Raw genomic sequence first — 278,244 nt, 5'->3', positions numbered from 1 at the left:
TGAAGGCAGGTTAATTTTTATTTGGGAAACACCGGTGGAATTTCTTGCCCTTGTTCTTTCACCTGGTTCTAAGATATTCCAAAAAATCTCACACCCCTACCTCCTCTGCTTATATTCTCGCGTCGTCGGCATCGAGTGAGTAGCGCAAGTCAGTGAATTAGTGCATGAATGAATGAATGACGACTGATGGTGAGTGAATGAGCGATCAGTCAGTGAGTGAGAAAGTATGTGGGTGAGTAAATGAGTGGCTAAGTAAGTGAGTGGGTAAGGCAGTGAGTGAGTGAGTAAGCGAGCGAGCGAGCGAGCGAGTGAGTTAGTGAGTGAGTGAGTGAGTGAGTGAGTGAGTGAGTGAGTGAGTGAGTGAGTGAGTGAGTGAGTGAGTGAGTGAGTGAGTGAGTGAGTGAGTGAGTGAGTGAGTGAGTGAGTGAGTGAGTGAGTGAGTGAGTGAGTGAGTGAGCGAGCGAGCGAGCGAGTTAGTGAATGAGCGATCAGTCAGTGAGTGAAAAAGTATGTGGGTGAGTAAATGAGTGGCTAAGTAAGTGAGTGGGTAAGGCAGTGAGTGAGTGAGTGAGTGAGTAAGTGAGTGAGTGAGTGAGTGAGTGAGTGAGTGAGTGAGTGAGTGAGTGAGTGAGTGAGTGAGTGAGTGAGTGAGTGAGTGAGTGAGTGAGTGAGTGAGTGAGTGAGTGAGTGAGTGAGTGAGTGAGTGAGTGAGTGAGTGAGTGAGTGAGTGAGTGAGTGAGTGAGTGAGTGAGTGAGTGAGTGAGTGAGTGAGTGAGTGAGTGAGTGAGTGAGTGAGTGAGTGAGTGAGTGAGTGAGTGAGTGAGTGAGTGAGTGAGTGAGTGAGTGAGTGAGTGGGTAGGTGGGTGGGTTTTGAGATTCCACATCGTGCATAGTGGGGCTAGTCAAGAGAAGGTAGCGTCTTCCCGCTCTTCCTGTACATTTGAGAAAAAGTACTCTCGTCTCGTTATGCAAAGCATGGCATTCATCTCCTATCTTTCTTTAAAGGGGTACGTACAAAATTTCGAACGCAAACAAACGGTGCGCTGTTTAATGGGCGTAAGGAAGTGCCTTCTAACAAGTTTCATCGCAGACTTTGACTGGAGCATATTTTAATCTGATTTTGATGTCCGAGAAGCCGCTTGGCATTTCCACCCACATCGAGTGACGTCAAGGTGCACTTGCCCCAATTACTGTGACGTCACCGAACCCAGCCGTTGTTGTCAGGAACAACTAGTGCTCGCCGGCGACGCCGATGTCGTCAGTATTGTGCACGTCAAGGTGCACTTCAGCGCTGGCGCCGACCGAGACCGGAACTGCCGGTGTTTTGCTTGTAACTGTCTGTACATTCACGGCTAGTTATTCCATGTGGGCATATATTATAATCAATTTATTCAAAGCTACTATCGGCATTTATTTCGCTAGTGTCTAAAGATAGGTTCCTATCAACGCCACGGCTCAATCGGCTGGCTGCTACCAGAGCTAGCGCGGTGTGGTTTTCCATTTCTGTTTCCCTGTTCTGTTGCCGAATCGGGAACAGATAGGGAGGTAAAATGTTATCCTGTCGCCGCTTACTGAACAGCCTAGATGACGGGAGCCCGAAATAAGCACACAGGGACCTCCAGGAACGCCTCAAATGACAGGTGCGCCAGTAGCGGAAGGAGCGCCCGAAAATCGCCAGAAAAACAAGACCTTGAATGTGCGTCATCCATGTGGAACGCAGTCACATGGTATCTATCCAGATGTTGCGTAAGGATGCGATGCAATTTCAAACCTCTCTTATGAGGCCTTCCTTTCGACGACGATTCTTGCACTGCCAGCGTTTTGGGTGGCTGTCGTCATCTTTGTCCTGAAAAACACTGTAGCGCAGCAGAAGACGAAAACACAAAGAACAGAAACGAACACCATGTGCGCTGCGCTACAGTGTCTTTCAAGAGTATGAACCAACAAGCGCACAAGGTCACACTACTGGTCATCTTTATGCACCTGACCTTCTTAGTGCGAAAGCGCTACTTCGATGTGTCGACCCCGAACAAGATATTGAGACTTCGCTGACTACTGGGCGAGAGCACTAGACTATCGCAGCTTTTTTTTTTTTTGAAACATGGTATTTATTACAGTGAAGCAATTATCTGTCTACTATCGGGGACAAAAGTGGTAAATTCCACGCGGCGGGAGCCGGAACAACGGAAAACTGCGGCACTCTGGCGAGCTAAAGCACGAAACATGAAAACGAGCCAAGCGACATGCCTGCTAATAATAAAGGTCACGCATTGGCTGTCTCGACCCCAGATGCCGCCTGTAGATGGCGTTGCAACACAGTTTTCCGTAGAGTTCCTGTATATGGTAGCATATACAGTAACTCAAGTTTTCCGTTGCTCCCGCCGCGTGGAGTATACCACTTTTGTCCAAGATAGTACATGAATTATGTACAAACGATGAAGAAAACAATCGCAGCAACTGTTTAACTGCAACACAGTCTCGCGCGGTGCATTGCACATCGTCTGCTTCATCGACTTTATAGTGCTACGAAACTCATCATCGCGCTTTGAGGTATGGGGCGGTTGTGACAGAGAGACGTGCGTTGCATGCGCTGGCGTGGACAACATTGTGAAAGAAACGCGGCACTGGAGCTAATGCCTCCGGTGTAACTTACGTAAGATGTTACTGACGATGAAAAGGTTAAAGACACGCATAACTGGCTCCCTGAGTAAGTGGAAGCCTCAGTCGCGTTTTCAGGTACGTAGCGGTGGTGTCCGCATGGAAAAAACTGTGCTTTCGAACAATATTCCGTGCTTAGCAATGCTTAACCGCTAGCATTTTTTGTTTCCATTCCTATTTCGGATGCGGTTAGCCGCAACCGCCGCCAGCCGCCAGACCTTATTTCATATTTTCGCATCTAGCGTCATTTATTTCTTTGGGTAGGTGCTGTTGATCACTGCGAACATTGGAGTACATTTCAGCTGCCTATTACTTAGATGTGATTTGAGATGGCAGCCTTTGGAGCTGGCTACTCCTTCTCTCGTAAGTCATGAATGCATGAAAAATAATTAATAAACAGGTGAAAGCCTCCAACTCCGAAAGAAGTAAACCGGGCACCATTCAGTCATCGCAAAGAACACACTTATTACAGATTTCACACACAAGACCCACGGAGTCATGGCATGCGCAGACGTGCAGATAAGTTAAAGAACGATACGCACATCGACAGCAGACCATGGTAAGAGAGTTTATGCACGGGAAGACACATAGATCATTTAGTCTACGTATTTCAGAACGTTTCTTTTCGCAGATGCACAGAAATCAATCCCATATATGAGCCCGGTATGGTATGGCGTATGGCTTCACCTCACAAAGTGTCGCTATGCAGTGAAGATAACCTGTTAAATATGTAAGTGAGTGAGTAACTTTACTAAAGCTGACATGAGGGCCTTGCTATGGGAGAGGAGAGTCGGGAGAGAAAATGTGCAGCATGAAATGCTTTTAGCTCCTCTTATCATCAATCTAAGGTGGACAACGTCCGGGGAGCGCGGCTAACCTGAAGTCAAGCATTAGGATGAACATAAAGCCGAACTCCGAAAACTAAGAACTTTCCCATGAGCTTGCTAAACTTGCTGACAAGCACTAATAAAAAGAGGCTGCTGAACGTGGCGGTACGTTAAACACTGAGAGCGACGAAGGAAGCCGAGCGCACTGCCCAACCAAAGAGACCGGTCGATGGCTGAGGTTCCTCAGTCCGCGAAAGCAGCCTGGGAGACCATATGCGTGCTACTCAGCTCGAAGAACACTAAAGGGCGAAGGCAGGAGCATGTTCAGAAGCCAAGAAATTCAACCACCACGACCTATGAGCCATTATAGAAAACGCTGCAGCTTTCCTGCAATACATTTCATGCTTGTAACGTTAAGAGACCGGAAGCGGGCAGAGTGGGTGAGGAAACAAACGCAGATTAATTACATCTTAGTCGAAATCAAGAAGAAATAGGCTTGAGCAGGGCATTTAATGAGAAGTCGAGATAACCGCTGGTCCTTAAAAGTAACGGAGTGGATTCAAAGAGAGGGCAAGCGTAGCAGGGCGCGACCGAGTTTGGTGGGCGGATGAGATTTAGAAGTCTGCAGGGACAGGGAGGCTGCAGCTGGCACAGGACAGTGTTAATTGGAGAGACATGGGAGAGGCCTTTGCCCTGCAGTGGGCGTAGTCAGGCTGATGATGATGATGACGATTTCACGCGTATATCTGCTCTAGACGACAACGTAGTCAAGCCTGCTAAAGAGTCATGAGTTGTCTCAAGGCGCGTATGACAGGCGGAAACGTTTTGACACAGCATATTTCTCTTTCCCGCCTTCAGATGGAGCTGCAGTACGTAACCTTAAAGGGGTATAGACAGAAAACTTTAAGGCGTTATTTTTTCATTCTTTTTTTGCCATGAAAGAAGCCTACGGGTCTAGTAATCATGGAAATGAGCTCAGAACATTAGTGCGCAGCGTTAACAATTAATCACAAACGATTTTGTACCAGCAGTTTCGGTCTCGGTTGGCGCCAGCGCTGAAGTGCAGCTTGACGTCCTAGTCGACCTGCCAACGCGGATTACCACATTTCTGATCGACATCGCCTGCAAGAACTGGTTGTTCCTGTGAACAACCACTGGGTTCGGCGACGTCGCAGTAATTGAGGCAGGTGCACCATGACGTCATTCTATGCGGGTAGAAATTCCGAGTGACTCCGGGCAGCATTTAAAATGATATGAAATCATGTTCCACTCAGCGCCTGCGACTGAAACTTGCTAGAAGGCACCTCGTTGTGCTGATGAAACAAATCCTATCGTTCTAAATTTTGTGCCTGCATCCTTCTAAAGAGAGAAAAAAAAAAAATACTGGAGCCGCATACTTCATAATGGGGATCTGTACAAATTTCTTTCATACGTTTTTTGGATGGATCTCCCTGTAATGATTAAGTACTATTGCCTCCTTACGTTTATAGAATTTATCAGTGTTCGCTAATTGCGCACTAGTGCAGCGGTGCCTGCATTTTATGATGAACAAATGACAATGATTGATGTGGCCAATTGGGTGTTTTGGTACGTATTTGAAGGAACAGCGGCGCAAAAAAGACAGGGATGGAGACTCAGAGCTGTCCTTGCCGTCTCATCTTCCTCCCTGTCTTTTTGCGCTGCCGTCCCTTCAAACAAATGACCGTTGACCTCCACCGCTCATTCACATCACGAGTCTCTGGCTCCGTTCTTTTCAGCGCGTCGTGCAGCGAAGGTTTCCTAGCCAGCGGTTTGGTGCAATGGATAAGAATAAAAGATTGTACTCTGGTCGGATACAATTCAAGACTGGTAGGGGATTAACCTAGCATGACTTCGGATTAATCACGGATTAGCCGCGACGTCACGTTCATTTTCCACAAAACCTAATTTTTTTCACAGCAATTTTTTGGCCCATCGTTGTGCTTTGTCTGTTTGGGTCCTCATTCATGCCCTGTAATCGGTCGCCTGAATTTCTTAGCAAGACAATGTCATCAGTGAATCGAAGATTAATAAAATATTCTATTTTAACTTGTCCCCGTTTCTTCCTATTCCAGTTTTCGAATACCTCCCGTAAGCACACGGTGAACTGTAGGTGAGAGGCCGTGTTTCCCTGCTTTGCACTCTTCCTGACTGGCGGTTTTATCACCTTCAAGGAGGACTACGATCGATATGCAGTGGTACAGACATTTTCCAGCATCTTTACATAGGCCTCTTATACACCCCGATCACTCTATGCCTGCATGACTGCTGAGGTTCCTAGTGAGCCAGTTTTCTCTCGCGATAAATGAAGGCTATATGCAAATGTTGGTTATATTTCTCAGTCACCCGATTGGTGGTGTGAATATGGTCCGTTGCTGAGCAGCCTTCACGAAAGCCAGCCTGATGCTTCGGTTGATTGAAGTCTAAGGTTACTGTGATTCTATTCGCGGTTATCTTACTAAATACCCTATACGCAACTGACAGCAAGGTGATCGGTGTGTAATTTTTCAAATCCTCAACGTTGCCTTCATGTGGATTACGATGATGTTAGCGTCACTCGAAGCTTCCGGCACGTTACAGGTCGTGATGCTTGCGTATTCAGGGTGGCAAGTTTTCCTCTCACAATGCCCCACCGTCCTTCAAAAAATCTACATTCACCTGATCCTCACCTGTCGCTTTTCCCCTTCGGTATGTCTTGCAAAGCTTTCTTTACTACCTGTCTGCGATGTCCATTTCCTCCTCGTTACTGCCTCTGTCATTAGCGTCCTGATTGTTTAAGCTACTGTACATATAGATTTATGTGCAATTTCTCTGCTATTTTAACTACAATGTCCGTATTGGTGGCGACGTTATCCTCCTTGTCTCTGCGTACATCTGATTTTTGTCCATATCTATATTTCCTCCTGACCGCTTTTAGTCTACCTGCTTGCTTACGTCACTTAACTTACGCTTATTGGTTAGCTTGATGACGATCATCATGATTGGTTAGCTTCTAGAATTCGGTCATTTCTACTCTCTGTGTGATTCAAGGCTTCATGCTTTTGCATGTCTCAATCAGACTTAAATAATAGAGATAAAAATACATGCATATTGGGAGCATGATAGAAAGCATTGAGAAAGTTTACACATTTTTTTCTTATGACCGGTGCTTATAGTTTCGTTGGGACCATTGTGTAAAGACTGATGATAACGACTGATAAGATTGCGACAGCAGGAAAAACAGCGGCTTATCTCTGTTTTTGCTCACAGATGGAGACAAACCTCTTTTAATGAGCTCGCCCGGCTTGCAAAAAATCATTCTTCCTTCGGACCTTGTATCATCAGCTCCGCCACGTCGAAAAGCTGCGATAAGCACCACCGAACTTCCCGAAACCACGAACAGACTCTCTCTAAAACTATTATTTTAACCTCTAGATATTCCACGGAACATTTTGAATACAGTTCACTGTACTTCGTCCCGTGTTCGCTACTGCGACGTACAGTGAAACTTTCTTGCTTTATTTGTGACAGCACGAACAGAAAATTTTCACTGCTGGGCACACTATATAAACAAAAAGAGTTTTGAATGAATACGGGGCCGGCGAATGTGTTTCTAAGCCCGCGAAATACTTTCCGGGCACTGGTTCTGTTTTAATTCAAGACACAAGTATAAATCCCAACTTCAAAGCGTCCACTTTATGATCTTTATATGCGCCCTGTAGGTCAGAGAGAGAGAGAGAAATGGACGGAAAGGCAGGGAGGTTAACCAGGCGTTGCCCAGTAAGCTACCTTACACTTGGGGAGGGGAACAAAGGAGAAAAAAGAAAAAAAAAAGAGCGGCAATGAAATGAGTTTTTCAAGTGTCCATCGACCACAATGTCAAGGGGGCAGAGGGAGCGCACTAAAAACTTAACGATTATAGACGGGAATACAACCCCGAGTCCCTTAAGAATCTCAGGAGCGCTTTCATCGCTTTCCTTTTTGCGGAAGGTTGTGTCCAAGGCCCCAGAACATTGGTCTCTACTAGAGGACGCGAGTCCAAGTGGTAGAGAGTAGCAGTCAGGAAACCGCGCTCTCGCTCAAAACGAGGGCAGTCACAGAAGAGGTGTCCGCTCGTTTCATCACAACCGCACTGCTCACACGCTGGAGATTCTGCCATTGCGATGAGATTGGAATAGGCATTTGTGAACGCCACTCCCAGCCACAGGCAGCACAACTGCGTAGTATATCACCGTGGGGGAGGCCGAATGGTATATGATGTTGAAGCAAGAGGTCGAAGTGGTGCGAGCGGGGTGTCCAACCTCCAGGGGTAGGCCACGACTGTACAGTCACGTTTCGGGCGAGCAGTTGAAGGTGCCTTACCGCGCCAGCTCTTGGTAGTGGTCAGGCAAAAAAAAATGGACGTATGGCCTCAAAGTTGATCGCAGCAAAAACGTCTTCTTTAACAGAATGTTCCAGCGTATACGTTCGTAACTAACCTGATTATTAATCCGACAACCAAGACAACCTGTGCAGAACATAATCATCTCGTGAAAAGTAAGTAAAAAAGCCTTGTCATACAGCCCTGTCAGCCTTCAACCACAAACAAAAGTGAAGTGCACTGACTTTGCACATCTGCGTGACTATAACCACTAAACGTAACCCAGCGGAGAATTCCGTTATCTCCGAAAAACTGGATGGCAGCGCATTTGGCGAGTTCAGAAACCCCGTCTGAAATGTCGCCTCAGATGACGTCACGTAGTGAGGGACACTCCGGGACTGCGTTCATTCATAAAAATATTAGCCGCAGGAGCAACAGTAGTAATAATAAAAGCAATAAAATTTAAAAGCACGGAAGAGCTTGAGAGATTAAGCGATTTTTCGCATGGACATCTTACCTTTCGATCGGTGCGCGGGTCATTAAGGGGATTAACGACGGAGCGCTTTTTCACCGCCCCGCCCACGCCAGCATCACGACGGCGACACAAATCTGACGTGTACGTACCGCCAAGCTAGCGATGGGCCTCCAAGCGCTGTGGGGGGAAAGGGCAAGCGTGTGGGTGGTGGAGTTAGCGCATCAAAACAATGGACAGCTGCGAAGGAGTCACTTAACGATAAAGAAATGAAATTAAGCACATCTTTGTCTTCGAGAGTGCGTTGTTCCGGCCATTTTTTTTTTTTTCCTGTACAGTAAATAATTCACTCATTGCAGCCTCGTTTAACTCACTGAAACCAGCCAAACATGGTGGAAAAACATCAACATAGGGTCAGGCTCTGTATTGCCCAAAAGGGCACGGCTGTATTAGCACGCCCCAGGCATGGGAGCAAACTCTGTCCACGTGACCCGGTTACTTTAGTAGCTGCTGACCTTTGATGCACTTCTAAACAAACAACACGTGGTGTGTCGTGACGGGGCGTATATGGCAAAGACAGTCTTCGAACGCCGCTTTTCATGGCCACAACACCCTTAAGACGAAACTAGTCATTTTTAAACGAGGTCATATCCAGGGGTTGAGCTAAGGGCTAACATTTATAGACCAACAATGCACTTTCTCAAGGAACGGTCTCAGAATTACGGCTGAGGAGGCAGTAGTGATGGCACCTGATGACGAGCGATGCATTTTCAGCCTAACCAGAATCATCACAAATTTTGCAAAGCTTGCGAGAACAGGGCATACCGGTCTCGTACATCTGCATTAAGCACCCGGCTTTGACTGATTAGTTGTTTTGACGTGCTCTGCATTGCACGTCATCGTCGTCATCACCTTCCAATCGTGCGAAAAAAGCACTACAAGCCTCCTACCCCACAATATCTGCAGGTGGACGTGAAGCCTCTCAGACAGTTACGAAATGAAAGGAAACGCGCATAACTGGCTCCCTGGATCAGTGGGCACCTCATTTGCGCTTTGATCTACGTGGCGGTAGTGACAGAGATATGTGCGCTGTATGCGTTGGCAGAAACGCGGCTCTGGAGCAAAACATGTTGGCGGCGGCCGCGTTTCGATGGAGGCGGAACGCAAAAGGCGCCCGTGTGCTGTGCGATGTCAGTGTACGTTAAAGATCCCCAGGTGGTCGAAATTTTCCGGAGACCTCCACTACGGCACCTCTTTCTCTCTTTCTACTTTCACTCCCACCTTCCTCCCTCCCCTTACAGCGCGGTTCAGGTGTCCGCCGAGATATGTGAGACAGATACTGCGCCATTTCGTTTCCTCAAAAACCAATTTACCAATTTACCAGTTTTTTACAACATTGTTGCAGAAAGGCGGCTCTGAGTAATAGCCCGCCGACGTACTTTGGTTGAATTGGCAATGACGATGAAAAAGTGAAAGACAGTTGATTTAGAGGAGACAAGCAACGTGGTTGATGTTTTAAAACGAGCGCGACAAGGCTGGGGCGAGACAACTGTAAAAACCTGCTTTCGCACAATATTTCGCGATTAGCAATGCTAAGCCGCCATCAGTTTTTCTTCCCCTAACTGCAAGGCGTTGACTTTCTCGGGAAAGTTTATTTTTCTAATCCTCACGTAAAACGAGCACGGCCTGAATCAATCATCGCAGTTTAGTTTTGCATATTTCACTTTCGCTTTGGAACTTTCTGTGTACTTTCTCTACCGTAGCCTTTCTTCCCCAAATCCCGTACAATGCTTAGCATAGCGTTTCAACGGGTTAAACAGGCTAGCTAAAATATACGCTTGATTATTAAACAGCGCTCTCTTCCTTAATCACTCGCTTGTTATGGCGATCTAATTTTCTCTCTTCATCTCACGCTGGAAAGCAGGTCCCGTTCAAGGTGCTCAAGGACATACCTTCGAGAAGGAGCCCAAAAATGCCTCTGCCGTTATGCTTCCTCATGTAATGCGCTTGACCAGCGAAGCTATTTCAGTTCTTGTTATTTTCATCTGCCTTTTTGCGGTAAAATCAAGACTCCATAAACACTTGTTCGGAGCACGATCTGACAGCTCCTCACTGCCGGTAACGTCACGTGATGCGTTATGCCAACGACGCCGCTCACGCCACAAGTGAGCCAGTAACAGCCTTGCTGGAAAAAAAAAAAAAAAAAAACTCCCTCGCATAGGCGCATAACTAACTGGCTATTGCGTCTGTAGTTCGGGCTGATCAGCGCCTGCTTTTGTCGCTTCTCTTAAATAAATAGCGCTATCTAGAAAAAAAAAAAAAACCGGGAGCCACGTACACAAAGAAAATGCTACGTGCAAGGGAAATTTCAGAGGCTCATAAAAATCATGATATAGCACGTTGAACAGCTAGTTTTTCCATGTATTCCAGCGGTAGTGTAGTGTTACTCAAAGGTTACGGGCCAGTTTATACTTATCAACAGGAACCCGATGGCTCAAGCACCTGCCTTAACTTTTTGAATGATCGGAAGAAATGACGCAGTCGCTCTGACTCCGTCTCATTGGAGCGTGCCTCGCAACCAACTTAAAAGCGAAAATAAACGGAGAGAGAAAAAAATAAACTGTGAGCGCACGAAATCCGTGATTGAGCTGATTTCTAACATCCGTTTACCGACAGACCATTGCGCATGTCACCTCACGCCACCGCCGTGAAGAAAAATCCTCCGCGCTGCGCATTCACGCTCCAGCGGACGTACTCTACATAATACCCATTAGGCAGCCCCCATCCCACCCTCAGTGACTGGGCTTCCCCTTTGAATACGCAGAGAGACGAAAAATGCGATAGAAGATTGTCTCGGTGCTGCAAGGTCTGTTTTATCGACTTGACACGAGCAAATGCAGCGACTGCTGAACAAGCTTAGCTTTCTCTTTCTCGCGGGGACTGCGCAGCACGTCTTTGCGACTTGTAGCCGAACATCATTGACAATAAAAGAAAAAAAGGAGTCCGCAGTTCAAGACCAGAGCGGCAGGTTCCTTAACGTGCATTTGTATTACGCAGAACACGGACTTCAGCACAGGCGGCTGGATCAGTCGTAAGCGTGGTGCAACAGTAAATTCAACCGTAAATTTCTCCGTGAAAAAGAAAAACGACTTTCGGCGCAGTACAACACGAAGATAACAGGGAGGGGCTCAAAAACAGGGGTGTTTTAAAGAAAGGAATTGAATAGGAGTTGTGTTTTAGAGCACCCGTCTCGCATGCAGGAGGTGCTGGGTTCGATCCCCAGTGCTGCCCGGAACCCAGCGGTTTTTCATTGGGTTCAAGCATTCCCCCGGCCTGGTGCTCGGCTTTCTTCGGGGCGCAATTCTTGGGGAAAAGAGTCACAAAGTGGCACCACCGCACCATTCACATTTGAGATGGAACAGCAAAAAAAAAATAAAAGGGCCACAAGTGAGCCTTCACCGCACGAGGCAGATTTAGGTTGCTTTACGGACTGAACGAATCACTGGCCCGTCAACGCAACGGTTATGTCCCAGACGCTTTCCTCAAGAAGTTCCGAAAATCCGAGCACCGGGCCGGGGGAAGCCTTGTACCAATTAGAAAACCGGCGGGTAGCCGGCGGCACTGGGGATCGAACTCCGCACCTACCAATTGCGAGGTGGATGCTCTACCACACGGCCATCGCTTTTTTTTTTATTGCCTGGATTTTGCAAAGAAAATTGGACAAAACGAACAATCAACAAAACACAATAAACGCTATGTACATACGACTCGTGGTCAGCCAGCATGAATCTGGCTTCGTCTAATTAAAATTCAGGCAATGTACAGAGCGGCTCTAGTTTTGAGAGACACTCCGGAGGGTCCGCAGCGGCCTTGTGAATGGCCAGAAACATGTCCATATTTTCGCGAAAGTAAATCCTGGCAGCTCTTGCGTCTCGGTCACAATGGTAGCCTGCCATTCTGGAGCGCCATATACAGTGGAGGCCTGTCAGCATTATTAAGTCGAAAGGCACCCCATCCTCATTTTCAACATATAAGTACCGAATGCCGTACGGGTCTAGCGGAAATTCTTTCTTTAAGGTTCGCTGCAACACATCCCAAAAATAAACCCCTTCCCAACAGTGTAAAAAAACATGGTCTATTGTTTCCGGCTTCCTGCAAATCAAACAGTGAGATCCCCAGGGTAAAAAGAATTCCTTTCCCTCTAAAAAATTTTTAACCGGTAAGGTTCCGGTGTGCAGCTTAAAAAAGAAGGTTTTTGTTCCTGGCGGCACCTGCATTTTTTCACTCTCTTTAAAACATCTTTGCCTGGGCCTCCACTGTACAAGGCCCTGTACAAGGGCACGGGGAAAACTATATCGCACAAAGCACGCACGGCCATCGCTTCGGTCTCTCCAATAATCATAGTGGTGGTAGAAACATTTATTGCCAATATGAGACCTGGGAGCCCTCCCCATGTAGGAAGGGCCGCCTTACAAAGCAAACGATAGCCCTTGGAGGGCTATCCTGGAGAGAGCGCTAGTAATAACCTTTCGCTGGCCCCGATCGGAAGTACTGGTGAGTAAGCGCCCCCACTAATCTAGGGCCACCTCTGGTGCGGGAGGATCATCAGGGCCAGTCTCGTGACACCGTCGGTCGTTGACAGAACGGAACACTTCGCTCACACAGTTTAGCGACACGTGTAGTAACGGCACGTGCCTTCACAAAAGGCCTGGAAGAGGTAAGGAGAAACCATTAAAGAAAAAGCATAGAATTTGACCGGCATTTAAAACTCGCTTATGTACTACTCTGCGTGGGGCAAGGAATTGGGGAGGGAATGATAGAAGCAGAGACGTTCAGTAAGGGGATAATTAAAAGAACTAAAAAACAATGACGGTCGATTTCCGTAGTTGGGCCAAATCCGAATTAGGTGCACTAGCGCTGTCTGGTCATTGTTTTTTATTGTTTATTGTCCACCAGCCACCCAGATCAAGTCAAAGTGAGAAGTCATCACAATATCGCAGGCGTGTGTGTATATACAGTATATATACGGACCCCTAGACAGATTGCCTGATTGGTGGCGTGTTATAAAGGCCCTGCTCAACTTTTTGTGTGAAACAGGCCTGGATACTCGTCTGTGACCGCCTGTGCACAACCTACATGGTTAATGACATGTGTCGGTGTTTGTGTTGCAGACACCAGTTTTATGAGTTTTATGTGCGTCTACTAACCGCGATGCGAGTGCCAGCCAGTGTGGTGTGTGTGTGTGTGTGTAGACATCACCCGTGAAACTCATTGTATTATGCCATCATCAGCCTTCATTCGCACTTTCCTTTTCCTCCTCTTCCCTTTCCCCTGTGTGGAGTAGCAGGCCAGGGCCATGTTACCATCGGCCGACCTCTCCACCTTTCCCTCATTAAATTCCTTTCTCTCCCGGTGAGCAGGTAGGCAGGCTGCCACAAAACAGTCTTTACAGACAGATAAACACACAACGGCTAACTGCGGGGAATGACCACTGTAAGTGCAAGCGCACTGAAATATTCGGCCATTGAATTTGGGAATTTGGGCTGAGATACAACAAAGAGCAATGCTAGACGATAATGAATGACGAAATGCAATGTCCCACAGATAGGCTGACATAAGTCACTGAATGAGGAGTGCATAATGATCAGATACTAGGAGGTTTTCAGGCCTGGAAACAGGTGGCTAAAGAGTAAACAACTATGGGAAAGGCAAGCGGATCTGCGCAACTACGGAACTGTGCGCCTCACGAAGAACGTCTTGAAAAGAGTGCAAGCTATCGCCAGCGATAGCCTATTCCATTGATACTCTTGTCAGGAGTAGGACAGTGCGAGCTGTCCAGTTGCGAGGTTAGACGCGACAGTGGCATACGCACATTGAGAGACACTGCAATTGGCATAAAGCAGAGCAAAAGAGAACACATATATGTCCAGGCGTACATGCCTACGCGCATGCATAGGAGCTCGAGGTGTGAGCTAGGGTGTCAGTCTTGAAGGTGAATTGAAGAGCACCTCCAGGACGCGTGCTGAAAAAAATTTTCTGTTTTTCAATACAGATTCCTTTCTTGTGCAACTAACTTTAAAAAAAATGTGAACGAAAAATCCCAAACACGTGTTCGCTGAGCAATCTTCGTTACGTCAGGTGAAGAGGGCACAAAGATAGGTACTCCGTAGTGAACGGAATGCTTCGATGAGTCGACGCCTTCTTCCATCCCTCTGACAGTCCCGTTTGTTTCCTATATGCTCACGTTCCGAAGTGTCACATGTGATCGGGAGAACGAACTATCTTATCCGTCACGTTGGCGGCTGGTGACCCAAACGAGGCCTTTCGTGCACTGGGACCCGAGCGAAAGGAGGTTTGCACAAAGGAACGCAGGCGAACAGCCATTGACGAACGTCGATGAAATCGACGCCGTCACTATCATCCGCACCCTTTTTAATCTCCCTCTTCAATCTAAATGCAATAAGCTTCACGTGTTTGTTACCTTTGCGGCGACTGCTGATAAAAAAAAAAAAATGAAGAAAGGTCCAACTTGTTGTTCCCCCCAGTTTCCATGTTACGTATCGGCACGTTGCGCGATGAAGTAGACCCGAGGTGAGAAGCGGGAAGAACGAGGCGGACAAAAGGGGAGAGTGCAGTGGAGAAGTGGTGATTGCTGCGCAGGTATGGCTGAGTGCATAACATCGGCCGCCACGCGGAAGCATATGTAACGTGACGATCCGATGCTGCGTGCCGGCCGATCCGTATGGGCCGTGAACCTCATCGCCAACGAGGGCGTTGCGAAAGCTCTTCCCTTTCCCCTCCTCGCATTGCCTCCATGCCTTCCTTCCTCATTCGAGAGAACGGAAGCGAGACAGACATGACGGGAGAGTGAGTTAGTGAGAGAGAGAGAGCATATGAGAGGGTCGCGTTTCGTAACGGCGCGAAGGCTTGTAACGGCAAAAAAATACCGAAAGGTGTGCTCGTTTTGCCCGGCTACACTGTACTAGATTTCTTATTTCTTGCCTTGTATTGATTTTGCTCATTCGCACTTTTCACAACGAGCGCCATCTACAATATCCCGTCCGTATGCCCTGTCTACACGAGCTTCGTCTAGTCTCATCTTATTTCATTTCGTGTCGGCTTTCTTTCACTACCCGGCCCCGGCAGCTGCGGGCTACAATGTATCAGCTTGAAGACGGCTAAAGGAAAAAAAAGACATGTTGAGCACGAGTGAGGAAATGTGCGCGGAAGATTATACGGGCCCGCACCTACGCAGAGTGGGCTCGGTGAGTTCGAGTGGCACGGAGATGTCGCAAAAGCCGGCGATGGCAGCAATAAAAAAAAAATGCCGAGAAAACGAGAAGTGTTCGCAAGAAGAGATATAAATTTTCTGTCGGAATTTTCTAAGATGAAAAGAACATCGTTTCAAGAAAATAAAACTCGTGAATTGCGCTACGTCGACCTCGTTCAGATTTTTGTGCTCGCAAGAAGCTTGTGCAAGCGGAATGACTGTCCATCGCTGTAGTTTTTACTTCGTTAGTATTTCATTCCGAGGCGGTAATCAGGTTGTGATGCGTATATACGCCTCGCACGCCTTCGCGATCCGGACTTCGGTTAACGAGTTTTCGCGGCCGAAAACTAAAAAGAGCAAAAAAAAAAACTACGTTGTCCGCAACCAGCTCAGCACGTTACGAAACTGTTATTGGAAGTGACCTCACTTCGGTATTATTTTTTTTTTACACTTACGCTCTTTCATCGCCGGTGTGCTAGGACAACACCTCTCACGTGTTTGTCTCCTCTGACATTTTCTCATCACGTGCGCCAGGATATTTTTTTTCTCGCCGTTCGTGATGACAGCAAAAAGTGCTTAGAGCATCCAGGCTTACCTTTTCTACTTTATTGAATGACAGCGATCGTGATGTGAGGGGCTATCTTCCGGGTAAAAGGCGTGTGCTTCGTTTAGAAATTTAGAAATGAAGGCCTGAAAGAGTTGGTAAGGCGAACTTTTTTTTAATGCGAAAGCACTACTTCGCGGGGTCGAATCTAGATAATAATCTTGTGGCGTGCCTGAACTTTTAGGTTGCAAAAGAAATAAAGAGATTTTGCCGCGACTGGGTTTCGAACCCATGGCGGCGAGAACATATCAGCACGAGAGCACCACGCTACCGCCGCATTTCTCTTCATTGCCTCTTGCGGCAAATACAGATAGTGTATGTTCTTCCAGACACTACGCTATCCCCGCAGCCGGTTACGCCTCGTGTTAAACTGCAATGCACTCTCGCGCTGTGCGTTGCACAGTGCCGTCTTCATCAACTTCCATCTCAGCTTAACCTCGATCTCAGCTTAAAGATCAGCTTAACCTCGATCAGAGCTTAACCTGATTCTAATAGTCGCCAGACGTGCCGACGACCCAGCAAAGCAAAACCATGAGTCAACCAGGCTAAACACATGCTTTCGCACGTCTACTCGGTTGAACTACGTTAAAACCCTGCGAAATTTTTTCTTGCTGATGTTTTCATACAAGTCAATATTTTTCCCAAGAAGCGTTCAAGCGATCCTGCAGAGTGGCTCAACTTGATTGACACGAGACGCGAAGAAAATGCATACATTCATGCAGTTGTTCCGGTATTCGCTTTGCACGACTGGCTCTAACGTGCAGTTCATCATCTTAATATAGCAGACTGCGAGGCTTAACGAAACTCTTCACTCGTCTTCGTGTAGGCACTGCAAGCCTCTTACCCTGCTTAGTTCACTTTGGTTTCTGTTGCGAAAGCACGCTACGCGAGTCGCCGAGCCATTTCGCGGAGCTGAGGAAAGGCCATACTGCGCATGCGCGAGGAGCAGTGACGTCACACGGCGCACAGCTGGCGCGCCGCCGCCGTCGCTGCGCGGGTGACTCAGAGGTGCCACCGCCGCGCTCGCCAGTTGCGAATGCGCAGTAGCGGCGCATAGCTAGCGTGCCGGGGCCGCCGCCGCTGCCGCGCGCTCTCCATCGCCTCTCTCTCTCCTCGTTGCTTTCGCAATCCTCCAGGTTTAACCAGAGCTAAACCACTGCCAATTTTTTACCGTGGCCTCCCCGCATCCTACACTATCACATACAGCGTCCATAAATAGCGCGTGTTATTCACCATTTTTCAGAAATTTGGGCTCTAGACAAGCAGAGCTGGCACAGCATAGCAACACCTCGGTGCTGACTTGCTTCACGAAGAAAAAAATTCACAGGGAGACCCAATTCCGCTGTGTGAAATGATAGCACTAGCAGCTGTTGATTACCGGAAGTGAGGTAAGTTCTCTCCAGCAAATCAGCGTATTTCGCTCCCGATTACACGTTTCTTTCTTTTTCCCCCGATTTGGCTTCTAATACTACCACATTAAAATTCTCCTCGAAGCCCGATTTATTGGAAGTTATATACTCGTGGTAGTCGCGATACAGGTTTGGAACGGTTAGGTTGATTTGTGTTGATCTGGTTTTGAGTTCGGTTAATCTAGTGGCTTGAAATTCCTTGCCTTTCAAATTTTACTTTAACTTTCGGAGGTAAACCTCTGCACGTTCTACAGGGCGTTGTTTACTCAAAGGAATGCGCAATGCGTTAGCAGCCGACGAACCTGCTCGCCTTCATTGCCATTAGCATCAAAACTCGCAGTGCATGCAGTGTGTTCGCGTGTCGCTTCGCCGACACTCGTGCATGCTTCGTCGAAAGATTTCGGCTTAGCAACAAATTATGAAACAAAAAACAATGCTTGCATTACGGCTGAAGGTTGTGCAGCAACAGCTGCAGTCCAAACACCCTGGTGCGTGCAGTATAGTATAGTATAGTATAGTATAGTATAGTATAGTATAGTATAGTATAGTATAGTATAGTATAGTATAGTATAGTATAGTATAGTATAGTATAGTATAGTATAGTATAGTATAGTATAGTATAGTATAGTATAGTATAGTATAGTATAGTATAGTATAGTATAGTATAGTATACAAGGGAAGGGGATTGAGGAGCTCGTTGTAAATATGAGAGAACCCAACAGCCACGGAAACCAAGGAGCACAGGGAATTTTTTAATTTATTTATTTATTTGTGGTGTTGATCAAGTAAGAATATTACTGTCGCTTAAAGCTAATTGATTAGAAAAGCAGAAGAAAAAACAACCACATGTCGCCGGTGGGATCCGAACCCACGACCTCCGAATTACGCGTCCGGTGCTCTACCTCTGAGCTACGGCGACGGCTGTCAAACCTTCTGCTTTCGGGGGTATTTATGTTCACAAATAACCTAACCTTGAGAGTGTTCATCAGCGCCACCCACGTTCGTAAGCGGCGGACGTGGAACGTCCTGAGTTACCGCTGGTGTGACGTAGAACGCCATCTAACGGCGAGGGTGAAAGCTGTGTGACAACCCTCTTATGCTTCCTGCTTTTCTTCTGCTTTTCTAATCAATTAGCTTTAAGCGACAGTAATATTCTTGCTTGATCAACACCACAAATAAATAAATAAATTAAAAAATCCCCTGTGCTCCTTGGTTTCCGTGGCTGTTGGGTTCTCTCATAGTATAGTATAGTATAATATAGTATAGTATAGTATAGTATAGTATAGTATAGTATAGTATAGTATAGTATAGTATAGTATAGTATAGTATAGTATAGTATAGTATAGTATAGTATAGTATAGTAGTTCTGAGTACTTGGCTTCCACCGTCACCTTGCATGTTATCCTGAACCATTCTTCATGCAGTGAACTTCGTTAGCTCATATCTCGGACTATGCGCTTCATCATTTCATATGTAACATCATTACTCGCCGATGCACCTAGTACGCATTTAATGTCTGCGTTTTATCTTCTCCCCTTTTACTTTTATTTTACCTTTCCCGCACCGCTCTCATTCCGCCTTTAACTTCCGAATTCCCTTCCCCAGGCAGAGTAGCACGCCAGCGATTTTTAGACGCCGGCTAAATTTCTGATTTTTCGTTAAAGGGCTTCTATCTCTCGCTTCAACCGCCAGTTTTCAGTTCATAAGCAAGAAGTAAAGGCTCACACAGATTACCTGACCCTTCATTTTAACATCCTTCAGCGGCTTCTCGTCCTGATAAAATTAGTCGCGAGTCAGCGCTCGTCTGTCGTGTCTCTTTCTTTAGCGCTTTCATCTGCTTCGCGCTGTACCACCCACAATGATCATCTTGATGGCATTCCCATCAGTCAGCGGCAAAACGCGATAACTATTTGTTACAACATAGTAAGAAGGCAACTCTGACGCCTTTCACACTAGAAACAGTCCTCAGACAGGTGTTGAACAAAAAAAAAAGATTAAGAAGACACCTCAGTTGGGGTGCCTTGGCATGAGATAGGCGGGACATGGCATATGGAATGACTTTTTGCATTGGAATCGAAGTCGAGTGGACTTGCGTCGGCGCCCGGGCAGCCATTATTCTGCGCTAAACTTGGAAACGGCGCCGCCGGCGTTACGAGACGGAAATAAATGAAAAATACTGCATCGGCTGCCTACACCCGTTTTCCCCTATTTTGTCTGAAGTTTTAGAACGGTAAAGATGGTTTAAAGGGCGTTATCATATGCCCCCTTAGGGCATTGAGTAACGGATTAAAGTAACAAGTAGCGGAACGGATTCCAAGAAGACGCAAGTGTAGCAGTGGTCTGCAGGAAGTCAGGTGGCCGTATGAGATTATACAGTTTGCGGAGATAAGAAGACCGCAGCTGGCACATAACAGGGTTAATTGGAGGGATATGGGACAGGATTTTGTCTTGCAGTGGACGTACTCAAGTTGATGATGATGATGAACAGGGGTTCCAGCGCGCTTCAGGATAACTAGGCTAGTTGGTGGGAATTGAGGTTACTACACTTTTTTTTTTAACTGAGGCTCGCGTCTTGCCTCAACGTGCACCAATGAGGTAGCGAATTCAGCATGAAATAGGAAAAAAAAAAAAAAACGATACTAGAGGAGACGCGAAACACAGCCGCAGGCAAGGCCTGGCCTAGATGAGTTCCTGGCGTGTCCGGGATTTTCTTGTCAAAAGAAGGGCAATCATGAACGCTGACAAGATGTTGAGGTTCCCTGTTGAGGCTTGTTCCGAGTGTTGAAACCTATTCTACATCTTGATCCCAGCTTCTGGTGGACGTTCCTGCTTCCTTCTTTTTAAAAAAATAAATTTAGGACCCGACCAGGAGACCGGAGACCATAGATATTTATATTTCATTGTCTCGAGTGTACATGTTGATTGTGGCGAGCAGACTTGCATTGTGCTGCACTGCGCAGAAAGGACTAAAGTTGAAATGAAGGCGATGCGGACACGGGTTAGGATAAGATAGAATAGAATCGTATCATCTTGGCCCGTGGTGGAACCTCCCAGGTTGCGCAGAGCCCCAAACGCGTAGTGCGCGCGCGTGTGTGTGCATTCCAAAAGCTTTTAGTCCCGATTAAGAGGTGCATCGTACGAATGTTTTCCCACTGCAAGGAGCAGCCGCGCGAGCGCCTCGGCGCTGCCAGTTCAACAGGTGGCGGCGGTTGGCATGCTCGACGGCCGGTTGCCGGCGGCGCGCTCCCCGTGCGCTCGAGAGCCCGACAACGTGCATCTCCTCCCGGGTAACCTCGGCGTCACGTGTACGGCTGCGTGACTTGGCGGCCCCCTTCCCTCCCCGCTCCATCACGCGCCGCGGCAGCAGCAGCCAGCCAGCCGCGATCGATCCCGCCATCCTCTCTCTCGCACTCCATATCTCCCCCCATCTCTCCCCGCCATAGGCGCACAAACACACGTCTTCTATCCAACTCTTCCTCCTCCTTGCAAGAGATATGCCGCTTTTCCACTTCTTTTTTCGCACCTAACACCTTCTCCACCCGCGCCGACTTCGGTCTCCCTCTCCTGTTGGGAGCTGTGTTCGTCCCTTGCTTAAATCTGATTCGACAAGTGGATTCCTCGTCGGTCCAGGGGCAGGCAAGAGGGTGACGAAGCTGGTGGTTCCTGTCGCTTCTTCCTTATGTCTCGTGTGCTTTCTCTGTCCTTGTTCTCTCTGGCCCTCGATCGCTGCGCACCTTATTCCCGGCTCTTTCCCCATTCCTTATTCCCGCGCACACACGCGCGTGTGTGTGTGTGGTAGGTCTTCATCACCGCCATTTAAAGTATCACATCAGGCGCGTGGTATCGAACACTGCCGGCTACACAAAAGAATGGCTCTCTCTCTCTCTTTCTCCACTTTAGTTACTTATTTAACGCCATTTAGCAAAGTCCTGCTGTTTTGATCCTTTTAAAACAACACGTAACAAAAGTGTTCATTTTCTATGGTTCACTTAATTCAGCGCGCCACCCGTCACTGCGCGCTGACCCACCCTGCGTCTGCAACGTGGAAGCCTTCGCGCCACGAATCCATGCTCCCGCCGCCCCTGTACGTCTTCTCCCTGCCTCCCGTTATCCTCGGATGAGACTCTCAAGACAGCCTCACCTCCTAACGCCGACTTTCGACGTTCTTATAACCGGATTGCGAGACTGCGCAATAGGAAGAAAAAACTAGCCAGTTAGCAGTCGAATCTCGCAAGGTGACACCGGTGTCTGCAGAACGACAGCCAAGACAGACAGTGGTACGGGTCTGTCTTCTTGGCCCTTGTGTCTGTACAGAGACGCCTGTCAGAACTCGTTAAAGATAAGCAACCCGTTCACGTTTTCCCTTCAGCGCGTCAGAAACCTATCGCGTACATCAGAAAGAAGGAAGAAGGAGGATGACGCATGCGTGTCACATGCGGATGCGCTGAGGCGATGATTGATTCGCTTTCTTTTGTTCACACATCCGTGGCTGTCAGGTGGCGCCTAAGCCCCCCGTTTCTGCACGCAGTTAGCAATGTCGCTACCTAGACCAGTGTCCTTCGGTACCTCCTCTACTGATTACGGAACTGCTCCCGAAGTTTCAAAACCGGACATCGCAATGCAGCGAGCCATAGTATTGCCATCTGCCGCCATCGCTTGCAAAACTTGCGCATATGAAGAGGGATCGCACTGTTAGGCGAAAAAATACCTGGTTGTATGAAATCAGGCGAATAGTGGAATACCATTACGTAGCAGAGAACGTTTCCTTTCATACTGCACAAAAGAACTCGAATTGAAGCCATATGCTTATGCGCTTTTCTTGGGAGTTTGTTCGTGCTCTACGGGGCAGCAAAAAGTATGCTCGCTGAGCCGCGCTGCTGCGCCCAGTGTCACGAATGTGTGAATGATGCGAAACAATAACGGAACGTTGCGCATGTCCTACAGTAGGTGTGGCGCCGAGGCGCGGTCGTTCTAAGCGGCCTACAAAGCTCTCCCGTAGCGTTACGCAGAAGCTTCTTGGCACAGCCGCCTGCCCTCATCTTCTTCTGTCATTCCAAGCTACCTATTGGTCTTAAGTGATTGTCACCCCCCCTCCAGGCTTGTCCTCGCCAGTCGGGCCACGGATTGTGCGCAAGCTTGTCTCAGTTCCCTTTTGTTATACAGCGCGTTATAAGCGCACCTCCCTCCTCGCCTATTACGTCAAACCTTCGCGCTCTTCGGCTGGAGCCTCTCGAATCCAATGTAAGGAGAAAAAAAAAAAACCCTACAGACTTCATTGCATAGCCAAGTTACGGCAAAGTGCGCAGTTCTCATGAAGCGATTCCGTCCAGAACGATGGAACAGCGCGCTCGCGAGAGTGTCAGGGTCCAAGCGTTATGAAACGGTATACGGCGGCTGTGTTTGCACCGGCCGTCGAGATGATTGCTTCCAAGTGGAATCGAAAAGAATGCCGCAATGTTGAACGCATTCCGAAGCTAACGATGCGACCTGAGGCATGCCAAGGCCTCGCGACCTTGTAACTCGCTCGTTCGGTAATCTATGCACTAAAATTTGTAGCAGTGATCGCGTCAGCATGACAGCCCGAAGCGCGCCACAAAATTTGAGTAGAAGCGGGCTGTGCTTTTGTCAACAGCTTGTCAACAACCATTGTCAACAACTTGTAGAATACAAGGCTTGCGCTGTTTGCGGCCAAGTCTGACGTCACATCCGTCTGGCAACAATGTCGACATCGCTCCAACAACTCCGAGTACATGTATACATGTTGCCTGTGCTGTCGACCAGGTGCTGGACCACGGCACGCACTTCTAGTCGTTCTGTGCACGTACCGTCTTTGTCAAAAGTAACCAGGCTGCATGGTTTGCTTCTAGCTTGTATAGTGGAGCCCATGAGACTTTCCTAAAGACCAAAAGTTGTTCGAAGGTAAGAAGACCCCCAGTCCTTACCATTAACGACCATTTCAGCTTCAGGGAAGCTGTAAGGGCTCTACTGTACGAGCTAGAAGCAAACCATGCAGCCTGGTTACTTTTGACAAAGACTGTACATGCACGGACTGTAGCAAGCAGAGTTTGATTACCAGGAAATTTCGGACAGCGCCCTGCCAGTGCCGCTAAGCCTAGCCTAGCCTAGCCTAGCCTAGCAGCCTAGAACGTTCTGTTCTTCACCGCTAGGTCATTTTCTTTGTTACGTCGCGGATGATGTGGACGCGCAGTTTTTGAATGTTCAAAGCCATGCATCGCGTGTTGCCTGCCAAAGGAGCTAGAAGCGCTCGTCCCTATTTCCTGGCAATGGGACTATCCTACCTACTAAGCACTAGGAGGGCACTGACAGACAACGGTTCAGAAACGTTTTTCAGCACAGTCATCTAATTCTTAGCGAAAATCTTTCAAGATTTCTTTTTTTTTTTACTTCCAGATGATGCACCAGAGAACTGGAGGCTAGCCCATGTCGTATAAGTTCATAAAAATAGGGGGGGGGGGGGGGGGGGGAAGCAAACTATTTATAATTAGTGACCAATATCAATTCCTGTCCTTTTGCAAGATGCTTTAGCGCTGATTTCTTGACTCCTTTTTTGCTGAAAATAACATTTCGTCACCTATGCAGGTTGATCATTGTCTACAGTAGCGCAGTTAGTTATGACAGTAAATTTTCACTTGTGCTAGATAATCTAGAGCAGGTTTATGAACTCATTTTAGATTTTCACAAAGCGTTTGACGGAACGCCCCATAGTAAACTAATCGATCAGTGTCAATGCACTGGCGTCCCTGGTTATCTTGTTAATTGGGTTAATGCCTATCTCAATCACAGAACATAGCGCGTAGATGTTAATGGCTGATAATCCGAGGCGCTTCCAGTCACGTAAGGTGTGCCCAGGAAGCGTATTAGGACCACTGATTTTTTAAATTTCGTATCAGAGATTTACCGGCTGCTGTTCCTGACCATGTGCTTGTGAGCCTGTTTGCAGATTACTGCTTTCTATTTAAGAGCACATACTTTGGAACTGATCATGACATATTACAAAATTCTCTCACCGCTGTTCATCAGTTCACGGTGTACACGTTCAGTGGCGTTTGGAAATAAAACTTCTGCCTGTTTTGTCACACTTCAACTATGCAATGCAGCACGGAAGGTCCGCCTGACATTTTTTTCTTGGGACCTCCTTTTGTATTAATTAGACTCCACTCATTTTGTATGCATGAATTTCTTTGATTAAAAAGACCCGAAAGAACCGTCCTTTCGCGAATATCTCGAAAAAAGATACGTTTTAGACCCTTTTGGTTTGCAGCTTACAAAATCATCGTATTACGGAGGTTGCGCATCATAAATACTTAGGGCTTACGTTAAAGTACCCCAGGTGGTCGAAATTTCCGGAGTCCTTCACTACGGCGTCCCTAATAGCCTGAGTCGCATTGGGACGTCGAACATCCATAAACCAACCAACATTAACAAACAATTTCACATGGACAGCCCATATTACTGACATTTGTTTCTTGGTATTTTCCAAGCTGTGCTATCTTCGCGGAGAGGTGCTCGTAGTAAGCTGAAACCTTTCGCATATAAGACATTTATTAGATCCAAGTTAGATTATGCTTCTTTTTATAGGACCATTGCATAATAAAAGACTCTTCTTAGCTCGAGATGGTGCAAAAGAAAGCAATTGGGTTTATTTTCAACAAATACAGGAGATTAGATTCACCCACAACAATTGTGCGGGTGGACGGATGAATTTTATTAGCATCCCATTTTAATCGGGGGAGCAGACGGGGGGGGGGGGGGGGGGGCTGTTTTGCCTAGTAATTTTAAAGTTAGGTCTCGTTCTCATTCTTTTCCACTCTAAGCTATTTTGTTGCTACGTTCCAAGCTATGTTATTTAGATCTCCGAGACCGTTCGTGCAATTTTTAAATTCTACTTTCACGCTTATATAGTCGGATACAACTCAATAACAAAGCAGCAAATGCCCCTCAAAGCAAGCGCCCTATCCAATGGCGTCGACCGGTCCTTAAAGGGGCTGCGAAACACTGCTTGGGGGGATACCGGCTATACTTCAGATGGGTTCTTTATGTCACACAGATGCTGACTTAAAAAGAATTACAGGAATCGATGCACAGGAACGGGAGTTATTCAGTGAAGAAATTTCAAAATACAAGCAAACAAAACGCTGCCCTCAACTCGATTTTGGCGGGGCTTCCCACTCCTATTTCGCTCTCCCAATGACGGCACCTGGCGCAACCAATCAAAACAGCCAGCCAGAGCACGTCGTGGAAGTTTGCACTCCATGGTTGCCTGCTCTCTGTGAGACTGGCAGCGTTGTTTCCATGCCAGAGCGCCGCTGGTGATGTATTTTTATTTTGCTTGCTTTGCAGGGCTTTTATCTAAAGCAAACAAATTGTTTTTGTTCATCTAATATAAAACGCAGACAGGTGACAAAATGTGTCTCTATTTATTCACACAATTTGCAGTATATTTACTGTCTGTCCGGTCATCAAGCTCGCGCCAGGTGATGTCATAACCGCTGCTAAAAACCCGCCACTGTGTGGCGACACCATCAGAGCCATGAAGTTGTTTTTGGGAGGACATTAAAATATTAAAAAACGGAATGTACGCGGTATTACCGACGCTAATAGCACCATTATAACTCACTGTATGCAATCAACAGGCAAAACAGTTAACTAAGATTGTGTTTCTGGGCCCCTTTAAGACGTCGCGGTTAATCCCCTTTGACCTGCTAGCGTGAAATTACAGGGCGTGGCAGATAAAAGGCGGCTGACCACGGATTAACCGCGGCTTCATGAAAAACCTTCAGCGCCATTGGCTGAGTGGAGAGCTTTCTTTGAGGTGCCTCCCGCCGCTTTGTTCTGGAGTTGCATCCGACAAGGCACCTAGCCTTTGAGCGCCTTATCATCGGCACTCCTTCGACGCCATATGGAATGCAACTTGAGCCTTTTGCTCGTAGCTTCCAGATCAAACTTATGACTACCCCTCTTGTGTAAATGCTGTCGATGAAGCAGGCTCCGCAGTCGCTTTTCACGCTCACACGCAATTTCTTTCTGACGGTGCGAGTGCTGTCGGAAACTGCACGTATTATTGTAGAGAGGCTAAGGAAGGGAGGGACGACCGTTGGGTGGACCATCAGGAAGGCAGAAAACAACCCTTTCGTAATGAAGTCGTTCCTTGGTCCCTTACAACACTGACCACTGTGAGACTGAGGCGACGACAAAACCAAATGCTGATATCAGTTTCATAATGAAAAGGTTCTCCTGGCTGTCGGCGTTATGTGCATTCCTGTAGCCATGTCTTATGCAGACTGAAGCTTTCCAAGTGGCATTCAATCTGCTTCTGTTCCTCTTCCGATGCTCTCTCTTTCTCTCTCGCTCGCTGCTGTGCCTCAGTGCAAATGCTTGTCGGTTTTGCTCAGTGCAACACCGACTAACTTGCTCAGTGGCCATGCCGCTCGAATACTGTGCATGTCTATGACGCGCCGACAACCCAAACGAGGAGAGACGGGTAGAAAATTGGTGAGAAGGAGAGGAAGGGGGTGGGGGAGGAGAAAGTAAGCTCACCGCGACGCACTGGCTGGGGCTCGCACCCGCCGCGACGACTAAGTGGTTAGAGCATTCAGCTACTTAGGCGAGTGTCCAGGTTCGAACCCGGCCGCGGTGGCCGCGTTTCATTGAAGGCGAAACACAAAAGATTGGTTATTAAGAAACGAAAGGCGCAGTAACTGTCCCACTTGTTGGTAGACACCTAAACCATGCCATGAAAGAAGGAAGGAAACAAGGCGGGAGTGAAAGAAGAAAGAGAGAATGAAGTGCCGTAGTGGAGGGCTCCGGAATAATTTAGACCACCTGAGGAACCTTAACGTGCACTTACATCACACAGGCGCCTTTTGCGTTTCGCCGCCATCGAAATGCGGCCGGGCGTTTGGATGAGAACTGCTGAAGGGGCAAAAATACAAATGTTTTATGCAGAAAAGAAAGGCGCAGCAACGGTCTAAACGCACATTTGCGCTATTATACTTCCTCGTAGCCACCCTTTTCCTCTTCACGTTGCCCAAATCATGATCTGGCCATCATACGACGATAAAGTGTTCAACTCTCATGTTATTTCTTAGCAGGTGGCTGAGGTGTTCTCATGCGAATCACGCTGACAAAATTAACTTCTTAAAAGGCATGGACTGCAGCCAAATACTGTCTTATAAATTTAATAATCCGCTAATAGCATGACATGCATCATTGAGGTGAAGCCGGCTTAACAATTATCAAAGAGGTCTATTAGCTCACCAAAGTGATCGAAGTATATTTAGTGACTTGAAAGTAACATATTTAGATAGCGATAAAAGTTAACATTAAGGAGATAGCAATTACAACCGCTAGTGCACTTCCTCCATCTAATATGAGAATCTATAATCTGGAGATTTTTTTGTGATTTTTGACTTTTGGAACATCGCATGAGCGTAAAGGACAGAAGCATAGAAAAAAAAAGCAGACTGGACAATCCCTGGACCTGTCTGCTCATTTTACAAGTCTTTGTCCGTTATATGCTGGTGCATTGTTTCCAAGAACAGAAATCAATTCGCCAGCCTTTCTGTTTACTGAATTTTTTTAGATATTGCTGAAAACTTGCTGACAGAAAACCTCGGAGAGCCGCTAGAAGCAGCCTGCCCCGTCTGGTATTCGACGTTGTACGAGAGTTTGGTATACGACACATGTTAAGCTATAAAGAGACCACGGTAGGTGGTGGTGGTGAAAACATTTATTTGGAAGGGACAGGAGGTATGTTTGGATCAGCCCGTAAGGAACCGATCCTTACAAGCACTAGGTGGAGGTCCCTAGTATGGTACCCCAGTGGTGGTGGCAGCCGCCCAGGCGCGCCTGACTAAGTTGCGCCTGTAAGTCGTGGCAGCCGAGCAGGGCCGCCTCCCAGTCCTCCCGGGTTGGGTTGGGGATGGGGGGAATGGCCGGGTTGGAGCGGCAGGCCCACACCATGTGATAGCTGTCCGAAGCCATTGCACTACGGTACGGGCAGCTGCCGCTAAAGGAGGGGTCAAAATGTTTTAGTGCTGCCAGGCACAGCAGTGTATTGGTAAGAAGGCGGAGAAGGAGCCGCTCATCCGCCTTCTTGAGGCCTTTACATAGGCGAGGGTAAAGGCGATGACTATCTTGATAGTAGGTTATAACATCTTTGAAGGTATAGACCGGATTAAAATCGGGTTCCTGATCGGGTGGGGAGAAGAAAACAGCCCGGTGAGAGAGCGCGCGGGCGGCTTCGTCTGCTGCCTCGTTTCCTGCCAACCCGTGATGAGCACGGGCCCATATAATGTAACGGTGTGCGGGGTCCGTATTCCGAGAGAGGTTGGTCAGATGGTTTAATCTCAAAGTGAACAAGGGAGGGAAAACCTCAAGCACCCTAGGTTTTACCTCCCTTGTTCACTTTGCGATTATGTTGTTGTTGTTGTGACTGAGAGAAGGATGAAAAGGAAATTGCACGGGCCTGCCTACTGGCTCAAGCCGAGCCACCACCGCTGCCTCGTGCAGATAGAGGAGAGTCAAAAGATCAGAGGAAAGAGAAAAAGGAAAGAAAAGACGCGCGTCGCAGCAACAACTGCGTCCGCCGGAGCGGACGCTGCTCAAAAAACAGATAAGCGGCCGAAGCCGCGCTCGCCGAAGCGAGAACAGATACAGCTTTGCGATTATAGACCAGGGAGTTAAAAATTTATTCGGTGCAAGCCAGCTCTGACCGGGTAGAGTGCCCAAAGAAGCGTCCAAGAAGGTTTAAAACTGAGCCATAGCTTCGAAGCGTGCGCACACTCAAACGGCGGGAACAGATACATGAAAGTAAGGCCCAAACTCTGAAAGCTTCCTTTCCTTAGCAGTCTTATACCCCTGTCAAGCGGGCAAGTTAAGTGCACTTACGGAGAGTGTACTTTGCTGTAAGTACACTTTGCCGCATCTAAACGACGCAAGTGGAGTGTCACTCGCGCGAAAGTGCACTCCGCCAGGAGTGCGTTCACGGACCACACTTTGCTGGCCGAGTGCGTAGCCTCGACGCCAGCGGTTCCAATGGTACAAAATTTATAATGCATAAAAAGTACTTACAACTTTATTTTACATGTTATAACACTGTTTTCAGAAAAATGTTCGTTGGTTATAGCTACAAGCGAAGCAACAAGACAAGTAAACGTGATCAGATGCAACATCGCTGCCCGCCGCCTGCTTGTTTGTTGTCGAAATTCTGGATAGTCTTGGCTGGTCTTGGCTTTTCTGCTGTTTTCATTTGTTTTTTTCGTCGTTAAAAACTGTTGAGCCTCGCTTTATTTGCACTATCACGTTAAGTAATCAAATATTATTAGTCTTTTTTCTTTTCCATCGGCCTGTTCAGAAATTCCGCTCATTTTCTGTATCAATTATTTTTTTACTATGAGTGCACTTTGCTTTCCCGTTTAGTGCGTTCCCTGGCCATAAATGGGCCATCGGTCTTTCGCTTCCTCTCATCTCGCCTCTAAGGCAAGTATGAGTGATAAATTTGCCTTATTTTTTATTTAGATTGGCGATTCAGCCGCTGTTAGGCTTAAGACCATCGGTTTGTTGACAGAAATGGTTTCCGTCCTAACAACGAGATGGCGCCACTAGGCTGAGCTAGGCAGAAAACTCGTCCACCAGATACAAAGGGAATAGCCACGTACGTCAATCGTCATGTCATTGCGTCGCTGCTTGCATAAGCTGAATTAAAAGTGGAAATTTGAGAAACGTTGTAACGTCCCGCAAAATACCTGCGTTTAGCGTACGTAAGCATGCACACGCTTATGGTACATTGACAGCGTCGATTTATGCTATTTGCTAGCCATATCTCTCACGCCACGAGCGGCGACGTGGTTGTCCGGAGGAGTGAACGAGGCAACATTTCGGCGGCGGCGGATTTCGCTCGCTCTCGCCGCCGAATGCCCAAGTGTGACAGAGCCACACCGTTGCGGAATCTGAACGCAAATTCTTCCTCTGAGTGCACTTCCACTGGATTCACCGCGTCGCGAAGCAACCTAGCTGTTCGAGGATGCAGGTACACTTCATCGAATGCGTATTCACAAGCCCGGTTAAAAAATTGCGTGTAGTCGCCCGCGTAGCGGTCAGTTCACGCCGCCATTTTCTCCCGCCTGCTCAACTGCACTCACGCCGGGCTCGCGTCTACAGTCTTCTAGAACACTGTACTCGCGTCCTTGTGCCGCGTCTCGCCTTCCGCGTGAGTGTGCGGAGTCACTTGTGGCAGCAGTGAGGTGAAGCACTCCTCCAGGGCCAGGAGCGACGTAAGGACGCATGAAGGCAGCTGGCAGCTGCCTCAACTGTGAGGAGGCACCAAGGAAGGAAGCTTTCAGATTGACATGAGGGCTCCTCACTGCAGTGAAGGCTCCCTTACTGAGGTAAGGAAGCTTTCAGAGTTTGGGGGTAATACACTTACAAATTAAGTTTTAAAAGTAGAAAGGGAGAAACAAAATGCACTGAGGCTGTGCCGGTAATGGGACTCGTGGTAGGCCATCACTGGAACACATAATTCGCAAGAAATTTAGGAACAAAAAGAAAAAATGAAGAGCTCCGAACGCGAACACTGCGCGCACGATGTAAAGATTAGCTTCTGCCATCGATCCCTTACGGGCTGATCCAAGCATATACCTTCTGTCCCTTCGTAATAAATGTTTTCACCAACACCACCTGCCATCGATTACAGGAGTGCTTTTTGCAGCGATGAAGACTGACGTCACGCAAACACACTTGTCCTCTCGCACGAGGACTTGAACAGCTTTAGCGTTTTTCCTCCGAGCCCTTTTCATCCTTGTCAGATGTCAACTCAAACCGTAATAGTTATACAGCCTATTACACTTGTCTGCCTGTTCTGACAGAGCTTGCCTTTATCCTTTACATTGGTACGCAACAATTTTTGCCACCAATGGTGTGTTTGACGTCTCCACTGAGTAATGACGCCGTTACCGCGCCATTTTCTTTTCTTTAAAAAAATACTAACCACTAACCAACCGTATTTGCAAGCCACCGCGGTGGCTCAGTGGTTAAAGCACTCGGCTACTGTGCCGGAGGGTGGTGGTGGTGTAAATGTGGCCTACCGGAGAACCCGGGTTCGAATCCGATCGCGGCGGCCGCGTTTCGGTGCAGGCGAAGCGCAAAGGCGCCCGTATGCTGTGCGATGTATCCCCAGGTGGCCGAAAATATTCCGGAGACCTTCACTATGGGATCTTTTTTCCCTTTCTTCTTTCACTCCCTCCTTTATCTCTTTCTTCGCGTCGCGTTCGAGGTGTACACCGAGATGTGATAGTTTTACTGCGCCATTCGGTTTCCTGAAAAACCACTAACCACTAATTCGCAACATTTGGCACTGCAACCGCATTCTTCGCACAGTGATCAGGCATCGGTGGTCGTCACACTCAAGCTTTTGATGCATCATAATATAGCATGCCAACTAGCAGACTGGTTAACTAATATTGAATAGTTAACTTTTTAACCATTACTTTTAGGCTATTTAATTACTGAGAAGTGTGAGGCCCACCGTAGGTAATATCCATATCAGCTTTTAGTTTCGAAAATGCGGTTACCGTCGGCGCTATGACCCAACAAATCCTGGCTACATCGCGCCAGAATACATCCTCTCTCGAGAAGCTTGCAGGAAAAGTAGCCTCTCCAGCGCACGTAATTCGTCGAAATAGCCAGAATTTGCTCGACCACAGCGCCGAGGGTAACGGCGTTTTCGAAATCCTGAAAACTGACCTGAATATTACTTAAGGTGGGCTACACGCCTCACAATAATTAAGGATACTAAAAGTAATTGTTAAAAAGTTAACTATATAATAATAGTTAACCAGCCTGATAGTTAGCACGCCTTAGCTGTATTCTGACGTACTACACCGCTGACAAAGAAAATCGCTCTTATAACTTCAAAAGTCTACTTTTCAAAACTACACAGTGTAAAGTCTTAGTTGAAACACCCTGTATGGTTCTGCACGCAGGGACTTCCCTATGCAGCCCACAAAAGAAGGAAAGGCGCAAGCGACCATCACCGGTCAGGGGACCTGGCCAGGCAGAAGATCACCGTCAGCCGGGCTCGCTGGGCCTCATAGGTCATGGACCGCGAGTGGGGTCGTACAAGGACCCAAGTGGCGTGCGTGCTTCGAATTCTCTTGCGGAATGTACTCTTACCACCACCACCACGGCACAGCCCGGCAACGTGACTAACAGCATTAGTGTCAACCTCCCTCCCGCACTTTTCATATCGCCGCATTCCTTCTTTCGGCCCCTTGCTGTACCGCCACAGCCTCCAGTCACCCTCGATGAAGAAGAAAGAGCCGGCTTCGAAACTTGCGTTTTCAAATGAAAAAGAGGTCACCCTCATTCACGATAAGCTAAAGCTAACTAGCCAGCTAACTAGTTAGCTAAGCTAACAACGTGCCTAGCTTAGAATTTGCTTAACCGGCTTACAGGTTAGCATTATTTATATCTTTTATGACGTCCGCCAATACTGGTGTTTGTACGGCGCAAAAGCTAATTTTTTAATCTCAAAAACCATATTTGTTAAAATTAGTGGTGGCGCGTTGACGGCGTTGTAAGATGCGTCGATGAAATTTCCACGTTATAATAGTGTTCAATAGCGCACCTTTGTGACCAGCACCAAACCTTATTGCATAACGGGCAGCAGCTAATTAATCATTGCTTCTTTAATACGGAGTGATAAGCTGCGCTATAAATCTCATTCTAATATACATATGCACCTTTAGAGCAGGTCTTTCTGAACTACGGCGGAAAAGTGAAGAACGCTTGTGAATTCTCTTTCGCTCCCTGTTGTTTGCGGCGACAGTGGCTGAAATAAATGTCAGGAAACAGTGTGAGAACGCACATGAGACGTACGGACGTCTTCGCTTCCGGCGTGAACACGCATTCCATCAGTCGATGCGGTCGCTTTCAAAGAAGGGGAAGTGTGGATATCCGGCTCCACTCCCGCTGACGACATATGAGGCGAGTGCAGCGGTGCTTACCACGTGAGCAGCGCGTTGCACAAACCCGTGTATGAGGATAGCGTCCAGTGTCACTTCGCTCGCTCAAGAGGGGAGTTGTCGTCGTAAACATCAAACCACTCAGCGTATAACGCGCTCACACAACTCCAGTCATTGAACGTGAGCCAACAGATGCTTCGCGCACTTCCTGACAAGAACACCCTTGGAATACTACTTACACGCCTCTTGGCCTCGACCGTATCGGCTCACCTGCCGCAGTGGCTGAGTGGTTACTGAGCCAGTGTACCGGCGTTCGAACTCGGCCGCGGCGACCGTGTTTCAAATTTTCAATGCAGGCGAGACGCAAAAGGCGACAGTGTGCTGTGAGAGATATGCACAGGTTAGAGATCCCCATGTGGTCGAAATTGTTCCGGAGCCTTGCATAACTCCCACCTTTCTCCCTTCCCTTACGGCGCTCTTGAGGGGCTCGCCTCCGGTACTATTCTCCGACGGCTATGCGGAGCGGGCAACACAGGTCACCAACATACAGAAACAACACACGCAAACACTTCACACCACCGACGAGATCCCCGCAGTGGACAATCACCTCCTGCATCTGTGGGAGGCGCGCCGGAGCTTAACAAAACGATGGAAGAAACACAAAACGAATCGCAAGCTTAGAGCTCGTATTGCACAACTTACGGAGCAGGCTGCGGCATATGCCGCCCAGCTCACAGACACCAATTGGATAGAACGCTGCAACTCGGCAGCGCGTCAGATGAGCTCGAAGGGGACTTGGCGTCTCTTGCGCAGCCTCATCGACCCTTCTCAAACGAAAGGGGAGACGCAAAAACAGCTCCGGCGGGCTCTGCACGGGTACCAAGGTACGACGGCGCAACTTGCGGACACTTTGTGCGACAGGTATCTCTGCCGCACAAATGACCCGGTTGGGCCCGAGTACACGTACTCCGGCAAGCCAAATCAGGATTTAGACGCCCCTTTTGAGTTGCATGACCTTAAGGCGGCCCTGGCTAAAATGCGCCGAGGTGGGGCACCGGGTCGGGATCGCATAACAGTGAAACTGTTGGCGAACCTCTCCGACTCTGCATACCTCCATTTGCTACAATACATAAATCAGATCTGGGATGGGAGTCCGCTCCCACTCGAATGGAAAACATCGCTTGTAACGTTCATCCCCAAAGCAGGTAAAGCCGTGACTACGGACAACTTGAGACCCATCTCAATAACCTCGTGTGTGGGAAAGCTCATGGAGACGATGGTTCGGGATCGCCTCTCTCCATACATGGAGGGTAAGGGCCTCTTTGCAGACACTATGTTCGGGTTCCGCCCGCACATGTCTGCACAGGATGTCCTACTCCAACTACACAGGGACATAATACAACCCACAACCATCCAACAAAACGACAAGGCCATTCTCGCCCTCGATCTTAAGGGGGCGTTTGACAATGTTAAACATGGCACCATACTCTCTAACTTGAACACCACTAACTGCGGGGCGAAGGTCTTCGCTTATGTCAGAGACTTCCTCTCTGCGCGTCAGGCACTCCTCCGGATCGAGGACGAGGAATACGGCCCGTACTCTATGGGTACACGAGGTACACCACAGGGGGCGGTGTTATCACCTCTCCTTTTCAACATCGCCATGATGCACCTGCCTGGCCGACTGGCTCAGGTGGATGGCATAAAACACGCACTCTACGCAGACGACATTACAATCTAGACCACCGAGGGGAGCCTTGGGGAGATGGAGGACCGCCTTCAGCAGGCCGCCTCCATAGTCGAAGCATATGCTGCCGACTGTGGTCTTCAATGTGCTCCCGCCAAATCAGAGCTTCTACACGTCAGGACAAACCACAAGGACAACACGTCTCTACACATATCACTGTCGGCCGGTCCCATCAGAGAAGTGGCGGAGCTCCGGATCCTGGGTCTGTTCATCAATAACAAACTTAGGCCGGACTCTACTATAGCGAAACTCAAGAGCACAGGTGAACAGGTAGGGCGCATGATCCGCCGTGTTTCCAACAAGCGGGGTGGTCTGCGGGGCAGGGACGCGCTACGGCTCGCCTATGCCTTCGTGACCAGCCGGATCCTCTACGCCGTGCCGTACCTACACACAACCAAACAACAAGACGAGCGCATTGACGCCATCATCAGGAAGGCAACAAAGCGAGCACTGGACCTCCCGGTGGCTACCTCCAACGCCAAACTGAAGGCGTTGGGAGTGGTAAACTCCTATCAGGAGTTGCGGGAGGCCCACCTCGTGAACCAATATACGCGGCTATCGCAGACGGTGCCTGGGCGCCGCCTGCTCAACCGCTTACACATCCAACACACATGCATACCAGAGGGGACGGAGAACATCCCGGTGCTGGCGCCACATGCTCTTGGTCGCTCCGCTCCCGCGTAACATGGACATGGCTTCACATGAAGGCAGACGACAAGCGCGGGTTCGCACGCTTGAGAGGCAATATGGCTATAAAGAGGGCGTCTATTACGTTGACATCACAGGGCCGTCGCCCGCGGGATTCTTCACGGCTGCCGTAGTCCACCGGGGAATGAATGTCGATGGGCTATATTTTCGGGCCCCAAATTCAACACTAGCGGAGGAGGTCGCAATAGCTCTCGCTGCCGCCGATCCAAAATCGAAAACGGTTATCACAGACTCTCGCCGGGCCTGTGAACATTATCTTGCAGGCGAAATATCACCTCTTGCCTCGCAAATTCTAAGACGCGCTCTCGCCGATCCAACTCGCACAAAAGTGATCTGGGCTCCTGGCCACCAGGGTCTACGAGGCAATGAGGCCGCTGATGCGGCCGCCCGAGCGCTCACACACCGGGCTCCTCATCCTAGCTCTCATGGCTCAGAAGCTCATAAACCGCTTCTGCGGTTCCGCGAAATCCTAATTTATTATTGCGACAGCCACCGTCTCTACCCGGCACCTGCCAAGGGGTTGAGTAAGGCGGAGGAGCGAACTCTGCGGCGCCTGCAGACAGGAACCCTTCTCTGTCCTGCACTAGCAAAACACTTCGATCCGAACACAGATGGGCGCTGCCCGCACTGTGGAGAGATCTGCGATATCTTTCACATGGTGTGGGCATGTACTCAGAATCCTCACCTTCCCCCCTCCCCCACCCCCACCCGAGAGGCATGGGAGACTGCCCTCCTCAACTGCTCCACACTGGAGTCCCAAAGGGCTCTGGTCAAGCGGGCGCGAGACGGGGCCTCGTCATGCGGTGTCCCGGACTAAGGATACCGACCATGCAGCAGGGTTTTTTTTTTTTTTTTTTACCCTCAAGCTCTCTTTAATTAAAGTTTTTCACCACCACCACGCCGAGAAGTGAGACAGTTGCTGCGCAATTTCCTTTCTTCCAAAAAAAAAAAGCCCTAATCTAATAATAATCTTTGTCGGCTCGGAAGACTCTCGCTCCAAAATTATTATACTATTAGATAAAACGAAGCCCATAGTGCGACCATTTTTTCTTCTTTTTTTACGGAAATAGGGGGGGGGGGGGAATAGTTTCATAATGTACAAAACGCCAGTTCCGAGCGCCAGGACGCCAACCACGGACCCTTCAAAACACATTAATTAATTAGTGGTTTTTGAGGAAAGGAACTCCGCAGTAACTGCCACGCTTTAGGTTGACACCTCAATCGCGCTGACAGGGAAGAGAAGAAGAAGGTGGGAATAAAAGAGGAAAAAAAAAGAGAAAGAGGCAAGACAAGCTTTTAATGATCACGAATGTTGGTGCTATGAACCACGAGCAATCACAGACTCAATAGAGCTAAGTAACGCCCCCCCCCCCCCCCTCCGGCTGATAAATCATTGACAAAGAGTCAGTCCTCTTCTCGGCGCTGTCTCCAAACTCATTCATTCCCGAACCAGGTGATGTGTAGTCTTTATTATCGGGGACAATATTCAAATGAGTGCAAGCTATGGAACGACAAAGCGTATCTCAATCATATTCTTTGGGAATGCCCTCTTGCTCCCCTGGAGGAAAAAAAAATGGCTGAGGCTTAACTTGGTTAAGCCTGGAGAATGCGAAGCATCATCGTGTCGCGTAATTTGGAGGCACACAACCACAGCGACGGCGCGAGGTGGGCCCCCGTTTCTCCACTGCCGTGACGTCATCGTGTCATGTGGTGTGGCATCATCGTGTCACGTGATTTGGAGGCGCACAACCACAGCGACGGCGCGAAGTGAGCTCCCGTTTCTCCACTGTCGTGACGTCATCGTATCACGTGGTGTGACGTCATGTATCACGTGATGTGGAGGCGCACAACCACAGCGACGGCGCGAGGTGGGCCCCCGTTTGATTGATTGATAACAACTTTTATTCCCACCGATGTAGGAGGCCCCCTACTCCCCGTCCCTGGCACGCAGGCCTAGGGGACGGGGGACGGGACCTCCGCGACTAAAGACTGGCGAAGATACATTGTCTCTTCGCGGCTTCAGCCGCCAGGCGGACAGCTCGTTTCTGGTCGGCGGGGACCTCGCTTCGCAGAAGGGCCTCCCAGGCTTCTCTACTCTTAATATTGTCCTCAGCACCCGGGGATCCAGGGCATTGCCAAAATATGTGATCGAGGGTCCCCCTCGCTCCGCAGGTCTTACATTTGTCACCTTTTTTATCGTCTAACGTGGTTTGAAATAACCAGACAGGGTTAACGAAATTTCCAGCCTGTAATCGTCGCCAGGCGATGGCCTCTGTATTGGTTAAGTTTGGATCTGGTGGTGGCATTAGACGCCTGCCTAACCTGTAGTGCACGGCGATTTCCGCGTATGTTTGCAAACGTTTGTCCATCCCCTGGGGGTCGGTTGGCTCTACAGTTACCCGGAAGTAGAGATCTCGGGCTAACATGTGGGCCGCCTCGTTACCGGGGACGGATGTGTGTGCTGGGACCCAAATTAAGGTGATCTTGCGATCAATTTTCGCTGCGGACAGAATTCGAGCCGTTTCTGGCGAGACCCTGCCCTTTCCGTTTCCCCACTGTCGTGACGTCATCGTGTCACGTGGTGTGACGTCATGTATCACGTGATTTGGAGGCGCACAACCACAGCGACGGCGCGAGGTGGGCCCCCGTTTCTCTACTGTCGTGACGTCATCGTGTCACGTGGTGTGACGTCATGTATCACGTGATTTGGAGGCGCATAACCACGGTGAAGGGCTGAAGTGGTAGCTAAAGTAGTATGCTTCGCATAAAAAAATAAAGTCGCTTGACCAATCAGCTCCGATCCGGAGACTCAGACAAAGGTCGTCCAACTGGCTGAAGCCGCCGCCATTAGCCAAGACCTTCTGGCCCTCGTTTAGGCAAGAGGCCTAAAGCCCTTCAAACTGTTGGAAATAAAAGTTTTACAAACCAACACCTGCTGTGTCTGCCAAATCCACGCTCGCGAAGCGAAGCCTTGTTAAGTACTCTTAACTGATGGTTTGGTATTGGGTTATAAGGGTTTAACGTCCCAGAGCGACTCAGGATATGGGGGACGCCTTATACCCCTGCCACATGGCAAATTTAATGTCATTCCCATCGAATGACGTTCGTTAAAAATGACATTATTTTGCTGATACTCGAGAAAATATAATGTCATTCGATGAAAACGACATTAGGTATCGAATGATTTTACAGAACTCATTATCCAGCGATCTCCGAGCTAATGTGTTACCTCGACACCAGAGACTTGGTGAGAATATTCACCGAAAAACACGATTACACCGTAAATTTCGACCACCTGGGATTCTTTAACGTGCACTGACATCGCACAGTACTCGGGCCTCTAGAAGTTTGCCTCCATCGAAATTTGACCGCCGCGGCCGAGATCGAACCCGCGTCTTTTCGGTCAGCAGCCGAGCGCCATAACCACTGAGCCACCGCGGCACCAAATGATCTGAGAAAATCTTCCGAACATAAGCTCCAAAATAGTTTTTCACTTCCAAAAAGACGGCTGTCCTACGCGGGAACCAATTGTGGTTTCTGGTGCCTAGGGCTTGTCGCAAGAAATGAAACAAGTCCGGCAATCTGAGTTCAAAGATTTTACAGGTCAGAATGCACGCAAAGAATTAGCTGTTATTCCGTATATCTACCAGTTTTCCCCCAATGTAAAGAAGATTGGAAAACGCTTAGACGTTGATGTATTTTCGGCTCCGCTAAAACTATCAATTCTTTACAAAAAAAACAAACCCATGCAATAGCAAAGTGAGAACACCGTGCACTATTCGACACCAATAATCGTTTTGTCGGCTGCGATGAGGGTGTCGTATATAGCGTGCCGCTGTCTTGAGGACACCAGACAGGCAGATGCATAAACATCAGACTAAAAGAGCACAACAAGAATATAAATGACGATAACCGGGGCCAGCTTAGCGTGCACTCCCGTAAATGTGGTGAAGAATATGAGGGTCGTCGTACTGAGCTGTGCGCGCCTGCGTCCAAAAGAAGTGGGATTGTTGCTCGACACAAAGATCAGTATGTGATAATCGAGGCGGCTAAGATTGCTCCTGCAGGAGAGGGGTAAATGCCATCACTTACATTGGCCAAAAAACAGTCAAGGTTTTTAAAAAAGATGGATGGTGATTAGGACATCGGTGCTGTATCCTGTGTTATTCATGCTAATGATCTTTCTTTCTTTCTTTCTTTCTTTCTTTCTTTCTTTCTTTCTTTCTTTCTTTCTTTCTTTCTTTCTTTCTTTCTTTCTTTCTTTCTTATTTCTTTCTTTCTTTCCTGCTACCGCTTCGTGTGCCACCTTCAGCAGAATAAACAGTTGGAAGTCGGCTCTCTGTCTCTGCCGTCGTCCCTTCCTTAATTCGCGCTTTCACATAGTTTAGAAAGAGTTGGCGTATGATGGAGGTATAGTGGAGGGCTCCGAGCGACGTACAAGACGTGTTTGGGTCACGTTAGGCATAGAAAAACTGTGATATGATCCCTGCTTTCTTCGTTTTAATTCACGTAATCCTTTACGCAAGCCGGTTCGAGAGTTGGAATGACAAAAACTGGACAAGCAGTGATTATATCGTAGTTTTCGCAGGCCTCACGTGGCCTCCTGAACACATCTAGGACGTCACATCCGTAGTTCGGCGTTTGAAACCGAAACGAAACAAGAAAAATTTCAATTATAAAATATTCAGCTGTCGTAGGCAAACTGCGTGTCGTGACTCACGCATACAATTTTAGGTGCAGCACTAAAAAAAAAAAAAAGAATTATATGCATCCAAAAAATTCAGGGGGGCACTTTGTTGACCTAAAGTGCGGTGAGGCGAAAGCCTTAAGCACGGTGTTCCTGCTTGTGTCACTGAAGTGTGGTTAAGATGTTAAGCTTCGAGTGGAACGGGGCAGCGTCTTGCAACGCTGCCAGGGAGTCCACAGAACGCCATCGCCCGTTCAACTCTACGCCTTGCTCGGCGGTAATTTGGTTTTTGAGGAAAGGAAATGTATCTGTCTCGCATACCTCGGTGGACACCGGAACCTCGTCGTAACGGGAAAGGAGGAAAATGGGAGTGAAGGAAGACACCGTATTCACTAAACGCGTCTTTGTTCATTCAAACCAGCGAGCTAACATGGCGGAGTCGTTAGCGTGCTCGTCTCGCACTCCGGAGACACTGGTTCGATTCCCCAACTCGACCAATTTCCTGCTCGGATTTATTTATTTATCTGGTCTGACTAGAAAGGTTAATTTAGTTAATTGGTTAAGTAAGCAATTAGCTAAACTTAGTCGCACTTACTTGAAGCATCACTATACCATCCCTTTAATTGGTTGCATGGTTAGGAGGAGGAGGTAAACTTTATTAAAGAAGAGGTCTTAGGCGCGTATTGGGGTATTGTTCCCCTCCCCGCGGTGGGCTCCTCTTCTAGGCCGGACGCCAGGTGGCCGACCGACGATGTCGTTCGGCGACCTCTTCGGCTCGCTCTGTGGCTCGAAGTTGAACCTCCGGGTTCGAGCTGAGCAGCGCGGCCTCCCACTGAGATTGGGTAGAGAGCTGCAGACTGTGCGATGGCTTGTCTTGAGTACATGAGTATAGACCTTTTTCAGGTGCGCGCGGCCATCTTTCGACAGCAGCGCCGTCTTGCGTCTGGCCGATTTCTCCGCCATGTTGGCTTGGGTGGCCGCCGCTGCAGTACAGGCAGCGAGTAATCGCCGCGCTGTTCAGCCTTATCCGAATGTTGATTTTTGCATGATTTTGACCTGCAAAGTGTTGCACTGTATGCACTGAGCAACTGTGAACAAAATGGTCCGTGTTTCGGCGAGCGGCGACGCGGATGTTTCCGTGCAAGTTGTGCCGAAAGTCGACATTGGAGGTGCGCTTCTACGCAAGTGTGCGCATGCAATTCATTTAACGGCTTTCTGGTATCTATAATGGAGACATTTATCAATTCGAGGACGAAACTTGCTGAGCGCTTCTATGTTGTAGTTATAATTATGAAAGAAAAACCGCTCCGTTCCGAGCTAACAGCAGTGTTGCTATCAAGCACTCAAGCGGTCTGCTCTGTTGCGCCGGTGACACGAACAGATCGAATCTGCGTTCAACCGCGTCTTTCACTACCTTTTTCCTCTGCACTGTCCTAAAAACTGGTACTTTCTGTAGTGCTACATGGAGAAGGCACCGCTGGAGCGCATAAGCGCACATAATTCTGTTGCGGCATTTGGCTTTGCATAAATTTCTTGATTACTTCGGTTGGTTGGTTGGTTGGTTTATGGGGTTTAACGTCCCAAAGCGACTAGGGCTATGAGAGACGCCGGAGTAGAGGGCTCCGGAAATTTCGACCACCTGGGGTTCTTTAACGTGCACTGACATCGCACAGTACACGGGCCTCGAATTTCTCCTCCAAAGAAATTCAGCCGCCGCGGCCGGGATCGAACCCGCGTCTTTCGGGCCAGCAGCCGAGCACCATAGCCACTCAGCCACCGCGGCGGCTTCTTGATTACTTCGTACTAACGGTAAAATAACTGGTGAAGCGTGCAAATGCAGGGTGGTCCACTCTTAGCGTGAACATGCGAGTGTGTGGCAGCGCTCTTCGGAGCGCCAGTGCATACGTCGGCGCCGCGCGTCGAAGCAAAGTGTCGCAGGAGCAGAGGAAACTGGATTTGGAGCTTCGCGTCGTCTGACATTTCGCTAAACTCGGAAAAAGATGTAGTACAGAGGCATCTTAAGTTATACACTCGAAACTGGTGCACCTGCTGTGACAGTTCTTGAGGGGCGTATGAGCTTGGTCCGTATCGGGTGCGGCTGCTGATTAATGCCGAAAGAGCGAGAAAGCGCGTGCGTGTGGTCGGGTGGGCACTGCGTGCCTGCTGATTGCACGTCCCTAATAGGCACATTTTTTTTTAAACAATCGGCACTTTGTATTATGGCGTCAGTTGAAAATAGTATTTGGTCGAAGCATGAGCTGTCACGATGCAAGGTGGACAGGTCCAAGCTGCGGCCTTCAGTTTTTTAAGTCCTGCTGGTTTATCGGATATTTACTGCAAGCAAACAGCTGTGGCATTTGTGCAATTCATTATGGCTTTCGAGTACTGTCAAATAGCTATGTTTCCAGTGCCGTTGTCGTTAATAATCAGTCGCCAGTGTCGGCAGTTATAACAGAAATGTTTCACGTAACCCGCAATGCTGCTGTATCATTTCCCCGAATTATTACTTATGTTTTGATTTTGCAAGGGTCACAGACGACACGTATCTTAGCGACATCAGCAGTAGGTGCTGGCGTGTAAGGTATGTGTAGCTGAAATAGCCCGCAACCGCACTGCCGCCGTGGCTCTCCGTGTCCTTCACACTGCTCCGCTTCAAGCCGCCTTCGCTTCCTGTAGTTGTTTGAACAGCAGACGACTGCGCAGTGGTTTCCCGAATACCTCGTTTCAGCTTTAATCGCACATACACCCAAATCGGGCTACTACAGCTAAGAAACCGCATACAGTAAACACGGAGAACAGCAGAAAACGCACGGACACCGCCTTTCCGAACCAGCCAGAGAGGAGGAAAGCAACATGTCAGTGTTCGGCGCGCTGGGAGCGAGGCTAAAACTGAAAAAGGTCTATAGGATGTGCGGTGTGTCTGCCTTTTGGTGCCCACAGAGGGAACAGACAGGGCTGTACTGCTCCGGGAACCATATGGAGTACATGTATGGATTAAAGTGTCTGTTTGGAGCTGCCGCTAACTGACTTGTTGAGTTTTACTGAGGGATTTATGTGGTTCTGGGAAGATCTGTCTTTCTTTCTTGAAGTGGGTAGTAATTTCTTTGTAGGTTGTCATTCGCTCCTTGGCCGACCTGAGCTCGGGGTAGCGCACCTCCCGGTTAACCACGAATCCTCGGGCAAATTGGTGCGCCGCCTCGTTTCCAGGATGGTCCGAATGGGCGGGGACCCAGATCAATGTTATCTGGCGGGTATTGGAGATTTTTTGTAAGATTTTGATGGCTGCTGAGTGGGCCCTTCCTTTGGCAAAATTTCGAATTGCTGTTTTGGAGTCACTTATGATGTATTTGACAGTGGTGGAGGTAATGGCTAAAGCTATGGCAGCTTCTTCGGCCTCCTCCGGAAATTTTGTTTTATCTATTGTCGCCGATGCAAGGGGAGAACCTCGATGATCGACAACTGCCAGAGAAAAGGCGTCTCTGTCCGCATGTTCTGCCACGTCCACGTGCGCCGTGTCTTTCTGAACTGAAAATCTTTCGTGAAGTTTTTGTGCCCTAGCCTTTCTTCTGTCCGTATCGTAGTGTGGATGCATGTTTTTGGGCAGAAGAGGGACTGTTAAGTGTTCGTGCACGTGTCTTGGAATTGGCAAGGTGTGTGTACGGATTCCTTCATATTGTATTCCTGCTTTCTTTAGGATGAAACGTCCCGTTTCAGTGCCTGATAGTCTTTCATATTGTGCGGTGAGGTGTGCTTCTATCATTTCCGCTAAGGTGTTATGAATTCCTAACTGTAATAGTTTTTCATTTGGAGTATGAGGTGGGAGGTTGAGCGCAATTTTGTAGGACTGTCTAATTAGAGAATCCAGGTCGTCTCTTTCTCTTACTGTGAGGGTGACGTATGGTGTAGTGTAGTTGACTCTGCTAAGAACGAAGGCTTGTATTAGTCTCCTGATCTCGGCTTCTTTAACTCCTCCTCGCCTATTCGCAATGCGTCTGATGAGGAAGGAGATTTGGTTGACAGTGTTTCTCAGTTTCTTAATTAACGTGTCGTTTTTTTGGTTTGACTGTATCAGCATTCCTAAGAATCGGTCCTCTCCCCCTTCTTATTCAATATAACCCTCATCAAAATGGCACACGCACTCGCAAAAATCCCAGACCTAGAACACTCTTTGTACGCGGACGATATCACCCTTTGGACCACCAAGGGGAGTATCGCCACAATACAAGATACGCTACAGCAAGCGGCAGATGTAGTAGTAGAGGAGGCACAAGCCGCGGGACTCGCGTGTTCCCCCCAAAAATCTGAAGTCCTCATCCTACACCCAAAGCGTCAAAGGAAAAATAAAGCGCCTGAGATCAAAATCTACGCGGAAGGGGCAGCCATCCCAGAAGCGGTTGCATGGTTACTGTAGTACCGTTTGAAATTCGCGCGCTGTGACGTCACGACAATTTCGACCAATTGAAAAGCGTGACATTTCTGTCGACAACTCCTGCTTACAACGATGAGACATTAAAGGCTTCGCCTTAAAAGATGGTGTCTCTATTATTTTAATGTTGGACCAAAACAAAAAAGTGACGTTGCTACAACTTTATGGTTCTACCCGGATTTCTTGCCTCCAGCAGCTGGAACTGCTCCAGCAGCTAGAACAGTTCCAGCTGGAACTGGAAGTGGAAATGTCACTCCATCTAGAATTGCAACTGGCATATTGCTTCTGCAGTTGGAATGAGTATCGCGAGTGCCACTGATGAAAGACCACCGCGTCTCCATATTCGTGGAAAGAGGGTAGTCCTCTTAAAAGGCACCAACTCGTGCAGCACGCCGCACTTGCGACTTTAGGTGGGAAAAGCACTCACACTTAAGGAAACAGGCGTCGGATCACTGCTTGTCGATATGTAAACATTCAATAAACTACCCTTCTCTACGCGCGTAGTACCGCAGTATCGGGTTTATTTTCTGCGGTGCGCAGGCTGCTCCCCCTCTCCCTTTCTCTCTCTCTTCCGACTGTGCCCAAATACTTCCAAGCAACTTCACAAACTGTACTAAAAGAAAAAAAAAAAATAAAACGAAACGGAACGGAACCCAACGCGCAGTAAGCGCCTCAGTGATCGGTGAGGAAAATACTCAACCGCGCTGTGAGTGTTGCGATGGAAGGGATGGAGGAGGTAAAGTCCCTCAGTAATTTAAAATTATAGAGGTTCCTTAGGAGCATGGAGTCAAATAAGGAAGAAAGAGAAACCTCTTGCAAAAAAAAAAAAAAAAGGGCGCGTATCTTTACCGTTAGGTGCTAAAAAACATAGTGCACATCACGCATTTTTAAAGCTTTCTATTTAAAGTAAGTTGGCAATATTTATTTTGTAATTCTTTTTTTGTGTTTAAAAACAAATCAGCTGCGTTTTAAGCGCCATCAATCAAACGCCGCAGCCAAATGCGAAATTCTCGCTTGTTACTAGCGCCACCTGTACAGCGGTAAGCGTTTTTCGAGACTTTGCGTTTCTCTGTCTGGTCCCGTATTAAAGTTGTCGGCCATTTTGATCCTTGCTGTCGTGTCAGGGTTTAAATTTACTTCCCCAGCGCGAAACCCGAGCTCTGAGCACTTTGAGATGGAAGAAACGGCGCTGAAGTTTGGTCCCGAATGGATCCGCGCACTAACGCAAACGAATGGGGTGGCGGCTCCGGCCCCAGCGACCGGAGTAACAAAGTACAAGCTTGCAAACTACCGATACGGCAGGGAAGAGATGCTGGCGATGTTTGATCAAAACGTGCCCATGCCGGATTCGCTTCGGGAATTCCAGCAGCTGGCCGTGGAGAACACGCAGCCGCCTCTGGCTCTGGTCACCATGACAGAAGAAGAGCAGCGCGTTTGGGCGCGATCTGTGAACAGTGACGCAGTGCTTCGGCTAACGGTGGGCAAAGGCGCAGTGCCTGGTGCGGGTCCCGGTCGGGGCGCCCGGGGAGGCTCCGTCGACCGGGGTCGCGGCCGAGGTCGTGGCAGCGGCTACCAGAGAGGTATCGGCGAGGACGAAGGCCAGTTCGGCGCCTTCATTCGCCCGAGGCCCTTCGAGCGCAGCCACAGCCTCAGCGAGCGAGACCAGCGCTGGGACGAGCGAGAAAAGAAACCCGACCGGCCGTTTGCGGGCAGGACCAGCTATGATGGGGACTCCTTCAGGAAGGAGAACGCACCGGCCGGCAGTGGAGGCGGCGGCTCTGCTGCGGGCACGGCGGCAAGCGCCAGAGCCAGCGACAACTGGCGTGCCGCGTCCTCGGGGAGCCACGCTGAGGACGACGACAACTGGCGCAGCGGCCGGGCGCATCAGGCCGAGAAGTGGAAGTCGTGGCGGAATCACAGCAAGGGCGACGGCGACGACGAGCCGTCGCCCGCCGCGGTCGCCAATGGACCCCTCAAGAAGGACCTCGGGCGCCACTGGCTCGAGGAGCACGGCGGCGGCGGTGGCGGTCACGCCGAGCAGCTGCCTGAGTGGATCCAGGACCACGGCGACACGGAGAAGGTGGGCTACTTTGACGCCAAGGGCGCTTTTCTTGACACTAAAGACAGCGAGGAAGAAACGTGGGACAGCGACATGCTGCCCGGTTCTCCGGAGCAGACAGAAACGCGACCGCTTCCCAGGAGAGAACAAAAGCAGTCGCAAGAACAGCTAAGCCTCAGTCAAGCCACCGAGCCGCCGTCGCCACCGCCGCCTGAGAAGCCCAAGTCGCCGCCTTCCCCTGTGCCTGTGCCATCTCCGCCCCAAAAAACCGAGAGCTCGCCACCTAGAAGTCCACCCAAACCAATCCCTCCAGCTCCAGCATTGCACACAGCAGCACCATCGGAAATGAAGAGCACTGAAGAAGATGCATCCAAGGTTGTTTCCACTTCACCCAAGGATGACAGTTTTGCACACCTTGCAAAGGCAGCAGAAAACATGATGGCAGAATGGACCGCAGAAGAAGAAAAAAAATTTGTCTCACAGTCGGTAGCTGGGGAACAGAATCTGCCAGAGCACTTGTACAAGTGGTTGTATAAAGATCCTCAAGGTGACATTCAAGGCCCTTTCTCATCCGCTGAAATGATGGAATGGTTTCAGGCTGGCTATTTCACCATGGACTTGATGGTCAAGAGGGTCTGTGATGCTGCGTTTTCTAAGCTAGGAACATTGATCAAACGCTGGAGTGTTGTACCTTTTGCTGCCACCCAACAGCCACCACCACTTAATGTTCCACATGGTGCAGAACTGGGCGTGCCTTCTGGTATGGGCCTTGGAGGTCTCCCCCACCCAGGGCTGCCTAACTTGCCTCCTGGCCAAATGAATTATGCACTTCAGCAACACTACATGCAGGAAGTCTACAGAGTAGCCGCCATGCAGCAGATACAGAACAGCTTGAAGACAAATGAAGCATTTGCTAACCTCTCTCCCATGGACCAGAACCGCATCTGCTTGCATTACTACATGGCCAGCCACTCCATGTCCCGGCCTGCAGGCTTTGGTGACCAGACACCCATCATGAACCTGTTGAGCTCCATGGGACCACCTCCTTTGTTTGGACTGCCACCATCACTCATGAAAGAGCCTCAGACTGAAGCAGGCTGGCCACCCCAGCCAGTGACCACAGCTTCTGCAACTCCCACAGCCGAGTCGAGGGGAACAAGTGTCTGGGATGCGGACTCCAGCATAGTGTCTGCAGGCCTGGCTATGCCAGCACCACCCAGCAGAAACGTCATAGAGGCCCTGTGGCAACAGCAGCAGCTGGCCTCGCAGTCTCTCTTGGCTGAGCAGATGAGGGCCAAGGAGGAAGAGGAGCGACGAGCACAAGAGTTGCAGAAGCAGGCACGACTGGAGGAGGAGCGGCGGTTGCTGGAGGAACGACGGCTCCTCGAAGAGCGGCGCAAGGAAGAGGAGGAGCAAAAGAGGCGGCAGCAAGAAGCGGAGGCATTGCGAAAGGAGGAGGAAGAGAGGCGCAAGAGGGAAGAGGAAGAAATGCGCAAAAGGCAAGAAGAGGAAGAAAAGCAGAGGAAACTGGAGGAACAGAAAAGAAAGGCTGAGGAGCAGAAGAGAAAGTATGAGGAACAGAAGAGAAAGCTTGAAGAGGAGAAGCGGAAAGAGGAAGAACGACAACTTGAAGAAGAGTTGATGCGGCAGCAGAGGATAGAAGAGGAGAGGAAACGGGCAATGGAGGTGGAAAAACGAAAGGAAGAAGAGAGGAAAGCAGAGGAAGCTTGGAAAGTGGCCGAGGAAAAGAAACGGCAAGATAAAGCAGTGAAACAGGCAGCATTTGCCGCCGCTGCCTCTGCTGCTGCTGCTACTAGTACTCAGGCAGCTACTGTGGCTGCAGCCCCAACAGTTCCACCTGTGAAGAAGAGCCCCAGCAAGGTATCCGTTATCGATGCCGATGAGTTTATGGCACTCAAGCAGCCTCCCAAGCAGCAGAAAGTGGAGCTGCCCAAGCCAGAGAAGCCACAGGGTCCTGTCTGGGGTGGGAAAGCCAGCCAGCCAGCATCATCGTCTGCTCTTTCGCTCGCTGAGATTCAGCGGGTGCAGGAGGAGAAAGAGAGAAACATGGCGGCCGAGCGGCTTCAACAGCAGCGAAAGCAGCAGCAAGCTATGCAGCAGGCCTTGTTGCAGCAGCAGCAACAGCAGCAGCAAAAGGCGACCCTCACGTGGGCATCACGAGCCCAGGCTCCTCCCCCTGGGGCTGTGAAGTCCTTGTCAGAGATCCAGCAAGAGGAGGCTGAGCGAGCCGACAAGATGAAGAAAGCCCAGCAACAGCAACGGCAGCAGCAGCAGATACTGAGGCAGCAGGAAAGCAGCATCCTGCAGCTTTCGGGTGCCTGGGGAAGCAGCACAAACAGCCTTTTGAAGTCGTTCAACAACAGCTTCCAGTACCTAGACCTAGTTCCCGATGAAGATCCCTCCAGAGGGTTCTGGGACGAGGCAGCAACCAGCGCACCGGCTGCAACAAAGACTGCTCCCAAGCAAGCTGCAAAGCCTGGGTCCAGCTTCCCATCACTTGGGGGAGGCGCTCCTTCGTCATCTGGCGGGCGCAGCTCAAAGAGCCAGCAGAGCAAGAAAGCCGAGGAGCAAGTGATGAAGTTATTCGAGGAGCATGCCAAGGCTGCTCCCACCGATGAGCTGACTGCGTGGTGCGTGCAACGGCTCGGCGGCATCCAATCATACTTGGACATTCCCACAGTGGTGGCCATACTCAAGGACGTCGAGTCTCCGGCAGAAGTGCAAGAGTATGTGCATAATTTCTTTGGCAACAGCCAGGACACAACAGACTTTGTGCGCCAGTTTCTGCAGAAGCGGGAACAGTTCCAGAAGGCAGGCTCCTCTCTCAAGACGGATGAAGCATTCACGGTGCCAATGACATCATCTGCTGCGATGGGGACGGCCGCCGCCAACCAGAGCGACGGCTTCACTGCTGCACGCTCCAAGAAGAAGAAGAAGAAGATGCAGAAAGTGGACAGCTCCCTGCTGGGCTTCACAGTGCAGGCAGACCCCACACGGCTCAACGCAGGTGAAATCGACCGAATCGAAGGATAAGAGGTGGCTTGACTTTGTACGACACAGGCACTCACAGTTTGCCATATAAAGGAGAAAAAAAGTGAAATAAGAGTATGTGTACATACAAAGAGGCATTTTCAATTATTTATTAAAAAAAGAACGAGAGAGAGGAGTGCGAGAACGGTAGCACCTCCACCTTGTGCTTTGCTCCTGTTTCCCACTGCTTTCTTTTTAGGCTGCACGACTTGTGAGTGAGCATTTTTTAAAGGCATGCTTCTTTTTCTAATTCTTGCTCAGGCTGCTGTTGCCCGTAATCAGCACTCAAGTTCAAAGATTTAGTATGAATTGTTTTATTTGTGCCACTGCTGTAGTCACCTCAACGCTGTTGAAGCTGGTTTTTATGTCACAAATACTTGTCATTACCACTGATTTCAGATGCAGTGCTTGAACTTGTAGGCTGCAGTGCTATAGTTTGATTGCATATGGTCTCGTTTTTCCACACTGCTTTGTTTCTGCTCATACTTAAATTAGTTGCCACGTGCTCTCGTCGGAGAGGTTGGCAGTGCTTCGCATATACTTTTCCTGCCCCAGATTCGTTACGCAACTCCACAACACTGCTTAAGAGATGTTGCTGTATTTTGCCTCAAGGAAAATGGAAAGAGTTACGACTGAGAAGTCAGTGACATCTCTCTTTGCTCTATTTGAATAAGTAAGAATTGCACCGTTGTTTTTTTCCTCTTATGCGCAATGCCTCTTGCAAGGTGCTCAGTGTGCAGACAAAGTTTCGTTTTCTTTCTTCACGACGATGCAGACTGTATGGGTGTGAGTGAAATCCAGAGTCAATTTCGCAGCTTCTTTATTAGCGAGTAGCCGGACAAGAGTGCAGAACATTAATGCCAGCACCACACTTTCGGTTTTGTTTAGTTGCTTAATTTTCTGTAACTCATTTTGGAGGCTGTAACTTTTTATACACCCATGAGAAGAAAGGATAAGCTGCCTTTCTCTGCGTTTTATTTTGATGCAAAAGTTGCCTGCTCATTTTGACAGCAAGAGCGACTGCTTTGTCTGCAGTCATTTTAGCCCGACAAAGGGGACACGCATCTGTGCATTTTCGCGGAGCGAATTTTGGTTGAAGAGCATCTGTTTTCTAGTTTTGTTTTTGCTTTGAAGCGCACTCGTGTTCACCACTGAGAAAATTGTTGTACTCTCTACTCCTTTGTACGAAACCACTCCTGACTAATGTCCCTCATAGGCAGTGTCTCCTCCTACCACTTGTCTGGCATGTTTGTCTTGTGACTGTCTCACTCTGCGTGCATGTCCTGTGGAAAGTGAAAAGAAGACGAAAAAAAAGTGGCGTGCCACCGTTGAATGCAATACACCCCTCTGTACATACTGTATCAGCGAGTGCCTTAAAACCTGGTGTGTGTACACTGCTGTGTAATTTTTGTAATATACAAAGGAAATGTGTGACTGCATCATTGTACAATGAAAAACAAAACAAAAAAATGCCTGCTCGAAATAAACCATATTGGTTTTCAAGCCAGCTCTGGCAAATCATTTTCTGGTGTGTTCACTTAGAACACTCTGTGTTCTGTTTCACCTCTTGAAAGATAGTGTTGGCAAGTGTGACAGCAGTAATGTGATTGATTGTTTAGCTGTTGAGGTGCGTAGTTGTAAGGTTAAAGGGCAGGAAATGGATTCTGATATTATGATCAAGTTCTTTGTTGCTTTTGGTTTAGGTTTATAGGGGTTTAATGTCCCAAAGCGACTCAGCAGAGTGCCATAACCACTGAGCCACCGCAGTGCACATTTCCTTAAGTTTTATATTTTTGAAAAAGGCAGCATCTTCGCATTCAAGTCTCGTAGGATTACACTGCCAAGTTGCCGTGGTAATTAGTTTTTTAAAGTAGCTTCCAAAGTAGCCTGTCTTCTCTTGACCTGCTGCAATGTGTTGGTACACGTCCTTCCTAAATACCGGTGCTGGCTTATGGTAATGTTGCATATCCGATACAAACATGCTCCTTACTTCAAACTGCTGCCAGTGTTGTGCACAGTGTTGAACATGCCTAAAGGCATCCCCAACACAGTGATGCTAGAGCTGCTTTTGCTTCAAAAGCAATATTGTTGCATGAAAATTTGCAAACAGCTAAAAAAATAAACACACAACGGTCACTTTCATTTGGCATGTTCTCGAAAGTGCTAGCTGGCCAATTGGTTTAGTTCACCTTGAGCTTGCCTACTGACACCGACACCTGGAGCATGTCAACCAACTGTGAACTGAAGGTTTCTGTTCATTCTACCCAAGCACTTGCAGCACAGTTGTTACTTGATATCTAAGCCATGAACAACAAAGGGCAAAATACACTGAAGCAGTTGGGTACTTCATGTCCAAGAAACCGAGCCTATGTTACGCTACATGCATGAGGCATCCCTACTTTTTGCCAGTGAGCCATGAGCGTACTGGTCCCTGAACACCCACCACAGGCTGGAAAAACTCTCTTCCCTTTCCCCTCCCTTCAAAGCTGCTGATTGTTTGCAGTGCTTTCACTCTGTCACTTTCATTTGGCTTGTTCTTGAAAGTGCTAGCTGGCCAATTGGTTTAGTGCTTTGTTCTGTTACTGAAAAAGAGTGTTTTTTTTTTCTGTTGGCCTTTTTTCTGCCCCCAGCACAAGAGCTAGAGGGATGCGCACTCTATACTGCATGGGCAGAAAGGATGGCTAGAAAGAACACAGCGTGACGACATAACTGGCAAAGCGCAGCGAGTTTTTCATATACAGCATGAGGGCCTCTTCCAGTACTGCCCTACATACCACCAGACATACTAGAGTGAAAGCACTGCAAACAATCAGCAGCTTTGAAGGGAGGGGAAAGGGAAGAGAGTTTTTCCAGCCTGTGCATTGCCTTGAGGTTGATATTACCTCCTCTGTCTCACTCTGAGCAAATTTCCTCCGTGCATCAAGAAATGAGCACCACAACAAGGACAGGAAGACGCAGCGCTGATTCAATGGTACGAATATTAGCTGCTACCAAGCAATTAATAGGAAAGAGGACTGGAGGTGAAGGAACAAACCAACTAAAGAAAAGGCACTGCACTTTAATGCTACTATTGTTTCTCTCGAATTCTCAGTTGTCAGTCCTCTGCCTGTACCCTTCTTGTTCTTGTCTCAACCTTGCTGCACTGTTCATTTTCCAATGCATTATTTAACAACTAGCTAAGCATTACACCCTCTTGCAGGTCTCTCAGTGCATTGCATTACAGAGCGTGAAATGCTTTTTGGCACAAGTCCTGACTCACAACTAGAATTTAACGATGCTCGTAATGTTGTCTTGCATGTAGAGCATTGAAGACGACTGAGATAAGCCTGACATATTTTACTTGAATACCCTTTCACTGCAAGGAAGGGGAATTTATTGCCACAAACTCCACAAATACTGCTAGCACATGACTTGCAGATGCCAGATAGGAACAGACAAGCCTTGGCTGTGATTAATAGTTAAGCTGTGTCTAGATTGTGCCACTCTCCCACTATTTTCACGTTAGGAATCACAGGAATCATGATGTGAAATATGTGCAAAAGTACATAAATTTTAAACAAGCCGTGAAACACCCTTCGCGCACCACTGAATTCTCATAGTTCGATCATCCTGCTCTGCCGGGCTGTTAAATTTAGGTAAAAGGCCACCAGTTTTTCTTAAAAGAGAATATTCTGCATTTGCAGTTCACTGCAAAAACAGAAAGGAACTGAGCACAGTGATGTACAAATGGCTGATTATCGAGACTGTCTGTTGCATGCACTACACTGGCGCTAAGAAGGCGCATGGAAATGACAGCTTTAACAAATGTTACAGGGCCTATCCAGGTGTACAATCTATTCTGCGATGCCACAACAATGCTTAGCTGCTAGCCAGCATGCCTACTTATAGCATGTGCAACAGTAAGCATTCCATGAGCTCATCTTTCATCAAAGAATCAATACAAAACACAGTGAAGTAGGGCTGGAAAAAGGAATTTTATCATTTTTCCTCAGCAAAGACCAAGCTCCATGCATGCTACTTTGCTAGCTGTGAACAAAAAAATAACAAACAAAAAGTGCACAGAAGCAAGATGCAATAAAAGCACTGGGATTCACTTTCACGTCTTTCCTCTTTTCAGTCACTGTGAGGACGTCCCGCACACTAGTCGCGTCACACAGTAGCACAACAGTCACTGCTGCTTAAAAGTGTTTCACGCTGTGGAAGAACCAGTCCACTTTTGTCGTCCATGCACCACCGTAGGCTTCAAAGAACTGGTTCTGAAAGTACTCCAGAGCTTGCTCCTCAGACTTCTCAACCTGAGGGGAAAAAAAAAAAGAAAAAGCAAGAATGATAAGTCAAGTGTTCAGAGCCCTTGAAATACACACTACAGAACTGTTTCAACAACAGTGTTAACATGAAGATTGGGTCACTAACCAGGTCAAAAACGAAAATGATTATTCGGGTCCCATAAGACTGTCTCAGAAAAAGGGGAGGCTATATAGGCTTCAGGATCCTTTGTAATCTTTTCCCGTAGATATGACACAGCGTGCCCCGATTCTTGTTCAGCGTGTTGGCCGTCGTCTGGATGATTAGGGGCTCCAAATTAGTCTTGCCGAAGTGTTTCTTTCAGTTGTCAAGATTGTCGCCTCATTCCAGCCTATCTCGTGGCCAGTGAACTGCATGTGTTCAGCAATCGCATTCTTTGATGCACGGTTGTTTCTTATATCGCCCTGGTGATCCCTTCTGCATCGCTGAAAGTTTCCAGTTTCCCTGATGTAGAGGAAGGGGCAGTCGCTGCTTGGGATTCTATAAGCAACATCGGCGAACACTAGGGAACACCACCGGGGAATTTGGCACGTGGTAGCGGGTCTTTCACATTGACAAGTTCGGCTCGCAGCTTACTTGTTGGCATGTGTGCAATGTGCACTCCATATTTTCTGAAGATGTGAGAGAGGGTTTTGCTAGCGTGAGGCACACAGGGAATCGCAGTGTGTTTTATCTTTTTTGGTGCCAGTTGCCGTGCTCCTCACGTGCGCTCGACTTTTTTCATCACTTTGCTGATAAAATTCCTGTAACTGTAACTCCTGTAATTCCTGTACTCCTCTAACTATAATTCCAAATTCCTGTTGGGTAACTTTCGTTCAAGATCTCTTTTCACCAGCTTCATTTCACTGCAAAGGCTTGCCGTGTCGGGAAGGATATTTTCGGCACGGTTGACTAGTGAAGCGACCACTGAACACTTGTGAGCTATAGGGTGCGCAGATTCAAAATCCAAATATCGTCCCATGTGCGTTGTTTTTGGGAAGACGCTGAAGGTAAAGCGATGCGCGTGACATTTGACAAGTACGTCCAAAAATGGGATGCTACCGTTCGTCTCCTCTTCCAGGGTGAGACAATACTTCACCCTGACCAGACGGTCTTCCATCGAACATTAGACTATGCTTCCAAACAATTATGATCATGCCTGCGGAATTCTAGGATGCTCAGAAATAATCACAATGATGATCAAAGGCTGTGTGGAAAGTTCTGTCGCATGCTTAAATAGAATGCCGAGTGCTGCGGCGTTACAGGTCAATGACTGTCGAACATACTTCTATCACTATGCCTTTCCTGATTTGGCACAAAGTCACCCATAAAAGAGGTCACTTGCCAAGTTCACGTGCCTGCTTATTGCAGCAAACTGCCATTTTGCTGTAACAGCAATGAAATTGTGTGATGACGTTCAATTGTATGGGCACAAAAGAAACTGCAGCTTGACTTCATGAATAATAACAAAAAAAGAACCTGAAAATTGCAATAAGAGCGTAATGGGTGATCTCAAATGCCAGCAAGACCTCTTGCAGTTAGAAGATGCCCAAACACGGGCCAGCCTACGTGGAATGGACCTCTTGTTTTGCCAAGGTGTATATCAGCACTTGTGTTTGCTACCCCACAACTGCACTCTTTATAATGAAACCAGCATGAACACTGTGCTTGTATCAGTGTCCATGTGTTCGAGACAGCTCAAGCGGCTTCAATTACATGATGTTTTAGTCTTGCCCTGTCAGACAATTTTGGCATGCATGAATGCCATGGTGTAAGAGAACAGTAAAAACAAGTAAGCCATGCCTGATGCCAACTGTACCACAAAATTCCACGTGCAACCTTTTTTTTTCTAGGCCATATCGTTTCTTTGTGATCCGTACAGTGGAACACTCACAGCATCACTAAAAACCACAAAGTCCTGAAACATGAAAAATGATGGTTCTTTTCACCTTGCAAAGATTTAGAGCTTGAGGGGTTTCATTAGTTCTCCACTACACGACAAAAGCAAACCATGCAGCCTGAAGACTTTTGAACAAGGCTGTACTTCGTGCCATTCCCTAGGTGATCCAACGAATGACACCAGCAATGGACTGCCCTCTAGAAACCTTAATAAGAACCTCTGCAGTGATAATGGAAGACACCCAATAAAATGCAGATCCGCCCCCCCCCCCCCCCCAAAATATGAAAGGTGAAGTGTGGACTGAAAGTTTCTTGCATATAATGTTAGCACTCCATCACAGGTTGCTCCATTTAATCTAGTGCACTCTTTTAAGGCAACTTGCCACAGGCCATCCTGAGTGGGCCTTACCTGCAATGTCTTGCGCAAATAACCAATGTCATCTATGGACTGCAGCTCGGGGATCCCTGTCGACAGCATCATGGTGAACAGGGTGATAAGCAGGTTGGCATGCCGGTGGAGCAGCAGGTAAGCCTTGCCACAGAGCTCCTGAAAACTGCAAAGACGAAAAAGAGAAGAAACGTAAAGTTTCTGAAATTTCAACCAAACACTTATATCATGCATTACGATGTGGTACCTGTCATGTTACACATACTGCCATCTACAACTTGCAAATTAAGCAGGCCAGGGATTAAAGGCAGCTAGCTGGCTTCACTGGGCGAGGTTGTTCCATCAGGTTCTTCGTGAATTCAAAAAGAATGGTGTGAAAAGAAGCAACTAGCGCTAAAAGTATCCACTGCAATTTATCAGCATGTTGCCAGGCTCGTAGCAAGAAAATGCCCGTGAAAATGTTGCCAAGAATATTCTGCTGCATTGAGGGAGAGAAGCAGTCGTAACAGTCTCAAAACGCAACCACTACAGCCTACTATGCAAAATCTGCACAGAAACGATAAACAGCAGCGGCTTGCCTCTGGAACTCTTTACTCTTCCTCGGGTTTTCTTGGCCCTTGGCAATGACGTGCAAGAAGTCTTCCGTTAGAACGAAGGGCACACGCTCACGGTTGATGCCAAACTTCTTCTTGAAGTGACCAAGGAAATGTCCAAAGTCGATGTGGAAGATCTATGCAGCGAACAAGGAACAGATATTAGTGTGGGCTTAAAAAAAATAAATAAGAAAAAAGTGCCCTGCATGCACCGTCATACGACACAACGGAACAGTGAGAAAAATGCTATCAGCCCATACCGTCACTATAAGGTGTCTAAATCATGAGATACCTTTTCAATATAGCTTTTACACTGTGTGCAGAATCCACATTATTATTTATGAGTGCAATCACGGCTTTTCAAATCTGTCAAACACACATAAGTGTGCCATCATAGTCACATTTTAGGTAATTTCTACATTGGCTGGTGCGCACTCTCGTAATTATTGATTTGTCACGACCGGAGTGACGACAAAAAGTGTCTCACAGGCAGATTAGATTCCTCTTGTGCCCGAACCCATTACCAGCACTGGAAGCAACACCTCTGCCAGCATGAGCCATGAACCCCAAAAAAAGTCTTCCCACAAGGCTACCATAGTAAGCAAAAAAAGTCTTCCCACAAGGCTACCATAGTAAGGCAGCAAAGGACGTGAAGGCCTTTGTATTACCGTATTTACTCGCATAATGATCGCACTCGCGTAATGATTGCACCCCCGAATTTTGTTGGCAAAATTCAATTTTTTTTTATTCCCCTCGTAATGATAGCACCCCGAACTTGCCGCTGCAATATGTCGACGATGTCAAGTCTAGCCGACGATGATCGTACTTGCTATCTGTCTGACAGATGGCACGTGCAGATGGCCATCTTGTTCTGTCAGCATTATAGCAGCAGCCGCCTGTTGGTTGACCTGCGGTCACACGGGCAGTCTAAATGCGGTTATGCTTAATCGCGAATACCAAACTTAACTGCGGTTATCTCGAATCATGGTTCGCTGTTGTCGCAAGGCTCGCCACCGTTCTGGGTTGTGGTGCAACGAACGAAGTGACGTGGTGATCCGGCTAAACTTTATTGTTCTTGCAAATAATAAGCTCTGGGATACGGGAACGTCAAAAATGAATCCTCCTTGAAGATTGCTGGCCTGTACCAAGTTGCTGGTAGGAGTAACAACTGTGATACAAGCTAGTTTTACAATCGCAGCCGTGTAGCAGCTGCCGCCATTGCAGCGCGAGTGAGCCGATCTGCTTGCACGCCTGCTCCGCTACTGAAATCGAACGTATATATTTCTTTTAATATTGTTACCGATGAACTGGTTACTCAATAAATGGACGAATCATGAACGAAGAAGTGGCGATGCGCTGAACGACGACGACGTTGACAGTTGGTAGCTGGGCCCTCGGTGTCTGAGCTGAGTGCTGGCCATTTCAGAGCAGCCGCCAATATAGACTTACCGCCGTAACATACCCGTAACATCTTTTGGTGGAGGTGCTGGGTAGTTCATTCCGAGGCGTGAAGCGACAGGGTCCATAGTCATAACGGCGGTCGACGTAGGGCAAAGGTCGGGGAGGTGCGGACCAACGGCTGCGGCAGTGGCGAGAGATGTGGCCTACGCACGAGCACGTAAAGCAGATCGGCCGGTCGTCAGAGGTACGCCACTCATCCGGATTGAGATACCTTGTGTAACTTGGGACGAAGGTGTTGCGGGCCGTAGCAGTAGCGACCACGGGAGAGATGGGGCTCGCACTCCAAGGTTCGACGGGACGATGGCTGGAGGGCATGCCCAAGTTGGCGACCTCCTGGCGGACGACAGCTTGAATAAGGGATATTGTGACCAGGGTGTTGTCCGACAAGGGCGTGTTGGTCGTAACAGGAGCCAGGGCCTCCAGTTCATGGCGCACGATGCGAGTCACGTTGTCGGGGTTTGAAGGCTGCCTCAGTGTCGGCAGATCCTCGCACGTGGAACTGGCAGCTGTGTTAGGCAGGCGGTCAAAGCGGTGTGCAATGCGCCGGTGCTTGGCCTGCTCGAAGCGTCGACACACCTGCAGAACGGAGTCAACCGTAGAGCAGTCCCGGCATAGAAGAAGGTGGAAGGCATCGTCGGCAATGCCTTTAAGAATGTGGCCTACCTTATCGTCTTCGGTCATGTTGGGATCGACCTTGCGGCACAGTGCCAAGACGTCTTGAATGTATGTAATATATGATTCAGTGGCCGTTTGGGCGCGAGCTGCAAGTTCTTTTTTGGCAGCAAGCTGACGGCCAACTGGTTTCCCAAACAGGTCGCGGAGCTTCTGCTTGCAGGCATCCCACGTGGCAATCTCTTCTTCGTGGGTTTCGAACCAGACGCGTGCGGTGCCGGCAAGATAAAATATCACATTGGCCAGCATCAGCGTGGTGTCCCACTTGTTGTGCTGGCTAACACGCTCATAAAGCGAGAGCCAGTCCTCGACGTCCACGCCATCTGTACCGCAGAATGTGCCCGGGTCGCGAGGGTGGGCTACGACGACAGTTGGCGTGGCAGGCGCAGACGGAGGGGCCGGGTCGGTAGTCATCTCGCTGGTTCGGCCCGTCGTCTCGTCGGGTCGTCGGCATGTCGGCTCGAACCCGCGACCTCCACCAAAAGACCTCGGTCTCTGATCCTACTTTCGCCGGTTCGTCCCGAACTTCGCAGCCGTTGCTTGCCCTTTCACCAATCTGTTGCAGAATGGCGTTCCTTTTTCCTGGAGACAGAGCATGCTACTGCATTCTCCAGCCTTATCGCCGTCCTCACCAACCCTCCTGTATTGGCCCATTTCAACCCGTCTGCCCCGACTGAACTTCGCACCGATGCCAGTGGTCACGGAATTGGCGCCATCCTTGCTCAGCGACAACGCGGCCAGCACTGCGTGATTGCGTACGCCAGCCGTCTTCTTTCTTCCGCCGAGAAGAATTACTCCATCACAGAACGTGAGTGCCTGGCTCTTGTTTGGGCCATTGGAAAATTCCGCACATACTTGTTCGGCCGCCCATTCACTGTTATAACCGACCACCACGCCCTGTGTTGGCTCTCCTCTCTCAAGGACCCTACTGGCCGTCTTGGCCGGTGGGCATTGCGATTGCAAGAATACACCTTTTCCGTGGTTCACAAGTCCGGTCGCCTCCATCAAGATGCAGACTGCCTGTCACGCTATCCCGTCGATCCTCCTTCTACAGACTGTGAGTCGGATGCCTGTGTCCTCTCCATCTCCGACCTCTCCCACATTGCCGACGAACAGCGCTTGGGTCCCACCCTCACCTCTCTCATCGACCGCGTGAGCACCGACCGGCGCGACACTTCTCTGGCCCGGTTTTTGCTGGACGGGAACACGCTGCACCGCCGCAACATGCGACCTGATGGCGCTGAGCACTTGCTCGTTGTTCCCCGACACCTACGGTCCACTATCCTCGAACAACTGCATGACGCACCTACGGCTGGTCATCTTGGTGTCTCCCGTATGTACGACCGCGTGCGCCGGCGTTTCTTCTGGCTTGGTCTGTACCACTCCGTCCAATGCTACGTGGCCACTTGCGACGCCTGTCAGCGCCGAAAGAAGCCCGCTGTCCTGCCGTCTGGACACCTGCAGCCGATTCCCATCCCGACCGACCCGTTTTCTCGTGTTGGGCTAGATTTACTTGGGCCCTTCCCGGAGTCCTCCTCAGGGAACAAGTGGATTGCCGTCGCCACCGATTATGGCACGCGGTACGTGACCACTCGCGCCATTCCAACCAGCTGCGCCACTGACGTCGCTGACTTCCTTCTGCACGACGTCATATTACACCATGGCGCTCCCCGTCAACTCCTTACCGACCGTGGCCACTGCTTCCTCTCCCGAGTTGTTGACGAAATCCTTCGTTCGTGCTCCGTTCGTCACAAGTTCACCACTGCTTATCATTGTCAGACGAACGGCCTTACGAAGCGTCTCAACCGCACGCCAACAGACATGCTCGCCATGTACGTATCCAACGACCACCGGGACTGGGACATAAGCTTGCCTTTTGTCACCTTCGCCTACAACTCTTCGCGCCATGATACCGCTGGTTACTCGCCCTTCTATCTTCTCTTTGGACGAGACCCCTTACTGCCCTTCGACACTCTGCTGCCCACAGCCGGCCCTGTCACTACATATGCGCGTGACGCTATTGCCCGAGCAGACGCTGCCAGCCAGGTTGCTCGTCACAAGCTCTCCGCCTCCCAAGAGGCTCAAAAACACCGCTACGATGGCCTGCACCGTGATGAGCGCTACCCTGCCGGATCTCTTGTCTTGCTGTGGCTCCCATCCAGTCGTGTGGGGTTATGTGAAAAACTTCTGCCGCGCTACACAGGTCCTTATCGTGTATTACGGGCAGTGACCGACGTAACGTATGAAATCACGCCGCTGCGCCCAAAGTCGACGTCCGCTACACTGAAGTCCGAAGTTGTTCATGTAGCTCGCCTCAAGCCCTATCACCCACCATCGACATCGCACGCCTAACACGCACCGGGACGTTGCCTTCAGCCGAGGGGCAGTGTTACCGATGAACTGGTTACTCAATAAGTGGACGAATCGTGAACGAAGAAGTGGCGGTGCGCTGAACGACGACGACGTTGACAGTTGGTAGCTGGGCCTTCGGTGTCTGAGCTGAGTGCTGGCCATTTCAGAGCAGCCGCCAATATAGACTTACCGCCGTAACATCCCCGTAACAATATGAAACAATTAGGTTGTCAGTAAGGCAGCACCATAAGTAGAACATTCATTATAGCGTTGGTCAATTAAAAAACGCCGTCCACTGTGGCTTCGATACGAAACAAGTTAGGCCTAGCGACGACTATATAGGGAGTACAGAGACCCGTCGTCTGCCGCGCTCACGGGCGGCACCATTGCGGTAAGCACGCGTAATCCAGTGCTCCGAGTGTTGTGAACGTGTCACCTAAGTACATCAATGATGCGGCAGGGACTGGACATTTTTCGGCGCAACGGCGGTAAAATGCGTAGCTTGAGCGCCGCAGGACGTTGGTGTTATTGCGAAGAAAGTACATTCTTGAAGCAGGCCAGCTCGTGCGCTTTTCGCACTCTACATTCGCGGTTAACGACGTAAGCCGAGATCGCTGAGCTCGGTTCGCGATAACCGCGTTTAACGGCGTAACCGTGGGTAGCACGCCCGTGTGACAAAGGTTGTCTGCCTGGAATTTGTTTGCGTTTTCGGTGCTCAAAAATTTTTCGTAAAAAATTTACCCCGCTAATGATCGCACCCCTAAATTTGCATAAATTAAAAAAAAAAAAGTGCGATCATTATGCGAATAAATGCGGTAGGTACCTGCAAGACAGAGTTAACTGCCTCCATTAAAAAAAAAAAGAAGAAGAAGAAAAAAAGAGCAGATATATATGCAGATATATGCAAGCAAACTAAAATGTTATACAACACATTTCTGAGCCTAGAAGACAACCCAAGCTCACCTGGCCTTCTTCGTTGACCATGATGTTGTCTGGGTTTCTGTCCCCAATACCCAGGATGAAAGTGGCCACACAGTATCCGGCACAGGACAACGTGAAGGTCTCAATCGCCTGCTTGTACCTGAAGGAACAAGGGCAGTCACGTCAGCCACCACTACAGACAGGCATGTTATGGCTCACATAGGGCAAGCAACGCTGCACAGTAAACAGAGGAGCCACTAAATTGACCACTGGGTGCAGTGGCACTCCATTGCAATCGCACTGTACAGATAAACATAAAGATATAATGAAAGACTGCACTTGTTTTAAAAGGTCACAGAGGCCAAGATACAATTTCTTGGCTTAATATGGTTATGTTGATGTTTGTTCGTCAGTACAAGACAATTTACTGTTGGCAAACCTGCAGTTACAAATTCAACATTTTTCTTCTGCCCCTCAGTTCAAACACATGATGGCGATGATGAATTGAAAAAATGATGAACTTTATGACCACTGGCGGGAAGTGGAAGGAAGTGTGGTCTAGCCTCAAAGATTCGCTCATAAGAAAGTAGTCAAAGTCACTGCAGTTTGTTTGCAATAACAGCCCTGACAGAAATACCCAGTATAGTTAATTTTCTGGCCTTCCTAGCTTGTAAAAGTTCCATTTTCAGTGACAGCCAATCAAATGTAGTAATCAGTTGACATAGAGGAATTTTAGTTTAGTCTCAGTGTCCCTCTAAGCTGTAGCCAGAGTGCCAGAGTGAATGCAAGAAGGCAGTCACTCGGAAGGTAGACATGAGGAAACTTATAGAACTAAACCAGAAGCACACCAGCAGGTGTTGCATGTACTTACCGGTCTCCTTTGTTCTTTTCCTTAATCCACTTGTGAAGCTGTGTCGAGTCCACCTGAAAGGCAGCCATGCGACCTCCTTTCTTTTGGATGTTCATGACCGTTTTGGCATTGCGCACCACCTCAATCATGCCCACGTGCTTGCCCGTCGAGAGACACGCATATGGCATCATCCTGCATGTCAAGCACAAGACAAACATGAATGCATTCATGGAGAACAGCATGAGCATCCTTATGGAATTAGAATGCAAACTAAAACGTGAAAATCTGTGTGCTAGCACTAGACAGCTCACTAGCGAACAAGCCGATATGTCCAGGTGAAGCCTCCACCTGCCAACGATGGCAGGTGGTGTTTAGGAGATTTTCCTCTCTACACCTGCTGCCACTTGCCAAGCCAGAGAAAAGGACGAAGGAGGAGAACGTATAATGACTCAGCAAAAATGAAAATGACTCGGTGTGGCTCAACAAAATTAAATGCATCCGGAGGCTGAAATTGCTGAAGAGAACCAATTAGTACGTGCGGCACTAGATGCTGAAGCGAATGCTATCGGATTTTCTATTTATTAATAGCACAAATGATTACCCCTAAACACGAGTAAATGTCAGTGCACCTAAGTCACATTTAGTTTAACCAGATAAATCCGGGGGCCAATTTTTTTTTTACCACGAGGCATTTTTTCACATATCCAAGCACATGCGAAGACAGCTTGAGGTGTTCCCAGTGGGCTGTTTATGCCGCTGCTCCTACTGTGAAGCACAGTGAAAAAAAAATTCTTGTATTTATTGAGTCCAGGCAACGTTAAGTTCTTGTACATTTATCAACACCGTTTTCATAACACAACATTATCGAGTATACATGCCAGGGCAAATGCCGAGTCTTCCTTCCTGTACATCCCCTGCATACACTACGCTCATATCTGTACAGATAAGAATTAAGGAGGTGGAGACATCAAATTTTTGGTTGGCGGGTTTGGTTTGAGTTTGGTTTTTGGTTTGGTTGGTTCTTTGTTTCAAAAGTTGCCCATGGCACACGCACAGCGATTCATACAGGGTGTTTCACCTAAGGTGTTCAACAGTTTTTAAATATAGGCTTTTTGAGTTAGAAGAGCACTCTTATTGGCACAGCATTGTCAGCGGTGTAGTGCATCAGAATACAACAAAAATGTGCTAACTAATACGCTGGTTAACTAATGCTGAGCAGTCTCCTTTTTATTGAGAGGCGTGTAACCCACTGTACGCAACATTGGTCTTCTTTTAGGAAGGAAACGGCGTAGTAATTGTCTTGCATCTCGATATTAAATTGCCTCAGGCATGCACACATGAAAACAACTGCACCTCAGTGCTACTTTGGTTTCCATAGCTGCAACTGGGCGTTCATTTGGCATAAAATGCAAGCTGCATTCTACTTAGGTTAAACAATTTCTTCTCTTTTGCACTGGTTGTATGTTTACTTGTTCACACAGAGCGGTGACTCTGGAAGAAGTGCCAATACATGCGAACACCAGTCTGGGGAACGCTCCACAGTCAGGTTGGCACTGCATAGGACCGAAATTTCTTGCTCAGTGCATGTTTTTTTTTTTTTTAAGTGACCAACATACTTGACTTTAAATTGTTTTATCAGAAGTATGTTTGGCACCCATTAGCAATAGTTAAAATAGCCTTAAATTGTTGTCCACAAGCAATGCCGACGACTATATACTGCCGGGCGCCTGCAGCGTTGGTCGGCAGACTGGGTTACACCGTCTAGCTGTGGCGCTTTCCATTCATTGCATGTGTGTCCTAAGATGTAATCAATCATCGATTTCAGGTCACCGTTGTTAAAACTATATTTGATAACCATTTGCATTCGCTAAAACTTGTAAATTTGCATTCACAATCACCGACATCGCACATATGAGCCCCACGGACTCGCTTCACTGTTTACCGCTTCACTCTTTCGCTGTTTAGCCCTGGTGAGCGTTGAAGTGTGAACATATGAAATGCAGCTGCTCATTTCACCTATTTGTAATAAGGATAAGGGACAAACAAGAGCAGCTATAGTCATGTCATTGTCTCATCAGTGCGAAGGTTTCACTTGGCCGCTGATATTGGTGTGTCAGCGACAGCATATCTGCCGATCAGCCCACTAAGTGCCATCGCAGCACCTGGACGATGTCATGGGTCATGGGTGATATACATAAAGTTACTGTGCTGTGATGTGATTCGCTGATATCATTCCCAAGCTCATATGTCATTTAACTCTTGTACTAGCGACGGGTCTTGATCATGAGAAAGAGCTTCTAAGGACTCTTTGGATCTGAAGTAAAATGTATTTTAAGCTTTTGTTGCATTCAGCACTTGGCCATGGGTGGTCTTACATTCAGAGGAGGCCCATAACAAGCTTTTTATAACCTCAAAATCTGGTGTCTTACTAGTTTTAAGGCTCCGCTCATTAGTGGTGCATGTGCAATCTCTGGAGCTGGACGCATTAACAGTACCTCAGATCAAGTCCCTCTTTCTGCCAAATGCTGTCCATGATGCGAATGACCTGCAGTGTCAGCATGTCCTGACGCAAGTCTGGAAGAAAAACACGGACACCACACATGATCAAAAACAAGCTTCTCTCAGCGTTTGCTATTCAAATTTAATGATAAGCTCTCTCACTAGCAACAACACTGGCCGATAAAAGTTCTAAACTGCTACTTCCTAAACCTACGAAGTACCAAAGTAGATGGTGACAGCTGTACGGCATGGAAGGCTAACCAGCACCTCCACCAGGTGTCACGTTGTAGTGACGGCAGTCCAGCGGTCAGGAAGACACCAACAAGACTTGGAAACGAAGCTCTTTATTTGGGCTGACTTGCGCCCGCAAAAGAACTGAATCACCCGGCGGCGGCGTAAGCAACAAATGTGCTCGTCAGTCGTCGAACTACAAACGCCCGCTGCTCGCGGCATCGCTCAATTTAATGCCGGCAAGGAAACCTCGAGGTAACAGGTCAAGATCGATACAGCCCTTCATGGCTGTGATCAATCGAGATCAGTCCGGTCGCTTCTCGCGTCACGAACAAAAATGATAACACCCTTTTCCTGCGGCCTTGAGGTACGGCCACTACAGTGATATGTGGCATTACCCCCCCTACCAAAGAAGTGTCGCCTCGACGCTTCAAAAATGAAAATAAACACGGAGAATGCAAACTTCGAGTCCTTTAGCGCTCATAATATGGCTTCAGGTGTACGACATGTACGACTTCCAGGCGTGTGCATCGTCGCTGAGATGCTGTCGTGCCGTCGAGGATGACTTCATAGTCGAGGTCACCGATGTGACGGAGAACCCTGTACGGGCCAAAGTAGCGTCGCAGCAACTTTTCACTCAATCCACGGCGGCGAATTGGCGTCCACATCCAAACACGATCACCTGGCTTGTAACGCGTGTCTCGTCGGCGCAGATTGTAGCGTCGGGTGTCGGCGTGCTGCTGGTCTGTAATGCGAAGCCGCGCAAGTCTTCGGGCTTCCTCGGCGTGATGAAGGTAGGCAGCGACGTCGAGGTTGCCTTCATCTGAAACTTGCAGGAGCATTGCGTCGAGTGTTGTCGTGGGCTTCTTGGCGTATACAAGCTGGAATGGGGTAGACCTGGTTGTTTTCTAGACGGCAGTTTTATAGGCGAAGATCACGTAGGGCAGAATGGTGTCCCCTGTCTTGTGTTCGGCATCGATGTATATGGAGAGCATGTCTGCGATGGTTTTGTTCAGATGCTCTGCGAGTCCGTTGGTTTGTGGAGCGGTGGGCGTTCGTAGTTCGACGACTGACGAGCACGTTTGTTGCTTTCGTCGCCGCCGAATGATTCAGTTCTTTTGCGGGCGCAAGTCAGCCCAAATAAAGAGCTTCGTTTCCAAGTCTTGTTGGTGTCCTCCTGACCGCTGGACTGCCGTCACTACAACGTGACACCTGGTGGAGGTGCTGGGTAGCCTTCCATGTACTGGACACCCCCTGCAAGTCCTGATGCCAGCCCTTTGAGTCATTCACCGGAGGACCTGACTCCAGTCCACCACGCAAGCCGATGTCTGCTAGGGGACGCACCTGAGTTCAGGACTCTGCCGGACCCCACCCGGAAGCGAAAGCAAGTGGCAACGTCCACCAAGAGCTTGCCCCAGACGACAACTCCAATCATTCTGCAGCAGCCCCGGGTGCCACCAACCTTCGACGCTTCGCCTGGTGCCGACCCCGAAGAATGGCTGGAACAATTCGACCGTGTAGCTATCTTTAACAACTGGAACGATGCCATGAAATTTAGGTACGTTTTCTTCACCTTGGAGGGACCAGCAAGAATCTGGTTTGAGAATGAGAAAGCCAGCCTTACGAACTGGGAAACCTTCAAGGAGCAGCTTCTCAAGACTTTCACAAACGTCGTGAGAAAGGAGAGAGCCCAGCAGCTGCTACAGCCTCGCAAACTGCCTGGACATCGCTAACAACGATAACCTGCGGGAGGTTATCCGTCAAGTTGTGCGAGAGGAGCTCCGACGATTGCTGCCAACGGGAATGAGCCGCAGCTTTTATCGCTCACAGACGTCATCCGGGACGAGGTTCAACAGGCCTTGGGTGTGATGCCGACAACCACACAGCCTCTGCAGCCCACAGCCATGACTTACGCCGCAGCTGTGCGCCGTCCTGCACCTCGACGACGGGACCCAAGCCCCTATCGGCCTCAGCCAACTGCGTTGGATCGCCGCCCTCTCGCCCCGACCCGCCCGTCCTACGAGCATTGCACACAGCCAGGGAAATGCGACGAGTGGAGAACTCCCGACCAGCGCTGCCCACTATGCTTCCACTGTGCAGAAGCCAGTCACATTCTCCGGTACTGCCCATACAGGAGAATGGGCATCTGAGGGTTCTCTTACGACGCCCCACGACCCCGACCCGGCCAGCGACCAGTCGAAATCGAGGAGTTTTTGCGTCGGGAATAATACTCATCGCCGAGCCGCCTATCACGTTCCCCGTCGCCATCATCACCCCGCTTCATACCTTCTAGCCGAGGCTACGCAGTGCGTGAACACTCCCCCAGCCCCCGAAGGTTAAACTGAATAAAGCAGCCTCTGGAGGTGAGGTTGCTTCTGAGCGCAAACGAACGGCCACTACAGTGGTACATGGCAATATAAAGTCCTACTTAAACCTTGAGTCCTGCCGTTTGCTCGTACCAGTGATAGATACCATTAGTTTTATTTTATTGATAGTGTTTCTAAAGCCACTTTAGAGCTCTCAACTGTAATTTTAACAAAATCTGTGCATCTTTGTTAATTTTAAGCCCACTATTGATATTGCACGTTACCCAGGCAGCGTGGCAGTTGTGTCCATAGAGTTGCATATGCTTACTACACTAACGTTATATCATGCCCCAAACGTGAGGGCTTGCAGATACCATCTACCATAGAGGAAAACGAGACTGCCATATTGAAAATTAGGTATTAGATTGTTCTGCTATGCTCCTCAGCACCACAACCAGGAATTAATTTATTTGGGCAAGGAGCTTTCGACTGACACGAAAAAATAGCCGATAAATGTCAGCAGACTGTTCCTTCAAGCACAGTGCAGAAGAGTGTTGATGTATTAGTCTAATTCCCTGGTAACAGACAGATTAATGTGCAACTAGAGTTATGACATGAAAGGCAACCTTACAAGTGCCTATGATTGTGCAGCTCGTTATTATAAACTTTGACAGATACTTCAAACAGATCCAGGTTTCAGAAAAAGATGATATGTCACCTCATTTTGCAAGCCAAATTTTGCATTACTTACATTTCATTATACTTTTTTACCCACAAGTTGCCAACAAATCTTTTTGAAATTTTAAAGAAGTTTCAAAAATGTCACAAGTAGGCCAGGGCTTCCCTGACAACTTCAGAGTAAAAAACAAGCACTGGAAACAAAAAGCAAGCACTAAAGAATTGAAGCACAGTGTAGAAAGGGCAAAATTTTCTTTCATAACAGCACAGGCCAACCCAGTAATGCAGAGAAAAATATTTTCCTCATACACAGTTAGACAGTAAATATGCAATATACTATGCCAATGAACCCATAGTAGCGGAGGGTTTCGGAGTAATTCTGACCACCTGGGGTTCTTTAATGTGCACTGAGATTTCAGTGAAAAATTTTTACACTTGACCTTAATGAATCTGTAGTGGATCCTGCAGCTGGGACTCTAACCTGCAACCACATGATCAGTAGTAGAACATCACAGCTGCTAAGCCACTATGACAGTTATCGTAAAGTAAATTTGGTATGGAGAAATACACTGCAAACATACAAATATGAAAAAATAAATTTTTGCAGCCTATGGCAAATATACCATTACGAGGGTCTGTTGTGGAACCTTTTAATTTATTTCCTTTCATAAACAGCAACAAAGCTTCTGATTGCAGTAGATCAGCAAGACACACACAAAACACTGACTTAACATCAATGTCTTGGCACAAGCTCAAGTCTAGCAGCTTCCATATTTGAAAATTTAAGCTAGCCCCTTACCTGTAACTGATGCAGTAACCAAGGTACAGCGGAATTAGAAAGATTAATTTATACTTGGGTTCAGAAGGTCCAAAATTCAAACAGGTTTGCAAGAGCCTATACAGACTCAGAATTAAGAATAAGCTCACTGGCTGCAGTATTACAGGGGATGCTAAAAAAAAAATACATTTTTTTTACTGCCGTCTTAATGAAAAACAAAGGTTAGAAAATATGATTTCTGAAGACAGTCCTAACACCCCTTCCAGGTGCCTCTGGTTTATGAAAAGATCAAAGGCGCAAAGCTTACCATCCCCATTCTTGAAGATAATCTCATGGTGGTCGAGAATCTGCTCTGCCAGGTGGTCAGGGTTCTTCCACAGCAACCAGAGTGGCTTCTTGGCAGAGTCAAGTATTCTGCACTCGTTCACACTGGAAGAATACAAGAGACAAGAGCTTAGAAATAACCAAAAAATGAAATACAAGAATTGCCATCACCGGCCCATTCCGCAGATAAAAATACGTGCGTCGACACCAATTTTCGAGGTGAGGATTCCAGAGGTTATGCTACAATGCCATTCACTTATGAATGATGGCAACCTGTTCTTTTCGGTAATCACGCCAAGAGTTTGAATCGACCAGCGGCAACACTTTTAAATCCAATTTTCTTGCCAATTTTGCTGCCTGACAAGCATCGAGGCAGCCACACAGAGCAAGAGAATCAATTTTTACGGAGAAAAATAATTCGATGGAATTGTCTTCAGTGTCCCGTTAAGATAATCAGAAATCAGCACCTCAGAATACAGTGAAAGCCCGTTAATTCGACCCCCGTTAATTCGGAAAATCGGATAATTTGACATGCACGCGAGGTCCCTACAATTATACATAGGAGTCTATGGGGTGAAACTCTCATTAATTCAAACAAATTTTGCCGCGCGTCGGTTAATTCAACTTCACTCCGCAGCCCGCCAAGCCAGTGCGCCGAGAGCAAAAAGAAAAAAAAACACTGCCACGAGCGGCACTACTGTACGGCTGGTAGGCCATCCGTATGCTCATCGTCATGAGCAGCGTGAGAGAGGGTGAGGGAAGCGAGGTTAGCGGCGGCCGAAGCGGCCGGCATCTTTCTTGGTGCTTTGTTGTGTTCCAGCAGTCTTACTGGTGTTGTCCGCTTAACCCTATCGACAGCAAGTCTCATTTTCGCGTGTGTCATCGTTTCTGCGTGTTCTTGCTGCTACGGTCGCAGTTATTTAACCGTAAGACGGCGCCTTTTTTGGTAATTGAGCGCTTTGCCAAAGTGTTTACTGCGCTGCTTTCGAGTGGGTAGCGCGCAGTGCCTGCACACCTCACCTTTGTGTCCTGTCAGCTGACCGAGTATAAAATAACTCAAGAAGTGACAGGCGCTGCCAATGACGACTCATCGGAAGGTGACGATTGTGAGCAGTTGCCCCCAAATGCCGAAGCGCACGGTAAAAAAAGCTGCAGAAGCCTTGTCCATGCTGGAAGACTTCTGTGAACAAATTCCTGATGGTGCGTGTGCTGTGCAGCACCTGGCAGCTGTTATAGAGCTATCATAGTCGCTCAAATTCGCTCGAAAAAGCAGACGATGATAACAGATTTCTTTGCCAAATAAAGGTACGTCCTGTTGCGGCAAGCATTGGTTTTTGTTGTTCATTCGATATTTCGACATTCGGATAATTCGACAATTTTTCGCGGTCCCGTCAGTGTCGAATTAACGAGCTTTTACTGTAGTTTCACTTTTCTACTCCACTACTTCAATTTCAATACACATGTTGATTTAAGATTAACAGTAATTTCAACAAGAGGACAGGACCTTTATGGATGGTGCAAAATGTGTAAGCTCTCAAAGCAGCACACGAGAAGCATGTTCTGCAAGTTTCTAAGCGCAGCCTCACATTAAGTCTCCCAGGATGCAGCTGTTGTTCAAGGGGGACGGAAAATGCTGCAGCGCCTCCAGGAAGTCGGGCTTTGAAAACTGTTCTGTGAGATACTTGAGCCTTTCCTGCAAAAAGGGAATAAAACAAAAACACATAATGCGCTAAATGCGAGAGGATAAAACAAATAGGCACTTAGACTTCTTTACAGAGCTTGAAATTCGACAGCTGAACGTGAGGAACACTGAATTAGCAAGCATTAACAATACAACACACTACAGTCGAACCCCGCTACAACAAAACTCATGGTACCCATGAAAAATTTCGCTAAAGCGGAAACTTCGGTATCGAGCAATCAGCTTAGAACAGTAACAAATTAGACTAGAATGTTCAGAAATAACATTTATTTCCATAACCCAGTCACCTTTGGCAACTTTCACCATTTAGGTGCAATTTTCCCAGTTCTTTGTTGCACTGCGACCTCGTCTAGTAGTCATTGCGACCTCGTCTCACAGTTATAGCTGACCGATCTCTGAGGACCTAGCGGGATGTTCAAGAATTTGAAAAAGCCTAAAAAAAAGAACTTCTCAATCACATGATAGTTTTCTGCATGACCTCAAGCTTCCATGCTACTGCACCACTCTTGATACCAGCCTACGCCGTGCCATCATCGGCTCATCGTTCACAGTCACTGATGAGTTCATGTGATTGAACAAAGCTTAGAGAGAACAGCAAAACATTGCATGGTGGAAAGTTCACAGCACTCATCACACAAAGGACCTAAAATGGGAAGGCGCAGAAAACAAAGGTTACCTTCGGTGTGTCATCCTTTCGCTCCTTGAGCGAGTCGGTGAGCTGAGTGAGTTTTTCCAAGGCACCGACTTGCCGCACCACCGACTTGAGGTGGGTGCCAATGCCACGACAGAATCCTTCCAGCAGCAGGCCAAACCGGACGGCCACAGACGGGTCATGCATCTCAGACCTACAGCACCACACAAGGAGGGTGCAGTGCTTTTTAGTTCATCAGTTCCTTAATTTTTATCAACCAAAAACCTTACATGTAGGCACAGTCAGCCAACACTCAACCAAACTCTCACTGAATCTCTAAGCTCTCACACAGCCTCAGCCAGACATGAACCATCATCAGGCATCAGTCATGCAAAGAAAATCACAGAGTGCTAGTCAGGGAAGGAATCAAACCATCGACCGCTTTATTTTGAAGCTAGCATACTGACTCAACTAGACGGCCTTGAGTAGCAAATGTTAGAAAGATATTATGCTGCTGGCATTGCACACAACCTAAGAGAAGACAAAGCTCAGAACACCATAGTGAGAAAAATGACGGCAACGAACACACTATGGAAAGAGACAACAGTGAACAAGTGTTCACGTGCCTCTAACTGTTCTATGCTTAGTTATGCTTCTAACTAAAGGATAGGCTGTGTGCTGCTTTGCTAAATGCTGCCAAAGACATAAGAGACTCGGACTCACTTCAGGTGCCAAAAGAAGAAGTGGCCAATGTTGTAGTTTAGCAAGGAGCGCCTGATCAGAAACTTTCCGAGATCGTTTTCCAGGTATGGCTCATACTTCAGCACCTGCAAGCCGTAAGTAAGGAGAAAAAGATATTCCTCACTCAACAACCCTCAGTACTTATTTCAGATTTATAACTTGACTTTCTTCATGAAGTCTGCAAAGCAAAGTCATGCTGGCAAAAGTATTTCACAAAGTTAATAAAGATGGCCCATTTGCAATGCACAGCGAACAACAGTTGGATTTCATTTCCAAACTTTGTCAACAATAACAAGCAACATGCCTAAAGAGAGCCTTCCAAGAGCTCCCTGCAAGCACCACTTCCTGCAACAGTGACCAGAGTCCTTTGCCGAGTGTATACTGAAGGTTATTCACTCAGAACACAGAGGCAGGAAGCTAGAGAGAAAACTATCATTTTGTCATCAAGTATATTAAACCTGTAAACCTGTAATGCCTGGTGTATCACCTGCGATACAAAGTGTAAAACTGTGCACAATCTTCAATTCTACTCGCATAACCCTGCTTTTATACATATTTATCAACACAAGGTCAAAGTATCAGATGCCGGAGACACAGGAGGCTTGCTGAAAGATAAATTTATGTCAAAACTAACTCTAATGGTAAAACTGCCTCAAGTTTTTGATGTTATAATGGTGCAATGGCAGATCATAGAGCAGTTCTGAATTTTGCTCTTGAATTATCTATGTGCCTGCATATTTGCGGCCAGTTTTATTAAATATCATAATTAGCCAAATTTAATTATGCCGCAACCATCATTTTCTAAATTAATCTCCCAGCTTTATACATTTCTGCAAAGTAAGGACCACTGGTGAGAAAATCCAGGAAGTGCACAACTTTTATAAAATACGGATTCATAAGCATTAACAGGTTAACCCAAACCAGGTGCACATATGCTAAGGAAGCCTCAATGCCACTGCCAGCAATATGTCAGTTTTATAGGAGACTAGCTTAAGGGGGGACACTGGTCCTGGAAAAAAAATTTTTTTTAATGAAGTCACAGTTACGAAATCTTCAGGGAGTATGTATTTTTGTGTGCTGATTTTAGATGTGTCATTTAATTTCATGTACAACAATTCCTTGAGCACTTGTGCAATTTTTATGCTAGTATTTTGCGGAGAGTTTTGAAGAAAATTTGCTGCGGGAAACTCACTGAAATGTATGCCATTGGGTTCTCTTGACACCAAGGAATACAATAAGGGTGAAATTGTCTTCGTGCCTATCATAGAACTTAGGTTATAGAGTTTTGAAGTTGTCACTTCAGAAATGAGAAGGAAAGTGTGTATTCCTGTTCCTGAAATGGCAGCTTCAGTACCCTATAACTCAAGTTCTATGTGAGCCAGGATGATAATTTTACCCTTATTGTATTCCTTGGTGTCAAGAGAACCCAATGGCATACATTTCAGAGAGTTTCCTGCAGCAAATTTTCTTCAAAACTCTGCGCAAAATAATTGCATAAAAAGTGCACAAGTGCTCAAGGAATTGTTTTACATGAAATTAAATAACATATCTAGAATCAGTGCACAAAAATACATGTGCCCTGAAAATTTCATAACTATGACTAAATTAATAAAATTTTATTTTCAAGACCAGTGTCCCCCCTTAAAATCTATAGTCGCACAAAGCTTACATCCCCAAACAACTTCTGTGGGTTTGCATCCAACAGGTAACATGAAATGACATCCTTTGATTCACCGCATCCGCACGCCCAATGCGACAGAGACCCAAGTAATAGTCGAGTGTGCCGGCAACCACACCTGGACCAGCTGGAGGAGGTACTGGGAGAGCAGTTCATCAGACAGGCCGTCCAGCCACTCCACGGCGTACTTGCGGACAAACATGTCCGCATACTTGCAGTCCAGGAGCTCCAACGCAGTCTCTGGGGACACCCGCTTCCACTTCCTCAGCAGCCGGTACAACTTTGGGCAAAAAGGGAAAGCACTCCATAATGCAAGAGCTAAAAAAAAAAGCCAATCAGTGGCCATGGGTCAATACAAGAAAAGTGATGGCATCATCCAGTGGCAATGCACTACAAGCAGCTCCTGAAAATTCCATACCAGAGGTTGCACTGTAAATATAATGCTCTAGAAAAAATATTAGGCCGCCGCGGTGGCTCAGTGGCTATGGTGCTCGGCTGCTGGCCCGAAAGACGCGAGTTCGATCCCGGCCGCGGCGGTTGAATTTCTTTGGAGGAGAAATTCAAGGCCCGTGTACTGTGCGATGTCAGTGCACGTTAAAAGAACCCCAGGTGGTCGAAATTTCCGGAGCCCTCCACTACGGCGTCTCTCATACCCTTAGTCGCTTTGGGACGTTAAACCCCATAAACCAAACCAATAGTGTACGCGGCAAGGGGTGGCTGAATAAAATTAGCAGATCTTAGATGAAACTGTACAAATCAGCTGCACAGCTTAACCTTTTAATGCCCAAATTATGAAGGAATATAAAAAAAAACATCATTACCTCCACACTATACTAGCTGATGTATCGACTTTAAAAAGTCAATATCAAGAATTTTTCAACACCACTAAAATTCAAGAAATCGGTAGGCCGTGAATTTGAGACAATGGGCATTTGGTCCATTTAATTAGGGTGAGTTATGTATAAGACCAATTCAAACGCCTCGAACAGACTTGAAGGACAAGGGACAATAGAAAATTTTTATCCAACTTTGCCCACAGAAACTGTCAGAAAATGAAGGGTGAGGAGTTGTTGAGCACTGGCAGGAATTCGTGAATGCGCTCCCCTCTTTCTTCACACAGCCTTCTCACAGTGGCAGCAAACATTTTAATTAGAAAGCACTGGCTGCTGAGAACATGTTGACATCAAACTGTTTGCAGTGAATCCATAACACTGGACATAAAACGATTAATTCGTAGCTGAACTGGTTTGCATCTAGCATGGCTTCTACCCAGGCAGACACTCAAATGTCACCATGCCAGACTTCCAATATTGTAATCACAAGGCAGGTTCCCAACATATGAATGCATGACGTGAACAACCTAACCATTCTGAACAACCAATTTCTGTAAATTTGTGTTGGGTCCAGCAATGCCCCATCATAAAAATGCAAAGTTACAATTTCGCAACTTTAGGAGCTAAGCACTACTGGTCACTAGGAGGGCACAACAATGGATGCCTCGCAGGAGAGCAGCAATTTCGGTGCGAGGTGCAGGAGACAATATAAGCAACAGGAGAGCTGTGGATATGTATCCCTGCTCCGTACCTGAGCCACATGGTCCCGACTGTTCCACTTGCTGGCGTCCAGCAGCTTGGGAAGGGAGTTGGGCACCGTGTAGCAATAGTAGCGCATCTTCCACAGCAGCATTTTCTCCTGCTCCGAGATCTCGGACAACGGATCACGCTTTATTATCTCCTGTACTTGCTCCTTCTCCAGCTCTGTCCAAGACTCTGGATTCTGTGATCACAAGGTGAGGAGGGTGAGAAAAAAAACTTTAAAAATCTGCAGTCATGCCGACAGACGCTGGATGAGACTAGTGCAGGAATGCCTGCGCTCTTCCTATCCTTACAACTTGCTCTTTCTCCCTTGCGCAACACCAAGCGTGGCCTAGCTCGAGCTCCCCAGTACTACCGCACCTGTTCTCTCCTCATTCATAGCCCCTGCAGAAATTAAATGCATTCCTGCATTTATAAGGATGCACATGCGTATATTAGAATGTGAGCCCTCAAAGAAGGCCCTTGTATTCTACCAAGTCTACTCATATTCTTATTTCATGCCTGCCTGGATGACATTTTATTTTTTTCCTCGAGGGCCACCTATATAACTAGGTTTTTGTACTCGGACAGAAAACTATGCACATGATGGATGCAAAGGTCCGTGAGTGCAGACAGATGTCAAACGGATTCCCACATCAAAAGTACATTGAAATCAAATCAGTCCAGCAGCATCCAAGCACTAATCTGCCCTGCCTCAATGCAAGGACTGTCAAGAAAGAGCGAAAGGAGGCCGCCCCTCACCTCTTCCCCCAGGGACTGCAGGGGAGCAAGAAAGGAGGCGTACTCCTCAATCTGCTCCATGGAGGGGAAGAGCACCTGGCCGGAGAAGCGGTCAAGCTCGATGACCAGGCAGGGGGCCTCCCGGTTGGGGTTGGAGCCCGTGCTGCCCAGAGGGTTGACCAGTTCATCCATGCCCTTGGGCACGGGCCACAGGTGGAGGTTCACGCGGCCGCTTAGTAGCACACTTTTGTAGTCAAACAGGCTCACATTGCCCCATGCTATGGCACACCTCTCCTGCAAGTGAGGTAAACACAGAGAAGGCCATCGAAAGGTTTTCCAGGCTTGAGCGAGTAATGGTCACATCAACGGCTTCTGCTGAATTCCTTGGAGTGCTTTTTTTGGTTTCTCCGAGCACAGGTCCCCAAGCATGCCTCAAACCTCACCTTTCCTTCGCCTAGTTTATTTTGAAGCTGACCCACGGTGTGAGAATATATTTGTATTCTTACACAGTGGACTGACCACACTGATGGCTTTTTGCGCATTGTTTCACTATACAGCCAGCCATTATTAATGGCCATTTTTTAAAGGCCATGTGCCTATGTGCTTTTTCTTTGCATCCATCTTAGGCAGGAAAGGATGGACACCAGGACATGTGGGGTTCTCTGGCACCTTTAGAAAGTCATTGGGGACACCCTAAGGCCGACACGTTGGGAACCCTTGGGTCAAAAAAAAAAAAGGTACACAGTCCGGGTCCATCTCTTTGCTCATAGTATGTAAGCGCAAAGTGTTTTTGCTGAAACAAGATGCAGAAGTGGAGAAGCTCCCAAATATAAAGCAGGTAAAAATAACTTGATAAATGGTGCAAAATAGCTAGGCAAAACTATGTCACTGTTCGAAAATTAGGCGAAAGCATGCTGGATGCACTGAACATGATGTTCTGCTGCAGCAATGAAAATTTCTAGCGTGAGGTTTCACATAACCTTAACCAAACAAAATATTTGCGTGAAGTTCCATTATGCATGCCAAGAAGACACTTCACCATATGGTAACAACATGGTGGTGACGTAAAATACTAACCGTTTGGTTAGATGAGATGCAGGTGCTGAACTGCATTTGATTAAGCACAATAACCTTTATCTTGGCAAAGAACCACATAAAACATAGTTTATCATATCTACTTCTGTCCCCCGGACAGCTGAAATTTCTCAAGTACTTCTGTGTTCCGGCACTCTAGCTCAAATATTAAAAAACAAAATAGGGGAATAGGGGGATTAACTCTCATACTACAAACTCTACACCCCCGTGACAATTCGCAAGAACAATCTCTACCAATGTACCAATATTACTCTGCAATTGCATGAACTTTTAGTACTATGAGGAACAAAAGTTCTTGAGATTGCATCACTTAACGTTAAAATCCTCACTAAAGTAATGCATATGAAAGCAGCTATTCAGCTGTACATAAAGGTCCATCTAAATGCTTTTTATTCCTGCAAAAATAGAAAAAAAAGAGCCAGGGGCAAGCCAATAAATGTAGCGCACATCACCACATTGTTCTGCATTAAGGTAGGAGGGAAACCACCCAAGTGGCAGCAATCTTCAACATGTACACAGTGAAACTTGGGGAATACTGATGGGAATAACAAAAAGTGGTGTGTCACGCCACCCGGAACTCACCTCCCGTTTCTTGCGTTGAGAGACGGCACAGATGGAGACACACAACCTCGCTGAACGAGGAATGTCCGGAATGTACATTTGAAACTCCAGTGTTTCGTCCCACTTCGGGTTCGAGTGCACTACATGCTCAGTGTCTCGAAAAGGGCACAGAGACTCAGTGCCATGGTAGATGCCAACACGAACATATATCTACAAAGGCAAAAAACAAATAAGTAGAGAAAAATCAGTAACCCTCTCTGGCTCTTTCAAACATTATCTTTCTGTTCTTTTAGTGTATACGCCACATTCACACGATTTCCACAGTTACATGATTTATGTGCTCAGAGATTCAGAGCACAATGAAATAAATGCCTCAGTGAAAACTGCTTGATGGCCTAGGCACCGTGAGTATTAAAATAGTGTCACTCGAGGCAAGCCAGCAAAACGACAACAGTATAAATAAAACAATGAGCAAAACAAGACCAGCAACACCAACATCAAGGTTCAAGAAAGAGGGCCACAACATGAAAAGGACAGAACAAACTGAAAACATGATATTGAAAAAGAATGCTATGAGCCAGAAACACTTGGCATGCGTCAGTGTTTGTAACATCACAAAGTGAGACACGCTGCGAACTCCTATTTTTATTATCTTAAAAAAGTGTGCTACAACTTTCAGCAACTGAAGCAACATAAATCTTCTCCGTGTGTGAAACGTGAATAGTAACTAACAGCCAACATAAATAGCCTCCAGCAGGACCTTATTAATTCATATTGTAATTTTAATTTCTGGCTAATTATAACTGATGCTTTGGCACCATCAACATTAGGTTGGTTGATTGGTTAGTTTATGGGGTTTAACGTCCCAAAGCGACGCCGTAATGAAGGGCTCCGGAAATTTCGACCGCCCGAGGTTCTATCAACATTAAGTGTTTTGAGAAAAAGTTCTGTTTAATTCAAAGTCCACATAATTTGAACAAATTGCTATACCCCTACAAGTTTAAATTTTCAAGGGTCAACTACCCATTGTAGTAACTCAGAAGCTCTAGAGTTCAGCTCATGATTCCAAAGTCACAACATCGATTCCTGGCCACAGTGGCAGCATTTTGATGGAGGCAAAATGGAAAAATGCAGGTGTGCTGTACGATGCCAGTGCACATTAAAAAGGCCCGAACAGCTTAAATTAATCCGGCGCTCTCTGCTAAGGCGTCCCTCATAGTCCATGAGTTGCTTCGAGATGTTAAAAATTGACATAACCACCATGCACAGTCAAGAGTTAACTGTACTTTTGTCAAATTACAGGGAAGACACCGTACACATTAATGTGTAAGGGCCATACTTTTTTGCGAGATTTTGAAAGGATGCGACTCTTACACCAAAGCACCAGTTATCCCCCTCAATTTATCCATACTCAGTTTGCGTGACCAGCTGCATTTTATGAGAAATTTGGTTACACTGGCAGTAACGGCCCTCAATAAAACAGGGTTGCAGGGCAGTTTATTGGCAGACCTCACATCAGAACAAATTATTCCCAACAAGAGCAAAAATGAAGAAGCTGCCACAGTCTCGTAGCTTCCTGCAGAACGTGCAACACAAAAGAAATATGCACACATAGGATGCAATTACTGTATATGATGACTTTTATTTTTTCGAATCAGTGGTTGCCAAATTAGGGGAGCGGCCTTTATGAGAGTGTATGTGGTACGCAGAATGTGTATACAAGAAATAAGGCCAGGAACACAACATACCTTGTCCACGTCTTTGACATTGACGTAGGAGGCTCCAAGGATCTTTACTCGGAATGACTCATCCACTTTGTACAAGGAGACTGTGGGCTGGGTTGCCGACAAGGATGGGTTCCGTCGAACGTATGATGGGGTGATGTAATTCGAAGGAGGGATGGCTTTGTAGACTGCATCCTTGAGCATCAACATCAGCTGCGGTATGTCTCCCTTGGCTATACAGGTGCGTATGTACTTGTAGCGGCAGAGCGGGTACGTCTTGAGCAGGTACTGGTTGACACCACACACCTTGAGCAGGTAGTGGTGCTGGTGCTCTTGTGCGACGGCCACCTGCTCCTCGCGAGCCAGCCTCGAGCACTTGAGCTTCTTGAGGATGGCCTCGCGGATGACTGCCTCTGGCACCGTGTCTTTGTGCACCTCCAGCGTGTGCTTCTGCTTCTCCCCACTGTCCGACAGGCCCCACACACACACCATCACCAGCCCTGAGGCAGCACAGAGAAGACACGGAAGGTTCGAAAGCTATCACAAGGCTGCTTTCAGATGGCGCTCTAAAAGCTGGTCTTTCTACTACTGCGAAAGCTGACTGGGTGGTAGTAGAACTGATGATGATGATGAATTTTTATGGCGCAAGAACATCTGTGGCCAAAGAGCGCCATGGCACAACGTATGTTCCTTTGCTCAAGGTGGGGTCAATGACCCATTTTCCAAGCATTTCACCCTGAATAAGCCGAGCACCAGACCAGGGGAAAGCTTGTACCCATTGTATCACCGGTGGGTTTCCCGGCGGCACTGGGGATCGAACCCCGCAACTTCCCGCATGTGAGGTGGATGCTCAACCACTAGGCCACTAAAACATAGTAATAGAAATACTACATTTCAATTAGTTATATGGTTACTTACATATATTGTTTATAGAGATGCAGCAGACCCCGAGAGGGCAAAAAAAACTGACAATGGGCACATTTCTTGGCAACATCAATCTGCCACCAGTTAGGTGCCAAATTCGACAACACTGGTTGAAAAATGAAACAAGCATCCTGCAACAAGTACCTATTGAAGCCTTTAAAAAGGCTCTCTGGACACGGTTAAATTTGCCCTATAAGTAAGAATTATGCTCGCATCACTAATACAACCAATTCAGTACGTATAGACAAATATCCAGATGCTGTTTTCCAGGCTGACTGCAGACTCAGCATGTGGAATCAACGAGCCTGGAATGCTGCGCACAATGACACACAATAACAGGAACATGGTGATGCGTATGAATACATTTCCCAGCAATGCAGTAAATATTTTACCAAGTGTGATTGTTTTAGAATATGACCCCATATACTTGGACAGACTTGACTGCACTGAAGGGGTCCAAGCCTGTCTCATCAGTCCTATCCCTCATTTCTTTCAATGCCTGGCCATTCCTGGAGGATTTTCTGGCATTAGGACGGCTTTTGTATGGTGAGCAAAAATAACGTGATGTAGATGACTGGCTTTTTTCTTTACAAGAAGGGCAGGGTGCAATCCTAAGTACTTCAGTGAAAAAGAAGGCCATAACACAAGGACATATGACTAGTTGAGTGCAAGGAATACTGAACGTGATATGCTATCTGCCTCTGTAGTTTCCAGCCTACCTGCGGTGCCTAGAGCCAAGGGAAAGCACTAATGAGAAACTGCAGCGGTAGCAAAAAGGTGGCGCAAGGCTTCTTCAGAACAGCCTAGACGTCTCCCACCCAACCAGCTTCCCAAGCCAGGCACTAGCATAAGTCTTAGACACAAGGGGGTTGCCTACCAGAATAAACAATTGTACCACAAAACAGAGCACCTGTGTCTGAAAGATCATAACGCGTGCCAAAAAAACAGGTTCCGTCACACTCACTTTTATGCTACTAGGCATGGTACATACTATCTAACGATGCATGTTCTAATGAGGATATGTTATAAACTACATTCACAGATAACACTTGGTGAAAAACATCCATGCATAAAAAGGTATCAAACCACATAGATAACTTTACTTCACAGCCCCAGCAAAAAAAAAAAAAAGAGAAAGAGCAGCTATGAATAGATGAAACTATAGCGCTTCTAGTTTCTACAAAAAAAAGAAAAGCATACCTTTGTCAAGTTTCCGCTCAAGGTTTGCTGGCAGCTCTTCTGAACTTTCAATCTCAGGTGGATAGACGTACGAAGCACGACACTCTTCGCTCCCCGTATTTCTGGTGTCAACAGCATCTTTACAAACACTCAGGATGTTGCGGCGAAAGTCGATAACTTCTGAGTCCTTCATGTTGTCGAACTCATGAGCGCAGCCTCCAACAGCCAGCCCTTTTTTTTAATGAAAAACACAAAAATAAACTGAAGTGGGCACTCACTGCTCCAATTATACACCAGAAATGCAACCAAATAAATTGTCTGCGACAGACAAACAAACTCAGCAGTAAGGAACAATTTTTTTTTTTCACGCAGTCACACTTTCAACATGTCTTTTTTTTTTTTGTGAAGAGTTGCAGATGCAGCCACTCTGCTCATAAAATTCCCCACGTGAACTGTACAGCAAACGTGCAACAATACACCACTGCCATTTTTGTTTTGTCATGATCATACACTTGCAAAACATGTGAACAAAGATGGCTGCAGAGTTCCAGGTCTATTTGCAAGCTACATAGCAAAAATAAAATGGGTTCTTTTGTCGACGTGTCACTGTACTTACAACAAGGCCAGGCATGAGCTAGTGCTAGGATTGCTGCTGAATGCTGCCATGAGTGTAAAGTGTGTTCTGCTGCTACTGACGTTCAGATTTAATATCATTAAGAAGAAATTCAGCAAGTTTTCAGTTACATTTATTGACCAGGTTAAACATGACTAGTCATTTCAACTTATTTTTAACAGTCACTTCAAATGAAAGCAGGTCTGAATGTAAATTTCTGTAAGAAATTTATTCTTCGATCAACACAGTAAGAAATACATAGTAAGCAGGTAAGAAAATGCAGTTAAATGCCCATCAGCATTTTTTTATTTTTATTTATTTATTTTCTAAATTTAGACTTCTTGCACAAAACAGAGAACAAAAATTTTGAAACAAACCAATCAGTTAAAATCATCGTTTTTTCCCCCCATTGTTAAAGAATGGAATGCCTTATCTTCATCTCTCGTTGACATCTCTCGTTGACTGACAATGAAATGCTTGCATCATTATTGCAATTTGTTTTTATGCACTTTCCTTGTATTTGCACAACCGTACCCCCACTGCAATGCCACAAGTGGCACTGTAGATAATCAAATAAATAAATAAATAGGTAAATAAATTTTACCTTCTTTTTCTTTAACCAGCATAGATGGTCTGAACTTTCACAAGGACACATGTATGCAGGCAAGCTTTACCTCACCAGCTCCTTACCAGCTCTTGCTAACAACTACTTGTGACACAAAACACAAAGCAACTATTTACACACACACACAGGAAGCAAGCTTACCAAGCATGGCACAATGAAAGCACAACCTCGAGTCTATCTTCTGTTCTCACAACTTGCAACCTCCAAAAGTGCCTTACGGATTTCTGAGTTGAGTTTCTTCTCCTCGGTGTTGCCTTTGGGCTCCACAACTTTGAGGATGGGCTGGAAGAGGTGCAAGTCGCAGAGCCGGCGGTACTCATCATAGAATTCCTCCTTGTCGCCGTCGCGGGTGATGGACACAAATATGTACGAGGACGGTTCACCCAGGTGCCTATACAGCGGGTACTTCTGAGCATTTTCCCAGAGCTCCTCTGTGAGAACAACAGTTGAACTATGTTAGCTCACAGGAATATAAAGCTGCCACATCCTCCCTCAATCTGCATAATCTCCTTTACAGTTCACGGGACACACTTAGCTGCATTCAAGAACAACCGATGTCTGAAGTCACAGTGACAATCGTATGGTGCCAGTTTGCTAAGGTATTCAGATAAGACAACCAACCCCAGATAAGGCACCACATTACGTGCTGTCTCCTTCTTTACCTTTCTGAGAATGCACAAAGCCATGGGTAATGAAGCATGCAACTGATCCAATCCTGGTACAATTTTTTGTATGCACACGTAACGCGAAGTATGACTGCTAAACATGCTGTGGCTGAGCACGGTAAGATGACAGACAATTTATCTTGCACTTCAAGACTTTTCAAGGATGATTCATCTTCACGGACTTAGTATATGTCTTCTTTCTTTTCAACTCTGACGATTTGAGTATCCTTACACTTTTTCTACCTAATGGATGACTATTCACCTCCTTAGCTGGAGTTCTACAGACTATACAAAACTAGCTACACCACAAAGAAATAGGCAGCTGCGGACATGAAGCACGAATATACAAGAGCTTCATTCCATGGCAAGGCACTGTAGCACTGCAGGTACTCGAAATGGCTTAGGTCGAGAGAAATGCTGATGCTGACAGCACCTGGTAGCCGGGGAGACAAGAGCCCCCTGTATGTGTCCCATCTTTCCTGGAGAAACTGTCACCACAAATTGATCAATATAGGTGGCTGACTAAAATTGATTAAATTAACATAATTAAGCATGTTCAAATGCCACTGGATCAGATGTTCCCATCAGGCCCTTCTGCCACAGTCCCCACAGGGGACTCCACAACAGCAAGTAACTATTCCACCAGTGCATATGGCTCCACTATGCCTCTCTCATATGTGGCATTGAAAGGGAAGTTTTCCCACTATATTCCTGCTGCATGAGTTTGGACCAAGCACTGCAGGGTGCTGCAGCTCACCCTTGATGCTTTCCAATGTGGCATCTCTGGAGCATGAGAGGGGGATGATGATGCCTGTGGGTAGAAGGCAGTCCACCATTATGGTGTTGGGCATAATGGGGTAGCCCCATAGCTCTCCAGATGATGGCGGCATCTTGGACGCCTCCTGTAGACAGGTTTAGTCCAGGAATGCCAGCAAGATTCTTGTACTGCGTAAAAAAGAAGAGAAAAAGAAGAAAGAATATATCAGGTATACTACATCACCCAAACAAGCAAGCACTAACAAGCAATAAAAATGGTTGAGATGGGTTTTGAAAACTGGCACAACTAAATTTCAAGTCCCGTGCACAAGAGCACATCCTAAGGTGCCATGATTTTATGGGGTCAGTAAGCACGACAACATAAAGAAGGCAGAGGCAATGTTTATTAGGTTGCTGTGCTGTTGAACACTCTCTTGCGTTTGGCCTGCAAGAACAGTCTAGTGCATGGTACTGTCACGAGATGAGCGAGTTAAGCTTTGCTGCACTTCGTCGGTGCCTAGGGTGTAAGGCTGGCACTAGGAAAAAAGCTAGCTGTAGTTGGCAGCCTGAATGATACCTGTTGCTGAATGATGCCTGGTGGTTGGAGAAGGACAAGGAAGGCTGGCTGCATGCCAGCTGGTGCAGGTATACGGATTGCAGGAATGCATGGGGGGGGGGGTTGGAGAATAGCCTTAGTAAAGCCTGGCTTCAGGCACTTAAAAGAAATGTAGTTGGAACATCCTTGAATGTCGACAGTAAGAAACCTAGAACCACAGTCAAGAACACAGAAGGGGCCATCGTAGGGACATCAAAGAAACACATGCGTGCAAGTCGCCTGGGCAGACGGAATGTGGAAACATGAACGGAGTCTGCTATTGAGGGTCTGGAGCCTGGAGACACCAGCAGAAAGTGAGGAACTGTGTAACGCAGACAGATGGGTCGGAGATTGAGAAGGAGGCAGCAGAGTCGATGAATTCACCAGGAAGTAGCACCAGCAAGCCAAGGACAAACTTCGGAGCAGTACAGTGTAGATCCTGCTTCAATGTAACATGGAAGCTAAGGAGAACCAACAAGGGGTAGAGGCATTAGGCAGAGGGAATGCTTCTGAACAGCGAGTGAACCAATCAATGCAAGTTCGGCGATAGGAATGCCCATCATATCAACGTGGGGATCCTGTTGAGACATTCTGATGGAGGTGAAAAGAAACCAAAAGATGTTGTGCGTCCCTGAATCTCCTTGCTGATCGCGGGCCACAAGAAATGTTGAGTCAAGAGATGCTGCATGGCACAAATGCTGAGGTGGGAAAGACTGGAGGGCATCAAAGATGAGGAGGCAGAACGAGAAGAGGACTAAAAAACGTGGAGTGCCCATTTGTGTCACCAGTCATGGAGAAGCAGTGATCCAGAATACCTTGGAAAGGTTCATGACCTGCACACCCCAGTTTTGTGCTGCGGCAAGGCGAAGATTCCTTATTGACTCTCGTTCCCCGAAGGCAAAAAAATAATGTGCTTGCGAAAAGCTGACAAACTAGTTCATACACTAAGGAAGCAGTCAATTGCTAAGGCATTTAGTGATGTTAAAGTTTGGGAGTGATCACTTTCAGGAATTGATGTGCTGCCAGACAGAGGCAACACAAGAAAGGGGACAGGTGGTTTAAGCAATTAAATCTATCTCACATTTAACACTGGTTCCTGAACACAAGAAGTGAAAAAAAGAAAGGCAGCTAGTACATCATCAGCAAGTGTTACTGGTCACCCCATGGCAGCAAAGACAATCTGCACTCTGTCCCCATAAAATCAAACAGTGTTGTGAAAGGTAAAGCTGGCAGCAATTGATTAGGAACTACTACAAAATCATAATGCCACATAGGGTCACTCCCCTGTGCAATCATTGAAGCCAAAAATGCATGACCTACACTGAAAAAAAAAAAGCAGGTGACATTGCACAGGGGCAATACAATGACGTGCTGTGTCAAGTTTGTCAACAGATACACCATACTTGCGCATTTATGAATATGCAATGCCATATTCTGCATTGTATTGCTTCGTTTTCTTTTTAGCATGTCCTTTGCCATGGGTCACAGCATCCAATTGAGGTAGGCTGTAATGGACAATGTTAGATGCCATGCCCATGCCACTATTTAGTAGGCATGGTTGTGATAATAAATCTGAGTTTTCCCAGTTGAAGACAGGTAACTTCATTGGTTTGGTTTGGTTTATGGGGGTTTAAAGGGACACTGAGGAGAAATTGAAGCTGGCTTGTATCGACAGAATACCAGCTCCTGATTACAAAAACGCCACTCATACTGACAACAAAGCTCTTGTAACGTAGAAAAGAGCAAGAACCAAAATACAGGTATCGCCGCCACAGGCCAAACTCGCAAGTACAAGCGTGATGACGTCATAGGACAAAACAGTGTTGCTAGAACCAATGGTTCTAGAAACACTAGAACACGAGAAGGCACGAATCACTGAGGCGCAGCCATTGCATGCGCAAATCTCCTTGACGTCGCCAGATGGCGCCACGTATCCGGCAGCTACACGCGCGCCCGCAGCATCGGGACCAATCAGCGCCTGCTCCCCGGCAGTAGGCGGGCTCCCTGTATTCCGCTAGCGGTAACAAGGTACACGGTATGCTAAAGGTGTCTATTTGCTAGAACTTCGTTGACGACTTCGAGAACGGGATCCATCGTAACGCCGGTGCAAACGTAAACGAAGCAACGGTAGCGACGGCCGCAATAGCCGATAGATAGATGCCTTCAACGTGCGGCCGGCGGTAGCTTTGCTTTCGGCTGCTCCCAGGCCGCACTGCTGGCTTTCAGAAATCACGGAGTCTGCGTTACGTCATGTGCACGTCATGTTTCACGTCACTTAGTCCTGTGTCGTCATAGGAGAATCCCAAGTTTGAATCAAAGCGGCGGGAAAAACTTTTCAACTTCGAATCCAAATTTCTTAGAAATAAATGCATCTTTCGCTGCCGGCCAAGTGGCAACAAAGCCATGAAATGCCAAACTATCGATTTTACTGTAAAAAAAATATTGACAGAGCTCTCCTTACTGTCCCTTTAATGTCCTACAGTGGCTCAGGCTATCAGGGGCACCATAGTGAAGGGCTCTGGAAATTTTGATCACCTGGGGTTCTTTAGCATGCACTGACATCACACATTTCAAAACAATTAAAATCGCAGTGTCGTTGAGACTGCCAGCACTGGCCGCAACAGTGTACTGTTTGCAGACGCTGGCTAACAGGCACCAATGCTGCCAAGTGAGCAAGCATGCCAACGTATTTGAGATGCCTCAAAATAAGAAAAAACGATGGTCGATTCGCATAGTTATGCCAAATGCAAATTAGCTGCCTTAGCACTGTGTGGCAATTGTTTTGCATTGTTTATCTTGTCTTGCACTGTTTATCGCGGCTATAATTTGCTATTGCTACATGATTTAAGTGGTACAACAAGTATATTCTGTGTGTTACGTGAATTTGCATGGCACGGATAAAGCACAGTAGCTACCTGACACATTTATTACAGTGGTTCTATGCATGCGTAGAAGTCATAGCTCCCATTCTGCAGAAAATAAGGAGGTGGTGGTGTCGTCGTTGGCGGCAGCAGTGTTAAGCGGAAAAGCAAATGGCCTGCTTGCCAGCTAGATCACATGACCTTGAGATGTCATTACAACCTGCCCGCCGTGGCAGGTGGAAAACTCCTGCTAACTGTGTAGTAGCCATATTTTCAGGTGCAACCAGACGCAAATTACACATGGCGACCTATACGTATATATACACACCTGAGTAGGCCGCCCACAATATGGTGGGCAGTTGGGCCCACCATATTGCGGCAGGTGGGCCACCTGCCAGAAAGACAAGGACAAACGGCCTTTTCCATGAATGTGGGCATGACTGCTAGCACACTAAAAGAGTTGGAGCATGGCTTCTGTGACTGGTCATTTGCTTCCACATCTTCTGTTGCTCTTGCCACGTTTGACATAACAACCAAATAAAATTAAAAACAAAGTGCTACAAAATGCAGCCCCACGAGAGCTTTTATACATAGCTTTCCTATTTATACCGGGTTTAAACAGCACAGTACACAGCTGTTTTCCTTGAAGAGCACCAGCAGCAATGCATAGTGCCGCCTCACGTAAGATCTTTACACAGAACCATACTCTGCCAAAAACTGTACGCAAGTAATTAAGGGGCTCTCAGTAGACACAGTTACAGCCTTTGTCAAAAGTATAGAGAAAAGTATAAGTACATTCCAAACAGCTATGATGTGGTGACCTTCAATCACATTCAGAAAACCATCATGCTCTTGCCTGCTCGCACCTAACCTTTCATTAGATGACTGCAATGTGCTTTCTCTACCATATTTTTTACATGTGTAAGAGAATTAAACAGTACTACAAATTAATGGAACTCCGTTTTCTAATCACTTTACATAAAGCTTCAAGAGCACAATTCAGGTGCACATCAATACGTCAGCATGACCATTCTTTATGTAGATCCGAGAAAATTTTACGGCGTACAAATTTTACTAGTGTCGATACGAAAATTCTGTGAGAATTTTTATTCCACAGCTGTAAATAGCCATATTTCAGCCACAAAAGTTCTGTCCATGCTACTGAATGAGTTGCGCACATTGTTGCCTCAATTTACGTTTGTTCGATACTTATTACACGCAAATAATGCAAAGCTTACTTAGTTACGCTTATGGAACATAACGTCCCAGCAACTGCAACAACAAACTGCCTAACTTTTTTATTTTTATTTTCAATCGCAATCAATAAGCAAAACGAAACCGAAAACAACTATCACTGCTCACGTTGAACATTAGTACGCGCACATATGGTCTTGCCTGAGAACATTACTTCTAGTGGTACACATCAAGTTCGCTGCACACCTGAGAGGAAACGAAAAAAACTGAAAACACGAGCACAGCCGAGACAAACGCAAGCATGGTTTCAGGCAATCGCAGTAAGAATCTTATTGTTTGTCGAATCTGCCGCATCGCCGCGATATAGTCGCTACTTTGATGGAAGCCCATAAACGTTCGGAAAAGGTTGAATAAACACGATCAGAGAGAGGATACGTGTACGGAGTATACAGTTATTAGGACAACGAAATTTCCATGCTGGGACATTTGAAAACTCGCAACACCAATGGTTTCGCCTAAACAAGAGAGCCCGTAGAACTAGCTTACAACCGGTTAATGTACAGCACCTGCGCGCTAGTTTGAAGTAACAGACAGAGTTACAGCCAGGAAATTACAAGTGTCTGCCAGTTTGAAAACAGGCAAGAAAGCTGATGTGTTACGAAAGGGTTCTTGAACTTCGACCTACGAGTTGTTTTGATCGCATCTCGCTTATCTCCACGGTGCTTCGCCACACGATGCTCCTTCTAGACACAGCAGAACGGTGTTAAGTTGGGCGTGCTAACCACCGGGCGAAAAAAACAAACAACCTGCATCCCGACTAATTAGCCGGCATTAGTAGGATTCCCCATAGCTCAGTGTCGTTTGTGGCAACCAACGATACGTACCCTAGAGACGGACGACGCGCCCGATCATAAAGGGACGAAGCATTCCGCATCAGTATCTTCTTCTAGCACAGGACGAGGAAAAGATGCATCATTGTCTACTCCGCTCGCCATCAGATCGGCAACACGCTCATCACCAACAATAAATATTTAAACGAAGAAAAACAACTGTCCGCAAAGCGCCGCCGTTAGCAAAGTAACAAACAACTGCTGAGGAGGCGTAGCACGCTTGCGCCGCCTTTAGTGTTTCAAAATAAAATTTTCGCTAAAGTCATTTAATTGAATTGACTACGTTTTTATTAAAGATTTATTATTAATAAACGCTAGTTGTTTATGGATGATTTCTTCAACAGTTATAGGTACGTTAAAAAAGTGTACGAAGTCGGGACGAGAGCCAAAAGAAGCCATATGTGCCTTTCTTGCGCGTCTGCTTTTGCGCCGTGTTTCGGTTTTGTTTTTAACTTGCTCAACCTTCGCCTCGCTCGCGGGGATTGGCCCTTCGAGTCTCGTCCTCTCCGGTCAGCTGAGACCTGTGGGTCTGCTGCTGCTCTACGACGCGGCGGCGGGACGCGCACGGCGCGTGTTTAGGCGCGCTGCTTGCTCGAGCCTTGCTTCGTCGGTCGCGAAGTTCCCATCTTCGTCGGCAAAAGGAGCGCGTCGTTCAAACCAACAGCGCGCGCGTGTGCAGTGTAGTACGCGTGCCTCGCGCATCGTGTTGCGAGTTTGTGTTCGGAACACCGTCCGTTTCGTTACCGTGTGCACGAGCGTGCGCACGGGCGGCGAGGGGCGGCACGACGACGGGTGGCACACATGTCTATGTCGGACGACGAAAGCGACGTGGATTTGGACCCTGCGCAGCAACTCGTTCGGCTACGCCGAAGGCTACCCGCGTTCCACCAACGCCAACAGCCGCCGCCGCACCGGACGGCGTGCAGCGACGACAGCGACGCCAGTGAGGACCTGCCCGACGGCTACTGTCACCGCAAGTCTGGAAACTCGTGCTGGACCATCTCCGATCTCAGCCGTCTCGACGGTCCGGTGTCGCCCGCTGCGAAAACTGGTTACATGTGCGAGGTACGTCTACGCATCCAGTGCCAGCTCTGCATCTTCCCGAAGCCTTGTTTATTTCTTCTCGTTACCGCTTTTTCATCTTTCTTTTCGCGCCGCTTTTGCCAATTTTTAATACGCGTCTAGCTCGCTCTGAGCGCCCCGGGATCTGCCGCGCGTTATAGTCAAAGGCGACTCGTCGCCCCCCGCTCAATCCGGTTCGTCTTGTTTGCCGCGGTTATGAGTTGATGAAAGGTATAGTTACGCGCGCTCGTATACCTAACTTGCTGTGTCCCCCTCCTCGGCACTTTGCTTATTTGCTTTCGCCTTTCATTTCCCCCTCCTCCGTCTCCTCCTTTTCTACGCACCCTGTAATGGACCGAATTCCCTGCACGTACATCGGTAGATGAGAATGACGAAAAGTTAGTTGACTGATCTGACGGGAAAATAATTTTCTACTTTTTTGTCGCTGCACATGTGGAGTAGTTGCGCTAAACTGCATAAATAGCACTGAATGTAACGTCTATAAGCGTGAAGAAAAGCGTAATACAGTTGTGCGTATGCCCTCTACAGCGCAATCACTTAAGCGCTGTAGAAGGCATTTATGCTGAAATTTCCGCATAAATGTGATTGCTTCGAATAGTGCTGCGTTTTCAGAATTGCCGACGGCTTAAGTGCATTGTTCAAAACCACAGCGCTCGCGAAAAAAACATGCTTGCAAGATGAAATTCAAATAAGAGGTGTCATTAACCTGACTCCAGTAGAGGATCAAAGGAAAAGAGAGCTCTCGTCACACATGTTAATTGAAGCTGCTCAGAAATAGAGGTAAACTGATTCCCTCCACGCCCACCCCCCTGTTATTATATCTGTTATGGTGTTACCCTCTGAACCCAGTCCCGCCCTTCGTTTATGTCATGTGGACGACGCACAGTTCGCATTCAGAATAAGTGCTGTCATCACATTTGTCTGGCGCATTTTCTCATACTTTAGCTTTCTTGTTTGAAAAAAAAAAAAAAAAACAAGAAACCGGTGCGCGAAAACTTTCCCATTCACGTATTCTACGTATGTACAGCCGGCCAAATCTTTAGCTGGCTTTCCTCGACGGCCGCGTTTTCCGTGCTCCTGCAGCTTATGACGAAGCAAACTTGCTAAGATATCAAATTTAAGCAGAAGCTCACTAAACCCCTGCTTAATATTGAGCTTTCCCCAAGTTTGCTTCGTCACAGAGCGCAGGAGCGCAGAAAAAGCGGCCGTCACGCACGCCAGCTAAAGATTTGGCCGACTGTACATAGATATGTAAACATATACACTAACACATATGTACACATGTGTACACACATGTACACACATGTACACAGATATGTACATATATGCAGAATGTGTTGTACGTATGTGCAAGAAAGCTAAAGTATCAAAAAATGCGCGTGACAGGTGTGGTGAGAGCACTGATTCTCGTCGTCCATATGACGTCAACGTACTGCGGTACTGAGTTCAGAGGGTAACAGAACAACAAGAGGGTGGGGCCCGGGGAATCACTGTACCTCTCTTTCACAGCAACTTCAATTCACTGATTAACTCCAAGGCCCCTGCCCGCATTTCGGCAAAGACTTCCGGAGTCGCTGTTGCCGAGTTGTTTAATGTTAGATGATTCGCCGAGAATACGCAACGCAGCAGCAGATGCGTCATCAGATGTGTCACAGTTAGAAGAGTGATAAGGTTCTAACCGTAATATCTTGCTGGGAGTTTTCCTGCTGTCTCCCTCCACGCTTTCTCATTGCTCTTTTATATTTGTTTGTGTACTGCGAGCATCTTGACACACTCCCGAGGATCATGATATCACACTTAGGAGCGCGCCCGGAAAACACAGTGCAAGTCCTGAGGTTGGATTGACGTCCTCAGGCGGCATCATGGAGCTGGGTTTTCAGCTTGACATGTTCCGGAGGGGTAGATGCGGAGGGGGAGAGAAAATTTCGTCGCCTCTTTCGTTACATGAGCCAGTAGACTCGTTAACAGGAGAAACTGTGGCACAAACGAATGATTCAGGAGTCAGTATATTTGACGCACCGACTTGTCCCTGTGCTTCCGCTTGATAGGCCGCGCTGACAGCTGCTACCAAGAACAAAAGGAGAAGCTTTTGGGCTTAATTGCAACTCCTTTCCGAGCAGATGCTTGAAACGAGCCCAGCAACCGCCGCAGGATAAATACACCCGATAAATGCAAACAACGGAGAAACATAGCAACAAAGCCACATAGCCGCGCGCAGGTGGACGCAATCTACGCGCGACGCCGCAGCGTGTCGGGCCGCAGCGTGTCGTCCTCCCAAAACACGGCCGGGCCGGGCGGATATATGAGCGCTTATCCGCACCGCTATAAAGCAGCTGCTTTTTTGTCCCCTAACGTCAGTGCCGTCGGCGCGAGGGACACCGCGTGAACCGGCCGAAAGGCCGTTCTCTTTCTTCTTCTATCCTCCTTTTTCGCATAAGAATGAGAAAAGGCGCCGCGGCGTCAGCAGCGGGCCATTGCGGTCGGCTGGGCGCCGTCGCGACGGCGTGCCGCGCGTTTGATGGACGACCGAGGCTAACTGCGTGACCCCCTCCTCCACCTTCACCCCTTTCACACACTACTGACACTGCGACGGAGCGTGTGCGTCCAGCAGCGACCCTCGTTGCCGTTAGGCGTAGGCTAGTCCTTCGTTGCGCGTGCCACGCATGGTTGAACGTGCACGCGCATATGCAAGGAAGCAGCAGCGAACGCGCACCGGTATTAATAGTTTTGCGCTTTCCTGCGGCCGCCAAAGTGAACGGCCAGGACGCGTACGCAGGGCCTTTCCGCTATGCAAGTCTGCATACAGCTGTACAGCATTCGCGATGTCCAGCTTGAGGCTAAACAGGCAGAAACATCAAGTTCGATTGAACGAGTTGAACCTCGTTATAGCGAAGTTGAAGGGGCCCGGAGATTACTTCGTTATAGCTATATTTCGTTATAGGACGTGTTGACCGGCCTTTCAAGGAAAATTGTCATTCCTTCATTATATCCATTATTTGTGTTATAAACCATTTATTTATAACAACGTTCGACTGTAGTACTTATCGAAATTAAGGCAAATGACAGAAGTTCGACGAGTTGAGAGATGACATAAATGAGACGCTCATGAAGTTATAAGATTGGGGTACAATGGTGTAAAGGATGTAACTAGGTAACAGTGATAACTGTATGGTGTTTACATACCTTTGGGAGATTTTCTGACGCTGCTGCGAAGGCGCGCAGCCCACACAACTACATCAGTCAAAGCTCTCGAAAGAGCCATAAATGGGCTGTACCGTAAAGCACATGGAGGATTTAGAACTTGACTCATCAACGACTCGTCAAAGGGAGGATATGCAGCCACCCCTGCGTTGCACTAAGTCACCGTCGCGCCGCATTTTGCAGAATAATGGAAGCTCAGTCGGAAGGGGTGTTTTCAACTGAAAGCATTTCTATGCACCGTCTATAGTGAAAATTATCGAGGCAAAGAGCCCATGACAGCGTATATAGTGGCGACGGGGTGCTCGGTCTTATATATAAAGTTGTCGATTAGAAATTCCGCTGTCATTCTCGAGATCGTCACAGGTGCGCTTCGAAAAGGGAATTTTCGCGAACTCTCCTCTTCTTTCTAATTTGACAGTGATGTCACCAGAAGCAAGGCGATCCGATTTCAGATGTGGTTTTATAAACAAACCACACGTAATCCCAGCTGACTGCCAGTATAGGCGCGGTTGGTGAGCCGACGACCAATATGCCTTCGAAGCGAGAGCGTATTGGTCGTCCTCTTCACCGTGCTCGTATGAACTGCTTCTGCCCGAGAGTACAAGTTTGAGCAATTCCTGCGGCTGCATCCACAAGCATAGACCAGTTTTAAGTGTCGTCAGGTTTCTCTCGCATATAGTAAAAAGCCAATGAGCGCAGTTAGCGAGACGTTCCACTCCTCGCTATACGTATAGACATTAATTAATCTCGGATCCTATGACAGTGACCGAATCCTGATTGTGAATGCGCTTATCAGTTGGGCTTCATCAGCACAATTCCGTTCCCTCAGCTGTCCTCAGGTTCACCTCATGATTAGGAAGCGCTTCGTTCGTGCGACGGCCTTTTCTCTCCACTGCTCACCGTTTCTTTCTGCGTTCGAAATTCGCGAGGCGGTATTGTTTCTTGGTTTTATTGAGTTTTTTTTTTGCTTGTATTTACCCACTAGTATTTTGTTTCTTCTAATCTATTCAAGATTTCTCCGCTACGTTAGGCACTGAAATTTTCAATGCGCGACCAATTTTCCTCACGGACGGCCGTGCCATGTATTGAAGGACAGAGAAGCAGCTACGTAAGCTCCGTTTCGCTTGGTCTCACAGTTTGTTAGCTGTGGAGTCCGGCTGCTGAGCCCAAGGTTGCGGGTTCGATCCCTACCAAAGCGGCTGTATTTTGATAGAGGCGATGTGAAAACGTCCGTGTACTTGAGTTTTCGGTGCTCCTTAATTAAAGAACCCCTGGTGGTTTACATTAATCCTCCACTGCGGCACCCATCTAACCTGCAGTGCTGCTTTCAATCAGTCAATCAATCAATCAATCAATCAATCAATCAATCAATCAATCAATCAATCAATCAATCAATCAACCAGCTGTAACTAACAAGCTCATATCTACGGTGGAGGGAAGGAAGGCAGGAAGATGGGATTTTTAACAGCACAAAACAAATAAACGCATTACCCATAATAAACAAGTCCTCTTATCGAAAAGTTAGCTAGCGTATTGAGGATCGATCCCCTTCGTGTCGTGTTCATTTTGTTTTGTATTAGCAAGCACAGAGGAAGACATGACGACGATGACACCTTAAAGCAAACCATTCGATAAAGGTTTACGGTTTGAAAGACAATTTATATACGGGTTAACGACAATGCTCATTTTTCTTGTCATACAACCCGCTCTTGCTGGCAGGCATAAAACACCGGGCGTCACAGATAAACCAGACTCCTTTTCAAACGCAATACTAGAGCGAGGAAGAAGTCGTACAACACCCTGACTTGGTCGGCGACCCCCCTCTTTCTTTTTCAACATCTAATGTCTGAACGGGTTAATTTTATTCAGATCCTTTCACTGTTACTTGACAATACGTCGACGCACCTGCCACCTTCTTTCACGGGGAGAAATGCTTTCTATATTTGCTTATTATCTATCTCCGTCGAAAGTTTTCGAATCTTGGACAACAAGAAGGACATTTGGCGTAACTGGCTGTACTTTAGTGCGGACCTCGAAAGCTTGCTTCCAGACGTCGACTTCCAGGAGCAAGGCCCGCCGAGCTTCTTTCTTCTGCCTGGCGCCGGGCTGTTGCCCTTTCTGTCTCCCTTTGCTACCGGCCGAGCCGCAAACCAAACGAAGCGCGTTCGTTCTTTCTTTCTGCTCTTCATTTTTTCCACGAACGGCGCGGCTTTCCTCAGACGGTTGCCACCGGAAGTGCCTGGCGCGTCTGTTTGTTGTTCACTTGCCTTCGCGGTGTATACATCGGCGGAGTATGACGGTGTGACGTTCCCGCCTGTCGGGGGTCAGTCACAAAGCAACACAGTTGTTTGTTGCCATCTACGGGTTCTGCTGAAGCGAGAAGAATTGAGCCAACACACAACGCCTCCAAGTCAACCTAATTTATTTACACTCTGCCTGAAGGTGAAACTGGGAGTTCCGCTCACCGCTATCTTGTACTAGGCGTCGGTGCTGTCCGGCCAACAGGTGCCTCGCCGCTTGGCTGCTCTGGCGGGGGTGGCGCTCAGCCTGGTGACGGTCCCCCGTTTCGGTGACTATGACGGGTGATGGCGTCAGGCTTCTTGGGCGTCTCGGCTGGCGGTCAGTTTGCAACGGATGCCCGCGGGTCCGGCCTCACCGACTACAGACCAGCGCGATCTGCTTCCGTCCGTACACTTCGCCCGTCCCTGCTCGTTCTCTCCTTTGTCTCATCTGTCCCCAACGCGTCTCTCTGAGGACTCTCTTTCTTTTTTCTTCGGTGTCCTCCTCGCCTCCTCTGCTGGGAGCCCTCTTGGTGCTAACTTGCCGGCCTCTCCCGCCACCTCGAGCCATTAGTAAGGCCGTCGCGCTGCAAGACAATGCAGGCCAGTGGGCCCGCGAATTCCGGGAAACTGTTTTTGCCGCGAGCGTCCCGGCCTACCCTCGGCGCCGCAGGGTGCCGGCCTCTTCGCGAACGCGGGGCTCATTGCTCAGCCGAAGACGCACTCCTCTCGAAGTTGACATATTTATGAGGGTCACGGCTGTCCTCTCTCTTCTCGCATCGGAACCCGGGGTGGTCTCTTCCAAGAACCGCGGCTTGGACACGTGATCAGGGCATTCGAAAACTTGGCCGTCAACGGACAAAGAGATTCCTCCTCTAGCAGCGGAAGAGAGCAGCTGCTCGGGGAGCCAGTCTGTACTTTCCAAGGAACTGGGGCCCTCTTTTCTTTTTGGTTAACTTCCCCCAATAAAGACCCAACTCCTAGCCTTCTCCGAGTCCACAGACCGTCCCTCGCAACAAGGCCGTCTGCAGGCGTGCATGCGCGCACACACAAACGCACAAACGTGCCTGTCTCTGTGCCAAAGGGGGGGGGGGGGGGGGGGGGGGGGGACGCGCTGCAAAACGGGCCGCAGGGATGCGTGTGGTCGCGCAGGGCTCCGCGCGCGGCCTCTCCTCTTTTGCCCTCTGGCTATTTCGCACGTCTTTGTGTTGCGCCCGCTGCATTCTACACAACCGCCTTCGCTGACGGAGCAGGGCGATAATTTTGAGAAAGACACAGTGTCTCTGGTGTTCGTCGATGGAGAGAGTTCTTTTGTGCCATGCCTAGGCCTCCCGTACACAGTCCTTCACAACCCCCTCTTCTTATAAAGAAATTTTCTATGAAAATTTTGTGATCACCGCACTTTCACAACCAACAGTACGTCGCAAAGTTCGCAACTCAATGTTATGGCAGCAGTCATATTTCGAGCACAACAAAGCTGCCAAACATCGTCGTCGCGCACAAGCACTGGTTTCACAACACGGCACAATGTGGGCGGACCCTCAGTCCCCCCCAGGCAGAGGAGTAAATTTCACACGGCGGACAATTCCGCACTCTAAGTAAAACACGCAACCGCAGAAAAGTCATGAGTACAGTTAAAAGTAGACTATTTTCCCCATTCTCTCTCGTTTTTTTCCTTAAGTCCAGGCTATTAGCATACAAAACAAATGATCGCAGCAGCTCGTAGGATCATCCTAGATTCCGAAATGTATTACAAAGGTTATATGTGATTATGAAGGGTATATAGGCGGCCCGCGGCTTCTTAGAGCGTAGTTATGTGTTGGCAGGGGTATCCCCGAAGCGCGAGTCTCATCTTGATTGGCGAGCTCAAACAATACCTCCGGTGGGACGCTCTGCAAGCCATTTTCGGCGACATCGGTCGGGGGAGACCCGGAACTCTCCGTCAGGCGTGGTCGCGCCGAACTTCCTAGAGTGCTGGAGAAGGCCTCGGCACCTCCGGCATGACGCAACCTATTAACATGGACTATCTTTTCTTGTGCAGACTGCGTGTGGCGGATGCGAACGGTCACGTTAGACAGGCCCTCCACTATTCGGTACGGGCCGACCCACTGTGGCGACAGCTTTCTCGCAAGTCCCTTTGATGGGACCTCAGCGTGCAGATACACTCTATCGTCTACCTTGAAATCTGCCTCCCTGCTAGCATTTTCTAGACGCCTTACTCGTGACTCTGCGGCCGACCGGAGGGCCTCTCTTGCCGTCTTGTGCGCGTCACTCAGCCCTTGCGCAAGCTCAGCCTGGTAGTTGTCTAGGGTGCCATAGTGGCCTTTCGGTTCTTCATATGCTGCCCCGGGGAGCACTGGTTGCCTTCCGTAAAGTAGAAAGAAGGGGCTTTCCTGAGTTCCTTCGTGGACGGCAGAATTGTACGCTGATGTAGCGAACGGCAGCCAAAGATCCCAGTCGCGCTGATCTTTGTGTACATAGTGCGAAAGGATCTTAATCAGCGTTTGGTTCAACCTCTCCACGGCCCCGTTGCATTCAGGGTGGTAGGCTGTCGTCTGGAGCTTTTTGACACCCAGGAAGCGGTAAACACTCTGCATCAACTTTCCAGTGAAATTAGCTCCTTGGTCGGTGAGTAGCTGTGAAGGAACTCCGTGACGCAATACAACCCCTTCGACGAATGCCCTCGCAACAGTCTCAGCCTTTTGGTTTTCCAGAGTGAACGTTTCGGCATACCGCGTCAGGTGATCCACAAACACGAGAATGTAGCGCTTGCCGGACGTCGTACTCGGCAAAGGCCCTACGATATCCATGGCAGTCCTTTCGAACGGTCCGTTTACGTCCTGGAAAACCTGCAGTGGAGCGGGTTTCCTTCCTTTCGGGGTTTTTCGAAGCATGCAGGATTCGCAGTTCCTACAGTACTGAGCGATGTCCTTCCTCATGCCAGGCCAGAAGTATCCTTTGCTGACCCTCTGACGGGTTTTTCGGAAACCTAGGTGGCCCGCGCTCGGTATGTCGTGATGCAGCCGCAGGATTTCCCCTCTCATATACGATGGAACAACGCTCCGACCCGGGTCATGCTCCTTCTCCCTGAACTTTAGAATACCTTGCCGATCCAAAAAATATCGGCCAGCTTCCTTTCCCCCCGCGTTCTCACACTTGTTTACAATTTTCCTAATTGATGGGTCCCTCCTCTGCTCGTCGTGTAGATGGGACCACTCCACAGAGGGCAAAAACTGGGTTACTCGGGTTACGGCAGAGCGACTGAGCGCATCAGCGTTCTGATTTGTCTTCCCCGGGCGATGAAGGACCTCAAAACTATATTCCTGTATCGCCGGCCTATCGCGCGCCCAGTTATCAATCGGGATATAAGCTCCGCCTACCCGAATCATGCCCTGGCTGAAAAACATGTCGATCCGTTGGTCTCTTAATATGTCTTGTCCGATGATGCCGGCTACAGGAAGCATGACACTGTCGTCGCACACATAAATTTTACTAATGAACGTGTGGCTGCCAAGTGCCAAAGGTATGCGATAGACTCCGAACGTGCCTATGCGGTCTCCAGTGATGCCGATAAGAGTTATCTGGCTCTCGCACCTTTCGAACACATTCTCCCAGTTCGAGTCTATACCTGTCAGTGCGCTGCGCTTTAATAGGCTGACCTTGGAACCTGTGTCCACGAGACACTTCACGGGTCTGCCTGCCACCTTGCACTCGATTATCGGGCTCGTCTCCCGGCATAGGTTCACTACTGCCTCGCACTGCCCCCGTTCATCCCGGTTGACGACGGAGGCCGTACTCAGTTTCCCTGCACCTTTGCTGTGATCTGGTCCTCGTCGCGACGGTTAATAAAGTGGGTTCCTGACCCTGGCCTGGACCAGCGGGGCGTCTGACGCGCCCGACAGAAGCGAGCGAAATGCCCCGGCCTGCCGCAAGAAAAGCAAACGCCCAAGTTACCGCGCTGGCGGGGCTCCCCGTTCGGTTCAGTCTGGTTGCGCATTCGGAGGCTTTCCTCTAGGAGTCTCTCTAGGCGTTCCAAGCGCATCCCGAGTGCGTCCTTCTCCTCAAAGTTTTCAAGCTGCCTGACAGTCGCAGCGCGTGTACGCAAAGTCTTCTCAATTTCCTCCTCCCTGGCTGCCACTTCCACAGCGTCGGAAAAGGTTTTGGGGTCCCGCGACAAAGCGAACCGCCGGACTGGGTCACGAAGGCCATTAAGAAATTGGGAAAGAAGCTGCTCATTTACTATCTCATTCCTTACACTTTTCTTCGACGTGTCCTCGCCATCAATGTCCCTCAAGGTCTCCGCCCCGAGTCTCTTCAAACGGCTCGCGAAAGAGCGTGCATCCTCACTAACGTTTTGGCGCGCATTTAAGAATTTTTCAACTTTTGTGCTCGCCGGTTCGTTGTCGAAACGCTTCAATGCGAGCGCTTTGAAAGATTTGTACGTGGCAGCGCTAGCCACCTCTTCATCCCTCCAGGCGAAATCCTGAGCCGCCGCGACCATTTTGCACCGCGCCATCCCAATCGTTTGTTTTTCCTGCCATCCTCCCATGTTGGCCACCTGTTCTAAAATTTGCAGGAAGTCCCTGATTTTGGGACCCGTGTCGTCCCCCGTGAACGTCGGAATCATACCGCCCAACATTAGCGCACTAACTCCCAACGTTCCGTCCTGAGAATTCTGCGATTGCGGTAGCGACATGTTGGCTCCTTTCTCCTCGGGTACGAGGGTGAATGTCTCGCACCACAACTTCAGCAAAATCCCACCGCTGCCACCACTTGTGACGTTCCCGCCTGTCGGGGGTCAGTCACAATGCAACACAGTTGTTTGTTGCTATCTACGGGTTCTGCTGAAGCGAGGAGAAATGAGCCAACACACAACGCCTCCGAATCAACCTAATTTATTCTCACTCTGCCTGAAGGTGAAACTGGGAGTTCCGCTCACCGCTGTCTTCCGCTCATCGCTGTCACCGCTGCCTCGCTCTCGGCTGCTCTGGCGGGGGTGGCGCTCAGCCTGGTGGCGGTCCCACGTTTCGGTGACTGTGACGGGTTGTGGCGTCAGGCTTCTTGGGCGTCTCGGCTGGCGGTACTCTGACGGGTTGTGGCGTCCGGCTTCTTGGGCGTCTCGGCTGGCGGTATTCTGACGTGTTGTGGTGTCCGGCTTCTTGGGCGTCTCGACTGGCGGTCAGTTTGCAGCGGATGCCCGCGGGTCCGGCCTCACCGACTACAGACCAGCGCGATCTGCTTCCGTCCGTACACTTCGCCCGTCCCTGCTCGTTCTCTCCTTTGTCTCATCTGTCCCCAACGCGTCTCTCTGAGGACTCTCTTTCTTTTTTCTTCGGTGTCCTCCTCGCCTCCTCTGCTGGGAGCCCTCTTGGTGCTAACTTGCCGGCCTCTCCCGCCACCTCGAGCCATTAGTAAGGCCGTCGCGCTGCAAGACAATGCAGGCCAGTGGGCCCGCGAATTCCGGGAAACTGTTTTTGCCGCGAGCGTCCCGGCCTACCCTCGGCGCCGCAGGGTGCCGGCCTCTTCGCGAACGCGGGGCTCATTGCTCAGCCGAAGACGCACTCCTCTCGAAGTTGACATATTTATGAGGGTCACGGCTGTCCTCTCTCTTCTCGCATCGGAACCCGGGGTGGTCTCTTCCAAGAACCGCGGCTTGGACACGTGATCAGGGCATTCGAAAACTTGGCCGTCAACGGACAAAGAGATTCCTCCTCTAGCAGCGGAAGAGAGCAGCTGCTCGGGGAGCCAGTCTGTACTTTCCAAGGAACTGGGGCCCTCTTTTCTTTTTGGTTAACTTCCCCCAATAAAGACCCAACTCCTAGCCTTCTCCGAGTCCACAGACCGTCCCTCGCAACAAGGCCGTCTGCAGGCGTGCATGCGCGCACACACAAACGCACAAACGTGCCTGTCTCTGTGCCAAAGGGGGGGGGGGGGGGGGGGTTGGGGACGCGCTGCAAAACGGGCCGCAGGGATGCGTGTGGTCGCGCAGGGCTCCGCGCGCGGCCTCTCCTCTTTTGCCCTCTGGCTATTTCGCACGTCTTTGTGTTGCGCCCGCTGCATTCTACACAACCGCCTTCGCTGACGGAGCAGGGCGATAATTTTGAGAAAGACACAGTGTCTCTGGTGTTCGTCGATGGAGAGAGTTCTTTTGTGCCATGCCTAGGCCTCCCGTACACAGTCCTTCACAACGGCGGTGAGAGTGCGCTAATGAATAATGCAATAAATAGCACCCGGTGAGGGTCTCTTCGCCACCGCACAGGCGCAACGAGGAATTCCTCAGCTGCGCAGAGGCTGTACGGAAAAATCATACATCACCGATTTGAGGAAGTGCACTGGAACTTGCGGCCTGGCTGAGGTTGTACATGCCTAGCTTCACCTGTGCGCAGCACTACAGTGCGGGCGCGATGCGACGCACATTCGATTACTTTGCATTATTTCATTCACCGCGGTGAGTGGCCCATGACAGTGGGTGAAAAGAAGCATTGGATCTGAATAGAGTAGTTGTATGATGCCTACCGGGATTACAATTACCGGGTGGTCGCACTTAAAAAGGTGGTGGGGTTTTAACGTATAGTTAAACCGATAGATGTGCGGAAGCATGTGCTCATTCTCGGCCTCTTGTTTCTGGCATCTCCATGTGCACGCAACCGCGTTTCTCGCTCTTCATCTTCACACCCTCTCTCCACTCGACGGCAGCTGGTGCGACGTACCCCTCCCATATTGGCTACAGCTGGCGCGATGTTCTTTTGAAATTCCCCGAGCTTCTTTCCATTGGCTGCAGCTTGCGCGACACTCCTCCAAGCTAAACTGAGTTACTCCGAGGCTTCACGCAAGATTCTTTGTTGGGTTTGACCCCGTTACGTAGTGCTTCCGCACTAAAACAGGATGGGTCACTTAAGCTCCGCCTTAGGGGTATGACGCGATAGCGCTGATCGGTCACGGCCCATATATGTCGAATCGGTCATTCTCGACTTTACATTCATAGATCTTTCGGAGTCCTCCTACCACTCCTGGCGCAGTGGTGCATCGGTTAACCGATGCGCCACTGCCCTGCGATGGCGGGTGCTGTCACCGGTGGGGCTTGTGAAATCCAGGTTGCTCTTCCCGAGCAACCACTCGCGACCAACCATTAATTCTGCCATGGTGCGCAGTTTGCTTACAGTCCAGTGGGCAGGTTGTGATGACGTGACCTAGGTGGCCCACCTACCTCCTAGGCTGCTTCGCTGGGGGTTCGCCAGCACTTGTAGTAGCTTTTTCCCGCAGTCCGTCCGTCCGTCCGTCCGTCCGTCCGTCTGTCTGTCTGTCTGTCTGTCTGTCTGTCTGTCTGTCTGTCTGTCTGTCTGTCTGTCTGTCTGTCTGTCTGTCTGTCTGTCTGTCTGTCTGTCTGTCTGTCTGTCTGTCTGTCTGTCTGTCTGTCTGTCTGTCTGTCTGTCTGTCTGTCCGTCCGTCCGTCCGTCCGTCCGTCTGTCTGTCTGTCTGTCTGTCCGTTCGTCCGTCCGTCCGTCACGTGACGTCAACGTATGGCGCGTGTATTAGCTATGGAAGAGTCGTATTAGCTGTATTAGCGTGTATTAGCTATGGAAGAGTCGGGACCGTCCGTCTAACCATGCCAGAGCTATCTTTCGATCTTTAGATCTTTACGTACAACCTGGTTAAATCCTGCCAAACTTTTTGCGAGGATTTTTCGCTCATGGTCAACGACGCCGACGAAGACACCGGACTTACTGCGACACGAGCTCCTTAACGATATGGTGTTAAAACATACCGACGATAAAACATTAGGGAGTGACTCAGCGAAATAAACAGGGGGAGGAAACGGCTAGCCGCGTGACGTCACTCCGCTCCGCTGCGAGCAAGTTGTGAGCAAATTATGGGTTAAGGTGTTTTTGTCATCTCTCATCAGATGCCCACCGAGGAAATGTGCAGGTAGAACCGAAAACAGAGCAGAGAGCTTTGGTATGCTGCGCGCACTGACGCGCGACCTATAGCGGAAGCACAGAGGGAGGAAGCGCGGTGTATTTATGCGCGAGGGTTATTTTCAGGCATGAGTGCGGGCATGCTATGGCCTCCTAGATTCCACGAGGTCCCACGCGTCGGTGCACACATAGATCTCAAAGCGGTGTTCAATTCACCTTTAAGGACCGCTTGTATACACAAGCCACACAGAGGGAACGCAATGGGGCTTTGTTCAGCTGACGGCGCAGTGAAAAATAGCGCCAAGCATCCAAAACCCTCTGCCGTGGACATTGAGTTTTCCTGTTGTTAGGCTGCGGTAACACGGTTCACTCAGAAAGGACCGAAGATTATCCCTGCCACTGTGCAGGGCAAATATTCGGCAGAGTGAGGCTGGTAAAGAGAGAGGGTATAGTGGCACCGCTGCTGTAACGCAGGCATGCACTATCTAAGGCGGGCAGCATTGATATATGTATTACACTCTTTCCTCACTGTCTCCCACGTTGACAACCGCTGAGTGTTCAGATCGGTGCTACATTCCAGAAATTCGTTGGAGGCGTACTTTTGAAAGCAGTTGTCGAAATTCTGTCTGCATACCCAATCGTTTGTACTGGCGCATCGTTGTACTACTACGTACAATCCGGGGCGTGCATGAGAGTTAGCAGCTCCTTTACATTATCTTGAAGGTGATCTTGAGGGCATGGTGCTTGAGGGTGTCCCGAGTCAGAACATACTGCCGGAAAGTGTTCAGATCACCCTGTAAAGGGAACCTCAATGTCAATGTCAATGTGATCACTGTGCGTCAGGTCAGCGAGTGCTGAGCGGTCTGTCGTCTGCGGTTCGCCGACGTGTGTCCAGCTGGCCGCTGTGTGACCGCTGACCACAAGGGCTACAGGGCCGAACATACATGGACGCCCTTTCCCGGTGCACAGCCGAAGCTCGTGCGGAGCGGAATGCTGCGGCCGCAATAACTTGGCGAAAGCAGCACAACACTGGTCAGAGGCGAAACCGATTCCGCACAGGAGAAAGGGGGTAGTGCCGGCTTCTTCCACAACAAACAGAACCACACGCGAGGCCGACACGCACATAACAAGCTCGTGCGCTCATCTCCCATCCTCAGGCAAACAAGGCGACGGGATAGCACGAAGGCAGCCAGACACGCGACCACAGCCTGCGGTTTTCGAGGGGGAGGAGGGAACCCGTTTCGCGGGCGCCAAAATTGCGCGCTCCCATAAATCTCGGCCCAGAGGAGACGGCCGCCCGGGGGTTGCTGTTCTTCCTACATAGCGCGCCCGAACGTGCGCCTCTCCGAAGTCTGTGCGTGCATGCGTGTGGACAGCGTGCGCACGCACGCACACATGCCGACGGCGGCAGCGGGGGCATGCGGATGCTCCGTGGCGGCGTCGTCTAGGGCCCCGCGGGCCACCTCCCTCTCCACCCTTGTTGAAAAGCACGCCCGCTGCCTGCCTGTCTGCGCGGGACACGATCATTTGTTGCGCGAGCAGCCCGCGGTGCGTGCTCGCGTTCCTTTTTTCGCCAGACGACGACGACGGGCGCGCGCGCCAGCGCCCTCACTCGGCGCTTGCCCCCTTCTCTCTCTCACTCACCTAAGCCAACGATGGAAAGGTTTTGTTGTTTAACACTCGGACCTCCTCGGGACCTGGCGTGCGTTGCTATACTTCTTCCCCGAGCTCCTCATCTGTTTCCGCTGCGGTGCAGTGCAGCGAGCGCGGCGGGGCTCGAATGCAGCAGATGCCGCAGGGCGAACGAACAAAAGCGGCGCCCTTGCGCCGCTTTCATTACGGCGTCGCTTTTTGTTGAGGCCTCTTTTCTTGGTTGTTCGTTGTTTGCAGCGTAGATTATTAATATGGTATTGCCAGTACGCGCGTATGGCCTAAGCGATCCGCTGAAACGCTTTTGGCGCATTAAGCGATCAGGCGTCAAAGTCAAATGCAGCTGGCTGTTGCGACCTTCTTTCTCTCTTTGGTGACAGCACACGAAACGTTTGGCGTTTCTGGTTGTTGTCTACTGTCTTCATGCGGGTTTTTTACTTTAAAACATGCGTCGCTTACTAGAGAGTAAGGGAGAGAGAGAGGTTTATGAAAAGGAAGGCAAGAAGGATAGACTGAGTGGCAATTTTCCGACTTGCTACTGTGCACTGGGTAAAGGGATATGATGGGGACAGAAGAGAAGTGCAAGTGTATGCATGAATGCTCGTTACCTTTGTATCATGTATCGCAGCCGCGACTCATGTAAAATTGCTTAGAACGAGAAGTAACCTCAGCAATGCCCGGCGGGAACGCCGAGTCCCCGGCATCAGGTCCTCCGTCAAGGAGTGCTGTCAAAACACCCCACTGAAGAAGCGTTCACCATTTGTTAGTCGAAGCGGCTTTCGAATAGACATTTAATCTGCCCGGTGGCTCAAACAAGCCGAGCCAGTGCCGTACGTTCTGCTTGCGGTGATCGTACCGTCTTCGCAAAAGAAGCCAGGCAACGGGGTTTGTTCTTTTTAGCCGTGTATAGCGGAGCACTTGTGGCACCTTTAAATCCGTGTAATGTTACGGGAACACTTGTCCTCACCTTTCGAGGCCTTTTGGTCCTAAAGGGAAGCTGAAACGGTTTTTTGAGAATTCGAGGTTATTCAAGAATTCGAATCTGTCAAGGTTCTAGATAAAGCATGAAAAGTACTTTTGGACTAGCATTTAAAATGGTGTCATAATCATCGATTAAAACTGCGACGATGTTTAGGCTTCTTCTCACTACGTTGGAGGACTGCGGGGAAACTCGGCAGTGACGTCATTGTTGCCGAAATTTCAGATGTCCGCTGCTTACGCGTGCACGCTGCTGTGTCTCGTCAGATGGCGCCAAACAATGCATCGTGAGCTTCACCTTCGATGGCGTCGGTTTTCTTCCATGGAATAACCGTTTCTTCGCTGGAAACGTAGTGCCGTCATACGTGACGTCATTATCGGGGCCTCTGTCCGTCGCTGTGCCCTTCAGAGAAGCCTGAACGCCGACGACGACTTTATTCGGCGATTACGCCACCATTTATAATGCTAGAGCAAAACGATTTCGCAGGCTTTACCTGCACGTTTCGCACATTCAGCAGCCTTAAACTCATCGAATTCTAAAACCGCTTCAAAAGCCCTTAAGGATGCCGTGTATGATCTCCACTATGTGTGGCCGAGAAACTCCGTTGCCTGGATACAATTTGCAAACATGGCACGTACAAATGTCCCAAAAGTAAAATGGAGCACGCGTCTGTGGAAAAAAAGTCCAGCACTCTTCAGCCGTAGTGTTATGCATGCGCCCATGCTGCCGCGATTAAAGTTTTTCTCTACTCTCGCACTCCGTTTTATTTTGGGGGGCACCTGTGCGTTCACAAACTGACATGCCTAACGACCTTGGGCGAGCGAATTTTGAGAGTTAAGTGACGACATTTCGCTGATGACGCCTTACTACGTACGATCGGTTTTCGAACTATGGGCTCGCGACCCGGTGCTGCGACTCTGTCCACCAGTGCGATATAACCTATACCATCTGCAGGCGTCAGCCTTGAAAAGGCCACAGCCTGCCGTGTGGTGTCTGCACTAGGGCGTGAGCCTCCAGCGCAGCTTTTGTCAAAAGCGAGCCTTGCCTACCAATGTTTCCGCCTTTGGTGTGCGGGCAACAATTCCTGGGCGTTGTTCCGTCCTTCGGCACCGCGGCGGGTGGTGCTGCATTCCTCAGCGAAGTTAAGGACAAGGCCTCTCTTTTAAGTGGGCACGTTCACTGATTCTACAAACAGCCAACTCTCTCCGTACTTCCCAGTATGTAATTGCGCCTGCTTCCTGAAAGGGACCGCAAGCTGGAGTCCCACACGATAAGGAACTACACGTTCCGTGCGCGAGCATCACAATGGCGGCTCCATGAAATTGAGCTGTTCAGATCCGCTTCGATGATAGAATAATGTGTGAAAATCTTCCTGTTCAACCGCGAATGTGTCCCAGGTGGAAGCACCTGGGACACATGAAAAGTTGAAAAGGACGGCAAAGTGCAGAAGACCAATTAATTTGCATGGAAGAGGGGGAAAAATGGTACCGTAGGGTATGGTATGGTATGGTATGGTATGGTATGGTATGGTATGGTATGGTATGGTATGGTATGGTATGGTATGGTATGGTATGGTATGGTATGGTATGGCATGGTATGGTATGGTATGGTATGAGAAACGCCGTAATGGAGGGCTGCGGATAAATTTCTACAGCCTGGAATGTACAGAGTCAATCACAGTTGTCTAGAGCGCTGGAAAGGGGCCGTTCGGGGGGAGTGAAGAAATATTATGAAGCAGTATTGACTTTCATTGATAATGCTTGCGGTGGAGAACAGCCGAATAGAGACGTGAACCGCACAGGCACCAGCACCTTACCGCTAGCAAAGCAGCTGCGAAAAGATTTCAGTTCATTTGCTCCGCAGCACACCGTCCGAGCACTCTGGGCAAGCGTGATCGACTCTGTACTATAAGCTGCCCTTAGAGCGCACAGCACACGGGCGTTTTCGCATTTCGCCTCTATCGAAACACTGGGCCGCTGTAGGTGGGAATTGATGCTGCGACCTTGGGCTCGGAAGCTGAACGCCGTACCCACTAAGCAACAACCGTGTGGAGGGATGTATATGAAGTATGATGGAGGAAAACAAAATAAAGACCAACAAAATTAAATGGAATACAGTAGCAAAACGGGAGGTTTAAAAGGCTAGGAAAAGGAGAAGGAAAAAAGCTTTATTAGGCAGTAGCGCGCGCTATGAGATGCCCATGTCCAGGACCTTTGTGCCGTAGTTCTTTGGGCTGGAGTGGTCGCGATGCTAGTTTTACATGTTGTAGCTTGTCTGCTAAAGTGAGGCTACAGCCAGCCTCAAAGGTCCGAAAACAGGGGAAAAAAACGTTGTGTACCGAATTTCGGCAAGTGCCTTCTTGCTTCTGGGAACACCATTAAAATATGTGAATTGTTGAGGGTTGGCTCTTTGTGGAGCCGTAATGGAAATGTATCAAAATGAAAATAAATTTAAAGAAGAGACGAAAACTACCTGCTTCAGCTCCCCCTAGCAGAACGAACAGGTACGGCCATCGGCGGCGGCATTGTTTTCCTTGACTACTATTCTAGCTGTCTCCGCGAGTCGTTGCATTCCTGTCTGCAAGTGCCCCAGCAGGAAGGACAGACGGCCACGTCATGTCCTCGGTGCAAGGCCGTTCCGCAAAGCTTGCCGGCCGTCCATCGGCTTCGCGTATTTCCTCGAACTTCCTCCGTGGACGCCGCACACAACACGACGACAAACACGCGGGGCGGTTCGACGCTTCTTAATTATAATGCGGCCCACGCTGGCCGGTCGGGGCGCGCGCATCCTCCCTCCTCCCGACGGCGTGTCTGGACGCGCGCCCAGCGATCCGCGGAAAGAAAAGCTAGGCCGCCGTGACCTTGTGCCGCTTGAACAGGCTGCCCGACTTGCATGGTGGCGTGCACGGGCAAGGCCAGACATTGAGCGCGCTTGTGGGCGTGCTCGTGCGTTGCAAGCAGGACAGCGCGACAGCGGTAACAAGCACCGTAATGTGAGCACCGACAACGGAAACAGTTTAACTACCAACTACCAACAGCCTGTAGTGTCACGCTTTGTTCATGCACCGCTTGTTGAAGGGTTTATTTCCATGTTCTCGAAGTTTGTACGTTATGTTAGGGAATTTCATGGCCAGTCATCACCATCATCATAGTCGTCGTATCATCACCATCAGCCTCAATATGTCCACTGCAGAGCAAAGACCTCTCCCAGTCACCTCGTGCGCCAGCTGCGGCGTGGCCTATCCCCACAAACTTCTTCATCTCGTCCGCCCTTTCGCTGTATCTATGCCGTCTCTTTCTACGTTTATCTACCGATGACATACGTGCTACGCCCAACGCTGCCATTTCAGAAAAGAAAAGAAAGCGACATATTTTTTCTATTTTATCAAAATACGAGCACACAGAATTAAGAACGTCCTCCAGGCACAGGAAGAGAAAAAAATATTTTTCAGCCAACTTCAGTGTTAAACGTCAGAAGCTTCCACTGTAGCGCGGTATATTCATCTGGATTCCGCGAGTCAGGTATACGTTTGTTGACGGTTTGACGATTCCTGTAATGGACTTGCTGGCCCCGCAAGTACAAAGCTCCTGTTAATCTCAGGTGGCAGCATTACCTGTCGGGCCATATAAGCGATTTATCGGCTCTGCACAGATAAGCGCTGAAGGTGGTGACAGTCGCTCAAAAAGTGCCAGTAGTCGTTAAGGTGCCGAGAATCTCGGCGCTGGCTGAATAGTGTGCGAGCAGATGTAGCATCTAATTACAAGACAATCAAGATGCAATCGGCCTGCCCGTCGTAGTCGTTGCGCGTCGACTGCTGAGGGCGCGCTATTGTTCTCGCCCTTGCAGAAAGCGTTCGCTTCTAAACTTGGCGACGTAATTAAGTCGCGCACCATGCGAACGAAGGAGAAGCCACGCATGAACAAAACCGGGCCGAATGCGGAGTCCGTAGCTTATCCTTGCGTCGCCATCTCGCTTGATTCTCAATGCCAGAGAAAGCACGTGGGAAACGAAACCCCGAAGCGCGATACTGTACCCGTGCATCCCGGCGCCTTGCATATAGGTACACCAAGGCTGGGGAGGGGAGGGATGATATTCGTTCCCGGAGCGGTCCGTCCAGTCCGGCGGCGTCTTATCGCCGGAAAGCCAGACGTCGGCCGCCGCGCCTACGTAATGTACAACGCCGCGGCAGGTGCAGTACAAGGGGCACCACCGCGTCTCACTCTCGCCGGTCACATCCGCGCGCGTATGCTGCACAGGCCGAAGGCACCTGGTCGACAACCCGCGCGAAAGGGGCATGCCTCCTCACTGCTGACCTATGAATCTCACCCGACGTCGACGTGCCGCTTTCACGCGGTTATAAGCCTCTCTAGTTGTCAGGTCGTACATGCCAAGCAGTGCAGCCGTGAAGAGGATGTTGCTATGACTGTGGATACCCTGGAGTAGTTTCTTTTGAGCTGTACTCCTGGCAGAAGTAATAGTCGCGGGGCTGTATATTATGGCCTGCTTATATTTTGCAGGTATGTTTTGTATCCGCGCTTGTATCCGTGGCTGCTCGTAACCGTGTCTTTCTTTCATGTCTAGTGAAGGGATAGCTTTATGCTTAAAGAAATATTTATATATAGAAGGCAGATGGGTTGGTGACAGCTGTATCGACTGTGTTGGCCGACGAGACAAGCATGAGCCGAGTGCCACGGCACGAATCCCGCAGGGTTTATTTAGCAGTCGCATTTTGTACGCCGAAATGGGGCAACGCCCCTTTAGCCTGTCAATCCGCATACACGTGGCTACACGCGATATGATACAACAGTGTTAAAAGTGCCAGGATGAGAACTGCTAATTGGGCTTATTTGAACAAAAAGTCAAGTAAACAACCTCCACCCTTTCTCTTCGGTTGAGCTGATCATTGGCTGCAATGGTGGGCGACGATATTCGGTACTATTTCAAGGAGTATCTCTTATTTAGATGGTTTTTTTTTTTTAATGAGCAGCGAAGCTTACTTTTGCTCCGTTGAAAAGGTGAAAGATGGGGTCATGGGGCGAACAGTACTTAAGTCACGCGTATATCATTATAATTGCATCGGCCGCACTGTATACCAGAAGCGCGTGATTTTCGATATCATCGTTGGCGTCCAAGTCATGCTTCAGGTGTTACTTTAATTCACCCCTGATTACTTGCATTAAAACTAAACCACTGGTTCATGAAAGCCTCAGGAAACAGTGGGGTAGTGCGGGCCACCAAGCAATTCGACCGACTTTACGACGTAAAGACAGGATTAGTGAACGAAATCCCACTTTCGGAGCGACGTAATTTATTGAGAACGACCTGGCGCTCGTAAACCCACACGCACAAAATACCTTTGTAAGCTATCTGCGTCAGGTTCCGGATCGCCGAGATACATCTCATTTAACTGGCCTTAGTTAACTGACTCAGCAGCATCGCGGAATGGCGTGCAGACCGAGGCCGTTGCGCGGTTAGACCACGGCGGCGTCGGCGCCAGGGCAATACAGGAAAAAAAAAAAGCAAACGAACGATGGAGTATATAGTTAAGAGGCGGGCGGCATATCTCAGCGGCCTTGGACGTCTGTGTTTCAGACGGATCCCTTAACTTGGGCGATGGCCAGGATAGGTAACACGCCGTACGCAGTGTTAGTTATTGCGAGTGCAAGAGAGAGGGTGAAAGGGAGGGGGGGAGACAGAGAGGTTAACCAGAAGAAGATCTTTTGTGCAAGCCCGTTTTTATTATATATGGTATAGGTAAGAGAAGTTACCTGACTACTACAGCCTAATGGCTGGATGAAGGCGCCTAACGAACCGTGGTTACGTTGCCCATATACGCCAACCATGCATCTGTTTCTTTATCTCCTGCCTCTCTCCTCTCAAACGTAAAAGGTTAGGACCTGTCTGGGTGGGTGTTTTTTTGTGGAGTGCCTTTTAGAGTCGTCTATATATGCTACTCACTGGCGCAGGCTTAGTGCACCAGCGTTAATTGGCTTTACTTTCCAGGGCCCATTCACGCGGTCTCGTATAGGTTGAGCGCTAAAAAACGAGCACGTCGTTGATTCTTGCGTGCGTTCGCAGCGGATGCATGCTAATCGCGTCTGCTGCAAAACCGTCTGCGCGTACAATCAACAGCTACTCTCACCGCCGCAGACCTTACAAATCGCAGTGTGCTTAACGAACAGCTCTAGCATATCTAGTGAAGCAGCGCTACGGCACAGGGCCAAAGGGGAGAAAGGGACGAACACAGCCCTTTCTCCCCTTTGGCCCTGTGCCGTAGCGCTGCTTAACTAGATATGTCAGACCAACTCGCCCACCAGTTCATGCTGTATAACGCACAGCGTCGTCTGCATTCGAGCGTTCCCAGAAAGCGAAGAAGGAAAGCGAAAACAGAACGGGAGGAGACTCCCGCCGCGTTTAGTATTGGGGTCAGGTGAATGCATCCCAAGAGAGGCGTGCAAGTACGTTTAATTCTTGCGTTTTACACTCTTTGCACTATTTTATTTCGTCACTGTGATTGACAATCTCCAAAATTTGTACCCCTCGTGACGTCTGTCTGCAGTGATGCACCTGGACTTCAAGCACTTCGTTTTCTTGCCGGCTTTTTTCATTGCATACTCCACTTTTCCTTCTTGCGGGCATAATGCTTATTGTGAGAACAAATGCATGGAGATTGAGATAGGGACAAAGTGCCACTGGTGCTCGGTGTCTACGAGCTGGCGTCTCGTGCAATTCGCAGTACGAGTTTAATTGGTTAACTTTGATTAACTAGCTTTTTCATGATAAAGCAACGATGTGTATACTATGATGAGCACCACGTCGAGGGTCCTGTGGATTTAGACTCGACTGCATGGGGTCCCTTGATATGCACCAGAATCTCACATCACCAGCGCATTATTCAACGAAGTGCTGCTGCAGATGCAGTGGTCGAACCCGTGACCTCGCCCTCAGGAGCTCCTCGTCACTTCCCGCTGAAGCCACCACTGCTGTTCCAAATTACGAGCGCCGGTCGGGTATAATGAAGCCGTGCTGTGAGGGTCGCGCATTAGAGGACAGCTGAAGCGTTTTATAACTCAACGAGCTTAAAGCGGTCGAATGTGTGAAACTTGCGCATAAAGAATGCGAAGTCTTTTCAGACTAGCATGTGAAATGCTGACGTAATCGCAGTTGAAACGGCGATTGCTTTCGGGGTTTTTTGAAGCGCACAGCCTCGGGTTATGAATGACGACAATTGCGGTGGCGGTACAATTCCAGCGCAGAAATGCTTGCTTTGAAGGATGAAAACAAACGCCACCGAAGGCAAAGCCCGCGCAGCTATAGCATTGTTTGACGGCATCCAAGGACACACGGCAGGGAGTTTGTGAAGGCAGCAGAAATTTGAAACCTCATCGTCTGCGACTTCATGATAGCCCCTTCGCGCTTCTCTGAAGCTCTGTGGAAAAGACTCAAATTTAATTTTATTTTTTTTTATTTATTTACATAATACTGCAGACCCCATGTGGTCCGGCGATTGCGTCACTACCTTGAATGCCAACACAAAAACCTGGCAGGCTTTACCTACAGGCCTCTTGAGTATGCTTGAATATCGAGGAATTCTCAAAAAATGGTTCAGCTGCCCTTTAAACAGCCAACCATTGTACGCTTCCAAAACCTATGCTCCGCAGCAGTAGTGTTCTCTGTGTGCAGTCTTGGCAGCACCCCTCACGCAGCGCCAAGAACGAACTGCCTTTCACGGCTGGCCTCCCCCCGCTCTTTGTTCTTCCGTGCTCTCATTAAACACGCGAGTCTCTCCCAGGTACGCCGAAGTGATTACTGTGATAAGTCACGGGCAATTCATTCATTCGTTCAAGAGCATGACGTCTTCAAAGGGCCGTCTAAAAATAACTAAAATATCTTTGAAAAATCATCAGGGTGCTTCTCAGCGGGCTTTGTTCAGTACATCATGCTGCCCACGGTCGTGGCTGTTATCTCCATAAATATACCTCCACATTTCCTGTAGTTCATTGCGACAACGGTTGTTACACCGTCGACGTGCGGATTGCCTGCGGTTCTTCCTCACCCATTGCTGTTCCTGACGGCGGGAAAAAATGCGCTCTTTGCTGGAGTATATACAGAGAGGGACCTCGAAAGAAATGGCTGGAAGAAGCATGCCCGAGAACAACGTGCAGACGAGAATTAAAGGCGGGAGCGAAGAAAGCGCGTATCAATAAGGCGGGCCCCGAAGAACCTCCGGAGCTCGCCGGTTGTGCGGGGGCCTTGTAGCTCTCTCTCAGGCGCACAAAGGAGATCAAAAGGTCCCCGCGAGGCAGAAAAGCCCTCTCCGGGGAAGGCACGAAGGAAGGCAGGAGGGGCCGCTCTTTTAATTAATTCCGAGAGTTATTCTACCGTCGGGGGTGGCCAGCCAGCCGTAATTTGTGCTCTCCTTCGGCGCTAGGCGTCGCTAGAATATGAAGAGAGCGAGGAGGATATGGCGCGTAAGGGGAATGCTTGCCGCTGTGCTTGCTCCCCCACCCCCCACCCCGTCCTCCGTTTCTTTCATCCCTGATCCTGGCTGCGTTCGGTGTACCCCAACCCCCTCCTTGCAGAAGGTTCTCAAGCCTGCCAGCGTACACTGCTTGCTGCATATAAATTTGTGTGCTCGCGCGGACATCTCTTTATGTGAGCAGTGTTAGAGTGGAATACATAGCCGTCGTCATAAGCACTTGTATGCAACTGTAACTGCGCAAACAACAAGGGGCGAAGAAAAAGAAACAGTCGGGACGCAGCGCGGAACTTCAACTAAGTTTTACTTCAGGGACACGTCACATTTTTACATTCGTCGTAATCGCAGCAGGAAACTCACAAACAACCGTCACAAAACACAAGTACATGTACGAGCGCATACAAGTACGAACCACCAACTAGCCCGCCTTTCCCTGTCATCTGTGTCATAAGCGCACAGGCTAGTGCGCTCATGACGGGAACAATCGCCGCGACATGTTGTGCGTGCGCAGCTTTATCAGCGTTGCGAAACAGGTGGAAGTCAAGATTTGGGTGCCTTATTCATTTATCTATATTTCTATGAATGAAATTCTACTTATTTATTTATTTATTTTGCCGACCGACAAACCGGTATACACATTTATTGATTGATTTCTCTCGCAAGCAGGCGGGCTTTTCTTGCAATTTGAGCGGTGACGATGGCTTTGTTCAGAGGCGCCTCACTATTTTCGGCGACGTGCGAAGTCGCCCCCTTGTTACTGTTGTGCTTGTGTCAGAAATTTCTGGTTTGCTATAGAAGCGGGAGTGTGCACTCGTACGTGTTCTATTTTAACATGTCGGAAAACATATTAGACAAGAAGCATGCAGGGTCGAGAACAGTCCCGAGACTTGTTGGATCACTCGTGCGTGGTCGCGGTCATTCCAGAGCATTTTAGCCGCGTCGCGAGAATGTGACACCATAGGTAACTCCGCTTCAATTGCAAACAGAAACGCTTAAGTCTGTGCGTCGGTTCCGATTAGTAATAAAAACACTCCTAAAAACAAACATAGCACAGCTTCGCGACAGTATCATCGTTTGCCTTTCCAAAAGCAGGCTTTGCCACAGTGGTGCTATGCGGTGAAGGCCAGGGCCATCTTCTCTGCTCGAAGATGCCGCGCGAGCGCGCATAAAAAAAAAGGGGGGGGGGGGGGGGGGGGTCGTTCGCTCTATTCAGCGTTTTCCGTGAAGTGTAACATTCTATTTGTGTCTTATAGCCCACAATAATTCTCAATTCATATCTCACGTTTTATATAATCCCCTCTTTCGCTCTCTTCCAGTACGTGGGCAGTTTCGATGTGACTGACAATGACGTGTGGATCAAGCCGGAGCTCATGGAGGCACAGCTCTTCCGCATGAGGGTAAGTGGGCGGAGGTTCTTACCGCGTTGCCTTTTTCGCTTTTGCTGTTGCGTGATGGTCGTGCTTCTCCTACGAACGGTTCTGATCGCGAGCCGATGGGGTGGCTTGCGGCAGCGCAGCACGCCACAGCTCGCGAATGCAATCGTTTCTCCCGCCGCCTTTCTTTAACGTTGCCAGATGTGATGCTTGTTGTTGCGTTTCCCATCAATTCGAGTTAATTGAGAGATCAATTTCGCGCAGGCCCAGCGGGGCGCGTGGCATGTGCAACTCTTGCGGAAAGTACGAAAGCACAGCTGTGTCCCATGTGCTGCTCGTGACATTCAATGGCGGTTCTCTCCATTTGCTGTTGCAGTGTCCCCTTGAAGATTCAGAGGTTTAAAAGTATAAAGACAAATGGGTAGTTTGTAAGTTGATACAACGGTCACATTTGAACTGCTGGTCTTAAAGCGCATCGTCGTCGCGGCTTTGGAAATATGTCCACGTATGTTTTCCTCATTCATTTTCTGCTATCATATATGCTCCTTGTTTGTATAATGTCTGTGCTACGGACCATCTAGCCAGGCGTCAGTGGAAATTAGCTGTCGTACAACCGGCTATGACGATTGAGCAACGCACGCGTTCAAGCCACTTGAGAAGATGCTTTCACCGTGTAGGAACTGCTTTCACTGGAAAGAGCTTCGATGCAAATTACGGCCTTGATTTGCAGTAGCTCCTACTGGTAGCTTGCACACCTCCGCACAGGTTTGAGATAGCATACTACGAGAGACGAGATAGGTGGTATTAATGCTAATTTTACTGCTCTACTTCATTGTGCGCATAACCTCGCTGCTCAGGTGCGTACAGGTGTGAACCACATGCGGCTCCCCGTCCTTCTCATTAGCCGTCCCTTAATTGTTCCTTGATTTTGAAACATACTGCTGAAAATTTTCAGCTGTCGGGGGGCGGTTGTGTCTGAAGCCCAATCACGTCACATGTGTTCATGCCATCGTGATTGTCACTGCGTCAACGTCACTAAGTTACGCAAAATGCGTTATTTTTCGTTTTTTGGTGCTTAAAGGGCGCCGACATTAGCGTCCAGGTTTCTCATATGGGCTGCTGCCTTCTGTAGCTCATAGGCAGCTAGCACAACAAAACGCGCGTCCAACTGTAGAGCTGACGTTTGCCAAGCTCGCGGACACTGGACGTGTAGGAACTGCTTGGCGCCTCACCCCCTTCTTAGTCGGTCGTCTGACCGGCGCGTCGCTCCCGCCATCGCCGAAGGTCGCGCTGCAAATGTCCGCGCGACGCGACAGGCGCGTGCGCATCGTGACCGCCCGTCCGTCGACAGCGTGCAACCACGCAGTCTCGTGCGCCGTTCGACCTCGCGCGCCCACGCTGGGACACCCGTGGAGGGCAGCCACGCAGATGATGATGCCCCGCTGACTTTTGCTTCTTTTCTACGGTCGCAGCTGCACAAGGAACTTTCTTCGCTATAATCTCGACATCTCTACACCCTACACGCTCTACATCCTACACTCTACACATCTCGACACCCTACACGCTCTTACCATACTAAGAAAGTTGCCGCGTTTTCATGTAAAACAAATGTTTTTAAGTACTCGTTCTTTCCCCATACTATATCACTAAGTGGAATGGTTTACCTGCTGACGTTGTCAATTGCGAATCGGTAAATTTATTTTTTCAAGCTCTGCAGGAAGTATAAGGCTCTTATGTATCCTTGTTTTGGGCCAAGTCCGATGCCTTCGTTTGCTGCCAGGTTCGATGTCATTACATGTTCTGTGCCTTTGTAATCGATTTTATGTTGTATGTTCTGGTTTCTGCTCTGTTCGCTATCGGCTTCTTTTGCAATGTACTCGTCATTTTTATCAATATGTTTGTACCCCACTCCTGCCTAAGGCCTGTAACACAGGCCGACAGTATTTGCTAAATAAATAAATAAATAAACGACGCCGCCGTAAGCGTAGAATACTGGAGACAACACAATAAAAGTAAACCGGTTGTTGTAATCTCTTTAGGGGCTGCTCGCTTCGCCAGAATTGCCCGAGAGAAATGCCCTGTGCACTCTTGTTTCGGGAAGAGGGTAGAACTGCGTGCGCACTCCCTTGTGAACCAAGGGAGTTGGAAGTTTGTTCTACTTTCTTCATTAGCATAATGCACGAATGCCAAGATCACCTCTGTTCTAAAAAATGACTCGCGCATTAATGGACTATTCAGAATGCTATCCAGGTAGCCCTTAGCCTCAAAGCCGCAGTATGTCTCAAAATTACCTATGGAAAGAAAGCATCACCGTCTATGCAAGTATCTTAAACAGCGCTTCGTTCATTAACTTCTTATTTGGCCGAAAACGTGGATGTCAGCTTCGGAATGCATAGCTGCGAAGCTATTCATTTGCTGATGCAAAAACAAAAATAGTTCTGCTGATACGAAGCCTTGTGCGGAGGTCACTGTTTTCTCCTTTATGTTATGTGCCCCCTAACGAATGTTACGAACCCTGTAAGACTATCGTGCATTTATGAAGGCAGTATTTCGAAGGCTTTGAAGGCGCTATTCTGAAGGTCCAAAATGAAGTCGTATTTCGGCAGCGGAATTCATGTTTTTGGCCAGTTACTAACCGTACAAGACCACTACGAACTTCGACATCGCCCTCCTGCTGGACGAAAAAGTGCCAGCCTCTACTGATATCTCTACACACGTAACTCTGTGTATATCTGTGGCCCTACATTTATTCCGAGCGCAATAAGAATTGGCCGACTGGAAACTAATCTCGGCAAGACCAAACACAGAGGCTAGGAACTGGGTCTTTGCGATAACAAAAATTTAAAAAAGAAGACAGGTAAAAATAACTTTTCGCTGAGTGGTGGTGGTGAAAAACTTTAATCAAAGAGAGCTTGAGGGTTAAAAAAAAAATTAACCCTGCTGCATGGTCGGTATCCTTAGACCGGGACACCGCATGACGAGGCCCCGTCTCGCGCCCGCTTGACCAGAGCCCTTTGGGACTCCAGTGTGGAGCAGTTGAGGAGGGCAGTCTCCCATGCCTCTCGGGTGGGGGTGGGGGAGGGGGGAAGGTGAGGATTCTGAGTACATGCCCACACCATGTGAAAGATATCGCACATCTCTCCACAGTGCGGGCAGCGCCCATCTGTGTTCGGATCGAAGTGTTTTGCTATTGCAGGACAGAGAAGGGTTCCTGTCTGCAGGCGCCGCAGAGTTCGCTCCTCCGCCTTACTCAGCCCCTTGGCAGGTGCCGGGTAGAGACGGTGGCTGTCGCAATAATAAATTAGGATTTCGCGGAACCGCAGAAGCGGTTTATGAGCTTCTGAGCCATGAGAGCTAGGATGAGGAGCCCGGTGTGTGAGCGCTCGGGCGGCCGCATCAGCGGCCTCATTGCCTCGTAGACCCTGGTGGCCAGGAGCCCAGATCACTTTTGTGCGAGTTGGATCGGCGAGAGCGCGTCTTAGAATTTGCGAGGCCAGAGGTGATATTTCGCCTGCAAGATAATGTTCACAGGCCCGGCGAGAGTCTGTGATAACCGTTTTCGATTTTGGATCGGCGGCAGCGAGAGCTATTGCGACTTCCTCCGCTCGTGTTGAATTTGGGGCCCGAAAAGATAGCCCATCGACATTCATTCCCCGGTGGACTACGGCAGCCGTGAAGAATCCCGCGGGCGACGGCCCTGTGATGTCCACGTAATAGACGCCCTCTTTATAGCCATATTGCCTCTCAAGCGTGCGAACCCGCGCTTGTCGTCTGCCTTCATGTGAAGCCATGTCCATGTTACGCGGGAGCGGAGCGACCAAGAGCATGTGGCGCCACAGCACCGGGATGTTCTCCGTCCCCTCTGGTATGCATGTGTGTTGGATGTGTAAGCGGTTTAGCAGGCGGCGCCCAGGCACCGTCTGCGATAGCCGCGTATATTGGTTCACTAGGTGGGCCTCCCGCAACTCCTGATAGGAGTTTACCACTCCCAACGCCTTCAGTTTGGCGTTGGAGGTAGCCACCGGAAGGTCCAGTGCTCGCTTTGTTGCCTTCCTGATGATGGCGTCAATGCGCTCGTCTTGTTGTTTGGTGGTGCGTAGGTACGGCACGGCGTAGAGGATCCGGCTGGTCACGAAGGCATAGGCGAGCCGTAGCGCGTCCCTGCCCCGCAGACCACCCCGCTTGTTGGAAACACGGCGGATCATGCGCCCTACCTGTTCACCTATGCTCTTGAGTTTCGCTATAGTAGAGTCCGGCCTAAGTTTGTTATTGATGAACAGACCCAGGATCCGGAGCTCCGCCACTTCTCTGATGGGACCGCCTGACAGAGATATGTGTAGAGACGTGTTGTCCTTGTGGTTTGTCCTGACGTGTAGAAGCTCTGAATTGGCGGGAGCACATTGGAGACCACAGTCGGCAGCATATGCTTCGACTATGGTGGCGGCCTGCTGAAGGCGGTCCTCTATCTCCCCAAGGCTCCCCTCGGTGGTCCAGATTGTAATGTCGTCTGCGTAGAGTGCCTGTTTTATGCCATCTACCTGAGCCAGTCGGCCGGGCAGGTGCATCATGGCGATGTTGAAATGGAGCGGTGATAACACCGCCCCCTGTGGTGTACCTCTTGTACCCATAGAGTACGGGCCGTACTCCTCGTCCTCGATCCGGAGGAGTGCCTGACGCGCAGAGAGGAAGTCTCTGACATAGGCGAAGACCTTCGCCCCGCAGTTAGTGGTGTTCAAGTTAGAGAGTATGGTGGCATGTTTAACATTGTCAAACGCCCCCTTAAGATCGAGGGCGAGAATGGCCTTGTCGTTTTGTTGCATGGCTGTGGGTCGCATTATGTCCCTGTGTAGTTGGAGTAGGACATCCTGTGCAGACATGTGCGGGCGGAACCCGAACATAGTGTCTGCAAAGAGGCCCTTACCCTCCATGTATGGAGAGAGGCGATCCCGAACCATCGTCTCCATGAGCTTTCCCACACACGAGGTTAATGAGATGGGTTTCGCGCACAGCCAGCCTCGCTTGAGGTATTTACGGATTACTCTCATTTTTCTTGATCGTCGTTCTCCCTACAGATAGCTGTGCAGGACGACGAACCGATTCACGTTCTCTTATGATTTGTGTGCGACCGCATACGCTTCGAACAATCGTAAAATCGATCGAATATATAACCGCTTTCTCGTCGTTCTCCGATAGCTTTTATGAAGTCGGTGTATTGTTGAGTTGTTCAGCAAAGTGTGCTACGCACATAGCTTGAGTCCAATAAAGTGTGGGTCGTGGGCTGATTTATTCTTTTTCCTCTTCCTTCTTAATCGACATCGAGCCACTTTCCAGGCTCCAAAGCTGCACGAATTCGTGTTTTGGCAACGCATTTTCTGTGTAGCCTGTGTAAATGCGTTCTTTGTTTTGTTTTTTTTTTTTTTACATTTGAGTCAAACGCTCGAGCGCAGTGCCTTCGAAAAGTCCGAACAATGATATGGGCCCTGCGGGGAAGCGAGGAGTTGAAGGGGGTGGGTGAGCGGATTGGAAGAGTGGAGTGAAAGGGGAGTGGAAGAAGGGATTGGAAGAGCGGAGCCAAGAGCGACAAAGTGATGGAGAGACGGGTGGTGGCGGCCCGGGCGAGGCAGGAAATGGAAATGGCCAGTAGCAGAAAGGGTGCTTAAATCTTCCCTGCCTCCCAATTCAGCCCATGACGCCCACCTCGGGTGTTGACTGCATTGTGCGCAATGCGCTGCGGTCGGAATACAATTCGGCGCAGTGCTGCAGAAAGAAGACAGCACGAACGTTAACCAGCTGTGTGCCGACGGGCTGCGCCGCTGTCGTGCATATATATATATATATATATATATATATATATATATATTTAAATTCATTATACGCCTTTTTTTTCTGTTACAGAACTTCAATGAAGACGAAACTCATCCTTTTTCTCTTCTTTTTTTGCATAAAATCGCTTGCGCCTGATTTGAGGCGGATTCATGTCTCGCTTCTTATACGCGTACAGAAATGCGCAAGTTGCAGAAATAGCAATGCAGAAAGTTGGGCGAGTTGGTAATACATGTTGAACTTAGAAAAGCGCAATGAAAAGACAGGGTCTTCTTCTTCTTCTTGTCCCTGTCTTTTTATTGCGCTTTTCTAAGTTCAGCAGAAATAGCTGTAACAGCAGCTTGAAGACCAAGGAACCGTGGACACATGATGCGATACAACGCAATACAAAATTCTAAGAACAGCTTATTTCTGCGAACTAATAGAGTCTAAACAGATATTACGGAGAACTCACTGGTGTAAAAAAAAAAAGAAAAATAGAACGGGGTGATTCCGAGTTATTGTGAAACAAGCAGCGCAAGACGACAAGAAAACAGATTTCAGGCAGTGCTGGGCGATACGTCTGTTCTCTTTTTCTTTCCGCTCTCTTGTTTCGTGCGCTTTGTTTCGCGATGCAGTACAAAACAATCCAAGCGTCTACATTTGTGCATTCAGAGGTGTGTGTGTGTGGGGGCGGGGGGAGGGGGGGGGGGGATATCATTTTCAGTGAAAACAAAGAGAGATAGAGAGATAGCCCTTGCCACCTATACTCTACACGGGGTTTTGGGGAACGGAGGGCAAAATGGCCAAAATGGGTCGCGATGAAGACAAAGGATGGGTCTGCAACACGAATTAGCAAGTAAACACACAGAAATGGACTTGTGCACAAAAGTCTCAGAGTTATCCAGGTATCCTGTTTTCGCCTCAATAATTAAGATTACGATTTATCCGGCGGATATAGAATTCTGATCTGAAGCGGCCAAATTTATGAGATTGTCAAACAAGGGACTATTTTGTATCTATTGTGGGAGCCGGCGAACCGTTCAGTGTAATCAAATTCTCGCCTGGTGCACGGAACTGCAATGGAACGGAATACAATTCTTCGCGCGAAGTCATGCTGAGAAGCCTGCACGCCCTGAAGCAAGCAGTGAAGGGGGAAGGGAGGCTACTGCGCTCTGTGCGTCCGGAAATGACGGCAACGCATCGCTGCAGGGGGGGGGGGGGGGGAAGAGTGGTGTGACGCCCTTTCATTCCGCGCGGAAGGTGCCTGCTGCTGGTTCGAGCCGGAACAAGTTGAGCCCCGGGCGCCGCTGGGAGAGTCTGTTGAAAACGCTTTCGGTACCCCAGGCGAGAGCGCTTCTTGTTTGGTTTCGTTTTATTCGCGCACCCGCCCACACAAATACGCGCACGAAACTGGTCGCTATATGTTCCATTTATTTCCTTCCTTGAAAAATGGACGCGCACTATTTTCACGTCACTGGCAGGGACGAAAGTGGTTACATAGTGGATAAATTAGGAACAGTGTTTGCTGGCTCCCTTTGTCTGCAATGAACCAACTAGTCCGCAAGAACTTTCTACTTAAAAAAAGAGCACTGGCTCAGTAACAGCCATCTTTGACACTGCTTCATCCGCGAGAACGACGAAAAATTATTGCCACTGGGTTGCTCATCATCGAGCCCATTCATTAAGCATAATTCGTGACGATTTCAAGAGTTGGCGATTTCAAGAGAGTGGCGTCCTGCTAAAGTGACGCAGCTTGAAGAACGTCAGTTCAATTTTTTTTTTCAGCAACTGAATATCATTGCTGTACCATTTCAAGCTCGAGACTTGTGCCACTTGAATGCAGCGCACATACTTGTACTGTGGAGTATGATGAAGTCATCGTCTGATAAACGCTCTCGCTAATCACCTACCGATGTTGTCATGCGTCCAGAGTTTGAGGTTGGTGTAAACTACAGGCAGGGTCATCCTTGCGATTATTCTACTAACAGTTGTTCCACCGTAGCGGCACTTAGATATCGATTAAATACGAGAGTTTGCGGCATCTTTCGCTGACCACATCTCTGTCACCATGCACATAAGCACCTATAGTAGTTCTCAACTGTCAGCGCCACCATTTGAGACCCACAGTTCAGTGTCCTGAGGGAATTTTAGAAGAACGCGGGAAGCCTGTGCTCACTAAGATGCGTCTTCGGGGTATCAAGGACTAAAACTTGTGTTCGCGCGTATTTGTTAATATCCATTCTATAATGTAATTGCCTAACTTGTTCCTGTTAATCTTCTGAGTAACCTGTTCCAATAAAGCCATGTTCAGTAAAGCGAAAAACTTCACCGTCTTCCGCTCTGACGTCTAAGTCCCTTTTCTACAAAAATCGAAAATGCAATTCTATTCCAATCGGCCGCCGGTCTCCTTCCGCCTTCATCGTCGTCGAGCTGGCAAGGGGACTGCTCACGCAAGTGCGCATGCCTCCCCGCATTGCGAATTCTGTGCAGTGCCCGCCAGCCAGGAGTCGATGCTCGCTCACTACTCCCAAGTCGATGCACATCATCACCGAATCGCGAGGGGCCTGTCGGAACTATGAGTTGGGCTGGGCTCCCCCGCTTGCCTGGCGCATACTAGAATATAGCTGCCGATGCGAAGATCCAACTCCACGTAACCGGATTTGGGCCCCCGGTCACCAGGGACTCCAAGGAAACGATCAGGCCGATCAGGCCGCCCGCGCACTCTCTCCCCGGGCTATCTCCCTGTCCTTGGAAGCCTACTCCCAATCAGACAATCTGGCCCTTACATTCAAACACATCACCGATTACTACAAGGAGGAGCACCGGCGCTACCGGATCGCGCTGACGAGCGCCTCCTCATCAAAATTCTTACTAACACTGTACTGTGCCCGGCGGTACTTAAACATTTCAACACATCCTTTGATGGCGCATGCCAGTTCTATGGGGAGGTGGCTGACACCTTCCACATGGTTTGGGCGTGTCAATCAAACCCATCTATCCCCCCCAACCCCAACCCCACCAGAGAGGACTGGGACCCGAGCGGCCCTGCTCGGCTGTCAGGACCTAAAGACCCAAAAGGCCTTGGTTCACCGGACGCGGGCGGCGTTGCTTGCCAATGGGGCCCCGGAATAGGGGCTCCACCTAGTATTGTGAGGGGAAAGGGCCAATAGGGCCTACCCCAATCACCTCTCTGTAAAAAAATTTATTGCACGATAAATGTTTTTCACCACCACCGCCCACTCCGAAGGGAACTCATTCACCGACTGCGCCATTTCATGCCTGCTTTTCTGATAGTTCAGTCATCAGCCACTGCGTCGCCCGGTGCGCACAGGCGAGGGAGCGCACTTATCACCCTCACCCTTTTGCGGCGATAGTTGAAGCAGGCAGGTATAGAAGTTCAGTGCCAACAAGGATGCCTGCCCTAAGAACGCGTCTGTGGCCTGCAACTCAACCCTGGAGAAGGGAAAGAGGAGAGAATAGAGAGAGGGAGAGAGCTAATATGGGAGAACTAGAAGTAATAAAAAATTGGTTTTGAGGAAAGTAAAGGCGCAGTAACTGCTTCTAGGTGGACATCCGAACAGCGCCATAATAGAAGGGATGAAGGAGGGACTGAAAGAAGGAAGAGAAAAAGGGGCGCCATAGTGGAGAGCTCCGGATTTATATCGACCCCCTGGGGTTATTTAGCGGGCACTGACATTACACAGCACACGAGCGTCACGTGCGTTTCGCTACCTTCGAAACGCGGCCGTTGTGGCCGGAATTCAGTCCACGTCGGACACAGCATCTGAACGCTCTAACGACTGATTCACCGCGACATGTAATATGGGAGGTTCTAGTGCTATTAAGTTCACTGCAGTTCTTTGAATTCCTTTTAACGCGACAGTGTTAAGGCTCCCGTTCTGCACAAAATCCGGCTCCGTCGTTGGCGTTGTGAGCAAAAAATCCCCGTAGAAGCGACCTAGGTGGGTCAACTAGATCACGTTACCTAGTGATCAATTAATGATTGGTTGCGAGAAGTTCATCATCATCATTTATTTGACCCTTAAAGGCCCCTGGGGGGTATTACATAAGGGGGGGGGTGGGAGTAGTACATTCAACATGACTCACATTGGTGGGAAGAAAAAAAAAAAGAGGAATCAATAAAAAAACCACAAAAAGCATAAATAGAAATAAAGTCACGAAAGGGAAAATGAAACCATTTATATGGCAAGATAAGGTATCAGACGTTCTTTAAACCTTACTGGATCGCATTCAATGACGCCAGATTCTGGAAGCCGATTCCAGTCTTGAATAGCAGCTGGCAAAAAAGGTTTGTTAAAGGCATTAGTTGATCCGTGTTGCTCAGAAGTTGCTCAGAAGAGCTACCTGGATCAGAAGAGCAACCTTCCATCACTGGGGAGTGGCGCGTCGCCTAACCGCTGCACCACCGCGCCAGGAGGAGTATGAGGACTACCAGGGATCTATGAATGCAAATTCGAGAATGACCAATTCCGCATATATGGGCAGTGGCCCATTAACGCTTTTAAGGCGGAGCTTATGTCTCCCCTCCAGTTTCTTTTAGTGGAGGAGGCATGACTAAAAGCCGTGACAACGACTTGACGCGGGTCCTGCTCGTTACAAATTTTCATTCATACAGATACGGCTATGGTAGCAGTGTTTCACAGGTCAAAACGAAAAAAAGAAGAATAAATAATTGAGCTACGTAACTTTTCGAAGAAAAGGCACATACAAGCTAGCACACATGTCATACAAAATATTGTTCACAGCCAAGAGCGTCCGCAGAACTTTTTCCAGGGGGGGGGGCACCTGATGTCCGGGGATGGGGGAGGTGGTAGGTTTGTAGTTGTTTCTACTAGGGCATAAATAATATCCCTAATTCCAAGGGGGGGGGCAACAGCCCCCCCTTGCCCCCCCTTCCGGACGCCCATGTTCACAGCGCAACAAGAACGGGAAAGACGATAGCGCTTGTTTGTGTTACTCTATCGTCTTTCGTTTTTCCCGTTCTTGTTGCGCTGTGAACAATATCATGAATACTTAACAACTCGCCCAGATTTCTGCTTTGCTGAATGTCATACAAAGCCTTAACACTTATGTCACGGCCAGAGGTCCAAGACATACACTCTTAGAAACAAAGGTAGTGAAAACGTAGTAACGGCTGCTGTTACAACCTTTTTTTAACCCCTACTACCTATGTACTATGTTGCTACGACCTTGTTACTACTGGAAAGAAAATTAAGTAGTAACAAGGTAGTAACTTCTGCTGTTACTACGTTTTTTTGGCAGTTACTACACTTGTACTACCTCATTATAACCCTGGTAGTATCCATTACTACCTTGATCTGGAAATGGATGATCGGAATATGCACACGTACGTATACTAACATTCCCGGTGACATTGCTACTCAATGCCCTATGTTTTTATATAATGAAAAGGGTTTCCTAATTGGCAGCAAATCTAACAAAATTGCCAGTGCTGTTTTTTGTTTTCAATACAATATACGCAGCGCGTATGTGTTCCACTCTTTAGTTTGATTTCTTAATTGCACTTTTTCACCAACCCCAAGCTATTGTGCCTAACTTGTGCTCATTTTTCCTTCTGGTTTACTACAAGATGCACAAAAATGGGCGTTGAGTTTCTGATGTCATGTTCATGCACTCCTTGTGACACATTAGAAAGTCACCACGAAGTCAGGTATTCATGTCTTTCGACAATAAAAACTCAGCAGAGACTCGTTTTCGTTAACACAGAAGATTTCCTTATGTGATTGGCCATCAGCCACTGAAAGGTCCTTCTCAACAACATTGTTGTCCCGTGCGAGAATGTAGATGCTGCTGCTACATTTACACGCAATGAAAAGAACAAGAAACAACTGTGGCTGCACATATCACGGCACATAAGTTGACAAGTTAGCGTCTGGTGGCGTGGCGTAGTGGTTAGCGTGGTAGGATAGAAAGTATAGGAACAGGATAGAAACAACTTCAACATAGAAAGTGAAAGGTCCGCGGTTCGAATCCTCCTGAAAGCAGGGATTTTTTTTTCTTTTTTGTTTTTGCTCTAGTTTTTTTTTTTGCTCTTATTTTGCACTATTACTATCTTATATGCATACGATTGTAATGTCAAAAGTCATTATATTATTTCTTAAGGTGTTTTCTCTCGAGAGGTAGTAAATGTTACTACCTCGCAGTTACTACATACAGTTACTGAGAGGTAGTAAACGTTACTACCTTGCAGTTACTACGTACAGTTACTACCTAGGTAGTCATATATGTGACAGTCGTTACTACCCTAAAATGTAGTAACCTCAACTACCTTTTTTTTTAGAGTGTAGTATACACACGTTCACGCTCACGTCAGCTAGCAAGCATCTAACACTGTTTCAGCACCTTTCTTGGTGGAGTGACGTCGGTGTCGTATGAGTGTCTGAAGCGTAATAAGCACGCTCATCACACATATGTGCTTTAGAGATGGGCGTGGATCCAGAACTGTCTCAAATAATAATAATAAAAAAAATACTAGAGTTGATCCTTCTCCGTGCACCGGGCTTCGTAGGAAAAAACGTCACTTTTCCGCGGAGTTTACTGCAGAGTATGCCGGCCTTAATGACATTTTTCCCCGACTGATGTGATCACTCGGATACAAGTATCTAAGGTGTCATCTGTTCTACACGTGCAAAAATGCTGAATACGGCAGCTCACCTTTTTTTTTTTTTTGCAATATTGATGAGCCTGTCCATTGAAAGAGACAGCATGAATCAACGGACGGACACACCGCCCGTGATTCTGCTCGCGGCGTCCATTGACCTTTCAATATAAAACGTCTCCACAAATATGTTTGGCAGGGCCCGCTGGGCCAGGAGGGAACGGGACAGTGCACCGCCAACATTCGGCTATGCAGTCACGGAATCTAATGTGCTCGCGCTTGTCAGGCGTGCTGAGGCATGTTTTCGTCTTTTTTTTCCCTGGACTACTATGTCACACTACGGTGCCAACTCGCCCAGCTTGCAACCCTAGTTAAACCTGCCTGGCGCTTTCTCAATTTCAGTAACAGTCAGACTTGCAGATGAATAGCTTTGGCAAAGACAGATCCCTCTGCTATTTCGCTTTCTAGCTCTTTCTCATCCGTTAGCCTTCTTGCTGAGCGCTTCGCTGGAGAGAGGGCAAGACTTAGGTTTGTTTGTTTGTTTGTTTGTTTGTTTGTTTGTTTGTTTGTTTGTTTGTTTGTTTGTTTGTTTGTTTGTTTGTTTGTTTGTTTGAGAATCCATAACAGGAGAGGTTTTGTTTTGCTTTTAATTTTCGAGGAACAAAAACCTCAGGCACCGACAAGACACAAAAAACATAATCAAAAGACGGACCAACAGGACCAACAGCGACAGAAAGAGAGAGAGAGAGAGAAAAAAAAGCGGCATACCTCGGGAAATAAACGAACTAATTATTACTTTTCTCTTTTTTTTTTCTGGGCGACGTACGCTAGGTGTAGGAGAGTTCGCCATTCACGCCGGCAGTTCGCGCTATGGTGTAACCCACCGCTCCCAAGAAGTGGCGTCACGCTGCGGCCAGTAAACGAGCAGAAGCGAATAAGGGCTTCATGCGTGTCGCCATATTGCTCGCTGGGCTGTTGTGTGCACCCGGCACCCTACACCCGGGGTAAGCGTGGTGGAAATGGCGGTGGAATCAGTTTGCAACAGCCCAGAGAGGACGAGTTTTGACATCTCTCTCACCCAATGGAAGGGTCAATCGGGAGTATTCACCGACGTGACAATGACCTCCATTCTGTTGTCTGAGGAGCACTGCGACAGACCGCCGATATAAAGGGCTTATCCCCTCTGCCCCGGCCTGCACAGCTGAAACTATGCGCTGGACAACAAATGATGCCCGTGACTTCACGTGATTACCCACCATGGCATCGGAAGTGTAGGGTAGGGGCAGCTGGCCTACCTTTCTTAGCAGGGTTACTTGACCGGATGGTTTGTAAGCTCTGGGCAATCGTAATAGACAAGAAAAGGATAGCGCTGTCACAATAGCAGGAGATTAAGGGACCAGCTAGTAACGAGCTCTTCTTAAGCAAGGAAACTTTTGTCGGAATCGCTTCGCATCACGAATAATTTAGATGCCATCGTGCACCTTTGTATGTGCAGACTACCGCTCACAGTCTTGGCTAAGCTCTTTTGGACTCCTTCCTTTCGTCTCTTTCTTTGATTCTGTCGTGAAAAGGAAAGAATTCTATCTTTATTCCTTAATGGGGAATCAGCGCAGGCAAATTAATTGCACCGCTGAGCATGTGTGATACTTTGAGTCCTCATAAACCACACCAAGTTGCGTAACTCTGTATAAAGTCAGGGGTACAGTACATGATATTTGTTGTTGTTGTCCGAACGTGTTGGTTCGCCTTGTAGCCTTTGTGCTTTTTTTTTTGCATACAATTAAGAGCACAGCAATATCAGCCCTGTGCGCACAAGCATTCATGCTTTTCCCACTATTGACTAAGCTAAAACTGCAACTAGAATGCACACCAATGTAACTAGTCCGAAAACAATGCTGTTTGTAAGGCTGATGTGAATAGGGTGAGGGGAAAGGGGTGAATGAACGAAGGGTCCTATCTTGCCAATAAGATTTTTTTCTTTCTAGGTTTTCGGGGTAGGGAGGGAAGTCGTGGGTAGTCGTCGAGTCACCGTCCTTGATCTTGAGAAGCTGGCTATATCATGTTTTTGATATCCACGGACGCTGTGTTTGTGAGTGAATCACAGTCATCCTGGACATTCTTTAGTCTCAAGTATCGCCGGGCTGCTTTATCACAAAATATGGAATCTTTCTTCAACTCTGCTTGCGGGCGAAACTCGAGAAGCTGTAGGTCTGGAGCAAGCCAGAAAACAGGGCCATGCGTCTCTCGCAGGAGCAAACCAGAGCATTCGAAGTGCCTCGACTTTGAAACTGCTGCACAGAATTACTGGTGACAGGGTGGGTAGTGCGGCTGCATGCCGCCGCAACAACCGGTTGGTGAAGCCTCCTCGGGGCCACTTCGGGTTTCTTCGCTTTTTTCTCAGACTTCCGTGGTCCGTGTACAGACAGGGCGTGTTTCAACAAAAAGAAAGAGAAGGCCAAAAATCTAAAGCTCCAAAGAACGGAAAGGAAGAAAAATAAGCAAGAAAGAAACCCGCAGAAAACAGGCCAAAACTCTCCATCGCTCCCGTCTGGCGTGGTCGCGGGCGTGGGATCCAGCGGGCGCGGGATTCTCATTTGTCGCCACACCATGCATGTGACCAGCAACACGAGGTTGTTTTCCTTTTCTTCTTTTACCACCCTTTCTGCCATTTCTCTGCTCCCGTCTTCGAATTCTTAATGCGCTGTTGTTGATAGTCTACCCTCTCTGGATCCGGCTCTGTGCGCGAAGTACCGGGGCGCATATATATTAGCATGCATGGGTTCAACCTTTCTTGTCGCCCGCGAATAAGCGCTCTTCGATTCCATGGCTCGCGCCAGCTAAATTCTCGCTACAGGACGCGCCGTCACGTATGCGCGCAAGTTTCGAGTCGGTGCGAAGCGTTTATCTTAATCAAGCTAAGCGTGGCCCTTTCGGCACGCCAGTCCGAACACGTCCTGAATTCTAGAAGGCCTTATATACCATATCGGCTGCCTCATTGGTGGACAATTATTATGTTAACAGCCTTTGTGCTTTTATAATCCGCTCGTTGTAACCTGCTCTGATGTGCCCGGCGGAAGCTATACGTGGCCCGCCATGATGGCAGCTATAACGTCGCAATAAAGCCATCTAGCCATTACATAGCTTAAATTCCGGCATGCAGCTCATATCCGGTGTTATAGTTCGCAAAGCTCGTATGCCTGAGTTTTTTTGTTTGTTTTTTTTCACTTTATTGTCCGCACTCCGTGCATTGTCCGTTCCCGCTGCACAGAACATTATAGAGAATTTCATGCTAACTGTGCGATATTCACAAGAAAACATTTTTTGACGATCAGACATCCGATGTGGCAATTCTTCGAAAGCAGTTGGATTTCCCCTCGATGATTACCCTCGCGGTTTTACTGTACCGAATGCCTTTACTCTAAGCCGTGGCTCCACACACGCGACAGAATATCTCTAGAGGGTGTACGTGAGTGGACGTAGGTCGAAAACTGCAATGAGTGGGCAGCCTCCTATCTAAGGGGGTGGGGTGGCAAGGTGACAGGAGGGCAGTGCTTCTGAATGGCAGGCACTATGGCTTCCCCTCTGGGTCTTTGAATTTGATTTCGCCGTCGCTTTTTCGTTTCGCTATTAGAGCTATGAGGAACGTCGGAGTGGACGTCTCCGGATTAATTTAGGCCAACACTGGGGGCCTTGGCACCGCCATCACCAAAATTCGGCCTTCGCGGTCGGGATCCCGCAAACTTGGCATTGGCATTCGGCACCCGGCCGCGGCGGTAAATTTTAGCAAACCTCACGGCTTCGGACGTTGAATGATGCGGTGAAAGCGGTACTGTCTTTAGGTTTTAGGGCGTGGTTATGAAAGGAAGAAGGAAGGGGGAGGGGGTGTACAGACAGCTGACTCGTACTGTTTGGACGGGGGTTTTACCCCTGGACCACTACTACGACGCACGGGGTCCCATGCAATCAGCAACCAAAAGCTCTGTTCTGCAGCTTTGTGTAGATTGACGACAGCCAGTTGCATAGTGTGCACTGGTACGTTAGGTTTGCGAGAAATGATATTGAAACAAGGAATAGCGCAGTAACTGTCTTCTGAAAAGAAAAAAAAAAGTGCAATGATGAAATCAGACTTTATGCTGCAAAATCGAATCCCTGCAAAATGCCTGTTACGTGTCTCTAGATTAAGTTACAAGCACCGGATCCGAACTCCGAGCCCATGAGGGAGACATAGAAAGAAAGATAAGGATTTTTTTCCCTCGCGCCCCGTCCATCGCTGTAGCCACGTTCCTCATTTCAGGCACGCCATGGTATTTCTAGATTAGGATCAACAGTAATATTTGTTGGATTACATGGGCATGAAAAGGTCGAGAAATTGGCGCCTGACAGAGGCGCTGACTATGCCATTCCACATAGGGAAGTAATGACTAGGACTGACGATATAATCGCCACCAAAACACAGCACGACTACACCACACACAATACACAACACAGAGCACACAGTATACATGTCAGAAAGCTGTTCCATGAGGTAGGGTGAATTTTTTTTTATGAAGATGGTGTAGAGTGGTGTTGAATATTAGTGGCCTTGCGTGGGGCCACTCCCACATTACGTGTGCATTTGGGGGGGAAAGCCGCAGTGGTTTGCCTATGGGCGCGCTCCCTCGAGACAAACCTCTGCTCAGTAGACAAGCTTGGCGACGAAGAGGGCGTCACTGAAAAGAAACAGGGAAAGACTGAGACACGTCCACGGGGAAGCTTACGCACAGAAAAGCGCCGGCCGTATATGGCACTCGTCGGCTTCCTTGAGGGGGGACTCTAGAAGTCGTTAAAGGTGGCTTGGCCCGTTATATTGCCCGCGGAAGAAGTGCTCCCTGGGCGCAGTGTAGACCACTGGAGCGACCTTATCGTCGCAAAGGGCTTTGTCCCCTTGCTCTCCGCCCACCTCCCATGCGGCGAGCTCTTCGTCTTCCATTCCAAGCACCGTTGTCTTCCTTTTAGAGCCCACGAAAGCCCGTACTCGGCAAATTTTCCCGTCGTTACAGGCCCGCTTCGTCACGCGAGTGTACAGTGTGGACGATGGCCAGGACCTGCACGTTCGCCTCCTTTCTTTTTTCATTATTTTTTTTGTCAGGTAAAGGGTGTGGTGTTGCGAGTGACTGTTAGGTTATTGCATGTAGTAAGTCATTTAGAAAAAGACCGACTGCCGAGCTTTAAGCTTCAACAAAAACGGGCTCAATATTGCTGGCTTAATATGGTCGATGAAGACGGGCTGTCATATTTTGGTGCTGCGGTGTATGGGCATAGCAAGAACATGTGCTTAATGCTGTTATTATTTAATGTTGTTCAAACGTCATGTATATCGGCGGAAATGTCGTGAATACAGAAATAACCCGCTGCTGTTGAAGCTAACACGTTCAGTTCCACTGTTCTTTCCGTGAAAGACAAGACGCCGCAGTGAAAAGGCGCGTTTTGGTTGTGCCCACTATTGTTTGTAGTCATACGAAGGTACCCCTGTGTAGATGCTTCATGAGTGAAACTTTAGTGACGGAATTTAGTGATGAGTAGTTACGAACTAAATCTTAGTAATCTCAAACTCTGCCACTGTGTCGCAGCGCATGCTTAGAAAACGGTGAACAGTTCAGAATACTACCTCTGGATCCGAGACAAAAAAAAAAAAAATGCTGGCTGTACAAGGCTATAGCTTAGTTAATCGGCGAGAGCCGTCATGTCTATTTCTCTCTCTACGACGGCATCCCTTCATTTGCTTCCATTTGTCCACCTCTTTCTCTTGCCTTCTTTTCTTCTTTTTCTGGTCCTCTTCCCATTTCCTTTTCCTTCTTGTCGTCTTTATTTCTTTCTTATGCTTCGTTCTTCTGTCCTTCTTCCTTCTCTTCTTTTCTTTTTTCCGCTTGACTTGGCTTAGATCGATTTGGATTTGCTTGGAGCTGAATTAAAAAACTAGAACGAGCATTAGTCACCCGACTGCTCAGGATGGGCTCCCAATAACGGCTCTCGCTGTAAAACAAAACTGCTAAGAAAGGAAACTAACCAGGAAGAATTGCAGGAAAAATTGTTGTCCGGTGTAAGCCCTTCGTAATAAGAAAATATCTTGGTTCGAAATTCCACTTTGTTCAGAGCCTGCCGCAGTCCCCGGAAACTGTCGCTACGTCTGCGAAACGTATCTAAACCTCGGCGTCGCCTGATGACTTCGTTTGCGAGGCAGCAAAGCGTAGCGTAGAATTATCTGCCGTTCGCATCTGTTGTCTCCCTCTTGTTCATCCATATTCTATAGCTACAGGTGTGTTACCAGTCGTTTTTCGTCGTAACAAAAAAACGGGATGACGTCCACCATGTGGTCACATTGTGACCTACAAAAATGGAGCATTGTCGCGTTGATCGACTTAACGACCAATAGGAATGTGCCATATGTGTTCACGTCATCCTATAATTCTAGTATGCTAATGGAGGATAGGGGCAGGCTGGCACAGCTATCGTTCTCAATGGTTTGGTTTCGTAGAGTACAAAAAGTCTGGAGTGTTTCATTTACTACAACGGTAACCCCCTTCCCCATCCTCAGGCTGAAGCAGTGCTCCTTTACCCCTCCAACCATAGGCAGTATAACGACCTTTCGTGTTGTCCTCGGATATAACGAACCACCTCCGATATAACGAAATTTAGTGCGTCAATCTCAGATATACTGGCTGCTAACGCATTCAAACGATCCGCCGAGGATAGCCCAAGCGTTTTTATTTGCTCGATCGTGAACGCCGTCCGCGTGGTGTCCTCACTCCCAAAAAGATAAAAATGCAACGCGCGCTGCAGCAGCGCCCCCGCCATCGCCTCCACGCCGCCGACCTTTTCGCGAGGCGCGCGCGCTCGGTCGCGGCTCTGGACCGCGGAGTCAGTCGGCTGCCGTCGCGACAGGCAGACGCTCGGCGCTGGCTCCTCTTCGTCCCGACTGGCAACAGCACGCGGCGCTCTGGTCCACGCGCGCCCGGCGCTCAGTGCCCGCTTACTACAACGCCGCCGCGATTTTTGTTGTCCTTGCTCGTGACAGCTTGAACGGCGTGCGGCACACCAGTGAAGCGACTCTGTAGCAATGATGGTGCTGTTCGCTTGACACGAAGTGACGCTCTGAGAGGTGTGGCGTGAGGCTGTTGACGAACGAGGTCGGACTCTCTTCAACTCTGACTGACGGGCCCTGCTGCGAGGTGAACGGTGAGCGATTCCTTGAGGCGTGATTGCTGACACCCTTTTGCCCCCGTCTGGGAGTCTGGCGAGTGTTCGTGCCTGGCTGAGGAATTTAGGTCACGCGAGAGTGATTCATTAAGATGTGCTTTGGAAAAGCTCCCCCTCGCTACAGTGCGTTCTTGATTGTAGTTGAAACAATCGCAGTGAGAAAGTTGTGCCATCCACGGTCACAGGTAGGCGTTAACTTCAGTTATTTACGCTTTCGAACAGGAATTATATGCGCAGTCCAAGTGATGCCATTCGGAAACTGCAAAGAAAGTTACTTCGGACCTTTTGTTTGTTCGAAGTGTGGTGGCGAAAAAGCGATCGTGTGACGACAACCCAAGCGAATGCTCTTGTGGAGGTCTTCCTCATGGCGGGAAATGGAATTAAATCGACTGGTCGGAAATTTAGTGAAGCGAGTTCCGTGCGCAGCCACTTCGTGTACTTTGAGGGTTCCCGAACTGAGCGGCAATCAGTGTTAAATTCACTCTTGAAGTGTTTAGAGGACACTGGCCTTGTGGAACAGTGCCAGTGACTCAGGCATTCACATCAGTGATTCAGGCGGAGTAATTGTCGATAGGCCACTATAAGGCTAATCCCGCCTGTACATTCACACCATCGCAGCACTCCAAGTGACTTGCCTTCGTTTGAACATTCTTTTGCGCGACCTGAAATTGAATGCCCAAGATCAGTTTTTTTTTATATTGCCGCCACCGCACAGCGTTACTACAATGCTCAACACTGCGCGCATTATGAGTTCCCGCTGTGTGTTTTCAATAACAAATTTTTTTCCTTGGGAAAATTCTATTACTGAAAAAGCTGCTATTAAAGGGAGGGTGAAATGGTTTTTTGACAATTCGAGGTTATTCGAGAATTAGAATCTTTGAAGCTTCTTGGTAATGCCTACAAAGTAGTTTAGCGCTAGCATTTAAAATGGCGACGCAATCACCGATTAAAACCACGACGATTTTTAGGCTTCTTCTCACTGCGTTGGAGAAGTGCGGGGAAACTCGTGATGACGTCATAACTGACTACATTTCAGATGTCCACTGCCTTCGTCTACATGCTGCCATGCATCTTCCGATGCCGCCAAACAATCCTTCATGAGCTTCACCTTCGACGGCATTCTTTTTCATCCTTGAAGCAACCGCTTATTCACTGGAAACTTAGCGCCGCCGTACGTGACGTCATCACTGGGGCCTCTGCCTCTCGCTCTGCACTGCAGAGAAGCATGAACACCGATGCCCATTTTGTCGGCGATTACATCACTATTTCGCATCCTAGCGCAAAAAGATTTCGCATGCTTTACCTGCAAGTTTTAAGCATTCGGCTCGGCTAAAATCATCGAATTCTAAAAACTCTTCAGTTGCCCTTTAAGACTGTTGCTTAGAAATAAATGTATCCGACTGTAAGGCTATCCTTCTTATATTCCCAGCATCCACATTACATCACTATTATTATTTTTGTTATCGACTTGGTGTCGCCATTATACCCATATAAGGATGAAAAAAAAAATTCAGGGGGCACTTTGGCTCTCTAAAGTGCTGCAAGGCGAAAACGTTTCCTGGCCACTGTTTGTTTTTATGTACTCTTTTCATTTTGTCATACTTTTTTATTTTTTTTGCTCATTTTCTTAATTTTATTGTTTTTTGTTTTTATTTCCACATCGTATTTTATTTTGTTTTTATTTTGTTTATTTCCTTATTTTTATTTATTATTTTCCTTTTCTTGACTTTACTCAGTTTATTTATGAAGCCCATGCATTCACTAGGTGCGCCTTTATTCATGCTGGAACCTTGAGCCTTTTAAGCAGTGACGCCGAAAGGCGGACGAATCTGCCGACGCGTCTGTCGACACTCCTGCCCACGCGTCTGCTAACGATAGTATGAGGCATTAAAGGCTTTCGCCTTAAAAAAGAGCCGGAGAAAGCGCCTGCCTTCGTGTTCTGTCGGGGGCAAAAAGGCTCCAGGACGCGCCTATGTGCCATGTATACCTCAACGCTCACGTCAGTTCATCCCACATTACAGAACGCGAGCCGAACTTTCACCTCTACAAGTATCGCCTTGAGCCACCGGGCAATGATAGGACCATATTGGTTTCTTGACGCCCACACGTCCTTGAGACTTGTCTTTTTCCGACAGAACTTGCTAAGAAAGAAGGGAATAAAATTTTAGCCGCCCACCCTCAGGGTGCGACGTATGATCAGCGCTGGCTGGATATGGTTAGCACAGCGATAACGCCGCGCATGACCGCCACTGAGCATACACATATAGCTACCGGCGGTAGTTTACGAATGAATGGGCGTATTCGTGTCTGAGGTGATGTGTACTCTAAGGCATGGGGCGTAGCGCAAACCAAGACGACGGACAAAGAACAGACACACACACTACAGGCGCTGGTTCCCCATGTCATGGATCACTGATACCGATTTGCCCAAGTTTCCAGCCTTGTCGATGTGTACCCTACATTACTTTTCAGGTTAGCGCCTCCGGCTCGAATTCGGTTGCCAAGATTGTCTTCGCCGGAGGATAGAGAGTGGCCATGCTCCCGATCCGGCAGCTTTGTTCATTACATATGAATATGTAGTTGCCTATGTTTTTGCAAACGACGTCGACGACACGAACCCGTGGGAAGTACAGGCTAATACAGCTGGTGCTGTAATGGGAAGGCAGAAAGATAACTTTACCACTTTTATTGCGAAAGCAATACTACTCGCACTTTCAATCCTTCGCGTGACCCGGCCGCAGTTACGTTTGACCTTTAGCGGAGTGAATATGGGCGACCAACTCGCTCCTTCAGAGAGCCCGGCTGCAGTTATGGTGTGTGTTTGCCGCGCTGCGCACCTGTGGCGTTACTGCCGCTGTGACGTCATACCAGCTGTAGATTATGTTTTCTTTCTCTCAGTCGCAACAACATCAAAAACAAAATATAGAAAAATTACCGAAGACGCTTTGAGTCGTCGCGCAGCGGCGGCCGGTAGCCACGCGTGACCTGTATACGCGGCGCACTGTGTTCCTTCAGTTGGAGGCGCTGCGCTTTTGCCATTGCAAGCTACCAGGCTTAACCAAAGCTAAGCTACCGCCATTTTTTTCCCTCCTTCGGGACGGATAAGTGACAGGCAATTACACTGTCGCCTTCTGCACCGTTTCCTATACCGTGAAAGGGCCTAATACGAGGCCAGCCTGGACTACAGGCCGCACCCGGCGCTCACACGTGGCCCATTTGTGTAGCATTCCCGCTGGGGAGGACGCGGGAGACTTTGGTGACGATACGCTAGTACGACCGCGCCTACGCCTATTCTGCAGCGCGGAGAGCCCTCTGGGCCAGGTGCATTGTACCATGGAAAAATGCAAACCTTTTGAGAGGGAACAAAAGGCACAATAACTTTCTCACTCTCGGTGGACACTTAAACCAAGCCGTATGGGAAGGGATGGAGGAGGGACTGAAAGAAGGAAGAGAGAAAGATTATTTATAGAGTTTAGCGTGTCAAAGCGACTCAGGCTACGAGGGACGGTGTAGTGGAAGGCTCCGGATTATTTCGTCCACCTGGGGGTCTTTGACGGGCACTGACATTGCACAGTACACGGACCTTTATCATTTCGCCTCCATCGAAACGTGACCGCCGCTGCCGCGGGATCAAACCCGCGTCTTTAGGGTCAGTATATAGCCGAGCACCAAAACCACTGAGCCACCGCGGCGGCCGGAAGAGAGAAAGAAGCGCCCTTGTGGACAGTGGACCACTCAGGATTCGACCACCCGTCGTTCTTTAACACGCACTGACATCGCACTGCACACGACCGTATTTTGCATTTCGCCGACGTCTAAACGCAACTGTTGCGGCCGAGTTTCGATTGCGCGATCTTGGTTTCCGCATTCGAATGTCGCATTAGAGACATTTAGCATACCGGAGAGTATCATCATAGACTTATACCGGTTTACCGGACGCCGGCTGCGCACGCGCGGAGGTATGGATGTGGCCAGGCGGGGCAAGTGCGCATGCGCAGCCGGCGTCTGGTAAACCGGTTTACGCTAATACGTTTACGATAACACGCTAACACGCAGGCTAACGTGTACCATCAAAAACTTCTCCTCCCCATGGCTACGTTTAAAAAAGATAACAAGAGGAGAGAGATAAGGAAAAGGAAAGAAAGAAAGAAAGAAAGAAAGAAAGAAAGAAAGAAAGAAAGAAAGAAAGAAAGAAAGAGGAAGGAATGAAAAAACGAATACTTCGAAGATGCAGTTAAACAAAGTGACTAACAAAATGAGGGCCACATTTCATTACCGAGTGCCCGAGTAACCAGCCTAGAATGCTGCACGAAGGCAGGGAAGACTCGGCGAGGATGCGCGAGAGAAAAAAGCGGCGTGAACAGCAAGAAAGAAGACGACGAGGCAGCAGCGAAGGGCGCAACGACAACCTCGTTCTCGTCGAACGTGGGCCCGCTCGCCGGCTGGGGTTAATTTCAGCGCCGGGAGGAAATCAGGCCGGACATATGCATCGGACAGCCTCGCGTTGTATTCGCGAAAGGCGAACCGTCCGGACAGTTTCCGACAACGAAGTAAAAATAGAAGGAAAACGGTTCTTTCTAGAAGCGAAGATTTGTAGTTTTTTTTTCTTGTTCACTTTTCTTTATTTCCGCCGTCGTCCTTGACGGAAGTGAGTTATGACACTGTCTTAAGAAGTTTCCTCCAGAACCACGCTCTCCGTCACATTTTGTTTACACTTAACTTTTAATTCTTTCGCGAGTTTTTAGTGCCACTGTCACGAGCTATGACCAAGTTTCTTTTTCAACCGCTCCTACCTCTTTCTTCCTGCTGGCGATTTTTTTCTTTCGACGACTCTGTTTTTTTTTTCTCTCTCTCTGCTGAGGCCATCATTGTTCTCCTATATTGCGCCGTTCTGAAAAAGAAAATAAATAAAGGAAGGAAAAAGGGGTTAGCGGGCGAAGCAGGACGGTCCACTTAACGGACAGCTGTCGGGAACAGTTCGCTAAGAATGACTAACTGCGTGTGTGTGTGCGCGTGCGCGCCTGAGCGCTCGCTGAGCTTTGTCGTGCACACACGCTGCGTAGCTCCCGGAGTTCGTTGCTGCGGCGATGATTCTTCGCTATCTGTTCAACTTCTTCACCTTTTTTTTTTCTTTCCGTCCGGAGCCGTCGGATGACGGCGACGCAAAGACGAGTTCCATTCGGAAGAAGTGCGAGCATGTTTTAGCGCTGATAGGCAGCTTAAGAGGCATTTCTCGGCGCCGAGGGGCGGCCGGTCATTCTTACTTTTTTTTCCGCGCGTTTTCTTCCCCTCCCTCCTCATCGTGAAATGCGTTATTGGCACGCGTTTTCTCCAGGTTTTCTGAAAGTTCACTCCTTTTTTTTTTTTTTCTGAGCTGGAATAAAGCCCCTACTTTTCTTTAGAATCTCAGCTGTCTCCCTACATATCGCCTTCTTTATGTGGTGTTTAGTTTTTTCCTTGCGTTGTTTTTACACTACTGATTCCAAAAGTTTTCCGGGTATGCTTTTCCTCCGCTGTTGCGCCCTCGGTGCTCAAAGGTTTTGCGTTGGTTCAGCGTGGGAAATTTTAATCCTCTTCCGTATTTCGCGCCTATTCCAACCGTCTCTCTTTTTTTTTTTTCGCGCCCTGACAGAGTGATTGATTTCTTACGGGATTTAAAAGTAATTTTTTTTGCGATACTTTAGGATACCACAGAATACTCACTGAAAGACGGTTTCGTTTTGATATGTACCTGTATAAATGAGAGAAACAGTTGAAATCGAAAAATTTAATTGAAAAAGAAGGGGTTACAGAAATGTTTCTTCCTCTGGGGCGAACTTCAGTTTTAAGCTCGGCGTATTACTCTGTTTCGTACGTGGAAAATTGATTTACCTTGTCATTACGGGCATACGCCGCTAGAAAGGACCACCGATTAATTTTGACTAATGCACGGAATCTTTAATGTCCTATATAATCTCCGAACGTTGGTTCTGTTTCATTTCGCCATTACGCTTGTGACTTCGAACTCAGGAGCAGAACATCATGAGAACTGAGCAACGAAGGAGAACGCTAGTCACGTGATTATTTTCGGTTTTTGCGTAGCCTAACCTCAGATATAATTTATTTGCGCACTAGATTTCGGTTTGGCATGCTTCCTGCTACGTCATGATGCTTCTGGCGTCCGTAAGCTGAGTCAGATGGAAGCACAAGTTATTCGCATTCTTTTGTAGTACAGGACCGGCACGCTTCTTGAAGAGAGAAGGCTAAAGAGAGAAGCGCCTCCAAAATGAGGGGGGGGGGGGTTATAAATAAAAGAAAAAAAGAAAAAGATTCTAACGGGGGGGTAAACTCAAAGCAAGCGCGCGACAGTAAACATGACATTGTGTACCCAACGTCAACAAGCCGCTCAGGCGCTCACAGCAACTCGAATCACAACAGATTCGAGAAAGTGGTGCAAACATCATTGCCTGCGCGGGGTTGTTCCTGTGGACAGCAGCGTCTTTGGCGTGTAATATGTATGCCGTGTACTGACCCGAGGCATGGCAGAAAGCACCCGGCAGAGTAGTCGATTTCGTTTTCGAAGAAACGGTCGGAGCAAGGTTTCTTGGCTCACGCGAGTGACATCCGAATAACGGCGCGTTAGGCTTCACCGTCGGTCTTCAATGCATGGTTGGAAGCACGCCAAAGTAGTCGTCGAATGGTAAACCGATCACAAGGTTCACAGCAATGAAATAAAATGCAGACTTTAGACGAGAATTGATGGAGGTGAATAAGACAGAGGGGAAAAGTGGTACCACAGTATGAGCGTACGACAAAGTAAAGAACCAAGAAAGTAAGGAAGAAAGCATGACGTACCGCGTTGTGCCTTTGGTATTGCACACTCCTTGCGCTGGGCGTTAAAATGAACAAAGCAAGGTCCTCTGGAGAAGGTACCAGATCACACCAAACAAAGGGTAAAATACCACTCCGGGGCGCGGATACAGCAGATGTTCACGCGTAGGCGTCCGTTTCTGATGAACAATGGTCACCACGCGCGAAACACACACACACACACATTCACAAAAAAAAAAAAAAGTAAAACGCATTTGATATATATGGCAAAACGAAAGGCTGCTGAAATTTACTTCGCTCTTGAACTTCACGGCGTAAGGATTATCCTAACTAAAGAGGAATGCTGCCCTGCTTATTCACACAGAAACCTCCGTTTTTTTTTCTTCGGAGCTTCCAGCATCGCCTGCACTCTGAACACAAATACGCCTATATGGGAGTAAAGAGGGTGTAAGATGTCCTCTGGCGCGCTACATTTTATAAAACGGAGAGCGTACCGTTTGCTGAAAAAAATAAAATAAATAGCTGCAGTGACAGCAACACATCTGTTCATTTGGCGAAATGGCGGATAAGAACTTGTGGCGAAGTGCGAGACCGTATGTTTCAGCTCAGACGTAGGCGACGGAGCGGAATGCAATCCCTTACTCGGAACGCAAACACTGCGCCAAGATTTATCGGACGGGCATTACTGTAAAAGCCATGATAATCATCTCAGATAGCTACGTCGTATTGCGAGGTAAGTTGCTGGGCAAGTTGGTTCCGATATTTCTTGCGTCCCTGCCTCTGTCCTTCTTCTTGTCCCGTTCGTTGCGCTGTAGTCATGGAGTGTCGTATTGCGCATCTGCGAGCGAAGCGCGTTTTTCGGCCCGCTGGCTAGGCCTATCCCAATGCATCGCATGTGGCAGGAGATGTTTGTGCATTCACTTTGTATCATCCCCGTTATCAGACAATGCAGCAAGCAGCTCCTGTGTGTATTTGCCCCTCTATTTCCTCATCTCATTGATTAGCAAAGATTGGAGTAAACATTTTTTTATCGCGTCTGTTTGTGATAGCAAAGCAAGATTTGAGATAGCTTCATATTCGTTACCAATAGTTACCGCCGCCCCCACCCTCGCTTAGTTGTTCCGTTAGTTATGAAATGCTGACGCCATCCTTTACTCGCGTACGCATGCATCCTTGGGCGCCGCCGCAAGCCACATCAGAGGGCTCGTTCGCGGCAGCATTTCACATGGCTAAAAAAAAAAAAAAAAGCCTTGTCTGAATGCGGGCCAAGTGCCTCTCTTTGATGTAGCTGCCGCTGCAACATCGATAGAGGCTTTTAAGCGCGCCCCGGTTCTCCCACTTAGGCTTCTGAACGAAACACGTCGGAAAAAGTGAAGCAAGTCCTCCGCCCAAATCGTTTGTCTCAATCGTATGCGTATTAGTGGCGCCGGCGCTCCGCGGTTCCGTTCCACTTTGTGCCGCCGGTTTCGATCGAAATTCAATTTTCGCCATCTCGCTGTAACGTTGCTCGGTTGCTTTGTTCGATCGCTGATCGCCCGGAGATAGAAAGGCGCTACGATGCGTCGTTTGTATGCAAGGGGCATCTTAATATGGCCGTTAATTTTTTTTATTTTAAAGTGATCCTTTGGAGCTGGTATCTAAATAAAGATGTACATGGGCATTTCTGTTTCATCAGCAGTTTGACTTTCCCACGCATCTCAAAGTGAAGCGAGCGTCTATCTGTTCATTCTCACAATTTACTCTCGTTCGCGTTTTGACCAGAGCGATTTTCCGCGCCGCGTTGCCATTGATCTTGAATATGAGTGTTACTTGGAATAGCGAAACGCGAGGTCATCAGGAGAAAACGGCGACCAGCGGAAGACGCGAACTTACAACTCTTCATTAGAAGCATCTTGACAGGAGCCTTCTATATTCAAGTCTCATTACTGTGATCACAAATCAAATGCCACTCATTAATGGACAAAGCTCGTGTAGCGTGCTTTTAATGAGCAGGTGTAAGTTCGCGCCTTGGGTTTCCCGTCGTTCCTTTCTGTCCCCGTTTTCGCAATTCGAAGCATTGCGCGTGTTCAGGGTGAATAGCCAACTTGCCCCAGATTTAGCCTTATTACTACAAGCTAACTCAAATGGGACACGAAAAATTGCAATCGGCATTCGTTCAAGCCTGCCATAGCACCTCACTATAAACTTACTATAGCGTCTGATCAGCATATGTGCTGTAAAAACTAAAAAGCAAGCAAGCAAACAAACAAACAAACAATATTGTCAAGAGCCAATGATGCTAATCATGGCGCACGGCGTGCAGTTTTTCTAGCTGACAGCGCTTATGGAAACGAGCCGAGGTTAGTGCCCACGTCTTTATGCAACGGCCTCTACTTTTTGTTATTTATATTTTTTCGTCTTTCTGAGACACAGTTAGGAAAGACAGGCTGTGGAAGTCAAACGGGATCGGATTAGGGAGCGAATAGGGATAGATAAAAGATTGCAGGAAAAAGGGGGCACGTTCGCATAGAACTTGCTCCTACTTTTGAGACACGCTGTAGGAGTTAAAAGGGGGAATAAAAGAGGAGAGTGGGGAGCAAAGAGGGAAGGTTCGAACTTAGCACGATGAAGTGGCAAAGAAAAAATAACAAATAGGATGGGAGGGGTTGGAAACAGGGAGATTAAGACTTATGCGACTCGTTATGAGTGAGGGAAGTTCCTTGCGAGGCGTGGATCTATCGTGGGGGAGCTCTTGCGGACGGATACTGCTCTCCTAAGTTCCCCATCTCTGAACGACCTGGGAACGACTTGGGGAGAGACAGGGAACCGCTCGCATGGCAGAAGGGATTCGAGGAAGAAGGCCCGTAGAGGAGGGAGCTCGGGGGCGCCGAGTGGGGACACACGCACGATGATCTGTTGCTGGAAAAGCAGGGCGGGGTTTCTGGATGGGAACGAAGCTCCCGAGGCATAAATTCCTCCCTTAGTACGGACAGTAGTATACATGTACTCTTGTTTCTGAGTCATTTCCCACAGGCCGAGTGACGGACCAGGTCCGGTCCGAGCCTTCGGCCTGGGCAGACTGCCTTTCAAAACAGCGATTGCGTCGCTAGATAAACCGTCAAGGAACATTTTAGACAAGCCTTAAATTGCTGCATCGAAAGGAGCTCTAAGAACTCCGAAAAGTTGCGTAGTCGGTAGCTGACGACTAATCGGACGCCTGTACTGTTAGCTTCTCTAGTGCAGTCCACTGAGGCCTTAAAGATGCATGGGCGTTTCTGTGGTGTCTGCCCCGACGGAAGAATTTACTTTTGGCAGCGAAGAAATACAATTTCATTATTTTATTTGAGTTTAGAAAAAAAGAAGTCGCGAATCTTCCTGAACATTGGTTTAGTATAGTCTGAACATAACAGGAGCTTACATCGGCCCATAAAGCACCAGATCGTGCGTCCTTCCAAACAGAAGGCACGTAGCAGGAGCTCCGTGAGTGCAAAGCAAGACGTATTTTCTCCCAACCTCCCGGTTAGCTCACGAGCCACGCTGCTGCCTCCGCACGCGAAGCATGAAAGATGACGTGGCTCAAGCGACGACTGCAGACTCCGAGGAGGAAGAATAGGGGAGGAGTGCATCGGCTCCAGCGAACTTCTCTCTTCTTTTTCTTCGCTTTGCTGACTCACCGCGCGGAGAGAGCGGACTACTCGCGTTGTGTTGAGTTCCCGTCGTCGTCATGCATACCCTCGCCCATACCCTCTCTCTGTCCTCCCCTCCCCCCAAGCGTAGCCTTGCACCCCGCCCCCACCCGCCCCGTGTTCGCAGGGGCATCGATTTGTTACGCGGCTGCACAGCCTCTGCCAAACGACGGAGCGCGCACGGGATCGACGCTGTTCGCTAGATTGGACGGCCTAATCGTTATGCGGTATAGCGGCCGCTGCATTTTTCCTTTTGCCTTTCTCTTCGTCCGTTTTGAGTCACCCAGTGCGCACTCTGCCTGCGCATACGGCTGAGTGGGCTAATGGGAAACGAGGGTGGCCCTCCGAGTGAAGTCACTTGGGGTGAATGTTCCTCGCTTAGATTGGCGAGGGAAGGGCAGTGTGTTCGACGTGCGTCCGTCTCGTGTTCTCCAATTGCCTGCGTTCCCCCGTCTGTGCGTGCGTGCCACTCAGCGGTGGAGCCGTGCGTTGTCCCCGCGGGGGCTCGTAAACGCTGGTGTCGATTTCTGAGAGCGAGCTTTGATGATGATGACAGGCTTGTTCGTCCTCTGTCTTGCACCGTCGCGCATTCGTCACTCGGCCAACTAGGGAATGACGGTGGATGCACCGTTTACTTTGGGGATTATTCGATGGTAATCTCGCGCCGATAACTGCACCAAGGATGTTATCCTGGTAGATGCCGTCATCGTCCTAGTAGAAGTAGTGGTAACACATTTGCGTCTCGTAATGGCAAAACTCATTTAATCTATCTGTCCCTCTCAATGATGTCACCACTCCGAGAACACGTGACCATGTTCTCACCAATGAGAACGGAGCATGGGCGTGTTCATTTACTAGGCAATGAAAGTACTGTATTCTTCTACCAGACAATGAGCCGTGCGATCCAGGTATATGGCGTGTAAGCCTATGAGTGACTAGGCCCTCGCGCAAAGGCGGGGCCTTTGTTACGTGCAGATATGTACTTGATATGTACAGATATCATCGGCACGCGGCCAGCAGATTCACAACAGATGCTTCAAGACGTGCGCACATGTCCACAACGCGCCTAGAGCGCAAACACGTCTGCTACACATGGCGAAGGTCGTCATCCCCGTTTGCCAGGCAAATACGATTGGGACCTAGAGCACCATACGAAGCACACGCATACACGTACAATACAACCATTAATCATGGCAGCTACCGTGACGGCGGCGGGCTCCCCGGCCGTTGGAAGGTACGGCAAAGTCTGGTCTTAGTGCATTGGCTTCGTTTAATTTCTGCACCGATATCTTCATAAGGTACAGTCGAGCCCACTTATAACAGCCGCAGATATAACGAACGCTCGGTTAGTGCGAACGAGGGCGGTGCTACCGTCAAAATATATATTGGGGCAATGGCACAGTGTCTCACATAGAACGAACTGTTGTGGCCTCAACACTCAGTTAGAGCGAACGCGAAGCTATCGGGCCCCCGTAGTTGACCGAGCCGGCGGTGTTTGGCGCGGTTTCGCTCGACTTCGAACCCGCGGCAAGCGAATTTAGCGCACTTTGTGTTCCCCTGACACGACGCGAACACAGAGCGCACAAAGCGTCCCCCGGCGCTCCTTTGCTGGTAAAATAAAGTAAAAAAAGAAAAAGCGCGCGTTGAAAAATGAAAACGAATAAGATATGGGCATCATTCATGCGTTCAAGGTGTGCTACCGGCGGCGCGTCATCCAACGCTTGTTGATCGCGATTGATGCTGCCATGCCAGTTCGCATCAGCTTGCTTGCCGCCGTGGAGATGTTGAAAGCGGCGTGGATGGAACTCACCGCGGCGTGCATCGCAGATTGCTTCCGCAAGGCGGGTTTTATGGGCCCAGGCATCGAGGACGCCATAGATCACCCACCGGAAGGCCGGTCGCACGAGGACTTGTGGCAACGCGTCGTTGACACGCAGCTGGCCGGACCTGACGTTGCCTGGGACGATTTCGTTTCTGCTGATGACGACGCCGACATTGCGGAGACATGCACTGACGAAGCTATTGTGCGTGAAGTGCGAGCCCTTCCTTACTGCCCAGAGACCGACGAGGACGATGACGAGGATGCTGCTCTACCGCCGGTTGCTGTGAACGCTTCAACCGCGATTGGTTACATCGCGTCGCTTAAGGAACTCGTGTGCAGCAGAGGCCTTGGCGATGAACATATTACCGCGCTGGAAAAATTAGAAACGGCAGTGATGCGATCAGGTTTGAAGAAGGAGACATGCATCATGGACTTTTTTCAAAAATAAAGCTAACTTTCGTCTCGCTTGCTCTTTTTGCCCGTATTATAGGTGGTCCACTTACTACGAACTTTGGATACAACGAACAAATTCCGCGTGACGATCAAGTTCGTTATAAGTGGGCTCAACTGTACTGCCGTTCACCCCGGGCACGGTGCTGTATTATAAGGCTCCAGAAGAAACGGAAGGCGTTCGTTTGAGGGAACTGATCACTTCCATGTTGAAGTTGTACTCGAAGTAATTGTGCGGCATCCAACGAAACCATATGTTAAGTGATTGTGTATTGCACCTTAGCCAGTAAACCTCGGTCAAGCCGTGTATATGAAACACGAGTTGCGGTCATTTGCTGCAGGCGTGCTCGTCCCATGAGACCGCCATTACACATACACTACCCAACAAAAAAAGAGAGCACAAAGCAAAAAAAAAAAAGGTTGGAGTGGACCGGACGAGGATGTCCACCAACTGTATTCGCTCAAACAAATAAAACCGCATGTTCACTAATGTTGGAAGGCCCGAAGCCAAGCATGAGACAAGCTTTAAAAGCACAGTGAGGTCAACTGGGTCCAATTTTAATGCGGCAGCTTTAGTAAAAGCGTCACGGGGCCAAAATGAGTCGTGGGTCATAAAATTGGCCCATTGGCTGCGGGGAAATGACGTTACTAGACAGAAAGTGCTTGCACAGACCAGAAGTGACGTCACTTTTTCCAATGCTGCTGCATTGCCAACACTTAATGTAATTAAGTGTCCCTGTGAACTTTTTTGTTCGCATTAAAAATAGATTCTAATTCTTCGTCTTATAGTATGCTGATGTTTGTACGTCAGCAAAAGACGCATTCATTGCTTAGAGAATTGTGGTTAAAATTTTCCCGCCACTTGATAGAAACTCGTGACGTCTAAACCGAGCAGGACTCCGTGATCACCGTTTTGAAGTGAATGGCGGTGTAGCCTAGCCTCTGGGATCCGTGCACAAAAAACTGTGTCGACGCACCGCTGTGTACTTCGACATCGGCTGGCGATGGCGACACGTGTATTTGATTTCTTTTTTTATTGTCCTCTTTCAGCTTGTGCAAGCTCCTTTTTCAGTGAAAGTATATTCAATTTGCACTCAGTGTCTCTTTAAAAAGTGCCTTTTCTCTGCCCTTTAAACGCCTTTCAAATGTTCGGAAATCTTCATTCTGCACTCAAAGCTCGTTTCGTTCGTTTTCACGCGCCGTATTGTTCACTTACGCGTCCTTTCAGTTCCCTTTCTAGGCGGGCACAAGAAAGCTCTCTCTCTCTCTCACACACACTTTCGCAGCCTTGTCTCATCGTCGTTCAGGAATTCGTTCGCTAAATAACTGGATTTCGCGCAAACTTGATTCACGCCCCGAGTGCGGGATGGTGCCGAAAGACTCCAGGCGCAAGGAGCGAGATAAATTTTGTACGCTGCAAAGAGCGAAAGTCGTAAGAGCACGAATGCTGCGCACACTGTACGAAGCGCTCGGCGGGATGATAGTGCACGTCGCGTTTCCTTCTTTTGTGCGGCCCGGCTAATGCTGTGCACATATATGTAACTGAAGAACGAGGCAGGTACCGGCGGATGCTTTGTATAGCGCCCCAAGACGCCTGAATGGAAAGCGGTGCGCAGCGTACGAGACACCGGAGAAGCCCGAAGCAGCAAGACTCTCATCTGCAAATGCGTCCGTTCGTGCGGGGTTGTCGCGCCAAAGCAGCCGTATGTTTTCGTGTTGTTTTTGTTTAGTTTTTTTTACTTTTCATTATCAAATGTTTAAACTGAGATGTTTGTGCTCTTCAATACCTGTTAGCATTTTTTTTTTACTTTTAAAAGCAAACATAGAAGAAGTAGCCAGCACGTCTGCATGGTTGCATAGAAAGAACTGTAATTCATCGCTTAGCTGTAGAAACTACAAGTGTTTAGCGATATCGCGCTATTTTTTTTTTTTTGCTTAGTCGCTATCTTCTATCTTCCAGTAATGTTGCGGAGCGTGTAAAATTGTGACATTCAATACATGTCAGCGTTAAGCTCGGTGCGAAATCTGTTCTGTTACGCTTATTTGCGCTTTCTCGCATAAAGACATACCGTTGCAGCATCATATTGTCTGTTCTTGCAATACAAGAGGTGTTTCACCTAACGCTGTTAGCAATTCTCAAAAGTAGGATTTTTTCACTTAGAAGAGGACTGACTGTCTTCGGCGTAGCACTCTCAGCGATGGCGTGCATCAGAGTACAGCTAAGACGTGTCAACTAGCAGGCTGGCTGACTAATATTAACAGTCAATTCTGTATCTATTACAGTCAGCTTCCTCATTTACTGAGATGGGAGTAGCCCACCGTAAGTGATATCCATATCAGTTCTTAGATTTTCGAAAATGCCATTCTCGTCGCCGCTGCAGCGCAAGGAATTTCGAGGCCACGCGTTCGAGCGCTCCCGTCAAACAGCCGCAAGGGTCACGTGCTGTTTTCGCAGCGCCCAGGCTGGAGAGGCGAGCGGGCAGAGAGTACACGACATGCGCGCCGATGTGTGACACGCGCTCTATTCGGCCGTGCAGTTTCAGTTTCACCCGTGCGCGACCTCAGAATTCCTTTCGCTGCAACCACGGCAACAATGGCATTATCGAAAATCTAAAAACTGATATGGATACCACTTTCGATGCGCTAGTAACCTCTCGGTAGGTGAGGGGCCTAACTGTAATAGCTTAAAAGTTCGTCATCAGCCTGACTACGCCCACTGCAGGACAAATGCCTGTCCCATATCTCTCCAATTAACCCCGTCTTTTGCCAGCTGCGGGCCCCGTATCCCCGCAAACTTCTTAATCTCATTCGTCCACCTAACTTTCTGCCGCCCCCTGCTACGCTTTCCTTCAGTTGCGATCCACTCTGTTACTTTTAAAGACCAGCGGTGCCTTGCCTTTGCATTGCATATCCTGCCCAAGCCATTTTTTTTCTCTTGATTTCGACTAGGATGGCATTAACCCGCGTTTGTTCCCTCACCCACTCTGCTATCTTCCTGTCGCTTAACGTTACACCTATCACTTTCCTTTCGATAGCTGTTTGCGTTGTCCTCAATTCGAGTTGACCCCTTTTCGTTCAGTATTCAGTATTAGGTAACCAGCCTGCTACTAGCACGTCTTAGCGGCATTCTGATGCACAACATCGCTGACAGCGCTAGGCCGATGAAAGCGCTCTCCTAACCCAAAAAGCCTATTCAAAAAGAAATGGTGGCAGTGTTCCAAAACAGATACCATTATTTCTTCATGGAGGTTGTCTGAAACAACCTGTATTTGTAGTCAAGTGGCTCTCATTCATGCTTTTGCAGAGATCGCACAGTCTCGCCCGATCGCGCTTTTTGTCATTCTCCAGTTAAACAACATCGTACTGATTTGCATTGTTGGTCAAGTTAAGTGCGCTTCATGACAAGAGCCTCTCCTGCTGATTTCCTTTTGACATTTTCTGCCACCAGCCTTCGCCACAGTACAAAATTAACTTTCCCTATAACCTGTTCATCAGTGATGTTATATGTTCTTAACGAAACTTCCATCAATTCGTAGCCAGCAATTCCCGACAAAAACATTTTTGAGCGGAAAACCGTTTATGAAAGCATTTTTTTTCATATAATAGATGATTTTAATATAACAATCAATATATCCGCAGATCACCCGATGGCAGTGTTACATTTTTTTTTTCTCTATTAATGTTTTCGTTTACGTCAAAAGCTTTCTCCATTGGTTTTCTATGGCATGCAGTCTTAGCTGCTCGATGCGATTGATGGAAACACTTTAAAAAGAAAGATTTGGCTACATATAAGAAGAATGGATCATTACCTTCAATATTTACATAACCATTTCTTACAATTTTAAAATTTTCAAAATTTTTGTCCGAGAAAGTTCAACATGCTAGACCGGAAAAGCTCACATTTCGGGCAATTTTTCTCTGCTGTAGTTCGAAACCTCCGCTAATATGGAAAAAGTGAGGCAATTTTACCTCTTAAGGTTCTCTGAAACTCCGTAAAAATTTTATTTTTTTGCCAAATTTTACTCCTCAGATTTCCTTAAAAAGGGACAATTTTCCAACCGGAACATCGGTGCTGTTCATTCCACCTCGGCGTGCCCACTTCCCGCGATCGAGCCATTGGGGACATTGGAAGTGCATTCTTACGCAGCTGGCGTATGCACGTCCACATTTATTCTATACGTTTCAGGTGGTTGCGAAGACTTTGCTAATGCAGGTGGTTATGCCGTGTATACCCAGAGGAAGGACGGTCCTCCGTTCGAAACTGTCGGTATTAAATGAAGATAATTGCAATGTTGTGACCCCTTCTTCTACAAGTATTCCTGGCCCATTGAACGACAAAACCTGCTGCAACTATATATATATATATATATATATATATTTGTTAGCTTAGCAGAAAGCAAAGAAAGACAGGAGATCTGCGACTTCTGAGTTCTCACAGACGTTGAACTCGTGGACGAGAAACCCCACATAATTATTTCGCATTACTTTCCGAGTGCGGTTCCAGAAAACGCGGGCCATGGCTCCTACGTTTAGAAACTAAAGTGTCAGTCGTGGATCCTCGCTGACATGCGGCCTGTCGAGAGCGACGTCACCTAGAACCGAGAGAAGCGCTAGCCAAGCGAGGGATCGTCACCGAGCTTCTCTCTCCCCTCCCCTCCCTTTCCGCTGACTTATTTGCTGTTTACATCCCTCCCTTCCCTCTTTCTCTCTCTCTATTTGCCGCCTCCTGGGCGCGGATTTGTCCACGTCGAGCGTATAGGCCCGGTGAAGGTTCGTGGATTTATTACTTTTGCGGACTCGCAGTCGGGGCAGAGGCTTCTTTATTCGTCGTCCGTCCGTCGCGTAGATGGCATCCGACGTGTGTCGTCATAGCAGCACAGCAAATACCTCGAAAGGAGATGGACCAGGCTTCGGAGATGTCTTCAACTGCCGGCATGTTTGACGTGTGGCTATTCTTGGATTCTCAGAAATAAAAACGCGTGGAAACGAAGAAAAACACGCACATACGCACACAAATGCGCACATATATACTCTCGTACACGCATACGCACACATACGCACCACACGTACGCACATACATAGAAGAGGCTCGGCGACTTGAACACCGGAGTCCCATTGCTGGTGACGGGCTCGGAGACGGTTCATTCGTCGCATCGTTCGTGTCACGGCGTGCGTTGACGTTTTCTGTTTTCGAGAAGAGCCGCCGAAGTTCCAGATGGACCTTGACGGTGCGGTCGCGAAGCTGCTCAGGTTATATGCGCACGTGAGGTATAAGATACACATACCGACCGACCCAGGATTGCGCCTCATGCAGCGTCGTCGCATAAATGGAGTTCCCGTGTGGCTTGTGACGTGCGCCTGACAGGTCGCAGAACCCGCTTCATGTGATGGAGAAAAGAAGACAGGGAAAATAAAATAGAGGATCTAGATGAGTGGACAGGCAATCGGTCATATGCCGCCTATATAGGACTTCTCTGTGCGTGGTGAAAAGCGCAATTCAACGGATATATATAGCTAAAAATATTCTCAAAATTTCTGTTGATTAAAGGGCGCCGTGTTCATTGGCCTCATTCGTTACGCCTGCTTTCGGCGGCGTCGAGAGAACATTATCAAAAAGAGCAGGATCACATTTCTGTGCTATAAGGCAAAAACTGATATTTATGGACGTCTATAGCATAAGCTGGTAACAAAGGAAACTCATATAAGTTGATTGAAACATATGACTCCCATCGTATGAAACTTGCAGTCTGTCACTAGCTCGAGACAGTTCGTAACAAACCATGATATCATCCACGGTGTGTGTGTGTGTATATATATATATATATATATATATATATATATATATATATATATATATATATATATATATATATATATATATATATATATATATATATATATATATATATATATAGGGGTTGCCAAAGCATGAAGTGCTTGACTGCTTAAAGGCGTATATAGTGAGGTATGCGCTTCGTTAAAGAAAATATTTTTATTTCACTCGATGTTTCGATCGGAGGGCCGATCTTTTTCACTCTTGAAACATATTTGTCCTCTTTCTCTCTCTCGATATATATATTCCTATATATCTTAGGTGTTTTATTACAATCGGTGGGAGAATGCCCGGTTAACTAGCGCAGTCGCTAATCAAGTGAAAACGCGACAGTCTTTCGTCATATGTCCGTCACCCCGTCTTTGTGTGTATTCCATCGTTTGTCTTGAACTGCTCTGAGCACGCGTCTCAGTGAACAAACCTCTGCATTATTTTTCTTGTGTTCTTCTACTCCGCTATAATAATATTTTTGTCTGTGTTCTTTTCCGCGAAGTACCTTTTATTTCTCCCGCCATAGCACACATGGTGGTGGTGGTGTAAAACATTTATTTATACTATATACAAGAGAGGTATTGCTTGGACCGTGCCTGAAGGGCCCGGCCCTCACAATCACTAGGAGGGATCCCTAGTCCGGGACCCCTGTGGCCTCCGCGGCGGCCCGGGCTCTTGTCACCAGGGCTCGTTGGTCCTGGAGAGTTGAGCAGCCGAGCAGGGCAGCCTCCCAGTCCTCTCGGGTGGGGTGGGGGTGGGGTGGGAAAGCAGGATTGGCAGGGCATGCCCACTCCATGTGATACGTGTCCGCAAACACTTCCCCACAGTGTGGACACTCGCCCGAAAAGGCCGAATTGAAATGTTTGAGCACTGCCGGGCACAGTACCGTGTTGGTGTAGAGGCGAAGTAGCCAACGCTCCTCTGACTTATTGAGGCCTTTACAGGGGGGTGGGTATCGGCCGTGAGCGTTTTGATACAGGAGAGAGATCTCCCGAAAAGTAATAGCCGGATTAAAATCAGTAGCCGGATCAGGCGGCGAGAGAGGCGATGCCCGGTGGTTAAGCGCGCGGGCGGTAGTGTCCGCTACCTTATTTCCCTCTATCCCCGCATGTGCTGGGGCCCAGATGATGGTGCGCCGTGTTGGGAAATCCCGGTACTCACATCTGTGTAAAATTTGGAAAGCACGATCTGGAATTTGGCCCTGTTCAAAATTGCGGCAAGCTTCCCTTGAGTCGGTGATAATGACATGCGGCGTTTACTTTTAATCATTATGTCTGCCCGCCTCGTTTGCTTTTGAACATTCTTCACACGATGCCTCACGTATGGCTTTAATTAAGGGCTTCATCAACGCATTTTCCTCCGTGGAAATTTTTGCGCGGGCATCTATGCATGAAATCAATCAGTTATTATACTGAACTGAACTTGATTTATTCCAGTTGAACTAAACTGAATTCAAAAGCGATTTTTATATCACACTGTGTGAATAGAGATGCGTCAGCAGCTCACTGAATTGATTTAACTGATGATGATCAGTTTTAATGGGTCAAGGGCAGCTTTGTACAAATAGCGCCACGACACAAGGTGTTTTTCGTCTACACAAGGTCAGGTCAAAGACCTGTTTTTCAAGCATTTCATCCGAGAGAAGCCGAGCGCCAAGCAAACGGAGAAGTTCATTGTAATTATTGGAAACTGGTGAATACCGGCAGGGCTAGGAATCGAACCCCGGACTTCCCGCATACGAAACAGATGCTCGAATGACTAGGCCACTGCTGCGGTTTAACTAACTGAACTGAAATAAATTCAACAACACTCCCGTTATAATATATGATGCGGATAAAAATCCGTCTGCAGTTAGACTGAACCCAACTGAACTCAACTGAACTCATTTCAATTAGATTAAATTAGGCAACGTGTCGAACAACGTCGAAGCACGTGCACACATCGCGTCATTGAAAACATACCTGGCGGGCTGGCGCAGATCTCGTTTTGATTCATGTCCAGTGCAGTGTAACTTATAAAATGCATCGTGATTCGGCAGTAAGTCTCATGCCTTTTTTTTTTTTCATCTTTCTTTCCGCAGGCTTCGCCTTCAAAGAGAACAGTGCTCATCCTGGTGACGCTGACCGGCGTGAAAATATGCACCACCGACGGAAAGGTACGAGATAAGAACATTATTTCGCCTAACTATGAGCGTATGGGAAGCTGAGCAAGTATAGCGTTACAAGCCTTGCAGTTCTTTCGTATACATAGAGCCGTATAGAAGCGCACAGGTAACCTTGTCACATAGCAAAATTTCCTACAGTAAAAGCCAGTTCCAGCGGCAAACAGAAGTATAAGCAAGTGACGCAGGAAAGAGTGGAGCGACCGCGCGAGCGCTATAAACCCTGTGTCAACGGTAGAACGTTTGTCCTCCGGCGACAGTGTGTACGATATTCGTCATTGCCGCAGCTGGTGACTAAAACGTTGTCAGGTTCAAAGACACATAATCGTTCCTTACAGGTTTTTCCACCGATAGCATTCTTTCTTTTTATACTTCCCCGCATTCCGCTTCTCACGTCGCCTACTCTGTTGGGAAATGCGACTTGCGTTGACCTTTCTGGAAGGCAGCGCTGTCTAGCGTTGGGCTGCTGACGTCCATTTGACCTACGGCGCTCATGACGAAAAGTGAGGCAAAGAAAACAAAACAAAAAACACACGCAACCGAGACAGAGCTGACGCCTGTGTTCCGTCTTCCTGGACGTCGCGGGGAATTCTATTACTTCTCGCTTGTCTCTGCGTCCCTTTCATCCGCACACAGAGAGGCACTATACGACAGCAAAACGTACGAACACGGCCCTGCGGTTCCGCGCGAACGCAAGCCAACATCGACTGCAGCGTATGTGCCACATGGCTGACGTTCGTTCGTTTCGAGCGAAAGAAAAAAAAGAAGAAAGTAAACGCGCGAGTATTAGGTACGGGGAAGAGACTGCGGGAAAAGACATTCAGTGCTGTGTCCGCAAAGCTTCGTCGCCTTCGCAGAGTCGCGAATGGCGAAAACCCGCTTAGATACGTAGCACGGCGTCGACCGAGAAATCCTCCGCTCCTGCTATTGTTTTACTTGGCTCGCATTAAGGACGGGGACTACATCTAGGCCCGCAAAGGCGCCGGCTGTTCTTTTTCTCACAGCCGCTGGCGGCAGGCGCAGATTTGCTTCGGAACAAGGAAAGTCGACGCCCTGATGTTCACATAGCAGCTATGGAAGCAAATGGCGGTTACTGGCGATTAAAAAAAAATAGAAAAGAAAGGGATGCATATGAACTGCAAACAAACAGAACGGTACTGAAACCCAAGAAAAGCGGACCGTTTACACCCGGATTTCTCATTCTGCGGAAATAAGCCTCCGGCGGCGGCTGCCTCTTCGCGATCGTTTTCCGCCCCGTGAGCTCTGGATTCTCCGTCGAAGCGAGCGCGCGCTCTTCGGGGACGCATGCAGTGTAAATACGACCCGTCTCTGGGGCTCCGCAGAGACGCGCGCCGGCTTCGTCGCGCTCGGCTGGCAACGACGGGGTATATGCAGGCATTAGGCGCGCGCTATCCGGCCCGATGTCGCCACGCGCGAATCACCGGGTGCGGGACAGTCAGACGAGAGAGTCGCGGAAGGCCAGCACTTTGCAGCCTAATTAAAGGGCGATCAGTGGACGCGCTGCGATATGCTGGTAGGAAGTGCGGACAGCTGTCCAGCTCGTGCTCATTCAGCATACCGATGCTACTGGTATGAATGTAATAAATACTTAACTCTGCCGGTTGAACTCACTCCTTGACTGATCTGTAGTGGTTCTTTCACGATAAGTGAATAACCATATGAGCGAATAAATGATTCAATTAAGCTTTATCTTCGGAAAGAGGAAGTACGTTGGCCTAATTTTGGGGAAGGAGAACTGGGAACAGAGCGAATATATGAAAGTATGCGCACAAAATGATCGATCCGATCGATCGATCGATCGATCGATCGGACCAACCAACCAACCGACCGACCGACCGACCGACCGACCGACCGACCGACCGACCGACCGACCGACCGACCGACCGACCGACCGACCGACCAACCAGTCAATCAGTCAATCAGCCAATCAGTCAATTAATTAATTAATTAATTAATTAATTAATTAATCAATTAATCAATTAATCAATCAATCAATTAATCAATCAATCAATTAATCAATCAATTAATCAATCAATCAAGCAATCAATCAATATAATCAATCAATCAATTAATCAATCAATCAATTAATCAATCAATCAAATAATCAATCAATCAATCAATCAATTAATCAATCAATTAATCAATCAATTAATCAATCAATCAATCAAGCAATCAATCAAGCAATCAATCAATATAATCAATCAATCAATTAATCAATCAATCAATTAATCAATCAATCAATTAATCAATCAATCAAATAATCAAATAATCAAGTAATCAAGTAATCAAGTAATCAAGTAATCAAATAATCAATTAATCAATTAAATAATCAATTAAATAATCAATTAGTTAATTAATTGATTGATTGATTAATTAATTGATTGATTAATTAATTGATTGATTAATTGATTGATTGATTAATTGATTGATTGATTGATTGATTGATTAATTGATTGATTAATTGATTGATTAATTGATTAATCAACCTCAGTCGGCCTTTTTATCTAACTTTAAATGTACTAAGCATTTCGTCAATCGTAAGCAACTCAGACAAGTCGATGGAACTGGGCATTATTATTGAAGGCTTGAAGCGAATTTTTATTGACGCTTTACAACCTGGCACCTGTAGAAGATGTACAGAGGTCAAAACGCTTGTCTAGAACGCGTTCAGGGCGTGTTTCGGACTAAACACGCGATATCTAGAGATAACATGTGGTTAAATATAGTCTGGATGTAAGCATGTGCAGTTAAACTCACAGAATTTCATCGTCATTATTGTCTTCCTAGTCGTAGCGGCTTTGGGAGCTGCCGAACACACAGCTTGGTTGTTCTAGACATGTGGTTTGACCTCTACGTTTGTTCATTTGTTCCTTGACGTGCTGCCAAGCACTGGATTTTTTAGAATTAATCGCAATTCTAATGTTTTACCTCTCGTGGCGCCTGTCTCCCCACCTTGCACTGCGTGGCCTCTCCTGATCGGTACTGTCTTACTTTGGATGACGCCTTTTTGTTATCTTACCGTTAGACAGGCTGGAGTCCCATGAACAAAAATAGCTGCTCTCCTCTTCCCTGAAACGCCCTCGAGCTACACACGTGAGCGTACTCGGTCGTCTGGCCTCGTGTAGTGGCTTCGCTACAAATCGTGTCCCGAGGCATTAACGAGGGCAACAATTGGCTACCGGTTTTCCTTTTTTTTTATTCGACTTTATACCTGAAACTTCTTGGAAACAAAGAGCGCGCTCGACGAGAAATTTCAGCCTGAAAAACGACCCCCCATGGCAGCGCGCGCACGCAGACCTCAATTTCTCTGCGCCTCTGATGGCTTTGTGTTATACCTGAGGGGGAATGGAGCTCTTTGTGCCTGGGCTCCGATTTCGGGCGTCTCGCATGACAAAAGCAATCGTCGAGCCCGCAAAGCCACGGCACACACATCGGCGAAAGGGCTGGGTCTCGTCTTTCACCTTAGTTTTCCCGCAATATCTCGTGGCAGTCTTTTTTAAACATAATAAAACGTAGACACAAAGCAGGTAGTGCACACACGCACAAAAACAAGAGGGCATCACGACGTAATGCGAAGACCGCGTGTGCGCTGCGGTTTCTGATCGTTTGGAGATTTTCAGTAGAATGCGTGCAGGACGAGCGAGTATTGAGCACGGAATTCTCTCAGGCCTCATCACACCGGTTCGCGCATAAGCCGCGCCATTGAGAGCCGCGTTCTACATCATGTGATTCCACTGGCTCTGCGCTGTTGAATGTGAGGGGCCCTTTGGGTCCCTGATTAGTCCGGCTCCTCTCCGGGTGGTCCATTACGTCAGACCTGATAAGCAATATTCGTCGATTAGACAGACGGCGCAGTGAACCACGTGTCTGTACCCAGGAGAGCAACGTGTGCTAGGTGCTTTCAGGCGACACTTGTTGTCCCCGTTCCTAACAGTGAATATTCTGCCCTCGTTGCTGGGGCTTCGACACTGCCGCTCTTCACGCTAGCTCAGCTCAGACTAATGACGTATAACTGTCCTGTTCTACAAATAAATACTGCAAGTAATCTTTGCACACCTTTCTTCATTTCAGCGAAGTTTAGTCCAAGGTAAATGGCGGATAGTTATGGGGCCTTCTGAAACTATATTTTCTGAAATTGATTCGTGATGAAGAAAGCTTACCATATACGCTCGCTGAAAGGCACGTCGATCGGTCGTAACCAGCAATACCTGCGCACGACATTTTGCTTGGTTTGGTTTATTGGGGTTTAACGTCCTGAAGCAACTCAGGCTATGAGGGACGCCGTAGTGAAGGGCTCCGGAAATTTCGACCACCTGGGGTTTTTTAACGTGCACTGACATCGCACAGCACACGAGCCTCTAGAATTTCGCCTTCACCGAAATTCAGCCGCCGCGGCCGGGATCGAACCCGCGTCTTTCGGGTCAGCAGCCGAGCGCCGTAACCACTGAGCCACCGCGGCGGGGTGCGAGCATCTGCGATTCTTTAACGTAGACTGGCATCGCACAGCACGCGGGCGCCTTTGCATCTCGCCTGCACCGAAACGCGGCCGCCGCGGTCGTGTTAGAACCCTCCTCCTCAGTCAAAGACAACTCAGTTGCCGTCATTTAGATGGAAAGTACTTGTAGCATCACACAGACTGTTGAAAACCGCGAGAAATAAAGTAAATACCAAAATCGATCATTCACTTGATAAGCATACAGGTGGCTGGTATCAGGATCTAGGAATGATAATCGGACTTCTTCATGACTGCCGAATCGCGCGCATGCGGTTTGCCACCTAACACATGCCTGCTGTTCATGTATGGAGAGTGGTTGAATGATATGCAACAAAAAATCTGGGTGCGTGTGTGCATGACTGCGCGCGTCTTTGTGTACGATATTTACATCCATAGCGCGCGACACTCCTGCGTACGCTTACACGACGAATCAATCTTCACCCCTTTCCTCGCAAGCCTGTTTCGAAACTTTTAAGACAACAACTCACCAAACAAACGCAAGCGCGGAAAATTTCTCGCTGAGAATCGACGAGAAGAAAGCTTGCATAGAAGGAGCGGCACAGAAGCGAAAAGAAAGCAAGCGTATCCCTGCGGGAAAAGAATCATCCATCTTTCCGCGGCTGCGCCAGGGGAACGTTTTGTGTCGCGGTTTTCCCAACGGACAGAGCGGCGGCGGCGGCGACAGCCGCTTGACTCCCGCACGCGGGCCATTGTTTCCCGCTGTTCCTTTTCTTTCCTCCCGAGTACAAACTTCTCCGTTTCCCTTTTTTTCGATCCCTCTATTTACATCTTGTTTACTCTACGTGTTCCGCGTTCTTTCCCCAATTTCTATCCTGAGTCTCACAAGATAACCGTGCAGCTTTGCTAAAGCTGTAGCAACGATATGATCACAGGCCGGGTTAACAAAGCTATATCACACGCTCGAAGGTAGTTCAGCCGCTGATTTGCCAAAGAGCTTCCACAGCACTGCATGGTTTTAGTAGAGCAAAGCGCAGTGGCTTAGCAAAGGCTCCTTTATATAAAGCGCAAAAAAAGTTCGAAAAACATCGTCTGTTTTGCCCGAGCTATTGTGCGTGTATGCGTTTCTCTTTCTATCTAGAGCTCGACGGTTTGTTTTATTTCCAGATTTCTCAGTTAACTGCCTGTTATCTAGATCTTGCTTATAAGCTAACCAGTCTAGAGTCGACGCTGTAACGCCGGCAGTCACAGCGGGGCTGGGAAGCGGTCTCGACGAAGTGCTGGGTTTCTACGAGGGGTGGAGCTAGAGTTCGCGGTGTGGTGCGCGCATGATTGATGAAAAGCTCTCGGTCGTTGTTACCTTTCCTTTTTTTTTCTTCTTTAACATCTGACTGCTCGCTTGAAGAGCACCGTTTCACGTCTGACAAAGAGCCAGAAGCGTAGCTTTAGCTGCTACTCACTGCACGCTTCCTGATTGTCCCTGGTGCTCCTCAAAAGTCATATTTGTGCAAGTTGGTGGTGTAAACGGTGTTGAAGTGAACTTTAGGAACTCAAGCTTTGGGAAGGAGCTTTATCTTAGTTCTCTCCGGAAGAATGCACTAGCTCGACCTCTCCGGCGTTGTTATCTTCCACAAAATTGAAAGCGTGGATCTCCAATACCGTAACGGGAAGTACATTTAACGGCTTTCGCAGTGTCACAACAGAGTCGAACAACCGGACGTATACAGCATTCTGTGATAAAGCGGTGCGACAACACAGGATGAAAACGACAAACACTTTGAGCGCACGTGCTTTTTCTCTGTTCTTTCGCGTTCTCGATTCGTCGCGGGACACTGTACGGCCACTTGCTCGACACTGTTAAAGAAGTGGCCGCCGGGTAAACGTCTCGTTTCTTCATGCATATGATACTGGAAAAACAAACTTTTACTCATTTCATTGCTGCTCTTTTTCCTTTTTCCCCCTTTATTCCCTCCCCAAGTGTAGGGTAGCCAACTGGGCATCGCCTGGTTAACCTCCCTGCCTTTCCGTTCTTTGCTCTCTCTCTCTCTCTCTCAAACTTTTACTTTGGACATGCGTTAAAAGGGATACAAAAGGAAGTAAAAAAAAAATAAAGAGACACTTAATTCTAGCATAGCATGTTGGCACTGCGATAACATGCTTTTGCCGGAAGTCGCTGATGGTGCTTGTCAGACCCGGGTTGCTCTTCCGGAGCAATGCTTTTCCCCAGCTCTTCCCCTAAACAGTCTGCCACCGTTGGCTGGCAGAGGCTTCGCACAGACGAACTTGGTCTGGCGACGTCCCTTCCTTCCAGCCAATAGGCATTCTCCTGTCTGGTGACGTCACTTCTGGGCTGGTGACGAGCCCGACTGGCCAGTCAGTTCTTTTCTGGGCTACGAACGCCGGACGGCGCCCTGTTTTCGCTCCGGTGATGGTTCTATGCTATCGCATAAAATAGTGTCCTGTACCAGTCAGAATTATCCAAAACAAAGGTTTATTTTTTCCATATCACACGATGCAAAGTGATCGAAATCTCTCGGGAGCCACCCACTTTAGCGCCTCTTTCTGTCTTCTTCCTTTCACTGCCTACTTCATCCCTTGCCTCACGGCGCGGTTCGTGCGCCAACAGAGAAATGAGACAGTTACTCTGCCTCTCCTTTCCTCACGACCAGTTATCATTATTCTTCCCTCATATTTGTGTTAAGAAGACTGCTTTATAACTTAAGACGACAGAAAGGTGTCCGCGGTCGTCTCGCATTCCGAGCTCAAGTATCTTCCACTGGCTTTGCATTGCTCCACGAAGACCTCATAGCTGCTTTGAAACAGCATTACATTCTCGGAAATGACTTCGTTGAGCGCACGCCTGTCAAGATGGAAAAATCGCGGTGCGCGTCACCTTTAATGTTCGGCGGTGCCCTTCCTCCGAAACTTCACTCCGCCGTCGGTCGAAAGCTGGCCGTCCGGATATTTCGACACATACGGATGATCTCTGCAGTGTACGGTCGAGAAGTTCAGTGCATTCCACACAAAGGAACGTAGCTCGGCAAATCGGCTCCTGCTTCGAAAAGTTCGGCGTGAGAGCTTGTAAGAAAGAAAGAAAGAAAGAAAGAAAGGAAGGAAGGAAGGAAGGAAGGAACGAAGGAAGGAAGGAAGGAAGGAAGGAAGAAAGAAATAAAAAAGAAAGAAAGAAAGAAATAAAAAAGAAAGAAATAAAAAAGAAAGAAAGAAAGAAAGAAAGAAAGAAAGAAAGAAAGAAAGAAAGAAAGAAAGAAAGAAAGAAAGAAAGAAAGAAAGAAAGAAAGAAAGAAAGAAAGAAAGAAAGAAAGAATAGAAGTGGCGCCGTGAGAGAGATAGAGGTATTTGCCCGCGAAGAGCTCTGCGCCCTGCGGCGGGTCTCCGAACTCAGTGCCGGCGACGAAAAGAGGAAAGCCGAGTTCTGGGAATAAATTATAATAGATGAAGAAGAGGAAAGAGTTAACCGGGGGTGGATAATGATTACAGCAGCGAGAACTGTCCGCTTGAAAAGTGACCCGTTCCACATCCGAGGCTATAAGAGGGGCACAAGCGCGGCCAGCGAAGATGCTGTCCCCGTCGTGGGGGAAAGAGACCGATTAACATGCAAAATCGGCCTCTTTCTCCTCTTCGCTCTCCTTCGTGTTTCCTCCTCTCACTCGCTTGTTACCGTGGGCACATACCCCTCCGTGAAGCAGGTGGTGAAGGCGCAGGTCTCCCCTTGCTCGCAAAGTGAGTGATCGGGGTGCGCCGGCGTTTAGACGCGCGATAGCGATCTCGAGGAGCGCTGCTTTCGGCGGGCTCGCTCGCTCTCACGGGTGGCATCGCGCGTCAAAGGAATGTTTGCACACTCTCGCACGCACTCGCAAGTCTGTCCAGGCCTTCGCTCGCAGTCGGCGCGCTCACGTCGCGAACGACGGCATTCCCACCACCACCACCGCGGCATTGTTGGCGAGTGGCTTCGAGGAGGGCGGTGCTCCTCTGCCTGCTCGTACAGGTTAACTACGTGGTCATAAGTCACCCGTTTAACGATAATGCGCTTCTTCCTTTTTGCGACCCTTGATCGGCTTGGCGGGGCACTAAGCCGTGACAGCGTCTTGAGATCGCCATGGTAGCCATGGCTTTTAATGGTGGACGCTTGGTCTACAGTGACGAAGTCAAGGTTGGGCACCGAAGTATGCAAAAGAAAGGAAAGAAAGGAAAGAAAGAAAGAAAGAAAGAAAGAAAGAAAGAAAGAAAGAAAGAAAGAAAGAAAGAAAGAAAGAAAGAAAGAAAGAAAGAAAGAAAGAAAGAAAGAAAGAAAGAAAGAAAGAAAGAAAGAAAGAAAGAAAGAAAGAAAGGCAGCGCGGGTACTCATGCCTTCCTGCGGTGACAGCAATGAGTCCCTTCGACTGGTTCCGGCTATATTTGCTTAAGGTGCCCTTTCTCGACAGCTGGATATATCCACTGACGGGCTTGGATTGGGATTAAAGTAGGGCGTGTACTGGCCCGCCCTTTTACCTTCCTCGTGCGCGAGGCTTACACCTTGTGGCTGCGTATGGTGTAACGCGCAGCGCGTGTGTGTCTACCACGCTGGTGTGTACAGTACAGTGCCCACACTCGCCACACCCCGTGGTTATGTGCTGGGGGTCACAGCTACGCGCGCACTTAGCCGCGCACGCGAGAAGCTTGGGCAGGGCCGCGGAGCTGCTGGCCGCGTCCACCTGTGGCTTCCGCCGTGTGGCCGACGACGACCTCCCAAGTCGCCCAGACTCGGGGTGGCATCGATTTTTCCACTTGTCGCCGCCGGCTTCGCGCGCGCGCGGACTTTTTTTTTTAGTGCGGTTGACGCGCTGAGGCAGCAGCGCTGCGTAGAGAGACAAGATCTGTGGAGGTTTAAAACGCTCCTTTCTCTCAGGTCCTTTCCTTATTCTGCTTTTTTTTTTATTATTACGAGTCGCGAGGGTTACTTGCATGTACACGCAAGAGCTTGCGCCACTCTCAGTACTTCAACTATTTCGTGCAAGGGTGTCGCAAAGGGGCGTCTGATAATGCAGCCCCTCGCTGGTAAAAGAGAATTTGAATCTCTCGCAGATAAACGTTTCTTCATTTTATGTCTTTTAGCTTTATTAAAAGTCGCGGCACCAGGTAACCCTGCCTACCCGAAATCCGAAACCGGGAAATCATTCGCGATGCGACGTTGGCGACTAATTAATTAACCCGCCCAATTGACGCAGGCGGTGCTGATGGCGCACGCGGTGCAGCGCATCTGCTGGGCCACGTGTAACCCGGGCCAGTTCCAGTTCGCCTTCCTGGCCCGCGAGCCGAGGCAGCGAGCCGACCAGAGGCACTGCCACGTCTTCCGCACCAGGAGCCCCAGACAGGTATGTGCATGCCTCCCTCTATCAGAATGGTCCATATAGTGTGTCTTGACGACTTCTTATGGACTCTGTTGCCTTCCTATAGAAATTTCCTTTTGTTTATTCATATTCTATAGATGTCTACAGACAAAAGTCCACTAAAAGTGTATGGCCATAAATCTGCAGGTCGTCTATAGACTGTCTATGGGATTTCTATTGCCTATCGACTAGTCTATAGGATTTGCCTATAGAAAATAAATGGACTTTTTAGACAGTCTATGTCTTAAGAAATTTTTGTAAGGGCTGTATGGAGTTTGGCTCCTCCCACTGACATGGCACTCGCGTTTTTTCAGCTCTCCTCTCATTGGTCTTTTTTTTTAAATTAAAAGCAAATGTTTTGTTTGCTGTTATGAGCCACTGGCCGTATTTCACTGACCGTAGGTGATGGTGGTGAAAGAATTTATTGAGACAGAGAGGAACAAGTTCGCGAAGACGGGTGGGGTCCTTAGTCCAGGGCTCTACTGCAGAGAGCAGTTTCCCTTAATTGCTATAGTTCCACATAGGAGACATTGGTCACAGCTGCGATCTAAGCAGCGCAGCTTCCCAGGTCCCCATTGAAGGGGAGGGGATGGATGAAAGGTTTGGGTGGTGTTGACAAGACCACGTTGAGTGTAGTATAGATAGGGGAACTCCGAGTAGGGTGGATGTTTTTCCCGCTGTTGAATTAGACACGGTCTAGTAATGCGAGGTGTCTTTATGTGTGGGATTAAAGTTGAAGTCTGATCGTGGTCTCCAGTCATGTGCGCAAGTGAAGTTGTACAAATACGGTATTTACGTATTCATGCGTCAGTGGTCGTTTAGAATATGTGAACCCAGTGTTCAGCAAAGTTTTTTACTACCTGCCGCTGTGGCTCACTATCGCGTTTTGCTGCCGACTCACCATATGTATGTAGTACATGGGCTCGGTCCAGGCTTCGGGCTAAGACAATCGCAATACGATGGAGAGGAAGAGCAAAAGGGTTCACGTAATTGGATACTGAAGTTTAGGGGCGCGTGAAGTGACATCAGAATGGTAGATATTAATTTATAGCTATCGACTGCCCTCAAGTACCGTCCGTATGTAGCCTGCACAACATTCACCCGAAAAACCCATTGACTTAAAAGAAATCGACAGGGGGATCAGTAAACCGGTGGAATTGGCATTAAATATCGATAGTGCTTCCATAGATGCGTGTAACAAAGGAGGCAAAGCTCATGAGCTTATCAACATCCATTGAAATCACATAAAAATTGCAGTCACGAAGTAAGCGTAGAAGTTCCCGTGCCTTTTCTTCATTATGATCCTTGACGTTGACTGATCTGCCGTGTTGTCGAGCATCGGGACGCACCAATCTTCACGCGTTGGCCAGTCATACAGAGTTTTCTTGCGCCTCAAGAGTTTCATGGACAGCGGTCTGAAAAGTGAAGTAACTGTCGGGTAATAATTAATAACATCTCTGGTTACCAGCGCCGCGCTCTTTGGACGGTCAGTTCACCGAAGGCTTGAGCATTGCGTCCGCCGCACACCAAACCACAGTGTCCGTCGCTTCTTTACGCCAATATAATAATAACGGCGACATGTCAGAGGAGATTTGGACAATATCTCTGTTCGATTTTCCTCTCTGGTATTCGTCGTATTTGTCCATATGTTTTTTGCGCTCTCTTTTATATAAATTTCCCAGCCTCACTGTCACTTTTGCGAAGATTTGTTCTATAGGTGCATATAGCCTGAAGATGACTACTGTGTAGCGCCGGAAGTTAAAATAGAAAGCAATATTTTTTCGCGCGGAATTTTTGTATCAGAGCAATTCATTACACTTCCAAGTTGGCCCCGCGCACGAAAGAAATACATTGCATTGCCCGTTACTGCGAAAACTGATTTAATTACTCCGATTCTATTACGGCAGCGACAAGCGTGGCAGAGCGGTGCTTCGACGGGAAACACGATATGTCGCGCTGCTGAGAAGATGAACCTTTCGGAACATGCAAAGGTTCCGCTTACGCAGTGAAGCGGGGACGATGTCCATCCACTTGTTTATGCGCAGTCAACGTCCGCGCCTGGGCCGCTGTCATTTGGGCACGTTGAGTGCATCCACCGACGTGACATCCGATACACCCGTGACACACGTGACACCCGATACTCCCGCGAATATGGTTTACGTCTGTCTCGCATAAAACAAACCATGGGACGCTCATCTGTGCCGACACGGGAAAAGGAAAAGAGATGCGTACCTCGAAACATGGCTTCGCGCGTCAAGCGCATTTGTTTACACGAAGGCACAAAAATGCGCACAAGCGAGTGTGTACGTATTAGCATACAAGTAGTGCGACTGTCATGGAAGCGTGCGCACATGCAGATATGCTGTCGTACTGTTCAAGGAAATATTGTGTTCTTTCCGAAATTGTTTCTGTGTATATGCTTACTTTACCTACAGTACTAATAATATTTACCTTAAAAACACTTACAACATATACGTGCTGATGCAAAACCGAATGATGCAAAACCGACCGTTCTCAGCACTATCAAGATAAATAAAAACGAGTGCGTCCACTGAGCTAAAAATTCTTAAACTGTTTCACGACGTTTCTAACGGAACCGTTTGGGAATATCGTGCAGTTTGGACGCCAAGCTTTACATTTCGATCCCCCCCCCCCCCCCCCAAAGAAAAAAAAATGGCGTCTTCAAAGATCAGCCCCTTACAAAAATGCTTCTTGAGACAGTGTTGAAGTTCTCATGAGCAGACTCAACACGCCATGTTGAATTTTTGTTGTGACCAGGATGGGCTAGTGTTGGTGAATTGTTGAGGCCGAGTTGAAACTCATTGGAAAAGTGGCCACTGTGCTAGAGTTGAGCATTCTCAATGAAATTTCTGCTTTGCGTTCATGTTGAATTCATGTTGGAATTACGGGAGTGAATCAACACGCCATTCTGAATCTTGGCTGGGGTAAAAAAGCAAAAAATCCTGGGAATGCATTCGTATTGCACCAGATGGACCGACTACCAATGCAATTTTCGGCGGTATATTCATATTGCTGCGATTTCTCGTTAACGTGAAGCCATCACCCCCTATGACGTAACGCTCCACACATACGCACAAACACGTATCTATATAAATATATATACACATCCATACATATACATACACATCCTACACATCCATCAGATAAAGAGCATGGGACAGTACTGCACACGAGGCTGTAGAAAGAACTGACAGAGTTCATCTTGATCTTTAGTGCAACCTCGGCTTCGCCCTTATATAGTCCTACTCAGGGGTGTCCGGACCTGCGCAGGTTATGGCCTGCCGATCAGCAAAGTTATGTCAGTTATTACTCTTAATATTTATTTATTTTATGTGTAGTAGAAGTAATGAAGTTCATATGCAACGGTCTATTATTTGACGACCTTGATTTATTCGTAAACAACTCAATGAAAGCATTAATTAAGCGCCCTTTTTTATGAGAGCACATACGAATCCTCCAAAGTAGGTATGCCTGAATGAGCATAGTGCACTTTTTTCTATGCAAGAAAATGACTTTGAGCGGTTTATGAGAGTTTTAGCGGGTGCTGCATGCGTCCTTAATATGTGTAATGTGATCAGGTTCTGTTTACACGATGGATGTCGAAATGATTTCATTTAGTTAGGCTTAGAAACGGCTGCCTTGAGATGATTCAACTTAAATCCAACAGAAATTGCTCAACAGTAAATCTCTTGACTACGCTCAACAAAAATTCCGTGTAGCAGGTGTTGGGTAGGCGCAACATACACTGAGTTCATGTTGGTTTCCAGTTGATTCAACAGGAGCTCAACAAGGCGTCAACTGAAGCTCAAAAGTCATTTTTGTAAGGGGCTGTCGGCAACTATAAATTCATTTTACTCAGAAAAGAAACAAAAACGAACCAACAGCCTGTATATAGTGCAGGTGAATACGGAATGTCTTCTGCCAGAGCACATGTCGAATTTTAAAATTGCTTCTTACACTTCTAAGCCGATTCCGCGGTGCGTCGATCCAGGCCCGTGTTGAACTAAACACGCACGGAAGCCCGTTTCAAATTCCATTTGATTCGTGGAACGGAGGATCGACGGAACTGCGCTCCTTCCCTCTATTCTCGCAGATCAAACGTCGAAATGCAAATGGAACTCAGGATCAAAGAGATTCGATTGCGCGAGCGCGCACTGACCGTACTTGAGAAAACAAGGGAAATGTACCATATACCGCCGCCCTGTGCGCCTGAAAGAGCTATACGCTGTTCCCAAACTTTGCTCCGCTGCCTCAGCGCGTGCTTCCGCCGGAAGACTGAGCGCCTCGAACGTCGTCCTATTTGGCTTCATCAATAGTTAAGCGCTGAGAAATTGACTGTGTATTTGTGCGTGTGTTTGCGCGTGTGCATGTGTATTTGTGCGTGCATGCGTGCGTGCGCACTTTTAAATCAGCCTCGCGCGTATAAATGTATGTGTATGCGGACGTCGACACACTGCGCATTTCAGCGCCCGGCCAAAAACAAACAAACAAACAAACAAAAAGGTAAGTTTTAAAGCAATGCGAACAAGGGTGCGGACCGATGGAGGAAAATAAACGAGTGTAACCCATGTGTCCTGTGAGGAGGAGGAGGAGGAGAGAAAATTCGAGAAGTAATCGAAAGAAGAGACGGCGAAAGAGGCGCGTGTTTGCGTCTTGCGCACAGTGTGCTCTTCACGGGGCGGCCTCGGGGCCCAAACCGTCCCGAGACGCATTTTACTCGGCGTTTCTTTCCTTCGTTCCTTTAATATTTTTTTTTCCTTCTTGCCGGCGGGCATACGAAGTGATCTCTGAACCCTGTATACGTCCGTCTTCCTCGATCTCCTTTCGTGCTGAATTCGCGCTCCCTGAGCGAAGCATAACATCGTCGCTCGCCTGTGTGCAAGAAGCCGGCGGTTCTCGTATACACTGGTAACTGGCGGTCACAATTGAACGATGCCTATTCCGACTCTTACGCAGGGTGTAATCTTTCAGAATCCTGCTGTGATGTGAACGGTAAAGAACGATGTTGTGGGAGCTGAGAAGTTGCAGGAAAACGAAAGAGCTTTATGTACAAAAGGCTACATCTTGCGGGTTTTGTACGAGAGAGAGCTGGCACATGTTGGCACTGTGCTGTGTATAAATAGAGTCAAAGTTCCGCAGGTTCCTTCCCGCCCCCCCCCCCCCCCCCCCCCGCCATTTTCCCCCACACACATACATTGTCCCTGTGCTATCACTATGCTATGCTAGCAAAAATGACGATATTTTCCAAACTGCTCTCGGGAAAAGTGGCCCAGAAAGGGATTTTTCGTTGCAAGTAAGGGAATTTTACGTTACGACATGGACCACTACTGCTGCAGCACCGGTGCGGATGACGTTCTGCTACAGCGCGAAGACGCGCTTCCACTCCGTTGGGAGCACTCCTTTCCATCAGCGGGAAAGAACAGGCGCCGGGTCGGGAAAGGCCGTACAGAGTTCTTTCGGTGCGGACGGCGGCGTCGAAGCAAGGGTCAACAGCGCGCGGACAGTTTCCTTTGACACGCGCCGCTAATTGACGCCGCTGAGTGCCCGCTCCCATAACTCCCCCGCCGCACACTCGGCGCTTTCATCCTTTCGGCCGCACTTCCCTCCGACTCTCCTCCCTGACGTCGCCTAGCTTCCCCATCCGCGATCTTAAGGGACTGCACGAGCACACACACACACGTTGAGTGGAGGCAGCAGCCAAGCCGCAGCTCTGTGCTGGACTGCCCGGGCAAGAAGATCGCTCGAGCGGCACCTCAGGGTCCACCTTCCTTTTCTTCCACGGCTTTTCTCTCCCTCACGATGTCGAACTTGGCAATTGCTCGTGTATGCGGACGCGGCCGAGCGTGTTTGCCGAAAGGACGGGACAGCGCCGATCCCGCGTATACGCTCGCGCCCGGGAGACTGGCCCGGGGCTTTAGTGAAACGCCCTGGCGCTTTCCTAAAGCGGAGGCCGGCTTCGATCGAACCCGGGTGCTGCGTGCGAGCGGGGACAGCTCCCAACAGCATCGTACATTGCTCTTTGCAGATTCAACTTTTTGTTTATTTGTTTCTGTCCGTCGTGAGCGGCGCCCAAGCAAGCTCGCCGTCTATTTGGCGATGTATAAACATACGCAATATACCTTGTTGCGCATGGCGTCGTCTGCGGACCATGTAAATAAACGGTTCTCGCAGGTATACGATACCCCTATGGAAAGCCGCAAACACATGCGGGCATCAATTTTCGGACCGGCGGGAGGGCGCGGAGGCCTGAAGAAGTGGTACGATACAGAAATAGCCGCTCCCAGCGCAGCCCACTCTCCCACAACGTCCCGATCGACTCCCTCGACCTATCGAGCGACAAACCCATAGCTCCATTGACGGAGCACTGCATTCGACATCCGGAAATCGCGGGTTCAGATCGCATCAGCGGCATGTGATTGTGCTTTATTTGGTACTTTTTGTGAAATTATTTCCTTTCTATATTGGCTACGCAATTAGTTTTCCTTCTGTATTCGGATACAACTCAATAACGAAGCGGCTTTTCCCCGTCAAAGCACCTCATTCCAGCCAGTGGCGTCGGCGATTCTCGTAGTGGCGGATGAAAGTGTATAGTCCAGCCCCTGCGTTGTCACGTCGCTCCTTGCATTGTCGTGCTAGCTGGTTCAAAATGAATCGGCCGACACCATATACGCTGGAAAGGGGTCCGTTGACGGTAAAAAGCCGCTTCGTTCTTGAGGCCAGCATAAAAATAATATATATATTTTTTTTTTTATGCTGATACACAGCCGTCCTAGATTTCATTGACTGTTGCTGTCTTATGAACCTTCTGTGAGAAAACCACTCCCTTCGTTTCCATTTCTTTTGTTACTAAGGTGAACATTTCGTTCGCGCGTAGTAGCGGTAAGTGATTGTTAGGTTGTTTTCCTATCGCATACGCCGTGCTATTACCGTTAGCGACGTGATTAGCGATGGCCTGTATTGAAAAGTTGTGGCTTAAATACAGATGCGGCAGTTCCCCGATTCGCTGGAGTTGGCTGTTCGTTGAGCGCTTTAGGAAAATTTTCTCATCACGATGCTGTCTCCATAGCTCTCGGAGCAATTGGAAGGCAGCGTTCGAGATTGATTCACGGGCTGTGTCCTAAAGCTGTTTCGTTCGTGTCCCAGATTATGCACCGATTTTTCTGGCTCTTGGATTTTCCCTCAACGAAATTGTTTGTGATGTGTCACTGGTGGTAATTTTCGTGGACTGCCTCTTCATTGTGGCATCGCTCAAAAGCTCAAGGAATGCTCTCTTGAGCCGATCTGTCAAGATTTCTGTAAGATTTCGGACTTAAAGCACGCCCACTCTATTAGATGAAGAGGGACTCAAGCAGGACCTCAGGCTGCGATAATTACAAAAAAAAACCAATAAAGTTTCTCTCTCTCTCTCATAAGTATAATCACGACTTCAAATCCGTCGGCAGATTCTCTATAGCTAACTCAATTCTAAATTGCTCCAAATTCTTATTCAGTTCTCGATATCTTCTGCAATATTTATTTTAAATGTGGCGCAAAATTGCGCTCAGCCTCTCCTTTTCTTGTTATTCTCTAGAATCATTTTCTTTGGAACTCATTACCAAACTATGGCCAAGATCTCACCGTGAACATGTAGCAGAGACCGACTACAACTATACTACTGGGGCTGTCGCCAGCAGAAACTCCGCGTCAGCTGACTACACCGGCACACTGGGATTGCATAAACCAAGAGCGACGGTTAGTGGAAGGCACAATAGCGTCTAACGGAGCAGTTTTCCGATCACGGGTGCAGGGCCAAAAAGCTTCGGCGCAGCACACGCCTATACAGACGTACTCCGAAACAATGGCCATCCACATTCGCAAGACTTCTCATTCCTTCTCGTTCGCGTTCTCGCTTACATCAATGCCTATGTGTATCGGACAATAGTGTGAACCGCCACGAGAAAAAAAAAGAAAGAGACTACTTTCATCTGATTCGCCGAGCATCGACGGCCTTCGACACCGCCGCTTTGGCGCACTGGACGCTTGCGTATAATATGCCGTATTTGCGTGTGTATAAGTTGTGGCGAAGAGGGATTTGGCCTACACTTGAGTGGATCTGTAGCAATGGGGACGCTTTCATGGCCAGTAATGCACAAGCGGGAAACAGTCCGTGGGTAGAGCGAACATAAAGAGAGAAGGAAGTAAAGGGAGGATGGTTAACCAGGCTGACTGGCTGGCTACTTTACAAGCGAGGAGGATGAAAGAGAGCGAAATAGAAGAGAGCATATCCCGCTTTTCGAGAGCTCCTAACGACACCCTCGATAGCTCGATAGCCATAGTTCGTTGAGGCGTATCTCCACTGAAGCTTTAGGCTACAAATCAATTTTTCGATCATATTCATGAAGTCAGATTCTTATCATAGCGCTATTACATTTCCGTCCTACCTGAAAAGCACTGAGGGAAAAGGGGCATTGAGGGGCTATATGGGGGTTGAGCTGTATGCGGGTAAACACGGCAAGCGCTGACGGCGCATGGAATAGAAGGGGGGGAGGGGGGGGGGGGGGGCGCTACGGCCGCCAGCCGCCTTCGTTTGGCACCGGCCAACAATGGAGTTCCTGTCCAGGGGCTTCCTGTCCGCGCTGAGAGTGCCCCTGGGGCGTGCACAATGACGTCTCCTCCGCGGCGGCCTTGTATTTATGTTACGCATCGCCACTGCACCGACTGGCGGCCGGCACAGATTGTATCACCGCTGCTGCCCTTTCGGCACTCGCCTCCCTTTTGTTCGGCCGCGGCTCCGACTGCGATTTCTCGACCCTCGGGATTGCAGCGGTGCGCTTTGTGCGCCAGCGTGCCATGTTTCCTGATTCTTTGCGGCGCGAAGCGAAGAACCGGGCGCTTATGCGCTTTGACTTGCGCGTCTCCTATACAGTATGAGGCGTCTGCGTATGTCACAGGGCCGCTTTGTATGTCTCCTGTCATCGCGACGCGTCCTCTCGGTTTCTTTCGTCATCGGTTCTTTCAGGGGTTGTTTCTCGCCCTACGCTCTATGGTCCAGAAGAATGGAATGTAGAGCATGCAACACTTCAAGTCACTTTTCTGTGATTCTTCATTGAGCGTTATCGTCTCAAAAACGACACTGCGTACAGGGACATCAAACATGCAGGAACTTTGCAAGTAGCTTGTTTTGTGAAAGGTATCTGCAAATACGGATGTATCATGAAGAATTTCAACTTCTTAACGAAAAACAAGCAAAAAAATTCTTTCATCGTGCGCGTTATGCTTGTTACCCAAGTTATGAGTTACCGTTTAACTGGGAGCCATCTTTAACCACTCTGTTCGACTAATGAAGCTGTTGAACGAGAATGAACTCACTCACTTCAACGCAAGGGTATTATAAAGGAAACTAGAAGAGTGTTCTTTCCAGTAAATCAGCTCAGTAAATTCTATCTGTCACTCGAAATCGTATGCGCTTCAACGGGTTACGAATTACTCAGATGTTCTTTCATCCCTTCTGCTTATAGTCGCTGCTGTTTTACAATGCTGGTGTCTATGATAGGGCCCAGCTTCTTTTCGGTACTCCGCATTTTAGCTTTTCAGTTCAGTCAGTAGAATACGGGTGACAGCTATACTAAATGGTGTTTTCAACCATACGGAACTTGGAAAGCTATAAATATGCGACGCAGTAATGCTTATTTATGGTGTGGTGGGATCACTGTACCCTGTATGTGTATAGTTTTAATCCACTTGTGGCAATTATGCCATACGTATGCCATCTTTTGGTTTGTGTTGCTGTGTATAAATTGAAGCCGTTTATCAAGGTAAGAAATACATGCTAATCGAAGCTGCTTTTAAGTGAAAAAAAAAAAAAAACAACCGTGCGAGCGTATCACTTGTTTGCAGAATGTGTTGTACCGGTCCCTCAAGTATGCAATAGAACAAAGCTCGAGCATTAAGTTAATGGTTACTCGATAATTATGCATGGCAAGTACACTTTTACCTGTCTTTCATAAATAAATAAGCGAAAAATTATTCTTTTTGCGCAAACTCGGCGTTTCCTTTCATACTGGAGAGACCTGAACATTTTGTGCGTGTATTCGCCACTGTATATTGATATGTACTTCCTCAAATCACATACAGACATTTGAATGTGCACAAACGGAAAGTTCTGTCCTGAAATATCAGTAAGGGGGGAAAAAAAATAAAAGGTTCTTGTTGAACCTAGCTCTCTCTTTTTCTTGTTTGTTTCTCGACCTTTCCGTTCGCATTCTTTCCCCGACAGAGGTCTCGGCCAGCGCTCAACAACACCTCTGCAGCGGCGGAGAGATGCTATCTGCGCCGCCCCATCGCGTACACGGTTTTCGGAAAGTGCATGCAGCGCCCGGTCGGTGCCGCGCGGAATGCGGTTCCGCGACGGATCTCAATTTACTGTTCCCTGCGCGCCTCGCTCCTATTGCTTTTTTCGTATTTGATTCGTTGCTGCTCGGAATAGACGTACGCTACCACCGGCTTCCGAGAAACAATTACCTCTGTCCGGGGCACCTGTGGAGGTGCTCCGCCTTGTGTTGTATACGAGTGTAGCGGTGTTTCCAGAAAAAGAACGACGTCGTCTTCGACGTCGGGATGTTTCACTTTGTTCGTTCGCGCTTGTTCTCTCTGATATACGTATGCCTCCTCGCTCGCTTGCTCTTCTTTTTGTGATTCCGGCACATTCTCGGTTGAGCGATCGTCCGCTGACAAGACGGTCGCGGTGTGAGCTGGAGATGCTCCGCGGTGTGGCGGAGAGAACGTAAATCATCCGAGACCGCCACCCGCGCAGATAGTTGTTACTGTGTTTCTTTTGCCTTGCCGCGAATGTTTGCATGTTTTATTCGGTGAGCTGTTTGCTCCTGAAACAGTATGCAGTGGCAAAAGGCATCGTATGCACTTCTGAGGCGTCCCCGGTGCTACTTGCCACCCCTCCTCCTACGAGGTGAATTGCGCTTGCGTCACCTAGTTCCTTCTCCGCGTCACTTGCCGTTCCAGTGTTCCTGGACGGCGCTTGCCGCGTTTAACGTGCAATCACCTGCTCTTTGATATAGTAATGGCGCCTGAAAACCTTGTCGTAGAAGCTACGCGCTGGTTTCAAACTGGCGGTCTTAGTGACACAGTCAAGGAATAACGATAACGACTGTCAGAGAAAGTGACCATGCACCGACACAAAGCTCTCCGTGTGAACGCTGTATTGAGCGCTCCGCGCGCACGGACAGAGGAAAGTGGTCGGTGTTGTGGTGGTGTTGGAAACCATCCCTCACGCTGTGCATGCATTCTGTTTCGCACCAGGGAAAAAAAAAAAAGTAGGAGGAAGAGAGAGGTGGAAAGCGAAGAATGCTGTCATGATGCGGTGTCGTATCTTCGCAGGAGCGGCTCGCCCCTTCATCTCTTTGTAGTTCTCCAGTCTCGGGTATCCTTTGTTGTGGTCCCTTGCTCTCGCCGCACGAACTCATCCCGCGTCTTCGTGACTCGAAGCTCGCAGATAGTGCGCTGCCATAATGGCGCGTCGTTGGCCCTCATCGTCGCGGCCCTGCCGGTGCAGCAGCAGCAGCGACTCGGCCACGAAAGGGTAATAGCCGCGAACAAAAGGAGCGCGCACTCTAAACCAACCGTTTCGCCGTGGGGGTCTACGGCAAACAGCAGCAGTTGCGGACGTGCCGCCGTAGTGTGTACCGCGCGTACGTTTATATATATATACCTACGCTCTCCCCCGTCGCCCTTGCCTCAAGCTCTGCTTCAACCGTCCGCAACGGCGGTGAATACGAGTAGGCAGAGAGGAACGCTTCAAGGAGGAGAAGGAAGAGGAGAGGAACGGCATGCTGGCTATTGCCCTCACTCTCAGAGACGCCGTAACCTGGGGCTCTGTGCTGCTGCTGCTGTTCCTGTTGTTGTCGTTGGAGCGCCCCGCCGAGTGATCCAGCCATCCTGCCGCTACCACCACCACCACGGAGAGCGCAACAGTCTTGCTGCTGGTTCTCTGCTGCTGCCGTCTTGCCTCTCCCTCCTTCCGGCCGAGCTTCCCCGTCCCGTCTGGTTCGTCCCTCCTCCTCCTCGACGCACCTCGTGCACAAAGAGTATCTCTCTCTCTGCGGAGAAAAAGAGAGGGTGGTAGCTCGCACTCAGGCACCAGACAACATAGAAGAAGAAGCGGGCTATTTGGCTCCCCTCCTCACCCCCCCCCTACTCTGCGCCATCCATTCCTCGCCCTCTGGTCCGCATAGCTGGAGTTCCAGAGACGGCCGGCTCTGGTTGCGTTCCTCCTCGACGGAATGCAACGGCCACCTCCGCCGCCGCTTGGTGCCCAACTCGTCGCTCCTGCAGCAGCTGCGCGGCCCTCGCTGGGCGTCCCGTGTGCGGCTTTGGCCGCGGCGAAACGTGTTCCTTTTTGCCCTGCGCTGTCTTCGTTGCTCCGCCGTCGTGCCTCTGACGAGTGAACTGTGCTTCCATCGGCCACGGACATTTGATTGAGGACACGTTGTCAGGAACCTACAGCAGACGACTGGTGCGTTGGTTCCGTTGTGCGCGTGCGTGTCGGTGTGTGTTTCGCGTCGATGTAATTTTAGTATATGAGACGACTTTGGCGACCGCTGCTTCTGATCATCATCCATCTGAGTGAATAGAGTTACGTCGACGGCATTGGGCGGGCTCCCTGCTAACTCGTGAGCTGATGTGCAGGGTTGTCATCTCGACCGTGAACTAGCCGTGCCAGTCCTGGTGTCTGTGACACCCTTCAAACGGAGCTAATCGACGTGCTGTCGTCCCTGGACTTGTTGTGACTCAACGGGGACCTACCAGGACCACAGCGAAGGGGAGCGCTTCTTCTGCTTTGCAGCGGTCCGAAAGCGGAGAGGAATGCCCGCTCAACCGAAGCGTGCTCGCCGCAGCAGGAAACAGCCGACTACTCGCGACCTGCTCCTCGTAAAGGGGTCACGTGCAGAAGAGTGCACGACGCGAGCGGTCCCTGTTGCTCTGTCCGCGTAGTGCTGCGGGGGTACTGAAGACTATCGAGAGGTTACGCGTTCCTAGCTGCAATGTGCACGTTCTACACTTGGCCGCATTCTTTTGGTGTGGGTGATTGCCTTTGAAGGCGGCTCTCTGTCAGTGACCCCGAACTGACAGGGACAAGAGCGCGAGGGTGTTTGCCGTCCTTCACCCGTCGCTCGATAGTCGCGGCAGGGCAAGAAACGATTGCCAGTTGTACTTCGTCGTTCCTTGGTGTTTTCGATCGCCCGTAATTAGGACAGCCTGCGCTAAAATCAGGTGTTTACGTGCGTCGGTGTAGATGTGTGCGCAACGAAGTTTTTAACGTGAGAACGTCTGAAACAGCGAAAGTCCTTCTCGAGCACATCGACGATTTGGTTGCTCTTTTATGAGTTCGTGCATCTGTATGCCTATTCGGTTGTTTTCACTATCAACGTGGACTAAAGTAAACACGCCGCGTCGTCTGATGAGATACAGCCACTTCGACGCTGACTAAGAGGGCGAGAGATTGTTTCCTCGCCGGCGATTTCGCCTCAGTGCGTTCGGACTCCCCGCAGTAGTTGTGCCAGGCTCTTACTTCATCGAGGAGGATATAGAATAGCTGGTACACTTCCGCGAATACTCCCGCCCGCGACGGCAGTGCCAGGTCATCTTTGCTGATTCGACCGTCTCTCCTGGATATCATCCGTGGTGCGCAGAATCAACTCGCGATGGCCATGAACCTTGACCTCTTCCGGCTCTGATCGCCACAACTAGAGCGTGATATAGCTCGTGCCTTCGATTTGGGGTCACCGCCAAACCGGGAAGCACTTCCGTTTCCTTTGTGCACCGACCGTCGCCCGGACTCGCCAGCATCCGCAGCTGCTCCCGCCCGCTCTTCTGAGGACTCAGCGAGCGCCTTATCTCGTTCGGCCCTCCTCTTTCGTCGTGCACAACCTACGCTCGCAGTCATGCCGAGCGCGGGAGGGTGTGCCGTGTGTCTGCTGCCCGGACTGTGGCGGTCGGCTTCGACGCGTTCCAGCATCTCTTCGCGAAGCGACGATGAGCCTCCCCCCGGGTTCATGGACAGGCCCAAGGTGAGCGCGCAACCTCCTCCCGCCCGCTGCCTTTAGAGAACAACAGAATCTCAAGCTTCTTGCGCACTATTAGGGCCATGAGTGAAGCCAATGGCAGCCTTCAGAGGCAGGAATGCCGAAGCCATTCTCTTTACACAGACGGTGCACGTATTCTACTGTGTGGGTTCCGCTGCACCTATTTGTCTCTTAGTCTCTGCTCTGCTATAAAGAATTGTTCCGGTATCATAAAAAAAATGATAATGAATAGAGAGTACGTAGTACTAGCGCTGAAGAGGGACGAAGGGAGACAACAAGACAGTGTTTGTGTTATCTCCATTCGTCCCTGTTATTTAGCGCCATTATCATATCCTCTCTATCGAAACACCAACTATCCCAGCCTTTCTGCCTTAATTAATAATGAATTACTTGGTAGCGGAGCAACTTCCAAGTGTTTTTCATGGTGTAAACGTACTTCATTTTATTTTAGGAAATGCGTAATGCGTGCGGGAACGGAACGAATCTAAAAAAAATGATGCGCGAATAATTTCGTCTGAAGTTCAGCGCAGATTGGCAATTTGATTTTCTTGTTTGTTTGTTTTGTTTGTTTTTTTCGCTTCAGGCAGGGATAGTGGGAGTAAAGAAAAAGGGCGGGGGGGTTACACTTTTCAGGATGTTTGAGGCTCATTGTGTAATGCAGGAGAGATGCAGCAAGGGCTTGTATGGTACAGGGCTGGCGTGCTCTTCTGTGCCCCAGTGGGTTTTCCGATTCCTTCACCTTCACTTCATCTGTACGTAACGGTAAAACAGCCTGAGGCCTGAAAACTTATAACGCAGCCCAGATGTCTTAGCCTGTGACTTGAGTTCATCTCGAACTTCTTTTTCTGAATTTTAAACTTGAATCTCTGTGGTCTCTCCAAGGGCAAATGACCCGAAAACGTTTTCGAGCTGTCACAAGTAGCGGGCGGTAGTGGTTACCAGAACTGTTTATAGTAACAAGACACAAAGATATGCACGGGCAGTGGACAACGTAGACGAAAGATGGATCACCATCATACCAGTTTCTGCGGCCTTTCCAGCGCTCACAAAGAAACGAAAACCGACAAACGACACGCACCACGCAATAACGATGATGTATTCCTCCCAATATTTCACATTTAAAAAAAGGTCGGCTATGCGAATAGGGCTCTCGCAGCCAAGGAGTCATTTAGAACTAACCGTTTCTTTTGCTTACCTTCATGAACAAATATCGTCGTTTTGCTGCTTCCCGTGCGGGAAGCAGTGTGTGCGGGATCACGTGATGTACTGCGCCAACGACGCTGCTCATGCTACAAATGAGCTACTGGCTGCTTCGATGTAAAACAACAACGAAACCACACAGCACATCAGTTACAAAGAGCCAGCAGCAACCTCTGTAGCAGAAACGGAAATGCAGCCGTGCGTGGTCATCGCCCAAGATGGAGGTGCGCCCCTACTCTAGTCGGATACAGCTCAAGAACAAAGCGGCAAATGCCCCTCAAAGAAGACCCTCTAGCCAATGACGTCGACCGGGTGTCATGGCTTCCCGGTTAATATGGTTATTCCGTGGACGGTGGTTAATCCTCTGGCATTCACCAGCCTCCTGCGATGTCACACTTGTGAAAACGCAAGGGGATTAAACGGGCGTCATGACAATTAGTCCACGTCTTTGGCTTGAGGGCTTCCTTTGGGGGCGTCTGCCACCTCGTTCTTGAGTTGTATCCGACTGCAGTGGTTATGCGCCCCGTGCTTTACACTGTTGCTGCCTAGAACAGCAGCGACCAAAGAAGCACGGGAGCGTTTGTGTTTACTGGCATATCGCAACACCTTCTGCGATGGTACTGCGTGATAATGGTGAATTACAGGCTCTCCTATACGCACACATATCTTCGTGAACTTCCGGACAGCACATATCCGCTCGTTTCAAGCATGTTTCAACGCGCGGATCCACCATGCGGCACCGCCTGTGTGTTCACGTCGGGGCAACAAGACTTCAGCGCGTATTAATTATCCCGTTTACGTCACCGCCAACTGTCTATCCACTCGTCGTCACCCTTTTTTGTGATAATTTATGTGTGAATTTATTTTTTGGCTACTCCCCTCCTCGTCTCATTCTCGAAAGCAGTGAACCTCCCAACTGCGGCGCCGGGGAAGACGACTGCAGGCGGGCGGTCGCGTTCGCAGGCCTCTCCATAATTTGGCCAGCTCCGGGAACGCGACCAGCTGTGTTTTCCGCGCCCACTTAGCAGTTTAATTACGGGCCTCCTTCCCTCGCTTCAACCTCCCCCCCCCCTCCCCCCCCCCTCCCCTCCAGCCTTTAGACGAGCGCTGGTCATTACGTAGTCTCCGCCGAACGATATCGTTTGCGGATCTACGCCGACGGGAGCCAGGGCTCGACTGTTGCTCTGCGTATGCAGCGAGCGAGCCTATAGCTATGCTATGGACACGGCTTCGCCGTGAGCTGTGCTGTCCTTGTTTTCTTTTTATGTGTTTTTGTCTTTTCCGCAGATGCCCTTATGACACTAATGCAACAAGCGCGGTACGTTATTACACCTAACTGCATTGTACAGGGGACAGTCTTGCGGACCGGTATTGATTTATCCTCGAGATAATTATCGCCGCTATCAAAAGATGCGCGCGTGCCGTACTGTCGTAACTGGCGCGTTGAGCCGCTTTCCTCCTGTGTACGCGCTGACAATGTACCTTAGCTCGTGCTTAGCAATTACTGCAAAAATTAATGCTTTGTGAGCCACTACAGAAGCAGAAACAATATAGGAGCAGTTAATCAGCGATAGCTATCGTTTCTAAGAAATAAATAAAAATTTGTATACTTTGCCAACTCATTCGTGGTTATTAAAAAAAATGCTGTCTTAAGAAATCAAACAAAATGCGTTGGGAGAGGCTGAGAAAGAAATGTACCCGCGCCTTAATATGGTTTAGTAAGATTGCGTGACGTGTCACGAAGTTCGAAAAACAGTGTCTGTGCTTGAAGACTACTTTGCATTTTCCTTGTTATTAGTGCGTTAGTCACTTTTTCAGCGTGTGCTATACACTGCTGGGCGCTTCCTACCTTTAGTTTACTTTTGACGTCACCAAAAATTTTCCCGTTCACTTGTGAAACAGCCAATAGAATGAAGACTGAAATTGTTTTCTTCGTTCCAAACAATACTTTGTTACCATCATCGAATCGGATATTGCCATCATCTAATGGCTCTGGCGGAGCACAAATGTGCGCATTCCTATTCATATTCATTGGTAAGCATCCTATACGTTAACGTTAGTTATTTAGGCTGCTATTTGTGGCCTTGTACTTTGCCGACGGAGTGCTTTGAAGGAACACAAGTTGGTCATTCCAATCAAAAGCCGCTTGAAATCAAGACCAGACGAGCTGAACTCTGTCGAATCGCGTAACTAAAGTATTCAAAGCAGATGGAGGGAAAATTATATTAGGACAGCGCAAGATACGGTGAAGGAAAAATAATCAAATAAGCGAATGGGAAAAGGGGAACGGGCACGGTTTGCTCTAATAAGGAACGCTAGTCAATCGCTGTCCTTCGTGGGGAAGGCTTCACATCTTTCTCTCTTTCCTTTGCACTGGACTCTCACTCTCTCTCTCTCTCTCACTCTTTCACTTGCCGTCTCTCTCTCTCTCTCGCTGTTGTTATTCGGCCATTGTTTGAGCACCCTATTCTCACGTAAGTTATACTGTCTTCTCTCTCAAAGCTGGCAAGCGGGGTCACTGCGTGCTGCGAGACCGAGATCCTTGTAGGCGAGCTATGCACACTCGTTTCTCCCCTTCTAAGCCGCCCCAGATATAGCCGTCTCAGCGGCAGCCCTGAAGGCGCCTGTCCGTCCCGGCCGTAATGTATGGCTTTAATATGCGTGTACAGGGGCCGGCCGCATGGTGGTCGTCTTCGCGACCGCCTCCGCTGCCCACGGTATGCGCCATCTACACGGCGGCGAGAGCGCCAACGGGTGGGCGGGGCGGCAGAGTTCTGTTCCTTTTGTTATACTCGGGAATTCCTTTGTCGGTCATGCAAATTGGACTCGGCGACGCGCGACCTCATTCGAATGGCGTGGGCCCGCGCTGGAATTGGGTGAAAAGCTTCGACGTGTGCACCCAACAACCGGCGAGGGATCCCGGTCGCCGGGGTTTCCCAGAAATAGCTCGGTCGCGATGTTGGAGACCGGTGCTGTAGCGCCTGTAGCACCGGTGCACTTGTAAGTCCCAGCCATGTTTATAAAAGGTGCAGGCTATTTACCTTTTATTTCAAACATTTTTTGCATACTTTACGACAGTGGTAACAGGAGGGCTAGTAGCAAGCCTGTTGTAAGTTGTAAAGCTGAATTACTTCACCACGCAGGATTCACGTGACTGCTTTCTGGGCAAATAAAAAGTGCCGTCTGTCTGCTTGTGCGTAGGCCCTCACAGGAGACGAGAGGTCTTGGATTTGTGGTCGGTTTGTGTTTTGCGTGGAAGCGACTATATTCGGGTGTCCGTATTATTGTGGAGTTAGAGGCGATGGTTGAGATGGCGGCACTGGCGTGCTGTCTTCCCGGCGGATCTAACATTGGCAACTAGCTTTATCCACCAATTTTGCGCTCCTCCTCCCTCATCAGCAATACTGCTATGGTATTTTATAGTACGTGGAGTTTAATGTCCTGATGCGCTACGAGGACTGTGAGGACAGGTGAAGTATAGTGGAGTTAAATAGAAAAGAAGTCGCAATGGAATGGCCGGTTAGTCCGATCGTACGTTGGTCAGCGGTACTTTGTCCGCTCGTCCGGCGACACGTTGCCGGTTGGGGCAGCAACTCCAAACTTCTTCAGACAAAACTGATTTAATCAAGACGAGACCGAAATACCAACACTTAAAGAAAAGGCGGTTTAAAGAAAGGCTGTTAAAAAAAAGGCCGTCGAAAAGCGGCCGAGACTGGGACTCGGCGCGCTCCCTTCGCTCTTTGTTTGCAGCGGTTTTTATCCCCTCGATAATTGGGCGTAGCTTTAATAAACTGGCTCTCGCCCAATTCCAACCAATACTGCAGCAGTGGCACTGCACATACAAGTAGGCGGAGCCCAGTGCACGCCAGGGCCCAACTCTGGAGGCGCCACTGCTTAGCTAGACAGTCGGGGGTTTAAGGAGTCGTCGACCTTATTGTCCCCAACTCCCACTTCTATGTTTGTCAACGGATCCTTTCAAGGGGTCGTCGGCCCCTTGGTCCCCGACAAGGCGGTCGCGGTCTTTCCCGCAGCCTTGGACGGCATCCGAAGCGCGCGACCCGCTGTCGCCATTCCTAACCCCTCCCGACTTCAGACGGACACGGTAGGGGGGGAATTAGCCTATTGGCGCCATAGGCTTCTGCCTTAACACCTCCCCACCAAGAATGTTGGGTGGACGCTCGCCGTACACACAACATACAAAACGCAAAAAAGCACAAAGGACCTGGCCGTCAACAGCACAAGAAAAAAAAATCCCAACAGCACAAGGGACCCGGATCCGAACTGAGTGCTGTACCAACAAAGGAACGAGGAGCGCTTCTGCGTCCTACTAAAGAAAACATGCTCAGGACGTTGTCTGCATGCAGATGCAGACACAATGCTCAATTAACACATTTCAATTCCAAGCAGAGGAGCACAAATAGAACCCTCTGGTAAACTCCTGACAAAAATCATACATGGAACAACATGTCAATAAACACAAGATGAAGAAAACATAATGCTACAGAGTTTTCATTAAGTTGCATATACACCGCAACATGATCCCAACGAGGGCAAGAAAGGCCATATAACACGGCACTCTCGTCAGACGTGGATTATGTCCTCAGCAAGGAAAACAGTTCACGCAGAACACAATCATAACACCCGCATGGGCCAGTCCAGTCATTTTCAGAGTCTCAGCTGTACACTGTTCTGGTCTCCCCACTCTCACCTACTGCCCATTGTGTGCTCGAGCCATACTTTACTCTTATTGCAACCTGACAGTGGCAGAGTGGATTAAGGCTGTGGCTATTAGGTGTTTGTCGCTATCCACCAGGATCGAACACGTGACCTGTTCGCATGAAAGTGAACATTACCTGTTGCAGCGTGCACAGTCGTCGCATTCGTCCTTTCCAGTTGCGTAGCTCATTTTCTGCATCGGCGGAGCCGCCGCCCGTGCGCGCATATGGGGCGCAGGTCTCCGTGAAAGCCTCTAAGCTCTCGTTCACAAAGGGCCTCTTAAAAAGTGGCACGGCCAGCTCCACCAGTTCGCCATCAGCGACATCTCGGTTTGTGATCCACCTGTTGCGCAAAACCGCAAGGTGATCGCGGCATGGGTCGCGGTACCAACCTATCAGCGGAGGTGTACCTTCGCCTCCCTGAGGGCATGGAACGAATTCTCCGTCGCCCGTGCTCTGATTCCAGTTATCTAGCACCAAACTTTTCGCGATGCCAGACGAGTCTGAGTTTCCTGGGTCGGAACAGCCTGGCTTGCCCAGCTGTTCTTCCGGCTTCTCTGACGTCGGTATGAGTGCTGCGCATGCTGTTTGACCACCCATGCCGCTTCCGTCAAACCCTGCTTTGCATACTGCCGCTTCAGCTGGCAGCAAAAGGTAGCACTGGGCAACCCGGCTGGCCGATGATTCCATGTCGTCGTTCTCATCAGTGCCATTAGCATCGCTAATGACACGCTCGGCTGCCTCGCAGCACTCGACCTGCACAGTCTGATTACAGGTCGAATTTTCCGCAGTCACATCCGTGGAGCTCACCTCCACCTTGGGAATTAAGAACTGCTGGTCTGGGTCAACAACCGTGGTTGACTCCACAATTTGCGGCTCCTCAACGCCAATGCTAGCTGTATTGTTTGCCGGAACCTGTGCTACCTCTTTCCTGTCCTCGAAAAGAACCGACTGAATGCCGCTGGCCCTGTCGTCTTTTTTCACTGCCTCGATTTGCGTTTCATCAGCGTCCCATACGATGCGGTAGGACGGCAACTGTGCTGTCTCCCGCAGTACTCTAGCCGCTCTCCGTGAGCGTTCCTCCTCTTCCATTCTTTTCCTCTCCTTGCGTAGCTTCTCTTCGGCTATCGCTAACTGACGCTTGAGGTCCTCAATATACGCGTCACTTCTTTCCTTTTCCCTGGCTCGCTCTGCCTCAGACATCTGCGCTCGCTCCTGGCCATACCTGTACCCACAGCCATATCCACTCCGCCAACCAAATGTTGCCATTCTGCCTTGGTTAATTCTAACCCTGCGGCTCAAGCACACCCGGGGAAAGTGAGGTGAGACTGGAGAAACTCACTCTATTATCGGGCTGTCGATCATGGCACTTGAAGCGCAGCAGCGGCAGGTTGCGTCCATAGGCGCAGATGAGTGGCCGGCATCCACAGCTCGCAGTAGGCTCATCACGTCCTCCCGGTAGACGAGGTCGGCAATCGCAGGTGCCGCCGAAGTCGCAGCGCTTCGCTCCGTCGGTCTCTCTTCGCTCACTCCTTGGCGCTGTCGTGGAGTCTTGGCTCCGGGCCTCTCGCAAGGGTATCGCCTCACTTGTATCTTGGTCCCCGGGGCTTCTTACCAAGATGTTGCCCCGTCAATCTTCCAGAAGGTACTGCCTCCAACCGCTCGCAGAAAGCCGCTCGGACTATCCTGGTCACGGCACCAGTTAAATAGAAAAGAAGTCGCAATGGAATGGCCGGTTAGTCCGATCGTACGTTGGTCAGCGGTACTTTGTCCGCTCGTCCGGCGACACGTTGCCGGTTGGGGCAGCAACTCCAAACTTCTTCAGACAAAACTGATTTAATCAAGACGAGACCGAAATACCAACACTTAAAGAAAAGGCGGTTTAAAGAAAGGCTGTTAAAAAAAAGGCCGTCGAAAAGCGGCCGAGACTGGGACTCGGCGCGCTCCCTTCGCTCTTTGTTTGCAGCGGTTTTTATCCCCTCGATAATTGGGCGTAGCTTTAATAAACTGGCTCTCGCCCAATTCCAACCAATACTGCAGCAGTGGCACTGCACATACAAGTAGGCGGAGCCCAGTGCACGCCAGGGCCCAACTCTGGAGGCGCCACTGCTTAGCTAGACAGTCGGGGGTTTAAGGAGTCGTCGACCTTATTGTCCCCAACTCCCACTTCTATGTTTGTCAACGGATCCTTTCAAGGGGTCGTCGGCCCCTTGGTCCCCGACAAGGCGGTCGCGGTCTTTCCCGCAGCCTTGGACGGCATCCGAAGCGCGCGACCCGCTGTCGCCATTCCTAACCCCTCCCGACTTCAGACGGACACGGTAGGGGGGGAATTAGCCTATTGGCGCCATAGGCTTCTGCCTTAACAAGTGGATTCGACCACCTGGTCTTCTGTAATGTGCGCCATCGTTGCACATCACAGAGGTAGTTTTCCCATTCGCCTCCATGATCCAAGCTGAGCCGCTGCGGCTGGGATTCGACCCCACGACATTGGAATGAGCAGCCGAGCTCCTGATCACTGAGCCACCGCGGTGAATGGTGTATTAGATTGTATTAGACGCATATTACCAGTTTGTATAAGATTTAGCATAGCGCGATCTGCGGCCGCCACCGTGATCCGCTTCACCACTCCGCCATTGCTCATGCGCTGATTGGTCCCGATGCGTCAGACGTCCCCGGATGGATGGATGGATGGATAGGAGCGCCCCCTTTGAAACGGGGTGGTGGCAATTGCCACCATGTTCAGCTTTTCTTTCTTTATTATTTTTTTTTTGTTTACTGTGTTGGCAATTCTCATTAAGATTCGCCATCACCCCGCACCGGGTACCTGGCGCCATCTGGCGTCATCTGAGCATGCACAGTGGCTCCCTGAAGATGCGGATCGTGCTATGCTAGATATCTCTATAATAGCGATAGCGCGCACTTCGCGGTCAAGATCCACGGTTTCGTTGAATTCGATTCCGCTGCCTCACTGAGGTTTTAGTACCTCTGATTCACTCATGCTCACCTGCGTACTAAAAAGAAATCACTGTCTTCGAAATATCGTTTTTGTAGTCGGAACGATTTCGCTTCCCTCATTTACTGCGCCTACAATCCTATGTACACTTCCTCGTATCGAAATATCTTGCAACTTTTCGTCGTCCCATTGGCCTTCTTATAACGACACTGGGCTGCATTTTACGAATCCAGCGTTTAGCTGACCTTTGTACGCTCCATTCTCGAAGGACCTCATGTCGTTAGGCCGTCAAAGTTATTTTAACAGATAAGCAGGAGTCTCACCAGAGTTGAGTGTTCGTCTGCTTACATTTATCTCAAGCACAATACGAGGTCCGTACGGCCTTTCGTGGCTGTACAACAGCCTGCATAGTTCGCTAAGAGACCGACGATATGCAGCAGTAAGCCACGCCCACCTACTATGTGCACGCCTAAGAAGAACAATGGAAAGTCAATCATAACACGATTTCCCCTCGAGAGAGGCCATTTTTCTCCGCCTACATCTGCGCTCCTGCCTTCGCTTCTTTTTTCTTCTCTACGCTGTCGTACACTACGCAGGCGCAGAAAGAGTACAGCGTTGGACTAGCGACCGCAACGAACGACTTGACGCTCTACTGGCGTCGTCGACGCTACTGCTCGCCGCTGTCCCTCTGGTGTACTGCTCTCACGTGGCCTTAATTGTACACTTCTACCCATTTCTTTCGCTCTTATTTTTTTTTTTTTTGACCAACGAAGCCAGAGCTGCCTGCTCGCTTCGGACGACGGAGCTATCTTCTTCTCTCGTCTACCCTTCGCCTCCTCTCCTAATGGCCAGCGGTGTATTAGTCTCGCCAGCCCGCGCGCATGCGTCCTGTCACCGCGTCGCTTTGTTTGTTGTTGCTGTCGCTTCTGTTGCTGCTCGCGCATCGTCGCGATTTTCGTCCCTTGTCCGCTTGGCTTCCCGGTGCCCCTCGGCGCGGCCGTAACGCGATTTGCCGTCCGCGCGTGCGTGTCCCCTTCGCTTCGCCGTCGCAACTTCTCCCGAGACGGCGTGGAGCAGCGAGATGCGTGGACGACGGCGCGCGTTTGCGTGCGGCTTAATGCGCGTCTAATTGCGAAGCGGCGGCCGTCGTTCCGTAGATTTCGCGGCGACTGCAGCTGCGGCAGCGGGAATTTCGTCGGCGTCGTTGGAAGCCTAGACGTTCATTTTCCAGCGGAGTGCCGGAAACAGTTTGAAGCTGGATGGTTATTACGTACTAAGTTACGTTATGTCTTCCTGTTCTCACTGCGGTGTGTGCACAGGGGCCATTCTCTTCGGTAGACGACGCTGCCGCTGACGTCACAATTAGTCGCAGCCGAAAGCCGGCGTTCGCCTGGTGGTTAGTAAAAAAAAAATGTTATCTTGTATAACTTGGATAACATACGGGACATGCCGGTCGGGGAGTGGGTGGCCCCGATCACGTGATTCATGCGCGGTCACGAGAACGTACAGTGGTGAGCAGCCTTGTCTAGAGCGCTCGGGCGGTGCACTTCCTTGCAAACAAATCCAGATTTTGTGGCAGCCTCTAGGGTCCAGCTGCAACGCTTGCACGGAAGTAGCGCCAGATAGCCTCGTAAACAAAGCAGGCACGAAAACTTTGCCCTGTAATGAGGGGCTGCTCTCTAATTTCGGTTTTTGTTACCAAGTGCGCACTGCTCAAGCGCTCTAGTCAAGGCTGCTCACCACTGTACGTGGTATGGTGTTTCTGTGCAATAGTTGCATGCGCGTTTAAAATTTGCAGTAGCCAAAGCTTCACCGGTGAACACATTTGCAGAATGGATTATAAGAAGTAAGATAAAACCTTCAGGCGGGCTACATGGTTCATAGTTTGACGAAGTAGCATAGCGCGGTCGCAAGGCATACAGAAAAGAGAAGACGGACACCGGACAAGCGCTACAAATTATTAGCAAGGTGACAGCTGTCCCCGCCCCGATATAGAAGGGTGGATATTAAATATCTGTCTATGCAGCTATACCTCCGTAGTTTGTGTTAAATAATCTGTTATCATAGGTTACTATCGGTGGCTGTTAGAATCCAATCATGTCGCAAAGAACAGCGGTAGAGGGACGCAGAAATTCGTTTATATTGAGAGGATACCGATGATGAGAGCGAGCAAATAGACCTGTGTAGCGCGACAAATCGCGCACGGATCTCGTGTCCCTGTAGATGAGATGCGGTCGGGGTTTAGGCCAGGGGCCTCAAACGACTTCGCCGTCGACGCGAGCCACTAAGGTCAGTGCCTGTTATGTGGTTGCTCACGCAGCATATGTCAAGAGTACGTCACTGTACGTGTTGTGTTTCATGTCGAGCTTGTCGCTAGAGTCTATGTCGCATCCTTCTCGGCCCTTGGAAAAGTAGTGGTTTAAAAATGTAGGAAACGTTGTGCTACACTACCGGCAACTTCAGGGGGATGCTTCGTGCATTCATGAAGTAACGGATGTGGCAAACAATTCGGAATTACTGCGAATTGAATAGCTATATCATGCGCTACACTATATCTCTTTCCAGTTCCTACCTGACGGCAACGTGTCTTTTTAATCATGCTCGGACCCCCATGTTGCGTGGCAACGCTCTTTCCCACGCGTGCGGGTTCATTACACAGTCTTGTCTTTATCCCCCCTTTTCTCTTCTCTTTGTGTTTCAAACCGTTTTGTTGCGCATTTCCAGTGCAGGCTAACTATCTGGTGGCAAATCTAGTTAATAGCTTCCTCTCGCCCTTTCCCTTCCATCCGCATTATTATGCCGCCGTGCAAAAGACCGGAAACCGAGTGCTTCTGAGATTAATGGCTAGAGGGCGAAGCTTCTCGTTGGTCAATAACCGCGTGGGAATTCGGGCTAGAATTCTCGTGATAGCGTTTGCTTTCTCCTCCTCCATACGAGCAGCTGTCGCATCGTCAGTGCTCTACGAGTATAGATACGCGGCGGTGAAAGCCCGGAGATGAGTCAGGCGTGGAGAGTCGGCGCCCAGAGCTGTGTGCGGGCCCTTCGTGACCAAAGAGGGACGACCGCGTCGGCATCGGCAGCAACGCGCTTTCCTGTGCCACAAAGCGCGAGGAGAAAGCACCGCGGCGGCGCCGGACACGGCTGCGTGGGTTCGCCATAGGCGGAGCGTGACCGGACTGACGAAGCGAGTGCGAAGATGTGGTCGCGCCTTTCTTTTCCGCGGAGAGCGAGTGCGCGCCACTCGGCTCGTGAGCGCGACATCGCGTACAGACGTGCCGTACCACTCTGCGTTGCTGCATCGGTGGTGGACGCGTTCGCGCTCGGTTGATGACGGGCCGTTCTCAGGTCGCCCACTGTAGTGCAAGTACTACGCACGCCTCCTCCATAGGGGCCTTCTCTCGGCAATAACAGTGCCGCACGTCTCTGTATACGCCGAGAGGCAGCGGCGTGGAATGCGGTTGGCTTTGTACACGAAAGAAAAGAGTAGTGCTCGCGGCGAGAAGTTAGAATCAAGCTGGATAACGAGGGGACGGCCGCCGCTATGCGCCTCAAACTATACTCCCGTCTGGCATGCGCAAAGCCTCTCTATATAAAAAAAAAAAAATCGTGGCGTTCCTTTCACCCCAGAGAGAGAATGCTCGTTATTGAAAAGCGCAGTGCCTGGACGACGTGTACGGTCACGACCATTGCACTTGGAGGTGTGCGGTACGCGAGAAACGCATGAACTCGGGACGAGAAGTGTAACAAAAAGGAAATGGAGCAGAGCTAGCGAAAAGTGAGAACGGCACCCTGCTAGGTCCTCTGTACTTCTCTCGGAGCGAGTGCAATGCATTCCTGTGTTGTCTTTGTCCATATAATCTTGAAAAAAAAATTGACCTGAGCCAGCGTGACACGTTTCCAGCGGCCTTATCAAACCTATACACAAGCTGGAAATAGATCAGTTGTCTGCTTGGGGATGAGTGCATACTTGGGTGTACTAATAGGACGTGCGCAGGAGTGGCAGTTGAGCTTAAAATAACATGCCGTACGCTTCAGTAGAAATTGAAGGCGCTTAAGAGGCGCTCTGTTTCTTGATGCAGGCCCGTTTACATTACCAGAAATAGATAATGTCCGTTATACAATGCCGTTACATGCGTGCACGTTTTAACATCGGTATAAAAGCTAGTTTGACGACTTTGGTAATTCTTGTTCAGCCGCCGCGGTGGCTCAGCGGTTATGGTGCTCGGCTGCTGACCCAAAAGACGCGGGTTCGATCCCGGCCGCGGCAGCTAGAATTTCTTTGGAGGAGAAATTCTAGAGGCGCGTGTACTGTGCGATGTCAGTGCACGTTAAAGAACCCCGGGTGGTCGAAATTTCCGGAGCCCTCCACTACGGCGTCTCTCATAGCCTTAGTCGCTTTGGGACGTTAAACCCCATAAACCATAAACCAATTCTTGTTCAGCATTAAAGTGTTGCTTAATGTAATCATGACGTTCGTGAATACAACAACCGGCGATTTAACTGAGTAGTGAATTCCCGCAGGCGTAAAAAAATAATAGAAAAATAATCCCGTATTATGCTTTGTGCGTTCAAGAGCGACAGCCTTCCGCACATGTCCAGACCCGTACTGCTTATTACCGTTACCTTCCACCCGCGATGATCGACGACCGACTCAGAGATGGGCCACGAGCAGTGTTCCCCGCGAATAGGTGCGGTCCGTAATAAGCGTCCTAAAGGGTGGCTTTTCCGCCTGGTCCGGAAGTCGATACTCGTCGCTTCGCGTCTCGTCTCCCAACCCTTTTTCTTCTTCCTTCTGCTTTTTATGTCTTTCTTTCCGAAGTCTTTTCCGCGTTCGTTCCTCGGGCACCGGTGACGTCAACGCACCCGACGTTAAAGGGCGCGTTGACGCCCGGCCCGCTGTGATGGCCCCGGTAATCGGGTCTCCACGTGCGCATCGACGCCGATGACAACCGCGAAAAACCGTCATGGGAAAGAGAGAAAACAGAAGGAATAAAACAAAAAGAAGGGAAAACACCGCGGCGCAATGGGTCGCTGCAATAGCCTGTCAACCCGAAGCCGCATCGTGAGCTGTAGCGGCAGATGGGGCCTGCCCCGCCACCGAAGCAGGCTTCTCGGAGGGCCGACTTCGGTCGTCGTTATCCGGTGTCCGCCAACGGCTGTAGGGCTTTGGCGCTGACTGTGTTTCTCTATTTCTTTCTGTCCCTGCACTGGGCTTGAAGTCGTACGAAGATGCCGTCTATTAAACGGACAAGTATAAAACAATAAGAATTTTGGTCTACGGCACTGACTCCAGCGAAAAGAAAATAAAATTGACGAAGAAAGAAGAGAATAATTATGTTGTTCAGCGTGGCTGTTTTTTCCTTTCCCAATTTCATTTTATTTCCTTGATTTCTTCCTTCTTTCTCTCTCTACTTCATTCTTTCTTTCTTTGCTTCCTTCCTGTCTTCATTTTGATTTTGTTTATGGACACACCCTTTGAAGACCAGTGCCTTCGTTACCTACGGTCGTGCGATCATATCCGCAACATGGCTGCCGTTTAATCTAACTCACCGTCTTGCGTTACCGTACTTAAAAAGTCCGAAAAGAAACAAAATGTCAGAAAACAGCGGAGTGCCTGTAGTGTCTTCCGTGTTTCTTCTTATTTCGGTCGTCTGAATTTGCGTGGCTTTTTTGCATCACTTTGAACAACCATCTCGACTCAAATGCAGTCATTTTGGCATTTTTCCGAAGTCGCGATTTCCGCGTCATATATTCCTGCGCTTCGCTCGCCTGGCTTATGTTTCACCTCCGTTATCTTCTTATCGTCCCCAGCAACTTACAGGGCGAGGTGTGCTCCGATATTTGGTGCCCATCGGTGCCCCTTCCAACACGCCAACTTTCGGACGGCCATCCAGCCGGCCGTCATCAAGGGATTGAACGTCGGGGCGTCCCCCGGAGTGCGTCTCTCTTATTTATAACTCGCGCGGAGTTCATTCCCGTAATCCTTCGAGGGCAGGGCTTCTTCTCACTCTGGATGGCCGTCTTCGAAGAAGGGAGATGTTATAAGCAAGAAAAAAAGTATGTTCACCAGGAAAACGCACGAATAGCGTACATCAAGGCTGGACGGAACAAAGTGGCAAGGCGCCACGAACGAACGGATCGGTGATGCGAGGCTCACCCGATGCCCTGATGATGGTCTTGGCTGGCGACAGAGTCGCAATAACGACCTTCCGAGCACCTGCTCCGCCTGCACGAACGCCCTGATTTGTGTTCGCAGTCTGTCGTTGAGCTCGTCGGTGCCTTTTTCCGTCTTCGTGGCTTCTTATGTACGGGCTCGTAAGTTTCCGGAAGCCATGCATGTAGCCGAGTCGGGAGTGTCGCGTGCGCCTCGACATTCACTCCTCCGCAGTTTGGGCCTCCAGGAACCGGCCAAGATGTTCGCGTCACTAAGACGGAAATAGAGGACGCGGGTCGAAAAACAACAACAACAAAAAAACTGAGGAGTCTTTTGCTTTCTTTTTCCTCTCTTTTATCTCTTCGACCTTTCTGGCCGCAGAGAGAACGCAAAAGAAAAAAAAAAGGAGTGTTGCAGCAAGATGCTTACTCGGCAAGTCATGGCTGTTGAATGCGAAATACGGGGGTCCGACAAGAGTTCCGCTGGAGAAATGTCGGCGCGGACAAGGTAGCGAAACTTTTCTAACACAGCCAGCCCCTGCTTGGGGCTATGCGCCCGTCATTCTTTAAGACTGTGGCGGTACGAGCAGTGTGGAAAGAAATTCGCAGTTCCCACTTCGGAAGCGAATTCATTTTACTTTAGCAACAAACTTTTAAGTTTGTTAAGAGGGTCATGCATCTTCAGCGAGGGCATTATAAAACGAAATAAAGTGCTCTTTTCAATTTTACTTCGCGCGTAATTGACTCCACGCCTATGAATTCTTTCATTTTGTATTGCATCGACAGGTGAAACGTACCGTTTACGCTACCGTGTTTTTCTGCAGCACTCTGTAACCGACGCCCTTTCAGGCTTTGAACGAGTTTCTTCAAAGCCTGAAAGTTAGTACCGATGGGGAACCAACCACCGCTCATTAGAGTTGGTGGGATGGAAGACACGAGCTGGCGCGTAAGTTTACGGGGTCCACTTAGCTACACCTGAACTTCTTAGTGCTCACCGAGTGGTATTACCACTGCGTTTCGACACTGGTATGAGCGCTTGATCATTGATACGCCCACTCGCGTATGACGCAGCGTTTATCCCCTTTGAGAGCCGAGTAAGCCCGTTCGGTGAACGTTTAACGCCTGATTGCAGTTCGGCCAGAGGGCCACATCCTCCGTGGCCCGCTGACCGAATTCCCGGGGGCGCTTTGCAGTCGGCCGGCATCGTCTTGCCGGCGGTCTAACTGGCGCATCTTGTCGAGCAAGCAGGCCGCTCACTCTAAGTACAGCCTGTCCGAAAGTTAGGGGCTACCCCTCTTCCACCGAAGCCTCCTCCTCTTCACCTCCGCCTCCGTCCGTTCCATTTAATCGCCCGACACATCCAAGGAGGAGGAGAGGGGGTTGTTCCGGGAGAAGGCCCAGTAATTGGTGGCCCAAGAGCAGGGAGCGCACTTGAGTTTAATGTGTGGAGTTACGTTACTTTTTGTTTTTATTTTTGTTGCGTTTGCGTCTTTCGCATCGGGGAAGGGCGTGACGCCCTGGAGAGGTTTTGTACAACCCAGAGCATCATATATGCGTACAGAAGAGATCTCCAATAAGGTTGGAAAGTTTGGAAGCAGTGAGCTTTCCAGAAGCGGCCCTCCTCGTCTTTTCTATCGAATTTGAGGTGCCCTGACGCAAATGTGTGGCCCTTCTCTCTTGTCTCCCAGAGAATCTCAGTGCTCCCCCTGGGAGCACTGAGATGAATGTGAGCATGGCTCTGCATACTGCCCGCCGCTTGCATACATCTGCGAACAGAGAACCTGTCGTCGAGTCATAGATGCTGCGATTTACTTGACGTCATCTAAAGTAGCGCGGAACGCAAGATGCAAAAACGCCGTTGTACTCATATTTCGGGGCGTGTTAAATAACCATGAATGGTTCGAAAATAATGGGTAGCCGTTCTGCGACGGTGTGCCTCGCATCCCGGGTGTTTCACTAATTACGCTTAAGAAACCAACGGCAAGGAGTTATAAAACTACGACTTGCTTCCCTCGCTTCCCTTTGTGCAATTGAGTTTTGTTATACCTGCTATGTAGTGTGTAAGCATAGACTTCATTCGTTACGCTAACGGTAAAAGTGACAAGCTGGCCAGTGGAAATGAGTCCAGGTCTGCCACGTGTAGTGCTAGTTAGCTAATATAGGTTACGTCTAGAATTGAGGCCAGCCTTGACGTCCATCGTCGGACGTAATCGAAGGGTGCGGTGTGCACACAAGAAAAGCAACAGCTAGACTCGTTATTACTGACGCTGTGTCAGAATGCCTGAGATATACATAAAGTGTGGTCGTGCCTCGCCAAACGGTTTAACGAAGGTACACCGATTCGTGAACTATATATGTCACTCAAAAGTTGCGTACTACGCAACTTAGCAGAGTACTCCATTCAATGGAGTACTCCTCTGATTTGCCGCACACGCTATTAGAACTCACGGTCGTACATGCCCAGTCAGTCATTTGGCGCTCAATTTTAGTTTTCATTTGTTTTTTCTCTCGTGCTTCTTTTTTAATATGGCCCCACGAGTTTCACCACATCACTTGAACTGGTCGACGCTGTTGGTCAGTGTATTTTGTATCTGTACATATATACGCTTTATGTGAACTTGAATCACGTCACACGCAGCATGTATATAATTAGAACTTTAGTGTGTTAGTCATTTCTCTGTAACTCTGAATGCGTGATATAAGCCGTGCACCCCTCGCTTCATCCAGGCAGCGAATGCGTGGCGATAAGTGAGCAAAAAGGCTAAGCCTTTTGCCAATACTTAGTAGTTGCAACAGGAAAGGAAATCACTCAGAGGAAAAGAGATTACACAGAATTTTTCCTGAGCTACGCAGAAAGGACTCGGGCGAAAAGCGGCTCGTTTAAGAGCTTTGCTCAGCTGCGCTCCTTTTTAGTCTCGTCCTTGAGCGGCGTCCGTTTCTTCTTCCTCCTCTCGAAACGACCCAATTCCATAACTTTCGAGTTCCCGATGTCTTTCTTGTATTGTTGTTACATTGCTCACGGCATCGCAAGCTGAATGTTCTTTCGCGAAAGGCGCGTCTGTGCCTTGCGCCGAGAACGGTTTCGCTTCATTCATGAGCTTTCTCGTCCTGTCGCTATTGAAGCGGCTCGCTACAAGTCGAGCGCTGCAGACAGCTTTTCTCCGAGCGCCTGGAGTGCTTTTAAAAGCTACTCTCCAAGAGATTTGTCCGTAAGCGCCCGGAAAAACACTCGCTTTGCCCCTTCGCGGCCCGAATAAATAGTGCGATAGAAGCGGTTTTTTTCGTTTATGTTACCACTGTTGCTACTGCTGGCAGCAGCTGGCCTGCGCTTACTCTACCCGCTCTGGCTCGGTCAATGTGTGCAGCACTGTACGGGAACACAGGTGGTGACGGTTATTTTCGGTGCGAACCTCTTCGACCTTGCAGAGCTTTGAAACACCGCCGCCTTTTTGATAAAGCAGGTCTCCAGCTGTGCACTTTTAAAGCGAATAGCTTTTTTTTTTTTTTTGTATTGCGACAGTTTTCTTAATCTAACCGAATGACGTCGCCAAGAGGCAAGGGGGAGCGCCGAGGGGATAGGGTCTCGTTGTGTTGTCGGAGGAACAAGCGAGGTCACGTGGTTTGGCGGGGAGGGAGAGAGAACGATTGTGTAACGTGCACTGTCATCGCACAGTACATGAGCCCCTACTATTTCGCCTCCATCAAACACGCGGGATCGAACACGCGTCTTTCGGGTCAGCTGCCGAGCGCCGTAACCACTGAGCCACTGCGGTGGCTGGAACGAGTGTTGCGTTGGTGTGCGCTGTAGTAAATGAAAAGCCGAAAATGCATGCCGCCAAAGCGTGTTCTCACCCCAATACAGGTTTCATCTTGTTGTCGAAGCTGATAAAGGTTTTTTTTTTTTTTCCTCTTTAGTCCTGTCGTGTGCAAAGCAAAACCCAGTAAGACTAAGAATAAAGGGAAACTATATCTGTTGAGATTACCACATTTACGTGTCTCTCTTTTGGATGGGTCAAAACGTGTAAGTTGTTCGGCCCTTTCTGCACGCTTCTAAGAGCCCGCGGTCGTGTACGGAATTTAGTGTGAGGCAGAGCGTATTGAACGGAGCTTTCCTCGAGATGGTTTCGAACGCGGTTTGAACAGGCGCTGAGCGATTTTAGATAGACGGCATTAAATGGAACGTCTAGTAGACACAGCTGTGGCCAGTTTCGTGAGAGCACCTTCCTGCTGAAGCAACGGATATCATGCGATGCAGCTTCTCCTGTTCTCACATCCAAGGGTGGTTGGTGATATGTTTTTATAGTAAACAGTGCAGTTATACAGTATAGTTATAGAGTATAAAATGAGCTATTGAGTATAGTGCGAGCGTCTATATTTGCTCAGTCGCTTATTAGCGTAGCGCCGCGCACGTGCTTCGGGTGCGTTCAACAGTTCGACAAAAAGTGTGCTGGTCACGCACTGTGGTACAGAAAACAGAGACTGCGTGTGTGCGCGCGTGTGTGTGTGGTGTGTGTTTGTGTGTGGTCTGAGCGTGTGTGTGTGTGGTGTGTGTGCATGTGGTGTGTGTGCGTGTGATGTGTGCATGTGGTGTGTGTGTGTGTGTGTGTGTGTGTGTGTGTGTGTGTGTGTGTGTGTGTGTGTGTGTGTGTGTGTGTGTGTGTGTGTCTGTGTGTGCGCGTGTGATTGTGCGCGCGTGTGTGTGTGTGCGTGTGATGTGTGCATGTGGTGTGTGTGCGTGTGTGTGTGTGTGTGCGCGCGCTCTCTGGGCTTTGCGATTAAGCGGAATGCATCTGGAAAAGAAAAAGAAAGAAATTAACCGCACATTCGTCAGGCTTGCACGCAACACCAGAAACCGCGTCAAAGCGAATGATCGGCGCACGTAGTACAAGACACGCCTTGTCGCATGCTGCTGCCTCGGCCACACCAGTTCACCTTTCATTCTTCGCAAGACGCGCCGATGTGTCAGACGCTCAGACGCCGAAGCGAAGCTCCCGAAGCGAAGTCGCGCACCTGTCGCCGTCGTATTGGGGTCGACGCAGCGCAGTGCGTCACGGGCCGGTTTGGTCAACCGCGGCGCGTCCATTGCTTAAAGAACAAACAATAAAGAACGGGAAGCAAAACCGAAGAAAAATAAAGCTCTTCGCTGTCGGGCGTCTGCAATGCGTGACGCCTGCTTCTCCGGTGCAGAACGAGGCGAGACAACTGCAACAAAATACTTGACAGGCGTTCCAGAGTTTTCTAATGACGCAACCGTCGGAGGCCGCAGTGCTTCTCCTATGTAAATGCAGTCTCCAAGGGACAAGTCAAAGCATGGGTTGAATGTCGTCTATTCATTTTATTCAATTGGAGCTTAACTTTAGTCAACGCAATTTTTTTAACAAAAATACTACAGCAACTACACAGCATCTCCTAAGATGTTAATAATATAGAAGGTGGATGTTCTAATCGACAGCGTGAATAATCAGCTCTAGTTATTTTTTTTTTGTATTCAATCGAGTGCAACGCCCTGTATATACAATACAATACAATATATCCGAGCTCAATATCCACAAATCGTTGAAAAAGCAGCTTTTCACTCCTTTGTTTAATGCCGTTTGTTCGCCTTCACCTATACAACGTAGTGTGTTAAGGATGCAAGATTTTAGCTGCAATGTTACGAACGAACGACGCGCACAAATGTTACACATGCCGAACTATAAAGCAAAGTCCTCTCGCGGGTTGAGTTAGTTAATGAAGTAAAACATGAGTACATACAGAATTGATAAACCATGGCTCCCATGTTTTTCAGGTGATAATTGTTTTTACATGCCATAAACAGTGCCATTGGATACGAGGCACGCCATGTGATGACCGGCTTCGGTGGGGTGAGGATTATTAACTCGCAGCGGAGTCACAGCACACGGCTGTCAGTTTTTCATTCCGCCTTTTTCACTTTTTTGGAAGTGCCAACCTCCCATTCAAAACCTTGCCGCACTCAAAATCAGTGTGCACACCTGTTTCACCAGGTTCGGCGCTCTGCAGAGTCCAGAGTTGACTGCTAAAGCAGCTGAAATAAGCGGCACTGAAATGCGCCTCCGGATGCGTGCCGGGGTGCCATGGACACAACCCTTTATCTGCGTGGCATCCCTATACCGGGGTGCATAATGGGCTCTCACACGGAGCGGCCGTATCTTTTTATTTGTGACACACACGTACACATGCGGGCACAGACGTACGTACACACCCTTATCTGTGACCGTTGCCGTGTGAAGAGGAAGTGCCGCTGTACCGTAACGTCCCTTCGTGCTGCTGGGACAGGATGTGGCGAGGTGGCAGAGCGGAGAAGCGAGAGCGTGTGTGTGGATGCCAGGTCAATAGCCGCACCTTCAGCGGCTGACTCTATATGGAGACGCGTCGCGCACTAACTGTATGCACACACGCCAGACAGCCATGCGGAAATGCGCCCCCCTCCCCCCCCCCCCCCCCCCCCCCCTCCGGTATAGAGACAGCGACGACGGCGTCGGCGCCCTCCCGCTGACAGCTGCCTGTCGAGAGCCGCAACAGATATATCAGGCACGCTGCTTCTGCTGACGAGCCACGGCTGCAACGAATGCCGTTGTCTTCGCGGGTACGCCGGAGCTGCTTTCGGGAGGACCCGCCCGGATCGGGCGCCCGAAACGAGGGTGTGGTGAAGGCTCGGCGGCCGTTTTACTTGCCGACGAGATGAGTTAAACGAGAGTTCGAAGAGGCTTTTGTTTTGTTGTAAATATTACGTCTCTGTTGTTCACTACTGTTACTATGAGCGGGACTACAGTCACTTGTGTTGCATTATCGCCACTACTGCTGCAAATTCAGAGGGTGCAGTGTGAATACTATTACTTTTACTACCTTTATATAAAGAATAAGAATACTTTATATAAAGAATATTATCGCGAAATAAATATCAATTCAATACTTCATCGCCTCCACCACCAGCAACCATCACCAACCACTACTACTGCTACTATGGCTGTGGTGGTGGCAGCAGTGTAGAAACATATGTAGGTTAAGCGACTGGCGAGTCGCATTGAGCTTGGATGAAACGTCCAGCACTTTATAAGTTATCAATTATTGAGGTGAATTGATTTAGACATCAATAGGACCCGTTTTCACTTCACGACAGCTGTACGACGAACCAACTGCCGCAGGTGTTATGTTATATTTCAATAGTTGTCTTAAGATTTTAAAAGTCAACGCAGTCATTAAATAGGTTTTATGCTGCCCACTTACTGTCATTCTCAGTTTAGAAACATGGCATGCGCCAACCTCGTAAACGCTGACAGTTAGGTTTGCGAGCATCTTCGAGTTGGATATTAAATTTTCACAGCATTTAATATTAGTCGGTGCGCTTTCAGTGAGCGCCTAAATGGTATCTTCAGTGGAAATCCCCACAGATGTTCCTGTAATTATACTTTAACCAGAAGAACAGCTAGCACACACGACACTTGTCCGAAGGATTATATAGTTTGCGTAGTGAACTCACAAATTTCTACTTGGCGGGTGCCGGTGGATAAGCGCAGGAAACAACTCCCAACGCCGTAACGCAGCACCTCTGCACCCATGTGAACTTTCAAGGCCACGGGTGTCGCTCGCCTGAAAACAGCCTTCGCTCCCACAGTGCTGGTCTGCGTGTGTGTAAACACCACAGCGTCGACCATCATCGCGTGGTGGGTCTCACGTGCGTGGGGAAATTCGGTCCGCGAATTCCCGTGAACTATCCGGCTGGAACGATTTCCGCGTAGTTTACTACAGAGTATACACCGTACACATGAAAGGGGGACCCGTGGACTCTTTGGCGGCAGTGCCGCCCTCCATACATTGTGCAGGCAGTGCACGATCTATACGCGGCGCGGCGCCTCTGTCGTGACTTGAGAGGTCGCCGTCGGCATCATCTCTGTCCTCCTTTCCCAACGCTGCGCACCCCTGACGTCTTCTTTCTCCTCTCTTCTCTCTCTCTCTGTTTTTCTAGTACTTTCTTATTCTTCTTTTGTTTCGTGGTGTGCGGGGCGCTGGGCAGCAGCGCGTCGATGGCGTTATGCGCCGTGCTGGAGCGACGACTGACGTAGATTGTAATGACTGTGCGTGATGGTCTGTGCCGGAACGGTTGAGAGACGTTGCAGATTTGCTGAGTCGTGTAACTACGTAGAGGTGCAAGCATACAAAGGAAGCCAACAGTCAACGAAGCCAAGAAACGTAGGGGAATGGTGCTATTTTTTTTTTTAATTTGTAGTGTTGATCAATGAGAATTTAGTAGTGTAATTATTTTTAACGCTGGAAGAAAATTGATTCGAAAGTACAAGGGATTGAAGGGAAACAACCACATGCCGCCAGAGGGATGCGAACCCACGACCTCCGAATTTCGCGTCCGGTGCTCAGTCAACTGTGCTAAGGCAGCGGCTGTCTAATCTTCTACTTATGTTGGTATTTAATTTTGCATGTAAGTAAACAATGAGAGTGTTCACCAGAGCCACCCTCGTCCTTAGCAGTGGGCGTGGTGAGCCCTTTATTACTGCGAGTGTCACTTGGAACGTGATCGAACGGTGAGGGCGGAAGCTGTGTGAGAACCGTCTGATGATACCTATGGCATCAAGACTGCCAGAAGCGAGGCCTTTGTTAAGCTTCTGAGCAGACAAGGGAAGTGAAAAGTCTATGAAAGAAGCCAACAGTCACCGAAACCAAGGAGCATAGGGTAGTGTTTTTATCTTTTTTTTCATATGAATGGTGCTGATAAATGGGAAATTAATAGTATAATTCCTTTATCGCTGGAATAAATTTGATTAGAAAGTAGAAGAAAAACAACCACATGCAACCTGTGGGATTCGAACCAAGACCTCTGAGAGGCGCAACCAGTGTGAGAAATTGACGTTTGAACTACTTGCACAACTGGACAACACAAGGCGAACGTGGGCACAAACACACGTAGGTGCACACACGTTCACGAACCACAAACACACTATGGCAACTGGCAACAATCAGCTCACTGGCCGTTGTGCTATCTGGCGAGGCGGCAGGGCACTGTTATTTTCCTTTCTTTTTTTAAGGGCCTCATAAGAAACGACAGTTCACTACGTACATTTACGTGCAAACGTCGTGGAGGAACGAATGAAAACTTGTACAAGTGTACGCCAAGCCAGCACAGCCCTTCGGTCAGAGGCGGATTTATTGGCCACTTGTGGAGGAGTCGAGCGGGAAGGGAAGTGTCCCATTAGAATAACTTATTTCTTGGACTTCTTTCGCCCAAAGATGGGGTTTGGGTTTATTTTTCCAGTTAAAGTACTGTTTGCGAGATTCTCATTTTCTATTTTTTCTACGGCTACACAGACGGCGTAACATTCAGCAGTGAAAACAGATGCACACTGTGGGTCTTATTTTTTCTTCCCAATCCCCTCGTACCACTGCGCTTCCAACGCAAACATCTCTTTTTGAAACATCAACCGCTGTGTTTTTCCTCGAGAGCAATAAATTCTTGTGTGATATGTTGTTGTGGAGTTGGCTTTTTACGCAACCGTGTAAGAGTGAAATCGCACATTGTAGAACAATTATGCCATCAATGCAGTGGATCTGGTATTTGCACAATGCCAGCTAATGTGTCCAGTACTCCGGGATTCCGGCACAGCCCTCCACTACGGCGTCTCTCATAGCCTTAGTCGCTTTGGGACGTTAAACCCCATAAACCAACCAACCAACCTCCTCAATACGCAAGAGCAGTGGCCTGGTATCTCGAGGATTGTTGTCGAATATTATTCCAGAAGGACAAGCCGCCGCGGTGGCTCAGTGGTTATCTCTCTTTTGCCTCTTTTGAGTGATTCAGCAGCATGAACAAGGACTTTAAGTATAACATGTCACACCAAATAGCTTGCTCGTGATCTTGTTAGGCTGCGAGAGTTCGGAAATTATTTGGTTACCCCTGTAGCATCGTCATCCATCGCTCAGTAATACCTTCTTCCTACAAAGGACCTTCAGCCTATCCCGCAGCCGGAACTAGAACCAAAGCATCGAATGGTAACGGATTACAGCTGGAATCACCGAGCGTTTTGCTCATCCATCGCGTGCTCATCACCATTGTGATCCACGCAACCAAATGCAGGCTTATTCTTCTTAGTTCCGTGCGTGCCAGGGCGCTTCGCCGGCGGCCCTAGCTCCGACCTTCTCGCAGATCATGATGACACTGATGTGCGTATGCATCACCAGTTATGATTGCACATCTGCGTGATTAAGAGGCGTTCGTGCCGCGGTTTGAGGGGAGAGAAGGAGCAGATCAAGTAAAGGCTGGGATGGTGTCCAGACGCGGGTCCGGTCTGCTACCATTAACACAGGGGAACGGAAGGGCAAAAACAAAGGAAAGACGAAGGGGGAAGAGGTATATATATCGCACGCACAAAGGGATGCATCCACGCAAAGAGTATGCGGCGTCCATTGAACTGTAGGCTCCCTGTAGAAGTCCTCACATCGGCGTTCAATGCCGGACCCTCTGCGCACTGCCTTTAGCCGGCTTGACACTCTAACATTCTGCGCGGAGATCCTGGGACTTAATTTAAGGGCTAATTTTCGAAAGGGCGCTGTTTTCGGACGGGGATAGGATTATATGCCTGGTATCTTTATTAAGCTTTCTTCGCATATAAAATAGAAAGTAGTGTTGTTTTTTACTATAAAATCTCATGGTACGAAAGTGATTATGCTCCTCTTCCCCTAAGTGACTTTTGCTGTTGTACTTGAAGCTGCCATGATCTGTGTAGCACCCGCTGTGTAGCTAGCCTGAAACGTGCCGCTGGCTACAGCGTTGTTTTATGCAGTGATGCTGCGTTATGCTGAGGCTTCCTTCAGCAGGCTCTGAAGGGCAGTGTCATCACTCGGTATATAGTTAGTTACCCGCATAACAGAAAACTCTGGAACACTAGCTGACGTTTCCTAGTTATTAGAATTGTTCAGTCTCTCGACAAAGAGACACACTTGTCGCCACTGCGGTCAACGAGGTCCCTGTCCACGAATGCCGTCTACTGATACAATGAATTATATGCGGCGCAAAGTAACTTTCCCGAGTGGTTGCCTCTCTTGGACGCAAGTCTGATCATCCCGAGTTTAGGCGAGCGTACGTGCGCCACTGTGAGAATTTTTAACGCCTCTGCTAGGTGGCTACGCAATGGACACGTGATCTTGTATGCGAAATGGCCGTTGTTTTTTCTTTTTAAACGATAAAGAAGCAAACTATAAGACGGGCTCTTGGTTCACTCAGCCAGGGCACGGCTGAGTGAATCATTTAATCATTGATCTTTTCTTGAGATTGTCTGGGAATAACGTACGGGGTGGTTTGCAGTAAATATCTAAAGAAGCAAAAATGTAGTCACAAATGTTACATAACCCGTCGAGCAATTGTAAATAATATACACTAAATACGCACACACAGTGTAAAATTGTAACCTAAAAACAGCAAGACAAAGGCAGTACTATTGGCAAATATCAGGTTCGCTCTATTCATGCTCTCTGGGACAATATCTCAGTAATGACGTTGTTTCATCCGCAGTACTGCATTGTTACCTTTTGTGTTCCGTAGCTGTTTGCACTTCAATACATTCTCATTGCCCTTTTTGTCGCATTCTCTCTTATTACGATCTCTGCAGCTGATTGTGTAGGATTCTTTTCTTCTTCTTTTTTTTCATAGCCTGTATGGTGTACAGTTCTCCGCCGAACGTTCCCTGTAACTGTTATACCTCATGCTACATACGCGACGCGATGTCGCATTAACACCAACTCCTATACTGCTTCAGCAGCCCTCCTGACGACATGAGGTGGCGCGGATCATATCAAAAAGGGGCGTGGGTAAGGTTGGCGCCGTCGATGTTAGCAAGCTGCAGAAAAAGTCTCGCGCACTAATTGCTGTAGGTCTGAACCAATCAAGGACCTTCAATGTGCATTGATGTTGCGGCTTGCGCAATTGCTATTTCAAGTTTGAAGGATATTTGCGTTGTATAATACACGCATACATTACACCCGTACGCATACCGTAGAAATAATGTCAGCTGGGCGAGTTTCTCGACGAGGTGATACATAAGTGATTAAACAAAATTAGAAGGAGCAACGGCGTTTTAAGTGTGGCTCTCCTTATCCGGCAACAGCTCCATTTTTATCGTTCATTTTTTAATACGTTCAGAATCAGGTGATCACATAACGCTAGCAACATATGATCATGAAGTGTGAATTTTTTTCCCCTGTCTAAGCAGCTTGCCTGCCGACGAAGGATCCCGGTAGTAGTTCCCCAAGTTCATGCAGAAGTTAAATATGAAATTGGGTTTCGAGTGCTATGTTCACCATTTCGCACACCGCTTGAGCACGTACTCATTTTACTCATTCATCGTAGCCTAACGTAGCATCAGGCAAGGGATGCCAGATCAGCACATGCTCTCAGGGCATTACATCCTATGCGTGCCTTCTCCCACTCGTTCTTACCAACTTTCGCTGGCATAGGGTGTGTCCAGTATATCTTCTTTATAGAGAGCAATTCAGAGCTCCTTTCTCTACTTATCGCCAGCCTCAACTAAAACGCACTCGTCCCAGTCTCGTGCTTCTTTTCTTCCACCGCTTTAGTCACGCGCCGCCTTTCAGAGCGTGCTCTTACTCCAGAGCTCAGGCTTGTACGACCGTGTGTTCTTTGCTTAAAAGCGTCAGGGGGAGGAGAGTGCAGGAGGGCTGGCTGAAGCGAGGCTTAACAAGCGATATGCACTCTTCTGCTCTTTGCTAGCTCTCTAGGCACGACGCTAAACGCGTATCTTCGGCGCCGTTGCTAGCGCAACGGGCGAGAGCGCTAACGACGAGAAGATCGCCCACCGCCGCCGCTGCCACCGCACCGGAGTGTGTGGCAGCATGCGTGTTTAAAGAGAGACGGAGGCGGACTCTTTTGCGCGCTAAGCGATCCTCCCACGCCTCGGTGCGTGCCGAGGCTAAAACTTCGGCACCGACCGCACCGTTACCGACGCTGGCTTTGTGGGATTACTTTATTCTCTCTTCGTTCCCATTTCGCGGAACTCAGAAAAAAAAAGAAAGGAGGGGGGGGGGGGGGGTGAGTGTACAAAGACGGCAAAGAAAAGGAGCTCTCGTCGACTGCCTAACGGCACGAAAGCACCGCGTCGGAACGGCAGAATAAAATTGCATAGGCGGAGCCGATTTCGCCTCCGGCTCAAGTGTTCTTTCATGTTTTCTTCTTCATTCGTTCGTTTCCCTTCTTTTCTCTCCGCGGGGGCCTTCATCATTCCTTTTAGCTCTCACGAAGAGTGAGCCACTCTTGTCTGCTCCTTGCTTCGCATGGTTTCTAATCTCACTCAGCTTTCGCGCGATGGTAGAATTTATTTCTGCGCAGATGTCTATGCCCTCAGATCGCTGGTCCATAAAACCCGCAGGGGTGAGGGAGCGGCAGTGTAACACAGCGGTGCGTGATGTCCACGTAAATGGAGGTAAACGTGTGCTTATATCTGGTTCCAGTAGCTGGACCGCAAAGCCGGGAGCTCGTTTTAGGTGCTGTATTGAACCGGTAAGCATGCTTCCCGTTTTAAATTCGGTACAACCTGGCGCGATTACTCGCCTATTAATGCGATAGCGTAACATCTTTCGTCACACACTCTCTCCTTCGCCGATACCGTGAATGGTCAAAACAGTGATGATGTAACGAGTATCACGTGACCGCTCAGGACCAATCAAAGCGTACCGCCAAATTTGAAATTCCATCAACACCGGAGTAGCTGGGAGACTACGGCAGTATTGACATCGTTGCCGGAGAGGTCAAGGCTAGGGGGTGGGAACAACTTTATTTTAACCAAAGAATAAAAGGTCCTCAAGGGTGCGCTCTTACTTGTCCCAGAGTTCACGGGCCTGGGCCTCACGGAGAGCTCTGTCCACTAGCGATGTTTGGTCAGCTGGTTGAGTAGCTCGCCGAGCGGTGTCCAATGAGAAGGGGGATTGGTTGGGTACGGGGGAACTGCCATGGGTTGGGGGCATTCCCACAGGTTGTGTATGACGGTGGCCTTGGTCGCCCAACATGTTGCGCACAGTGGGAGGGTCAAGGTAGGGCGGTAGCGGTGAAGGAGGTAAGGTGAGGTGTAGCAGTTTGTCTGCAGTTGCCGCCAGACCGCACTGCATTTTGAATCTAGTGTACGATGAGGTGGTGGGAGGGTGCAGCCGCTGTTTTTGTGATGAGGGATGATTTGGTCGTATAAGAGTAGAGCCCGCGAGGTTTCCTGCGTGGGCTTGTGTGGCCGACCTTCGGGTCCCGGAGGGATAGCGTAGCAGGGGGCGTCAGAGTGTCAGGTAGACGAATAAATAAATAAATAAATAAATAAATAAATAAATAAATAAATAAATAAATAAATAAATAAATAAATAAATAAATAAATAAATAAATAAGTAAATAAATAAATAAATAAATAAATAAATAAATAAATAAATAAATAAAATAAATACATACATAAATAAATAGATAAATAAATAAATAAACTTTATGACTGCGAGCTGGATTCAAATCAGGGCTGTGCCAATGACCAGCTTCGCTATCGACTGCATTAGACCACTACGCCATCGTCGCTTTTTTTTCCCCTCTTTAGCCAAGTCGGAAACGAAGAAATAACGACATACCGAAGAGACATACAGAAGAGAAATTAAAACTTGACCAACGACTCTAAGGCTTCCATTACTGGAAGCCATTCTGCTTGAGGTGGTTGTATCTTCAACGCCTCAATGACGTTGCTGGTGGACTCTTCAAAATGTCGCTTTAAAGGCCTAGCATCCTCATCAGCGTGTCTAGCTTCCATTCTAGGTCGCCAAACGCTGTGAAGGGCCAGCGCCATTATCATATTTAGTGGCATGCCATCATCATTTTCCACTGGCAGAAACCTGATGCCGCGGCCGAACATTCCGCGTGTTTAACTGCAACTATCTCGCGGTGTTTTCTTCTCGAGTTTTCTGCCCGAGAAGTTTTCTGCCCGAAACTGTCATTGCTGCGAGTTACACCGATATCAATAATTGCCGTTGCGGCTACTAGCAGTGAGTGGTGGACGAGCTGGGGAGCTGGGCCAGAAAGCAGTGCTCAAGCGCCGAGGCAGAAAGACTAAGGTTTACACACCCACACTTCTCGACAAAATCATTTTTTAGAAGGAAATCATTTGTGAACAATTTTTTTTTTCATATAATGTAAGACAATCAATAAATCCGCAGATCACCGGATGGCAGTCGTGCATTTTTTTACATATTAACGTTTTTGCTGTCTTCGAAAGCGTTTCCCATTGGTTTTCTATGGCAGTCTTAACTGTTTGGTGCGATCTATGGAAATACTTTAAAAGAACGATTTTGCTACCAATCAGAAGAATTGACCATTACCTTGAATATTTTCATAACAGTTTCTTACAATTTTGCAATTTTCAAATTTTTTGTCCGAGAAGGTTGGACATGTTAGGCGTTTAGGTTGAGTGAACAAGTTTCTACTTCGTATATGCCGCCTAACCTCCATACTTCGCTATTTCTACACGATAGAAGAGCGCCGTGTCTAGGAACCAGCCTATAGCAACGACTCGGTGGCTGCCCGCCCTCCTGCTGCTCGTGGACCCCAGTCGTAGTAAACCATTTTATTAGCACGACACGCCGCCAGAGAGTGCTAAACGCTGACCGACGGTACGTGATCTTCTCTTCCTGCGTCGTAAGCATTCTGCGTTTATGCCGGAAACAAGTTACTGTAAAGCCCTAGACCGGAAGACAGATCTTCGCGAGCGTCCGCATAGTCTGGGCTAGATCATGTACCTTTTACATATAAGTGCGGCAAAAAGTGGGGGCTACTTTACTTTGTTGGTTTTCTTATTTTTCCAGAGAGTGACACGCGCTTATTCGCAAGCATCGTGCCTATCAGGTTCACGTGCGTGTCGTGCGGCGCTACCGCGCGCGCTTCTTTTTCACCGGCGGTCGATGATCGAGGCTGGCACGCGTTGCCTCCCCCCCCCCCCCCCCCCCCCCCCCCCGCAAAGGAGAGTGGGAACTTGGCTCCCCGCTCGCCCGCCCACTCGCAAATGCGATTCCTTTGCAAATGCGGTTCACCGTGCCGACGACAAGGCGTACCACGCTTCCTGCCCGCTGCGCCCAGGCAGATCCCCAGCACCGCACGCTCATTTCTTTCTTTCGGTAGGTTGGCTTTCTCTCACAAAGGCTCTATGTACAGAGAAGCTCGCTTGCGGGAGACGGAGCAGTGGGGGAGCACTTGGATCTTTTTGTTCTCAGTTACTCTGCTACTCTTTGACTTCGCTTTAGCGTGTCTAGGGCGGGTCCTCTCTTCATTTGCAGACATAAGGAGCTCGTTAAGAACGAAAAGGGCTTGCAGTTTTTTTTTCATGCCTTCGTCTTCGCTTTAAGTGTGTTGTACGACGCTAAAGCGACGGTAACGAGCACCTCGGCGCTCAACCTTTTCCCTCGTTGTGCGTGATCTTTGTTGCCCCATCCGCCATTTATATTTCAGCGGCGTCAGGTGAAGGCTTTAACCTCTTATTCGTGGCAGAAAGGCTTTGAGTGTCCGCTTCTTCTCCCATTGCTTCTCCAGATGTCTGGAGAGCCTATCTGCCTCATGTGGGAGTGAATGAGACGCGATTATTCTCTGGCGAACCCTCCTAAGTGCACACTGTGTATGGCTACTTGATGCTTAAGAACGCGACCTCTGTTTCCTTTATTTGGGAAGTTGCGTGAGTGCTTTGAAATGAAACTCAGGCGTGAGCCCCGGACCGCCCACGCAGCTTGACAGCTGTAGGAATGTTCCGGAGATCATAAAAGTCTTATCGTTCGTTTTCGAGTGCCATTGAGGTTTCTGTCACACACGCATATCTAAGATAGAATCAGGCGGATGTAGCACTTAGAGTGAGAGTGGCATAGTTCAGTTGGGAAGGCCACTCGCGATGTTTATGCGGCGTTATAGAACGTAGATGGATGCTGGCAATCAAAATACATTGGTTATTTAGGTTGATATATTGTTCGAGGAGATCCATCATTTTTTATGCGACTGAATGAGGCTGCTAAGTTTAGTGTAAATTCACGAGTCGAGTTTTGCACAATTTATTTGCTTTCAATCTACCCTGCCTGTCTCAGCAGTATGTTACGCAAGGAGTTGCGCGTTTAATATCGTGTATTCTTTTTCGACGCATTATTTTACAGCGATGCGTGGAACTCGCACTGACACTTTCGCTCTCGCTGATGCTGGCAGAGCCTTGTTTCTGTGCATCGCGGCTTGCGGTTGCGTCACCAGAGACACTGGAATCATCGCGCGATGTTTATGAAGTTAGCAGTTGTGTACTTCGGCGCATGGTCGTCGCGGAGATTATTGCGAGTGCGGAGGCATCACATGCATGGTGGCCTATGGAGTGCTAAGGGGTTTCAGCGGTAGCCGCATTTAATATAATAGTCACCTTCTGGATATCCCGATACCCTAGGGACGAGGATGCCCCAGGATTTGCCGCGAGTCATCCTCATTAACAAAAGACCGCTCACTTCACAACGTTCCTGCCACAACGGCTCTTTTACACATATTACACCTTAACGTTTACAACGTCCTGTGCTTGGTGATAATGCTTTCTTTTTTTACTTCATATCCACCTTCCGTTATTTTCTGAACTGTAATTCCGCGATTGCTTGTGCAGTGAAACTCCTTTGCACCGTATGCAGAGCCAGCAAGCTAGCCAAGTGTCACGAATTTCTAGTGCTGAATATGAAGTCTAGCTCCACAGATTAATGGATAAGGTTGAAATGATTAAATAGCGTGGCTGCTCACGCCAGCTACCGTGACTCGGCAATATATATTGTACTTAATCTGGAGACGGTGAACGCCCATCTTCGTCTTTAGCGCGAGAGCCACTCCACGACCTCCTTCAGAAGGCGGATGAAGTTCCACTCTCGCCTTGGTTTTAGCCACCAGTCAGATGACCTCCACTTGGTTATTTTTACGCGTAATACTTTGGATAAATCAGCCCCTTTACTTTCAACTTTAGTGTGAAGCCCTTTAGAGAAAAGTATAAAGTGTTCAGCCGTTTTCTCCTCTCCACACGCACTGCATACCGTGCATCTCTTCCGCGGTACGTCTTAGTTCGCAATACTCCCGTCCTGGCTTGGAACAACAGATTCCCCTTGAGTTATCGTATATATTCTCTTTGACAATTTTCTGCTTGAACGTTCTATATGTTCCCACTGCTAATTTCTTCTGTATCCCTGTTTTCCGCAAACCCCTCTCTGTTTCTTTAATGTTTTTCTTAACCGATAATTCTTGTTTTGCCCCAATTCTGTCCAAATATCTGCTGGACAATTTTCTAGTTCGCGTTCTCTATTTTGTTTCGACATTCCTCATGTACAAGCTACTGAAAAGTTTCCTAGCCCACTGTTTTTTTCGCCATTTCTCTCAACCCTTCCTCAAACTCTATCTTACTGCTAGCTTCTCTGCTGTCAAATGATGTCCATCCCATTTCACCCCGTACCCCCTGAATGGATTTATTTACATGTGCTCCTAAAGTAAACCTATCTACCACACGATGCTTAATTTCTGACCTTGCTTGAACCTCTGATGTCATGTACAGGACTACATTGCCAAAAGTCAGACTATGAACCATGACCCTTTCCAAATATCTCTTGCCACTTCGTACCCATTGTAATTGCGCAATGTCCTATTTTTTGATGACAGCTGTATTTCTGCTACCTTCAGTCGTTCATATTTCTCATGTGCATTAGATGCTCAGCAGCGTTATTTATCCACACTCCACAATACTTGCACTTATCCACTACCTTTAGTCTGGCCTCTAACGTGAAAATGGTGAGCAGAGTAACCTAGGGAGCACAAAAGAAACTATCAGTCTGTAGCAGGAGCACGAGGAAGGAAGAGGTCGAATATAAAGCGAAAGAAAAAAAACTTCTTATCAATAATGCGTCTTAATTTTACGTTTTAAAGGTGTATTGTTAACGAATGCCCGACTAGCAGCGTCGACAGCTGGGAATTCGATATACTTAAAGCCTAGTCTCACTGCATTTGCAGAATATGAATCTGGTGGCCTTGAGCAACTCGATGGTGTAAAATTCAGGCGTGCTGTTATATAAAAAAAAGTGTGACGGCAACGCTGAGGCCTTAAGCAACGTGTATTGGTAAACCTGTAGCAGCGCCTGTCAAGCTCGGCGTTCATTGGCAGTCACGTCTTCCGTGAGAGCCCGGACAGTGCGTAATTCCCGGCTAATTGCCGCGCTGACACGTCTTGGCCGTTGACGCGCGTTATCTGACGACGGTGCTCTTAATAGCCCTGCTGATGGGTCGCGCCTCTTCCGAGATGGCAGGGAGTGATGTCACGGCACAGCTTCTCAGGAGACGCGGCTGGCGCCGCTGCTTGCCGCAGCGGTTGCAGCCCCGCGCTCGTCCGCGTGCTGCCGCTAATGATCTCGGCCTGTCGATTAGCCTCGGAAGGGCGCTAATTGTTTGCGCATTTGTAAGTGACGCCCTGTCGCTATGACCTCGTCACGTGGCCTGCGTGTGGAAGCAGTGCTACGCAGAAGACGAATCTGCGCGGAGGAAGACGACCAGCAGCAGGTGCATAGAAAAAAAAATTGACCTCATCTGGGGCCGCAGCGTAGATGTGCGAGTAAGCCTCTTCTCACGCTTGTATATAGCTACTTATATTTGCAGCGCTTCATAATAGATATGTACATCTGATGAGCAAAATTATTAATCTCAAAAAATGACTTAATCACTGTACCTTTTCAATACTCGCCAGTCAAACTGCAACCTGGAAGTCCTTAAATTAAACTAATGACGGCGCAGCGAGGTATGGAAAGAAAAAAATGATAAAACGTAAAGCGATAGCGAGAGAAAGCGTGGGTTAGATGACGGTCTCGAGCCAGTGATATCCGAGCTGAAATCAGGAGGAAATGCACATGGGCGGGAAATGGGATGCGAAGAACAAGATAACCGCCTATCTTTTATGGGGACAGAGTGAATCCCAAGGGAAGAAAAACGCAGTGAAGTGGTGAAATTAGATGCGGAATTTTGCGAGGGTAAATGGAGGCGGCAGCTGCCGAAGGTGGGGCTATCAATGGGGCAGTCCTTTGTCGAGCAGTGAACGTAACTGGGCTGGCGATGACGATGACGATAATAATGTGCAGTGTTATGCAAATCTGCAAGCCTGCTCTTACGCAAGAACGCTTCGCGATTCGCCGCAACCTTGGCCACTGGATTTTTATAGTCGGATAGAAGAAAAAAAAAAACGGATTTTTCCCACTAAAGGGCCCCCTTCCAGCCAATGGCGTCGGCCGATTTTCATGAACTTGCTAGCTTGAGTAGCGTGGCTATGCAGAGAGGGGACCATCCCCTTTCATCTGCCACAAAAGCCGCATTTTTCTTGACTTGTATCCGACTATAGCGATAGGGATTCGCTTAAATTGTGGTTAGTTTAGCGCCGCTGTTATGGGAACATCTACTGCTTTGATCTAGCGCCTGTTTAATGAATGTCAGCTTGAAGGCTGTGAACCCTAAGCTGCAGGTGACGCCAGAAAATCTGAGGCGTAAATTAGTCAAGGCTGCTTGCATGCAGCCATCACGTCGCCAATGGAGATAATTCAAGTTTTCAATTCAAGTTTTGGCCAGTCAATTACACTTGTTACGGGCACGTTGCTTTGACAGCTTGGCCCTTGAATTTTCTGTCGGCGCAACTGTAGCGCCCCTTCAGTGCTGAAAGATGCACAATATAGCTCACTTGGCCTTTCTTCTTCCTTCTTTGCATCGCAGGCCGAGGACCTGAGTTCCCTGGTGGGATCTGCCTTCCGCATGGCGTACGCGCGGCAGCTGCAACAGCAGCACCAGCAGCAACAACAACAACAGCATCAGCAACAGCAACAGCAGCAGCAGCAGCAGCAGCAGGGATTGGCCCTTCGTAGCCAGAGCAGCACCAGCCCCACCGCGCCGGCAGAGGGAAAGAAACCCGGGAGTCCAGCGATGCTGTCCCCCAAGAACGCCACTGCCGCCGCTACTGCTGCTGCTGCAGCCAACGGCTGCGGACGGCCAGAGGCGTCGCCCCCAAACGCCTACACCAAGGTCTGGGTGAGTACCTCCGCTGCTCCCCGTTTCTATGGCTTTATTACATATGTACAGATGCGCTAGCATTAGAGGGGTCAGTGCAAATGGTCATGGCGACTGGCCCCTGTCAGTAGCAAGTGGCAGGTAGCCCACCTGCCGCTATGCGCAGACAGCCATCTGCCCAGCTGGGTACGAACGAACGCAGCGTACTATATACGAACTTACTACACTACCTCGGATATAACGAACCTTAGTATGCTACCTCGGATTTAACGAATTTTTGTGTCTGGACCTCGGATAGATTGAACTTATGGTTTGACCTCGGAGGTTACGAAGCTTAGTGTACCACCTCAGATATAACTATTGTAGCGCCCGGCGACGCTATAAAGCGCAGGCGCTGCGATCGGCGTTCCCGCGACAGAGGAAAATAAAGACGGACAGCGCGTGCTCAGAGCGCACGCCCGGCACGCGCAGTCCGGAACTAGAAGCCTGCCACGCTGGTCGTCTCTGTCTGGTGCTCCGCTGCGACCCCGCTAATACCTTAACAGTGGTGACCCGGACGTGACTGTCGCCGGACTGTCGCGGGAACGCCGATCGCAGCGCCTGCGCTTTATAGCGTCGCCGGGCGCTACACTATCTTTAGTGCGTGAACGTCGGATATAACGAGCGTTTGGCTACTAACACAATCAAACTATCCATCGAGGATCGCTTAGAGCTTTTTTTTTTTAGAGTGATAGTCATACAAGAGACTTTCTTCGTATGTAACGTCATCTTCTTCACCTTCGGTGCCACAGTAGCTTTATAGTAGGTCTTAAGCAAAAAGTTTGGGCTACGCCTGGACCACCGTTCTACAGGAATGCACGCCTGCTGCGCTATCACTGTAGCTTATTTTCCTGGAAGGAACATGAAATCTGGCATCTCTTATTTTTCGTTCTTTTTTTTTTTAAGCACAAAGCAGTTTCGAGCTTCGCTTTGCAGGGATTTTATCGGTATCTGGCGGCCGATTTTGGAAATCCTTGTCGACAACTTTCTGACTTCTGTCGTCTTACAGAGTGGATCGCGTGGGTTTTTTTTTTCTCTTCGCTGAAGGGGCGTTCAGTTACAGGAGGAAAACTCCACGCGACGCAAGTGGCAAATTTTGCAGTGCCATCGATAAATTATTACCGAGAGTGAGCCTGAATTGGCGCAACAATCCAAAACCGTTCAATGCATCATGCGTCTCGAAAAAAAAAAATAAAAAAGATACGACAAGTATTTGGTGAAGAATTCAGCTCAAAAAACGTACGAGGGACAGAAGAAAGGACGTACAAGACATTCGGGTCCTATCTTCTGTCCTTCGTCCGTTTTTTGCGCTGACTTCTTCACGAAATGCATCACCAACTAGCCCGGCAGTTTGCTCTCCTGATAGCTACTGTAATGCGATCCAAGAAGTAGCTTAGGCACTTGCTGCTACTCAGGTGAACCTGGAAAGTTTCAGGGCCATATGTATACTGACGACAGACGGATCCACAGGTCGTTTCTACATGTAAGCTTTGATTTGTCATTAATTGGCGTGGGGTGACCAATCACGGTCCGTTAATCCTCCATGATGCGCGTTTCTTTTTCCTTCTTCTCTTCGCGAGTCACGTGTTTAGTTCACTTAGGGGGGGGGCACCATGCTTTCGTAAGAGCATTGAGGGCACGTGGAGAGAGACATCTGTATTGAAATATGTCTTCGCGATCCCGCACTCCTTTACGTAAGCGCCGTTGCGCAACACTGCCGTCTGTGCGCACGTGGCGTCTCGGTCGCGGCAGCGACAGAGATATCGATCATCAGACTTCTTGACGATTTGATCCGACAGCCCCAGTTCAGGTCAGGAACCACACCATGGAAATAATTCAGCTGTTGCCACAATTAAGCTGAAATCACGACCGCAGTCCTCTAGCTTTTACAGCAGCCATCATTTAGCGCAGAGAGAAATTGAGCTTTCTACACCGCACATAGACCTCAGCCCCCCTTTCACAAGAAAAAAAAAGGAAGAGAAAACATTTGTTAGCAACAATGGAGACGTGCCCTGCAAAAAAAAAAAAAAAAGTTGTTTTACGAGCCAGTTTCATTAGGAACTCACCGAATTCCTTTATTAGTTTTGGTAAAGCTTCCTTCGTTTATTTATGTTTTACTTTGCACTGGCTATATTACAAGAGAAGGAGTAGTTGGCACCTGCAACAGACGCCAGCATCTCCTCAAGACCACTTGTAAATAAAACTAAGGGCCGCATTCACTACGCGACGCAAGGAATAACCTTTTAAACAGGTATCTTAAATGTTGATAATAATTGACACAAAGCGTAAAGTTCACTCGGGAAATACCCCCCAATAGGCCCAGTCAATAGGCAACTGAGACTTCTTACGGCACTGATTACGAGTATTTTATTCTTTCTTGAAGCCTTCATTGTTCCGACTGCGTCCGCGCATGTTTTTCGATACCATATCCAGATCTTCATGCAAATGGGAAGCCTGGTTTCTCGAGTGTGCTTTCGATAGATTGGGGTAGTTGGCCAGATGCCCACTATAGTATACTGGCGGTCAACTTTCTGCTACACTGCAGCCATACTTAGGCAGGAAAAAAAAAAAAGAAGACGGGTCTTGCCGTGTCGCTGATAGTCTCAAGACTGAAGCTTCGGCCGCCGACACAATGCTTTGACTGCCGCTTTTTCATCTGCTTCCCAACCCTATAATTGCGAGCTGTGACTTGTGGGGTCGTTGTCTTGTTGGGCGCAAAGAGGGCAGAATTTTTGTGCAAACATTCCGGCTCCGTCACCATCGTCGTCAGAACTATATCCTACCGTGGACTGACGCTTGCTTACCGGTCATTCAGGCTTGACTACAGTGCTACAGAAAGCTATCCGCGAGTATAATTTAGTTTGCTTCAGCCGTCGCGGTGGCTCAGTGGTTATGGTGCTTGGCTGCTGACCCGAAAGACGCGGGTTCGGTCCCGGCCTTGGCGGTCGAATTTCGATGGAGGCGAAATTCTAGAGGCCCGTGTACTGTACGATGTCAGTGCACGTGAAAGAACCCCAGGTGGTCGAAATTTCCGGAGCCCTGCACTGCGGCGTCTCTCATAGCCTGAGTCGCTTTGGGAACTTAAGCCCCATAAACCAAACTAATATAGCTTGCTTCAAAGTTTCTGTGTAAGTTCTGTCAAGTTTGCCCTTCAATATTTAATCTATTTTTGAACCAGTAACTTTGTCACTCAATGTGTGCTTTTATTTCAGATGGCGCGCAGAAGTTTATGACTGATTAATTATTTAGACTGCAGCCGAAGTTCGCGTGCACTTACATGTATAGTTACACGCTCCTGCTCTGGCGCGTCTCAAGTTCCTCCTCATTACCTGCAGTGCAGTGCAGCCCGCACTCGCGCTGCAGTGACTGATATGCTTTATTCTATATCCGAGCGTGCCGGCTAGAGTTCAATATTTGCCCACCCCGTTTTTAGCGCGAGGCGGCGAAATTCTGAAGCGCCCGGGCACTGCAATTTCCGCCCCGTTTTAACGAGCGCCGGTCGATAAAACTTTGTCAGACCACTTGTAATGCACTGCTTCTCGGAACTCTTCCAATGCACCGCGGCGACGCGGAAGGATGTGCTTTCCTACGAGGAGTTAAGCGCTGCGTATATTAATTGCAAGCCGTCTTCGGCATGTATTTGGTTACTAGCGTTGCAACTTTGAGCTTAGCCGGGTCATTTTAGGTCAATAATCTTTCGGTAGTGACGTTACTGGTGGTTAAATACTGCAGCGCGAGAGCCATAGAGGAAGAAATAAAGAAAGAAGCAAAAAAGGGAAGGAAAGGAAAGGGAAGGAAAGGGAGAGGAAAGGAAAGGGAAAGTGATAGGAAGAGGAAAGGGAAAGGAAGAGGGAAGCGAAAGGGAAAAGAAATGGAAGGGAAAGAAAGGGAAGGGAAAAGAAGGGAAGGGAAATGAAGGGAAGGGGAGGAAAGAAAGGAAGGGAAGGAAGGAAGGAAGGAAGGAAAGGAAGGGGGAGGGGGAGGAGAGGATACTAACAATGAGCGTCTGCAATAGAATGAGCTTATTCGAAAGTTGATTTGACTGCTTCGCTCGCGGCCAAAGTGCCATCGAGTCACGCAAGGTGCCCTCTGAAAGCGCCGTAACTTAGCTAGTCCACGTTAATGCGCAAAAAGCAGTGACAAATCTCAGTATATTATAAGAGCACACAAGAGTGCTTGTAATATGTAACCACATAAAAGATTCTGTTTAATTTGCACTGTCAATAGTCTCCGGCTTAGCGAGCTGGAGAACGCATCTCTAGTACGCGAAGCGCTAGCGAGCACTGAGAGGCAAAACACGAAATAGGCTGCGCCGATAAGTCTCGCGTAATACATCTTTCCCAGCTGTTGTACGCGACACGCTCACCTAACACTGTATACACTGTCATCCACCTCGCCGCGCTTACCACGCTCTCTATATCGTTCGCCGTCTTACAAGCTAACGCTGCGCGCGCGTTCCCTTCGTTCGATGTAGCGGAAACGCTGAAACGAAGCGAAGCAGCTAGGTATGTACAAAACAACGCGCCCGTGACATCGCCGCTCCAAGGCAGCCAGCCAACGACCGAACGGGCGAGCGAACGCGTCGAATTGAGCCAGCCAGCGTGTGCCGTCTGTTATGTGTGCACAAGAATGCGCGCTCGCACGCCGCGCAAATCCAATAAGACACGGGCCGAGAGAAATGGAGAGGAAGGAGGTGAAGGCGGGGGGTGAGGAGGTTGAGCGTAGAATACCGTCGCATGAGCGCGGGTGTAGAGGGACAGCTTGCTGCTCAGGTAGCAAGCACACGGAACCAAGGGACGCAGCACGAACCGCTCGCAGCAGGCATACACCTGTCGTCGCGTGCGCTTCGTCGCCCTTGCTCCGCGCTCCGCTGCCAGATTTCCCGTCGGATGAGTTGGAGGGATGGGTAGAGGAGGAGGCTGGCAGGCAAGAGGATTTGTGTCGACCTTCCTGCACTGTGCTCTGAAGCCCCGCTGCTGTTGAACCCCGTACACGCTGTTTGCCTGACGCGGCCCTGTCTCATTCGGCTCTTGAGCGCTCGCAAGCTCTTGGGCGCCAGGGCGGAGTACTTCCCGCTCGCTTCCATGTCCCCGCATTGAACGTCGAGCTCGGTTGTTCTAAAAAGGAATAGGAAGCGCTATAGGTCGTTCTTATAGGCTGTACTGCCCTTTGTCCTCTTCGCTGTTGGCGTTTGTATATATGCGTGCGTGATGGGGCGGGGGGGGGGGGGGGGGGGGGGGGGGATAGGCTACGCTAATTCTCTCTGGTGCTTGCTTTTCTATTCATAGTTTATAATGAGCTTACAACTGTAGAAAAAGCGCCTCCACGTGGGGGAAACCCTCAACCGGAAGGGAAGCTTGTTTGCGTAGTATGTCGCACAGGTGCTTTGAGAATGTGCTGCAGTTACTAGGCATAAATATTTCATTTGGCTATGTGGAACCCAAACTGAAGCTACTATTACTTCACTGTCGCAGTGTTGTCTTTGGTTGTTGTTTTTAATTGAGGAATGCGCTGAAAATAGCCGTGAAATCTCGACGTATCCTATGCTACACAGAGACGCCTTTCATGACTACATCGCACCGATGTGCATAGTGACTTCGTTTATTTATGCAGATTAGCCGCTGGAATGTTTAGGGTCACAGCATTGTACAAACAACGTAGAGGAATAAGACGTATATGTTTTCTCACCATTGTCAATAAATGCTGTTGTGGGTGGCATAGGTTGCCGAAGGACAACTGGATGTCACTGGATGTCAGTGGAAGAGGTAGTTGTTCCGCTGTGGCTGTAATCTAGTCTATGATGGTTATGATAATGACGACCGCTGCTTTCTGTCGATGCGTTCTAGAAGGCTCATTAAGAGTGGCATACGTTAAAAACAATACTTCACATAACAATGAGAGCTCGTGTGTGTATTGTGCCTCTTGTATGATGCAGTGATGTCTGATCTCTCACTGTAGAAGTACAGTGAACTTTCGAATCGCTGTTTTCCCATTCTTTGACTGCGTCGCTCGTTTGCATTGAAAAGGCGCTGCTTTCTCTGAAGACGTCAGTGCAAGTTCTGAGTGTAACGTTAATGCGCACATAGGTGATAATGTTATGAGCCAAATTCTGCTTCAGATAAAACAGAAAATGCGTTTCTGTTTGCACCTGCTTCGACGCACGCCTCGCAAACTGACGGCTTTCTGGCCTCCCTTCTGTCCTGCTTACCGCGTAGCGTGAAAGAACGTTCGGCTTCGCCACATTTCTGAGCTACCTAACAGTGCAGCAGCTGTTATGTTTAGCAGGAGGATATGCGCTGCGCCAGATTTTTCCACTCCAAGACTGCTTCGGCGCGATAGCGTCTTAGCATCGAAGAGCCACAGATACCTGCACTGCATTCGATCATGTCTGACGAACGGAACAAGTTATCCAACTGCGAAAGCCGCTTCCGAAAGGTTCCGCGATGCAGCTCCTACGCACTTCGGTTTATTGCCTGCGCAGATTTCTGTGGGTTCAAGGTACAGTTGTGAGAAATACGCGAGGGATCAAACTTTTTGCACAAAGTTGCGAATTTTCTGGTTATTTCTCTATGAAATTTGATAATGAATTTTGGATAATATAGACGAAGAGGAAAACTAACTATAGTCAGAAAACAGAAAAGAAAGCTCTGCTTGTCACATGTAATTATGGAGTAACCAATAATTGAATGCTGAAAATTTGTTTTTTGTGATATTTCTCATTACTAATATTTCTCGACCACTTGCAGTTCGAGGTTTGCTATTCCACTTTTTATTTCTTTCGGCGGTCATACCTGTTCTTTCTTTTTTTAGTGTTTCGCGATAAAAATTTACGGCATCATGCGTCATGGGCATTTCGCTGCGTTTATTACTTTCTACATTTGCTGGGACATGGAAGGCCGCATATTGCCCTGACCAGAATCCGTAAACACGTGGTAGCCGGTTCCAACGTTTTGTTGTTTGAGGAGAGAAACAGTATTTAAACACTCCGCGTGTGTCTTTCTGAAGGATCGTTAGGTTAGAAGAAGGAAGGTAAGAGGAGAGCGAAAAAGCTGCATGGTTATGAACTGCGCTTATTGAACACGGGCATACAACGAGGGGCACACACCGACAGGACACAGGAAAAGTAACGGCTGAAGGTAAATTTCACAGCCATCTTCTCTCTAGACTCCACTTGTTAACGTCGATTCTAGTTTTCAGCGTTAGAGCTCGGAAGCTGGTCGCTCGCCATTCTGCGAAGTCTGCAGCTCTGGCTTCTGCGTATAGCTCCACCCCGTCGCGTGAGCTGCGCGTACCCGCATACAGACGCACTGATTGCAAGCGCTTCCGCAAGGCCTGTCTGATCCGGCTTTGCGCAGACCTCGAGTTCTATAGCTGCGAGATTCGAAACAGGCTGTCGCAAGTGCAAACAAACTGGCTACAATCTGCGACACAAACTCTCTCGGTCCCCCTCCACCCTCCCCCCTCGGTCCGTCCACCCACCCTGACTGGCTTCGAGGCGGAGCTGAATTCAGCTCGGTGAGACGGATTATCAACTTCTGGCCTGGTAGGGATTAAAGCGAGCCCAGTTCGTGAAATTAGTTGGGACCACCATAGCGGAGACTGCAAGAGCTACAGCGCATGCGCAGGTCAGCGGTCGGCTAACCTGTGCAACGTTTCCGTCAACAGGTCGGAGTTGTCCGCTTTGAGCAAACAAAAGAACTCATGAAACATTCATTCTGTATGCGAGAGGACAAATCTCACTCGGTTTCGGAGATTAAGAGCTGCATGTACAAAAATAAAGGGGGGGGGGGGGGGGGGGGGGCAGGTTTGTATACTCGCCACTAGTTTGTCGTGCACTCGCATGGGCCTTGTGTGTGGGCTAACATACCGACTGTGGCACCGACTGAGCTCTGAGCTGTATACAGGAACTTAGTTTTACAGAATCGAACGCACGCACACACTCTGATAGTCGTACCCCGCTCATTTCCTGAACGGTTACAGGAGCTCGTGCTGGTGTAAGGTGACCGGGCTGAGTTCATCGGCATAGGCCCGACGGCCGCCTTGCTTGTCATGGACGATAAACTGTTTGCAGTTTACGCGATGTTTTGATACGCTGGAAAGGGACAACTATTGAATATGCTGACGGGTGCATCTTTCGTGAGAATTGGTGTCTGACGTTGAGTGAACATTGTATATTTCGTTGCTTGACTGTGTTCATGTTCACTGCTGTGTGGCTAACATCGAGCATGGTTCAAAAAGCACTTTTTCTGTGCGACAAAGTGCGTTACTTTACTTTAGCGAGCTTGGATGCGAGATAAATTTCAATGCCGACGTCCAAATACGAGGCGAAAAACTTTTAAACAAGAAAATTTGCGCTCGTGATGTGCGAGACGTTTTATTTTTTCTTTTTCACCGAATTTATTCACCGAGAAAGTTCCGTACTTAAATGACAAAACCCAAAATCATTGTCGAAGTCCTACAAGTCAAAACCAGCAACTCAGGAAGTAAAAACAAAAAAAAAAAACACGTATTGTTCTCTGGGTTCAGCATGCAAGAAAAAGGCTTGATGTTCTAGTATCCAATTTGCCCACTGCCACACAGAATTTGACGTCGCGGAAAAACTTTGTTGGGTAGATCGCAACCATGACAGGAAGTGAAGTATAAGTATAAAAGAATGCGCGTTTTAATGGAATGGTCGTTTCTGTTTCTTGTAACGCATTTCAGCGCGGAGATTTGTGCTTGCATACAGCGTACAAAATTTCCCTGTCCTTGTTGGATCCTTCAATTGTTGTTATTACATCCTTCCTTCAGAACAACGCACCAAAGAATATGAGATCGATGCTAACCGTTTTACGAGGGGCGCCTTACTGCGTAGTTATGCCGCCATAACGCGTGTGCGCTGAATTCATGCGACTGCCTTGAGAACCGCGCACTCTTCTGGCAGCGGGTGTGCAGCTTAAATTAATTATCGCGCAGCGCGTTCGCACGAAGGCAGCAGTCTCGGCAGAAGCGCGATGAAGCTTGCGCTTTAGCGTGTGGCTCGCACTGCTATGCAGCGGAAACTAAGCACTGCAACTTTCAGCCTAAGAGGAGGTTACGTAGGTTGCGTAGGACCGAGTGTACATCCTTAATTGGAACCTTAATTTCCTGTTGATAAGTGAACAGTTTAACTATCAAGTTTCGTTTTTGAGCAAGAACACAATGCATCTCGCTATCTTGCTCATTCGCGCCTGCGGGGACATGCGACATTACCTATAATTCTGTGTAAAAAGTTAAGCCTACAACGAATGCATAGAGCAAGCTGGAACTTGGAGCTCAGGCCGCGGACACCGCATCAGATTTCCTAAAGTTCAAAACCGAGAAATTTCTCCCAAGGCTGCTTCAATTCGCGTCAAAACGCTACTCGAAAGGCCCAACATCGCAGAGCTTGAGTCTTTAAACGTCGTCGTCTTCGTCTTCATGAACTTATATCCAAACCTCCGAAGTCGTTCTTCCAGGCATGTTCGCGCTTTCATGCCAGAACTTTAACGAAGTGATATAAAAGCTATGCAAGATGAGCGACGCGGCGAACTTATCCGAGCTAGCAGGCGGGGCGCGACTGTAATTAATGAGAAGCCAGCGTCGTCGGCGGGATGTCTTCTTCTTGGACCGCGAATGCCGCAAGTCTCGGTGTGTTTACCTGGTATGCGTACGCACACTGCATATAGCGAGCGCAGCGCTGTACTTCACGGTTCACGCCGGCACACCAACTAAGTATGGTATCTCCGTACGAAGCCGGTTTGCTGGCTTTCCACTAATACCATGCAGCATTTGTCAATGCTTTAGAACCGGCGTCGGCCAGTTAGCGCCCGAAATCGCAGGCAGGAGCACAACTCGTTATCATTATCTGCCGGTGTCATGGCTGTACAATTGCATGCCCTATTGTGATTGGGCAGCGCTCGACAGCCAGACATCCAGATAGAGCCCTGAATGGCGAAAAACTTTTTGCAGTCGCTGCTTCCGATTGCATGATTGACGCCGGTTAGGCATAGCTTCTGAAGCACTGCACTGTTTTAAGTGGCATGGAGAGGGGCGCAGGCTCTCTACACACGGTGCTAGTGCCTGCGGGCGCCGCGAGCTTAAAATCCAGCGGCGCGCTGCCGAGCAGTCTAAAACACACACACAGCCGCGCTGGCTTTCGGCTTCACCGCTACGTATACCGTTGCAGCTGCGCTTATACTACGCTTGGCTCCGAGCCGCCTAACTAACGACGCGCGCAAGGCCCTCCGTGCGCCTTCCCGCTGCTGATGCAACGCTGTTCCGCCGGCGTGACTTAAAAATGCATGACCGACGCTTTTTCCTCTTCGAGGAAGAGCGGGAAAGGGTGGCGGCGTATGACTGAACGTTGATGAACAGTGCGCCTCGCCGCCTCTTGCTTCTGTGTGTGCTCCCGTATACGCTTCATCCCAAGCGCGGGTCCATGGCCTGCATTAATGTTACGAGGCTTGGGCGGCTTGTCGTAGCTCTCGGTATATATGCCCGCGGCCGCCACTGCACCTTCGTCGCAGCTCATTTCTTGTTATTTCTCTTTATGTCTTATCTGGGTGGAACGACAGGTGAATTACTCGTTTGCTTTGGTTCGCTTTTTTTTTTCTTCCATCTTTTCTGCGTATTTATGCATCTCCCGTATTTTGATACGCTATTTTATTCTCTGTATCTATTTCATCTGCTTCCTCTTCATCTTGCGACGTCGGAAACGTGTCCAGGGACTAGGCTGATTATTTTCCAGTGCAGCGGAGAAATCTTTAATGCGCTCTTCTGCAGAAAGCGTGCAGTGCACCGTCCTACAGATATTCTTTCTTTCTTGTGGGGGCTCTAAGATGAAAATGAGGTACTCGGGAACAATTTCTCTCGAATATTGAAACCGTATCTGAAATATAGATGGCGCGCATTGCTGTGCACGGGTTGCGAGTTTAGCTTTATAGTCCTCTACATAAAAGCAATGAAAATGACGCAGCGATGAGAGTGGGCTTTAATTGCGCCGGCGGAGTCGTCTTCTTTTAAACTACCGCTCTGAAGTCCAGAATAATCGGAGCGAAGGCGCTGTACGCCTCAGTGATTATTAAAGGAACGGTTTTACTGCTGACGATGGTGGTGGCTTTCATGCTGATGCTGAAGGCGATGACGACAATCGCCGTGATGGTGAGTGCCGAGTGCACTCCTGGCATAATGAGCATTTTTCAGGAGACGATATCTTAGGACTCAAAATTGTGCACGCCGGAGGCCGCGCTACATCTGGCCTTTGCTCATTTTAGACTACTAAATTGTGACTTGTTACTTTCTCCAGTACGCGCAAATGTTTTTGAAGCGCATTGCACAGTGGTACAAAAGAAGGGATAGCAGCAGGCAGCAGTTTGCGGTTGTTGAATAATAAATTTACCTTCCTTTATCGTTTGCCAGTCAACTGCTGCAGCCTCATTTCTTCCATTTTCCCTCTCTCTCTCTCTCTCTCTCTCTCTCCCTCTCTCTCTCTCTCTTGCGGAAAAAGGCTCTAAGCGGAAAAGAAGCCAAGGATCAAGCTGCATATCGAACAGCAATTTCTATAATCATTTCTATACCGCCCTTCAAGATAATTAATCCAGGCATGAGCCCTTTCATTATATGAGGCTAATTAACGGTCGGTGTTAGTGCTTCCCATCAGCGGTAAAGCCGAGTCAAATGTTTACATGTGTCCTAATGTTGAAGGCATGAAATTTCTTTTCTTTTTTTTAATTAAAAGCTACGTCGATTAGTTTGCTGCACACACACAGCGCCTAGAAAAGATAATGTCGCCCAGATTCTACCTGGAAGACGAAATACAGATGCGGTCAGAAGAGAATCTCACGGGTCGCCTGATCTCTTCAGGCTCCCTTCTATGTCCTTTGCATCTTTTTCCCTTTAACGCATCCCTGTCAGCGGTGCCTATATGCGAGGAAGGGCGCATTGTGTCTTGGCCGGCTGACCTTGAGATGTGTCGAGCCTTTGTACGAGGTCTGTTAGAAAAGTATCCGACTTTATTTTTTTTTTTTGCGCACACCTGTTGGATATGAAACAAGCGCGCTTACAGCAGCCGACCTTGAACCCTTGTGCGCATGCACGAATTTTTTCCCGCCTGCCGATAGCGTCAGTCGCTGGGAAGCAGCGTTTGAGTGAGGCAGTGCGCAGTGCTCTCGTCGGTTTTTTGTTGCAAGGAATATGGCGGAGCGAGAGGAGCAGCGCTACTACCTCAAATTTTGCCAGAAACTTGGCGATAGCCAAGTGGAAACCATTAGAAATGTTCACACGGCTTTCGGTGATGATGCTATGAGCAGCACACACATTAAGCAGTGGTGCAACAGGTTTAAAGACGGCCGCACATCTGTGGAGAGAGAACCACGCTCCGGTCGGCCATCAACATGCCGAAATGACCAGCTAACTGCCGAAGTGAACGCTGTGGTGATGCGGGACTGTTGTGTGACTATCCGAGAAATGGCGGAAGAGGTGGACATCAGCAATTTTTCTGCACATTCCATTATCACCGAAGATTTGGCCATGGAGAGAGTTGCGGCGAAATTCGTGCCGAAGCTGCTGACGGTGGAGAAAAAGCAGCTTCATGTTGAAGTCTCACAGGAGATGCTGGATTCCACAAACAGTTACCCTGACTTCACCGACGCCGTAATCACTAGTGACGAGTCTTGGGTGTACGGGTACGACCCGGAAACCAAATCCCAGTCGTCACAGAGGACGCATTCCACGTCACCAAGACCAAAGAAGGCCCGCCAAGTGCGCAGCAATGTCAAAGTGATGCTGACTGCTTTTTTGACTCCCTCTGTGTGGCACACCACGAGTACGCACCCCACAGGATCAAAGAATGACTAAAGAGTACTACAGGGATGTCCTCCATCGCCTATGTGGGGCTCTGCGGCGCAAGAGACTGGAATTGAGGTCAACAAGAAATTGGCGCATCCCTCGCGGCATTGCTCCTGCACATTCCTCGCATTTGATTCAGACTTTTCTGGCGAAAAACCAGACTCCTGTAGTTCAACAGGCTCCTTACTCTCCTGATATGTCCCCCTACGACTTCTGGCTGTTTCCTAAAATCAAGAGGCCATTGAAAGGAGCGCGATTTCAGAAAAGAAAGGACATTATGGCTGGAACGACAGCAGAGCTAAATTCCATTCCGAAAAGGGCCTTTTCGGAATACTTCCAACAATGGCAGCACCGCTGGGTGATGTATACGGAGTCCCAAGGAGACTACTTTGAAGGTGATTAGGTTTCTAACGCTCCAGTTATGCCAGTTTTTTTTCTTCGGCCAAAGGTCGGATACTTTTCTAACAGACCTCGTATGACGTGTGCTAGCTCGCGTGTGCGTGAACATGTGCTTTCTGTCTTGGACACCACGTGTCGCTCATCGTATTACGACATCAACTCCCATCTTCACTGTATCCCTCTATCTGTCCTTTCCCATTTCCTTGCCCCACTGTTGAGTAGGAGAGACACATTCTTCCAGCCTACATCAACGCCCTTCTGTGAACTTATAATTTATCTTCCTCTCTCTGTCAGATGTGCCTTCAGCCGTATTGGTAACTCCGAATTCAGGCCGCTGTATAACTACGCCTACGCTGTATAACTACGCTGTATAACTTTCGCTTAAGGTGGTACGCTGAGGTGTCTGAGTGGCCATGGTCGTTCCAGGTCGGCACGCACACCGAAGTCACAACCTCGACGTGTATTTCCACTACGGTGGTGTGCGAAATGTTCCCACGCAATTGAAATTTTAATGCACCTGCGAGAGACCGCCTTTCGTCGAACGTACAGTTCGAAGCCGTTCGCTCTGCACTTCTTGCCTCGTAACCTCCTCTGTCGCTCTCGGAAGTAAAATCGTTACCATACTTTCTTCAATAGTCCAACCCATGGCGTTTCACAAAATCCGAGTAGCCGTGCATAATAAGCTGCCGTCGACCAAAGCGCAAAGGTGAACTGGCTGTCACACAAAGTGAGTGGCTCGTTCTAACGTGTGCCCGCGAATTGTCCATCAGTGCACTACAATATAGCTAATGATCTCATAGTCAACGCGCCTTTGAATCACGGAAGGAGTCCTCACGTGCCAAGAGCAACCTTTCCTAATTCGACCTTGAATTCAAGCACCTTGCTACCGCAGCTAAGGATTTCACCATTAACGCTCAGTGGTCTTCTGTGTAGCGAGGCAGGCAGGGCATACGTTTCCACGATGTGCATGTGGTACACAAGGGCATCGAGTTGTGTGTCCAAGAACTACACACCGGAAGCAAAAAGTGGCGAGTGCGAGCCAACCAGTTTATGTATCAAATCCTCTCGCTTGTCTTTCTTCATCTACAGCACCGCTCCTCACAAAGGTCTTTTCTCTCTGTATAGGCGGCATGCAGCGAGGAGCGCCATTAGCATGCAAAGCAGGTAGAAGAGCCCGCCGTGGGAAAGGGTTCCGTTGTTATGCTCGTTGTGGGCGCCACCTGTAGCGTTGCCTGTGCGCGCACGCGAGGACGCGTTCTATCTACCTGTCTCTCGTACGGGCGGCGATAACGAGCGCGTGCATTCTCTTCGCACGGTAGACCAGTTCCCACGGCGTGGTACCACGGCCGGAAGGCCAGTTTGTCGGTGTCCGCCACCTTGGGAATGGTGTGTTCGCGTATGCTTGTGATGTACTTCTTTCGTGCTGCTTCTCTCACGTGGCTTGTGAACGGCTTCTATGCGAGACCTGTTTCGGGGTTTCTTTAACATCACTCACGCTTCGAAGGCCGGCTAGCTATTCCTCCTCGAAGTTCCGCGGCTTCGGACAGCGATGACAGACACGGGGTGAAAGAAATTGGGGAGAAGCGAGATAATGATGAAAGATGCGAGAAGCCCCCAGAAACTATAATCAAAGCAATTGATTGTTGCCAGGACGAGTTACAGGGTTCGGGTCGTTCGCGGCGGCTCGAAATCAGAATGGTTGCTGAGTGACAGCGTGCGTGGAAGAGTTATATATATATATATATATATATGACAGAAGCCAACAGCCACAGAAACCAAGGGGCACAGGGGATTTTTTTTTATTATATATATATATATATATATATATATATATATATATATATATATATATATATAATGTGTGTGTGTGTGTGTGTGTGTGTGTGAGAGAGAGAGAGAGAGAGAGAGAGAGAGAGAGAAAAAGAAAGCTTGTCAGGGACGTAGCTTTTATTTCGTAGTGCGTTTTTGTCCCAGGTGCCAGAGCTGTCGTTTCCTTCACCGTGAAAAGAGACTGACACAACACGCGCTGTTTTCTTAACGTGATCTGGCACAAGATCCAACCTGTATTCAAGAATCCTTCATATCTGGTACCGCGCGAACGTGCGTGGAACGCAATGTGAGAAGAAAAAAATAACTCCGAATCAATGCAAGCCAGCAATAGGGGTGGTTATAGGCGCGAACTGCGTTCCGCTCGTGACGAGTGGGTTTGGTGGGCCGCCCGAGGGAACTGCAGGACCAACCTGTCAGCGGCAGACCTGGTATTTATCCCTTCGGCTGGCATCACGATGATACCGACCGCCGCGGGCATCGGTCGTCGGCGTCGCGGACTCTCTCCCTTTACTACTACTTCCTTTCATTGTAAACGTACAGCTGCAACTGAGTGAGAAAGGCGGCATGCCACAGGTGGTCACTGAGTGAGTGAGTGAGTGAGTGAGTGAGTGAGTGAGTGAGTGAGTGAGTGAGTGAGTGAGTGAGTGAGTGAGTGAGTGAGTGAGTGAGTGAGTGAGTGAGTGAGTGAGTGAGTGAGTGAGTGAGAATGACTGAGTAAGTGAGTGAGTGAGTATGAGGGAGTGTGTGAGTGAGTGAGTGAGTGAGTATGAGTGACTGTGTGAGTGAGTGAGTATGAGTGAGTGAGTTATTGAGTGAGTGAGTGAGTGTGAGTGATTATGAGTGACTGTGTGAGTGTGAATAAGTTATTGAGTGATTGTGAGTGACTGAGTGAGCGAGCGAGTATTAGTGAGTGATTGAGTGAGTGGGTGAGTGAGTGAGTGAGTATGAGTGACTGTGTGAGTGTGAGTGAGTGATTATGAGTGACTGAGTGAGCGAGCGAGTATTAGTGAGTGATTGAGTGAGTATTAGTGAGTGAGTGAGTGAGTGAGTGAGTGAGTGAGTAAGTGTGAGTGAGTGAGTATGAGTGATTGATTGAGTGAGTGTGAGTGAGTATGAGTGACTGAGTGAGTGAGTATGAGTGATTGAGTGAATGAGTGAATATGAGTTATTAGTGAGTAAGTGAGTGAGTATGAGTTATTGAGTGAGCGAGCATTAGGGAGTGAGTGAGTCACGCATAGTGATTGAATGAGGAATGAGTGGTGCATAGTCATGACGTCGCCATGAATTTGAGGAGAACGCTCCCAGATGTTGCGCGCAGGTCGAGGCTTCAACTCACTCGCCAATGTCGGGCTGAGACGCACAGTAACCCTTGAGTGATGAGCAACACGTAATATTTAGTAGCGTTTCTAGCTGCTATTCTCCATGTCTGCAAAAGCACTTGCGCGTTAAATCGTTCTCACAAGGTTGCGTTCCACAACGGCGGATGTCATCGAACATTTCGGTGTTGTCCCTACGATACCCGTAACTTTACGATATTAACCTCGTGTGTAAAACCTTTACATGTTTTAGCAAAGATTAAGATAACCGAAATAAACTGATTTTATTTCGACAGATACTGGTTGATAGCCCTAGCTCACAAAAGACTGCCACACGGTTCGGCATCGATACGCTCATTTTTTGGTCGTTTCTGAGATGTTTGGAGATATACCTGTTGCTGCGGCCGTTATACTTGCAGTTGCAGTTATTCGCCTAATATTGTCATTCGCTTCAAGCCACGTGGTCTAGGGACGTGAAGCCTTGATAAACAGAAATGAAAACTAAGGCTATACTCTCAACCGTACCTGTTCATTTTGTGACATTTGTAAGCCTTGTTGCACCAATACAGCGCTGCGCGTACCATAAAGTGGTTACCCAGTGACAAAAAAAAAAAAAAACATTTAGTCGTTGCGCTAAAGCAATGCTGTGTACATCGAAGGCATAATAATTCAGCTTCAGAGACAGCTCTCGCTTAAACTTACGTGTGTCTTTAGTGATACCGTACTCGTATGGGCGAATGCAATGTGAAATGAGACTCTTTATTTGCATGCAGCGTACGAATACTCGCAAAATATGTGTGCGAATCCTCGTCATAATCATCATCATGGGTCGGCCAGATTACGTCCACCTGCAGGGGACCCAATGGCATCTTTCGAATGATCACCGATCAGCTCTGTCCTGCGCCTGAAGCACGGCCCTTCTGTCTATTCGACGTGTTAAGTTCGACGCAAGAACGGAAATAAATTCTGCTCTTGAGTTGTACCTTAGTGTTCCCCTTTTGATTGCTCGCACCTGTATTTTTTTTATTGTCGAGGTAATGTGGAGGCACGGGACGGCTTTCACCTTTCTTGTGCGTGTGTCAGCAAGGGCAAACATATGTGCAATACAAGACGACGTCACCCCCCGGGCTCTTCCTCATGACACCTCTTGTCCGCTCCAGCTGCCGAAAGATGCGGTTTCGACCGCTGCCGCGGGGAATCCCCCTTTTCAATCGGGCGCCGCTGTCCGCTCGGCGAAGGCCGCCACCGATGGAAACCGAACCCGGCATTACTGTCCTTCCGCCCAGTCTCTTCCCCTCGTCCTTTTATACTCGTGCGTTGCCCTGTCTGTACTGGCGTCTTTTGCCCAAAGCCGAAAAGACGCGTCAGGATTGTAATGGATTCCGATAAGGCTGACGCGTGTAAGTACAACTGTCGTCTCTGCGGCTGAAAGGCGCAATCCCCGCAGAAATAACGTCTCCGCTTACCTCGGGGGCTGTTTGTCGGAAGAGGCGTAAAAGGTGTCTCTCTTTCCCTCCTTTTCGCTCGGCAAACAACCGCGCTATTTTCAATCGAGACAGCGGGTGGTGGATGGAATCTTTGCGGCTTGTAATTTTGGCAGAAATAGTTTTGACGTTGACCTCATCTTCAATACGGAGAGCCGAAGCGTTTTCTTTTATATATTTTTTTGTGAGTCAAAGATGTCACTTGTGTTTGACACTAATGCGCGGGACAAATGCAAATCATTATACCGCGCCAGTAATGCTTCGCAAATGCGCCGCCTACTGCGAAAAGCGCTGCAGCTCTAAGCGCCTCGTCAGAATTCCATCGTCTTTGCACAGAGCACATGGAAGTCCCATTGTTGCTTCGTGGCAGGGCGTCCCTTTTGTTGGATGGCTTCAACGTGGCTGCGCGATACGCTGGAGGGTAATGCGGTGAGCATTCCGTTTTAATCCGCACCGGACGAGATTACATTGCTACAGGGGCGCGTCGCATGTGCCGCACAAAATACACGCACATAAGCTGCAGGTCAGGGACGATCTCGTTTGACCCGGCCTTTTGCCGGTCGCGAATGCCTGACTTGCCTGCTGCTGTGATTGGATTAGCGTTTGTTTCGAGTCATTCGAGTCGTGCTACCTCCACTCAGGCAAGATGAAAACTCGCGCCACTGCCGTTAGGAACAAAGCAGAGATGAGCGCGAGTCGCCCGACCGAAGCAGACATAAACATTGGCAGCTCGCCAATTGGACTAGACAAAGAAAGAGAAGCAAGTGGAAAGGGAGCGGTGAGTTAATTTAGGGAAACGGGAGTGGTTCATTGGGCACGAGAGAACAAAACACAAAACGGTATAAGCCCTAATCCACTACTGTCGGAATGCTTACGGCAGTCGTGTGCTGTCAGACAGGGCGTAGAGATCCAGAAACAGGCTTATGGGGCTTTGTGCTGTATTGTGGCGAATGGATTATCTTGTAGTGTTTGGTGTTTTTGGTGGGGCCCGCCTCGCTCTTATACCCTTTGAAAAAAAAAAAACGCAATTTTGGTTTTGTTTTCTGCCTTCTTTTAACCTCACTGCGCTCTGCAGCGTGCACGCGCGTAAAAATAAAAGAAAAAAATTAAAGACCACAGTTTTAGTGGAAAGGAGAGATAGTAGGAGAGAGTAGAAATGATAGAAAGGAGAGAGAATAGAAGAAAACACAATCACGTGCCGCCGGTGGGGTCCGAACCCATAGTTATGTTGCGTTGTGTTGTGCTATGTTTGCTGTGTTATGTTGTTTGCTGTGTTATGTTGTTTGCTGTGCTGTGCTGTGCTGTGTTATGTTATGTTAATGTGGGGTTTAACATGTCCCGAAGCGACGCACGGGCTATGAGGGGTGCCATAATGCGGGTTTCCGAATTGATTTAAACCACCTGTGGTTTTCTAACGTGCACTATCGCGCAGCACATTGGCGTCTTTTGCATTTCGCCTCCACCGAAATGTGGCCCCCACAGCCAGGATTCCATCCCTTGACCTTGCAATCAGTAGCCGAACGCCAAAACTATTGACTGACTGACGGATACAAACTAAACACCAGAAAATTGACTAAATAGTCAATTTTCTATGGCAGGTTTAACTACTCGATGAGAACGACGGACAAACATTAAAGGAAAGATTTTGCTGCGCATCGGAAGATTGGGCCATTACCTTCAATGTTTCCATAACAGTATTTTATATTTCACAGTTGCCTCATAACTAAAATTATTTTTTCAAGAAGCCGGGATTGCCTATGACAATGGTGTTCACTGGGGGAGGCCTTCCTCTCTTTACAAACGTTATCGGACAGACACCGTAGACGGCATGCGCTCAAAACTGAATACTAGGTTTTCTTCGTGGAAACTTGACTGAATCGGTAAGACAGGAAATTTATTCAGAGCGCGGATACAGGAAGGTCGGTCTGAATCGTGCGCGATGAAAAAGGAGGTACAATTCGCAGCCCCCTCCAAGCGAGACATTTCCTATGAAAAAGAAAAACAATTTGAACCTCCATTTTCTTTACCAGGAAATGCATTGAAGAAATAGGACACCCCCGCTTCCCAACTAACCCACCCATAACGTCCTCCCCTAGAGTATCCCATAAATCCGGTCCTGGCGGAAAGCAGATCAGTGAACTGTGATGATAAAACACGGAAAAGGCATGGACTTATGTGCACACAAAAACTACTCCACAGCAGCATGCCTAAAGCGGCGAATCCACTCAGGTGCTGCGGGAGGAGAGGGCCTTCTGATTGAAATAGCGCATTACTCAGTACGCGGCCGCGTGTCCGTGTCTCCCTCTGTCGGCAGGCCAAGAAGGTGGCGGGTCGCACCAAGCACAAGGACCCCGTGGCGGACAGCTTCCTGGAGCTGAACGTGCGAAGCCTGCAGCAGCAGCACTACGCCGGCGTGGGCGGCGCGAGGCCCTCCAGCGTGCCGGTGACGCCCAGCCACCAGCACTACCAGAGGCCCGGCGAACCCGACCGCAGCGTGGACCCGGACCTGCTGTCGCCGTCCAGCAACGAGGACAACACGTCGCCCACTGAGCTGAACAGGCACTTCACCGACAAGCCGCCGCCCGTCAAAAAGCTCGAGGACAGCTGGCAGCCACACCAGCAGCAGCGCTGTTCCAACGCACCAGGCGCACTAGAGGTAAGCACTCGGACACCGAGTGTAAATGGCGGGGGACGGTGTTGTTATGTGAAGGTACAACCGTGAGGAGACATAATGGATCACTGTCAAGAAATGGCCACGGTCATTGTCTGGTTGGTCAGGACATGATCTGGTCTCGCCTAATAGCCCGCCTGCATGCCTACTAGCTTTAATAAACCCCGAGTAGCCTGTGTTGCCTATCGCGTTATAGCTCCGCCGTCACCAACCTCTCTCTGCATTCCAAAATTCCCGAAGTTAAAAGCGATGACCTGAGATCGAGCGTTCCCGTCCATCGACTTGTGCAACGCTATCTCCGTCTCTCCGACGGATACAAGTATTTTCTGATCATGGCGCATGAGATAGATGTGCCGTTGGATTCTCCAGTGCATTTATTCGATCATAAAAGAGCCGCTCCAGCTGTTTCTTTCTCTGTATTTTTTCTTTTTTGTATCCGTTCTATACGCTATCCATCCTGAAGCGTCATACCTGGTCCAGGAAGCTTTGCTCCTGCTGATATTTGTTAGCCTGCCACTTCCACGCTTACAGCGAAAGCTGTCAGTGCTTCGTCTTCCGTCTCTGCAGCGTCCCTGCAGGCGTAACACACCAGGCTCTACGCTTCACGCCGATTGGTCAAAATGGAGTAACCCCACCTCAGACGTAATGACAACGCCCCGCACCGATTGTTCAGAATGGAGTGGCGTCACACACGATGTCATGACAGCGTGTCATTCTGAGTGGTAAGAAAAAAGTGACGCCGCTCCAAGCTTCCTGGCCAGATTGAAAATCAGTGATTGGTCGGAATATGCAAAATCTGCTAAAGGTACCCCTGCTCAGAGCTACTAAACGCTTTGACTAGCATCATCATTCGGCACCTTCCCTGCTACAGCTGAAATTCGCATTACCACACCGGTAACCGACACTAAGTAAATGTTATCTTTTGCGCCTGCAACTTTTATTTTCAAAGCAATTTTTGATTGATTGTGCTACAGTATATTTTAGCGCTTTGAGAAGCGGGCTTACTTCTTTTTGATCATTTTCGCCAATATAGGCACTTTACGAACAACTCTCATGGGCGCATTGTTCCTAGGTGGAATACTAAAATGCGCTTCACAACTTCTTGCACTGTCCTCACGCTGAAAAAGAAACAAAACAAAGTCACTCAAACATCCCCAGGGAACACGCAATGAACAGAAGAGAGAGGCATGATAAGACCGCGAAGAAAGGTTTGGGCCTTCTTGTTCGCTTCAGTAGGACTTTTGTGCTGCTCCCAGTGAGAACACAAATGAAAACGCCTTCAGTACGGCGAAACACTTCACACACGCGCAAAAAATTGTAAAAAGGAAACACAACGGTCATACAAAACCATGAACAAATGGTCCATTACTTACGACCACGAACAAACCCCAACGCACAACAACAAACTAATTTTTCTCAGGCCAATTCAGCAACTGTAGCGAACGTTTGGACGTTCTATAGTGTGCCGTTCATGCAACTGCTCGTAGAGCGGGACCGTGCGGTGGTCCAGGGACCCAAGGAGGGTCTAACACACTTGCCATAATAAAGTTTTTGTCTCTCTCTATCCACGTCTTAGTTTTCCCAGCACTCCGTACAGGAGCCGGCTTCTTATCCCCCGCTCGCAGGACAGCCGGGGCTCGCCCGTTCCGATCAGCTCCCGGCCACCGAGCGCAGCGTCGTCTCTCCGCGCGAGCCCGCTGTCGACGTCCGAGGCGTGCAGCGTTCGGTCCTCGGTGCGCAGCCGGCGCTCGTCGGGCTCGCCCAGCGGACGCCAGAGGAGCGCCTCGGGATCCCCACGACCCAACGGGCTCGCCGCGAGGGTCGCCTTCGCCCCGGCCCCGCCCAGGCGGTGAGTCCCCTCGCTCTCAGAGCTTTACGGAAAATCAACGAGCCTGCGGTAGCAGAGCACGCTCTTTACATGCGAGAGGTTCCGGGGTTGGAATCTCAGTTCCGTCGCTAAACTTCTACCGTCTTTGCTTATCGGCACAAGCGTCTTGCAGTCGGGCGCTGTGCTTTACTTCGGATGCAACGCTTAAGAAAAAATTGAGGGAGGGGAATATGGCGTTGTGAAGGCTTCCCTCCTGCGCCGTATTCATTTTGTGCTGTCAACAATTCCTCCTGTTCATCTGGTCAGAACTGGGGACGGAAGTCCTCTTCTCAAAACGTTGTTCAGGCTCAGCAGACAGAGGCCTCCCTCCCGTCCCTCGTTCAGTTCGGGCTAAAAAAATCTAAAAAGAAGTGTCATTTGATCTCTGCGAAACATTTCCGGGTGCAATAGCAAAGGGCGATCCGACGGGCAAACAGGAAAAAAACGTCCAATGCACTCCCCCCCCCCCCCCCTCCCCCCCTCGAAGTGTAGTATAGTATCTGAGTTTTACGTATTACAGAGCGTAGCCTGTAGTTTGTCAATAATCGCGGAAAAGATTCATTTGGGGGCCAGAGCTGCTTCTTGTGTCGTCCGTTTTCTCTGGTGCCGCGGTGGCTCAGTGGTTATGGCGCTCGGCTGCTGACCCGAGAGACGCGGGTTCGATCCCGGCCGCGGCGGTCGAATTTCGATGGAGGCGGAATTCTAGAGGCCCGTGTACCGTGCGATGTCAGTGCACGTTAAAGAACCCCAGGTGGTGGAAATTTCCGGAGCCCTTCACTACGGCGTTCCTCATAGCCTGCTTTGGGTCGTTAAACCCCCATTAACCAAACCTAATTTCTTTCAAAAAATAAAGGGTAAAATGAAGAAAACAAAATAATAGCATTGTGCTATGCCTTCCGTGGCTTTCAAAGACTATTGATTTCTTTAAAAATACATCTCAACGAGCTCCTCAGCTCCCCTAATCATGCCTGCTTACTGAAGGAAAAGCTGTCCATCGCGGATGAATTCTAAGCTGAGTTTAAGTTTCACAAAACTTGCAGCGCTCCGCTTTCAAAGGCCGGTCGACACATGACGCCGCCATCTGCAAAAACGATGGTCGCCGGTGCATATCGAGGCAGCACGTTTTGTGGCATGCGTCATGCGGAAAGTCCAGGAGATTTGAACTCTTTCAGTGTGTCACGCGTCTTTGCGCATTCATGCGCGGTAGTGCGGACGGATGACGAGTGAAAACCCTTCTTGCCTCAAACAACGGCTGTAATATGCGCTCAGACGAAGCTGACATTTCTGCGCGTCACCATCCAGCATCTCTAAACTACCAAGTTGTACAACACTTGGGCTAAAAGCGAAAAACAAAAGCACAACTCTTAACTTTGCTCCGAGTTGGCTTCGATGGCCTCCCACTTTGTCTAGCATCGTCCACTGCAGATTTGTACGCGTTCGTAAGAGTTGTTACTCAACTGTACATGCGATCAAGACCGAGATCTGGCTTTTTACACTTTTTTTTTTTTTTGTTAGCGCGACGTCTTGCGACTGGCTGCTCCAAACACTTGAAGCGCTCAAATCGAACCGAGCATATGCTTCACACTGACATCTCCTCTGTTCGCCTCGAGCATGCGTTCCGGAACAGTTTCAGCTCGACCTCCTTCTTCGAGCAGCATCCCGCGCAACAACGATGGCTCCGCGTATACCGTAATTTTTTTTCTCCCTTATTTCCCATCGCCTTTCTTTTTCCATCTCTGTCTCGAGGTTAATCATGCGAACGCCTGCTGCAGTGGCTCGAGAGAAGGCGTTCGTGCGAATCTCGAGAAAAGGAGCGTGGAGTAGAAGAGAAAGCAAATAAATAAATTCAGCCGAGAAACGTCGAAGAAGGCGCTGCGCTGGCGATGACTTCCCGTCGCTAACTTTCGCCCGCTCACGTCGTTTTTTTTTTTTTCTTAAATGTTTTTTTTTTGTTTGTCAGTTCCTTTTTTATAATCCTTAGTGAAAAACCTTGGGCGTGCAAAAAGTTTGCGGCAATCGCCGCCACGCGGCGTGAACTTTCATTCAAAACGAGGCCTGAGCAAAGCGAGAGACGCGCCTTTTAAATGGGGCGTCGAGAGATGACAAGAGAACTTTGTACACGAGAAAGCGAACGAAAAAAAAAAGAAAGAAAGAAGCTCGTGCGCGAAAAGAAAGAGAACAGCAATCATTCGTCTGGGCTTAGCATCTGCTCCATGCGAGGAACGATGCTTCGCAGTCACGGCTCAGTTGCACCGCGCAGAAGAGGAGAAAGCAACTAGAGTATCGCGATGTAGAGAAAGCAACATGAGTGTGGTAAACGACACGTGTTGAAAAAAAAAAGGGGGGGGGGGGGGGGTATCTTCTCCCGCGGCTTCTTTCCCGCTTTACTGCAAAGTTCGGTCAAAGCACGCTCGGCTTGGGTCACGATTCCGTGGTACAAGCCAAAAACTCGGCGTTTCGCACGGCTGAGATGCGGCTGAAAATTTTGCCGGAGAATGCGCTACTCACTGCTTGCACCGAGCGGGCCAAGTTAAAGCAGGAGGAAGACGAATAAAAGAATAGGATGGGGGAGCAGAAAGGGAGGGTATGTGCTGCAGCCCTGGTGGCATTCCCTCCAACTCCGAAATCGCGAGTCAAGGTCCGCGCAGGCAGAGTTGCGCCAGCGCTTGATTTATACCGCCGGAAACGAGCCGAAACACAATGGGGACGACGACGAGCCGGATGCAGTACACCACCGCCGCGAGACGGCTGCGCGGCTTGCAAGCCGTACATGGGAGCCTTATCCTCTTCCCTCTCAGCCCTCGCTTTCCACCTCCTCAGCTCTGTCTTCCGCTCTCTCCCACGCGGGCCTGCCGATGCGCTGAGCTATGCAACAAAAGCAAGAAGACAACAGGTCGGAGCTCTTCGGCTGGCTGCATGAGGCCTTGCATTACCGCTTTTTCACCGCTCGGTGCCTGGCGATATCTCATTGTGAGCGTTGGGCAACGCGGGACGCTTTCGGTTCGGCCTAATCTCCCTTCTTTGTGCACCAGACCATCCTCGCACTCACGCTCTGACGCCCGCCGCTCTCCCTCCGTTCTGAAGAAAGCAGAATGACAGTCCAAATGAGTGACGCGCCGGATCCTGGGGGCTTCCCGATCGGAGCCGCTCGATTCTGGCATCCGCGAGTAATTCCGATGGGGCTGACAGCTGGCGCGTCGTGATGGTAGCTGGACACGGCTACGAATTTCGGTCGTTAGTATGACACATGCAGTATTCGTCTCCGCTGCATTACTCTAACGATGACGGCGCTGTTATCAGTCTGTATTCGCACAGAAATGCGCCCATATTGTGTAAGGATACATTACTCGAAATGCAAGCGAATCGAATATAAATTTTTGTGAGAAATGAAAGCGGAAGCTTTATACCTGTGACTTTCTTCGCCGAAGCTCGTTTGGCACGGCTCGTGAGAAGAGACGTGAAGTTCCGAATCTTGCGTGTTAAAAGGCCTGCAGGTGTCTGAAATTCGCATGATGAACGCTGCGCTTCAACGCCCTTACACACTCTCCTCGCTCCACCTCTTAATATTGCCGCGAATCTTTGTAATGTTTTGTAGTGTTTGTTTGTTCAAGGCTGCCGACACGCCGCTTTATCGCTTCGTTTGTGGCGCAAGACGCGCCTAGATTTATCTCGATTGATCGCATCTAGGCGGAGCCGGTTCTAGTTTGCGCCAGCATGTTCTAGTAACTTCCCAAGCTTTATCTCGAATGTTCGCTATCAGCTTTAAAAAGAGCACGGCCGACAGCGGCGGTCTTTCTGTTCGACGACCGCCGAGCACGCTTGTTGCTACGCCGCCATCAAGTGATTCAGTTCTTTGCGGGCGCAAGTCAGCCAGAATAAAAAGTTTCGTTTCGAAGACGTTCTCGCTGTTTCCCTGTTCGCTGTACTGCAGTCACCACTACGTGACAATATTTTACCACCTAAGCATGCTTCCACATGGACATCCCAACACATTCTGCGAGAAACTAACTGACAAACTGGCGTATGACCATACCTACCCTGACGATCACGACATCCGCATGCTCCGACTATCAGGCCAGCATTTATTTATAGATTGATGCTCAAAGCGACCTCTACATCGAGCTTCATCGATGAGAACCATCATTTCTTCTCCTAACTTTCACGTTTGAGGGACGGTTCACATCTTTCTTCCATCCTCATTTTCGCTTTTTGGGCACTTTATTATTGATACGAATCTCCAGCTTGATGATTTCCTCTCTTCCGCGTGTGACAATTATCTGGCACTAGCAGAAGTAAAAGTGGCGGGCAAGATGGCAATGCGTTCCTGCCGTAAGCATACAAATTACGCTCCTCGTAGTCAACAAGAGTGTTAAGAACTTGTAGAGAACTGCCGCTCTTTGAAAACCGTTGTTTCCGTGCTCGACAATGTAAAGCGGCGAAGACTGGTTAGCAGCCGCACAGCACGTAATCGTATGTAGCGGCAGGCCTGCGTTTCTCCTGAACTTCTCAAGAGCCATTGCGCCCGCTGAGCCCAACCTGACTTCCGAGGAAGCTCGATACAACCTTCACGACGTTCGCGACTTACTGGCCTTTGGTTATCGCGAAATATCCAAGCACTAGAACCATATTCTTTTTTTTTTTTTTTTTTTTTTTTGCGGGAAGCCATTCAGCCAGAAGCCTACTCATTCGCTCTCGTCAGGCCGTGGCGACTTTTCGAACAGGATAGCAGGTGATGAAGGCTACAGATGCTGATGACCTGCACTCCGCAAGACCGTAGCACGCGCAATGAAGAACGCGCACTGCACCTGTAGCACGAATGTCGTGCGCTTAGTTACCGCAAGTTATGCCTGTGCACCCGTGGAACAGTGCGCAGCTGTCACCATGCATCAACTGTCCTACATTGAGAAACCACAACTCCATTGTGGGAAACAGTATTAGTGACTTGACTACTGCGCATTGGCAAATTGTGCGTAGTGACTCGTAATCAGTTCTTGCAAATGCAGTATTTCATGCAAAAAAAAAAATCAAAATTTTGATCTTTCTGTAGTCCCACTGGGAAATTCGGTTTAGCTTCACCTACTCAACACCCTTTGCGCAGAGAAGCCAGCTTTACAACTTTATTGCAAGCCCACGGTTTTTGCTTGCTTAATTGCTCGCCCACTGACGGCGGGTCAGGAGACTGTGGCGCCAGCGGCGCCAGCGGATGCCTCGTTGTACAGGTAGCGAAGTGTAGACTTGCCGATTGGTGGACTGCAATGCGCGAGCTGCAGGGACAGGCGCTTCCCTACACTCTGCCGTGTGTAGTGTCTTCCTCTGTATTTATGTTTTTTTATTTATTTTTTTACTGGCCGTGACAGGTCGTGCATGTCCACCTGTTACAAAGATACTGGCAGATAAATAAACGTCATCACCATCATGCGGAAGCCGGCCTTGCCAGCCTTTTTCGTAGCTTTCCAATCTCCCCTTCATTGAAAGAGTTCTTATGAACCCACTTTATTATTTTCCAGGCATGATTCCCTGAACGTGAACGAAGAAGAGGAGCTCCGAGAAGCCCCCTGGTACCAGGCCGGCATCCCCAGGTGAGTAGTGATTTCCACATATAGCAATGTTGGGGCAAGCGGTGCTCGACAATAAAGGCATTAAAGACTTTTGTGTTGTGTAAATGTTTGGTCTCGACCCACGTCGTAAGCTGCCACAAACATGTACGCGCGTACAAACATGTACGCCGCCGCGGTGGCTCAGCGGTTATGGTGCTCGGCTGCTGACCCGAAAGGCGCGGGTTCGATCCCGGCCGCGGCGGCTGGAATTTCTTTGGAGGAGAAATTCTAGAGGCCCGTGCACTGTGCGATGTCAGTGCACGTTAAAGAACCTCAGGTGGTCGAAATTTCCGGAGCCCTCCACTACGGCGTCTCTCATAGCCTTAGTCGCTTTGGGACGTTAAACCCCATAAACCAAACCAACCAACCACGTCGTAAGCTGCCACAAACATGTACGCGCGTTAAGAGATCAAAGCGATGTCTCTGAATCTCATAGCAAGTCTCGAGAATAGTTTTATCGATTACTTGGGAGGCCATCTGTGAACAATTTTACTGCTTGTAACTTGGCATAAAATGAAAGCTTTAAAACAAATGCAAGAAATGCAGAAGTTCAGTGCAAAGTGATAAAGGTGACTAAAAAATAATGGAGGCACAAGCTGTAAGCTTAAGATGTTCAGGCCTGCTTTAGAAAAATCACGAATACTCTTCTGAGTATTTATTTACCTGCCCAGAGTGAACTGCCTTCTGTGGCTAATGACTTAAGCTTGAAAGGCTTTTCACGTATTTTATTCCTTAATACTCCATTTATGTTCACAATAGAACCAGCCTTAAACAAGTTTGAAAAAAAAGAAAGAAGCCATTAGTGCTTTTCTGCCATGGCTTAAATCCCTTCAGCGGCTAATGACTGCAGTCCTATTTTTTTTCCTTTAATAATCCATTTAAGCTTGATAGACAGTTAAGAATTTAGAACAAAAGTTCAAACAAGTTAATGTCAACATAAGCAGCTGCATAAATCATAACTAGAAAATTTATGCGTCTGCCAATTTCAATGGTATGTCATGCAAGCCTAGTTGATATTTTCAGACATAACTGCGATGTAAAAAAACGATGATCACAAGAAATAAGAGATTACACAAGGACGAGTGTGTAATGCGTCCTCCACCGTGAACGTTGTTTTCTCACTTATGCGGTTATGTCCGAAAATCCAAACCATTTCACACAAAAGCTCATGTTGGGTAGACAAGAAGGTGCACTAAAGTTATGCATAATGACTTTTATGTTCAAGGTAGTCAACAACTTCCTGTTGTTTTTCAGCATGCTAATTAAAATTTCCGACTTGATAAAATTAACTAGCAGTGACATGAAAAGGCTATTGAGAAAAATGGATGAAATAGTATTTCACATGTAAAATTAATGCAGCCATCAGCAATTCGTTTGTAGAAAGTATGTGCTCTAAGGCAGGCACTTTCATGCAAACACCATCATGTTACTATTTCTATCCCTAATGCAGTGGTTGAGCATACAAGCTACTAGCACATTCAAATCAGTAAAATACTGCCCAAGTATCTGCTGAAAGCAAGGTGATAACCAACTCGGATAATTCGAAGAATTTCTGCGGTCCCGTAATTCGTAACGTAAATTTGAACAAATAATCCGAAGCGGCGGCGTGCACCAGCCCGGTTAATTCGAAGATCTGAGGTGCTATGCGAGGATGTCCGATTCCGATTTCGCCGCATACCGATGAAGCTACGGCCCTTCGGAGCCGCGCGGCGGCGCTGCACGGCGATGCCGATTAGTAATGCCGATGATCGATATGCGAGGCGCGCAAACCTCAGTACTCTCAGCACAAAAGCCTATCTGGTACGGCTTGCGGACTGTCGAAACACGCATATGCAGTGGAGGAGACGTGCTTCACTGTAACGCAGTACTCCAGCGCTTTTTCAAGGCACGGCCATACTGGGGGCAATGGTGCGTGTGCTTGTCGCTCCTCTCCAGCCTGGCCGTGGTGAAGGCAGCGACTAGCCGAGTTACCGCGTCAGTGCGTGTCCCGCGAGCGACGCGACCATTCTTGCTACGTGCCCGCGACGAGTTGACTATACGCGGAATGCCGACTTGCGCTGTTTCTTTGGTTGGTGCGCTGTTGTTGGAGGGTTAGGTCGACCTTTCTTCAAGAAACGACGATCCTAAAGTTCCGGGTCGACCTGTACGCAGAGCCGACCTATTCGCGGGGTCTAAGGTAGTTCTGGACGACCGTCAGGTAGTACGCGCTCCGTGCCGGTGCCCGTTCCCGGCAGGACGCATGGGGTTCCTTGCGTCAATTTGGATTGTTAAAACGTTTATTTGGGGTCTGCAGTAGAACGCGCGCTCGCGCGCGCGCGCTCCGGACGGGGTCTACGTCGTCCTCTGGGCGCCGGCCGCGCGGCCTGGGTCCCCGCTCGCCGTTGCCGGCTCGCTGGGTCCCTGCCGGGCCAGCGCCTCGATGACCTGCTGGACGGCCCAAAGTTGTTCCTCTTGTTTGTCGCTCCCTGCGGCTGCTTCCAGTCGCGGCGCGATCCTCCCAGACTTAGCTTCTTCCTGGTACTTGCTGCAATTCCACAGAATGTGTGCGAAGCCGGCCGTATCCGTTCGGCAGACTCTGCATTTGTCTGTCGGGTGCGTCTCGGGATACATTCTGTGCAACAGCGACGGGCTGGGGAGTGAAAGGGGCGGAAGGGTTCTGCGAGCTAGGCGGAACGCCTTGGTTATTTCGTTGTATTCGGTCATTCGGTCCTTGGTGCTGAACCACAGCGGCCAGTCGACCGAGGCGCGTTCCGTTAGCGCGCGCGCGCCTCGGCGTGTGCCGTCTCGTTGTGGTTGGCGTTGCGGTCTGACGCCTCGCCCGCGTGCGCCGAGAACCACTTGATTCTCACTTGTTTGCTGCCACCGTCGTTCTCGGTTGCCTGCAGTATGCGCACCGCTTCCTTCAAAAAAAAGTTATTTAATGCGTATGCAAATCGGTACCGCTGAAGAAAATGGCAGACAATGTTTACTACATCCGAATCAGTGCGAAAGCACGGATTAGTGCCACATAGAATACGGCGTGAGCGGGCAGTGCCGCGGGACGGAGCGCTCGCGCTTCTAGGACATGCAATCGGCAAGAGTAGATTTTGCTAGGCTCTGGACCAGGATTAGTGTTTTTACACAAAAATTCTGATTTCGCGCCATTCAGACGCCTCGTTCACGCTGGTAGTCGCTTACTCGGACGAACGGTAAGGTATTGTGAAGGCAAACTTCCGATTATCTCCAGGGCGTGCGTAGCGTCGGAATCCGAAACTACAGGATCTGTTTGAAGTTCAGTCATTGGTTCAATATGCCGCTAGCCAGTCGGGTCCCACGCAAGTGTAAAGGCAGGGTGGAACGCCGCTTTTTTGCTCTTTATCTCCATTGGCTTCTGACTGTTGCCCTTGTGACTGCATCGTCAAGTGTTAATCGTTAGTTGCTTTGGGTTCACGCGCTCCGCGATGCCATCCTCCGGGAAACTACAAAACCAAACGCGGCGGCAGGACGAAGCACACAGGGCAGGGGGGGGGGGGGGGGGTTAGTGTGCGTCTACTTATATTTAAAGTCAACTTTCATTTTGGCCAGCAAGGGTTACGAGCTGGACGGTCGACTTTTACGCAGCAATGTACGGTAATCGCAGTTTGGCCAATATTGGTAGCACATTCCTGCAACGAAAATTTAATGGTCAACATTAACAGCTTTATTGCTCTATGCAGCCCCTGTCTACCATTTTTGTCAAGGATGTCTGGATCTTTGACTGAATGCATAAATTTTACATCGTAGCATTAACACCACTCGCCACTACTGCCGTGCCCATTTGGACGAAGCAACTCTTGACGAGTACAAACTGTGCGTGCCATGAGAAGTTCATGCACTGTCACCTATGCTGCACTGCACAAACATGGCTTTAAATGCGGGGAGGTGTCTTGAATGGTGCTTTTACAAGTAAAAACCCACAACCAGGCTTTCACCAAACAGAGTAACACCACAAGCATTGCAGCCTGAGCCTTTAATACACAAAGAGAACAGTTGTTGACACTCTTGCATGTTTGCAGGGAAATCGCTCTGGAGGTGCTGTCGCAGGAGCCGATCGGGTCCTTCCTGGTGCGCCAGAGTACAACCAAGCCAGGATGCTTTGCACTCTCGCTGCGCGTTCCCAGGAGCCTCCAGCCCAGTGGCATCGCCCACTATCTCATCATGCACACCAACAGGGGCTACAAGATCAAGGTAGGAAAGGCAAGAAGAGAAACACAAACGAGGAGTTAAAGCACTCTATATTTATGCCCCAGTGAACTGCAAGGCTCACAAATCGCATGGGCGGAGAGGGTTACAGCAGCGGAATACTCCAGAATGCATGAAACTCATTAAAACTATGCGATGTTTCCTTTAAAGGGTAATTAAGGACAAATAGAAGTTGGTCTGCATCAATAGGCTAGTGTGCTCAAATCACAAAGAGATCACTTTCACAGAAAACTCAGCTGTTATAAGCTAAAAAAAGACCAAAAAATGAAATACAGGAGTTGCTATCACCAGCCTATTTCGGAAGTAAAGTGTGTGCATCAACATTGACTTTTGGGCTTGGATCCCACGTGCTATTCGCTTGAAAACAATGGCCGAATGAAAACAATGGAAAACAGTACCGTCCTTTTCGGTAAGGACATCATGAGTTTGAATGGTCTGGAAGGAAGATAATTTTAAATCCAGTTGTTCGAGAGATAAATGTCAACACAGACAGAAAAAGCCCGAGAACCAATTTTTACTAAGAAAAATAATAGGCTAAAGTTGTCTTCAGAGTTCCTTTCACATACGTTCAAACATTGTTCCTTGTGCATTTTAGGATTTATCCACATCAAAATAGTATACCTGCTGTGACCATGTAGCAAACATGACAATGTCTCCTCAACAGCAGAATGCCACAACCTCTCAGCTACTACAATAACTTGCAGCTGCAGATTTGGACTGCAGCTACCAAGCTTTATGAACAACAGTAACTGAGACTTTTTATTGAAGGCCCTCAAATAACTCCCCATTGACTACTAAGTTTCTTATTACTGCATAATGTCCTAGTAAGCAAGGTGACTTTTTCAGTATCACCAAACCACAGCTAATTGAATACATCATTAACTTTCACATCAAAAACAATGACAAAAATTGTCCTATGCTTGTGGCAAGCTTAGAAAGAAAGACATTGGAAATCCGAGGCTCCAGCATGGCAGAGAGAGTACCAACCATAGTTTCCAATGATGACAAAACTTGGTGACAGTGCCATCAGTCTGGTTTTCTCGACATTAATTTTTCTCCACAGATGTGCGAAATTTGGCTGCAGGTTTTTGGTTTTTATATTAGTCAGTGTTCACAGAAGCTTTTTATTTTCCAATACCACAAGAGTTGCTTATTTCAGACATGCCTGCATCACCCCCCCCTCCCTTAAGTACCCAGTGAGGTTGTCCAAGAACTTAAAACTTTCCAGCCAGAAAAACAGGGGAAACTACCGGTAGAAAATGAACATTGATGTTCCTCAGAACTTGCTCACGGGCTAAATACATACGTACATAGCAACTGCATTACTTTTTCCAGTAAGGTTTCTTTTTTTCTACACTTAACCGTCTTTCACCACACCTCGACTGGCTGCAGGGCTTCCCCCGAAATTTCACACAGCTGATTGGTGCCTACCAACATCAGATAGCACAAGCAGAGTGCAATTAGCAGACAGAAAGGATTGCCTAGCTCTACGCCTCTAGTCTGCAATATGAAAGATTTCGTGTGTTGCCCATCAGCACATCTGCCTATAGGGAGCAACCACTGATGTCATAGTGGTCACCATTTTGTTGTACATGAAGCACGGCTTATTTCCACCAGTGCCAACATGCACTGCTCAAGCTAGGGGCTGTACAATGAAATGGCACCCGTGACGTCATGTCACTACCCCCTATGTATTATGTACTATGTCTGCAGCGCTTCACGCTGCCCAAGGAATACAATGTTAAGTACAGTGATTTTAGCCAGGATAGCACATCCACATAAGCAAATATCATATAACAGACACACTATGAACAAGTAGTCAATCCGATCACATTACAATGCTGCAAGCACTTATGCAATAAAGTCTGCACAGCCTAAAAGTAAAACTAACAAGTTTCGCCTTTCTTTACAGAAAATGATATGAATTTAATGAAATAATCGAAGCCAGCTTGTGGGACTAGTGTGCACCTCACTCATGCAACACTACAGCCAGCGTAAAACAACAGTCTACACAAAACTAAGCCTTCCACTTAGTCACTTTCGAGTGTTGGAAAAGGTGAGGTCACACTAGAGTCATTGACTAGTGCTACTTGCCCCATAATGTAGGCAAAGGAAAGAATATATATGGAGGAACAATCAAAAAGGAAACGTGTGCTGATTTGTTGAAAAGTGACCAATGGATGGACGTGCTCAGAAGAATGCAGAAAAATACAACTCAAGTCTCATTTGACTTGTAATCAAGGGCTTGTATAATGGTCAATAATGCATTAACCATGTTTTTTAGCCTGCATGATTCCGGCTGACGCTTGCCATTAATACTGAGTAATCCTAACCTCACTGGGGTAAAGGCTAGCCACAACCTACTCAAACTGCGCACAAAGAGAATGAAGTTCAACTCGAACTTCTGACAACTATTCTGAGAAATGAAAACAATTCTTGCAATGAGACAGTTCTCTTCCTCCTCTGCTTAAGCAACAAAGTACTACAACACCCTTTCTAAAGGCGAGACAAAGCTCAATTTGCAAATTACACGCATTCCAGACTAGTGCATGCAATCCTAAGCATTTAGCCTCATATCTGACAGCTGTTTTGCTTTACCTGGAACTAGACTCATGGCTGATTGTGTTCTGCCTCCATTTTTATTTTGTTTTCAGGGTTTCACAAAGGAGTTCAGCACCCTGACATCCCTGATCACACACCACTCGGTCATGCCAGAGCTGCTACCGTGCCCCCTCTCCCTGTACCGGTACAATTCCACCTTCCGGAAGCACGGATCGGCCGAGGATATGGTGGACATTGATGAGGATCCTGACTACACGCTGCTCTCAGACTTCCGCAAGATGATGGCTGATGCTGTTTGACCCGTGAAGCTGGCTGCATGCTAGTCTTGATATCTATCAGGTCAGTAATGTCAACAGTGTGGTATTGCGGGGCAAATCCTCGACAGCTGGCACCATGGCAACTGCTGGCACTGCAGCAGAATTTCCACTGAACACTGTTCACTGCGAGCCTATTCTGGACTTGCCACGGTGGCTTAGTGTCTGTGGCATTTGGCTGCTGAGCCCAAGGCCGCGGGAGCGAACTCGTATCTCAATGGAGGCGACATGCAAAAACACCTGTGTTCTGTGCAATGTCAGCGTCATTTAAAGAATCCCAAGTGGTAAAAATTAGTCTGGAGCCCTCCACTACACAGTCTCCTGTAGCCCATGTGCAGCTTTAGAATTTTAAGCCTACCATGCGTACCATACCATACAGTACCTACTTAGCAGTAACAGCATAAAGTTGCAGCAAGCTTGTGAAAGACCGTCATCCTAAAGAAAAGGCCCAAGACGTGCACGAAATACCAAGCTCTAAGTGCGTGGCACTGTATGTTAGGGAAACTAAATTTCACAGAAAGGACAAAGCAGCACAAAGCTGGTGTCAGAGAAATGAGCTGTGAGCGAAGCATGGTGGCCGAGCACTGCAAGGCATGTGACCACAGGATAGACTTTGACCACACTAGTATTGTGCTGGAGACTGAGCCAAACCCAAGCAGAAGCTGTCCAAGTCACGGCACATTCAGCAGACATGGGGGAATGTTAGCCATTCTCTTGCAACCTTTCTCTCCTCTTATACCCTTGGTTTAACTTCAGTGACCTGGCAGTCGAGTATACATGGGCTTAAAAGGCCAAGCTGCAACTCTCCCTCAGTTTCACCTTGAGGAAAAAATATGAGTAGGTTTTGACACATGTTTTTCTTACAAGAACTTATTTGGTGTTTGTTTCTCATTTAAAGCAAAATACACATAGTGGTCTTCATGTGAATTTGTTCTCATCTTATTGTTTTCCTTCCTTGTCTTTTGACTGATAGTCATGTCAGGATAGCGTACAAAGTCCTTCATTTCTGCCTGCTTTTTTGGACTAACACACACATGCAGCAAACTTGCATGCCGGAAATGAAAATAAGTGCAACAGCTAAGATACTTATTCACAGCTACAATAAAAAAAAAGAGAAAAGATATGAAGAAGGGTAGGAGAGGAGAGTGGATTAGCAGTAGTGTCTATTCATGCACAAAAAAGAGCAAAGTAGAGTTAATGTACACCATGTAAAAGTGCATCTCAATATGCTAATGGTGCCTCCTCTACGTTCATGTCGTTTTCTGCACTCACACATAAGGCTATAATCAGAACAATGGTTGTTATACAGGAATAGCCTAGTGATTTATCATTGCAGGAATAAAGAGTAGGATATATGCCCTAAGGATCACAGCAACTCAACTGACCTTTCAATTGTACCTAAGGCATGTAGTGAATAGCAAAAGGCATTGCATTTTTCAGCACTAAACTTTGCTTGACAATATTTTTAGAACCCCTTGGTTTCATCCCAGCTATCACGCTAATGAACAGCTGTCAGTTCTAGCCTTGCCTCACGCTTGCAATAGAAATTGAGTTGTAGCATCAGCCTAGTAGCGATGAATTCAGAGATTTCACCATGGCCAACAAAGCTGAACAAGGCATAAAAGCTGCTGAAACATCTACTGCAACTTAAAGTGCCCTCGACATCCCTCAGGTCGAAAATTCACTACAATCTGGCAGTTGTCAAGCATTTTCCCTGAAACACAGGGCCATAAAGACTTTTCGAAAATCTTCAGCAACAGCGGAGTTATTTCCACCACAACTGTGCAATTTCACAACGCTTCTCTCTGCCATGCCCTCTCTGAGTCGGTTTTTTCTCAACAGTCCGGGAGACCAGTTTTCACCAGCACTATTTCCTTTTATCCACTGCGTTTTTTAGGCTGAGGTGCGAAATACATCAGATGGCTTTTTGCAACCTGGAACATTTACAGTGATGCTTCCATGTGCTTGCTGGTGCACAACTGTAGTCTCTAGACATTGTGTGATGGTGTGTTGTGCTATGTGTAAAACATGATTATCACAACTGGAGTGCGGGAGCAAGGAAACATAGAAGCAGCTTTCTGCAGAGCTGGTGCGCCCATGACCACATCAAAATAGTGTGGAATGAACAAGGCGGCACAGTGTCCATACTGCGCAGTCACAAATGGACCAGGACAAGAAACTGAAATTCACATGTTTTTGTGGGGGCATGTGAGAACGAATGAACAATACAACAAAACAAAGTGGAAGCAACCAGACAATGATAAGACGTCGTTGGCTATTTGCCTGTGAATCATAACGATAGACAAACGAAATATTTAGTGATTGTGCTGTCATAGCCACTTCTTGGATGCCAGCAAAGTGGATGAGGAAACTGGCTGCCATAGCAGATAGAAAATGGGCCTTGATTTGAACTCTAAACACTTCTCAGGGCACCCATGGCTCCAATAGTTTGCAGAGCCGATCATAACGGCTCAATCTAGGCACTCTGTTTGTTAATCGGGTATGTTCAAACCAGGTGAGGGGCCTTTTAGCAGAGTGTTAGAGCAGCAGCATTCCAAGCAGCCAACAGTGCAGTCACTGATGTTTTGGAACAAAACTGAAATGAAAGCCTGTATGCTACCAGTTAGTTCCTGCAATGCGAAGCATGCCAAAAAAAGCTTCTGGAAACAATGTTCACCTAGTATAACATAATGCTTTGGCAATGTGCCGCTTACTCCACGACAGTTGCCAGCTAAAAACAAGGCCTGTAGAAAACATATTCTGATTCCGCAGGTTGAAAAAGTTGTTGCCTTGTGGTAGAGCATCTGCCTCGCATTCGGGAAGCACTGGGTCCGATTCCCAGTGTCACCGGGTACCCACCGGTTTTCCCATGGGTACAAGAGTTTTCCCCGGCCTGGTGTTCTGATATTTTGGGGTGAAATGCTTCGAAAAGGGCCTTAGGTCACGGCGCCCTCCATCAATGAAAAAATCTAGCCACAAGGGACCGAAATCCGCCTAGTGTAGTAAAAGCCCACAGTGGCCCCTTTTTTTTATATATATACTATATATAAAAGTGCTTATTCAAGCTCAGAGTGAAAGGATTTGAAGGCGCAGGCTCCTCTCCCAAGCCATCCACCCAGGAAAGCCTAGCACCAGGCCAGGGATTAACCTCGTATTCATTAACCAGCGGGTAGACGGCCAGCAGTGGGAGTCGAACCCACTCCCTCTCAAAGCTGAAGCAGGTGCTCGACTGTAGGCCTAATTGCTGCTGCAAGCTTAATTTCAAAATGCCTAAAGGTGTAATTTTTCAATGTTTTGTATCGCGATTCAACATCTCACAAGACCTACTCTTTTCAGGTGGGGACCACTGTTAGGAAAAGCATCAACCATTTGGTGATTTGGTGATAAGCAAGCAATGCTGGTCAGCGCTTGCATCCTGAAGCTACACATCGCCCTGGCCATGCACAAGGTCCTACAAGCGATTCAGGCTTTTGCCTGCAGGACGAAGGAAGTTCTGGTAGCATAGGATCTGCCACTGGGATCAATGTGTACATGCTATGTTGTGATACGTCTCCACTCCAGCACTCGAGTCACCGCCTGCCATCTACAGAAAGAACGCCTTTTGCAAGCGAGAGGCAGAATTGACATCAGAGCCAAAGTGTAGGGGAAATAAAGCATTTTATCTGTCTTGTATACATTCATGTCAGGCCTCATAATGCAGGCAGTCTTACTGTTTTCGGTGTAAAAGGGCTATATACACATTAAGCGCTATTAAATTGATCACCCTTTCAAAGAAGCAAAACATTCACAAAGTTCTCATACACAACATTCCAATTCATCAGTCAGCAAGTAATTGCGCAGGCAGCAGCTCTAGAGCACTGTGAAGGGAAGATGTGAACTTTTCTTTAGGATACAGTAGACATCATCATTCACCTATGCCACCTTGGCAAGCCAACTTGTGAAGAGCGATAGCTGGGCTGCTTCTGGTTCCTCGGCACTAAACTCCAGAAATTCGACTGCAATGGGCGACACATCTGCAAACTGGAAGTCTTTCCCCCTTTTGCCGAGGAACGTGTTATTGTTAGCTTGACCCTCTGTAGACTCCAGTGCGGAAACTTGCGTTGTCCGGAGAACATTCCTGCACAAAAGTATAGGCATTGTAGTGAGACACACAGGCAGTAGGCCACAGAGGCCACACATTAGGCCACAGAGTGATTATTTGCAACACTGATGTGTAATCAGTGATCATCAGCTGAGGCTGATAATACCACTGGCTAGGAAAACCAAACGCCATTGCTCAGAGGAATCAATATTATGCCTACAAATCACCTTCTCCCCTCTACACTGGAATACATGAGTCTAAAGAAAAGTGGAAACTTTCAATCTTACATTTCCTTTTCCAGTAGTGACTGGATCACTTTGGACGACTTTGCCATGGTCTGATCTGCAAACAGTTGCCAGTGTAAATGGCTTCACGGCATGCTATGCGGCTTTAAAAATGGCAATGCTGTACCCACCTTGCTTGTTGCACACAATCATTATTGGTGGGCAGTGCTGTGAGATGACAGGGTCACACAAGAGATTGTAAAGGAATCTGAAAGTTTAACACAAAAAAAGTTATTTTCTAGGTTTTACCCTAGGTAGTCCGCACATCTTGCATGCCACTACACAGTAATGTGTGCAAATCCAACAAATGTATCTCGTTTTTTCAAAGGTAATTACTTGGTAGCTTTTAGAGGGCAAGCTGGGTGTTGACTGAATGGTGTACATACTTTCATATACTTATTCCTATTTCAGTGCACAACAACAGTAGTACAGGAGCAAATGAAACTAGGAGTGCCTCTCTTAAAAAAAATAAAGAAACTTACTCTGCCACATCTCTGACCTCCCTTGGAAAGTTCACGCTATCCACGACAAAAACAACAGCTCTGAAAGGTAAGTTTAAAAATTCATTAAGGAAGGGAACAACAATGACAAAAAAGCCAACATAATAACTAAGGAGGAAGCAATATGAAATTACACGAACACAGCTCAAGGCAGGGCAGGTCAATCATTGCCAATTTCGCAGCAGTGAAAGAAGAAAAGATGCCACTCTACACAGCATGCGGCTGCAGACTGCATGCAGATGGCGCATACCACTTGACCAGTGGGGCCAGCAAGGCATTCAAACTTCTCAAATCGCTCCCATTGGTTGATCCCTGGCCCTGCGCAGTAGCTTAGCTTTCAACACTGCCCCTGTATCGCACCCACCCCACTTCTCCTATGCTCGACACTTGGCCCAGTTGATACTCATGCACAGAATAACTGACTTCATAGGCCATCAGCGCGCTTGGCCAGCAGTTACCTACAGTTTCAATGCTGCTTTCTTCGTGTTTTTTGTTCCACATGTTCTTTCATGGATGGTTGACACCGGAGCTCAGACACACTCTTCGGTCTATGCTCTTGCCTCTTCGTTCGCAATAACTGAGTGGTACAGCCAAAGTTATTTGTGGTAACTGAAATACACTGTCATTGCCCTTATACATATTTTGATGGTAGCGCCGCCCTCGTTTGTGATAACCAAGCATTCATTATACCTGCGGCCGTTGGCTAGACAGAAGTGGGCTCGACTGTACTTCCCTTCAAAGTGCCCAGCGACAACTTAACCAAAAGGTAAGGTCTGACCATTCAATGCCTTCAGCTCTGCAGTGTAGCATGCAGATCTTGGCAGACTTAAGCCAGGACTGAGGACAAAAAGAAAATCTGTACGTCTTTCAACAAAGCTGGCCATTTAGACAACCTTGCTGAAGGTGTGCAGAAGCTGCGATCAGCGTAGGAGTGAAGAAAATCAAGCGCTATTGCAACTGAATACAAGTGCATCAATTGCAGTCACCCACACCATGACCTAGATGGTAATAGCTTGCAGTGGAGTCTTTGATGATAACACTCCTCTGAGAATTTTAAAAAGTGCAGTGACCAGGCCCCAAGTTAAAATGAAAATGAATTATGCATATTTGTTCACCATGATGGCCCAGTCGCTGTAGCATTCCACTTTGATCAAAATTGCCTAGAGGAAAAAAAGAGGGGCCATAGTCTATGGAAGTTTCTTAAAGCACTTCATCCACCTTGGGAATGACGGAAAGATGAGGTTTTGTAACTGCCTTGGCTAGCACTGGGCCAAAAACGTGGCTTACGCCTCAGAATCGGTAGCTATGCCACGTTGCGCTCCTCTGTACTTAGTATAAATTGCTTTAATAGTGCATTCTTCACTTCTTCAGTGAATTTAACGCAAGAGAAAGTCTGATACTCGGCTGTTATGAAAACTTACACGGCATTTCTTGGAGGTTTGTCAAGCGAAGAGTCATGCTGCTATAACTGAATTCGTTTCCTGCCTAACAACAGCCAATCCAAGTATGAAAGTTCAGCTTCCCAACATATCTGCGTCTCTCTGCGGTGGATGATCTGCCACAGTGCCACTTTTCCCTCTAGATAATTTTGAGGGATTGTAAGGTTCTGTTACTTAACCTGAAAGATTCAGCTGAAGCACATGTCGAATGCCAGCGAGTGCAGCCATATTTCGATATGGCAAAATACGAAAATCCTTATTCGCTGACGTTCAGATCCATAGTGAAGAACTTACACAGTCAACATTAATCTGGAGCATTTCACCAGTGTGTGCCTTATACCTAAAGTACAGGTCTAACGCATAAGAATCCATTAGTTAATGCTACCATTACTTGTTCCTTGTCAAATCAATATTTTTATCTTTTTTTCTCCTGCTGGGAGAACTCCATTTTTATGACAGCTCAAACATAATAAGCTCATCCAGCACAATAACTGAGCTCGTTATAAGTGAACCCGACTGCACCTGAACAACACAAATTGCTGAAAAGTCTGAGCAAAATCACTGATCTGGTTGCACTACCCTTAAGTGAACTTTCAGCTGCCAAAAAATTGGTCAATAAGCTCAATGTGAACTGCACACTACAGTAGAACACAACAAGCTTGCAGGTATAAAGGAAGTTGTGAGTTCACTTCACTATGGCTTATGGTTGACGGGGGTTTAACATCTCAAAGCGACTCAGGCTTTGGGGGACGCCGTAGCGAAGGGCTCCGGAAATTTCGACCACCTGAGGTTCAACGTGCACTGAAAGTAGATCAGCCTCTAGAATTTCGCCTCTATCGAAATTCGACTGCCGCGGCCGGGATCGAACCCCCCTCTTTCGGGTCAGCAGCCAAGCACCATAACCACTGGGCTACCGCGACGGCCCTCACTTTACCGTGATTGAAAGTGTGGTTGCTGTTGAAACCATAACAAATTCTGCAAATTCTTAGAATGGCAGACTGCATGCATCAACGAAATGAGGAAATACTTCTTTACACAAAGTGTCTGGCAATTGCAAAACACACTAGTCTCAGCCATTTTGAAGCTCACATAAAATGTCTGTAGTCTTGGTTAACTAAAAGCAAAATATGCACACATCTTTAGCTTTGCACTTATACATCTGCTGCACAAGATGTATTTTCTGAAAAGTATGACACTGTAAAAACCATTTCTAAAATTGCATGTGAAATGCAGGCAACTTGGGTGACATTATAAGGTTCTAAAGTATAAAAATAAAAGCAAGTAGCAATGCAAAAAATGAAACAACAGCATAGAGAAAAAAAAATTCCACAAGACAATCTTCATGACCACCACAAGCAAAGCAAAAACATTTCTTGTCAACATATGTCACATGGACAAAGATGAGATGTGAGAGTAGCAAGCATGCTTACCTGGCCAGTCCTTTGAATTGGTCGAGAAATCTGGCCCTCATTCTATCATTGCCCGGTAGGTCGATCAAATTAAGAGGACCCTGTGAAAACGATCATTACAAGAAATGTGAGAAACAAGATGCAGTAATGAAAGCATTGAATGCTGAATCACAATGTTGTCGCTCCATTTTCTTTCTTTTAGTGATTAACCCAACGATGTTAAGCGTTAGTGACGAAACGCTAGATTAAAACACCGACTTACTTTCTTTGGAACGTCGTAGGGCGCCTTGTTCTCCTTGATTGAGGTGTAAGTCCCGACCTTTTTGCCGGCTACGAGCTGTAAGAACGTGCGGATTTGACACATAAAATAACTGCAACGCGTGCAGAACGGTAAATAAACAAAGACTTCAAGATATGAAAAAACTCTTTAACAACTCTTTTGGAACGGAAAGCAGGCAGTAAAGCTCATTCACGTATGTTCCCTATTCGCAGGCCAACATGAACATGCGAAGTAGTGGTACAGGCCGTTATATTCCTTCTACTAAAATCGTTGAGTACTGCGCAGAAGTACGCCCATCACCTGAGAAAACAGCAATGTTTTTCCAGAGTCTGAAAGGCCCACGATAAGCACTGCTCGGCGAAGGTTTTTTCGTCGTTGGAAAAATATTACTGAAACAGAAACAGGGAGAGATTAGATGGAGGTACAAATAGACATGCAACAAATCAGGATTTAAAATTTGAAAAAACTAGAGCAATGAATTCCTGACTTTCGTATGGGTTACTCAAAACCAAAATGACATTTGCGATTGATTCAATGCCTTTAAAAACCACTCAGCATACAAAAAGCTTCCACATCATCACCGGACCCGGCGATGTTGACAGCAAGCGGCGCGCATATGGAAAGGACAACGCGATGTAACAAGAGTGTGAGGCATAGCCACACAGCAGCATACTTACATGTGGTGATGAGCACAACAACTAACGCGACAAGAACATAAATAATTGTAGGATTCATTACTAATAAGTTGCTTTTTAAGTCCATGTGCGCCGACTTCGCCGACGCGTCCGCCGCCATTTTTAAAGCGCTTCTACCGTCCCCTGCCGCCCGCCACGTGAGTGAAACTTTTGTCTTTTCAATCAATTTCAGTATAGCAATAATTTTGGCAACAAAATTAATAATAAGTTCTATTTATTTTATTTTATTAAGCATAGGTTTTTTACTGAAATCTAAATATCTTACACTTGCTTTTTAGAGTTTTTGTGTATAGCCCATAGATGTCGCCACATAACTTTTCTGCAAACTTCACAGAGGAGCGCGAAATTTGACCAAGCCACTTTGGTGCATAGCATGAGTGCATAGCACTTTGAAGCATAAAATGACTTGCGTCCTCCGCACGCTCGAGCTTACGTCACATTAACACTCGCCATTTCAGCATATAAATACTCAGCTGGAATTACTACGCTTGCAACTAGCGCAGCCATGGAAAGAGAAAGCTACTTCGGCACAAGGCACGGACAATGCTTCGTAATATTAATGATGGAGACATGTTACCTCGTAACGGAATACTCTCAGCAGGAAGCATTCTTGTGCGAGTGTTTGCAGTAAGGGGGAGGGAGAAGATGGCAGCGACAACGCTTGGACTACGTTGGTAATTTGCAAACACGCAAATTCATTCCTTTCTACAAAGCTGCATAGTATCACTTACTCAGAACGAGCTGTGCACAGACTGTGCAAAAAGCATTCAGCATAATTACTTCTGTTTCCTTTTTATTTTAAAACTTTTCTGAGCTTGGCTCCAGAAGTATGACATTTGCCAGCTTCTCCCTCTCCTCCTCCTTCTATCATCCCACTTCTTTTTCAGGTTTCTTGCGGACACCTGGTCTATTTTGCGAACTCGAGCCGAAGTGGCTTCGAGCTGCATGTGAACTTGTTCGTTGCTAGCGGCATTTAGCCCTTGTGGTATTTAGAAAGCAGCGGAAATTCCTTCGCAGGAAGAATGTTGAGTGAAACCTGTCGCTTCTAGCTGTTGTTTGGCGGCTTACACAATGCACGTACTGCCAGCTAGATGCCCGTGTACCGGCCTGTTGAGATTTCCCATAATAAATTGCTTGTCCGTGTGCTCGTGAGCACGCACACACAAAATAAAAAACAGCGCGGTTGCTCACCCCTGCCTCAGTATCGCCTCTTTAAAGCAGGCGATCGTCTGGTTGCTTGTGGATATATCCCCAACCGGCGGCAACCTGGAGTTTGCAGCGTCTCTTCGCCGCAGGGAATAAGATATTCCGAGGAGAAGGACGGTGCAAGAAAGCCGAGCAGGTGTTCGATTAAAGCGGCAGGGTGGGGGGGAGCATGCCAAGAAAAAAGTAAAGGCAAGAAGGAAACCAACATTCGTGGTGAAGAAAGTATATACAAAGCCAGGAATCAAGTGGGAAAGCGGCGTGACGGGACCGCACGTGCCGTAAGCACGCCAGCGCCGATTGGCCGCGACCGGGCGACCAATGAGGCGCGGCAGCGCGGTGCACTGGCGGGAAGCTGCCCGCCGCCGCCCCCCTCCCCCCGCGTCACGGCGGCGACTCGACGCGCGCTCGCCACGTTCGCGGCGGTGGCGGACGCTGCGGTTCGGCTTCGCGTCGTTCGGAGTTGCGTGCGTTAACACCGGCGCGAGCGTGCGCCCCGTGCGCCCCATCGCAACGAGTTTCATCTCGGAGCTGAGAAAACAGTCTATTTCACATTGACCTGCTGTTGACAGTTTACCCATACTGTACATGATTCGACGGTATGCTGTTGCGCTGTCATTGCTGTCTTGAAAGTGAGCGATCGAGTGAGTGGTTCTGCTTTAGAGTGACTCGGACCGGTGCAACTGAGGCTGTTCTCCACGATGGTTTCATTTCGCGGTGAGATCGTACGAATTCTCCTAGTGGTGCTGCCGTGAAGTGGCCCGTCCAGGGGAGGTGTTCTCCGGAGAAGCGTGCTTCGTGCGCGAGTGCAGTGGTACGGGAGTAGTGTCAGCGGTGGACGCGGCTCTCGGAGCCCCGCTGTCGCCGCCCGGCAGTGCGGCAGTGCTGGACGACGAGCCAGGAACCATGCCCGTCGCCGCTACCGCGCCGCCGTCGCCCATGGCCAGCGGTGCGGAGCCAAAGACCGGCGGTCGGAGGGTGAGTGACGTAGCAATGGAAGCCCGGCGCGAAACGCAGGCTTGTTCTGGACCGTTAAGTCGAACACCACCGTTACAGCAACATTCGCTGAAGGTCTCTCTGCTTTTTGTGGTGGACTCTCTTACACAGTTTTCTTAGGGGGCGTTCAGTGCGCATAGCCAAGGAACTCCAATAAGGCGAAAACGAAGAGACAGAGTCGACACGAGAGCTTACTAGCAATAGAAGTTTTAATCACAAATTCGCGTGGAAATGCACTACACAGGAACAAAATAAAAACATAGGCTTCACGTCATCCAAGAAAATTACCTTCGCTTGATAATAACAAGGATGGAGTTCTTATGCAAGTCTCACCAACCCTTATCGATAAGGAAGGCCTCAGTGAGTTCTCGCGCCAACTTGTCATGTTGCAAAACAGAGCAATCTTTATAAAAAAAGAAGCGGCGCACACCTACAGGCAACGGTGACTTTTCAAGGAAAAATGTTTCTCAGTTACCAAATTGTTCTGGGCCCCCGTAGTCGTACATTCCCCTCCAATATGAAAGAGAACAAAGTCTGAGCATTCAATTAATGATCACTCCATTATTATTTTTGACAAGCACACCTTTTACCGTTTTCTAAGTAGTTTTCCTATCGGTGAATAATATCATAAAGTAATTTTTTTGCTTGCATATAGAAATATTCGGGAATTTAGCCTTAATTACCTAGCGGTACTTCATTACCTAACGCAGAATGCTATTTTGCTGCATAAATGTAGCTCCTGCCATTGCCATTAGTTTGTTGTCTCTATAGGTTTCCTCTGGGTGCCTCCTCTGTCTGCTCCATGCATGTGCTTCCTGATGACGCTTACTTTCCATTTGTTGGTCAGGTATGATTACCCTCTTTGCTTTGTCTAGTTTTCAGGGCTCTAGACTTTCACGCTGCGGCGCTTCTTTGTCAAATACTTTGTTTTCTGCTCCGTACACGGATGGCAACAATTAAGAAACCGGAAAGAAGAGGTCTACGCATCGTAGCAAACTGTCACTCAGTAATGTAGGCATTGCGCTGTCGCTAGCGTCTCACTTCTATGCCTGCAGTTGTACAAGGAGCTAAAGGGAGACCCTGTGTGTGCTATAAATGAGCCCGACAGCTTTTCAATGAGCCAGTCAAGAAAAGGGGCGCTTTCAACTTACACTCATGTATCTTTGTTGCCTCTATCGGTTCATGGGATTAAACGTGTCAATGAAAAATCCGCAGTGGAGGCTCTGGATAATTTCGATCACCTGGGGTTCCTTAACGTGCACTGACATCGCACAGTACACGGTTCGCGGCGGTCGCATTTTGCCTCTATCGAAATGCGACCGCCGCTGCCGGGATCGAACCCGCGTCTTTCGGGTCAAAAGCCGAGCGTCAAAGTACCGAGCCACCGCGATGGCTTTCTTCTAGCTGTCTTCACTGCCTAAACAAATATGTACAACACGTGAATTGTTCTCCTAGATTCATTTACAGTGTGTAGTTTTTTATAATGCGTGGTTAACGCAGCAGCAATGATAAAACATTCGCTTTTGTTGGCCCCTTTTTTTTTTCGTCCACTTTCCAATCGAGCTGTTTCTCATGCTTACAGGCTGCTTAAAACTAGGAAGTCTCAGCCAGTTTGATTTGCATATCATTGCTACGCCGACGCCACCACAAGCCGTGTAGAATCCATTGCAGAACAAAAGCCCCTCCCAACAACCATGTCGCTACTCTTTCAAGATTCGATTGATTCAATCAGTTAAAAAAAAATCAATAGAAAATTCAGGACAGTGATGAGCCCGCGTCGTGGGGTCCTTATCGTGGTTATCGTGGTTATAATTATGTTCAGAGTAAATCCGATTGCCGTATGCGAGAAAGGAATCGCGAAGGATATATACGTATTCCGACCCCATCATTTTTGGTAATATCTAAGTACAGAAATGCTATATAGCCACGGCGATACGGCGGCCCAATGGCTACGGCGTTCGCATGCTGAGACCTAGGTCACGAGTTTGATTCCCAGCCGGGGCCGATATATACTCAAATGGAGGCGCAATGCGAAAACGCGGGAGATCATCGAAACAAATACTTGGACCTCCACTACGATGCGCTATAGGCCATAGTTTTGCTTTGGCAGGGATACCTTCATTAACTTTATTAACTATAATTTATTTCTTCAAAGGCTGTTTTAAGAGTGAACAATAGCTGCACGTGCCTGCTTTCTGCGTAAAAATACCCACCCTAAGGTGCCTCTTTCGCTGCAAGTATACATGGTATAAAACCAACAAGTGATACGTTATTCCATATGTTGGATGTTTTCTTCTTCCAATCAGGCATTTTTCAAGAATAGGCGTCCTTGTTTATCTTACCACTTGACTCAAGTCGCGTGTCGGGTTCGAATCTCCTACAGAGGATACTGAGTCTTTTTCAATCTTATAGTGTCTCTGGGATTCCTGGTAACTTAATAGCCATACCCATCACTACAAAGGAAATGGTCAAGGACAGTTTGTATCGCTCGTACATAGTTATCACTAGAACTGCCGCTACTCAAACAAATACATGTGCCATGCATGTACCAGACTCCTGAGTCTGTGCAAAGCGACGAGTGCATTTTTAATGCGCAATCTCGCTTTGTTTGACGCATAAGCACACAAAACGCATTAACAAGGAAGTGAAATAGCACAAAGACCATTAAAAATGAAAACTAAGCATAAGTGCAGAATTGCCTGCCTGGTCGAGGTTTAACTTGCAGACGAAGGGGAGAAATTGTCTTAGTTATAGAAAAGGCCCTTTTGCCTATATTTTAAGAGCACACAATAGGGTATTCGTGAGCGCGGCAACATTTTTGTAACTATGGAAGATATAAGAAATAAAAAGTAATTTGCTTTGGGCACATGCTGTATTTCGGGGTAGGAAAGTTGCACTGTATCATCTGATGTAAATTCTGGGCAGGCTACTTTCGACTAGTCCGATTTAAGCGCATTCATTATAACGAGGTTCCAGCTCCGACAAAATCTGTTACGAACAAGCCCTTTTTATGACCTTGAACGAGACTGTAGCCTCGCCGAACGATTGAAAACGTTATATACTAAATATCGAATACCCATCACGCATGCCGAAATTGCACCCTTCAGAACATATGTGCATCTAATAGAATTTTTCGACAGCCGTGGTACGCTTTAAGAGCAGCTCGAAAGCAGTGTCGGGGTTAATATACTAGAATTACAGCCATCAAATGGCCTTCTGCAGTGACAGTTTTTTACCAAATTACAGTAGAATGTCGATGATACGATTATGGTTGATCCGAATTTCACAATGATGATTTTTAAAAATTCCTTGGCAGAGCGCCTTATATACATTGCATTACAGTTCGGTGATGGTGGTGTTGAAAAACTTCTATTGTGAATGCCCCTGTAGACCGGGGCTTAATTGAAGCGTGACGGGCGATACAAACATGGAAGGGTGCCTGCCAACGATCGCATGGTGACGAGGAGATGCCGTTCAAACGGGTCTACTTGGCAACGTTACGGACATTTTCGGCTAAAAATAGCCTAGCTAACACAAACAATATATCCAACTTCCAGCGTGAAACGGTTCCCACTCCGATGGCAGGCGGCAGGCCTCGCCGCACTACACAACTGACTGGTGGTGCTGCGGCAAGCTTTCCCGCCTTTATTCTAAAGCCTTGCCAGCATTTGGTTAAGAAGGACCTTCCTTTTAAGGATAAGCTGGAAATCCTGAAGAAAGTCGAAGATGACTCGGAGGTAAAGCGTGCTGACTTAGCGAAAGAGCCCAGCCTCGCACAGTCTATGCTCTGCTTTATTGCTGGGCAGCGGAAGTCATGAAGAATCTGCGGTCTAGGCGGTTTTTCGCATTTTACTCGACGACGTCTGAGGGACAAATTTTCCGAATGAGCTGGGGGGAGAAACTAGCATAACAGGACGTGTGCCCAAGAGAAGGAATCCACACCGACGACGCTGGAGATTTCCTTCTCTTGTGTACGCGTCCGTGCTCCCGAGAAATTCGTATCGTTGGGATTCTACTTTACCTGTTGCTTGCGCAATTAACTTTCTTTTTTTTTTTTTGAATGAATGGCGTTGTTGCTTTGTCTATATGCGTTAAACACAGAGGGTCATGAACCATGGTTGTGAAAATAAACAAAAATCTATCGAGACATGTGACATTCTTTAGACGTTGACAACGCACCTGCGACCTGTCTTGAGTAGTAACCGAGAAATAATACTTGCGTTGATCCGTTCATCCGTCCAGTGTCTTACTACTTTTACTGGTAGTTCCACCAACACCATTAATTTTTGTCTGAGGTAGTTAGCAATATTCGCAAAGCATTCAGCTTATTTTTGAAAGAAATTCGGTTTTGAGCTTGTTTGTGAGACGGTTCAACGGCGGAATGACGGCCGCATGCATAAAAAGAGCAATGAAAAAACTAATGCTGAGCCGAAATCGCAGAGCCAAGGAAAAACTTGAACGGAAGCTTGCAAGAAACATGATACAAAAAAGAGGTATGCTTCGGCATATATGTGTGGTACTCGAAGACAGTACACAGCTTGTCTTTATTTTGCTCCGGCGTGAGACAGAAGGAGGCTAATATTTATATGCAAGATCAATGTTTCGCGGAAGAAAAAAAAACATGTAAGCTCTTGCAAACAAGTAAGTGCAGTTGAATTTTCGTCATGGCGCGGCGGTGGAAACGTGAAGTAGTCTCGGGGTTGTGGCCTCGTGCTTTTGGATTTACTGGCAAGCAACTCGCAATTCGCACAGAATGGGAAAGGCAGTCGTGACATTGATGAGCAGCGACAAATAAACAAGTTTTTCAAGGAAAGCGATAATTTAAAGATTTGACTGTTCGACGAGAACTACAATTTGGTGGCAGGTGTAATACCAAGTTAAGCTAAAACCATTCGCTTTTTCAGTATTTTTTTTTTAATGGACGTATGTGTTAGTGCGGTACAAAAAAAGTAAGCATGAGCTCCAAAGCAGCAGCACCTAAATTGAGGCCACGAAGCGCTTACAAACTACACCTCATATAGCTCATCCCAGCTTAGATTTGTAACTTTGCGGCCTTGGAAGCTGCATGGATGCGGATGCTTAGTGAGCTACTCATTCTTAATATTTCTCTTCCTTAAGTCCTCTCTCAGTGTACACCTGCGTGCCTGTGGCATGAGCGCCTGGCGATGTGGAGCGCCAGAACATATGCGCAGAGGAAAGTTGGGTGTGCAACAGGCGCTATATAAACGAGACATTAATCCATACGTTGTTACAGTTAACGTGAAGCATGTTAAGGTGCAAGATCCCTGAAGGCGCACCAACTTTGGCAATCGTAAAATGGCTGGAAGCATCCTATTGAATCACAGGGCAGCATATGCATGCATGTCCCGAACTGTAGTCAAATGCCATTCTTGGTGCGAGCTGCGCGAGCAATTATACATGAACGAGCCGCGTTCTCTTCATCAAAAATCTTTGCACTCAAAGTCAGTGGTGTCTAGGATATGAATACTAAAGGTACTGAGTATATTTAATGAAGGAAACGTAAGAATAAGTAATTAGTTCTGAACTGGCACTTGCAGGTCTCCAAACCGCTGATGGAGAAGCGACGCCGTGCGCGCATCAACCGCTGCCTCAACCAGCTCAAGGCCTTCCTGGTGGACCCATCGAAACCAGAGGTATGGCTGCGTGTAAGCAGCGTGTTGTGTAATGGTTACGTCACGCTCTGGATGAGCTGCGTAGCTTGAGCTAGCCTCTTTGCGGCCTGTGCAGACTCGTGGCCGCTTGAGGCAACAAATCCAAGTTTCGGAACACGCCTTCCAACTAGACACAGGACTATATAGGACTATACACAGGACTGTATAGGACAATACACAGGACTATATAGATATCTGAATGTTGCCAATATCTTTTAAAATTTCAGAATTGAATTGGCATCGTGGTACGACATGCCATTGTGGAGTTATGCTCGCGAAACAAGACTGTATTATATGTCGAAACCAAATGGGCGACTTAAGCCTGAAGTATTCATAGCCTCATTTTGCGCCTGAGAGACCTATGCATAAAGGACGAAAGTGACGCCACTACTTGGCGCACGAGCGCCAAGGGTATGTGTAGTTTTGATGGGCATTATTTCGTGTTTTAATATCTCTGAGCACATTAGGACCACCATGTAGTACATGCATTATACACATTAGGTGCTGATACCTGTCTGCGAGTTTCTCTTATCGCTTTACCTGGCCGACAGGGCAGCGCCAATGCTATTGGCTCCGGTGCGCTATCGCACCGCACAGTGATACAAGTTTCGTCATTTACACATGATATCGGTGCCGGCTAATTTCGCGAGCATAAATTTGACAATGAATATCTTGAACCATTACGCTGATTCGTAAAGGTAAAAGGAGCAGCTCGCCTACTGCTGACGATTTACAATTCCGCAAAAAAATTCAGATCCCTAAAAACACACGAATCAGTGAACCTTACTTACACTTTAATTTCATTATATCACGGATATAACCTCCGCCTTTCGTACAGTCTACCTGCACAGACTGCACTGACGTATCTTTTACAGCCTTTGAACGAAAATTGCATGCATTAAAAAAAAAAGATGCACCATGTTTGACATGAAGTGGGATTTTTCGGCATTTTTATTTTGATTTCTTTGTTTCTTTGTGAACGTTAGTCAGAATGACAATGCAGTATATACAAGAAGGGTTCTCAGTAATTTCGCTAAAAGACGTGCCATTATTATCCGCGTAAGTTGTTTGAAGATACGTGAGTTGTAGGACAGGTATACGCAGTATATAGGAAGCAAAGTTGGGAACTGTGTTTTCGGTTGAGGAGACTTTCGCTCTTTGTAGTAGTATATACTATCGCGCACGATTACGGAAGTACCTGTTGGTGGCGTTAGTAAACGAGCTGTTTTTTTCTACAACTACTTTGTTTTCTTGCACTTCCGCCTCCCAGAGTCCACGCCAATCCAAGCTTGAGAAGGCAGACATTCTCGAGATGACCGTCTGCCACCTACAAGCCTTGCATCGTCAGCGGAGAACCGGTAAGCAATTCTGTTCACCTGCCGATGCGTAGTACGAGAAGTGACGAGCGGCAAGCTGCTCTCGGTACTTTCCCTGCTCGTTGTGCTGCATTTGTAGCTTATGACAGCCATATACAGCGCGAATACACATGCAGAGTCGTGGGGGCAAAGAGCAGTGGCGCACTTTTGCTGTCGTCATTCTGACCGAGTCGCTCCAAACTAAAAGCCTGTGTCCTATTTTCTCGCTCCTGCAAGTTGTGTATATTCGTGTGCGCGGTTCTGTAGTGACACGCACTGCATGTGCGCCCATTCGCGGTTCCTGTCACTTTCGCTTTGGAAAGAAATTCAGGGTTGAGACCAGCCTCTTTTCTAATTCCGGCTTTGAATGACGCCAACATAGGAAAGCTCTTAAGAGGCATGTACGTACATCTTTTGTCCAAAGTAACCAGGCCACACTGTTCGCTTTTCTGCGGTGCAGTAGAGTACTCAAGACACACCTCAAAAGCTAAATTTTTGTGTTCGTGGCTGAGAAAAAAAACCATATGGTACCGAAGAATTCTGGCCAAGGCTGGTGATATTTATATCAGGCCCGTGCACTTATCATAGATTTGTAACCGAAATGGTGGCGCGGCTTCATTGACAAAGTGATCCATCGTGCCGTGTAATATACCGCGAATGTGATAGGAACCGATCGAAGAAGCAGGCGATAAACCTTAAAATAAAATAAAGCGAACAGTATACCCTTTTTCCTCGTCTGCGGAAGAATCAGAATACACGCTGCGCTTCTCCAACCCTGTGCATACTCCTCACATGCAGCGCGCCTGTTGGACGACCCCGAGGTGCGGCACAAGTTCCGCGCCGGCTTCGAAGAGTGCATCCTGGAGATCCGTCGCTTCCTCTGCTCGCTGGCCGAGCAGCAGCAGTCGACGCACTCGCCTCTGAGCGGCTGCTGCGATCCCGTCGCAGCCCGCGAGCGCATCCTGGGGCACCTGCAGCTGAGGGTCAGGGAGATCCAGGACCCCGACAGCGCGCTGCTGCAGAGCACCTCTGCCGCTGGTCCCGAAGCCGCCGCCGCCATGGACACTGTGGGACGCAGGCCGAGGCGACTCGCCTCCGGAGAGGCTGCCACACCAGGTGCGGCAGCTTCAGCATGTCTGTAGCTGTGGAACCATTCTGCATCACTGACACAGCTAGAAAGCGCTTCGCATTTCAGAGCAACGTGTTCGAAAAAAAAAAAAGCTCGAAGGTCGACTGTTGCGCCAGTGTAAGCATTTGTGTAAGCGTGTGTAGGCATTTGCAAGAGCGAGGTTTGAAGAAGGCTTAGCCTGACTGCTTGGCATATGACCTGATAGAAGGCAAGGGGCATTGATTGTAAACACAGGGCACCGAAACAAATCACAAACGAACGCACTAGCTATGGCGTTGGTTGTTAGCTGTATGCAGTGCAGTCGTTTGTCGTGCGCTTTCTTTTCTGTTCCAGGTTAGAAAGAGCTGCTTCCTGCCGTTTCTCAGAACAAGGTCCTTGCACGTAGTTAAAGTGAAAGTGCAGACTGTGTAGGTGCCTGCAGCAAGCACCGATTGGTGCGAGAGGTCTGCACATGGTTGTGACAGTCCAAATAGAAAGCATTCCTACTTTATGAAAGCAATAAAAAACTGTCACCTTGTGCATATTGCCAAATTTTCCTTTCGGTTGGGCCGTGAAAGCGCGGTTCGGAGGCAAATTCAAGTCGACTTCCCCTGGCTTAGATGTATGTAAAATTGCTACGAAAGGTCGAGCCTTGCTGTTAGGATATTACCATTTAAATATTTCACTAGTTCGTGAGCTTTCCAACCCAGTTTTTCAATACCACGGAAAACTAGCACTGTAGGCTCTGAATTCACACAGCGTTTCGTGTCCAAGGCTTGTTTGTAATTATCAACTCATAGTAGCTGCCTTAGAAGCAGTACTTTCAGAACCATTACTGAGTACCCGGGTTTGGATTTCTCGCCAAGGTGTACCGCCTCTGCCACACGCTTCAGGTTGTTATTCAGAGACCACATATGCAACGACTTGCACCAATACCACGCTCTCGCCCCTCTTCCCCTTCCGCAGAGTCGAGCCACAGCTCCCTGGACGCGACGGCCTCGAGCGACGAGCTGGCCTCGGAGGCGTCCTCTTCGCGCTCTCCGTCTCCGTCAGACGTGTTCGTGCCCCAGACGGATGTGCGCCTGCGGCCCAAGCGGCTGCGCAACGGAGACCTGGTGCTCGTGCTGCCCCGAGACCTTGTCGCCAGCGCAAGAATCGCCTCGGGGGCGACCCACGTCGTCGCCGCCGCCGAGGCCGCGAGGCCTGCCTCTGCTGCGCATCAGCCGACGCAGACCAAGCTAGATGTGGAGGTCCCCGCAGCGTCGACGTCACCGGACGTCGTGGTCTCGTCCACGTCCCCGTCCCTGGCGGCAGAAGAACCAGCCAAGCTTCCCACTGCTCTTCCTTCGTCTTCGACCGGATCACCGCCACCTGTGCCTCTTGCAGCGGAGTCGGCGCCCCACGACGAGGTCTGGAGGCCCTGGTGACGGCGCTGACGCCGCCGCTGTTGTTCGTACGGCGGTGCTTCAGACTGAGTGAAAAGGACAGTTCGTTATATGCCTGTTCCGGCTGGCTGTTGTGGATCGACAGCCCCCTCTGTGCGGCTTCACCGCTTAATTTCATGCAGAAAAGCGTGCAACGACGACTTGACGGTTTCAGCTCGTGCGGTGATCACATTGTCATAAGGGACACAGCCCATTTATAACTGCAGCCAGTTTTTGATAGGCGATTTCTTTCCCTCCGTAAGGTCGCCACGCCATGAGGAGTTGGCAGTAAAGAGCACTAGCGAGAATAACTGGATGTAGCTTTACAATCTGGATTGAAAAAAAAAAAAAACTGCAAAGGAAGTCGAAACGAGACAGGAAAGTGCAGGGTTTTCAAACTGTGCCGCAATCATTACGCTGTACCTCTACTGCAGAGCTGCGCCTTCAGAGGCTCAGCTACAAGTGCCTTTTACGACAGAGAAATAGTAGAATAGCAGACGGACGTCATTCGTTCAGTGTCAAATTACTACACTACAGAGTACATGACTTGTGATACAAAAGCCCAAAAGCGCTTTTAGAATTTTCTACTTTCTTTCATTCCACGGTATTCAAGCATTAGAGACAAAATTTTCACGAAGCCTGGCTTTCGCCAATACACACACCTTTCTCGGAAATGAGTGCTTATGTGGGTACATACGTGTTTTCTTTTTCTTCAAGATGCTTTTTAGTCTGCAAATATTATACGTACAACTTCCTTTTGATACTGTCAAATTCATTCATTGTCAGCTAGACATGATGTTCCCCATTATCGAATATACGCGAGCCAGCACTCTAATAAAGAACCTTCGTCATTACATGTTTACGAGTGCATAATTCACTCATCGTCGCAGGTAAATATCATTACTTTTTTTATAACGCACAGATCTAGGTGACAGTGCGCTTCATAAACAGCACTGCCATTACCAACTGAACAGATGTCTCATATATTTTTCTACACGATGCACTAAAATATTTCAACGAGTTTTGCTCGAAAGCTTTGGCAGTGAAAGTCTCATTCCTCTCCTTTTCGTCTTCCCTGATCTGCTCTTTCAACAACATCAAGAGTCACAAGTCCTGCCGCTTGAAATGCTTCTCACTTCTGCGACTAGTTCTTTCTTTCCTTCCCTCCTCTTTTTGTGTCTCTTTCTTTCTTTCTCATTCAGTGCGCACTGCATTTCTACTGAAGCTGCTCCTAGTGCACTGTTTTCAAGACCCAACGCACCAATTTATGTATTCATGATCTCCCAACGTTTTCTGGATGTTTCGTGTGTTCGCGTTGAGTGTACTTGTCTCACGGAGATCGACAACGCGTTTATGTGCGGTTCTTGATACGTTGCACGATGAACATACCGTCTGCGTCACTTTTGTAAACAATAAATACTTCGGCTGTGAAGCTTTCACAATCAGTGCTCTATATACTGCTATTCATTTTTCACTTCTGAATGCGCCAACCTCTAACCTTCGTGAGTGTTTTTCGAGACCAGGAGGGACGTCGGTCAAAGGTAAACAACGTGCTGTGGTACGTAAAATCTAAAAGCCAGCATCTGCATCTCTTTCACTGCTGATAGGTAGTACTTCAGTGCACTGGCAAGTGCTGCTTTGGTTTGAATGGGCTGGTCCCGAAGACGAGACCACGAAATTCCTAGCTCTGCGGAGAAAGAAAGCGGTAGGTAGATTTTACTGCACTTCTATGTATATCGGTGCTGTAATAACACAAAATCACTGCAATTTTTGATGTCAGAACAACAGAACAACGCGGAGACGGGACGGCAGCAAAAGTCAGACAAGGCTCTGAAAGTGCTTTGCTTGCCTTATGGCGTCGTCTCGTCTCACACAGTGTTTTCAGATTTCAAAGTGCACAAAGAGGCCCAAGTAAGCATCTTATTGAAGTAGGTTATATACTGCCTGCTCTTGAGCGACAGAAAGCAGCGTTCTTTCAAACTGATCTTCGCTCTCCACCAAGAGTCTCAACATGTTCTGAAAAACAGGCCAGTTTGTTTGTATTTTTTCACTACAAGCTTCTGTGTTGCACATGTTTTGATGGGAGATGCATATAATCGGGCAAATGATGGCGCAGGACACAGGGGTGTTAGTAGATCACAGGGAGAGGCCTTTGCCTTGTCTGCTAATTGGCGGTTGTGGTGGCGACAGTGATCACGCTTTGGCAGTGTCTTTGTGGTGCTATAAAAGAAAACAAAAACAAGCACGACCGCGTTAAAACGGCGGATTCGCATCCTCCTTCTAGCTCTACTGAATTCAGCATGTTAAACTTACCACTGTCCACATGTTGGTATTCGTCCCTTAGTTTGGTATATGCAACCATCTTGATGGGAAGGCAGTATTTTACCATACTGGTCTGCACTCTGTAAATCCTTTATTTCTACTGAATTTTTATTCCAGTGCTCCGGTAGAACAACCGGATTAATGTGGCGCGGACTAGGCATTTTTCGGGCGTGGTTAGTGTTCCACAAGGCCGGGCGCACCCAGAGAGCGAGCAGAAATTTGAAAGAAAGAGAAGACATACAAAAACGGCACGGGCACTCTCGTTACGCGCCGCCTTGCGCGTTCGTTACGCGCCCTGCGTTTGCGAACATTGCTGCTGCAAAAGAAGGAAAAAAGCGAAGCGAAGAGAAAACGCGGAGATTATTTTTCATGCCGGGGAGATAGGCGCACCGACGTCAGCAGCAGGGGGATTCTTTCCAAAGACCGGGACCAAATGGCACGCACCGGCCACGTGCGCCGAGTCCAGTGCCACGCCCCCTGCGGGCGGCTTTCTGTGCTTGTTATTGAAGCTACAGTAACCACCCAGCACGAAGTGCATGCCGCTGCGAACAGCTCCCTGCTGTCGCACGTGTCCGCCAGCTGCGTCGTCGGTTGTCGTGGTATGTCACCCTCCCAAACCTTCCCTCCCTGTCCTCCCCACTGCCTTTCAGCAATGGTGAGGAGGGGGGCGACACCCACCGGTGAAAACCGCAAGCTGGACCCCGCGCTCCCGTTGCCTCCCCGCTCTGCAGCCACTGCGTTTAGCAGGTGTATCAGCGGGGTGCACGACGGCAGAGCTGACACGTGGCAACAAGCCACGTGCCTTCGGAAGACAGCCGAGTGCTCTGCAGATGGAACAAGACGAAAGTGACCGCTTTCCCTAACGCTGCTCGCGTGCCGATGTTATCGTGTCCTCTAGAACAGAAAGGACGGCCTTTTCTGTATTTAGACCGCCTTACAAAACAAAGTGCTTGGGAGACATACCGCGAATATCCAAAGAAGCAGGAGTTTCTGAAACCGAAGAGAGCGCTGTGGATCTTCACTGCTTGAGTGTGGTGGGACAAGGGTGCGTCGGTGTAGTGCTTTTTGGAGTGGGCATAAAATGCTCAGAACAGGAAGAAGAAAACGCGCCTGTGAGAACCGAATTCCGTGACCACCGCCTGTAGCTTGAATGCATCGCATGCCGTATGGGAAAAAGTCGCGGCATCGGTCGTCGCTCATCGTGAATTTGTGCTTTCTTTTTGTTTGTTTTCTTCACCGGTGCTGACCGACTGCACATAACTGCACATAATTTGCGGAGGAGTCTTTTACGTACCTGCTTCGAAACGCGCCGCCGTGCCAGCGAGCCATCATAACTACTTTACATCACGCCCGCGAGCTGACTATCCGGATATCCTTGGAAACTTCTAGAGAAATAGTACACTACCAGTCTAGGAGCGCTCGTAATGTAAGATTTTCGCCACCGCCACCATATCCTACAGAAAGTGCCACCTTACCTGTTCGCTAGTGTGCCAATGGTACGTTTCGCTCTCTGCCAACTCAGATCTACTTGGTGAATAGTATACGACCACATTTATCACAGCGACTGTCCAGCAGTAGAATATCCGAGTAGTGTCCAGGAAATCTTGGCCCCAGCCAGAGCCCGTCTCTTTCCTAATTACTTAAAGTGTCCTCCTCT

The 278,244-nt window shown here is 48.5% G+C and overlaps 6 protein-coding genes and 1 pseudogene across 8 annotated transcripts; 3 read left to right on the top strand and 4 right to left on the bottom strand.

Moving 5' to 3' along the window:
- The first annotated feature begins 46,223 nt into the window (after nt 1-46,223).
- Nucleotides 46,224-51,776, top strand: LOC149364968 (uncharacterized). The gene has a single exon (XM_089574957.1). The coding sequence runs from the start codon at nt 46,323-46,325 to the stop codon at nt 50,259-50,261; it is 3,939 nt and encodes a 1,312-aa protein (XP_089431083.1). The 5' UTR covers nt 46,224-46,322; the 3' UTR covers nt 50,262-51,776.
- Nucleotides 51,777-54,213: 2,437 nt separating this feature from the next.
- LOC149364966 (phosphatidylinositol 4,5-bisphosphate 3-kinase catalytic subunit alpha isoform-like) lies at nt 54,214-91,435 on the bottom strand. 3 transcript variants are annotated; one of them, XM_089574959.1, is made up of 20 exons: nt 91,238-91,435; nt 89,488-89,550; nt 85,705-85,892; nt 84,501-84,713; nt 83,066-83,275; nt 80,966-81,441; nt 79,239-79,427; nt 77,583-77,855; nt 76,831-77,022; nt 75,365-75,526; nt 73,551-73,654; nt 72,873-73,041; nt 72,081-72,187; nt 70,478-70,599; nt 66,174-66,252; nt 63,700-63,870; nt 62,871-62,988; nt 57,408-57,559; nt 56,851-56,995; nt 54,214-54,553 (listed from the first exon to the last, which is right to left on the bottom strand). In XM_089574959.1, exons 3-20 carry the CDS (start codon nt 85,835-85,837, stop codon nt 54,437-54,439), a joined length of 3,132 nt encoding a protein of 1,043 aa, XP_089431085.1. In that variant the 5' UTR covers nt 85,838-85,892; nt 89,488-89,550; nt 91,238-91,435; the 3' UTR covers nt 54,214-54,436. The 3 variants fall into 3 exon arrangements, with proteins under 3 accessions (XP_089431085.1, XP_089431084.1, XP_089431086.1); XM_089574958.1 differs by lacking the exon at nt 89,488-89,550; XM_089574960.1 differs by lacking the exons at nt 85,705-85,892; nt 89,488-89,550; nt 91,238-91,435 and having other exon boundaries at nt 84,424-84,547.
- On the bottom strand, nt 57,573-62,864 carry LOC149364967 (uncharacterized). The gene is made up of 2 exons (XM_089574961.1): nt 59,095-62,864; nt 57,573-59,026 (listed from the first exon to the last, which is right to left on the bottom strand). The coding sequence occupies exons 1-2, from the start codon at nt 59,967-59,969 to the stop codon at nt 58,951-58,953; spliced, it is 951 nt and encodes a 316-aa protein (XP_089431087.1). The 5' UTR covers nt 59,970-62,864; the 3' UTR covers nt 57,573-58,950.
- Nucleotides 91,436-91,753: 318 nt separating the features above from the next.
- On the top strand, nt 91,754-257,493 carry LOC149364964 (uncharacterized). Its single transcript, XM_089574955.1, has 11 exons — nt 91,754-92,308; nt 118,147-118,227; nt 158,536-158,610; nt 168,316-168,462; nt 218,383-218,694; nt 238,902-239,243; nt 240,884-241,107; nt 246,633-246,704; nt 250,757-250,928; nt 253,598-253,844; nt 257,156-257,493. Exons 1-10 carry the CDS (start codon nt 92,045-92,047, stop codon nt 253,802-253,804), a joined length of 1,896 nt encoding a protein of 631 aa, XP_089431081.1. The 5' UTR covers nt 91,754-92,044; the 3' UTR covers nt 253,805-253,844; nt 257,156-257,493.
- On the bottom strand, nt 215,466-218,192 carry LOC149364965 (uncharacterized; annotated as a pseudogene).
- SrpRbeta (signal recognition particle receptor beta) lies at nt 250,696-262,623 on the bottom strand. The gene is made up of 9 exons (XM_089574956.1): nt 262,490-262,623; nt 262,113-262,201; nt 261,795-261,869; nt 261,554-261,633; nt 258,667-258,726; nt 258,316-258,392; nt 258,188-258,242; nt 257,732-257,936; nt 250,696-250,915 (listed from the first exon to the last, which is right to left on the bottom strand). Exons 1-8 carry the CDS (start codon nt 262,605-262,607, stop codon nt 257,732-257,734), a joined length of 759 nt encoding a protein of 252 aa, XP_089431082.1. The 5' UTR covers nt 262,608-262,623; the 3' UTR covers nt 250,696-250,915.
- A 1,489-nt stretch (nt 262,624-264,112) lies between these two features.
- LOC149364962 (uncharacterized) lies at nt 264,113-275,634 on the top strand. Its single transcript, XM_089570228.1, has 5 exons — nt 264,113-264,688; nt 270,265-270,360; nt 271,649-271,736; nt 272,532-272,849; nt 273,808-275,634. Exons 1-5 carry the CDS (start codon nt 264,617-264,619, stop codon nt 274,266-274,268), a joined length of 1,035 nt encoding a protein of 344 aa, XP_089426354.1. The 5' UTR covers nt 264,113-264,616; the 3' UTR covers nt 274,269-275,634.
- The last annotated feature ends 2,610 nt before the right edge of the window (nt 275,635-278,244 follow it).

Source organism: Amblyomma mixtum, chromosome 2 (genome assembly GCF_055824585.1).
Source record: "Amblyomma mixtum isolate Tamu chromosome 2, ASM5582458v1, whole genome shotgun sequence".
NCBI lineage: Eukaryota > Metazoa > Arthropoda > Arachnida > Ixodida > Ixodidae > Amblyomma > Amblyomma mixtum.
This window is presented reverse-complemented; position numbering and strand designations above follow the sequence as displayed.

What these genes read in the sequence shown, in the direction of transcription:
- SrpRbeta (XM_089574956.1), bottom strand. Translation starts at nt 262,607, where the DNA reads ATGGCGGCGGACGCGTCGGCGAAGTCGGCGCACATGGACTTAAAAAGC. An exon ending in CCTACGACGTTCCAAAGAAA is followed by an intron (nt 261,634 to 261,794) that starts GTAAGTCGGTGT and finishes TCGTTTTCACAG; the next exon opens with GGTCCTCTTAATTTGATCGA. An exon ending in GAGGTCAGAGATGTGGCAGA is followed by an intron (nt 258,393 to 258,666) that starts GTAAGTTTCTTT and finishes TTAAACTTTCAG; the next exon opens with ATTCCTTTACAATCTCTTGT.
- LOC149364962 (XM_089570228.1), top strand. Translation starts at nt 264,617, where the DNA reads ATGCCCGTCGCCGCTACCGCGCCGCCGTCGCCCATGGCCAGCGGTGCG. An exon ending in CAAAGACCGGCGGTCGGAGG is followed by an intron (nt 264,689 to 270,264) that starts GTGAGTGACGTA and finishes TGGCACTTGCAG; the next exon opens with GTCTCCAAACCGCTGATGGA. An exon ending in TGGACCCATCGAAACCAGAG is followed by an intron (nt 270,361 to 271,648) that starts GTATGGCTGCGT and finishes TCCGCCTCCCAG; the next exon opens with AGTCCACGCCAATCCAAGCT.
- LOC149364967 (XM_089574961.1), bottom strand. Translation starts at nt 59,969, where the DNA reads ATGACTACCGACCCGGCCCCTCCGTCTGCGCCTGCCACGCCAACTGTC. An exon ending in TTCGTCCCAAGTTACACAAG is followed by an intron (nt 59,027 to 59,094) that starts GTATCTCAATCC and finishes GCTCGTGCGTAG; the next exon opens with GCCACATCTCTCGCCACTGC.
- LOC149364964 (XM_089574955.1), top strand. Translation starts at nt 92,045, where the DNA reads ATGTCTATGTCGGACGACGAAAGCGACGTGGATTTGGACCCTGCGCAG. An exon ending in GCACCAGGAGCCCCAGACAG is followed by an intron (nt 168,463 to 218,382) that starts GTATGTGCATGC and finishes TTTGCATCGCAG; the next exon opens with GCCGAGGACCTGAGTTCCCT. An exon ending in ACGCACCAGGCGCACTAGAG is followed by an intron (nt 239,244 to 240,883) that starts GTAAGCACTCGG and finishes CCCCGCTCGCAG; the next exon opens with GACAGCCGGGGCTCGCCCGT.
- LOC149364968 (XM_089574957.1), top strand. Translation starts at nt 46,323, where the DNA reads ATGGAAGAAACGGCGCTGAAGTTTGGTCCCGAATGGATCCGCGCACTA.
- LOC149364966 (XM_089574959.1), bottom strand. Translation starts at nt 85,837, where the DNA reads ATGCCGCCATCATCTGGAGAGCTATGGGGCTACCCCATTATGCCCAAC. An exon ending in TTCTTCTTTTGGCACCTGAA is followed by an intron (nt 73,042 to 73,550) that starts GTGAGTCCGAGT and finishes GTGGTGCTGTAG; the next exon opens with GTCTGAGATGCATGACCCGT. An exon ending in AAAGAGGGACTTGATCTGAG is followed by an intron (nt 63,871 to 66,173) that starts GTACTGTTAATG and finishes CTTGACATGCAG; the next exon opens with GATGATGCCATATGCGTGTC.